The sequence below is a fragment of the Pelecanus crispus genome, chromosome 13 (assembly GCF_030463565.1).
Source record: "Pelecanus crispus isolate bPelCri1 chromosome 13, bPelCri1.pri, whole genome shotgun sequence".
Taxonomy (NCBI): domain Eukaryota; kingdom Metazoa; phylum Chordata; class Aves; order Pelecaniformes; family Pelecanidae; genus Pelecanus; species Pelecanus crispus.
Window position 1 is genome coordinate 17,194,768 of NC_134655.1, and position 288,358 is coordinate 17,483,125.

The window sequence follows — 288,358 nt, forward strand, 5'->3', positions numbered from 1 at the left end:
CATATGTCATCACAGTACATCGCTTTTTTTTTGTTTTTCCCTTTCTTTTTTCTGCATCCAGTTTGCTTTATCTAGATCACGTTCTGCTGAGTTGCTTTATTTCCCTTCTGACATTCCCCATGTCCATGTTTTTCTGCAGCCCATTGATAAAACATGGTAAGGTATTGGGCTAGGAGCTGGTCCCTGTGGGACTCTTGGAAAAACTTTGCTCATTGATGATATCGTGCTGTAGCTGGGGTTTCAAACGTGCATTTTGTCAGTTTAGTATCCTTTTGTGCTAACTTCTGCCAGACTGCCTTTGTGTATTTTTAGTTTCTAAACTAGAAAAATGTCCTATGACACCAAGTCAAATAGCTGATGAAATGTTTTCTATAAGAAAACTGTAGTTCACCAAACTAAAAGATGTTCGCAAGAATGAGTAGATTTCAAATAATCTAACCAATCTGAAAACAAAGTAGGAAAAAAAATCTGAAAAGTTGTGATGAACAAGTTTCATTTTTCAACTCTAAAGGACCCTTTCTTTTGAAATATTAGCTCATTTATACTTGCTGAGAAGTCAAGCTTGAGATAAAGTGTTCTGCTTTCATGGCTCCAAAACATTTTAGGTTAGTGAGTACTATTCTCATTATATAAACTTCTTCTCCCAGTTCGGGATGGCAAAGAATGTAAAATTCTAAAAAGAAAAATAGTAATTGGGATATTGACAGATGGCTTCCTGGTCAGAACTGCTTAAGTCCAGGATATTAACATTTTCATTATAGCAATCAAACCTGCAATTTTACCCCAAATGATAATGAATTAGCTTTGAAGGAGCAAAGTGATATAAAAATCTTTAAATTCAGAGCCAGTTAAGATTTTCACAATTTTGCTTTTAGGTGAAAGAGAGTGCAGAAATACAGGAATGCTGGATGCAAATGCTTTTACTGCTGTAGTTCCTAGCAATCCAAGAATAAATGGATATCTTTCCATAAAACTGATCTAATGAGACTTTGAAGTAAAAAGGTTGTCTTTATTGGAACATTAATTAGATTCTTTGAAAAAATGGGAAGCTGAATTTTTTGGTCTGTCAGCACCCTAGTAAAGATAGAATACCTGTTATATTTCTGCTAAAAGTATAACGAGATCATGTAACTAGAAATGGAAGAAGTCAGCAAAAATTAGAAAGAAAGCAGGCCGGTTTTAAAGTGAGATTAATTAACCATTGAAATAGCTTCCCAAGGGGCACGGTACCTTTTCTACCATTTAAAGTCCATAACTCAAGGTGGGATGTCTTTTTCAAGAGAATTCTGTAACAGCACAAGTTGTCTAGGAGTCGCAGGGTGAAATGCTGTGTTATGCAGGAGTTCTGATTAGAGAGGATCATGATGTTCTCCATTGGCTTTGGCATCTGTGGATTCCGGCCTCATGCAATAGGTAAGACTCATGTCTGCAAGCTGAAACGTGGCTGCTCTGGGAAGCAGAGACTTTGAACGACAAGTGGGGTACAGATGTCTGGTGTACGGATGTGCAGCTCTGTGCAGGTGGAGCACAGTGGTCCACTGTGAGCTCCAGCTGGAGCAAAACACATCCAGGGAGGTTGCAGGATGGGGCAGGCTTTGCTCGGGTTTGCACTTGTCCAGTTTTCCTTATCCCTTCCCATTGCTCCCACACCTTTGAGCGACTGCTACTTGCAAACCTGCTGTTAAAGTCTGCTATTGCTGAACCCGTATTAACCTGAAGGCATTAGAGAAATCAGTTGGAAAGCTCAAAACATTCTTGGAGGTCAGGAAAAAGAGTCTTATGAATGACAAAGAAGAAAATAGGAGTCAATGAGACACACAATGGTAGAGGAAAAATACTCTCTTGTACAAAATCCGGTGACTGAGGAAATTCCCCCAAGGAAGGGGAATAAGGTGCTTCCTACGTGACAGTGAATGACAGCTTTTTTGTGTACTGTGGCTTGAGAGTTACATTTTCCCCCTGAGAAGCAAGTGAGAAAGGAGAGACTATTTTCTCAGAACATTAATGCTCACTCACATCCCAGCTCTTCTCCCTTTCCGTGTTCTCCATTTCAAGCCCAGATCTTCCTCTGCTTCCACCGAATCATGCACCGGTCTTTGTTGCACAATAAGGTTTGAATGAATAAAAGACTGGGGAAAAGAGGAATCAACCGGCATTCTGCTTCCTGCCCTAAAAGCAAGCGCTCCCAATTCTCTCCGTATCACCCGCTGCTGCAGCTCTTGGGTGGCGGATCATCAGTGATGGGAAATGCAATTCCCAGTGACACTCGCCAGGAGCTTCAGCATGGAGACACAAGCATGCACCGTGGTGAAACCAAGAGGTGCTTGGTGCATTTGCTGTTTCACGGGGTTATGGACTATGGGTCTCCGCAAGCACTCCTGGACAAGAGAAAAGGGAAGACACAACCCAAGGCAGAGTGTAGGGTGCTTTGTGAGGAGTGAGGTCCCAGTCACCCACGGAGTGACAGCCCCTCCTCAGGCTCCCGTGGCCCCGCTCCAGGAATCTCCTCCTGGTCTTCTGACCTGACGTGAGGTGGATGAAGCTGCCTTGAGCAGAAGGACAACACAGACTTTTCACCGTTGTCACCCAGAGAGATGGAACAGTGATATGCCAGGGCCACCATAGCTCTTTGGCCTCCTCTTTCATGCACAAGGCACTGAAAAGGGAGAAGAACTGGCTGCAGTGTCTGATCCTGGAAAGTCTGACTTCCCCTGTGTGTATTTACACATTTGCAGGGTTCAGGTCTTTGTACAGTCTGCAACCAGTTCTGCCTAACCCCTTTGCTGTCACTCTATCCCATGCAAGTATGGGATTTATCCTGCCTAATGTTTCCTTCTGATGTCTAAGGATGAAAAAGGTATCTAAAAGGAGACCACATGGATTGTAGCAGGTTAAATATAATATGCAATTTTTTTGAGAGCATATGAAGCCCCTTAGGTGACAGTTACGCTGTCTCAAAGCAAGGTTCGGTGAAATAGCTCATGTTGGTTTCTTGTGGGCTATGGCTTCTTAGCAGAGAAATCCCTAGATGAGCTGCCTCTTTCCCTTGACTGTCTAGTTTAACATCTTGTTTGCTTTTGTCTTGTATTATTCTTCTTTCCTTTTTTCAGTGAGCCTTACTCACTGACTTTCCTGGTGGTTTTGGTGCCTGAGTCATGGCTTATGGCTTGTGAGGTGAGTGGGGTGCTGCAATGGGGATGCTGGTGTAAGTCCATCTCTTGTTCTTCTAATTCTGTTCTCTAAATTTAGCTTCATGGGGTAACAGATAAAAACTACAAGCCTTCCCTGCAGGTCTCATGGTGGCCTTGATCTTTGTGTTTTTTCAGCTCCAGTCCCATAAACCTTCGCAGCTAACCTTGCAGCTGCGTCCTGCTAGGCTCTCTCCCACACAGGTCAATCTCATTTCTAGTTTTGATTGTTACAATTTAAACATAGAATTTCCCTTTCTTGCTTCACAGCATTCAAATGCTAATTAGATCCCTTAAATGCCTAGGAAGTTATCCCAGTTTACACATATATGGTTTATTAACTCATTCTCATTTCAAACCTTTTCTTTGATGTAGGCTAATGGAATTATTCTTTTAGAGTCACTTTAAAAGGTGACTTCTCTTTCTTTCTTGCTGGATGGTGTTTCTCTGAAACACATTTCTGACTGTTTGCCTTTGGAAAAAATACCTGCTTTTCCATGGGCTAGTGTTGAACACTCCTGGACGTGCATGCAACAGATAAACAGTTGCTCTCTATTTGCAGCAACTTACTTTTTCAAGTTCACACTTTTACTCTTTGCTGAAACAATATTTATTTTACCTCCCTTTCCATAGCTGCACAGCTAATAAGATGGAACAGACCAGGTTTGCAGAAATACATCTGCCTAGAGAATATGGTCATGTGAGCCAGCATTTGTTTCCAGCTGTTTTCTTGTCATTAGCTTTTAATTTCAACAACTACCTGCTTGTGCCTCTCCTCTTTTTTCCCCACCTCAGGTATTTTGTGCTGTTATTGTGATTGTCAGTTCTGTTCTGCTTGAAAGGTTTCAGTGTATGTTGCCATGGTTACAGGTGCCAGAATTGGAAATAAATGAAGGGGGTATCAAGGCACTGTTGTGACTCTGATGGAGGCTTAGCACTAAGATGTTAGCTATTACTTTGCTGGATTCCACGTTATTTGATGACGGATCCATTTTAATAGAATATTTAAATGCTTGTGTGAATATAGATTGCACTAAAATGGAATTATGTAGAACTGGATTTAAAGTAAATTTTTTTTTTTAACAGTTTGGGTTTTTTTTTAATGAGTACGTAGCCTGTGGGACAGTCTGCAAGTAAGTGAACAGAGTGTCTAGAACATCTAGTGCATGAATGATATGAACATGCTTGATCACATCTACCACTGCAGTATGGATGAGTACTGAGTACATTTCTTCACAGAAGTTCAAAGACAGAAGAGAAAAACTTCTTTAGGAAGTAGAAAGCTGCTTCAGAATGGTTTCTTATACCTGAATGAGGATGACGCTCGGAAATTAGGTGCATGCCGTCTCTCTTTTATAGTCTGTGTAGTAGTAACACCTGCTTGTAAAGGCTTGTGGGAGGTTTGTGATGGAGATGACGTGAGGTTTTCTGCAAAACCAGAGATCCTTCTTCCATTTCTTATTTTATAGGCTTGAGACTTAATCTGAAGCTCAGCAAAGTCAAGGGAGAAATTTCCAGTGACAACAGCAAATTTTAATTGAATCTTAGGTCAGTTTTTTAGCAACCTTTTTCCATGTTGTTCAAAGTGATATTAGTCTGCTTTAAGTCCTTTTTTTCTATCAGATTGTCTCAATCAGTCAATCCCTCTTAGTGTGCATCCATGGGTAATGTGTTTCATGTGTTCTTTAACCAGGGGGATGGGCAAAATGTGGAAGCACTGCTAAATGTTTAAAATGGGCGGTAACTTGTCACGCTTGTCCCAGCGAAAGTTCCTGCTTTCCTTTCCCAGAGAAGGGATGGATTTTACTTTATTGGTGATATCTGGCCCCACTGAAGTAAGCTGAAAAGCTCCTGCCTATGTGAAAGGAAATTGTGTGGATGTATGAATATATACATGCGTATATTTATACACTCATATAGTTATGTATGTATAATTAAAATCTTCATATTTTTTAAGTAGCTTTAAAATTAAGCTGTGGCTTTCTATTTTCTGCAATGTTATTGTGAAGCCAATCGATAGAGGGCAAACAGTATGGTATCCTTATAGTGTTGATTAGCGTTTATAATCGGATGGCAATAGTAATAATGACATTTTACTAAAGGTTGAGGTTTTTACAGTAACTCAATTTATCATCTGTAAAATGCAGGAAACTGGAACAAGTGAAGGCAGTTACTGTATTCATCCTTTCCCCTAATTTGTATCTTCATTTCTTATTAACCCCTCCTCTAGCAAAACTCCTCAATGAGAGTATTCTACCTCTAGCCCTTGGGATTAATCTTGTGGAATAGCTTTGATAACACTCTTATAAATGTGGAACTTAGAAAACAGATCCTCCACAAAATGCAGAACTTGCATTTACCCTCATGAGAGAGTTGCATTTGTTCTCCAAAGCTGTCTCTCTTCTGAGGTGGATTAGAAATAGTACTGTATGTTAACCCCAGTGGGGTAGATGGTAAGTCTCTGCAATCTGGTACTTTAGCTGGAAAGTGGGAGGTGCCTTTGGTGTCTCTTTTAGGTGACTCTGTCCCACTTGGGCATAAAGCAGGTAGATGTGACTGTCTGGAGATGGAGGATTTAGGCTGTGGAGTCAGTCAACTAAAGGGAGGAACAAAGCTTGGGGAAGCAATGGAACTTTTTTTTTCACTTCATTAATGAATATAGATCCCAAAAGATCTAAATCCTCCAAATTCACAGGTGCCTAAAAAAAATTAAGACACAGTTTAACCACATAAGGCTGTTGCAGAGCCATGAAAACTATGCCTGGTGGCCAGAGCATTTGAGAATCCATAGGTACTGAGGTTTTCACCAGTGCAGTCAGTTAGGAATGTAAAGTTCAACTTATTAATTATGGCTGTGGTCACCTTTTGCATACCTTGTGGCATTTATTAGAAGGGCTAGCGGCTGTACTCTTTCCACTGCTGGAGCTAGCTTATGCAGAGTAGCTGGGGTAACTCTGCATGGCAGTGAAATATGCTTCACAGCCACCCCCTCAATGCCCTACTCATATTTGTGAATTCTGCTCCACCAGCTGGATACCTAAAAGCTAAGCACTTACAAGCCTGTGTCCCTTTGTCAATCTGGGCCTAAATTTTTAACTCTATATACTGCAGAGACTTTGTCTGGGGGAAGCTAGGGAAAGCAGCATCTGCTTTGTTTGAGCACTTGCTTTGTATATGCACTCAGTAAACACACAAAACTTCCACAAAACAGGGTGTCATATTTTCCTGTGATTTTGCAATTGCCTGTCATTAGGTTGGGGGACATACATACACACAGGATAAAAGGAGCTGCATCAAAATCAGTGTTTACACAAACTCCGTAAACAAAGTAGCATCTGCTTGGCTAGCTGGTGTTTCCAATTCATTGCGATACCTAATTGTTGTCAAACTGTTGTGTTTTCCTTCACACTGAATAGAATTTACAGGAAGAGGTAAATGTAACACCCGTTCATCTCCTGATGAATGAGCAGATCTACCGTTTTATGCTTGACTTTAAAATTTTGACTAGGTTTGTACCTGACGAAAATGAGCTCGTGGAAATTTTTTGGCAGTATTCTTTCTCTACGCGAACTCCAGGAATTATTGCTGCACAGGACAACAACGACCACTAGTGGCTAAAGATATTTTTTCCAAAATTGCTAGAACTGGAAGGGAAAAGCCATGGATTCAATACATTGAGCTAATGCAACACATGCTATTGGATGGATTTTGTATGCTAAGACAGAAAAACATGTCAGTGTTTTTGTAAGGTACACATATTCTGTTCACAGCTGTAATTTGTCTCCTTTTTCCAGGACTGCTCCAACGGATCCTCAAGCTGGCCACTTGCCCTCTCGTCAGTATTAATGCGGACTGCTCCAAGTCCACTCCTCCCCCCAAGTCACTTAGTTTTGCCCTCACTGTGTTCATTGGTTCAGCTCCTATATTCATGCAAGTCGCAAGCACAACACAAGCAGCGAACCGCAGAGCGGCGTCCAGCTATGGCCCCGCTATGGAGAATCCAGGCCTTACCCCCCATTTAGGTACACTGCATCAGTCCTTGGTACTGCAGTTGCTTCTCCTGTTGGTTAGCATCTTCTGTCACTTGTCTTTCACACACTTTTTAATTGCTTAATTACTTTATCCATATGCCAAGCACGCTCTAGAGCGCCAGTTATTAGCGATACCACATGTTCAGTTCACTCCATACATTTTTAAGTGCTATATTTAGGCATTTCCTGGTCTGCACGTCTTCCTTCTACAATACCACAGGTGTCTCATGTAGGCCTTTTGTTAGTTCTTTAATGGGCTGTAGGCATCCTGCTTGTTAGTCTATTATCTAACTGCTCATCATTCGTGCTCACAGGCTCCCCGTGACTTCACTTGCACAGCTACAGTAATTATACATAATTTTTTCCTGGCTAAGAGAACTCTGCGCTGGTCTGTAGTGTTTTATGGACAGATGATGTAGGCTGCAAAATGTTACAAAGATTGTATCTCCCCAGGCCGGGCACTGTTTTACCCTCTGCTTGTTTTGCATTGCTAACAACATTTGCCAGTGAAACTGAGTCCATCGTAGCATGAAGTCAGCTCTGTTGAGGGGAAGGGACCACAGAGCATCCAATTGCTTTTGCCTTTCCCTAAATGACTGTATACAGTGTAGGGCAATGGGAATCAGGCTTAATATATCCCCAGTTCAAAACGTTATTTCTGCTGCCACCCCTACACCCCTTTTTAAAATCACTGTGCTCTCTTGCAGTAGCTGTTGCAGTACCACATGGCAGGGGAAGGTGGCACAGGAGGAAGAGGAATCAGAGATGTGTAATGAGTAAAGCGGCTGGAGTTCAGGTTGGGCACTGCTCCTCCTGTGCTGCCATTGACCCCCGTGTAAACTTAGTCAAAACAGAGCAAAGTGGCACCGTTCAGGTGTAAAACACTAATGGCAGAATAAAATATAGATAATACAGAAGTGCACACAGAACCTGAGTTTTCTCAGTTTTTTTCTGAGTTTTCTTGTAAGCCCTTTGTGTTTCCTGCTGTTAATCCAAATAGCAGTCTGCGAACTGAGTTTTCCGCTGGTTCGGTTGGTGTGCTGGGGGGCTTCAGCAAGGACAGGAAAGTCATTTGATCCATAGCGGAGCTAATTTCCCCTATCCATGCGAATGTGTGTAAGTCACATTATTGTTAATGAGCTGCAGGCGTGATTGGAGGGGGAATGTACTCCCCAGCTTACTTTACGAGACAGTGTGTAGTTATTGTTCTGAATGGTCTCTGCAATGTGTAGTTGAAACCAAGCCAGGGGCATAGTGCCAAAAGAAAGAGGAAAAATACTTAAGGCAGACAGTTTGCCAGTAGCTTAGCAGCTGTCAACTAGTTGTTCCAGGAAGATATAAATATTTAAGATTAATGATACCTGGCTTTAGCTCTCTTTCTGTGTATCTAATATATAACAGTGTGTGTGTGTTGCTATACGATGCACGTGTTGTATTCACAGAGATATAATTATTAATTTGAACTGCTCACCAGTGCAAGCAAAAAGAGGAAGATCGGCTGAACACCAAATGCAAAAGCTACACCCCACATTTACAAGAAAAGTTATCTCTTCCCATTTGGCCACGGTGAAAGGTAAGGGTGGTTCTCTGGTCTGGGCATCCACTTGGGCTCTGGAGCTCTGCACTGAATTCTCCTGTGGGGAAACTTGTTTCCAGGAAGCCCCAAATCCCCTTTTTGCAGAAATGCTTGCTCTTAGACCCAAAGGACAACTGTGTAAGTAAGTGGTTAATGCCTAGCTAGGTACTTAATTTCTACTGAGAGAGAGGGGATAAAGGGGAATTCCTCCTTAAGGAGACTAGTAGGATACGTGGTAAGGAGCAATACCTGCCAGCAGGGAATCATATCCAGAACTAAAAGAAAACTTTGGAAATTTCCCCTTATCCTTCTTTGATTTTAACTGAAATATAAATGTTAAACAGCTTCCACTAGCTGTTCAGATGACAGAAAGAAAAGTCACAAAGACCTGGTGGAAATTTTCTTTCCATCTTTATTTTTTGAGAACAGGGAGAGTACAGGAATGGTTGGGCCCACAGTCTGATCTCCATCCTTTGATTTATGGGTTGATTGTTCTTGGGCCTTTCTGGCTAACCAAAATGGGAAAAAGCTTTATTCCGCCCTGTGGGAAGTCTCCAAAGTCTTGAAATGGACACCGATTTCTGTTTCTTTTTTAGTAGGGCAAACCTTGGGTAATGGTCACATTCAAGCAGCCCCTGGGCTGGACGTGATGGTGTTAGCTGGCTCTCCAAATACTCCACCTATGCTGGAAGAAGTTGGTCATTGATTCCGGGCTCAAGAAAAATCACCAGTTCTGGTGAACCACCAGTGTGGCCTTTATAGCTCTGTACCTTCAGGAGCTCCTTCTCTCATCCCTTTCTACCTGCCAATTGGTGGAGAGGGTCCAGCTCCTGAAGCTGCAATTAGGGCATCCCTATGGGTGATGCAGGTGAGTGTGGGAAAGCCGTGTCCTTGTGCAGGCTGGCCGGTGGGGGATAGCTTCTGCTGCAGGACACACTTAGGTATATTAGATACGTTATATTAACACATGGGACACAAACGAATACGTCCTTAGCAGAGGGAATTCAGCTCAGGTTCATTCCTCCACTAAGGGACCCAAAAATAGTTCAGAGTCTTTTTTTTTATGAAAATTAATGTCTTGTTATAAATCCATTTTCTTTTGAAAGACTTGTTTGGAAAACATTTCACCATTTCCAGTGTTTGCCCCAAATTAACTGGCAGCTTGGACACACATGTATTTAGTGTTTGAATGAGGCTAGATTGTTTCTATACTGGAACAGGTCCTCACTCTCCGAATAAAATACTTTTGCATATCCTCTCTTCTGGCACTGCTTTAATTTGTTTCCAGTTCCTAGTCCTATTAGGCGGCTCTTTGGAGAGCCTGTGTTAATCAGCTCTTAGAAATTTGTAGACATTCATCTGAAAATCAGCCTAATTAGAGTAGTTCATTGCCGATCCTTCCTCTGTCAATGTGCTGAGCTCTGATGTGCATTAAACCGCTATGTAAAATAAAACGTACTTGGGATTGATTCATGTTGAAGGTTGACTTTTATCTGATTACAGACATTTGCTCTGTAGGGACTGTTCCTGATGATCCTTCCAATCACCCAGGCAAAAGGGACTTGCAGGGGTGTTGCTTACACCTTTAGAAAGGGGATGTGCATCAGCGACACTCAAAGTGTTTGCTTTGCCAGAGCATCTGAGCAAATAGATTCGCTGGTTACTGAGGTCAAACCTGAGGCTGCGTGCAGGGCTGGGGTCCCCGTTACACCAGTAAAACCCTTCTGCTTCCTTCTCCCTCATGGTCTGGGAATGAGAAAGACCACATGGCTTATCACGGCTGAAGAGAAACAGCTGAAATGCCACAGTCGCTGGAGTGCAGGTACTTCTCCCAAAGTGTCAAACCATTTCAGATGGCTTCTCCTAGAAACCATGGTGTGCTTGTGGACACTTCATATATGCAAAGAAAAAAAATAATTAAATGAATTAAATAATCAGCTGAATCTGGGTTAGGTGCTGGGAGCTATCAACTCAGCCAAGGAAAAGTGTCTGCACCCTGCAGAGGCAGTGTGACCAGCCACCTTACCATCACATCCAGAAAAAGGAAAGATGCTTTTCATTTTAAACACTTCTACAAGTGCAATTATTCTAGCTTTTTTCCTGCTTCTGTTCTGTTTTTCTGTCCGGAAACACAGCACGATTTTGGTAATTTCAGCTGCATGTTAGTAGGTAGCAGCCTTGATCAAGCTTTGAAACACAGTGAAATTTCTCTCCTTCCTTCCTAGGTGGGCCCTGAAAATGGTGCAAACCTTCTCCTGCTGAGGGTGGGCTACCTGGGCGTGGAAGGAGCCGTGGTCTCACTTTGCTATAGCCATGTATATGTACTGCACTGGCAGCAAACCTCACATGAGGACGTTTTCCTCTGTGGTCTCGTTTACTCCTGGAATGTGACTTTTAACCATACCTGTGAAAACTGGTCTCATTAAGCAAGGTGATCAACTGGTTTCAGACCATAATGCTCTTCCTCAGTAACAAGCAAATGGTGCAGTTCGGGTGGTGAAATTACGCTCACAGCCCAGCCTCACACCCAAAGGGACCGTTTGCACGCGTGGGCGCCCGTGTTAGAGCTCTGCCTGAAAATCTCATTAAGCGACTGTCCAGACTGAACAGGAAAGGGGGAGCGCGGGGCTGGGGTAGAGCCCGGCTTTCCTGGGGCCCTGCCAGCTGTGCCGCTGGCTTATAGCCAGCAAGGTGTTATTTTACTGCAGTTATTTTCCAGAAGTAAAGTGTTACTTCAATAAACTCAACATCAGCCTTTGAGACATCCTTCCCTGTGGCCTCAGCTCGTGGGTAGGAGGGACATCCTTCCTCTCCTGACCCCCCCTGAGTAGGTTATTCTTCCAGCGTGGTGGTGGTGGTGCTAATGGGGACATCTTGACCTCCCTTTTAGGGACAAGCTGTCAGAGATGCTGGTGTGCTGTCAGTGTAGGCTGGATACGCTCCTGGCTGTGTCCAATCAGGACTTGCAGGGACATCTGAAAATGTTGCCCTCCCTGGAGGGTCCTGGGCCATGAGTGGCTCAAACCTGGGCAGCTCTGGGCATCTCCAGTGGGTTTTTAAGGGACCTTATGAAGGTAGAATTCACACAGAGAGGTGACATCACCAGGGCTAAGGGAAAGGGACATTGTAAATGGTGATTTTTTAGCTGCAATTACTCCAGTTCCATCTGAACCCCTTCTTGTAGGCACCTTGCTGGTTCTGGCTCCGAGTCTGCCTCTCATCTGTCAAAGATGGATAAAAGTATTTCAATGCTTTGTAGGATAATGCCGGGTTAGTCTGCAGTGGAACTGTGGACTTAGTCCTTGGGCTGCTCTGAAAACTGAGCACACCATTGCAAGAGCATCTGTTCCTTGGAAGAAGCTTTGTGGTAGGGAAGGGCTCATCTGGAAGAGCAAAAATCCAGTTCTTGAATTACTGTCCTGAAAGAAAGATCAGCTGTTTATCAGGGACTAAAATATTCACCCAGAGAGATGTGAAACCTCCTGAAGTATTTTTGGGGTTAGATCTCCAGGGAGAGGAGATTTACAAACACATATAGGTGTGCCTGGGTCACCAGGTGCCTGGAGCATACCTACTGTTGGCTTCACCAGGGTAATTTAGAGATATAGTTCCCTCAGAGAAGCAGAGCTAAAATGCTGTGAGTAGAGGAGTGGGCAGGAAGAGCAGATGTGTGGTCTGGCAGAAATGCCACAAGCTATAAACTCCGTGATGCTGCCCTTGGCCATGGGAGGGGAGAGGGAGGAATGGTGCCTGTGCCTGTCCGTGCCTCCGTGCAGGAGCCCTCGGATGCTCGTGGAGCACTTCAGCTCTCCTCTTGCCCCCTCGGAGGCACTCAGCTGACTCACTTCTCAAGTCTGGCCTGTCTGCTTTGACCTCCATCTCTGGAGAAAGAAATGGGAGGCCTTACTGATGTGGGTCGAAAGCCCTTCTGTGTTTCTCCTTGGACTCTTTCCCAGTCTGATTTGTCTATGTCAATAGACAGGTCACCTTTCTTTGCTTTCAAAGTTGATGGCTTTATGTTTATCATCGCAATATGTCTCTCAAAAGTTAGCCAAGAGAGATGACTTGCATGCGAGTCTACCAAAGAAAGATATTTTTAAAGTGATCGTCTCCATTACAGATAAATGGAGTAGAAAGTGGGTGATGGATAGTACATTTCTTTCCGAGAAACTTCATGTAACTGGAATATCACTCCATTAAACTGGACTGAATGTTATAATAGTCACCCAGTGAACTGGAGAGAAGCACTATTTTCAGCCTAGCATTAATCTAAATGGACACGTTCCCCAAGTTTTAAATTATTTATTCCCTTTTCTGTCTTGCAAGTTCAAGATAAGCGTGGTTTTAGAACAGCTCTGATCCACTTCATGAAGGAAAGGTTTTGGGTATAGAGAGATCAGTGGTGTACCTGGGGCACAGAAGAGAAGCTGGTCCTGCTCTGGAGGGAGGGTGAACCACAGAGCCGATTTGTTAAGTGTGTTGCTCACATGGTGTGCCTGGGGAAGGCAGGCTGGAAGTCAGTGGAGACCTTATTTTCATTCCTCTTAATAGAGTCTCTTGTTTGAAGCTCTATCAGAAAAATGGATAGAATCATATCTCTCAACAGTCAGTCAATTGCCACAGGGCTGTTAATAAAGACTTCAAGCCATGAGGGACGTCTGGCCTGGCCTTTCCTCCTTGGACAGCATGAGAATAGAACTCTTGACCTACTCCTAAATTCCCCTCTCCTCAGCTAGACTAGCTCCTTTGTGGGTTTTGTCCTTAACCTTCTCCTGAGGAATTTTGTGCCATCCTCTGGCTGCTACAAAAACTGGAGTGGGGAGACGTAGGGTAAAATAATAATGAGCAAATGAACAAAAGAGAAAGTTATGAATTCTTCCTTGTTGGATAAACGAACACTCAGTTGCCATATTGTTTGTGTGTATTCTCACCTTGCACAGCACTGTGAAACTCTTCTCACTCCACGGGGTTGCTGGGAGCTACTGGATCTTGGGGGGAGGCAGACTGCAGAAGTCCTCTGAGAAGGAGGTACCTGCTTCTGGAAAATAAGCAGAGGACATGAGAGGAATAAGGCCTCCGCTGTTAGTTTCTGCCTTGCTATCTTTGTTTTGGGAAAGAGGTAGCGGAAAGGTTTCCAACAGGTACTTTTTAATTGGAGTAACTTTTGGCTCTTCTCAGTTGTTTGTTTGGGTTTTCAGTTTGGTTTTTTTGTTGTTGTTGTTGTGTGTAGCATGACTGTTGGTAACTTTGAAAAGTGGGAAAAACTAATTTCAGGTGTTTCTTCTGCTAGCCCTGAGAATTTTACTTTACGATAGAGTGTGGTCCAGTTAATAAAGCAATCAGGTTATTGGTCTGGCACCACTGAGCAATCAGCAACTTTCTCAGCAACAGTGCACGTCTCTGGGGTACCAGAGATCTGGGGTTACCCCTCCACTGAGCACTGTATCACAGATTTTTAAAATGATGAGATGGAGAGGTAGGAGCAGAAGGACCACTTGTACAGTGAGAGCTTATCTTAGGGAGCAATGCAGGGGGAGAAACTCTGGCTTCTTGGTGGAGAGACTGGCAAATCACTCCTACAGCCCTGGCCGGCGATACGGGCTCTGCGTAACCCCAGGACGCTCCCTGCTGTACAACAGCAGCTTCTGCAGGGCTTTGCAGTCAGTGCCCAGGCTGTGCTGTCCGAGATAAAACAGTCGGAATTTATGGCTGTGATGGAACAACTGGGTGGTAAAAGTTTTATGGACTTCTTGTGGGAGCTAGAGTAACACAGTAACTGTAAATCTTGAAGGAGATGTCTGTAGTCTTCTAAAGGGAGAGCATGTCAGTGATTTCAACGAACTGATTTCTTTTAATACCAGTAACTATGCCTACAGCATACAAATCCATCCTGTGTCTGACTGACTCCTAAATCCCGTCCGTGGCCTTGCCACGCCGTATCCTGTGTGGTGCCTGTGGATCCACAAGATGGCACTTGGTCCTCATATTACTCTGAATTTGCTTTTTCCTCTGCTCCAACTTGTTAGCTGCTATAAATGCTAACTGTCTGGATGTCTGGGTGTTCTTTCCATTCTGAGTTACTCCTTTTCTTTTTTAACTTGCTGTTAATTTGGAAATATGGTAATGCTAAAATGTTCCGAAAGCGATTAATGGAATAGATTCTGCTGTGACCCACACCTAGTGTTATAGTTATTTGTAAGAGAGAGCCCTTTGGGAAAACTTGCACCTGATATGTAAATATTTTAATGATGTCTAATTGGATTTCAAAAAAACTTCCAAGCATTTTAACTTTCTGCTTTAGTATTCAGCCTCATCAAATGTGCATGATTACAGCAATATATAAATCCAGAGTGACAGGGAATTATTCCAAGCCACTGAAAGCTCCATTAGGAAAACCTCAGCAGAGGGTTACTGTTGACTCCGTTACAGTGCAGAGAGCACCCTGGGGTGACGGGGACAGCCCTCTGTAGTGTGAACCCTAAAAATTAATCCTAGCAGATGTAAGGAACAAGATAAAAATCAGTGGGAAAAAATAATACTAATCAGAGTAATAAAGGCAACAACACATGTTCATCATCTGATACAGATGATAAAACGGTTATGCCAGAGCGCAACGACACAATGTCTAGAGGAGACAAGGGAATCTGTTGAACCTATCTTAACTAGCTAGTCTACATAAAACTACCTCTAAATTTTGGATTTTCTTTTATTTGAATTTTTTCCCCCCAAATGGCTGGTTGCTCCCCTTTAGAGGAACAGAGGCTGAAGGTGGGTATTTGCGGCTGTGACTTCAAAATCTGTGTGTTTTCACGCTCACGAAGAGTTACCCAGGGAAAAGCGGTTTCTCTTCTTGGCAGTCCTAGCCTCTTGCAAGCCAACTTATAGCCCAACATCTGGCTCCTGGCCCTTAATGTAATGTCCAAGTGATGTTTGCTTGCTGTTCAATCCAACTCTTTGGCATCTGCTTCTTCTTGCTGAAAGGCAGCTGTAACCGAGTCAGTCCTTGCCTTGCTTTGGACTGCGTGTTCCAGATTTATGCAGCAAGTTCTTTCATTGGTAACTTCTCATTGCCCTGGTTGTCACACAAAGGACTCTTTTTCCTTGATTTAGTTTGGCTTTTGATGCAGTTTTCTGTCATTTCAGAATTTCTTTTTAGGAATTTTCAATATAATGCTACTGGGCAAATGGACTGGAACACCTTCTGTGGAAAAAAATGGTGCTTGAACTTGGTGGATGTTTCTGGGGACATCTGTCTTTGCTTTTCCAAATGGCTCTATCCGTACCGGTGCACTTTTATTGCCCTTCCTGCAGGTCCTCCAGCAGGAGTATTAGAGTCTGCTCATGTGTTTCCCCACCCGATGAATTTCTCAGTTGTAAATGACACTCTTGGCTGTGGGAGACAGCGGTCCACCTCCTCTTCCTAGTGATGTCTGTGACTGTTAGAGACAATGAGATTACTCTAGATTGAAATCAAAGCTTTCTGTCTTAGACAATAGTGCTTTTATTGAAACTGTAAATCTGCAAAATGTTTTGGAGTTGCCAAAATGTCTTGTGCTGTTTTTCATTTCAACTCAGACCAACCAACCCAAATGCCATTTCTGACTGTATTGCGAAATTTTAACTTCTAACGCTTTCCTTCCATTTCCATTGGGAAATTTCATACTATAGCTTTAAAAAGCCTTTATTTCATTTGAAATACCATGAGTTTTCTGAAAAAAATACACTTCAGTCTGCCAGAACAGTCTTTCTCCTCCTTGGAAACTGCATTTGCCGTTCTCCATATCAAATTTCTGAAGAACTGTACTCCTGCCTGGAATTATTGTGCTGATTTGATCATGGCTCCAAAGTCTGCTTATGCTCCCGGTTCTCCTTGAGACTGGCATGAGCCAAAGCAGGATTTTCCCATTTTGCTCCTGTCAGGTGGTCTATGCAGACAGGCCTGTTTGTTTAGCAGAGCGTTTGTACTAAATGATACCAACAATGTTAAGTAATGAACTTTGCTAATACATTTTGATGAATTTCACAGACCAATTAAACCAAGAAGAGCACAAAGTAGTGTTGTATAAATATTTAATGTAAAGTTATGGATTACATTGTTCTGGAGACTGCTATCAGAGGCACTTTGAAACCACATGTGGCTCATGATAGCTAGACAGAGCCAGTTTCAGCCAGAGATGAGTTCAGACTCTAATAAACACCCCTCCAGGGATCACTTTGAAGTGGTAACATTTTATGAGTAGCTAAAAAATCAGAGTTCTGCAGTCAACAATAAGCACCTTTGTATTTCCTCTCTGCCCTAATGAAAAGGACAGAATATGTGTTTTTAGTACCGTTCTTGTCCAAAATGAAGGTAAGGTAACATGGTTTTGAGAGAAAAAATGACAAATGAAGCAAACTGTTCATGGGGAAAGGGAGCCTTTGTAGCTGGCATCGGTCTCCAGATGCTCTCAGAGCAATGGATTTGGAAGGAAGCTCTTTGTACCAACTGCTGTTGGTGACGTGTGCCTGGGCTGGAGCAGCCACTGCTCGGCTCCATGTTGCACAAACGGATCAATCCCTGTGTGTGCTCCGAGTGCCAGAGAGAACAGCACGTTCTGCCCTTGGGTTTTATGAGCTTGTGCTCCTGGCACGGCCACGAAGCCCCCACCCACCGCACCGCTAAGTGCGGTAAGTGCCCGCTCGTCTTTGCTTTTCCTCTTCGACTCTCTGCTTACCTCTTCACATTTCAGCAATTGGACGCAAAGTGAGCTCCGGGGGTAACCTTGATGGCTGTGCAAGGTGGGAACCACGGAGCTGTACTCAGGGCAGGAATTTCCCACAGATTAAGGAGAGTCTGTTACACTGGCGAAGACCGCACAGGATAGAGAGCATTTGAAGGGGGAGAGGAGAGGATGAAAAAGATATATACCCACTAGAAGAGGGTCTGAGTGGCCCATCCACTTAACTAAAATCAGTGGTAGAGGCTGTTTGTAGCACTCAACACTTCATCAGAGCTTTTCACCCAGCGGTGTCGGATCGCTGGAGCTGTGCCCATTTTGCAGGTGGGGATGCTGAGGCAGAGAAGGCGGTGGCACAGTGGAAGCCAGGAGTACAGCTCCTGCCTGCCGACTCCTGTTGCATCCTCCTTTATCAGCCAGGGAACACAGCCAAGAGCAGAAGGTTTCCTGCATGGAAGGCAGGGCTGTGTCTAGTGTGGTTCCCTAATTGAATTTGGATTCATGTAACCAGTCAGGAGCACTTGGGAATAGCATCTCTGCATCTATAAGCCCTCCCTCGATAAGAAACGACTCGAATCTCTTTAGGCTCCCAGATCCCTCTCTGCATGGGGATGCACCCCAAACCAACCTATATCACAAGTCTCCAACATCACAAGCAGGTTCTCCCAGGTTAGCCTCACCAGTTCATGACTGGCAATGACTTGGCCTTCTGAATGTGTGCCATGCACCTTGTACAAACTTTTTTTTTGGGGGGGGGGGGGGAATGGCAATTTGCAGTTAAAAGAGTCTTAAGCAATTGCAACAATGGCAACTTACAATCTACATTTCCAGAAAGTTTTAAAATGCTGGAGACATCTGTGTTTTGCACTGCACTGGGTTTTATTTTCAATCATTTTTCTCATTAAAAAAATGTGTGTATCTCATTATGTCTTCCTATCTGAGCCAGCATTTAATTCTCTGATTGCATATGGTTGGTACAGCATGTGCCATTACACCCACCAAAATAATGAAATGACAGTTCCCTTTGCAAAGTAGAAGACTAGAAATAACTTTCTGCTGAGAGATGCTATTAATTTTTCTCTCTTTTTTTCCCCCCAATAAAAGTGAATAGCTAAGTGGCCATGATTCAGATCTCAGAAAGTGTTTTCTGACTAGTCTGTGACTTGTCATATAAGGGCTGCACTGCAGCTTTGATATTTATGGTATATTATATGCGTGTAAAAGTTATTTTAAAAGGCTATGAGAAATATCTGGCTTTTGTTTTATGCATTATTTATCAGCCTCTTATTCTTTCCTTTATGTCACAGAATTTTTTTTTATCTTTCCTCTTGATGTTGCAAAGTAATAGGCCTAATACCATAATTCACATTGGGAAGACATTCCCACGCTCCCTTTGCAGGCAGCCGGGATCCAAGCGGGCTGTGCCTGGCTGGTCCCTGCCGCCGGCCCGGGCTCTCGCGCTCTCGCACGGACGTGGTTGCGGTGCCACAGAGCTCCGTGAGCGGTAGATGGCTCTGTCAGCTCTTCCTCGGGAAATCATGGCTTTATTAGTGTACCTGGATTTTTCCCAGTCTTTTTTCAAACTTTATTGCTGCTTTTCATCTTTTTTTTTCTTTTTTTTTTTTTTTTCCCCCCTCCTTAACATTTCCTCCACCTTAGGAAAGCTTCTCTCTGCATAATCCAGAAAATTTCTTGTGGTTTGTAAAAAGGATTTAAAATAAATGTGAAAGCAGGGAAAGGCAGCGTTGGGGTTCTCCACTGGCTGGACAACAGAGTGTGAAACCAGCACTTCTGGCCCAGCAGCATCAGCTGCAAGGGCCAAAAGAGCTCCCATTAGCCCAGGGCAATAAATACCCATCTGCTAAACACATGTGCAGCAAACCCCTGGTTATGCAGGAGCACAGCAGTCCCAGTTATTGAGGAGGTGATTTGTGAATGGGCAGTTTCCCTTCCGTTAGAACCTGGGAGGATTATTTAATAGAAATACAGCAATAGGGTTTGTTTTTTTAAAATTTTGAGCCTAATTTCTTCATTTTCCTTGTTAATTGTGTGTCTTGCATGCACTTGTAGGAGAAACCAGTCTGTTAGCTCTTGCATCGGCTGCCTTGTGCCCGTCTAAATTCATGGAAGGTATTACTGCTGCTCATCCCAAACATGAGAGCGCTCCGTTAGGGAAAGAGCTGGTGCAAAAGAGCCACAGCACTACTGCTTTGTGCTGGGGAGTCCCAGCAGTGCTCTGGGGCTTGGGGTGGGCAAATGGAGCACAGGGGCCCATTTCTCCACATCTCTCTGTTCCCCGCACTTACAGATCGATCAGTGTATTTTGTCAAAACTGCAGCGACCTGTTTTGTTGCCTTTATCTCCCTGCTGTAGTCTAAGCATTGAATGTTGCTCCTGGAGATAATAAAGAAACAGCTGTACATTCACCCCGAAGGTATCAGTTACAATTTAATAATATTTTTCCCTTATTGCTTTTTTTTCCCCTTTCTACATGAACTCTGTTGTCATCCCTTTGAGCAGCTGTTTCCTTCCATCGCCATTTTATCAAGTCCCCTCTTGCTTTAGAGCGATTCTTCGCAACCCCTTTGTGCTGATTACCCTGGGTCTGCGTGTAAGTCTGCTTACTGCTGCACGGTTTGGGCACGATGTTTTCCAATGGGAAGGCTCAGTCGCAACCAGGAATCACATGGAAAAGACACGTGCCAACCAGCCCAAAAGCCATTGCAAGCCTCATCTTGCCAGCGTTGTTTATTCTGATATACTTTGGTGAGTGGATCTCAACAAGTAAGACAACCCCAGGAAATGGGTGGGAGTTTGTTCAAAGGAAAGTAAAAGCCAAATGTGCTTTTCAACAGGGTTCACCTTTCAGGGTGTCAGTTGTTGTGAAATGATCTGTTTTCTAGACTGTCCCTGCTCTTTGAAGCTACAGTCCTATGTTTTCTTTCCCTGATGTTGACAATGTGCCTGGGAACATGGCCCCTAATCTATCACTTACTGCGTTTGTTACAGGCTGCAGTGACACATCCTTTTTACTTTTCCTAGCAGGTATTTTTTAAATAAAAGAAAAGGCAGACTTCTTAGCAGCAGCTTGGTTATTCATCAATATTATTAGATTCTCCCTTCCCTCTCCTGAAGCTAGGAATAGAAACCTATGAAATTACTGTGGAGGATGCGCTCTTAAAACAAAGCACCGAGTAAGGAGGATGTGAAAAACATGTACAGCTGAAATACAGAAAGAAATTTTATGCACCAATGTAGGGGGAATATTACATTCAATACTCAGTGTATGAGCTGGCAGGACCTTGGCAGGGGAGAAGCACGAGAGAGGCCGGGTGGATATGCCCTGCCCTTGCCCCACTTCCAGTGCCAGCGCTCGCCTCTCACACGCAAGAGTCTGGCTGGAGCTGGCATGGCATAACAGGTGCTTTTGAGAAATATATTGAATTTTTTTCCTTGCTTCCATAGCTGAGACATACACAAACCCAGAGAAATGCCATGCCTCCTTGAAATCTTGGAGAGGTATTTTTGTCATGTCGCAGGGGCACGGACACCTTGCACCAGGATGCCTGTTTGCAGACGGGGTTCTGTTCCAGCTGGTTTGCCCCAAATGAATCAGGGATTGGAGGCAGCCACAGAAATCACTGCACCAGCAGCACCCTGGCATTTACAGGCCACCCAGGCAGGAGGCGGCATGGAGCATCCTTCCCAGTTTGATCCTAGAGGGTGTTTGCCTGCGGGCCCAAGCCTTGGGAAAGGAGCCTTGCCCTGGAGAAGTGCTTTTCCAGTGTATTTATTGCTAGTCCCTCCTGGTCAGGTTCACACTTTTTTTCAGTGGGTGACTTGAGGAAACTAAATCTGCAAGCAGGGGATGTACCCAGACTGCTGGGAGTTTGAGCAAGAGCTGGCTATAGGGAGAGGGACTTGAGTCTCCATCACATCCAGTCATGGCCACAGGTGGCTTTCCAGTAGGCGCTTGTGTCTCTCTTTGGGAAGTGCTTGTTAGCCTTGTCCCAGCCAAACACAAGCCTAGGAAACTTCTAGTTGGGCAATGCCTTGTCTCCCATTTAACAAGCAGAGAAATAAAGATGCAGCCCTCACTCCAAGCCCACCAAAATATATATATACAGATGCGAGGAGTTTAACAGGGCAGTACAGTAGGCATTAAAGCTCCTGTAATCCCACCTGTGCTGCAGTGACAAAGTGACGGATCTTAGGCATGAAAGAGGAACTGGAAAACCCACAAGGTGCAAGTGCCATACATAGCAGAGAGCTGGTACTTCAGCCAGCACAGAGGGAGCAGCTTCCATCCTTCAGCTGCGGCTGCTTTGCTTTTTCACAAACTATGACATTATGGAAACACAGCTGCTATTATGTTTCTGCTGCAAACATATAGCTTGCAGATGTAGTACTGCCTAGAAAAGTCCTGGGCTTCCCAGGAAGTTACTGTGCTGGCTTTCTCCCACCTTTCTGGCATGGGTTAATAAGGCCACAGGTTGCTGGATGAGAAAATGTGGAGCTTTTCTCTTCACGGTTTTCACAGGTGCAAGGTTCACCTGCGGTTCAGTGTTTAACTAAAATTAAGGCTGACAGCTTTTCCCTATAAATTAAATTAATGGGATGTTTGAACTACTGCTAAATTGTTTGTGCAGATCTTTGCTGCTTGATGTTGTCTCTGTGCTCCCTTCCCATGGACGCCCTCCTCAGCTGCACTCAATCCCCTGCCCATGCTGGGGTTAAATGAGCGGTCATTACTGGTGCTGCGTGTGCCAGGAGAGATGGCCACACAGAAATCCCCTGCTTCATGCAGAGCCACTCCTGTGCAGGAAGAAGTTTATTTATGGAAAAAAAAAAAATTAAACCCCTGCCTTTTTAATCAGGCAGGATGCTTTTGCTGGTGCTAGTCTAAGGGCACTGTAGAGCAGCAGTGCTGCCTCATGGTGATCATGCTCTAGGTAGGTCACTCCACTTTGCCCATTTCCACAGGCTTTTCACTTAGACCTTCTTAACTCATCCTCTTCCAGCCCCTTACCACTTACTGCCATCTCCCTAGAGCGGCTCTCACACTCTGCATTTGTCATCACTCCCAATCTTTTTCAGTTAAAATGGGCTGGATTAGCAGAGGCTGCTGATTAAGCTAACGAGCTCATTTAGGCCAAAATGGGATAAGGGATATGTGTAGCCAGAAGTAGGAGCTTTGCCTCCTGGTAGAGCAGCAGTGAGTGGGGTCTGTTTGCCTGTATCAGCAGCTGCAGGAGCTCAGTGGCTCGATCCAGGCTGGAGTCAGCTTGGAGAGGTATCAGGACCCTGATGATTATGGGAAGCTTTCCTGAGTTAAGTCTGCTCCCTGAGTAGCTCTGGAAGGGTAGGTAAGGTGGGTAACAGCTATGGGTGTTAGTGTCTCCATCTTAAAGAAATGCTTGGAGGAGGAGAACATCTACTCTGTGCAGCAAGCAGAGCAAGTTACTTCATGAATAGCAACCTTATAGGAGACAAGCATTTTAAGAACAGAAATGGAAGTTTTTGTGATTTCGTAAAGCTTCCTGAGTGCTTCCTTTGCTGTATCTTTGCAGAGAAAGACTTTTCCTCATTATAGCACAACTCCCTGCAGCAAAGAGGCAGTTGTGACATGGGAGCTGTGGTTGCCCAGCTGAGGAGGGGAGAGAGCACATTAGCTATTTGTTGCTTGAAAATTTATCTGAACAAGTATCACTGTCAGAGGAGTTAATAGCTGTAAAACAGGTAAGAAAGCAAAATGCAGGTAATGATGCTATTTTACATGTACATCTTAAGAGATTTTTAGCTGTGGTCTGATACCTCAAGGAACCAGGCATTTCAGCGCTGTTTGTGGCCAAAATCTGTGGTTTGTAGTAAAAATAGCGATTGTTTTTAGAAATTTCTTTCTTTTTTTTTTTTTTTGTTTCATCTTCTTCTATCCTATTTGCACTGCATCTTCACTACTGTTCAGGATGGAGGTAGGAGTTGTTGAGTAAGTGTTTAACCTCTTTTTCTACCATTTGAGCCCTGGTTGCATCAGTGGAAACACCACCCAAATGAGCACACTGCAAGCCTGGAGCGCAGGTAGAGCGAATATCTGTTTCTTTACAAATGCCTGTGAATTAAAGCTGGTTACTAGACGCCAGTCCTGTAAAGGTAAAATTCTTGTAAGGGGAAAAAGTCATGACCATTGCTCAAACAAATGCAGTATCTCTTGGGCTACTGGTAGTATTGCAAAAGTTATGCTGAACAGCGAATTGCCAAACAATAATAAAATGTGGCCATGTATAGTGATTTGTCTGGTGGAAGGGGAGCAGTTTTCTGGCAGAGTGATTTAGCATCCAGGATTCCCCTGCTCCAAGGGGCTGAAGTTGGACTGAATGTAGAGTTGTGTGCATTTGGTGTCTCTGCCACTGATATTCCTATCAGATCAATGTTTCCATGGGGAATCCAGATGCTGTTTTATAACCAGAGCACTTGATGTTCTTTGGGAAAACTTAGACCTCTGCTTCTTTCTGAATCTTCAAATAAATAGTTTAGCCACTGAGATGTTTTTAAAATGGCATTCATTTCCCTCGCTCTGATACCATATTCTGTTTAATAAATGCAAACACAATACAGGGAGTGTTGAAAGGAGGAAATCGGAAATCCTTCTAGAGCAAATATCCTTCATATAGGGAGCAACATAGCGCACAAGACAAAAATGAACATATCATACAGACATGGCCTGCAAACCTTGCAGCTCACAGGCTGTCAGGTTGAGAGTGACCGAGAAGGGAGGAGATTGGTAAGATGACAGGGACAAGGAGAGAGGCTAAGGCAGCAGGGGAGGGTTGTTGTGATGGGAGAACAGGGAGCATGTGTGGATTAAACTTAACGAATATAGTGCACTTCATTGGGTAACTCTCTGTGTGAGTTGTCTCTACCTGGGATGCCCAGTTTGAATGGCACTCCAGAATTACAGGGTGTCCAGCTGCTGCTTAATTGTTGGTATAAGGATACTTCAGGCAGATTTTGGTAATCTCAGCCTTTTGGGCTGATTCAGTGTTTCTTCAGGATTACCAATGAGTTTTGTGTCCTTTCCTGTTTGCATTTTCATCTGAGATTTACAGCAATGAGAGATGCCAGAGGGCAACTTTTCAATTCTTAGCAAAATAAAAATATGTGCCAGGACTCATGCATATATTCATGTGGACACCTGTGTTATTGAAACACATTTCCTTTGCTATTTGTGATGTATTTACTTGAACCATTCTAAAATTCAAGTAACGCATAATACTGAAAATCTCCTGTGGAGCTTGGTAGGAAACATGAAACTTTATTTTGTGCTTGGAAATACTGTGCTATATATTACTTGCTCTTCCCTTCAAGCACTTCCAGTATGGAGCCTTATTCTTGGCTGGAACCAGTGCAAACCCCGGAGGGTCTCAACAGGCTCTGACCAGAGCAAAGCCTTGGGGGTCAATATTTGTTTATAAACCGAATTCCTGGGAAATTCCATTTTCCACCTAGTACTGAACTTACCTTAAATTCTTGTCTGGCTATTTGATATGCTCTCTCATCACCAAAACATTTGCACCTTTGGTTAGCTTGTTTAATTTATAGGTTAGATCTTCCCCCCCCCCCCCCCCCCCCCCCCCCCCCATCCCCTGGTATCTTCTTTTTTTTTTTTTTTCAGCTGACTAGAGGAGCTTACTCTCCTCTCGGGCTCATGTTACAAGTGGCTAACTCTTCCAGGGAGATATTAGCCCTCTAAGGACCTTGCCTCTGTGGCTTAGAGGAGATGATGCTTTACTGCTGTGAACGTATGACAGACTGTTAAGACAGAGAAGTACAGTAGGGAGGGATAGGACCTTTATTTATGGTGTGATGTTTAGTGGGAAGTGCGGTGAGGTCCTGACTCACTGCTCAGACACCCTCCTATTTAACATATGTCCAAAATGTAACTCTAAGCACATGTGCAGAACTTATTGCTGTAACAAATCTTGTCAGCCTGAACAACATTTGAGATGAAGAACAGGAACAGAGGCCTTCAAGTTAGAGCCAGGGAAGAACACCAGAGAAGATTAATAACCTACGTCTAGATACGTCTATGCTATGGTATCACGTTGTCGCCTGTGTCCTGCTGGCGCAGGTCCCTGGCATGAGGGTTTTGCTCTGAGACCACTTTGCTCTGAGGAGCTTGTGGTACAGCCTGAACTCATGCTGTTCAGCACTAATGAACATAATCAAGAGTTTCCATTCTGTGAAATTGCAGTACACCGGGCCCTTCCTGTAGATGTGACTTAAACCTATGAAAACTTGCCTTGTTTGCTGCCAGGAGGCTGAGGCAATGGCACCTGTTCGATCTCTTCCAGCCAAGCCTGGGTTCAAGGTCTCTTACCTGTGAAAAATCAATAAATCAAAATATTAGAAGGTGCCATGCTGATAATTGATTCTTCCAAGAATATTTTTCCCAAAGCTTAAACTATTTCCAACAGCAAGAAGTTATAATGAAGACTAAGTGTATTTATGAAGTGAAATCATTAACAATGGATTAGCCAGTGGAATCCAATTTCCTGTTCCATCAGTGATGCTAACACAGACTGAAATTTCATTGATGTATTGGGCATCATTGTCATCCTCTTAACTGAGAGAAGAATTATATTTGCCATTCTCCACTGGCTGCACTTCACAGGCAAAACTGCATCTTATACAAAGGATCAAGCCAGAGTCTTAACGGAGAAAGTATTTACAAGGAAATAAATGTGCATAAAAATATTTCACAGGCATCTCGTATGTGCTTTGTGTTTCATCACACTTTAATGTATGAATGTAACTATTTTACTTGTGTGGGTTTTTTTCCTCTTAAGCAATGTCTTAAGCAGCTTAAGGTAGAGAAATACATTGGTGTGAACGTCTGTAGGGTTTTATAAGATAATACATGGAAGAGGTAGACGAAACCTTAAGAGTTCTCTTTCTTAAAGAACAGAACTAAAAAACCTCTTTTACCACTTTGTAAGTATTAAGTACTAAAATCCAGGTGTTTGAAGCTCTGGTCCCTGCTTTTATGCTACATGCTCTCAGCCCTACTGTGGCTTTCCCTCTCCCATGAGGGGGGTGGCATGCAGCTCACAAAAATGGGCTTCGCTGGCAGTAGCAGGGAAGTGGCTGTGATTTTGGGTAGCCAGTTTTACTTCAGTGGACCCAACCACCTCAAGCAGAGATCTGGACTAACCTGAACACCAGTGTCACCTGCAAGTGTTGCTTCCTTCCTGCTCATTGCTTCCTTCTCCGAGCCCCTCAGGAAATACATTAAACAGCAGATGATCTTGTAGGGAACCTTGAGGCTCCTCTCTCTGGGGAAAACTGGCAGTTTAATTCTGCTCCTTGTTTTCCAAGTGCTCTCCATCCTTCCACCCTCAGGATCATATTTTAGCATCTTAAGTAGCCTTTGGTAGAGGACTCTGCTGCACTGCAACAGGGATGTCCATATGATGTGTATGGTGGTGACTGAGACAAGATGCTCACTCTGTGCATAGTAAAGTTCCATCTTTAGCCTACTTAGCACAGACTAAATCCAAGCTACTGTTTGGTAAGTCCTGGGAGGGGCTCTTGCAGTTCAGTGTGGTGCACTGTTGTCACAAGGCCACTGTTTTATAACATGATGCTTTGGGGTGTTATATAGGTCTGCAAACAGCATGCTTATTTGCATATGCTGATGGTTAATTTTTTCCTCTCTAAATCAGTCTCTGCCAGAATAATATGGTTTAGGAAAATGCTCAGGAGATGCTGATGGCCAGGAAAATCAGCTGCTGTGCACTTGGGGGTGGTGGTGGTGTTACTCCATGTGCGGCCAGGCAGGTACCAACTGTATCTCCCTGAGCATGGGCAGCAAGGCTCTTTCTGTAAAGAGAGTCTTTCTCCAGATATCAGACCACTGTCTTAAAACAAAAGTTAAATACTGGATTTTGATCCCAGTGATATAACAAGGCAGTGATTGATACAAAGCAAAAAAAAAAAAAAAAAAAAACCCAACAAAAACCCCAAACCCTACAAAAACCCCCAAACCCAATACTTTATTTAGGGAAAAGTAACTTTTGGAAATGTTATTTTAAAAACAAAGACATGGAAAGTTTAACTTTAAATACAAAATGTGGCTTTGCTGTAGGCTTTTAATTAAATCTGTTTCTCTTTTCCCACCAATTAAAAATTCCCAAACCAATCCATTTCTGAACCAGCTCAAGGTGACCAAAAGGTAATTCAAATAGAACATAAGAAGACCTGATAGCATTTGGACTTGTCTTGATTTTTAATACATCAGCCACGATATTTTCTCATCGCGTAAACTCCAGAGAGAGGAAAGATTTTTTTTTTTTTAATGCTAGTGCTAAAATTCTCTGCTAGTTATGAACATTTCTGTTATGATATTTGCAGTGTTATCTCCCACAGCCACCTCTCCCACCGACACAGAATCTGGGGAACCGCGTGGCTGTGCTCATAGTGCACCAGATTGGTTCATGAAGGAGGCTTTGCTCTAATAAGCCCCAGAGTTTGCCTCTGTCACCCCCTCCAGGAGTGGGCTGACCTCACCGGGGGGCTGGAGGAGACGATGTTCAGAGGAAAGATTCACTAGAGGAGCTCTGTCTCAGTCCTTAGTTCTTCTGCCTTTTAACAGAGTGATTAAATGTAAAACTGAGCTCTAAATCAGGTTAAGCAGCCAACAGGGGCTTGTCATGCTTTAACCCCAGCCAGCAGCCAAGTGCCACATGGCTGCTTGCTCACTCCCCCCTGGTGGGATGGGGGAGAGAATCGGAAGGGTGAAAGTGAGAAAACTGGTGGTTGGCATAAAGACAGTTTCAAGTAAAAGCTGCGCTCACAGACAAAGCAAAACAAGGAATTAATTCACTCCTTCCAGTGTTCAGGCAGGTGTTCAGCCGTCTCCAGGAAAGCAGGGCTCCATCACGTGTAACGGTTACTTGGGAAGACAAACACCATCACCCTGAATGTCTCCCCCCTTCCTTCTTCTTTCCCCAGCTTTACATGCTGAGCATGATGTCATATGGTATAGAATGTCCCTTGGGTCAGCTGTCCCAGCTGTGTCCCCTCCCAACTTCTTGTGCCCCCCCAGCCTGCTCGCTGGTGGTGTGGGGTGGGAAGCAGAAAAGGCCCTGATGCTGCGTAAGCACTGCTCAGCAATAATGAAAACATCTCTGTATCATCAACACTGTTTTCAGTACAAATCCAAGACATAGCCCCATACTAGCTATTATGGAAAAAATTAACGCTATGACAGCCAAAACCCGTGCAGAGCTTTACTCCTCACCCCCACTTAGTATGCAATGTAGTCAGCATGTGATGCCATGAATCTTTGCCGTTTCCTGAAGGATTAGGACCCTCGGAATAGCACTCTGGTTTTCTTTTGCAGAAATCCATGAAAAGTTTCCCCCTCCTGTGCCAACAGTCGGGACTTAGTTTTAAATTGCCCTATAGAAATAGCTACTCAAATGCAGTTTCTGCAGAGTCTGGGCCTTACGGTACCCCTGTGGTGCTGAAGGACACAAATGCAGCACTGCTGTCATCATCAATTATAGTGCTGTGAAGATGTTAAACCTGCTGCTCTAATAGCGTGGGGCTGGGTTAACTTCTTCAGCAGTTGAGTCATCATATATATATAATATGAGATCACTGCTCACGTCTTCAGTGTGCTGCCACAGAGGCCAAAGCAACGAGGAGGGCCATCTATCAAGTACCCCAGCCTGCTCTTCATGAAGCTTTTATGGCCAACATCCCTCCCGGGTCACCTGGGAGCTGTGGCCGGGCCGGGCTGGGTTGGGCTGGGCTGCAGGTGGCAATGCTCAGCAGGGAATGTGTGGCTCCATCCCTGGAGAGGAGGCTGGATTTGGAGCCCTACTGCTCAGACCTGGGCTAGAAAACATGCAGTCTGGGTCCTTCCTAGTCGGAAAAGGGTGTGGAGGTGAGCACCGCAGAGGGGAGAGTGGTGTGGCACAGTTAAAATCAAAAGAATGAAAGAGAAAACTGTGATGAAGGAGGAGCTAATGAAAGGGAAAGAGGTTGTCAGTGCGGAGGCAGGTGTGTATGAGATGAACCCAGAGAGCAGTGTGCTTTCCCATTCAGGTGGGCTGGGGGCTCGCAAAGAGGGAGGGATGCTTGCAAGATGGGATGCATGGGCTGGCACCAGTCTGCAAAAATGAACTGCTGCGAGCCCCCCAACAGGTCTGCCTCAGAGCAGCCCCTTCCCCGTGCTTAATGCCATGCTTTGGGGATTGGGGGTCCTGAATGTGATTCCCTGCTTCTCCAAAGGGAGTTTCAGGGCCTTAGGTGAAAACAAATTGCCTTAAAAAGCCCATCCTGTGGCTGGAAAAGAAATCTATCCCTTGCCATTAAGGTATTCAAATCAGAATATGCCATATGCAGCATTTCCCCATGGGATACAGCCAGCAGATGCATTGGCAGGCCCCCACAGCCCACACTGGGCAAAACAAATGCTCACAAACCCAATAATAACCATTCTTTGAAATTTGGGCCAGCCTCAGCTCTGCCTGTGTAACCAGTGAGGCTCTGGGATGTGTCTGAGATCGCACAGGAAATCTGCAAAGCAGGGACTTGGAATTCCTGTCTCTATCATGTGGTGGTGCTGTAATGAGTGGACCGTCATGGAATAAGAGCAGTGAAGGACAACAGTATTTAAATACATGCCCTAGTGGGGAGGTAGATGAGAGTTTAAATGTATGTGGTTAGGTATTAAGTTTTAGAAGAGGGTCTGTGGCTGAAGGATGGAGAGGGGAGGAAGTTATCTGATTTCTCTTGTATTCTTCAATCACCTACAGAGTATCAGAAGGTTACAAGTAAGGGGAATTCTTAACACTGAGACTCTACTCTTAATGTCATGGTTGTGTTTTGCACATCAACATCAAATACTGTGTGGAAAAATTATTCTGTTTAGAAAAGCATCAAAAGCTCTCTTCAAAGAATAATGCATCAAGACCACGTATGTGCTCTGGCATTTTTGAAGTTGCCTTCATCCTCATTAGACTTTAATGATATGATGAGTGACTTTTTGTCTATCAAAAGTTGCAGAGACTTCTAACTTTCTAAGCACCTTGCACATCAGTAGTGTTTGGTTTTGGTAGCCCTCCCTATTGCATTACATTTTGCTTGTGTGCTTTTTAGCCTTTGATTACACAAAATTAGGACTTTGACTTTTGCTGGGCAAACTCTACTAATTTACAAATTCTGCAGGCTTTGCCCATTTACAAATCAAATGGATGAATTAAATTGGATTGGGACAATAAACATCCAAGGGATGGTAGAAGATACCATCTTCTGAAGCATAGCCTTCATCTGCTTAGCTGCACAGACACAGTGTAATGAATCAGCTCTGTTTACCGAAGCGCTCCTGGTGTTTGCCGTGCCGCATCCCTAAATGTCATTGCTGGGAAGCATGTGAACTTCTCGCAGGCCCACCAGTCTCAATCTTTAGCTGGTTTTAGGGGAGGTAACAGATTTCTGATTTGGGCAGCTATTTCTTTTTAAAGTAGGAAACTGTCTTTAAAAGTAGATCTTTGATGGAAGGTAATAACTGGAAATGAAGGGCAGGACAAACTGATCCCCTCCCCTGCAGCACCAAGCTGAGTAAGGAGATGTTACCAGGCCCTTGCTTTTTCTCTTAGCATGCTCCTGCTCTGCACATGAAGTGTTTTGGCTGTATTGGAAGTACCCTACAGATCTGTGCTGGCATCAACTCCCAAAATGTCACAGTACACCTGTGCTTATACAAGAACCAATTGTGTTTGAGGGTGATGAAAGCAAAAGCCAGGTTTCACAGGCTTGCTTCTGAAAAGGCAAAACCGACTCATCCTTGGGACTGCCTAAGAGCTGTCAGCAGCCTGGGGGCTCTTTCAAGTCTGGTCAGAGTTAGCAGAAATCCTGCCTCTCCACTTTCTTCCACCTGCATTGGGGAAAAGGGCTTTTCTAAAGCTCTGACATTAAGCTTTTCTGTCATATGGAGCTTGCATATAATAGACAGAGGACGCAGGTTAGTGGTTTCCAGGGAATAGTGTACTCTGTGTTCTTTCTATTATTATTTTTTAAAGTCAGATGTCTCCAGTACTCTGACAGCAAGGAAAGTGAGCAAGTTGCACAGTCTTTGGTGATAGCCACCTTTTCCCTCCCCTCTTGCGTACAGGGAATAGGGACACCAACTAAGTTTCTCCCCTGTAGTATGACTTGGTGCTTGGCTCTGCCTGTACAGGGAAAAGCCGTCCCTGCTGCTCCCTGGCTGGAGGTGGCAGCTCTGCAGGTAGCAAGGGAGCAACCAAGGGAAAAGATTTCCAGGTTTTCTGGTCGAGGTACCTGAACCCGTTGTTTGTAACCCTCAACCCTCTGCTACCTCTTCTCTACAGTTCAATGGGATATTTTGTGAGTTCTCTGATTTTAAAGTCAACCTGGTGTAAACCTGTTGCCCTGGGGTTCTACTAGCACAGTTTTAGCTATCCCAGTGGGCCTTGCAATGGTAGGAATAGAGTGCGGCACTGGGGTCTGAATCACAGCTGACAGGCAGCACACCTCCGGATAACATCCTCCTCTCGCCTAGCAAGACGCGGTGCACACAGGTATTTGTAGGTGGCAACAGCTGCAGCACTCGCTGTGAGAAAGAATTAATACCATTTGAAATTAATTATGTGCTTGAGATAAACTGTCTTCCGCAAGTCTGTTGCCTCAGAAGAGTCTATGGCTTGTATTTAAGAGGATTGACAGGGTGTTCAGGCTTCTGCAAAATAGGGAGAGATTTAAACTTGTGAAGGAACTACAAGTTCTCATCTTTCCTGGAGGTCTGGGTTTCTCTAATCCACGTCTATATTCACTTACATTTAATTAGAGACAGACCCTGGAGTGACTTAGTGGGCTGTGTGCATGCTAAATCCACAGCTGAGACAAATTCATTTGTCAAGTGTAATTCTTGGACACAACTGACCACCTTGCTCTACAGCACTGGTGTGCAGGACCTCCAGTGGGCTGGGGAGGTCGTGGGAAGGGCGTGCTCATCTCTGCTTGTGCAGGCTCTTCTGGCTGCCTTTCAGGGATGGCAGAGGGGTTGGTCTTGCCTGTGCCAGTAATGGAGCTAGAGTGATTAGTGCTTTGCACTCATAACTTTCTTTTCACTTCTGGATGTACAGCCCCATCTCCTCCTGTGGTACAGCAAGCATCAGAGCAATCCAAACCCCTTCTCAGCATGTTCCTCGCTGACTTTGCAAATGTACTGCTTGAAAAACTTGCTGGTTATGAGATCAGGTTGGAAGTGATTGTCAGTCATGAATGTCTTTGTCATAAAGTCATGTTTATCAGTGAAACCAAGGCAGAATTAAATATTTGAATTGCTGGAGTAAATATGCTGGTAAAATGATATGGAATTAACTGATGGAGCTGTGGTGATTTGGCATTTGTATCTTGTGGTTTCCATAGATACACATGTGACAGTGTTTTGCAAACACTATACACCACCTGAAATATATTTCTGCTACTTCAGGAATAATAATTACACTTAAGTGCATTCTGCACAAAAACGTTCCTTAAGCATTTGTTGAATAATGAAAACTAAACAGGTTTTCAAAGGTCGTTGCAGCTTTCTCAGCTCTAATCTTAAATGTTTCCCAAACTAGGGGTGGAAGAAAAAGGAGGCAGAGAAAGCCCCTGGTCCAAGGTCTGTGCATGTAATTTTGTGATATGGTCCAGCGAGCGCAGTTCAGCTGGGGGCAAAAGACTGGGGCGTGTGTGTACCCTGTCAGCAGCAAGGCTGGTTGTACCCATGTTGGGTAAGGGAATGAGAGATTGGTTGGGGACACACAGCCTTGAAAGAGTACTGAGAGGAAGGAGAAAAAAAGGAAGGTTCAGGAGAGAGCAAATAAAATCAGCAAACAGATCCATCCACATCAAGCAGAGTGTCTGATGGCGACAGATATGTGGGGATGGAGGATGGTTCCCTTCAGCACATGAAGATACCCCTAAAACTAAGAAGTTGCAAAGGAAGGAACATTCAACCTAAAGCGGCGCCTTGCTGATGGGAAGTTTTCCTTATCTAGAGACACAGTTTTCAAGTGAGGCTGATGGTTTGAAAGGGTCTGGCTCCAGCACTGGGTCCAAACCAAGGCGGAGCCCTGCACCCACTCTGCACTTGGGCGAAGGCCGGATCTCTTGAGCGCTTCAGCCCCGCAGAGCACACGGAGTGCTGGCCTCGGCTCAGATCCGGTGCCGACTGTGGAGGCTGAGCTCTTACAGAAATCTGGCTCATCTTGTGTAGGAATAATTGAAACATTCAGAATTATTATTCTCCCTCCCCAGTTCTTCATATCAAATATGCATTTCCCCCCTCTATGGTCTAATTAAAAACTAAAGGAGAGGGAGAGAGGAGGAGGAAACTAATAATGCCAATTACACATTTGGCTTACAAAAAAGAAAAGAAAAGCACACTCTAATGCGTTTGTGGACAATAAGTAGGAAATGATTCACGCTTAATAAACCTCTTTGCTGTTAATCTCCATTAACCTAGGGGCTCTGTTACTTATATCAAAAAGTCTCCTCGCTTTTTGTTGTGTTATTGCAAAGAATGAATTTTCATTATTATTTTTTGCAGCGGCTATTGAACCTGCTGCCTCTGGAGTACCGGGGTGCTGTGCAGACTGGGCAGCCTGCTTGCTGTCATGGTAAGAATATTTTATCGTTGTGATGATCCTTCCCCTCACCCACGGCAGTGTGGGGAGAATATAGGAGGGCCCAGGAAACACACACCAATGTCATGGAAGGGTCAGCTGCAGCTTCCCAGGTCTTGATGCCGGAGGGCTGCTGGGGTCACCTGCTTGTTAAGATGATTAAGAGCTGCTGCTGGAGGGATTTCTGGGTGGATTCCCAGCACCTGAAGGGCTGAGGATGAGTCTGTGCTGGAGAGTTTAGAAAGGACTCCAGAGCTAAGCATCCGCCAGCCCTCCCGCCTCCTTGCTGGAGAGCTGGGAGTACAACGGATGGATGTGATTAGCACACTGTGTTAAAACCCCATATTTTTCTTGCATGATGCACAGTCTTTCACAGCTTTCTCATCCCATGGAGTAATGCCCAGAAATCGATGTTATGCTGTTGTAATCGGAAAGGAGTGGGGGGCTGCAAGGGGCAGAATAGATATTGCTGAGAATCCCTCATGCTGTAATGATTTTCTTTCCAGCAGTATCATCTTCCCCCCACCCCGCCCCCCCCGCCTCCCTTGCACCTGGACTTCAAACATCTAAAGTTGGGTTTGGTTTTTTTTTTCAGTTTTGGTCTGTAACGTTAAATTCTGTCACTGTTTTTCTGAAGCAGCTGTGGTGGCAGAGGCTGGGTGACTCATCCCATCTGCAACTGATGGCTCAGGAGGACGCAGATGCGATCAGTGTTCCTGGGAGCTGCAGATGATCCACGAACCTCTTGTGATGCTGCTGCACGTGCGTGCGGCTGACTCGAGGTGAGCGAAGGTGTATTTGCAGGCAGGGGATGAGCAGGAGCAGCAGCACCAGAGGTGGCAGAGGATGTGTAAGAAGAGGAAAATGAGATTTTGGGGGAAGATATAGTGTCAGAATCAACACCTAACACAGCAGCAAGATGTTCCTTTGACTCCCGAAGCAATTCCCAAGAAAGCCCTGTGCTCTCGCTATGTCTGGATGACAGCTCTTCCCTTCTCTGTAATCTGCAGGTGTTCCCTTCTGGCCCAGCTGGACCCAAGTTTTCAGAGGAAGCCAGCATCTCTGGCTGAGATGCCTCCAACCTGTGAGGTTTGCAGGAGGGTCAAATCTTGATTTGATATCCAGTTCTTCAAAGGAAACTTTCCCATTGATTTAATGCATTGTTGTTTTTACCTCCAGTCAGGAGTTTTATCTCATTAGTTCTGTGAATCAAACTGTGCATCTGAAATCCTTTAATTTTCTTTCTGAGAGAAAGATACTTTAAATTCAGAGCTGGGTAAAAATTAAAGCATGAACATCATCTGGCTAGATTGTAAGTCCTTTATAAGATATTCAGAGTGAAGTCTGTACAGCTGCACAATGTCATTCCCTGTTAATGTAATCAATACCCTCCTCTCTTGCAGTGTTGTTACAGAATGTTACTCTTCTGTGGTTCTGGCCAGAATTTTGAAATATTGTTTGCATAAATTTTCCTACTTCTCACTGTATTTATTTGACAATGCTTTTAATTATCCCCAAATCAGATTTTCAAATATAGCAGTTTCTCCCCTCTGTGATTGCTATGGAAATTTCACCAGGAGAATCAAAGCTTTCAGAGGTCATTTTACTTTCACCTCTTCCTTTTGATGAGGTCCTAACACAGCAAAAATCCACACTCCACATCCCTCTCTACTCAAACATTTAAAATACTGGGGAGGTCTTCATGGTACAGAAGGAGTGCAGCCAGGAGCATCACACCACAGCGCTCGCTGGAGCTTGGGATGAGGACCCAAATCATGTCAAAACTCGGGATGCTTGGCTGGAGCGTTGCCTGTCTGCAGGCACCACTGCTGGGACTGAGCAGAGCAGAAGCGCGTCAGGCCTTGATTGAAACTGGACAGAAAAGGTCCTGTAGGAGCACATTTTCTACGGGAAAAACCCTGAGCTGAGCGAATTCCATTCTGGGTTGCCAGCAGCTGGTTACTAACCCTCTAAAGGCTTTCTGTAGCTGGGGGCATTAAATAATTTAGCAGAGTTTCCATCCGACCTCATGGAAATTTTTCCCACGTGTTGAAAAGTTCTCCAAGCCACCACTGGTAACTGAAATGATGAGAGAAACCCAACCTGAGTACTAAGACTTGTCATGACAAAGATGAACAAAAAGAGTGCACGGAGAAGCAGCCCTCCTGGCAGAATATGACATTTAAATGTGTTTCCCTCCTTCGATTTAAAATGCAAGAAGCAAGCTCATGCAAGAAGGCACTTGCTTGAGGTTCAAAGAGCTGTTCGTGTAAAGGATCAATAGATCCAGCACTGTATTTAGTGTCATACTAAATGCTGGACCAGGCAATTATTTTGATTCATCACTGTGGTAAGTGAAGCATCCAAGTGTGACAGAAAATTCTTGTATTTTCTTGTTTCTTGTGTAACTGAAATATTTCATCTTTAGAGGCAGTTATATTAAAGATTAATATTCTGTCCTTGACAGGTATTGCCAATGGCTTGTTAATTCAGTGTTAGTTTTACAGGTTTTTTGGCATTTTGCATTCACTCAGTCTCTGATCCATAGGATGCCTGTGCCAGAGGGACTCTTCCAGTAGCAGTGTCCTCTGAGCTGCCTGGCTAGAGCATTAGGGAACAAATGTGCTTACTGCCATCGCAGGGGAAACTCCTGCTGGCTCCAAAGAGCCAGTTCTAGAGTTGGATCCGTCTTACTTTAACAATCTAAAAGGTACAGGTCTACATTTGCTCAGGGTAACAAATTAGATAACGAACATGTTACATATGCTCAGCCACTTTGGTTCTAAACAATTTAATAGTTCTGTATTCACTAACAGCAACAGCCAGGTGTCCTAATGTCTCAAATAAAACCTGCAAGAAAAGCTCATGGACTTTTACTTTTTTTTGTTATATAGGTAAAAGCAGCAGATGCTTGTAACATCCTTTGCCAGTCCACGGGAGAGCTGAGATACTGTGCGTTTATGACCTGAGCCTGCAGTGGATTTCCCACATCAGTGACTTGCAAGTACTTGTTCCTTCCAGCTGAGATGAACAGAAGTTTGATCACGGGACTAGTGCTGTCCTGAGTATAGAGTAGCTTTGCAACCAAGATGAGCTGTCATTATGATTTTGCAACCCTTTTCAGCCACAGAAAGGTGTGTTGAAGCCAATGAAATGAAATGCTAAAGGAGCTGCCGACCATCTTGTATGAGTGGTGTGTGATATCCTGAGTAGCTTGTGAAGAGCCCAAGGACTTCCATTTTTACCCAGGGTCTTTCTTCATGGTCTCGGATACCTACAGAAACATGGACTTGGGAGCAGAAAAGGTGTCAGAAGTGAAGATAATATTCTGAGAGGGGACCAGCTCCACTTGTATGTGGGAAGGACACAAACAGTCCCCTAAAAATACAGGAGCCCAAATGAGTAACTACTGGAGGCTTTTAAGGAAAATGGCTGTTCCTAAGAACAACAGCCTTTGGACCCAAGGACATGATGCTGTTTGGAGATCTGAGGTTTCAGCTCCTTTTGAGTGCTCTGTGCTTGTTGAAGAACCTCTTGATTTTATCAGCTGTGTAAGTCTTAGTTTACATGCTACAGAGCAATTGCACCCATCTGGGGGCAAAGGGAACTGATTACACCAATTCTGCAGCATTTACCTCCTTGCACAAAGTTGCAGGTCTTCGTTATTAAGTATGATTTGAGCGTGCTGTGAAAAACACTGCAACTCTTCAATTACCTGTGCTGTAATGGGTTAGAGATATGGGCATGTCCTTACAGTCCTGGGCTGGGAAACTGTGTAATCGCAACCCCAGGTGTCATCTACTGCTGCTATCCCTACCTGGTGCTGTAGACACACCTGCTTGAAGAAACAGGAAGATGTTTGCTTAAATAATGTATACATACATGCTTGTATATTTGTTGCTTTTAAAGTAATTAAAATTCCACTGAAAATTCTATAGAAAGTTCTTTACTGCCAACTCTTAGCTTCTTTTATGCACCTGCAGTTGGCAAAAACACCTTTCCAAGAGCTGTGTGTGTTCAGTTGATGCGTAGTCAGCGGTGCCTCTGCAGAGTGTTTGTTGTCCGTTCCTGGCAATATTTCTGCCTTAAATCCTTGTTGCAGACTCAGGCTACAATGTCACCTGGAGGGGGGCTTCGAAAGATCAGCAATAGGACTGATCTGGCCTGCAGAACATGGCAGGCAGCTGGAATCTAAATTACTGAAAGTACCAGTGGAAAGCTCAGTATTTATATCAGATATAATGTATTACAACTAAGATTTATAAAAGGATTACAGAAAGCAGTTAGTTAAAGCTACTGGCAGTAAACAGGGATTAAAATATTTATCTAGCTGTAAAAACATGAATAATGGAGTCATTTATTTAGTTATGTAAAGAAGCTGTGTACTTTAAACTGACAACAAATAATACTCTTAATGTCACTAATATTTATAATGTTCATGTATCTAAATCCTTCCATGCCTTTCTCTTCCAAGCAAAATCCTCTTGTATCTAATCAGTGCATAATACAGAATTTCCTCAAGCGACAGGCATGCTCACAAGGGGGTAGATCACCTGACAATAGTTATTTGCCTTTCTGCCTCCCTTCCCTCTCCAAGGCTGTAGCATCTGGAGATCAGTTCCTTCCTTTCCTTCCTTTCCTTCCCTCTGGGAGGGTATGTGATGCCACTTACAAGGCAGCTGGCTGCTAATATTTCCTGCATTTTTATATTGCTCTTCCAATTATTGCATTTCTTCTAATTTTGCTCTTTGTGATTAGTATTATTTTACAGGAAGGTCAGGTCTTTCTTTCGGAAGTGGTTGAGATTTGGGCCCTCCACAACTCTGGTCTAACATTCGAACCTTTTGACATAAAAGCATCCCTCTTTTTGACCCAGACCTCACTGTGGTTACCTACTGCAATATTCCTTCAGTTCAGCAGCTTAGCCACCTAATCTATAGAACAAATGTAAGGCAAACACTTACTGCCCCAATAAAAATGTATTTGTGATAACAACCAGTATTGGAGGTTTCACTTTTTCAATCACCTACTTGCCAGGAATAACTTTCAACATGTTGCACCTCTACAGTGATGCTTCCAGATGCACTGTGGTGTTCTATCATGGAGAAGTTGCAAGTTCCCCTGTTGTTGTAGGTCTGTAAATCTGTGCTTAAGTCTGCCTGGACTGATAAAACAATCTGGTGGGGAATCATCAGCTTCATCTGGAGGATCTGTGCAATCCTCTGATGGCCAAAGCACAGTCCTGGGGCCAGTTCCTTCCTGATGCAACCTCATGGATTTCAGCTGCCACCAGGTCTCTCAAGCATCCTGCTCCCAACCCTCTGGGTGAGATAAAAATACGGTTCATTCCTTGCTTAGGACTAAGGTAGGAAAGCTCAGTGGTTTGCTGGTTTCTGCTCTTACTCTCAAGTCAGCTTAAATTTTTAAAATATTCAGCAGAGAGGATTAAGGAGCACAGCTGGCCTTGCTTCTGTGTCTTGCTGGATTCCCATGGTAATTGGTCACGCTGCACATTGAGTGGCTCTCAACAGCTGGTCATTTCCTACGTTATCTTCTGCTGACAGTAATAAATTTAGCCCTTGGTGGTAGCCTGGGAAATTGGCATTAATAATGATTTTTGGGTGGCCAGTTCATTTCTCTCGTGGGTCAGACCACCCCGGTAGTCTGCAAGGTTTGGTCCTCTCTCCCTCTGCAACAGATTGGTCACACGACACTGCATCAATAAAAATTACTTAGCCAATTTGTGTTCGAACCCTATCTTTATATGTAACTTGTGAGTTCTGGGTGAGCTGTGTTCGTGGTTTTTTGTATGCACAACGATTCATCCCCTCCTGACCATCTGTGGTGTTAAAGTTTGCTCTTCCTCTCCGATGGCGCATCCCCAAGCAGAGTTTCAGCCTTTGTGAGCAAGGAGCCGGCACACAGCTGGGCACCTGCTCGCAAGCAGGGAGCTGCAGAGCTTAGTTGTCTCTCTGCCTTTGAAACTGCAAAGTGATTTTAGTGCTCATAGAAAGCATTGCGTGATAATTTAAAGAATATGAGCAGTGGCAATCAAAGAAAGTAAGTATGGTATTAAAATACGGCTCAAATATATAGTATTGAAAAGATAGGGTGATTATTTCAGATCACTGGTTAAAAATAATGTAGCAGGGCTCATGATAGAGCAATAGAAAAGGGATGTGTGTGTGTAGCAAGGGACAGATAAGGAGTAGTTGCCAAAGGGTTACCCGAATAGTAAAAAAGGCATGAAATATTCTCAGAAAAAGAAACTTTGGCTGCTAAAATGGGAAGGAACTTTTTCTGTTGCAAAAGCCTTTCTGCTTCTGCCAAGTAGGGGGGGAAAAAATGATGGTGACACCTGGGATTTATTGCCCAACTGTGTTGAAAATAGAGCTGGTTTTCAAGGTATAGACAGGAAGTAGAGGGGTGGATTACAAAACCATGAGATCTCTCTCCCCTGGAATCTGCTGGGGAGATTCCCCACAGTTTACCATCTCTACAAGTATTTTTGATGGTTCATAACCTAGTGGCTTTTGGTTTTATTAAGGCAATATTAGCATGAGTTTGTTAGTCATTATGTTATGATCCATGTCTTCTCAGGACTGCTTTAGGCCATTATCTAGAACTAGTTTTCCATCAGCCTGGGGATGTATTGAACTTTGTAGAAGTTATTACCCTGCTTTCTCATGAGCAACATGGGAGGGAATGTGCTGTACAGCTGTCCTGCCCCAGATCAGTGATGATGTCTACCTGCTCGAAGACTTCTCTTTCTTTGCAAATAATCTTAACACATTGTTTATTAGCAGTGTTAACAAGCAGCACAGTGTCTGTACTTGTTGGGCATGTTTTTTGAAGTGCTTAGCCTAAATATATGAAAAAATACAGCACAATAGTAGCAAAGGGTCAGCCAGAAGTTCCTAAGTAACTTCTAATAAGCCATAATGACTTGTCATGTTTGCACTGAAGCTCTACCCTGTGCTCCTCCTCCAGGCTGCTTGGGAAATCTGATTTGCCTCATTTTTTCAAAACTCCCTGATACATGAGGTCATATGTTTGGCAGGTTTCAGAGGAAGAAAGAGAGTAACTTTAAGTTTTGAAGTATGATACTCAGAGGTTGTGGGGGTGGTGTCTGTTGCACGCTTCTTACTTCAGCCATGTGATGATGAAACAAGCTGCACCATCCAGGTTAGCATCATCTGACATTACTTATCCCTGCCTGCAAGAGTGGATGGCAGCTCTGCCATTGTCTTCAATAGCAGCAGGTTTAAACCAGTACTCATTGCTTTTAAAAATGATATTCTTAATAGTAAACAAATTGGAGTTGCTACTGAGGCTGTGAAATGACCCTGGGCTTTAGCACAGGCAGTGCAGCATCTGCGCTGGCCAGCGATACCCTTGCTTGCTTAGTCTTGCTGTGAGCCACTAAGATTTCTGTGAAAAGCACTTCAAACTATTTGAAGTGTTTTACTATTTGCTTATAATTTTTTCTGAGACTGGAAGCCAGGGGAAGACATTATACAAAATAACAGTTCTTCAAAATGGAATATGAAGTTTTTCTTTGTGGACTGTAAACTAAAACTTTTAAACAAAATGATAATCTGTTTTTATAAGAGAGATATGAAATGAGTTTTTAAAGTAGTACAATTTCTGAATATCTGGGGCTAAAGAGGGAAGCTTTCAGTGCTTTTTTTCATTTATTTTGTTTTTAATCCAGGGCAGACACTTCAGTCCTGCAAAGTGCTGAGCACTCTAGTCTCTCCCGGCAAAGCCGGAATACATGTCACAGAGCATCAGATCAGTCCTACAGATTTCATGCTCAGTCACTTTTTTGGATCAGACTGGAGCACTCTGTGCTTATCCTGGCAAGCTACTTTTCCATCGAGAGAGAAATGCTTGGGGCACTGTGGGGGTCGCTAAATGGTTTTTTTTTTTCCTGGAAAGTAGAACAGAGCATCCTCCATATCATCCCATTTGAATTCTTAAGGGCAAGTAATTCCCCCTAGTGTAAATTCCAGTGCTGTATCTAATCTTACTTCAGAAATCCCAAGCCAACATCCAGCACTTGAGCGGGGGGGGGGGGGGGGGGGGGGGGGAGGAATTAGGATATTGGGTAGGATGTAACTCCAGCAGAAACAGGGGAGTTGCCTGGGAGAGATGTGGAGATTACAGGGCATGCACATCGACTCCATAGGAAAAGAGGGTTCCCTCAGTTGCAGCATGGATCAAGGGACAAACTCCTCTCTGTGTCGTGGGACTTCCCTGTTAGTTTTACAGAGCCTCATCAAGCAAGATGCAGACCTCAGAAATGTCACCTGCTGCCGTGCAAACCCATGGGTGACTCAGCAATGCGACTCAAGGGCTTGCTCAGTAATGACAGATTGTTCTGTATTTCTAAGTACATTACTTAATTTTTTTTTAAAATATCTTCTAATTCTGTTCTCTTTGGTATTGATCCTGTGCTCTTTTAGAAGCTAGATTCATCCTTTGCTTCTTAAGAAGCAGAAAAGAAAATATTTGGAGTCTGAGATGCTCTGTGGTCCACCAACCATGTCTGCTGGGCTTGTTCACTGCATGACAGTTGGTTTGGGACTCTTGATTGCATTTTTTAGGGCTGTGATTTTGCAGTATGTCAGGATCTTATGTCTATCTTCCTTCTCTGCAAACCACTTGTGGACAATTGACCAAACATAAGCTTTATGTTTTAAGAAAAAAAAAAAAAATTTTTTTCATCATGAGATTCTGTTGCCAACTCTCCTGTCATTCTCCTGTCCTATTTACCACTTAGACTTGAAAAGCATAACAATTTTTGAAGGCTTTGCTTTTAAACTCTGCTCTTGTTTTTCCTTTGTGACTGCTTTGACAGACTTCTCTGATGTATATTTCAGCATAGGTTGATGTGAAGCTAATTTGAAGGCAGACGTTTATTTACAGAAATATGGGTTCCATTTGTAAAATTATTTCCTGATGAGAAAAACATTGCTTTCCTATTGCCTTACATGCTAGGATATTTTTTTTCACATCTGCATTTCTTTACAGCTTGGTCTTTAAACTGTATATTGCTACAGACGTATGAAACAACCAGTAAACTGTAACCCCACAACTTTAGAGATCATTATAAGACACAAAAAGATTCAACTGTTCTTTTAAGTCAAGAAATGGATTTACACATCATAAAACAAGTTTAGAAATAACATTGCTGATTTACAAATCTGACTAATAAGTACTAAATAAAAAAAGATTAAGTTTATAAATTCTCAGGCTACACTTTGAGATATCTGTTGACTGATTTACATGAAATAAAACTTTGCAGCTCTGTTGTTCTTAGTTTTACACAGCCTTGTCTTCCATATAAACCCCAACCCTTGTTGCATACACCCTGCTTAGATTTATTTTTACCACCTCATCTTTTGTAACTACCTTTGACACTATAAAATAATTGTATAAATAGAAGCATAGCTACTCTGTAGCATATGGTCACAAACTGATGCTGTATATAAAAGCCTACCTCATCCAAATTAAACACAGAGGTCTGCTTGTGTTTCAAAATGTGACTGGGGGTCCCAGCACCCAGCTGTGACAGATTACACTGGCCTTCTGGGGGATGGGATGGAGTACTCCCCCATAGGCTGTAGGTGGGGGATGCTGTTGCTGCAGCTTGTGTGGACTCAGGACCAGCTCTGGCACTGCCTACCTGTTCACAAGGGCAGGCAAATACTTCAGAATGTAAAATTTGCCCAAGAAAAGGGCTACATACTCAAGTGTTTGGTAGCTAAACTGTCTTGTAATGAGATGTGCATACCCCAGAATCTCTACAGTGCAACCAGTGGGGCAAAGTCTCCTGTCCTCCATGCTCTTCTGCCTGCAGCAGGGCCGCTGGCTGGCTGGGGAGTCCCTCCTGGCTTGCACTAAGGTAACAGGCTTTTTCCTAACTTGGACTTGCAGGTCGTGTGACAGGATCTACCCCCTGTGTGAGTCACCTGATGGGAGGAGATAAGGAGAAGGTCTGCAGTGGTCTTGAGTCCCTCCAGCTGGTGTGCAGGACCCAGCAGTACTGGTGGAGAGGAGCCCCACCAGTGCACCAGAGTGAGTCCCCTGTGCTAGCTCCTGCTAAGTCCATAGATCTGATAGTCCCCAAAGTATGTTACCAACCTATTCTACTGATTCATTAATGTTTTCCTAGTGCCCTGAAGGTAACTGGAAGGACAAACCTTCTTGTTTCTCCTTATCTCCAGCTGCTTTGTTGTATTAAGTGTCTCTAAAAATTTACCTGATGTTTTCTGGGTTGTTTTGCTCTCTGTTTTGCTTTTTTTGTAAACAACCAGCACAGTTCCTGCAGGGAGATCTCCCCTTTCCCAGCATCAGGGACCGGCTGGGGCTCTGGAGTCAACCCCTGTGAGGGATTTGCTTGCGTTGTGGGATGAGCCTGGGAGTCCTGCCCATGCTTACATCCAGCCTGAGCAGGCTGGCTTAGAAGTGAAGCAGCTTACTGCCTGAAGTGTTGAGTACAGCTGGCTGAGTTATGCATGCATCTTCAGGCTGGTCTTATCTGGGGAAAAAAACAACCACCTGTTCTCCTCCTTCTTACTCTTTGCCAGGGAGATGTTTCCCCACTGTGCCTTTGCCAGCTCATGGCTGCTCCTGCTCTGGCTCTGGTGGGCTCAACGGGGTCAGTCCTGTGTTGGAGAAATCTGCCCTTATCTTGCTGCACCCAGGCTCATGCAGAGAGTCAGCTGTGTGTTTTCCTAGCTTGTTTGTGGAGCAGTAAAATCCATTGCGGTCATTTCCACCACAGTTTCCTTCCTTTCATTTGAAGTTCCAAAGCCAAGCTCCTCTATCCTCCCCAGGTGCACTCATAAAGGTAGAGAGTAGGATCATACGGGACCCGACCACCCTGAAATCACTGCCTTGGATGTCAGAGCAAAATTAGACCCATTATCTCCATATTCTGTACTTCAGTAGCTGGGCAGTTTCCCACTAAATCTAATCCCTGTCGATAAAAGAAAAGAGAAAAATGAATAGCCTCAGTAACGAATGTACCCTATCGGAGAACGTATTGGCACAGCAATTGGTGAAACCTGGCTGCATTCCTGTTCGAGACTTTGAATGAAATATGTTGTTTCAGTTTTTGATTCACTTTCATTCTGAATGAGAATTTCACAGTCTCATTACCTTGTCTTTAGGGAACTGGTTTCTAAGACTTCATCTAATAGTTTACTTTGAGACTAAATTTTATCAGGCTTAGTCTCTACTCAACGTTTTCTTGCTTTTTATTTAAGATGAAAAAATGTTTCCCCCCTTTACTGTGAAAAAGTAACCATCCTGAACTGTACTGTGTGGCTTTGATGGGAGAGAAGGATTTTCAAGATGAGTATTTTTAGCCAACCAGAACTGGAAATCCGACTTAGAAATGCATGTAAATGAGGATCCAGTGTAAACCATCTGCAGAGCTGCACCGATGTCAGCAGCAGAGCAAGCAGCACAGCAGCGGGTGGGCACAGCCCCTCCAGCTCAACTCACGCATTTGCATTCTCTTCACAGAAGCTGTGCAAGAGTCCATGCTGCTGGAGGGCTGCAACTTGCCAAATCGTCTTGGCAGCCAAATCCACGCAGCCCATCCAAGAGGGGTAAATGAGAGCAGGATTTGGCCTGCTTTCTTTTGGTTAATCTCTCTTTTTAGAGGAGCTCTGTGTTTGTCTGTTTGGCACACTGATGTTCAAGAGCTCAGCTCTACTTGTAGAGGATGTTACTAGTCTGACAGCAGGCTATAATTACTGTATGTCGTGCAGGGTTGGTGATAGATACAGCAGCACTGGAATCTAGGGGCTGCTGAATTCATGAGCCACTCGAGGGTATCTTAGCAGTGAAATGATACTTGGTGTGAATAAAGCATGCAAACACTTTGGAGCGGGCTTAATATAAAGCCTGCGAGTTGTCCCACTGAAGTAAATGGAAATATTAGTGTGTTTATACACATACAAAAATATCTGTACGCTTGAAGTCTTAAATGTCAATCCAGTTTGAGAATTAATTTATATTCACATTGTGGTTTGTTAGTCTATGTAATTATCGATGCTCAGGGTATGTCTACCCACAGAAGTCAGGGCTCATCATGGTGGTTTGTGTTATACAGTAAGTGCACGTACTTAGGTCATCAAGGCCACTTGTTCCATGTTTATATAAGAGAAGCTTTAAGAAAGTCAGTTGATGTGATATTAACGTGTTCTTCAGTTTATCCACTTGCCATATTTATTTTATTTCTAACTTAATCCAGATTTTGGACCATAACCTGGATGATGCAGGTCACTGTAAAGTCTGCCTTGTGTTGAGGGAGATGCTCTATTAGGTCTGTCCTCATCAGCCTCTTCCACATTTCCAGCTCAGAAATGATGTTGCTTTAGGCTGTTACTCTTTGGTTAGACCCTGATTTGTCTGGAAAGGTGAGTCACCTGTAATCAGCACATTAAATGAAAGACCTACCCGATTTACTATTGAGAAATAATCACAAATTCAATAAAGGCTTAATTCCACATTTACAAATCCTGATGCTTTTGGCTCTGTAATCACTGTTCCCTGTCAAACACAAAAGTCTTTTCATTTCCTGCTGTATGAATGCAAACAACTCTGCAAGGAGCTGCAGGCAGATGCCAGGGTTGACTTACTCTGTGGTAGGACGCTGCATATTCAGATACCATCTCATCTCGCTGGCAAACCTGGGATTTTCATGTTTCTAAGGCATTTGATAGAATACCACATCTAACAAGAGTGTCACATCAGTCACTATTGATGTCCTGACAGATCTGACCTGCTGGTAAGTGGAGGAAGTCAGCTTCCACTAGGTTTCCAAACTCTCCTGGTCTGTATTTGATGGTGTCCAGGTGTATTTGAAAGGAACATGGTTTTATGGCATCATTTTAGCCCTTAGGAAGCTTTGGGGAAATGTGCTGCTATGTGAAACCATATGACTCCCTTGTCATTGAAAGGTTTGTCCCCAAAGGAAGCCTCATTGTGAAGTCAGGTACGTTGTGGGGCAAGAAGAGACTTTCAGCAGCTGACTTGATTTTTTTTTTTTATTTTTTTTTTGTCTCGTGTCTCTGCAGACACAGACACAGGAAAACAAATGGGAACTGCTGTTCTTTGTGTGTGCTTTTTTTGTATAGCCAGAGTCCAGATTTTGGCCAAGGTGATCTTCTGAATGATTCAACAAAATACAAAAAGTAAAAAGACCAGCAAGGTCATTTCACAAGCAAAATTCCCTCAAGATTAACTATCATACACCTCTGTAGTTTCAGAAAAAAAAACAGACAGTGAATTAGCTACTTGGAGAGAAAGGATTTTGTGTATGCTTTCTTGTGGAAGTCTGAAGTGGGCTAATGGCAGTTCTGAGGTGGGGGAAAAAAGGGCAAATCTCTGACCAAAGTTCTCTGGAGCTACAGTGGCAGTGCTTCTTTAACTCTATTTTACAGACTTATCAGAAGGCAAGGTTCAGGCACTCAAAGCTACGCAGTAAAAGGGGAAGAAACGCTTTAGTGCGAGGCATGTTCTCCCCCGTTGTTGTGTTGCTCAACACTGTTATGTTTGAGGAACTTTTATTTGGGGAGGGGACTTAAGAAGGAGACAGGACTGACACCTAAAGGAGTGATGTTTCTTGTATGTACTTACTAACTTGTACCGATGTGCAGAAGCAGAATAAATTAGCGTGTTTTCCCTCCAGCAATATTCTCAGAGCTAGGACAGTCCAGCACTTAAAGGATTTGTAGAATGAGGGTTTCTTACAAAGTCAGAGAGTGGCAACTTTTATATCAAGCAAGTCTGAGATTTTCTTTTCACTTGGCACATGCAGGCTCAATTAGATTCAAAATGATCCTAGGATAATGATACAAGCAGAAGCAAAACAAGAAAATTGAGGGAAGTGCTTTTAACTGCAGTGATCTAAAATGTCAAAGATAAATAATACATAGATTGGCATTGCTTGCTAAAGTCAACCGCTGAGTCTGCTCGAGATCTGGTTGCTGAGAAATCACGTGTACCCTGTGGAAGAGCTGGAGTTGGGTCATTTGTGCCAAGGAGAGCCAAAGTGGTGGGGAGCTCCTCTCCTCTGTGCAGCACCAGAGGAGCCTGGGCTGCTCCTCTGATAACAGCAGATTCCTCCAGCACCCTCTTTTTTCAGGTTGCTGTGTTAGCCCAATTTTAATAACCTACTTGTAAGAATTAACGGAGTCTGCTCCTGCAGCAGAGGATTTGTGCAGCAAAGTGGTGGGGAGGGGATGGTTCCCTTTGTTAGGCTGAACTCTCTGTGCTGGAGAAGTAAAACAACTTGAAAGGGAAGGCAATGTTTTCCTCTAAAAGGTGCTCTCTAGATGGCATAACGTGATCCTGTGTGACTATTCCCAGACTTGTTGATGGCAGGAACTGATGTGGGGGTGGGAATGACTGAACCGAAAGGAGACGGTGTTGTGGCACTTGGTGATGTGGAGATGTGCTGGCACTGGGTATCAGGAAGGAAGGGAGGAGGCGAGAGAGGTGAATTTGATAGAAGATCCCTGGAGACAACCTGCAAGGAAGAGAAGGAAGGGGAACACCAGAGATAATGGGAAAAATTAGGAGAGAGGGAGTGCGTCCAGGATGGGCTGTGCTCCCCTTTACATGGCTGTGCAGCCCGGTGCTGATGCATCCAGGACCAGCATGGTACTGTCCTGGGCATGGGTGTCTCCTCTGGGCGCCTGGACCTGTGTTCCATGGCCTCAGCCTCATCCCATTCATGGCACCCAGGGGATGAGCCCTGCTTGCCGTGCTCTGCTTCCTCAGATTAGCAGCTCTGGTAGCTGGTCAGGGGCAAAGTAATTTTGACGGAGTCTTTTCCATTCAACTTGCTCTGGCAGTGTTTGATGGGTTGCACAGAGGCCCCACTGCCTGCAGCCTCATCCGTATTCATAACTATGATAGCTTCACGCTCTCAAAAATTGAATTGCCTTGTTTTGCAACCTTTGATAGATACAGTGTATGGCTCTGATTCTAACAAGGCAGATAAGACACATCCTACAAGCTGGTGGCAGTCTTATATCGATTTTGAGTAATTCTGGTTTCTGTCTTTTGACCAATTATCACTTTCTGTTGTGATAATTAAAGGACATTTTTGCATTCTGTGGCTTGAAGCTCTAATTTTCTGTGCACAATACACTGAGTTCCCACATCACATGGGAAACTATTGGGAAATCCATAATTGCAGGGCTTTGGCAACCTTTAAATATTTCCATGGTTACTGAGGGGAAGGAATTTCCCATTGGTTGAGGCAGTAATTATTTCGGTGACAAGGATGAACGTGATTTTTGAAGTTGTTTGTTAGTGCATTATTTGTAGTACCAACTTAATTTTGTAGCTCTTAGAGTACAATTTCCATACCAGCTATTTATTGTTTTCCAAAGCTGATTAATGAGAGGCATTAAAACTTTGGCTAATAGAGCCAGTGGAGTGATGTGGAAAACTTTGCCACTGGTACTTTTCTGTTACTTTCAAGTGAATGAGGAAAGCCGTACTCTCATGGCTATTTGATTTCACTGTGTTTTGCATCTGGATTTCATGCCTATGTCAAAAATTGTGCTTTTACTGATACAAAAATCCCCAGAAAAGAAAATTCAGAGTTATAACAAACAACTGTAAGTTCATGCCTTAGGTGTGTTCATGTGGAAATGAATGTGCTGAGACTGTACGTGGCCCAGCTGCGGTCAGCTGGTGCCTGGCTGATTTTAGGGTATCTTGTAATGGGCTCCTCACAGTCAACATGGGCCAAAAAGTGCCTCTGGACAGGTGGGAGGAATAGATGGAGAGAGTGAATACCAGGGTTTGTATGTGCGTAGAAGGATGCTGAGACTTCCCTTCTAGATTTTTCCATGAACAAAAGAGAGCAACATTGACTGAATAAGTAGTTTATGAAATATTGCTCAGTTTTCCAGCACTGAGGACATGACAGTAATTCTGTAACACTTGCTCTGAGGCTGCTTGTGCAAGGGATGTGAAATGATGCCACTTTGTGCCTGTTTCTGACTCCTTTTATCTTCTTCAAAGAGTGCCTATGTAGCGCAGAGGGTGGGTGTCTGTATGCCAGGTGACTACTTGGTGAATTTGCAACTTTGGCCTGACAGTAACTCTAGTTAAAGATTTAGAGCTCGGTACTTTTGCCAATTTTTTTTGCCCATTATAAGTCTAACCCAGATTGATGAACAAATCTTCAAATTTGTATTATACACTGAGTCTCAGCATGTTTGTTTTCTCTAGGGAAGTTAAGACAAGTATTAATGTCAAACTGGATTTAAACTGAAAGCATCACACAGAAGCTGTTTTATGGGATAATACTCCAATGTTGGGTTGGTTTTTTTGTGCCTATCCCCCTCCTACTGACTACCCACAGCCCCAGATTAGGACAGCTAGAAATTTTCTGGTTGAGAAACCTCAAATACAGCTACCTTCAGTATGCCTCTGTGCTAATGCCATGGGCGCATGAATAGAAGCAAGACTCGAGGCATAAACCTGGAGCAATTCACACTGTGGCAGCTGCAAACAAAGAGGCAGACCATGTATTGAAAGGTGGACACCTGAAAGTGTGTCAGATTTAGCCAGGATTCAACCCAGGGGGCAGAGTTAAATCATTCTGGGGGGCTGTGTGCACAGATTGATTTATTTTTTAATTGGAACAGCTTGTGTTGCCAGCGGTTAACTCTTTCACGGGTCCATGGTCCACTAAGGAGTGTATTGTTGTGGACTGAGAGGCCAAATGCTCCATTGCCTACATAAACAAGCCCACCTTCTCCTTGCTAGGAACTGTGCTGATGCTAACAGCGCATCAAATTAAGTACAGTGGCAAGACAAAGCCTAATGTGGACATAGGAATCTTCTTGTTGGCTATGATCACCTTTAAAATGGTCTTCAGCTAAATTGGCAAGGTGTGGATCCTGTGTTTTAAGGGTTTTGGGTACATGCAAGGTGTTTTCCCATTGCATGCTGGCTGGCTAGAGTCGGGGTACCCTGTGCCCTTACAGAACAGTCATTTCTCCCGCTATGTGGTGGCTGACCCTAACGGGCTCCTGCTGTCCCTGAACATGCTTCCAGGCTGACCCTCTGCACCATCCTCCCCAGGGAGCTGTAAACCCACAGACCTTGACTGGGGCATGTGGAGATGCTGTGCTGCTCCAGCATGGGCAAGACTGGTCCAGCATGGGCAAGACTGGTCCAGCATGGTACTTCTGGCCTTCTGGAAAGGTGGGGAACCACTGGACTCAAAGATGCTTCTCTCATCAGTCCCTCTTCATCAGTCACAGCCAAACTCTTGCTCACCTGGAAGAACATGGGCCGGGCATTAAGTCCCCTTCCCTTTCCCCCTACCTGGTTGTGGTGAGAGGTCTGGTCCATCTCCCCTCTCTCTTCCCTCTGGCCCACATGCAGGCGGTGGCTGCTGGCTTCATCCCATCTTGATGCGATTTGGGATGACACGGAGCAGTGGCATACAAGATTAATGAAAATGTTCTGTAGTCCCTTCAAGCCTTTCTGGTGAGGTGAGGTAATGTAATGCAGATTGATTTGCACCATTCCTCTCGCCTGTCCCTGTTTCCCGGAGGCTTTGACAGGATGGCAGCCTTGCTTGTCTGCTTTATTTATTTATTTTAAATGGGGGAGGAAGGATGTTAAATATCCCAATTGGTAGTTGTTACCTGAGAGCTCAGTTATCTCACAGGCCAAAAGAAGTCCCTTCTCTGATGTAATTTTTTTTTTTTTTAAAATATGGTCTCTTCGTATTCTGCTCTGTGTGTGTAAGCATAGATACGTACATAATCACTTAAAATTCACAGTTACTTTTCCATGGAACAGGAAATTGAGAGAAAGTGCCCATTTTATATATTTCAGTTAGAAGGAAACCTCATGGGAGTGGTGGGTCTGTGGCAATGATCAGTTTAAGAAATGGAGCCCAGTCCCCTGTGGACACCACCACTTGAATTCAGTGCACTGTCAGCTGCCAGACAGGTATGCCCTCAGCAGCTCTGATATTTAGGGTAGAGGAGGGATTTCTCCCATGTGCATAAATGACTGTGGACCAACTCTGCACTGTACCATCCTCCTGCTCTATTCTTACAGGTGCCCTTAAAGCTCTGTTTTTCTGCTGCCCCTGTAGCATTCCCAATCTCGACAATGCTCTCCTGGTAGTGAATGTGGCTTTGCTTTAATTTTGTTGATGCAGCCTGCTCCTCCCTGCTCCTCCTGCCCTGGGCACAGCGTGTGTGTGCCACCAGCAGCTGCTCCGCCAGCAAGGGGCTTGTACCGAGTCCCTCCACGCTGCTCTGCTGTGTCCTCCCTGCCCACCCTGTGCTTCTTAGGCTGGGGACCATTTTGTCTCCTTGAGTGTTTTGTTCCTTCTTGGTCCTTAAAAGCTATGCAACTGAGATGCAAATCTGAACATACCCTGTCTAGCAGGCCTGACCTGAACCCTGGCAGACATCCCTTTGTAGGACCCTGGGGGCCAGGCTTTGCCCCAGGGAACTGAAGAGCCATGCATGCAGAGACAAGGAACAGGTATAAAAGCTCTTGCATGGACAATTCTCCACTTACAAGTAAATCCCTGGTAGAGTCTAGATCTAAGTACCATCAACTTTGTACCTTCAAAGCTGATATTTGCACCCATGCTTTGGGGGTGTCTAGGTGCTAGTTCAGGGCTCAGATTCACTTCTCTTCTAAATAAATTTGATTCTAATAAGGAATATGTCATTTTTTGAGTTTTCTCATTCATCCTCTCTGCCTTCAACATTCTAGATATTTCTCAAGGGCTCATGGACAGAGAAGTCTTTGCTCCACTGTAGGTTAAATAGGAAATCAAAATTATACAAATTTGTTTCTTTAGAGAGCCCTGTTCGGCTCTTTTCCATTGTTGATGTAGGGGCAGGACCTGGTGCTTCCAGGAACGCAACCGCTTGTCTTTGGAGCCCGTAACCACATTGCTTTAATGATTATTTCAAACATGCATTTCTCGACTTCAGAATCACCAGCAGCTGACTGGGGGGGGGGGGGGGGGGCGGAATCTCTCCTTCTGTGGACAATTCCAAGGGGGATCCTCTCCCTGCCACCCCACAGCCTCCGGCAGCAAGAGGGGAAGCCCCCTTCACCCCCGAGGGTCCGTGGGCAGCAGCCTGCTGCCCTCACCACGGGGCCTTCTTATTAACCCAGCTCCCAGCCAAGCAGCTTGCTCGGGGCCCCTGGTTACTGGCATTGGCTGCCTGCAATCAAGTGTCCCCTTGATTTTTATTTGTTACTTCTTTTTTTTTCCCTCTTTTAGCTGGCACCGCTGATTTTTAACCCTTTGACGGTGGCAGCCGTGGCTGTCTGCAAACACAGCATGGGTTGTAACAGGCAGCAGCACTCGGTTGCTTCCCTGGATACGAGCCAGGCTTCCCATGCTTATCTCAGCCTCTCCATCAGCATCCCTGTTGCTTTCTGCGTTTTAGAAACCACTATAAAAATTATTAGAAAAGCTTCCTTTTTAATTGCCTAATTGTTTCACTGAGATGACTTTTCCATTGGTCTGTATCCCTGTGGCATATGTGGCTAAGAGCTCTCACATGTCGCTCTTCCCTTCTATTTTTTTCTTTTTTAAACAACTTTAGCACCAGCTCCAGGTTACTTTTATCACAGCAGTGACCAAGTCTGCCTTGTGAACAGAAAACAGCCTGTCGAAATAGGCCCAATCTCACCCTTGGGGATGATGCTCTGCCAGTGCTGCCTTGTGAACACGAGTTAATTTGCTTTTTCCTTCCCTTCCAGACAAAAATCTTCTTCCTCACTCTCGAGTCTACATTCAGTGTTTATTTAAAATGCTCCTTCTTTTAGCAGCTATATGGAAGCTACAGTGTGAGACAACTCATTATACCATGACAGAGGGGTATGGACATGTGTATGCACCAGATTCACATATGAACAAATCTAGAAAAGAAATAGTGAGGCAAGAAATAGTATAGCAAAGACAAGTGGGCGAACAAGTGACTATCAGAGGAGGGATTTCAGCCTCTGTGGAAAAGACATGGCACTGCCACGATTAATCACCGTTGTAGCTCCCGCACCAGCTCTTAAGGACAAGGATGTGTAGGTAATCAAGCAGCTTTGCAGAAGGTGTAGGAGCCAAGAGAGGGACCTGGGCAACCTCAGAGTAATGCAGAAAGCTGCTGGGAAGAGATCATTTTTTCCTTATTCTCATGAATTTTGGCTTCAGTAGAGTGTGTGTTTGCATTTGTAGTGGAGAAATTGCTTTTTCAATGATCAAACTAGAAGTAACCTTTCCCTGCTTTTATTCTTCCTGGGGAAGCAAGGGAAGAGCTTTGGGTTATAGCTAGAAGCAGGGGAGACTTTTTCAAAGGTAGCTGGGTCACTGGTTTTCACTGTCTTTAAAATGTTCACTTTCTTAGGCCTGGAAGTAGTTTTAAGGTCAACTTACCTGAACAAGAATAGATCAGGTCTAGAGCTAGTTTAATGTTGGGAATGTATTTTTTTGCAAGCATTTTCCTTCAACAGCGTTGCTGCTGTATGGGTTCATGCCCTCATGCAAAGCAATTTATCTGCACAGAAAAGGGACTTTCCTTCTATGCTGTTTTATAACAGTGGGGGCAAATCCTTAATTTTTTGACTTGGAGGGGAAGAACAAGCCGTGCTATGCACTGAATAGTGCTTCTCACAGCTAGAATTGCATCTGCACACATGATTACAGAGTGTAATGACAAGAGAAAATGCTATGTTAAACCCAACTGATAAATCTTAAAGTAGCCTAAATTTTCTATGAGGTAAGCCTTAGGCTAACTGCCTCTGAGTCAGAATGGAAAAAGTTTTACAATTACGAGAATTTCTTGTTTTGTATCTTCAAACAAATCCTCATTACAACTAAACTGCATGTTTAAATCAATGTCTTTTCTGGGTCAGTCTACAAAAAAAAAAAAAATATTAGAGGCACAGGCAATTGCAAATCACTACCTGAATTTCCTTAAAGGATGAAAAGGATTAACTTGTCTATAAACCTACATTTTTCCCTTCTCTCTTTTCCCCATTTCACACGTTCTTTTCCCCAAGACCCAAAGTGTGTCCTGCCAGCGTTACCTTGGTGGCCCCTCCACACAGACAAGTCTCCGAGTTGCTGCTTTGGCAGTCGGAGTCCAACTTCTCACCAGCTTTGAGCTGCTGTAGGTGCATGGGTGATGGCCTGGGTGGGGAGCAGAGGCTCGTGCAGCCCAGGTTTTGGGGTGCTGCACACAGCATGTGTGTCTTGGGGAGGTTTGTGGGGCAGGGAGAGAGGGAAGGGGCGGGATGTGTGCTTAGGGTGGTGGTGCATCCCACATCACCAGGAAGAGGAGCTGGAGCAAAGGGTACAGACAAATTACTCAGAGTCCCCTTGGCTGCAGTTTGCCGCTGCTGCTGGCCCCAGCTGGTGCCTGCATGCCTTGCTACTAACACCACACGATCTACGTGATGAAATCTGCCTGTGAACTGCAGATCTCTGCCAGAGCAGGGAAATGCAAAGACTGGCCCGGTCTGGACTTGGAGCTTGCCCACCCCGTGACCTGTCTGTGACATGTCCAGTACCAATGCTTGGGAAAGAGCATCTGAGTGGGGTGTTTTTAGAGGGGTCCCTCCCCAGTTTTCCTGTCCTCAGCCTCCAGACACCAGCTCTTTTGGCTCAAGTATTCATGGAGTGGCCTTTGCCCACAGACCAGCATGCGATGGCGCAGTGGAGATGCACTCCATGATTTCCCCTAAGCTCTCTATGAGCTTATTTATATTTTTGGCCGTTACAATATCCTGTAGCAAAAAGTTCCGTGATTTAATTACAGGCTTTGTCAAATGTCATTTCCTTTTGTTTGCTCTAAACATGCTGCCAGGACAGGCATCTCTCAAGGTAGCAGATGTTTCAGGAGGTGAAGGAATCCCCAAAATGTTTTTAATGCTCTTTTTGCATTTGTGTTGGTGATGGGAGTTTCGCAGAACTGATAGATCTAGCCAAGGTTTTTCCCAGCAAGGATTGTGAAGGCTGCCGGAGCAGCAGCTGCTGTCTGTGCACAGAAAGCAGGTTTCTGGACACGGCACAACGACATTTCCCATGCAATTGCATGGGGACAGTGGCACCAGCGGGAGCTGTTGCCATGGCAATGGGATATCTGTAGCACATCCCCGAGGAGGTCCCCTCTGCGGCATCCCAAGGTTTCCCTTTGCCTGCTGCTAACGTAAGAGCTGCTCTTGAATGCAACCACAATAGCTGTTACTATTGCAATAAAAATAAAGCAAATCTACCCAAAATGGCAGGCACTTGTGGAACATGAGTGTGGATTGTGCTTGGAGCAAAGCGCAGCTGGCAAGGGGGTGAGGAGCTTCCATTGATTTCGGGAAGTGAGAGACGAGTCTTGCGCGGGTGTGACAGGACTGAGACACTCGGTTACTGCACGTGGCACAGCCATGGCTGTTGCACCACCCTGCTCTCCCTGCTGAAGGTATCGGGAATAAAACCTGACTGTGGCAGGGCTCTGTCACTTGCTGGATGCTGTGCCTTTGAGGATGGTGGTTAGTTTATGAGCGATGCTGTTAAAAATATTTTTTTTTTCTTCTTTCCCTAGATCTAGAAGTGCCCTTCAGGTTTGAATCTTTAAGCAATGACTTGAAGAGACGGTTTTCTGTAGACACTAATATGTTTTTTGGATTTTTATCTTATTCCATGTACTATCAAGGTTGAGAAATCAGTATTGCAAGCAGGGAGAGCTGAGACAGAGCTGCGGTTGCCTGGCTGTATGACAGCTCGTGGTGGAGTGGGTGTCCTTCCCTAGCCTGGCTCATGCATGACACTTCGAAATTTGTGCCAGGCCAGCTTGAACGTGCTGGTGTGCATGGAATAGGAACATAAATAACGGCTGAAGCCAACTCAGTGATTCAAGGGCATTGTAGAAGGAAAAACCTGCATTTGCTGAGAGCTGAACTGTAACATTTAGACAAGTACTTTAAAGCAGAGTCACAGTATTATTGTGTGCTACTAGATGACCATTTTGTTGTTATAAGCTGGACTTTGCTGGTAAAATTAGCACATGTTGTGCAGTTCTGGATACTGGGTTAATCTCAAAGGAAACTAATCCATTTCAAGAAGCAAAGTGTTGCTTTCGTTGTATGCTCCAAATCATCAGTTTTCCTTTTGTCAGTGTGAGAATCTGAGCCTGCCACTGTGTAATTTAAGTGACTAAGATGGTTTTATATTGTCACTGTTGTCAGCAGTTCCAGTTTTCATCAAACAGCTACTTCTTGGTGTGGGAAATTTAGCATGCACGTTGTCATGCTGGGTGCAAACTTCCATCTTAAGATACAGTTTAATGTAGCAAAAGCTCATTCCAGCTCTCCCCAAAGTTGTCTCTACCATTCTACACAGACAAATACTGGGAAAGTAAAGGACATGCACTGCTAGAGCCAGCCTGTAACTGGGAGGGAAACACCAAGAATCAGTTTTGCAGGATCCTAGAGAGCTCACTCAGGGACTGGGACAGTCTCTTTTGCCTGACCTCCATTTCCACTCTGGCTTGGAGGCAATCACTTAGTGATGATTCTTTATGGAGGGAGTAATTGCATCCTGTGCACACAGAGAGGAATTCTGGATGGTAATGAAATCAGAGATCTGCCCATGCTTTGCTCCCTTCTCATACAGCTGTGCGATTTCTGGTCTGCAAATGGCAACTGCAGTGGAGACTGAAGATCTATGTGTCCCTGAGAGGGAGAGGTCTCCCCATCTTGTTTATTACTTTTCTACCAAGGAAGGCAGCACAAAACCAGCTGTTAGTGACATTTCCCTGCCAGCTACATTCTTGGCAGAGGTAGCTTATGGCATTATCTTGGCATCCTCCAGACAAATGTCACAGATGCCGGATTGCTTCTGCTTAGCAGAAGCAGCCCTTTTGAGCTGGAGATTTGGGTCCCTGTCAGGAACAGCAAGCATTGTCCAACAGGAGGTTGGTGCCTGTGACCAAGACACAGTGCTGCTGTGGGGAGAGGACGTTTATGGAAATATTGGAAAGGACCAGAGGTCCAGACTTCCAGGGTGTTTGGGGTGAGGGGACCCTGATCCCCCCCCCAATGCATTCACAGAAAGTGATGCTGCAGTGATTCTGTCATACAAAAGTTGCAGTATGAAATCGCAGAAATTGCAGTATGAGCTGGGTCCTGGCAGGAACTGGTCTTTAAATCATCTGGTGCACAAATGAGCAAAACAGAGAACTTCATTAATAGACTTAGAAAACATGATCCCAAGACAAGCAAGGAGGGGTTGTTCTCTGCAGAGCTGAGGCTTCCCATGCTTCCCAGCTCCATGCAGGGACACAGCAGTGCTCTCCTGCCTGGTGGGATGTGAGATTGGCAGGGTCCCAGACTGGGAGAGACCCTGTAAGAGGTGGAAGTCATAGCATCCTAAGAGCTTCACCAAAAGCAGTTTCTGGGAGGTGCAAGATGATGGCAAAATGTACCAGACGAGAACACTCCAGCATCAGCATGGTCAGGGCAAGTAGCCTACTCCACCCCTGCGTTTTGGTGGACATGCACCTCATGTGGGGAAGGATATTTCTGGTTTCAGTTGCTTTCCTCCTTCCCTGCTACCGAGGCACACCCAGGGGCAAGCTCACATGGAGTGGTGTCACTGGAGTGCCTGCAAAACCAAGAATTCAGCAAGGTTTTTCTTTCCACAAACCCTATCGCTTTCTCTAGGCAAGCACTTCAAGACTGTGGTTAGTGGAGTATTTCTAGGTGGGTGTATGTGAGAGCAAAGTTTGACCCAAAATTCTTATGTCAGCCTCAAATGGGAATCCTGAAGGAGGACAAACAGAGATAATGCTTTAGCTTTGCTTTGGAAAATTTGCTTTTTCCTAGAGGAAAGAATATTTTTCAGTTTCCTAACTGAATTTGTTGTTGTACAAAGTTGAGTCTTGTTTGGAAAAGGGCATTCCGCAAATGTGTATGATTATGTTGAGCTCAAAGGAGGTGACTCACTGGCATAAGATATTTCCAGGAAACAAATGAAGGGTAGGGTAATGATACGTTGCTTCTTATACCATGGAATCAAAGAGTAACCTTTCTGCCTGAGGGTACTTTTAGAAAACCAGATAAAACCTGAAGTCGGAAACATTTAAATTGATAAGTCCTGTCTTGGAGGTTTCCTTTGGCTTTCTGTGCTGTAGTGCTGTAGTTTCTTCAAAGAAAGAACGATTCATATTTGCAGATCTCTTTGCAGCATGGAATTTTCTATAACAAGCAAATGAAGAGTCATTACAACTTGTGCTTCCTTGCTAGGACTCAAATAAAACTAAAAATAATTTACAATCTACAACAAATTGATAGAGGAGACATAATTTTTAAAGCTTAGTATTTCTGGTTTGGAACAATTATAGAACCTTGTATTATAGAGGATGATGTGATTGTTTTGCATATGGAAACACCATTTAATTAAGATTTAAACAGATGGTTAACAGGAATGGTATTGTAGGCTTCAGCAAAGTGAAATCTAAAGGGCACAACAATATTTCCACTTCGAAGTGGTTTGTTTTGCTTTCTACCAATAAATAAATTAATTTCACATGTCAGAGGAAAGCATTTTCACTGTACGGTTAGTCTATTACTGCTTGTTTAGTAAAGTGTGGTTCACAAAACAGGGACTCAATTTGTAACCCCAACGCAGATACAAATCTACCAACTGAGCAAATTAATCAATATTTGAAATCTAGCGATAACCACCAAAAGTGTGTGTGTGTGTGAAATCTATTTTCCATAACTGGGAAAATATATATATGAGTTCAGTGGGAAGACAGCGACCAGCCCCTCTGCTTTGCAAACGCGCACGTCTTCCCCTTCCCCTCTGCCGCTGCCGTCAGCGTGCCAAGAGAGGTTGAGAGAGAGAGGTTGTTCAGCAAAGCAAAGAGGACGTTCATGAGATAAGGAAAATGAGAGAAGCAGCACTCTTATCTCCCTTTACTCAGGGAAGCAAAGGAAACATGGTGATTTAACCCACAAGCAGGACTGCAAATGTGTAAACAAAAGTCAACCAAGGGAGCAGCTCTCACCCACACCACGTGCTGTACTCTCTGACCCCTCTACGGGCTTACCTGCTTGCTGAAAACCCATAGGAGGAGGAAAGTGAGTGCAGCATGTTTTTGTAGATGCAGCTTATTTATTTTCCCTCTCCGACACAGCTCAGCTGAAGAGGCGCCATCACAAAACCCCCATCAAACTTTTCACATTCAAAAAGGAGAAAGCGCCATATCTAAATCAAATTGAAATGAAATTTCTGGAACTCCTTATGGCAAAGCATTTTGATAAGAAAACTCGCCTATTGAAAGGGAGAGGCCGTGCTGGCCCCACGGCTCACCTCCAGAAGGTGAGAGCAGCCTTGCTGAGATAAGTGCCCTATTTCTGGGCATGGCTCAGCAGCAAGTCTGTTCTGCAGCCCCAAAAAGAAGATTCCCAGGAAGCAAAGGTCAAAGCAGATAAAGCAGCGGTTTAGGAGCTGTCGCTCTCTCTGGTCAATGCGCTTACTGCCACCGCGCTCTTCACTCTCACATGCAGGTCAAGAACAAACCGGAGTTCACAAGTCACTCTGCTCCAGCAAGGATGCATTGGCCAAAAGGGCTGGGATTCATCTCGTCCAGCTTTAGCTAAAAACTAGTTTCTTTGGTAGTCTGCAGGAAGAAATCAGCTCTTCTGGAGGGCCATTCAGCCCACACCTGTATTCCCATTGACTTCCAAGGGAGCCTGGAAAACCTAGCTGATCCCAAAGCCCTGGTGCTTCGCTCTGGCCATGTAGTGTAATGCTAGGCATGCTGGTGAGACTGGACTGGACCCTGGACAGACCTTGCTCCTGCAGACTGGTCATTGCAGAGAGGTAATCTGGGATCCTGGATGCCATGCTGGGATATGAGTGGTAGCATAACGGCACCCACACAAAGCTCATGCGGGCTCTTGGGCTATTTTGGGGGGATCCTGGCAGTGATTCCCTGCTTGTCCTGAAGTCCCTGCTTGCTCCAGCTACACCACTCTCTCTGTGTTTCTAGCATGAATATTTAGGAATTTGGAATATATAGGGAAAACAAAAGTGATCTCTGGTGGGAGAGAGAGTAGATGGGCAGTGTGTAATTCATATAATACGCTAACACTGCGCCCACAGCACGGGCTTCAGCCTAGACTGAGACTGGCAAACCCCCAGAGGTGGAGCTGCTTGTCCCAAAGATGTCGTGGTCTAAAGATACCCCAAGGGTAGGTGAGAACCTTCGGAATCAACAGCAGAACTGGGAACACAAGCCAGGTCTGCAGCTTTTCAGGGAAATACTCTGTGAAATATAACAATAGAGGCAAACATTACTTGAGACATCCCATTTATAATTAGCACATTGCAAAAGACAGGAAGGTTTTCCCTGTGCAAGACCTAATGTCATTAAACTTAAACCTGGCAAACATCAGAGTTACTGGAAACAAATTCAGCCTTGTCTGGGAATACAAACTCCTGCCTTAAAGTGCTAATTTCCCAAAACATACAGGCAACAGGCTCAGAAAGTGTAATTAGAAAACCCTGCCAGACTTAAAAGGAAATTCTTTCACCCACAAAGGCCCAAGTGCATAAGCTGCTCCTATCACCCGATGGCTTGACTTATTTAATAGTCTCATTGCTCCAAGTGGTAAGCAGACCATTTTGAATTTAATAGGGGACCATAGAAGTCTGAGGGAAAATGAACTATCTAATTGCACCTCAGTCACTTTTGCTTAATCCTTCTTAGGGTAGCTGGCAGTGCTCTTTGTCTTCGTTTTTGTTTGATTATTCCAACAGTGTTGTCACCGCTCCTCCTCTCCTCCTGTCCCCCTCACCCTCTTCTTGCATGATCTTCCTCCAGCTGATTTCCAATTTTCATTCCTTGCAGAAGAGGTGACTCACGGGGTTCCAGCTGTATCAGCATCTCCAAGGTGTTTAACAACAGAAGCAACCTGAATATGGCATGAAAGTTAATGGCTGATGAAAGCATAATTTAACATAGTATTAAGAGGCCAGATTCACAGCTGATACAAATTGATGAGAAAATGAAATTGCACCAATTTTCACCAGCTAGAGAGAGTCACAGTGTAGATCTCTAGGCAAAAGTAGCTTATGTAGTTAAAATTTCACACTCTAACTTATCTGGAGACAGGGAATTAAAACAACAAGACTAAGCATCTTCCAGAAATAGATGCATCAGTGGGAGTTGGAACAAGACTTTTATCATAATTACTATCCTGCCTGGGGTGTCAGATTCATCAATAAAAGCAAAGCTTTTCTATTGTATTGGAACATATAAAATGGAGCAGACCCCACATTCTGCACTAATTGGTTGAACTAGACATTTTGCAGAAATACAGAAACTGAAAAGTGTCCAGATGGAGGGGTAAGACCTGTAGGGCATGTCTGAGCGAGGACTGTATGGTTTGGCTCCTCGTCTTTCCTTAGGGGGCACCAGAGAAATGGTCACTTATGGTGCGGTGCCTCATCTCTCTTCTTACAGCAGCAGATGGCCAGGGTTGCTCAATCCCAGATTAATCAAAACTCCATTTGGAAGAGGCAGTGCCTTTGAGGAACAGTCCAGAAATGGGATTGGGCTGACAGAGGAGACAGCAGGATTGCATGTGCTGTGAAAACCTGCATGGGACTCATGAAAAAATCAAAGAAAACAGTTCTAGGAATGGGGGCTGCAAAATGAAGGGGAAGGACAACTTCCAGACATGATAGTCAGGACTTGGGGCAGGAGCCAGACCAATCCCCTAGGCTTTTTCCAGGATGAGAACATTTCCTACAGCTTTTGCAGAGAGCAGTAATGTCATAACGTGTTGTAATATCGAGCACCTGGAGCTAGAGATGTCATATTTTATTACACTGCAATGAGACCTGCACTCCAGGGAGTAACCAAGCCCACAAGACACTGGGCATTAAGGAGGTGCACATTTTCCCTTCACCTTTCTGTCCCCTGGGGAAAATCGAGTCCCAGACAGGCCCTGGTGCGATGGGTGGTGAGCATGTACCTGGGTCCTGATGCCAATGACGTTGCTGATATTACTGCCTAAATGAGGGCTGCCTCTTTTGGCAGTGATATGCGTGCCCCAGTGCAGCGGGGGAGGATGCTGGTGAAGACGCCTAATGCCTTGTCATCCAGAGCGTGTGCGAGGCTGTTGCTACTGCAGATAGCAGCAGTGTAGGAGTAAAGTATATTTGGGAATCCCTGGTTTAATGTGGTATTTGGGATACTGCAGGACTGGCTGCATTGTTTGGGCTGTCCTGGTTCTGCCCTTTGGAAGAGGTGTTACTTCCCCACAGAAAACCTGGGATTTTGGTGTTTCAGAGAATTGCACCTCCTTCAATTACCAAATAGAATCCAATCTGGTCCTCACTTTCTATAAAAAATCTGTTATATACTTGTCTTATATCACTGCCTTGTGGAAGAAATCCTTTTCCCCCCTATCTTATTAATTCTGCAATGGCTCTTAAGGGCTGTGGAAAGGGAAGAGATGAACCAATGTTAAGAGAAAGTTTTATGCATCTGGGCTTTACGATACTGTGAGTGGGTGATGTGCAGGGGAACATGCTGCCGACCAGCTGGAGTCCCAGCAAACAGACCCCTCTGCATGGCCATGAAGAAGTGGTGCCAGAAAACTTGGCCAGGGTGCTTGAAGGAGATTTTTATAGCACATATAGATGCCTTAGTGGTTTTAAATAAGCCAGTCAGCCACATAAGCTTAGTTAATAAACTCCACTATAGGTATGCATGACTCATTGGTAGCTTCTTAGTAAGTTCTGCTCTTGACTTTTAAAGCAAGCTATTTAATTCTGCACATGATACTACCGGGATCACAGGGTGAGACTGCTGCATGTACTGGATCTTGCAGCTTGCCCAGGGTGCTGCTCTGCGTGTGTGGCAGCTTCCCAAGGAATAGTGGGACTTCTAGCGTCATCTTGACTTTTGAAAAGGAGAAATGGATGAAATCAGGGACAACATGTTCCTCTACTCCCCCTTGCAGAAAGAAGGATTGGAAACCCAAGAACTAGATACAGCACAGGTTGTGCCTGTCAAGCAATGCAAGATATAGGGGGCTCTTGGGAGTGTTGACTCATAGTATTTGGTATTGCATTGTACCAAAGTGTTTGGGCTTCAGCTCAGTCAAATATCCTGCTTGAAGGGGAATGTACTCTTTCCCCCCTCCCACCGTGTCTCCATTCAAAGATCAGAAAAATACTGTGAAAAATACGGTGAATTTAGATTGCCCAATCCCCTGATAACTCCATATGTGCACGGGAGATGAGGACATGTCACCATCCCCACAAATAACATCGTTCCAGTTTCTCTGTGTGATGCCAGCAGGCTAAAGTAGCTTTAGGCATGGTTTAGAAATTTAGAGACATCTGGATTGGACCTTGCCGTGGATAGTAGTCTGGGTGGCAGGGGTGTGTGTGTTATTTTAAAATTGATTTGATGGAATTGCATTTCTTACCCATGTCTTATGATGATGCTCTGATTATCACTGGCAAGAAGGTCATTAATCTTGGCCCAGCACTTGATCCAGAACCCAGTAAAGTCACTTAAAAAGCCCTTAGTGATTTCAGTGGATGCTGTGTCAGATCTAGAAACATGCTACCAAAACATTAGCCCTTTTGGAGATGCTTCCTGATTGATTTATGAGAGGTTTAAAAGGTAATTAAAAGGGAAACAACATGTAACTGCAATTTAGTGGCAACCAGTGACTGTGCAGTAACAAAAAATATTCCAGAACTTTTCCTCTGGGGTGCCTACCTCATTTTAGGCTGCATAAATCATCTCCACAGGTTTGCAATAATACTTGGGCTAACATTCTGCAAGTGATTTAAAGTGTGTGTTTGACAAGATTCCCTGTGCCTTGTTTCCCTTTCTGTTTCAATGTCCTTTGGCATTCAACAAAAATCCAGACTGCTTATATTAACCTGATTTTCCCAATCAAGCTACCTTAAAGTGCGTTTATTCCTGTGTGGTGAGTCATGCTATAATGATCTGATTTGTGGATCAGGTCCAGGTTCTGCAGGGTATCATGGACACATGAGAGAATTTCTTTCCCAAAAGTCTTGGAAGGCACTTTCTCTCTGTTCCATGGTAACAAAAGAAATTAAACCATTTTCGACTACTCCAAGTAAATGCCAAAGATTCCAAGTGTATTTGAAAATTAAATTCACAGTATTTTAGTCAAACAGGCACAAAAAATTGTTAGCTGAAATCTAAGATCCCAACTGGGTGAAAAAGGTAAAGGTCTCACATTGCAGAAGTCACGGTGGGAGTAGAGATGACAAAAGTTGTAGCTGTAGTCTGTGGACAAGGAAAATGTGTACTGAGAAGCAATCCAGGGCAACTAAATCACGCCTAGTTTGCCATGTCCATAACACTTTTGTTTTCTTCTTGCCCCATGTCCCTTCTCCAGCATTAACAGAAAATTTGCTGTTGTTGCTTTGGCGTAGTCCTTCCGTTAACATCACCTGACTTTAACAAGAGCAGTAATTTTGGTGTATGCATTATTGTTATCGACATCTTGTTTCTGAGCTGCAAATGCACATCTAAAGTTTAATTCGAATGACTGGATTGGAAGCTGGAAGCAACACAGCCAGCAGTGCTAAACCCGATCTAATTAACTCTGCTGCAAGACACCCTTATTAGCTCAGGCAGTATTTCCTAAACAGGGAGGTTCTGGTTCATTTGTGAAAGAGGAGCCTGGTAATAACATGGGGGCTGCAGATCACTTGTGGGTCATGTAGGAGGGAGACTGATGAGTTTTTTAAGTCCAGGCTGGATCACTTGAGTGCCACTTTGGTGTCTTGCTGCCCAGAGCCCATGCAATGCCCAGCCATACGCTGCCTGTGCCAGCTGCTGCCCTCTGCTCAGCACTGCCCTGCACCATGCACAGACACCATCTACGCATGGCTCGCCTGGCACCTCCACAGTGGTGTTCATATGCTCTGAACTTCTTTTCATGTCCAAATCATTTGGGCATGGTTGGGAATTTCTGTCTTTAAGGTTATTGAAATGGGGAACAAAATCCCTGACTGTAAAACTAACATGCCAAAGAGCTGCTGCTCCTTTATTAATGACGTACACACACACTGGTGGCTCTCAGCAAGCTGAGCTGCCAGCAGTGTGTCTCATGGCTTCAGAAAGCTGTTTCGTCCTGGTGTAAGGTTAGAAATGTTTTGGTCAAGTGTGTTCCCTCTTTTAGTGCTGTGATTTTGGTGATGGACAGATGAAGAGGTATCAGTGCTGGAGACCTGCAGGCCAGGCAAGGACCAGTGTGCGACACTGGCTCATAGGGCTTGTGCTTCTGGTGGGAAGGGTCTGTATCATGGTCAGAGCCAGCGACTGTCATGTAAGATAGAGGAATGAAAAACATTTGTCTTTGCAATGAGTTTGAATAGGAATATCACCACAGGTTCCCTTCTTTCATCCTGCTGAACTGGCAGGCTCCTTTCCCTAGGAAGACATAGTGAGTTTTTCTTTGCCTTATGTGGGTGAGGACATGTGATTTGCCCTTGGAAAAATACTCTTTTTCTCCTTTCTCTATTGACTTGTTTTTCATAAGCACCATTTGCTCGGGGCCATGTCAGGCTAACAGCTGTGGTCCTCTCCTTCCCGCTACCCAGGTGCCCATTGCCAGGGGAGAGATTCCAGAATTTGCTGCTTTAGGAGCAGTGACCCTTTGCATTCGTTTCAAGTCACATTGTTCTTTTTCCGTGATAAAGCCTTGGAAACTCATCCCATATTGTAACTCCCTTTGGTTACTTTAATCCTAAGTGCAGAAATTTCATTAAATTACTCATTCTCCCCCATTTTCATTGTGATCACCAGTCGTGTCAGTCACAGCGACTCTTCAAAGAGGGAGGCTGAACTGTACATCAGATATGACTTCATTCTTTGTATTTATAAGCCAAAGCATAAATTCTAACAGGTCCACTAGTCATATCTATTGATTTGGTACTTAATCATATGAACACAATGAATATTCAGTGCCTGTATGATATAAAAAGAACAATCAGAATAAGCTATTATAGGTGCTGGAATCTCATTTAAAATCTAATTAGGTCTAGAACAAAACTAGAGGAGTCCTGTTTGAGTATGAAGAAATGGATGTGTCTATATAATGAGTGAAATGTCTTCTTTTTTCACCCATCTCTTGGCATGTATTAAGAAACTAGCATTTTTTTTCAGTTCCCACTTAAAAACCCATTACTCTGTCTAGCTCAGACAATGGCTGCTACCCTCATGCTTTAACTTACAGGTTAAAGCTGATCACTCCAGGCTGTATAACTATGCACTGCTTTATATGCAGCATGGTTAAGGTCACAGTGTTAGGGGTGGACAACGCAACTCAAGCAGCAATTGTTTTGTAGCTGTCCCTGTTCCACTGCTTTGACTGGCCTAAAGCCTTAAGATTGCATTTCCCACTGTGGTAACGCACCAGTGTCCTTACTGACCACCACCTCTGGTGGGCTCTAGGCTAGACCAGATGCTTGCAGGTAGTAAAAAGAGTCATTGCAGCAAATATCACATTCATCAAGGTCTGTCTTACTGCAGTGCTGGTGTGTCCCTTTCCCCAGCAGCATTTGACCTCTCCCTGGGCAGCAGTGCCACGGAGAAATGGTGCATCATGAGCTAGAGCTTGGGCAGGCGCTCCCAAACTGAGGCATCACAGAGATCCATGGTGGGCTCTGAGACCCCTCCTTGCAGGCAGAGGTGCAGATGTGACCACAGTGTGATGAGGAAATCGGAAAAAAGGACTCATAGAGAAGCTGAGGTTATTATTGCTCACTGGTAGAGTCAGTGAAGGCCTCTTTCCTACAGCTTTGTTCCCATGTGTCTTACTGGCCATCAGCAACAGCAGAAACAGGATGACTTCAGGTACAGATGTACCACACTAGGAAATCCAGCTGCCTTTAAAACCTGTGCAGAGTGGGGCTCTTTCAGTAGTTCTTTTATAGTAAAAACAGTGGGAGATAGGAAAATTCTATCCCATATTTGAAATCCACTTAGGGCACTAAGATGTCATGCAAGAAATCCTTGGGAATAAAAATAGGGACTTGCAGGCTTTATTTTAAAATATATCTGTTCAGACTGCCATATTAGGACAGAGCCTGCCTTGCCATTTATAAAAAGACATATATAGATGGTTGTAGCTCTACCAGTGTTACACACATGCCTGCATGATTAAGTAAAAATAGATCATGATTTGGTTCAGTATTTATATTTTGCAGGAAAATGGAGTGCCACAAGTGTATGCTCATCCACAGATACTTGTGCAAGTGAATAAAACTGTTTTTCAGAACATGTATTGATTGCCTCAGGGCCAGATGAAGAACAGAACCGAGGAAAATAAACACCTTTCAGCTGTGTTCTGCAAATAGGACATGGCTTTCTGTCTTCAGGGTATATCTTTCTGTTAAAACTGTGACAGCAAAGTGAATCTGTTGTTTAATGCCTGTTCTAGTTTCCCTTGTGCTTTTCTTGGTGAACCAAAATGTTTGTAGGAGTGGGTTCAACTGACTAGATAAGATTATTCACACATCTTGCTGTCTTTCACTCCTTTGCTTTTTTTGCATCGGTGATGCAGGAGGGCAATCAGAGACCAAGGCAGAAAAGGCACTTGAGGTTTTATGCAATGTGAGTCTGTAGTCCTCTTGCAGGAAATGTTTTCCCTGTTTTTCATTGCAAGAAAAAGAGTTTAGGCTTCGAACTCTGATTTAGCTTGAAACTCCGCTCTCTTCAGATGTCTATAGCTCACCATTCCTGTTGCCAATAATGGGGATTTTTCTTCATGAAGGGCTGCAGAAAACTGCTTAAATTTAGCATCCCCAGGAGATTAATCAGGAGTTAAAAGCCTCTTCGGATGCCTTGAGGGTTTCACGGCTAAATACAAATCTGACATCTTTGACTTAGCTTTCCTGCAGTGAGGTCGTCTGTCTGTCTGTCTGCTCTCCATGCAGGCTCTCTGCCCTGTGGCCCCCCATGCAAGGCAGCAACAAGGAGAGAGAGCAGGTCAGTGCACACCGAGAAACCCAGCCCTTCCCCGAACCAGGGGCAGGGGGAGAATTTGTGTGGTGGTGTTTCTGGTTAAAAAACATCCTGGGCATGCTGAGAGACTGCAGTGATAGAGCCATCCAAAAATGCCTGCGTGGAGGATGCGGGAGCAAATGCTGTGGCTGTGGTGCGACCTGTCCCCTTCCAGGGGCTGAGAAGCCCCTTCTCCTCCTGTGCTGCCATGTCTGGCTACTCTGCAGATTGGACTGCTTCCAGGCATTTCTTGTCTTCCTCAATTTTCAGCCTAATTGAAGATTTCAGCCTTATTAAAAACTTGCTTTCGAAAGAGATTCTGTGCCTGGATGCCATCTGTATTTACCGGGCTAAGGCTCTCACCAGAAGCTCATAAGCTCCCTAGTTTACATTGCTTTAATTGACCTCATAGTTTTCCAGATTTTATCACCATATCAGGTGAGTGCTCTGTGGTTTTTTTTGTTTGGTTTTTTTCCTTTATTAATAACAATATTGAGAAAAACTTCAGTTACTTAAGGAACTTTTATAAAAAATCATCACTCAGTTTGCAGGGGTTGTCTTGTGTGAGGACAGGGACTTGCTCTGCTGGGCAGAGGTGAGCTGGTGCATGATTTGCTTCCCTTTAACAGTTAGGCTGGGTCTCATCCATGCTTGACGTCTCATGCTGAGGCAGCCAAGCCATGTGAGCAGAGGTCACCCTGCAGTGAAGCTCTAGCCAGTGTGCCCATGTGGGAGCCTGTGGTTTGCTTGGCATCAGCGAACTTGGCTTTGACTGGATTCAGACTTTTCTGACCAGGGAGGTGAGCAAGGCAGACTGCACTGGTCCTCCAGACCCTCAAGATCTGAGCCAGAAGGCCTCATAAAAGCCATGCAAACCTATTCTTTGACTACAGTTAGCTTTGGATCAGGCTATAATGATGATAAAACTGCATTATGCACCTACACACTGCTGCCGGGCCCTGCAAAACAACAGTCAGAGCCTGGCAGAGGAGTGTTGAAGGGCTGCAAGGCTTTTCAGGGGAAACTTTGCCACCCTGTGCGTGGTGGGATGATTAGATGACTGTGCTTGATGTGCTCAAATTACACTTTATTCAGTGACTACACCCAGGTTTTTCTCCTCCTGTGTCATTTCTAGCTCATAACACAAAATCTGATGTTCTTCAGGTAACAGTTTCAACCTCACTTGTTAAAGGTCAGATCATGTAAGTCTACTCTTGAATGAAGCGCATGAATGGTACAAACCTGGAGGTCAGAGCTTGCACAAGAAGGTGGCTAACAACTGTTTAAGTACACACCATGCTAAATGGTAATTTCCTAGAAATATAGCCCTGGATATAGAAATGACATTTCATTCATGAATTCATCTAGTTGTTGCTGAACATTTGTAGCTGGAATGATCTTTATGCTTTGAAAGCCTGTTCCTATCCCACCTTCGACTGTTTTTGACGGTGCAGAAGCCAAAGCAGCTGCTCTAGGAAAAGTGCCATTTACAATGATGTACTTGGATTGCAAAAGACCCAGCCTGAAGCAGTGTTGCAATGACTTCAGTACTGCCAACTGCGAGTATCCCCACCCCAACTGGCTCCCTAGAATTAATATCATTATTCCAAATGTAAGGAATTATATTCACAAATATGTTGCTTCATTCATAAATAGAGAATTAGAAGGAATCAGGGAAAGTCATTCGGGTATTCTGTCCAGATACTATAGTCACATAGGGACTAACCAGCAAGGACCCACTCCTTTCTAGACTTTCTGAATACTATATTAACAATGTTCATTGTGAATATTAAGATTCAGAAATATAACCCAAGTTGTGCACATCTTCCCACCTGTAGTAACTGGCTGTTTCCACCATTTGAGCCCTACAAATTCAAGTTATTGAGACCTAGTTTAACCTCCATACCATAACCATCCAAGAGAAGTCCCATGACCTCTCTTTCCCAGGGAGAAATTGCGCTCATGAAAAGGTGGGATGCTCAACAGTCAAGGGATGACTTGATAAATTAGTCACTTAATGATGCATCTGAACCTGTAAAAATAGGGATGGGTTAGGGGAGCCCAAATGTCAGGTCAGGGTGGCCTCCAGGGATGATGCAGGGTCCCAGCAGCATTGGGCTGCAAAGCAAACTTGCTACGTGCCAGATTTCCCAGTGCAACAGTCACCTCATGAACCTACCGTGAGGCCACTGATTGTAGGGCTGAGTCCTACCTGATACTGGGGGAGCTACACAAGGGGTTTCAGGAAAGAAAGATTTCATCGCTAGTGAAGAGGTTTAAATGGCATGAGATTAATTCCTGGATTAGCGTGTATTCCTCATGGTTTGAGGAGGATGAGGAAGGTCTTGTTTGGTATACTGATGGTTTTCTTGCTTTTTTTTTCTCCTTGCTGTAATGTATTAAACCCTACAGAAGTGGGCAATTGCCAGGTATGTCCCTAGACTTTGCAGGCTGCTGTGTATGGATCCTAATTTTTGCCTGATATGTATTGCCTTCCACAACTATATTGTTCCTAGGATTTGATTTTGATTCTGTTCCATCTCATCTGAGATGAATGGGTTTAATCACGATCTCTTAAACCCACTTCATTCGATGGTAACCCTTTATAAGATGCTAAGAAACGTACCACAATCTCACCCTGGCAAGGCAAGAGGCTGAATGAAGGGGGGAATTTTAGCTTCTAACTAGATTCTAACCAAGAGGTCTGAGGCTTTATAAGATTTTCCAGTGATAGCCTCATTTGGCCTCTATAAATGGAAGCTAGGCAAGAAAATACAATCTATCTGTCTGCTCTGAAATGTACTTATTGATTTCAGCAGTCGTACTGTAATTGTTCTCACAAATCAGCTAATTGAGATCCATAATGAAAGGTGACTTAAGCTGCAGTAAATTTTGCAGTTGCCCCCCAAAATGGACAGCAGCTGACCAAATCCAGTATTCCATGTTAACCAAATACAAATATTTAAATGCATTCGACCAAGTAATTAGAATTAATGAAGTTTATCACAGTGTTTGATGCTCTCATTAATCTCTTGCAAGTTGGTTTTGTAAGGCTGAGCTGGTGTTGGTGTCATCGTCCTCTGCCAGAGAAGGGCTTTTCATCAACCCCAGACAAGGGCTCCTCTGTAGAAAGGGAAGACCCCAAAAATGGGATGTGAAGATGCAATCATGCCAGTGCTCTGCAGTCAATGGGAGCATCAGGTCTCATGTCTAGGGCATGGCTGTGTTGTCCTCATGGCTGATACAATGCCAATTCGTGAGATCTTTGACACCAGGGTGTGCACAGGATTGGGCTTGGGGAGGCTGGGGTGTCAGGACCATACCTGAAAAATGCTCCTTCCAGTTCAAGGCAGTATTTGCAGAGGTGTGTGGCTCCTCAGTGCAGCTCTGCACCTGGAGCATTTTTTTGCTTTAGGGACCATGGAGCACCTCACTGTTGCTTTGGTGTGTACTCCCCAGGCTGGGAGAAGTGTAGCACCCGCGGCCAGCATGTGAGGCGCAGGCACTGAGGGGGAAGGTGTGAGGAGAGACATCACGGGAGCTTTGTGTTCAAAGCTTGAGACGAGGCAGCTCTGTTTTGGAGCCATTTCAGAAGGGGTTTAGCGTCACTTTGTTCTCTAGTTTGAATGTGTGGTTTTCTGCATTTGTTTTGCAGCTCTCACTGGTAGGAGAGGACTTTCTGAAGTTCTTCTGAAGGTTCAAAAAAATTAGCATACTTTCTCCTCTGAACTTTCAAAATCCAACTAAAGGCTTTTAGCTGATTATCTCAAGACTATTCTCTCTAATGACTTTCCAGTTTCTTGATGTTGAGCAAAAATCAGCGGATAACTCTCTCTATTAGATATAATTATCTAATGTATATTGAGCTTGGGAAATTATTCAGTTAATTTTGTCTTTAGTCTTCCATTTCCTGTTAGAGATTTGAAGTGTAAGCCTGCAGTTCTCTCTTAATTACTGCATCCTGTTGATTTCTTTTCCCATTTTTTAAAGATAAGCATGTGCTTAAATGGAAGCCTTTGAAGGAGGGAAATAAGAAGTTTTCATTAAAGTGTGATTGTGGTTTGAGTGCACAAATATCACTGACTAAGGTGAACCCTGATTTTTGATTGAAAATTCACCACTGATTTAGCAATTGTTTTTCAGAGATGGCAATGGGGGGACATTCACTGTAACAGGAAAAAAGTATTTCTCTCGATTAGATTTGGATATTGCCTCTGCACTCATGCTCCCAAGGATGATTTCTTGTTCAAGTGGAACTACGCTAATGGGAATGATCATAACCCATACTTAGCTGCTGTAGATCTTTTTTTAACACTTATCAACTGTTCAGCTGATTATAAAGAAACTGTTAATATGTGAGGACATGCAGAGGAAGAGACCACGCTGTGGTTTTATGAAGCTGCAAACTTCTTGCAGCCCTGCCTACTACATGCCTCAGTTGTGGGCTAGCACCTGGGATCGCTGTCTGTGTCACAGAGGTTTTGCTGTCGTATCTTGTCTTCCTAGTGGATGAGGAGAAATCTTTCCTGTGGCTTTTTAAGGCCCTCAAAATAATTTTAAGACATTTGACTTTGCACAGAGCGGGTCTCCACCACTGTACCTGTGCTTGCTTTCATGGTAGAGTGTTACCTGTGCGAACACTCACTGTCTGTGCATCGGATTTTGTCAAAGGGCTGAGCACTGCATATTTTGTCCTAAATGAAGTAAACTGCAGTCCAGTGGGTTTTTTTTTCTTCTTTCCCCTAAACAGTTACTTAAAATTTAATTCTGAAATTCCTTAGGATCATACAATATAGGTTGGAAGGGACCTCTGTCTTTGGCCTTTATTCTAGTCTGAATAGAGCTTTTTTTTTTTTTTTTAATTCTGAACAGAGCATGTCACTACATGTTCATGTTTTCAAATAAGCAAGAAAAATATTCAGTTAACTCAGCTGAGAAAGTAGGTCTGGATCTTGCTGCTGGATTTCCTTCCCTTGTCTGTCCTTGGTGCCTCTTGTTCCCTTTTTGTGAGTGCTAACTTTATCGCACAGCAGTCTGGCAGCAGGGACACACTGAGTTCCTCCAGTTTGATGTTTCCATTGCAATATTAGGCTGAATGGGAGCTGGCAGCAAAATCCATCCCTATACCTCCAGAGACTCATTAAAACTGGGTAACTCTGAAGTACAGCAAAATGATTTCTGTTTGGACTACACTGCCAATTTAACAGATGTGTGAGAGGTAAAATGATTAAGTAGTTTCTTGCAAGGAAATTCCTCTAACTAGGCACTTTCTAAAAACTTCCAAGAAATATTCACTTATTAGATCAACTTTGTAGACATAAGTTCTCATAATCATGAACTGCATGCCTAAGAGAGAGTATATAGATTTTGTGGTTGTTTTTTAGCATCACACAGTTTTTTACATGGCTCATTATAATTGCAATAATTTGTGTATATGTTTAAAACAGAGGATTGGGAGTACCATCATTGCAGCATTTCAGAACACATGCTGGTTGAGCAATGCAGCTGTTTCCATTGGATCTAGCTGGCATGGATGAGCTTTGCCTCCTCCAATTCTCCTTCTGGAGCTTGCACAGACCTTTGCCTCTCATCCCCCTCAAGCAGGGAGGCTCCAGCCTGACTTTCTGGAGAGAACAAGTGCACAGTGCTGTAACTATATTATCCACTGAGCATATACAGTTGTTGGGGCAGTGGATTTAGGAATTGTACATAAACAAGCCACTTCTTGGCCAGGGTTCGGCCACAGCTAGATATTCTGGTTGAGTTCAGACCCCACTGAAATATTTCAGATTTTGAGTATTTTTTCTCCTCTATCTGTAATTATGAGGCTTTTGCTGTCAAGTGATAGAGAGGAAGGAAGAGCTGTTCTGAATCCCCAGGCAAGCCTGCCTCAATCTGGACTCATCATTTTAGCTCTAATTGTAAAGGAATATCTACTATGGTTTTATTTTAAGCCCCCTTTGTGGAGGTGGCAGACTGAAACTGCGTGAGCCCTGACACTGGAAAGGAGGTAATACCCCTCTTGCAGGCTGCTCAGTCAAATGGAGATGTCACGCAGGAGGTCAAGACAATCCCACTAACACATTCAGCACCAAGATCTCCCCTCCGGCAAATTCACAGCTGCCAGTTGGGGTGCCCAAATGGATTGCCAAAAAGCCAGATGCTGCTAATCACCGTCTGGGCAGCTGGACCCCCCGAGCCGCTCCGGCTGCGGCGGCAGGGACCCTGCCAAGGCACCGCAGAATGTTTCTGTAGCACCGGCAGGTTTTCCTAATTTGATCTTACACACAAAAATCAAACAGGAAAATATTTAATTTGACAGGGCAAACAAATGGTGCTTTACTGGAGAAATGATACTTTAAGCATATGATAGCCATCTGCCTGTTCCTTGCCGTGATTGTTGGGGAGTTATAATTGGACACGCCGTTTTGACACCTACGGAGACTAGCTGGCATTGCCACTAGGCAATCTTAAGTGGGGCAGAGCACTTATGAGTGTGAATTTTCACTTGGCTGCCATCCCAACAGCCCTGCTAAGGATCACAGAGTGATCAGGGATAGAAATGGTTAATAAAGCTTCTGCTTAAGTTAAAGCGAGATGTACAGATTGCACACATTTTGTATTTAGAGTTAATAAAGATTCTTCCTGGGTTAAAACAAAATATACAAATTGTACGTATTTTGCATTTAAGCATACTGGCGTTCCTAAGTGAGGTCTGACTGCTCTCAGGACCAGTTAACCAACCTTTCGGTCGTTGCACTGCATCCCGAAAAATGCAGGCAGGAGCGGTGCCGCCTGCCCAGCCAGTCCCTGGGCAGGCACAGCCATCGCCGCCGGTGCACAGCACACAAAAATCAGTGTGTGGTTTATTGTGCTCTGCAGCCCACTGGTGCCCAAGCCACATCTCCTGTAATTTAAGTTCCTTTCTTCCTAAAGGGTAGTAAAGTTTTCACAGATTCCTCCCCCACCCCCATTTCAAAATATCCATTTTTAGCCCAAACTTATTGACAAATTCTATTTTGATCCTGTGGAGTTTTTTTAAACTAGAGATCACTAAATTCAGGAATCACAATTACTTGGAGATAATACTGTTAAGCTTGTTCTACAGCTTACCCACAAAATGTCTGCATGTGGTGTTTATCCTCTCGGTATATAATGCTAGTGACAGCAAACGGTCCTGCTAAGAGCTGCTTCTTTTACAGGGAGCTCTGCAAAACGCAGGTGTGAGCAGGAGCGTGTAAAGGCTGTGTCGTGGGAGTGCGCGAGAGGAGGGCAAGGAAGGACGGGGTGCACAGCTGCTCGAGTCTGTTCTGTGCATCAGTGGCTGTAATGAACAGAACTGCCCCAAAATACTTCACCGGAGTCCCAGAGGGACTGCCAGGCCCCTGGGGACCATCTGTGGTGTGCAGCAGGTCCTGGCACATCCCTCTGCTTGGGTGGAGGGTGGCTGGGAGACGATGGAGCCAGCAGAGGGGATGCCACGGTGGGAAGAGAGGTGGGAGCATCTGGGTCCCCTCCTCTTGTGCTGGCTGCACAGGGCGAAGAAGCACCTGTCCACCAGCCCAGACCTTTCCAGGTGGGTTCCCTGCTGTGATGTGTCTGGACATAGGTCTTTGCAGCCCTTTTCCACCATGCACAAGTGAAGTTCATAGGTTTTAAGCTTGGAACAGAGGCTGCCTAGAGAGCCCCTGGCTCTAACAGATGCTAGTGGCTAGGGGTGTTGCTGTAGATCCCATTTTTTCCATAGGCAGTGTTCCCCCACTCCCTCTCAAAAGTTACATTGGACAGTGCAAGGAGCTGGCTGGCTGCAAGTGGTACTTCATGGGGTAAGCACTACAGTGCCATGGCAAGGCACCAGTGTCACTGCGGCGTGTGCAAGTTGCCCCCTTTGATTCTGGATGTGCCCATTCCTCGATGTGCCTATTCCATCCAGCTGGAAAGGCAAGGGGCAATGTAGCTCTGGCATTTGTAGTAGGTTTGGAGGAAATGTGCTTTTAATATGGTGTGCCTGGCTGATCTTCATTTACTATTGGAGGGAGGCTGCTTTAACAATGCATGATGGGGCAGTCATTTCCCATTGGGTATTACCGATATATTTGAAATGTGACCGCTCTCTCTGATGGTCTGTAATTCAGTGGTTCATGCCCAGGCAGAGGAGGATCAGTGTAGCCTTGGTTTAATTGCTGGATGAAAGCAATGCCAGCATAAAGATACTCTTTGGCACAGCAGAGGGTTGCCAGGGCCAAGACCCAATTCCTTTATTTATTGATACATTAATTCTTGAAAGGAAGGCATGGCCCTGACGAGAACAGACCTGAACTCCTTTGGTCCTCTACCAGCAGAAACGTGAGGCAGGAGCACATCTCTGTCCCTGCTGTGTGGGCAGACGTTAGAGTGCCCATGCTTTGTCTCCAGCAACTAAGGCCCATGTAGGGGCAACAAGACTGCTGCTGCCAGGCTCAGGTTGCAAAGTTTGGTTTTCTTTGGGTTTTTTTTAATGCAGATTAGAGGGTTCAGGAATAGTTTAGATGCATTTAATTCTAAACTCTCAAGAGGACACTCATCAGTGACTTTCTCAGGTTTAGGATATTGACTAATCCTAAATCCCAAACCTGCTATCGATTCCCTCCTTTGCCGTGTTTTGCTACTCTGTCCCAGACACTATTCAGATAAGGGATGATACTGTCCTAATTATGTACAAAAATACCAAACCAAACAAATGTGCAATCCCAAAGGTGGATTATGGATTTTTGTTGTTGTTGAGGGAACATTGGTTTTTGTCCATGCATTTCAAGGCACACCATTGTTCATGAACAATTTAAGAGAGAAATATTTAATACCACAGGGGGGTTGATAATGACTTAATCAAGGGCAAAATACTCCTTTGCTCCAGTTCAATGTTCATATAGTTTAGTTCTTATTAGCATTGATTTTCCCCAAGCCTTTAGCATCTTATTTATGAAAGGCAGCATAATGAATTTTAGCAATAAACAAGAATGTTGGAACAACAAAAAAGGCCATTCTTCCACTTGCTGATGTGTAGGTGTAAAACTCCTACAGCATTTCTAGAAGGACTCTGCCTTGGCTCGTTTACGTTTCCTCTACAGTCACATAGCAAACATATTGTGCCCCCATCTCCATCCATATGTAGGACAAGAGAAGTCAGAAATCACGCGTGTATGTGGAATAACCATGTCTACCTGAGCAGAAACAAATCCCACTCCAGCCAGTCTGCCAGCCGCCGAGCACAGCATCCCTTCTGTGCCTCCCCTCCTAACGAAGAGCTTGGGGGTTCCTGGTGTATGCCTGACCTTGTGCTTGCGGTTTGTGCGGGAAGAAGACATCCTATGCCATACTGACAGTTTTTACAGCAGATGAGGGGCACGTTGAGTTTCTAGCCTGATGATGTTTTTATTTAAGTCAGTTGGGAGTCTCTGACATTCTCAATTACAGCTTGTTTGCACACTCTCTTTGCAATTGAAATGCAGTTTGCAGGCAGTGCACCTAAGGTCTGCGCTGGGACAAGCTAAAATCTCACCATCAAAGGTATGAAAGTATGTGGCATTTGCAGTGCTAATAAAGAAGGATCTGAAAAAAATGCCTAAACTTTCTTCAGACCTTTTAAGCAATGACTCGGTCACCAGTCCTTCCCACAGTTCTTCATTGATGTTCTAATTACAAACCACTACCAGCTTAGGCTGTCTAAAAATAAACTTCACATTTTCATTTAATTACTTGGACTGTCTGCCTCATTGCCATGAAAATTATATAAAAGAAAGTATATTTTATATAAAGTATATAAGTATATTTTAATGTCCCAAACAGGTAAGGCAATAAATCCATATGAAAATGTGTTAAACTGTAAAAGGCAATGGGAGAGTAGGTGTGGGGTGGGGGGAGCTGAATGCCCATGGTTATTTCCTGTGCCCTGAAGCTCAGAGCCCTGCCTTACCGGAGATGCAGCCTGTTCACGTCCCGGCCTTTAAGCACGGGTCTGCCTCCTCCTTCTCCAGACTTTTCTTGACAAGGCTCACATAAAACAAATGAATGACTGTGGCATGCAATTTTTGCATTCAGCCTCCAACCAGAGCCTGCCCCAGGGATAGTGGTCAGGCAGCACACTCTCCTAGTCGGGTGTTTTGAAGGAGAAATGAGGCTGCAGGCAGTGAGCTCTCTGCCAAATCTTTTGTCTGTGCAGCTCCAGAAAGGCTGAGGAGTTCCCGTGCCACCAGGAGCTGGAAACACTGAGCTGCAGCAGAGCCCTCCGACTGGCTCTGTGCATTCCTCTATGTCCAGTCATTTTTTACCTAAAATCCCTTTGCTATGGCTACAGCTTTGCTTTACACAGGGAAGGATTAGCATTTGCAATCAGCAGCTCAGACCTGTGTCCTGGTCAGTCTGTTGTAATTTCTTTCTCTAGGAGGAGATCCTGGCATGTAAATAATAATGTAGGTTAGTGGCTCTGAAAATGCTGCACTGGGTGCTGGGCATTGCGATGGCATTGCCATTATACTGTAATATTCTTCTGATGAGTAGCAGTTTCCTCAACAAAACATTGTGCCCTCTCAAGAAATGAAAACTGGGATGGTGATGGGTTTTATGCTAAAACCCACTTTTTTTTAAGATTTTGGGGTTTTTTGGGCATGGGTGTTAGGGAGCAGTGATTTGCAATCACTTGAGGGAATACTGCAAAAACACTCTTGTGAATGTCTTTCCACTCCCCAGGAAAGGGTGTTTGAGACGTTCAAACAGCGCCAATAAAACTCAGTTCTCGGGGACGTTAGGCGGAAGAGAACATGTGGATGGGGATATGGGGGAGACACCCAGATCAACAGATGTGTCTGAGAGGTACTTGTTCGGTCATCTTGAAATCCTTGGTGGGCTCAGGTTGTCCGGCCAAGGAGCATGGCCTCTGCAGTGTGGTCCAGTTGACGGGCTGGACGGCACACATGGCAGCTTACTGGACTCAGCAAACACCAGGATCAATATCTGAAGGATTTGCAAGGATAATTTTTGGCTGCATTATATTAATGTAAACTGGGAAATGACTTCTTATGTTTATGGATACTGGAGTTTTCAGGACATAATTCACTAGGCAATAAAAAAAGAAGCTATAATTGAGAAACAAAGTATCACTGAATATTTTGCCCAGCTGAAAGATGTTGTTGGCAAAAACTGAAAAACCTCCAGTAATTTTTATTTCAGCTTTATGATGAACTATTTATTATCCTAATAATTATATTTGATGGTCAAAGATCAATATAAACCATATAAGTCATTAATGACAAAGCCTGTCTATCTTTACTTAATGCATGTCCAGTCCAGCTCCCCAAAATCCAGGTATTGGTGACTCTGTCTTGGCAAGATGCTGCTACTGAAGCACCAAACCTTGCCTGCCGTTAGTCAAGAGGAGATCCTTGCCAGAGGACAGCGACATGGTTTGGTCTAGTCTGCCCTTAATTGTTTTACTGTGGACTTGGTAATGTTAGGTTAATGGTTGGACTGGATGATCTTAAAGGTCTTTTCCAACCTAAACGATTCTATGATTCTATGATGCTGCAAACACCTGTGAGCCTGGGCAGCACGTCGGGAGGGAGGACAACCATGCCACCGTGCCACGTGCCCTGAGCCAGAGCCACGTGAAGCCATCTCTGCCGTTCCTCAGAAGCAGGAGCCCTGTGTGGATGAAAGCCCTGCAATGCACTTTGTGGGAAGTACGGACCTTCAGGTAGTGCTACCCCTGAGTGTTCAGAAATCATGGAACTGGCTAAAAATGGTGCCTTTACTTTTTTGTGTGAGCAGCCGTTCTACTTTGTCTTCTAGTTTCTGAGCCTCTGGAAGTGGCTCACTTACTATAATTAATGCTTTTTTTTCTGCAGAACTTTATTGATAATAAACCTTTTTATGTAAAAGAAAGAAAAAGCAGAATTTTTCCTGGGGCATATCACAGTATCAGGATCTATTGGGTAAATTGCCAAATCATCCTGAGATTTGCATTAAAAAGCACAGAGTTAGCTATCCCAAAGATGTAATATTGTAACTCTGTTGCTTATGTGCTGCTCAATTAATCAGCAACCATAATTAAGCCTTTAGACTGGGAGTTTGCATGAAGATCTCAGAGGAAAGCTTTGCAGCATCCTCTTGCAGCATGGAGGGGTCCTGCACCACCTCCCGGGGCGGGCTGGCCACTGGAGGGGCAGCGGGCTCACCCGTTATTTCTGATTTCATGCGCTCAATGTTCTTGGCTCCCTTGGCGTGTTTGGAGGTGGCTGGATGCTCCTTCCTCTGGCTGCTGAGGCTGTACCTCTTTTCCTGGTCTTTTCACTCCTGTTCCACCTTGCGCAGGGCTGCTGAAGCCCAGCCTGGAGGAGAGCATCAGCTGCAACACGTGCAGAGAAAACCCTCTTCTCCTTGTCCCCACCAGCCCCCATGCACCCACTGAACCATTTTCCTCCTGCTTGTTTTTCCTTGGAGCTGGGGAGGGGTGAGGTGGGGTTGTTTACGCAGGGAGAGGCAGGGAGCCATCCCCGCATTTTCAAAGCGCTGCTGCCATTCCTGCCATCCGACTAGTGCGGATGTGATGGGAATGAGAATCGCGGAGCTCCGTCCTCACGCAGCGCTTTGTAAATGAATCGCTTTGATCTCAGGCGGATTTCCCTGTGCTATTTTTAGATGCGGCGAGGATAACCGAGGGATGTCGATTCTAATGCAGACAGAAAGGAGTTTCAGATGCAGTTTTCTTCCTGCGGCAGGAGAGAAGAGCAGGAGGAGAAAAATAAGGCAATCTGCACCAGCATTTCTGAGTCTTCTGGAACAGAGATAGGTCGCTAAACCCTTGAGGCTAGAGAGGGATGCTCCCCAAATAAAAAATTCACTAGGTATCTGATAATTCTTCTTATGTTTCTCCTTGCTGCCTTTTGTATAATTCACTGCTCTGCTACAGCCCAATACCAGAACCTGTGATTAAATTCAGCTTTGTAGTGTCGTGGATGTGTTTATAAGGAATTGCTAATACTTACCCTTTGATTGAAAAATAATTGCAACCTCTCTCAGTGTCCTTGCTTAAAGGACATATGGTAAGGTCTCAGATTGCTCGGTTTTGATCATGCCAATTCCTGCTTTGCATTTCGCTTTCAAAACATAATAAAAAACTTAAGCAAAACAATGAACAGATAATCAGATCAAGCCTTTCTTCCATAGCGGCAGGGGGGTGTAGTGTGTGTGTGTGCAGGTTTGCACGCAGGCTACTGAGAAGAGAGAGAACCTGTTTACAGGGAAAAAACTCTTCCAAAGGGTTTTTTTTTTCTTCTTCTTCTCCCATTTCCCGTTGCTGGGGAAACCGCCATCCCCGGCACTCGAAGCGGCTGACTCACCCAGCCCGGTCCTCCGCCACACGCATCGCGCCTCGAGCTACAGCATAGGAACAAAGGAAATACAGACTTCAGCAGTTCAACATGAAATACATAAAATCTCCTTTCCCAGCGTCTCCAAGACACGGCTGGTGACAGCTGTCTGTAAGCAGTCCCCAGGGGCTGTAGAAAAGGCATGGGAGAGGCTTTTATTTGGTGCCTCAGGGAAGAAGGGAGGCAGTGCTGCCTGGAGCAATGTGGGTCCCAAGCCCTGCAGTGGCCAGCAGACCTGCGGGAGGGTGAATCCACAGGAAATCCCCAACAAAGGTTGCTGAAGCTGATGGAGAAAACCCCTATTGATTTCCATTGGATTTACTTGCTTCCCACCTTTCCATAAATATTCACAGGAACACGAATGAGGCCTCTTTCCCCTGCTCCCTCATCCCCTGCGTTTGCAACTTTTGGAGTGGAGCTCAGTGCTGCCCAGCTGGGAGCTCTGGGGCTCGTAATGGGCATTTTTTTATTTTTAATTGTGATGCCCATGGCGCCTGAGGTTAGAGGATGGCTTTCCATGGCCAAATGCAGTGGTGCAATGAACTTGTCAGTCTGGTAGCATAAATCAAGATGCTAATATACTTAGGTTTGTAAATCCCAAACCACAAGGTCGGCCAAATAAACTTGACAATCAGAAGCTTAAAAATAAGAAAATTAGGATCTACTTGGGTTTTGTGATGTATTTGCTAATTCTTTATTCAGCTTTTCTCCTCTATCTTGAGAGCTAGAATTTTAGCTGCTACTTTGGTTCTTCTGTTTTTCATGTTTTCTTTTTATCCAGTGCCATAGGTTTGGGGGTGGGGAGGATCCAGGGAATGTGATGAGGCTGCAGGAGACCAGTGAACACAGCAGGACCAGCAGAAGCCTGAAATCAAGCTTAGCAGATTGTCGTTAGGCTGGTGTGTTTGGCTCCTGGCCTTGGCAAGCTTTGGGAAACTGAGCAATATCTGGAAATTTCCCCCACTCAGGTTTCTGGGCAGCCTGCGATGCGCAGATGTTTCTAACATCTGCATTGGAGAGCAGAGCCCTGATGTTACAGTTGTTGAGGTCTGAGACTGACACTACCAGCTCTAAACTTCCAGTTCTTTACCTTTCATCCCCTTTTCCCTTCTTTTCCCATTCCAGCACTGGGAAGTGTGGGTACAACCCACTTCTTCAGGTTAAGTTAACCCAACAGCTGAAGCAAAAAGATTCAAGCTTGGAAAAAGAACTCCAAACTCGGTGTCTCTTAAGTTACTAGAGCACAAATGTGCATGGCCAGACAGAGCAGTTAAACATCCTTTCCCCAACAACTGCCGCCCCCTCAATGCACCATGCCTGAGCAATCTTTCCAAAGCCTCTTTGGTACCCAGGATGTCCCTTCCTCGGCATCACCGGGGCCGTCCTTTATCTCTCTGGGCAATTCTCCATCGGCAGTGGTTAGTCCTGATGCCCCTCCGAAATGAAACATTCCCCTTTTGTTCCCTTCTGCTACTTCAAGCTTGCTTTTTCTGCAGGAGTCCCTCTGGGTTTGATGCTATCACTAACACTGTCTCGCTTTGTTCTCCAGCCCAGAGAAAGCTCATTCCTGCGAATCTGCGCTCTCCCAAGAGGAGACAGAGAAGACAGGGCTGTGGGCTGAGCACTTTGTCCTTTGTTCACCTCAGAGAAGTGCTGTTCAGGTGCCCGGGGTCAGACCCTCTTCTTAGACAGACGAATATTCCCTTATTCCTTTGCACACAGAGGAAGGAATATAATGAAAGAAAGTTGTAATATCAGCCCAGAGTTTGGAGCTGTGCTTGGGCAGATCCCTCAAAGGCTCACTGCTGGCTGTTCCAGCACTCCGTGCCTAACCGGTGCTCCTGCATACCCACCGCAGAGCTGCTGCTCGGCCGCTGTGACGGCCCTGCAAGGATGTTGCATTTTGCAGGGATGATGCAGAAGGAGAGACCCGCTGGGGAGGACAGAAATCCACCCACACGAGCAGAACAAAAAAGTTTGCTCCGCAAGTTTCACCTTTGCACTTGCAAGATTAAATTGGAATTTTGCACCTACAAATTTAAGGTTTGTGTCTTTTCACCGGCTCTCACCAAGTCCTGTTCAGGTAGCTGGCAGGGAGCATGGGATAGGCACTCCTGCAGCTCCAGCTACCCCCCACCCACACAGCCCCATCCCTGACTCCTTCCCTCCAACTCCCCACAGCTCAGCCCTGCTGTGCTTTGGAAGGCAGATTTGGGGTTTTTTTCCCCCAGTTTCTTGGCAAGGTGCATTAGCTGCACTGAGCCATGTGTGAGCTGCTGTTCTGGGGCTGGAGCCCCTGCTTGCATGAGAGCCTTTTGCCGCAGCTCAGCATCATCTGCAACACACCGTGAAGTGACCAGGTACAACCGCAGAGATGCCAGAAGTTGGGGCAGGAGGACAGTGTTTCTAGCTCAAGTAACAAAGCAGCATTTCAAGACGAGTCATAAGCCAAAGCTGGGTTTTCACAACAGAAATTTGGATTTAGAGCATGGACTGTCTCCTGAACCCTAAGCCCCATTTCCTGGCGCATTCTTAATTCTGCAAGTAGGGCACGCCTGCTCTGACCCTTTGGGTACGGCGGAGATTTGACAGGTCTAAATAATAACTCTTATCTCTGTGCTCTTTGATGTTAGATGTCACTAAGTTGTGCCCTGCCATCCGCTTTTCATTTCTTCTCTTCAATTCCTGTAAAACTCTGCTGAACACACGAGTTAATGAAGAATAAGACATTTCTAGGTCCCACCAATTTCTGTAGCATGCAGTTTCTCCCCCACCCCCAGTGTGACCCATCGCATTGGCCTGGCATGGGAGACAGGCTGGAAGGACCACGATGTCCTGTGAAGTTGCAGGGCATGCAAAGCTTGTCTTTAAACAGCAGTTTCAGTGTGCAATGCCCAAACTCGGCAGCCCGCTGCCTATCAAAGAAGCCGTGACCTGTAGGGCATGCCCAGGTATTTAGCAAGAGCATCTCTGCAGGGTGTGGAGGCCACCTCCAGCTCACCTGGCACTGCTGGGGACAGAGACCGTGTTAATGCCATTGGCACTTCCAATTCCACCATACAATGTACGCACAATTTCTTACACTTGTATTTTACCTATAGGCATTCAGCTGAGTCTCTGGCACAGAGGTTTCAGCTTCCACAGGGAGCCTTTTAAAGACCTTGCCCCAATTACAAAGCAATTCCAGTGACATTTTAAATTATGGGTGAGTTTTACATAATTCTTTTGATATGTGTTGTTATGACATGTAAAATTTTATCTTTGCCAGATGCAGTGAATTATGTAAGATCTTTGTTTTGCGTTTGTCAGGATAATTTGAACCATTGCGCATTTAACAAATGCACTTTCAAAGGACCCAGTCCCGTGCACAGCTGCGATACTACAGATAAGCTTCATAAACTTTATTAAATTTCTGTTAAATTATACAAGCTAACAGACAAGTTTATATGACAGCATTCAAACTGCAAAGTCAGGCGTGCGAGGAGCAGGAAGAGTCTTATCCTGAAATGCAGCCCCTTTCCTGAGCTTCCAGCGATGGCTCATTATATGATCAAATGCTGTTTTTTCCATAGGGGCCCTGCCTCAGTCGCTGAGCAGACTGCCTGATGCAAATCAGTGGGCACCAATTCAAAAATCTGTTTTCTTCCCATCATCCAGTGTGTGGCCCCAGCCCTTGTTTACTGCATACTGCTCATCCTTGCTGTAACGATGAAATACTGTTTCTGCTTGGGGTTTTTTTCTGTGACACTCATTACTCCAGTCATGTTTGTTTATTTCACATGCAAACTATTAATTAATTTGTCTCTGTGAAGCCTAGTAAGGCCGGGGAGAAACAGTATCGCTTTATAGATAAGGAACAGAGACACAGAAAGATTCAGGCGAGAATGGCAATTAATTTGGGATGTTCAACTTGTGATGCTCAAGAGCTGATACCTCCCAGCACATAGGATTTATTTGCTTGCTTTAGTGCCGCTGTGTCCTTAGGCACCGGCAGGGCAGGACTGGAGCGGGCGGCTGCAGAGAGGCTGCCCAAAGTTCTTCCCAGGGCACAAGACAAGAAACAGCGGCCAGACGGAGGGGAAGGGAAGGGGATGGCAGGACACATGCAAGGTCTTCTTGGCCAGGATTTGCACAGACCTAATGACAAGGGGAATTTTAAAGCAGGGGGCTGGAGGAAAGCAGTGATGTGACTTTGCAGGTGGTTTCTTGCCATCCATTTGCTCTGTATATGTTCAGGCACCATAGAATCATAGAATCGTTTAGGTTGGAAAAGACCTTTAAGATCATCCAGTCCAACCATTAACCTAACATTACCAAGTCCACCACTAAACCAGTTAAGGGTAGAGTAGCAACCCCACGCCTCCTGGCTTGGTGGCTGGATCATTTATAATGAAAGTAAAAACTAGGAATCATTAAGATTGGAATGGGCCTCTAAGATCATCATTCCAACCATCAACCCAACACCACCATGCCCACTAAACCATGTCACAAAGTGCCACATCTACCCATCTTTTGAACACTTCCAGGGATGGTGACTCCACCACCTCTCTGGGCAGCCTGTTCCAATGCTTGACTACCCTTTCCGTGAAGAAATTTTTCCTAATATCCAATCTAAACCTCCCCTGACGCAGCTTGAGCCCATTTCCTCTCATCCTATTGCTAACTACTTGGGAGAAGAGCCCAACACCCACCTCACTACAACCTCCTTTCAGGCAGTTGTAGAGAGCGATAAGGTCTCCCCTCATCCCCCTCTTCTCCAGGCTAAATAACCCCAGTTCCCTCAGCTGCTCCCCATCAGACCTGTGCTCCAGACCCTTCACCAGCTTCGTTGCCCTTCTCTGGACATGCTCCAGCACCAGTTCCCAGACTGCAGCCTGTTACTGGTTGTCACACCCATCACTAAAGGAGTCCAGCATGCTGTGCAGATATCCTCCAGCCTGGTCAAAACAGCAGAAAAAAAGTCACCCCTCTCCTTCTCTCACTTGTACTGCAGGATGCACCAGTAACACGAATCAGGACTTGTACCACGCAGGAAAGCACGGGCAGCCACAGCAACCCAGCTGCAGGGTCCATGTTGGGCTCACCAGCCTCCTTGGCTTTCTTCAGATGATAATTTGCCAGCTCCCAGCCCATAAATGAGAGACCTGAGAATGACTGCAGAAAGTTTCACTTGTCGGAGTTCCAGGAGTATTTATATAATTTAATCAATAAATTGCATTGATTTATTTGCACTAAGTAACTCCTTGGGATCTGGTTAATAGATTAGGGTGTGCATGGTGCTGCACAAACACATCATAAATAAATGTAGCTTGCAAATCAATTGTCAGATATTAGTGATTAATCTTCTCAAGGGTAATCTAATGTGATGTCTGTCTGTTATGGATTTTTTTTAAAAAAAATCTGACCTAAGAGGTTTCAGAGTAATTTATTTCAGGAACACTGCCCTTTAAGCCAGATCTTACACTTTTTAAAAGGTCGTGGGGTTTAAATATCATGGTTACCTGCATGGTTCCCTGAGCGGTTTGACAGCTGCCTTCATCAAATCAAGGTCCTGTTCAAATAAGTGCTCAGCTGCTGAGGCTGAAGGCTGGGTTCTTGCAGGGAATTTCACGCTACCATCCTCTTTGGCTGCTGCTGCTGAATACATAAAGTACTGTAAAGGTTACCCCAAAAGCCTGCGTACATTAACACCTGTGAGGAACAGCAGAGACATTTTCTTTCATCAAGTCACTGCCTGGTTCGTTTTCTGACATTAGTGAGAGAGCTGAGAACAATATAATATAGTGGTTTTCTACACTACATTTGATGCTAGTTTTATGCAGGCAAAAGACAAATCTCTCTGACCAGAGTTAGGTGTAATTCCAGGTGTGCTCAGCCCAATAAACCCCCTTCTCAGGCAGTTGAGCCAGACTAGACTGTGACCATCAGCTCCATTCCCCAACCTCGGTGCTCCCAAGCTGTACAATCTCATTTGTCCCCACGATACATTATTATATAGCACGGAGAAAATGCTTATTCTGTATCTGTTGATCAGGTTTTCCAAAACAGGAAAAACTTCCTTGTCTTTTTATGTTTCTCATCCTCTCTTAGCACATGCAGTGCAGCAAGGTGGGGCCATGTGGTCCAGACGGCTCTCTGTCATCTGCAGTTCGAGTGTTCCACATGGCAGTTCACTTTTTTTTTTTTAAACAGGAAAAAGGTCTTTAAAAGTTATTTATATGCAACTGTTTTTCATGCCTACAATGTCTGTCTTTTGCTCTTTGCTTGTGCTCTCTTCTTCATGCACTTTCAGGCATGCATCACTTTTTATTTTATAGCACAGCATTCACTTTTAAGAAGGGCAGGTGATACTTGACCTATTTGAATTAGGATGGTTTTGTTCTAAGAGTATCTACGGGACAGGGGAATGTACATGTTTGCTGGTAAACTTTTAGTTGATTCTCCTGAAAAATTCACAGTGACAGCCTGCAGTCCACCACAGATGAGGTATTTGGCAGAGCACTGTTATCCGTCGCATAGGTGAACTAACACGAACGGTCTGATTACAAATTTGGCTTACAAATCAATGACTTCCTTCTGGTTATAGACCAATAACATGGTTTTAGCTCAAGCTTCGGACCATAAATAAAACTGGTTAAAGCCACTGCTGTTCAGCCACTTGCCCTGGGCCTGTTTGTTCCATGTTGCAATATGCTCGGGCTTGACGAGCTCATTCATTTTGGTTGACCTTTCTGTAACCACCATGATTTTTCCTCTCAGAGCCATTTTGCGGGAGGGGGAGGAGGTGACTTACCCTGCGCTCTGGGCAATCAGAGCAGAGATCAGCTTCGGTGGCTCAGAACCAGATGGCTGCAAGTTTTATTGGCATTTAATGAAGACTTTTGGTACGAGACAAATGCCTAGATCTGTAGGCAGCCCAACTTTCAGTAACTTCTTTGCCACGTTTGAGTCATCGTTAATACCATCCCACTCAGAGGTTATTTCTAGGCCCACTCTCTTTCTTCCCAGCACATTTTTGCACATATACTTTTAATTTCCTTTAACCCTGCTGGCGATTAACCTTTTCCCCCGCCTCTTGTTTCATCTTGCCTGGCAAGCTTCATACAGCTCTGTAATCTTTGTCAGCTGCTTAAACCCTTCTGCATTTCTATGGCGGTTTTCAAATACTAGAGGCCTTTTAGCAGCTTTCTGTTAAGTTTTAGCAGCTTCTTCTCCTCCCTGTTGCTCTGTTGGTCGAGGCACTGGAGTCTGCTTTTCTCTTTCATACCATTGCTGAGCAATCCTTCACTGTTGTGCTTCACCCTGATTGATCAAAGCGTTTCCCACTGCAAACTTTGATCAAGAAGTAAAAGACTGCCAGCAAAGTGTTGGTCCCTTCCTGCTCACTGTACAAAGGTGGGTCAGCCAGTACCAAGGGGAATATGGGGCTCGTGAAAGTGCTTGCATGAATAAAGCTAGCAGGGTTTTAATCTCCTAAACATTTTCCAGTTTACTGCCTTTGCAAGGTGGATTGCTGTCTGCTCTAAGCCCACTTTGCACCATGAGGCGTTCCTTGAGCTTGCTGGTGCTGACCCCATTCTCACCAATTCAGGCTGTTTGCCAGGCAGCTCTTGTATGACAAACATGAGCTGCTATATATCCATAGATAGTTCTATCTGTAGCCGTCTGTCTAGCTAGCTATCTATAATATATATAAAAAAAGTATATAAGTGTGTGGGGTGTGTGTGTATATATATGTATGTATTTGTGTGTGTTTCTATCTTTCATATGTGTTTGTGTATGTATATGTAATACATTTCAGTGTGCTTGTGTGAAGACATTTTCCTCCTTGGCAGAATCTAAACTCCGAGTGGGCTGCTGTCTGTCTGCTGTGGAGCACGATGGAAGAATTCTGCCTTTGTCTCCATTGAAAAATGGAAATGAGCTGACTCAGTAACACGCCACAGAGAGATGTGCCTGGGCCAGCTCTGCTGTGGGTGAGCAGCTGCCAAAGCTCTCCTAGATGTGCAACTGGGTAGGTACGGTTCCCTGTTCTGCAATGTGCGTGTTGTGAGGGGCCACGCTGAAGAGGAGAAGGAACTTCAGCAAGTGACCTCCAGTGGGGAAACACCAATGAGACACTGGCTTTGCGTGACTGCAGGGATGCCATGGACCTGCCATGGAAGGCTGACATGTGCCTGGGCTCCACATTGCACATCTTGAATATTGATTAAATTTGCAGAAAATGATACAACAGGATGAAGCATTAGTGACCAAGAAGGTGAGACTGGTGATGTGTTCATAGGTTGAGCCTTAGGGGTCATCCAAGCAGAAGAAGCATTAGCTGGTAAGAGCAGCCTCCATACTCCTGACTGGTTTATGATTTCCTTCACTTTCTCTTTGTTTTGCTCAGTCTGCCCTGATTAAGTGATCATAAGATCCACTGATTGAAAGTCCCTAGAAAGCCTCATTATATTATCTAATGCAAAACCTTTGTATTATTTAATGCAAAGTATTTTCACCAACAGGTGGGTTCCCAAATGTTGTCCCTACTTCCAAAGGCAATAATTGTTCTTTTAAATGAAGAAAGTTAAAAACACTCCCTTAAACAACAACAAAAGTTCTGCTTTTGCTTAACAAGGAAAGAGGTTTCATTTTTAAAGATCACTCTATATTATTAACTCGCTTAATTATCAGAAGGGACGGTTGGATGAGCAGACAATTAAAATAAGGAGAAGCTCAGAAAGAAAAGTTCAGCAGTGCGTTAGACAGACAATGGGGGAAAGTAAAACTATTTCATGTACTGTTTGAAGGAAACCATTTGGGAAGGAAATAGGATTAATTAAGTTTTGAACTGGTTAATTTTGTTGCCTAAAAATATTTCATAGATTAACACTGTAACATACTTATGCATGAGGTAATGTCTGAGGTCCTTCAGCAATAGGGTGAATTGCTGGTCTAGATAAAGGTACTGCAAATCAGCACGGGACCCCAGACTTACTGGAGTCCGTGGTGTATTCTGCAACTGAGATTAGGATCAGGCCTTGAGACAGCCACAACAGAGTCTGAACTGTGCCATATTATTTTGCTGTACTGGTCATGGGTCAGGGTGTGAGCCGAGTCCTGCTAAACTCAGTGAGTGGCAGTGGTTTTGTTGCCTTCCATGGGCAATGCGTCCCACTCTCTGATCCTTAGTCTCCATCCCCTTCTTCACCTCCCTTTATTGGCTTTGTCCTTTTCATCATAAGTACAGTGAAATTCTACTTCATCGCTCTAAAACATCTTTGGTAGAACTAAACAGTGACCTGGAGGAATATGCGGTGAAGCCACTGGCACCAGAAATACCCCTGAACAGGAGTCTTTTTCCTTCTGACATTTTAGTCCCATTACACCTTCTCTGGAGCATGTGTGCATGCAGCACCAGGGTTGCTCCAAGTGTCCTTTGGAGGCTTTCTGAGTACAACACCTGTTCATGTAAACTCTTTTCTACCTTTTCTTTTTCCTGTTCCCCTTGAGAAGGTGTCTGAAAAACCTCTTCTCTCACAGCTTCTTCTCCCTGAGGTTTTGTTTGTAGGGCTGATACTAAGCTCACAGTAGGAAAAAGAGAAGACAGTTTTCACTGACTTTGGCTCAGACCTCACTATAGTTTTCTTCAAAATATATATAGTATTGTTTGAAAACACTGAAAGAGTTCTGAGTTCTTGTCTATATGAAACTTCCCTGCTGCAAAGGTTTGGATAATGGATTCTGTGCCCCAACTCCAAGTGCAGGGCTTTGTATAACCAGGTGCAATAACTGAATTAAATCAATACGCAAGGAAGGGCAAAAGAATGATCTGCTCAGCCCAGTTGGATAGGGCTTTTGTTTGTGCCTTAATTTTCTTTAAGGTGTGGGTGACGAATCATGACAAATTACTTTTCAGAGCTTTCCAGTCTATTCAGTAATGAATTAATTTTAACAGGCACCAGCCATGGTCCTCCCAGCGATGCTGCTGCCACAGCCGTTCAGCCCCAGCAAGCAGCATTTTGCTGTTAGTGCAGTTCTTTTCATTGCAAAGTCCCCAAATTCACTCCAGGTTCCCCTGGGAGCATGAGCTGAGATGTCTAGATGTCTCCATGCAGGACCAAAGACAGAGTGTAAGAGAACTGCCAGTCTGCTGTGTGTCCCCCAAAATATGCCATCAACAGCTCAGATCAGCCCTAATCAACGTCTCATCAAATCAGCCAGCTCTGTGCACTACAAATGCCAAGACAGGGACAACTCTTCCTCCATATACAAATGTGATGGTCCTTGGTGGAGGGTGGACCTATGATCCTGTCCTCGGCAAGGGGACAAGCTCAGAAAAGGAGTGTGACAGACAATGTGCGATGCTGAGAAACCCATGGGAGATGAAAGCAACTGCCCCTCCTGTTGTTGAATTTAGGTGAGAAATGCCAAACACATGTGGGGAAAAAAATTAGACCTACGAGTGCTTGAAAGTAATTTTCTGTATGTGGTATTTAAGAATCTTAACTTCCAAATTGTTAATAATGATCTTTGAAGGGAACCCTATAAACTGTCTTCCAGTTCCTGATGAGATGGAATAATTTATTACTTCAATTTCTCTGATTAATGTAAAATGTGCTTCAAATCTGGGTTTTCCTTTAATATTTAAACTTCCCCATGAGAGGAGCTGTAGAAGGGCAGGGTGATTGAGTGCCCCCCAAATTGATGTGGCATGTTCCCAAAGCAGGGTAAGCTCTGCCACTGGAGCCGATAAACAATAAAAGCCATCATGTACCAGCAAACCCAGCTCTCCAAAAGGCATGAACTTCAGTGCCAACCTGCCAGGAAAGAGCAGGGCCCCACAGCTCTGCTCCCTCATGTCAGGGAAGAGAATATCTTAAAAATTTACCCTGTGATCTGGTTTAGGAATTTTGTCAAGAACATGTCCTGCTGGATGAAAAAAAAAGCCCAAAGCTGCTGTTATTCAGGGTAAAATGCATGGTAGAGCTTTTTTTTCCTAAAAAACCAATTTATTTTAATTAGGCTTTCTACCATTCTTTTATGTCATTTTTGCAGAGCCAACGTCAGACAAAACCATGGTAGGCTTTGCCTTGGTCTCACACCATGTAGGAAACTGAGCTCCAGTACTTAAAGTAGCTTTATTTCCTGAGCTGCTAAAATGCATCACACTTCCTGTGTCTCCCATGGACCATGGCAAGGCTACAGCAACTGAAGGCTCCACCTGTGACGGTCTTGTCTTGACCATTCAAGTTGCCCCTCTCTAGTTCAAGAAGACATAGGAAAAGGACCATGTTAGCACAGAAGGGTCTAATGCCAAGGAAAGCTAATGGTGTAATGCACCAGCGCTGGAGCGGAGAACCCTTAAATACCTGCTGTGATAAAATTCAGAGCCCAGACAAGAGGGAGTCTGTTTTAGAGAGAATTATTTATTAGAGGATAGGAGGTTGTTACGTACAGATTCTGTCCTGCAAAAGTGTCCTGGTCATGGATTTGTCAGGGAGACATTTAAACCCCTTAGAGCTGGCTCTGGTCTCCATGCAGAGATACTCAAGACACAGCAGAGCTCTGCCAGGCCTGGCTCTCGTGCTGGTGCTCAGCTGGGGAGAGGCCTGGCATACTACAGCATCCCTGAGCTCATTACACCATCTTGATCCCACTGGAAAACCTGGCCCGTGGGCTGGAAACCAGTGGTGGGGACACCAGACGGTGCTGCAGAAGGGGCACTGTTCTTCCCTGGGATAACTTGGAGATATTTTCCCCAAGTAGGGAATTGTTTTCCATCGTGCCAGTGATGAACATGGCTGAGCAGGTGGCTACGGAGATACAACCATGCTATGAGGTAGCATGAGGTAAATTAAAAGAAAGCAAAAAGATCTCTGTGATACAGAGAAGAGCTCTTCCCACCCTCCCTCACCCCAAAACCAGGCCAAGCAGGCAATGCCTGAGTCCCCTGCAGAGACCTGTGAGAAAGCAGCTCTGACAGGTGGATCACAAAAAGGCAGCAATTTTGCCTCATAATAGTTGTGCTCCTAGCAGTATTCCTCCCAATTTCATGGGTGACCTGTTTTCTCTTGGGTTGGCAGGTAGCATTTGTCAGCCTTTCATAAGGTCTCTGCACAGCTCCTGCGGTGGCTCAGGTCTTTGCCAAGTGAAGCCCAGGTGAATCAGAAAGCTGCTGTGCTGGTTTTGCACCTCCCGAGCCAAATCTAGGCCCACGGTATGCTGCACAGAGTGTGGGCAGCATTGGTGGGGAGGCAGGGACAAGAGAAATGGCAGATGAAAGGCATCGGCCATCACACTGGCAATAACAGAAAGGCCTGAGACCAAGCCTTCTGCAGATGGTTAGTGGCTCACAGCCAGTGCAGGGCTTGGTTTCATACCAGCCCCTGGGCTTTGTCCTTATTCCAGGTGTACATCTTACTGCACTCTGCCCCTGCACATGTGGCAGAGCAAAGTGGATTGACCAGCGGCTGTAAGTTTTCTTTTGATAGACAACCATCAACATGGACATTTTTCCAACATCTAGCACATTTCTTAAAGGAAAGTATTATCCAGAAGTCATCTGTTTAACTTTATAATTTATGGGTGCTGAAGGATAAGTAAATACTCTAGAGTCGGGCTCCTAAATCTGGTCCTCTGCTGAAGCCACATTCTTGTCTACCCAAGGGACTTTGCTGGCTGGGTCAGAGTATCACCTTCACTTCGCTGTCTGCGAAGGCACATTTAACTCTGTTTCTCCTTATTAAGTCTCAGCTCCAGAGACTCCATGTAAAACCCTGGGCATAATGCCCCACTTTGCCCATAGTCTACATGAGCTTTTGTCTACTATCAGGACTCTTATCAAGAGTGTTCCCCTTTCAGTCCACAATACTCTGAAGGAAGAACAGAGGTTTTGGAACAGGCTTGTCAGAAATTTAACGTAATTGTCAGAAACACCTGTTTATGGCTATCACCATATCTCTCTTCTCATCTCAAAGAGTGGCCTTTGTTAGCTTCGTATATTAGAAACCTTTGAAACTAGGGACTTGGCAGTGAACGCTCACAGCTGATGTCAATGTCAATACGAAAGATGGGTCAGACTACAGACCTCAGAAGGGACAATTTGTGAGATGAGCATCTTTCTTTCACTGCAGATGACCTTCACGGTTGGAGGTGCTGGGGATGGGGAATAACAGTAAGATTGCAGCTACAAAGCAAAGCAGCAGACCTCCAGTTATCTTTAGGATAGTAAATGCTCAGCATTGAACAATGTATCTAACTAGCTTTGCCCCAGATACGCTTATTTTTAATCAGGTTTTATGTTCCTAAGGCACTCGGACTCCTTTTTTGGAACGTGCACCTCAATAAGGCCAATGTTTGGGGTTGGGAGGGTTAAGAGAAATGTTCCATGAGGGCATAGCTTAGTTAAAGGAAACAGATGCTCCAGACTCACTGAGTTATCAAAACCTGTGGAGCAATCATGGCCACATCTTCAATTTTTAAGGATTTCTTATGGCATTGGTTGTGCTCTCACCTTCTTCACCCTTTGGAAAGGGGCAAGCTGAGGACCTCCAGGCCCTCTGAAGGCCAGCAAGATGGTGCTATTTGGGAGGGCAACACCCTGCTCCAATATGGGAGCTCAGCAAGCCAGAGCTCTTGCCACAAAACAACAAATATAGGGGTTTGATCTGAAACATAATCTCCTTCCCTCCTCTCTCAGCCCCAACCTTTAAAAAAAAATGCATTGTCCCAGCCTGGTCTGAGGTCTAATTCAAGCTTGGTCAAGTGGGAGGGACACAGAGCAGACAACAGAATACCTGATCTTAATTTCAGGCTAACATTTATAGGTAGCTTTTTGCCTCCATTTCCATTATTCCCTTCCAGAACTGGTTCTTCCGCTACCTGTGGTGAGAACTTGTTCCTCCTAGGACTTCTTGAAACATCTTGATGAGTGAAGCTCACCTGTCAGAGCTGCCTGGATGTTATAGATAAGAAAAGTTCTCACTGATGTTTTTAGAGAGAAAAGGCAGGAGTGAGGCCATTTTCTCTCCAGAGCATGTGCACAAAGGCAGGAGGCATAGGAGCCTTTTTCCTCGAGACCAGATAAAGCTGGCTCCTAAAGCGTACCTGCAGAGATGCACAGCAAACTCTGAGCATCCTCAAGGTGCCACTCTGGCAGAAGCAGTGCTTGACTTACCGCATGTCTCTGTGACCCCCGGTACCGAGGGCTGCGGGGAGGTGTGCTGCGAGGTAGCGCTACGTGGCTGCTCTAAGGAAGTCTAACAGGGAGGCCAGACACGGAGAAGCTGGAGAAGCTCAAAGCAGAGGAGTGCAATTCACTGGGGCTCCAGCAGCGCATGGCAGAGGGGCCGTTACCAAGACTTTGTGGCACTTAATCGTCACTATGTTTTGAGTATCTCGGCTGGGCATGTAAGACCAGTTCTCACAATATCCAAAAGAAACAACATGTTCTCATTTGTATAGTGTATGGCATTACAGGGGAGTAACCCATTACATAGAAAGACTTTGAACATTAATTACAGTATCCTTTATAACTTTATAATTTAACTGCTGACCCTTTCCCTTGAAATTAATCATGGATGTACATCATATAATCAAACAAGCTTTTTTAAAAAGTACATCTTAATATAAATAGTTTATTCAGTGCATGGTTGTGTATACAACAAATAATAAACAACTCTTTTGTACGAGGCAGAAAGCTGCCTGTACAGAACTATGTCAGTTTTGGAGCACAGAATCCAACGATGATTAATGCACAAAATCTTACACATCATGCAACTCTATGCCAATATTCCAACTTTCTCCCATGCAACAGACATGATGACCTAAATGGAAACCTAACTACATTTTTTAAACAATTGTTTCCAATAGCATGTATAAGTATATGTTGTTTAGGGGTAACCTGTCCTAACGCTTCCTCCTACACAATATTCACGTGCCCGTTACAGTGAAAGAAGGACTTTTACAAATAAGACGTCTCTTATAAAAAAATTAAGTCACCTTAATTCCACAGTTTCTGTCTTTAGAAAAGAAGCCACAACAATAGTTTAACATGACACACAAAATGGAATTAAGAGAAATCTACACTGGAGGATAATTTTATCCCTTTCTGTTAACTTCCACTTGGGATAACAAAACAACTCATTTCCTACAGACTGGGGTTAGCACAAGAACTTTACCAGAAACTACAAATCTATAAAAATTTATATTTCATTGTGTTTAAAACCACAAGAACACTGTTTGCTTGAGCCTGAGACACCAACTCTCAGTTCCAACCCTGAATTTTTAATAATTTTTTTAAAGACATAGCTTTAAAGACCCATTGGAGTTCAGAAATCAAAAAGTTGCACTATTCCAAATTAAAGGATACATTTTTTATCAAGCCTTAGATATAAAACGGTAAGCCAAGGAAACAACAGAGTTTACATATTTGTTTTTTGTTTGCCCCTATAAAACATACAAGCATTAAAATTTCCTTTGAAGAGCAAAAGTGGTCTTTTTCTGAGTTGGAAAGCAAATTCTTATCAGCAGTGAATGCTGTGAAATGTTTTTTGTTTCGTATTCCACAAAGCACAGGGGGGAAGGAGGGGGGGGGGGAGAGAGAGAGAGAGAGAGAGAGAGAGAAAGAGCTGGACATTTCTTCTTCGAGATTTATTCCGCAGTTATGTTTGCTGGCTATCCAAGTGCCTTGTGATATGCACAAGCATATTCTACATTATTGGGGTATATCCTCTGACAACCAGTAGACCTAATGGCTGATAAACGAGTGACCTATGCAAGTTCGGTGGCTTGTCCTGGGCAATTGAACGTTTGGATGAAAGACTGCTAGTAAGAATTCAACTGCATCCAGAGGTAAGGTTCTGTTTAGAGAGCACTTGGCTTGCCTGAACCTGGCTACGTTGACTCATTTTGGCTCATGGATTTACCCCCATTTAGCACTCCTGAAACACTTCTGCTTTTTGTTGGGGTCCCACTTCCAGATCTTGAGAACTCTGTGAGATCGTGGAGAGAAGGCTCTTTGTACATGGCCACTGCAAAGCAAAAGAGAGGCAGCACGTCAGCACACGTTACGGGCTACTCCGTCTGTTGGTGCAAATTCCGGCTGTGAAATGTTGGGATTTTTTGTTCAGCAATATGCAATGTGAGGAGTGAATGAAAGAAACATGGCAAGGAGACCTCTTCCATTTTAAACGCTCCCTAAGAACCCCTGAGGTCCTCAAGGAAATGATGTTTTAGAGCAGGGAAAAAAACCACAGCTCCCTCCCTCTCCCAGTTAAATCACCCACCTACCCACCACACTTACAAAACTCTGCAAGACAGACCTAAGCTGATATAAATCAACATTTCCTTATTAATGGTGAAGTAGCACTGTCAACAGCTGTGATTTGACCTGTTACTTGTAAACGTAGCCTAAGCAGGTGGGTGCGAAAATGGATTTTCAGTCTTCTGTTTCCTTTGTTTTCACACACATTAGAAGTGAGGATCAACCTCAACATCAGTTGACTAACACCTAGTCCTAAATAGACTGCCAAACTACTCCAGCATCCACTCAGGGCTATGCACCTTTGAAATATCCTCTCTGATTTCAAAATGACGCTGCCTTAAAAGGCTACCTAAGAGCATAACCCAGAAGTAGAAGGCTTCATTCCTCTTAAGGAAGGAGCATGTGGAAGCTAGTTCTTCTGGAGAAAAGGCGCACCTCCGTACATCAACTGAGATCTCCCTCTTTGCACTGACCAGAGGGAGCCAAGTCTGACTACAGTCCTGATTCAGATCCTTCAGTTAACTGGGATGACTGTACATCCTGGCTGTTAATACACAGCGGTATACATATGCCACATGCGTTATTACCTTTAATGTCATATGCTGGTGCCACATTAATTGCGGTTTAATAAGCACCGCACATTAGAGCTCTACCTCAGGCAAAAATAGACAAACAAACATCCTGTAACATAAAGCACAGATTGACAAGCAAGTCGCTGATGGCCTGTGAGCAGATGCTTGAGCCATTCCAGGTGGAGCCTTCATTATCTATAATGGAGACACTGTGGACTTTGGGCGCAAAGAAACTAGTATGTGTATTGGGTTGGATTAAGAGAAATGCAGAGGTAATGTAGAGAAACCTAAAAAAACGTAGCTCTGGTTACATTGACAGTGTGTAACAGAACATTATACTCCTGTTATATAAGTAGCTGAACCCTTCAAATATGTATGCACAGCAATTAAACATCTCTGACATAAGATAATGTCAGTTCAGATAGATGGAGCAAACCCAAGCAATTACCTTTTAATGGTTTTGGAAGAAAGTGTGCTGCAGGTTTATTTTTCTTCACATGGTTTCCTTTCATTATTTCTCCTTCTTTGTTAAGACCCAAATACCAACCCCGGCCAGACTGTTGCTGTCTGTAGATCATTGAAGAATACGTCACATAGTAGTTTTCAAATACTGATTCTTTGAACTTGCATTCAGGTGTAAAATGTTCCTGTAAGAAAGTAACAGATCAATATGTGCAGTGCTGAATCTCACATCAGTTAGTGAAAAAGCATCCAATATTCATTGCTTTCCCGATGGTTAAAAGACATACCTCTCAGCCTTCACTATCCAATTATGAAACATGGGCTTTAAAAGTATTAACAAAAGAGTAACACAATTTGAAACCCGTAAAATGACACTGTGAGCAGCTCAAAGTAGCGTAATAAAATCTTTTTGAACAATGAGTAAAACGTCTAAGTGAAGAATTATTGATTGATGCAACTAACGGACATGCAGCAGACGCAGCCCTGATGTCAACCCCAAGGGACCAGCTGTGGTCCTGCCCCCCAGGCGAGAAGTGAGGCCACGTAATGCCTTTGTGCATTAACTGCTGGCCTTTACTGCTTATGAGGAAAGTGCGATAAAAATTCAAAGCCAGGACGCCATGAGTAAATGGTCATCTCTTACTAACCCAGCGATATTAAGTTACCTTGTAGCAGCTGCCTCTTTGGTCTAATCTATGCTCTTTCTCTGCCCAGCCTATCATCCACTGAAAGCCCAGCTGTCAGAGACCCATGGAGGCATTAGCCTCTGCTCTGGGACGGGCAAGAGTTAAACGGTACCACAGCTGAAAGCGTATAGGATCAAGCTTTAGTCTTCAAGTTGAATCGCACTGCTTCTTTTGGGAAGATGGTGTTGGGCTAAGAGTTAAAATAAAGAGCAATAAGCCAGGAGAGAGACTTTCTTCCTGCCAGTGGTGAGGCTGGCTTTCACTGTGCAATGGTCTTGACTCAATCAATACTTTTTTGCACTATTGCCCAGAATCAAAAAAGGCTACAGACGTGAAACATGGAGCTTGGAGCGACCTAAGACCAAAATGCCAGTCCTGACAGCACCACTCAGCTGCTTCCTAGCGCCTCTGGGTGCTTCAGGTCTTTTAACATTAAAAGTTCTGACAACATGTCACCTAAAAGTCCATAAAATATGAAAGAGGAAGGGCTTGGTCTGGTGATGCAAATGTTAATATCACAGTCCTGCCCGTCGTTGCACTGCACAGCAGCCAGCTGTTTGCTGGTCTTTCCTTGTGAAGGCAGCCAGCCTCAGCGGAGCTGCCCTTGTGCTTAAGCATAAGCTGCACTTATGCTACAGTGGCGTGAAAGAAAGGAGGAAAAATTGTGCTTGCATAATGATTGTAATTTTGATTAAAAAAAAAATCAAAGGAAATTAAATGTCTCAGGAGCTTAAGATGTTCTTATCTTATGTTCTCAAATATTCTTGTGTGAGAAAAAGATGGTATTTTAAAAAAACCCACTATGCATTTTCTGCACATCTTTTGCCATTTTGTCTTCTCATAGGAGAAAGTAAAAAACCTCCCATCCTCTGACTGGTGTTTGCTTCAACAAAGAATGTGAAGTAAGCAATTTTCTTCTTTTTTTCTTCAAGCTAATTGGTTGTTATTTAGTTAATTGATGATTGGTTTCAATTGCTGTCAAACGGGGACAGTCACTGCATTTTTGCAAGATTTCTAAATAAAAGCCTTCCATCACTGTACCCTGCCCAGCGCTAGCCATGTTAACAAAGACTATTGCAAGTGTATCATCCAATTAACAGCAAAATGGAAAACTACAGTGCTCCCACCGGAAGATTATGGTTTATGTACAGTAATTTGGAGCTGTTTTGGGTACAAAAGGCCTGCTTGTACACAGCAGCGGAGGGTCAGACTGCAAACAGAACCACAACATTTACTCTGGCTCTCTTAGGAAGCGAGTTAACCTCAGTATGAGCAGCAGGAGCCAACAGCCTGCAGAGTCCCTTGAAACAGAGTGGGAAGACAGACACTATAAATCTCCTTCACCCCTGATTTTTCCCTTGGCTGTGAGGCTTGCGATAACAAGCCGTGGTGGAAGCCCTGTGTTGCTGCGAGTGAGTTCACAGCTGAGCCCGTGTACAGCCAGACACCAGCCTGATGGTGCCCACCAGCCTGACGGCCATCCCCCGCGAGCATCGCAGACAGCAATCCCCTCCCTGGAGCATCTCCCAGTTCAGCAGTTACTACCACGGTGGTGATTTCTCGTGACAAACAGCGGGCACGGAAACAAAGACACCTCCCTATAACATGCTTGGTTACCATGCCAAATTCCCTCCCAGTTTTTCCAGCACTAAAGCAGACCACCTCATTCACCTGACTGGCTTGGCACAGAATCGTGCTCCTTTGTCTTGACTGACATCTGCTTAATTCCTCAGCTATGGCTGCAGCTTCAGAAAGGTGCTGCATGGTGGGAAAAGCATCCTCCTTGCCAAATAAAAGATGATCCCACATGAGCTGTTTGCAGAGGCTGAAGCGCTCTGCTTGCTCCTGAATACTAAGCAGCTGCTTACCTTTTGCAAGTCTTTGTTCCCACCCATCACTTGCCTTTAGTTTAATCCAACATGTGTCTTTCCTACTCATTAAAAAAGAACCAGGGAGGAGAACTGCAGAGGGAAGCTCTGAATGAGGAATGCTAGCAAATGTGCTCCTGATTTGGGGGTATTACAATTAAAATGTACTTTTCTGAGCTTGGCAAGTCCATGTGCCGACCTACCTGGGTATGGGCAGGGCTCCTATCAGCACATCTGTTCAAAATACAGTGCAGAGCAGCAAGTGCAAAATGGCCATTACGTGATCTTTGCTGGTAAATTCTTTAATAATATACTGAGGAAGTGCAAGTTAAAGACGGGAGAGGGCTGAGTGCCCCAATTAAAACTGGTCTTTTCCAACTCATAGTCAATCCTATTCAATATGTATAAATATGTGTTGAATTCTAAGACCAGTTTTTCCTGTCTCTCAGCTGTCCTCTTTGTCCATCTTTGTAACAAAAATAATTCGAATGAGTTCTGAGAAGTCGAATGTTATGAATATATTATTACACAAACCATAAAGAATAGGCATTTGTGTGAAATAATATTTCAATCTCAGCTTACCTCAGAAGTCAGGGATGATAGCACCTACATGACAGTAAATTGCACTCACCCAAGCCCCTCACACATGCACCCTAACAATGAATGAGGGAATGAATGAATAAATAAAAGTTAAAGAAAGTGCTGGATTCACTGTAGTCATGACTCAGCCATGCTTAAGTAAGCAAGAAGATGAACTGTCAGGAGCTGCTTCTTAGTTTTGAGCTGATCAGCTGAACTACTGAAATGTTTCTTCATGAATAGACCTGCAGCTGCATTAAATATGTGAAAAATAATTAAAAAAGAATAATTTGGTGTATGATAATACAGTAAAAAGGCCTTGTAGCATACACTACAGTGGCTGTATTTCCAGGCAGCTGACTAGATTACATCTAAAATAATCCAGTCTCTTCCATACAAATACTGCATTACAGGTATGCCAAGGCTGAAAACTAAAATACTGTAAAAGCGAAGCTGGAATTCTTCCTGCTCTAATTGTGCAAAAGCCATGTTTCGAGCCAAAGACTATCCAAATTAGCAGCCATCACAGCCACCTACACTGCAGGACTGAATATTAATTCTTCTGCCCCCCAAATGATTGTGATGCAGGAATTCAGACTTCCCATAGACAGAAAATGGGAAATCTGCTTTAAAGAAAGATATTTAGTGTCTTCAAGTTTCTGTCATATTATAGAAGCCTCTCGTCAGGATGGCTGTAAGCACAGTGCACGTAAGGGGGCAAAGATGTTTGCTGTTTATTGCATACTGTATTTGCATTGTGGATACCATCAGCAGGGGAGATACTTTACGGACTAGTAAGTTTAAGTCATTAGGTCAATACTGAGTTTGTTAAATGTCTGTGTCTCTCTAGAGGTTGAATGTCCTGCAGCTACCCTACAGCATTTGACCAGAACAATCAGAAATTTTATTCAGATGGATTCAGTGCATGAATAAACAACAAGAAAAAAAATTAACTTTGACATGTATTTGGGAAAAGTATTGGGTATTTGGGAAACTTGGAAAATGTTCTTACATATCGAACATATAATTATGTTCCATGTGATCAATGGCTATGTCTGTGTATGGGATTTATTCTTTATTTTCTCCACTTAATGAAAATTGGATTTTTTTTTTCCCTTCATATCCTGATTTCTTTTGGGACTATAATGTAGCCTAGGATTCCATTCTATAATCATGAATTTTTGAAGGAGCCTCTTTAAGGCTCCAGAGTAGTGATTTTCTGCGCCACTGAGCTTGCCTTTTTTTATGAACAGAGATTGATTTTCTCCGTCTTGGCATGTGAAGTTCCAGGGTGTATCCTCTGGATCATCACCCTGTAATGTGCAGCAATATCAACAGCACAAGATGTGAATACTTCAACTTTAACATTATCAGAAATAACAGCTTTTAGATCACCAGTGTGAGAAGACTCTGAAGAAACTGGTATTTCGTGAAGCCACCAAAAGCTGTTTGCTATAGGAATAGAAACTTAGAATTATCTTGAAGCAATTTATTCTGGATCAGATATATTACAGTTCCCACAGATAGGTTCCAATCCCCTAATATTGTCCATTTTGCTTAAATTTACCTGTTTTGAGGAATCCTAGTGATTTCAGTGGGAGCAACTCACAATATATGAATATATACACGTCTTGTAGGACTGTAATTAGGAAGACTGTTTGACCACGTAATCATGACTGTGTACAACAGTCACCAGTCACAGCAAAAGACATGCTCATCAAAACTCTGTGGGCTTTTCAAGACAGATGCTATATCAGTGCAGTGAGGAGCTTCATTTTGGCTATGTCTATTCCAGGTGAGCTCTCACAAAGACATTGGAGGTAGCCCAAAGCCCTCAGGAGGTGCTGTAAAGCTGAACTTACTGCTGCTTGAACAAAAAACTACTGCCGAACAGGAATTTGTGGAAGGCTGTAATTCCCCTTCAGTTCACTACAATCTGAAGGCATGTGTACCAGCCATGCGACCATGTAAAGAAGAAATTAAATTCAAAATTATATAGAAAAGATACACTAAATTCTTTCGTCAGGAAACCTACTTACTGGCAGGAGTGATAGGAAGGCACAATTTTCCTGGAAGGTGATCCCAAACAACTCCATAGGATGGAGTGGCCTGGGATAGTGCAATCAGCAGGAATTTATCAAGTGAAACACAAACTGCCAGGGGTGTGTAAATTTGTTTAGGACAAAGCTTCCAGAAAGAATAAAATGCAGCCCAAGGAAGCAGCTGGATATCCAGCCTCTCCAGAGTAGGATTTCAGGTTGTCACTAGGTATTCTCTGAATCTATGAGAAAAGCATTGAAAAGATCCTGTAATTATTCCCTTGACACTGTTCCTTTGCACAGCAAATCAAATGCAGAAACTCAGGGAAAAAATGCACACAGTGAACTAAAGCAGAAAACATATTAATTACAAATACAGAGATTTAGAGGTTTAAGTTTTGTTCGTTACTCTTTTTCTAGCTTTATCAGTGACTCAGTTGTGAAAACTTGTCCAAGTCATCTTTGCCCAGATTTTTAAGTGGCATTTAGGCACATCAATAAATACCTATTTAAAGCTTGGTGCGTCACCTCTCAGCATGCTCTGCCCATGGAATGGATGTACTGCCTGATGACCCCAGGGAAAAAGACTCAGTGACTGTAAACAATGACGAAATTTAATTGAGGTAGGAACTATGCATGATCATATTATTGTTCCCCTGTCTTTTGGTGATGCTTCGCTTCCACAACTATGTTGATTAACCCAAGCGCTCCTTAACTAGGGCAAGAGGACTAACACATGATACATACAGAAAGAAGACACTCCTCTAATTACTGCAGACGAAATTAATCCTGTTGGAGAAAGCCTGTAATGTGGTTTAAAAGTTCTGCAAGATGCCCAGGAGAACACCTCACAGATGTCAAACACAGGCCCCTTTCCTAATCCTGCCCACAAACTTATGAGATGTAGTTTGCTTGATATGACTAAGAAAGAGAGAAGATCCACTTTGCCCCAGATGCTTCTCTTCTGCATCAATGCTGAGCTGCACTGAACATGTGCACCCCTGATGATCCTGGAAGCACGGTACAGGACAATGTCTGCAATTTCCCGAATGATCAAGTGCTCTATAAATATTTTAATATCTTCTAATGCTTGTACCTACCCTTTTTTAATTTCTGTGGCTTTAGGGCACCCAACTTGCCAGTCCTAGTTCAAAATCAGTGAAATTCTAATACAATAAAAGGAAGATTTAAACATTGCCTGAAACTTGTGAAGATTCATTAAGCAGTAAGTGCCCATCAGTTTGTCTGAGGGCTCTAAACCAGACTAACAGAGAAAATCTGTGTGATACAAACCTACTACTACCTAGAAGCTGTTTTTTTAATCATATTTTGTTTTTTTGTTGTTTCACACATACAGAATTCCTGCTACTGCTTCTAAAAAGGGAAGCCTATGTATTAATCTCCAATTAAGCCTCTTCGGAGAGAGATCTTCTCTACTAGTGTAAGCATAGGTTTGGGGTTAAAAAAAAAAAAAAGATTAGAATAACTTTCTCATTGTCTAGCCAAAGGTTTTATTGCATGATAAAGCCCCATGATTCATGGACTGCACTCCCAGGTTTGGTCAAGGACTGGTTAACACCACTATAGCCTCTGACTAAGGTCATCTCCAGTTGAAAAATAGGAGATGGAAGTATCCTGCACGTTTTCCCTGTACTTCCACACTCTGAGCTCATATTGGTCTCTAGGTACGTGCCACTGATCATCTTTGGACAGTGAACTTGCTGGACCTTGGATCTGATCTGCTACAACTTCTCATGATCCTCCCTCGCGTGTGACTGAGTCAAGCAGAGGAACTAAACCTTCCTGGCTGAGCAAAGCACCAAGGGCTACCCTCTGAGCAGGTCACCTGAAAAGCAAGAGCTGCCTCAATACGTGACCTGCATGGACATTACAGAAAACAGGGATGTTGGAAAAGACGTGCTCCTGAAAACACGCTGGGAAAGATCCTGCCTGTTCAACCTGGACAAAAAATCAAGTCATCTCACATCACCGAAGGCAGCTGAAGCAGGTGACTACCTATACCTACTGCACGGGTAGCTGTGTGTAGTGTATGAACACCCAGAGCCCACTGAGGCTGGCGGTTCATTTCAGCAGCCTTGGGACCATGCCAACCGGTGAATCCTGCCCCCATTCAAAGCTACAGGAGAACTCCCTTTTCCTCTCAATAGGCTCATCATTTTCCCCAGAGCAGCCAATCCTTTTCATAATTTTCCTAAGCTTATTATCTGTTTCCTGCGACAGTGGATTCCACAGGTGAAGCCAGCACTGTGGAAAACATATCTAAAATGCGTCCATTGTTTTTTATTGTAAGCAAATTTCTTATTTTTTTACAGCTTTCTTCTCTCAGCTTTTAATTTTGGAAAACCGTACATAAAAGTACCCAGTGTGCCTCTTCTGTGGCATTCATTACCTCACATCTCTCTATCATGTCTCTGCTTATTCATCTCTTGTCTTAACTAAGCGGGCCTAATCTTTTTAAATCTCCCCTCATATGAAAGGTTCTCTGTGCCTCTAATCATTTTCATTACCCTCCACTGAATCCTTTCAATTTTTTTTTTCTCTGTCATTTCCAGAACTGAAACACAACATTTAAAAAGAGGCTGTACCATTGAGTTGCATAACGAAGGTAGGATATTTTCAGTCATTTGCCTTATGACAAAGTAAAATGGTCTTCACTGTTCAGCCTCACTACTGTGCATTCGTACAAAAGTTCTCTATCTTTTAAGTTGTGTCTCTGATAAATACAGCCCAATTTTATGGTATTGCTGACTCTCTGATCAGTCAGTGTACCCAAACTTAAAAATTAAAGGGAGAAGGCAGCAAAAGGCAGGTAGGACAGCTTTCTTCCCCAGAACTAGAGCAGAGAGCCCCAAAGATGCTAAGCAACCTATTTTATAACATACCCATTATCACACAGATAACCTGCCGGCCATCGCAATCAGATTTCTAGCAGTTATAACTGACATCAAATCCTGGTATTGTCAAATCTCTCTGACACAGCTGTTGTGCAGAATGTCCTCAGCTTAAGTGTGTCATGCATTACTTTTAAAAAAAAATTCTATCTAAGTTGAAGAACTCCTTTTAAAGTACGGGGGATCATGTTCTGCTTTCAGTTACAGGCAGCCCTGCATCCCACCTGTTTTCATGGCCGAGCCCTGAGCCCATTGCCATTTGCTGAACACGGCCAGTGGCATGAGATGCTGAAGGACTAAGAGGATCCTGAGCCTCAGGAGACACTGCAACTGCCTTGTTTTGAGTGAACTACTTGTGGTTTGTTCTTCTGAGCTGCTAATTGCCTGCCAGCTCTCCCTTTGGCTTTGTATGTCACCGCCTCAGTGGGACATGGGGACAGAGAAACCATGCAAAGCCTGGTATCTTCCACTGAGCAGCAACAAGCTGCAGCAAGAACGCACGGAGGAAAAGTCGCTCCATCAGGCAGATGAGCGTGGCACGAAGAGACATCACTTTGTCACAGCCCGGCCGCTGCGAGGGGGAGACGTCTGTGAGCTGGCAAGAGCGGCTGAGAAAGAAAACACGTTCCTGTCCCGGTAGCCCTTTTACACAATTGCTCTTGTATTTGTCTACATGATCGCTGTCCCTGGGGGAAACCCGCACTGCTGCTGCTGGGGCTGCAGAGCGCAGGGTGGCAGCCGTCGCTTAATTTGCTCCTGGAACAAGGTGACTTGGCCAGCGTTTGTTAAAATACCACCTGGGAGTGAGGGGCAAGAAGGGCAGCGCAACCCTTCTGCTGCCACATTGAGTGCCTTGGCTGTACCATCCCAAAATGCTGCTTGCAGTTATGTGGGCTGGAAGAAGCTGCAGGAGACAGCTAACCTGGGATGGGGTTCAGCAGGCAGCAACAGCCGCGCCGGGGCACCCCTGACCCCAGCAGAGAGGATGGGCAGTGATGCTGGAGCACTGCATCACCAAACGTTCCCCTGACGCTTTCGTGGTCGCAGCTCTCCCAGCACCAGGAGCATCTGGGAGCTCCCCAGACAGGCTCTGCAGAAGGAGCAGGGCCAATTACAAGAGTGTGGGATTTATTGCTGTATCCTAGATACAGGACATCAGCTCTGGGGTAAGGAGATGGAAGAGATCTCCTTCAGACTGTCACCCATGATTTCATGCAGATTTATCTTGAAGTGCTAAAAACCCCAATAATCTAATCAGTGTTTGCAGCAAGCTCTAAATCTGTTTAATTACAAGCAGGGACATGACCCTTTTAGCAGCAGATGCTCTTAAGTTTCTATGGAAAAAAAGGAAAGCACGCAAAGGTTTCTCTTTTTTGGGGGAAGGACAGCTGAATGAACAACAGTCAGAACAAGTACTACAGTCCTTCCCGTGGGAATAGGCAATAACAGGGAATGCTGTTTCTGTGGTAACCCCCGACGTAGCTGAAAGCCTGTCTGTACAACTGCTGTGAGTTATGATGGGTAAATCGATGTGGAAGTGATCTCCTTGTCCTTTGCTGCTTTGGTGAGCTGCCACCCTATGTTTCGGATGGCACGCTCGCGGAGGCAGTGCTCTTCCACCCCAGGGCTGGGCAGGCAGCTCTCCCAGGCACAGCCTCAGCTCAGCTCAGACCTCCCCAAACCACCACCAGTCGCTTCGCTGACATTAAAGAAGAAAGATGGGGTCCCCCCCCAGAGGAAGCGCTTAGAGACAGATGCTGCTGAACGAGCTCTTTTTCTGCACGCTAGAAATTGCCTCTGCTCACTGACTGTGAGAAGCTGCAAGTGGAAGATAAATAACAGCATGGGCTGCAGGAGAAGAAATAATGCCATATTACATCAAACAGGACCTTGCTTCACTGTCAGCTTAGAGTCAATTCTGCACAAAAGGACAGCCCTGCCATTTGGCCTGTATATTTTATTAATGTGGATGCATATTTATGGTGCTATGGATTAGCCGATACTTTGGCGTTCAATACCGTCCTTTTACGCTGGAGTTCTCGGCAAAGGCATTTGTCCTGTCTGCTGCTATTCCTTGTGTGCAGCGAGCAGTGCTCTCGGACAGCTGCTGTTCTGTCCCTGGACCATCCCCTTGCACTGCCTGGGCTGCGATCGCTGCCGTAGAGGTGCCTCACCTATACCATACACTACCAAACATGTTTTGGGAACCCACTGTAAACCTCTGTAAAGTACTGAATGCAGTATAGTCTTTGGACTGGAATGACATACTGAAAATAATATTAATGCCAAACTAACAGGCCTATTAATTAGGTTTTTATTCTGCACAGTGCTACATTGCATGCTTAATTTTTAACATGGGTAACGTCAGTGTCAGGAAAGTTAAGCAGGTCATTACAAAAGCAGCGACTCTTTCAGGACCTGATCCAAAAGGTATTATGACCAAGGGAAATACTACCCATGACTTTACTGCATTTTGGTTAGTTTTCTCTTTGTGTAGTCTGCAAAGAAACATGTGTCTTGCTTTAAGAAATCAAACCTATTTGATACTTTTCACTACTCATTCAGCTTACTTGCTTAGTATGAGGTGTAAATAAAAAAGATTAAGCTTAACAGTAATGGGAGTGTCGCAGGTTCAAGGATCTGGTTAGCTCCACCCTGACCAAACCAGCATCTCTGTATCACCAAATGGTAATGAGACCTTTTCAAATGAGCTTGATTTACTGCAATCCATTTATTCATGAATGCCACGGATGGATGTTTTTCAAACCTCTGTAGTTTGACAGTGCTGGGACATTACTAGCAGCCAAACCCTGCTTCTTGATATAGAGCGGCAATGCCCTTTGAAATTCCTCTGTCCTCATGGTTCCTTAAATTATGCTATTGAACGTACGCTGCTAAGAGGATCTCGGAGGGATGTTTGTATTAGATGGCAGGCTAATTGAGGGATTTGAGAGATTTCAGATGGCAAAAACTTTTAAAAACAAGATAATCAAGGATTATACAAGGGAGATCAGATATAAGAGTGACCCTTTATTTGAGAGCTGATGCTGACTAGCAGAAAACATTTGTTTCAGCAGGGAAAGACCCCACCTAAGAAGGGACACTTAGGCAGAGAACAGGCTAAATTTCTCTCTGTAAATGACATATACGCATTTCTCATAAGCAACACTTTGAGGGTCAAATTAATGGAAATTCAAGTTTGGGGAAGTTTTCCAGCACCTTGCACATGAAAAACTGTGCAGCAGAGCAGAGCGCAACCTCCTCTGCAACAGGCACAGGTAACAGGAGGCTGTGTGTCATTCGGGGAAGTCGTGCACTAGCATTTAAAATGCTGCACTGCTCTAACAAGCAAGATGGCACCACGTAGCTTGGGAAATGGGAGGCTTCATTCTACAGTCAGCACTCGAACCGCAGTGCACTCTCCCGCAAAGCGTGAATACGTCCCTAGGAACAGCTCAGACAGACGAGGAGAGCAGCAAACAGCCACTTCCACATCTCATCAGCCCCTCAGAAACCAGCCCAGGCAGAACCACAGGGAAACCTCACTGAAACGTCAGACAGGCCCACAAAGCTGCCTCCAAAACACAGTTTCTTTGGGTTTTATAGTTGTTACTTCTAAACAGGGGCCCCCAGCAAGCCACATAATGCAGAAAGAAACAAACATTTCTAATACCTCACTCCATGATATGGCTATGCCATTAGCATCTAGAGACTGGGCTGAATATTGTATGTCCTCTTAACAGGCCTCCAACAACTAACTGTCCTAATGAAGTTAAGAATACACGCTTTCTTTTTCAGTAATTTATGGGAAGTTTTCTCTAAAACAAATACACAGTCTAATAGGAACCCCTGTCCTTCCAAGAGACAGCCTGAGCCCAGAGATAAGCTTATAAAGCTCTGTTTTCTTTCCCACACAGTGATACGGACTTTGCGAGGGTTTGTCATTTGGCTGTTTTATGACTCCCTGCCGCCCCTGGGCTGTGTAACAGATTACTCTGGAGCCAGACTTTTGGGAGACACCGTGCTGCTATTGTCTAAGCAGCAGAGGCAAAACGGGTCCCTGGTAAAACACTTGCAAAGCTAATTTAAACTTGGAAGACACCCAAATGTCTCTGGGAGGTGCAATTTAAAACCCTAACCTAAGATAGCCTGGACTGCAATCGCGGATTTCTGGGAACGGTGTGGAACAGTTGCTCCATGAGCCAAACACTGCAGATCTCTCTATTACAGTATTTCGACAGGAGAGCTGTTGCCATTCCGAGTTACCTCACAGAGAAAAAAGTAGCAAAATACTAAATTCAAACATAGGTATGACCACTCCCTGGCTTACACATCCGCACCAGCAGGTTCCCTCAGACTTCCTGAGAATCTGAGTCGAGGAACAGTTAACATCTCAATCTCAATCTCTCTGACAGTGTTACCTGTTGAACAGACAGGGAGCTCCCCGTAAGGATTCCAAAGGGTTCTAGTGCAGAGAAATCCCTGAATCATACAAGAAGTTGAATGTTGTGAGCACCTTGATTTTAAAACCAATTCTTGTATCTCTGCTACAGAAAGTCCTTTTAAGCACAGTTAAAACAAAGAACTTCTGGCACTAGATTAACAGATGCTGTGCATTGTATCATGAGGAGGAAACCTGAAAGGTAAGTCCAAGGCTTAGTTTGAAAACTTCCGTTGTATTTTTTCTTGAGAATCTAAACTGCCTTGGATCAGTTCTTCTAAAATCTGGCTATCTATTTCCAAGTCAGCAAATAATAGCTGGCTGCAGCCAGCCAAGCAGAGAGCAGAGAGCTAAACCACTCTGCAACTGAAAAGTATAAAGGTGAGCTTGTCCATCAGAAAAGGTGATCATCTTTCAATTTGCCCACTGGTTGATCTTCCATTTCACTGTCCAGGGCTACCTGTTGTTAGTATAACATAACGCACAGCAAAAAAGGCTGAGGGAAGAAGGCACAGCAGACCAAAGATTCAGGGGAATTGCTGATGAATCCTATCACCTGCCTTCTGAAGTCTGCCAAGGAATATGGGCTGGCAAGTTCAGAAATGCAGTTTTCCCGCAGGCAAGCAAGACTCCTTGGAAAGCTTTGGGCTTTCAGGGTTTTGAGGCTAAGCCTGTGGAGACCGAATGGGGTAACTAAATGCCATTTAAATTCTACCACTGAAATAAAGTAAGACTGCTGATGAAATAAATGGGATTCATCTATCTAAATACCCCTGAGGATCTGAGTCCAAATCTGCACCTGCGTGTGCAAGTCCAAGCTCCGATTCATCTCATCTACCTTCAGGCACTTAAAAGAAACACCAGAGTTAGGAGCTGGGTCAGTCTGGGATTTTCCTGTCCTCAGTGAACATAGCTGGGCTAAATTACCCCCGGAGAGGATAAGGGAGGGTGGATCTGCTGTGTTTGACTCCTACACCACAGACCCAGCTCTGCTACAGCCTCTGGTCCTTTCTGAGCACAGCGAGAAGAGGTGCGACACCCCAGGGCAGCACTGCCGTGCCCTGTGCCGCCGCGGTGCCCGAAGCCCGCAGGCAGCCGCCGGCAGAGCAAGGCTTGCACGGCCAGTGCTCGGCCGGGGACGGCGGCATGCAGGTGGGGAGAGGAGAGCGGGGAAGCCGCAGGGAGGTGAGGGCAGGGGTGGGCGGGATGAGAATGGGCAGAGATAAGACCCAGGTGGGAATGGAGGGAGACGAGAGGGGTGAGAGACATGGTGGGCAAAGCAAACGGGGGCCAGGCTTTTCCTACCAAACCACAAGCCGAGCTGCAGGGGTGCTGGCCCTGTTCCTCCCCCAGTGTTACTGTGGGGGGTGAGGCCAGTCTGCGGGCTCTGCTGGAAGCCTCGGCAGGACTGCTCCATCCCAGTACGCTGCGGCTCAGCAGAGCAGCACAGACTGTCCCCAGGTGGCCCCGAGTTGCTGTCCCCCATCACAACGTGAGATGGGTTAAGTGAGCTTTATGATCAAGTATCTTATAGAAGAGGATTTCAGTTCTGCTCTGATCCAAGGCAGGGAAAGTCTGCCCCAGATCAGCCTCGGCATCAGCAGTCTGACGGCTGAAATGGAAAGAAATTACCTCGGGTACACCCGAGATACAGTTTTTGCTTTGCAATATTTACAGGGATTTCTCTCCCCTTCACTGAAATAGCCCCCAAACCTTACAGTCTTATTTTGGCAAAGCTCCCGTTGAAATGAATCACAACTTTGCCTGAGTTAGTGCTCCAGGACTGAGCTCTAAATTATTAAAAGTGAATGGTATGTAAGAATTTATGTCAATTTTCAAAACAGCTCAGCAAAGGTAGACAAAAATCCTTCTTTGAAACTAGTAGAAGGTATGTGGCTGAACTCCCAGTCTACTTTGAAACCTAAGCCCTAGCTTTTTAGTGAAACACAGAGCCTTTTAAACCTCATATTTTAATCATTATACTTCTGTACAATGCAGAACTCTTACCTTGTTTCTTTGCTTCAAATAAAACCTCCACCATTACTAGCTTTACAGTCGAAGCGAGCCCCTTGCATCACAAGCTGACGCGCTCCTCGTGGGGAAGCTGTAGGCTCGTTCCTTTTCTCCCTTTTGCAAAATAATCTACTGTCTGAACAGGCAAATGTACCTTCCCAGAGCGACCTGTTGATATCCCTTCTTGTTCCTACCCGCCACGCAGGCACCTTCAGGGGACTCAGACTGAACATCAAATATTGCTTTAGGCATTGCATTTGCATTTGTAAGATCAGCCATAGGTACAGCAGCATCTGTAGCTCAACGGGTAATTAACTCTTCCCTGGATTTGGGGGGGGTTTAGTCTGTGCCACCTGCGCAGCCAGGTGAGTTGGTGGTGTTTTGCTAAACTGGAAGCCATGTATGTCAGACCGGGGCTGGCAGAGCTCCAGGTGCCCGGGCTGGTAGAGAGCCATCTCTGGGGTATGTGACTTGCAGGAAACCTTCAAGAGTGACACCCCAGGCCCTTGATGCCAGCCTCAGCCCTTCACCACGTCCACGGGTGCTCAGAGGGACCAGCTACTCGTGTTTACTCAATTCAGCAACACCACATAAAAATTATCACCTTATCAGGGGTTCCTAGACTTTCATTACGGTGCAATGTTTTTATAATTATTCCTAACTGGCTTTGCCTAGGATGTCTGAGTGCAGATTAATTGAGTATACAGACTAATTATTTTCTTTCTGTAGGATATAACAGTTTGGCTGCTGTCTCTTGTCTTTTTAAGCTCAGATTGGTGAAATTCAGTTCTTTGCTTCAATGTATCCCATCACTGGGTGCTTGTCATCGAAAGGCAGCTTCTGCCAGAGCTGAAAACACAGCCACACAAGCACAGAATACAAACTGTAAAATGACGTTGAAGAAAAAGATTAATTTCTTCCCCTAGATTTTGCAAAGCCATTACCTGTTTTTGAATGACATTTCCAATTCTACACTGGGAACTGCTAAAGCATTTACATAAGAATGCAAAAATGCACACATTATCACTGCAGGAAGCACTTAAAATTTAAGATAATTATATAGTATGGAAACGATTTCAAAGGACTCAAACAAAATAACAACTAATTCTAGAGAGTCACCCTTTAAGATGATTATTACTCTGCACTACTGCTGATCTCTCACTAAAAAATCCTTCTCTTTACAATTATATGCACATTATAAATTCCTGCTTTGTTCTTCCACCATCAAGCTCCTACAGCTGCCACTGACAAATTTGCATTCTCTGAGAGCTTAACTAGACAGCCAAAATATTCACACTGTGAACAGAGGTAAAACACACCGTTGCCATACTCGGGTACAATCCTCCCTTCACCTCTGCCTTACGCCAGGTCCTTTTCTGTGGGTTTCAACACCTCTGGTTTTAAAGCGGCTCAGGTTGAACCTCGGGAAGGAGCCGCAGGCAGGGGCACGTGGCAGGGGGCTAAGGGCAAGTCCTGTGTCGGAGGAGAGCGCCGAGGCCCGTCCTGCAAACCCGGAGAACTGCACCTAGATGCAGGCAGAGGGTTCGCAACAGGGACGCGGGGCGGATTCCTCTGAGGGACTTGGTACTTCTCTGCTGTATAAAGAAAGCCAGAATAAAGCATCCTGCGCCGGAGTCAGCAGCACAGGTTATACAAAAAACTTCTAGCACTGTGTTTTGGGGGAGAAACGCTCTGTGTCATTCATCAGCGCTGCTGGGTATGCAGTGAGAAGAGCAGCCAGTAAACAGCGATGCTTCTCCTCATCTAGGCAGACTAATAGAAAGCAGTAAACATTTATTTGGCCAGCAGGTTTCCAGACAAAAAGATCACATTTGAACTGAGGAAACCTGGCATGGGAAGCGAGAAGCACACTTGTGGAGATGAAAACCTCCTGCCCCACCAGCCGCCCTCCGCCTTCTGCTTCCACTCCCCACTTATGCTCTCGTTCCTGCCTCCTGCTCCACTTCTGCCGTTCCCCTCTCTTATCTTTTCCCCAAGTGTCCCAGGAAAAAAAAAGAAAAAAATCCCGCCTAGTTCTTTTGCTCAAGGCAAACTCAGTTGGGGAAAAACTTATCTGCCAAACCCTAATATGTTTTTATTGCATATCTGCAAAGAGAGCTTTACAGAAGCTCATGCCAAAGTCAAACACTCTTCTCCCCCCTCCCCCCAGCAAGGGCAAAAGTACATAATGAACTCACAGCAAATGAAAATTTCTTGTCTCAGATATTACAGAGACATAAGAAAGTCCCATCCCAAGGCTCTGACTGAATATAAATGGATAAAAAATGTGTTTTCCGAGTCTAATTCTTAGAAATAATTGCAGTGATAGAGCTGAAACTTCCCCACAAACTTCAGCTGGAAATGGGAAACTGACAGATTTTAAATCTTAAATTCTGACAAAGTACAGAGCAGCTGAAAATACTATCTAGTAATGGGAAGCGCAACCAACTTACTAATAGGTGTTGCTACCTGGGCTGCTGCTGGTCTTTCTCATGACTGTCTCAAACGAACCAAAGCATCGGAGGTCTGAACAAACCAGAGATGTTTGATTGGCAATGGGGTTCCTGTGGAAATTTAATTAGGCTTGGACTAGAAAACATTTCAGACAGTGTTGGCATGGATTCCCATCTATTAAATAACACTTTGCATGAGCAGACTGTCACCAGCTTTTGCAACACGCCTTACAGATCTATGCGAAGCTTTATTAGATAACTGTGAGCAGGTCAGCGTTGGGCAATGCGCATTCACAACAGTTATTTCAATCATCCAGGGCTACAGCGTTTCTTTTTTATGGTCAGCTTGGCTAGCCTAACTATTGCACTCCAGAGACTATTTCTACTGGCAGGAAATGTGATAATGAAGCCTGTTATTTTTCAAACATAGACGGGGTGTATGAAGTCCTGTCTCCCTAAACACAGTGGGGCTCAAACCCAGGAGGAGCTTTGCTGACCCCAAAGGCAGAAATCCCTCAATGAGAAACCACCTTCCCTCTGGGTTGTCCCCACGGCTCTAGTCCCGGTGTTTCTTCCAAGAGGTCTGAGACTGCCCTGCCACCTCTTCTCTCCATGTATTTGAATCTCCTGCTCCTCTTTTTTGGGCATAGAAACCATCACAAACAGCAGCCAGAAACATTCCCCTGCCTGCCTGTACCCTGGGTGGTCACTGTGGTGGGCTGGTACTGAGATGGCCTCTGCTCTTCACACACCTCATCCCATGAAGGCGCACAATCGTGTCTCACAATTTTCTCAGATGAGAGAAGACAGGAGTTGCCAGCCTATGACATCACTTTTAAAAGCAAGCTTGCCAAACTCACTCTAAAATGAATTATAAAAGTCTAGCTTAAACCAACCAGCTGCCTACCCAACACCCAGATTGCAAGGACCTGTCTAGACGGAGAGGTAATTATACAGAAAACAAGACGCTATGTCTTTGCAGCAGAGCCCATCTTTCATGTCGCGTTGTCACCGAAACCTTATCATTATTGATAAAAGACAAAAGAGCTGTGCCAAGTGATGGTCTAGATGTCATCTTCTGGTGTGGACACAACCTCATCTGACCTTTCAAATCAGCCAGCGCAATTTGGGGTCAGGGCACCATGATTGCCTAATTCAAATTTGACACTTCCCAGCGTGGCCTGGGACAAGTCTCTTTGTTACAGCCTCATTTCTCAGGGACGCACTTTGGGGAGCTGCACATACTAAAATGAGCAAAGTACTATATCCAATTTCCTATTTTGTAAAACAGCAGTGATTACAACTGTGAGAAGTAATTAATGTTTGTCCTCCATTGTGAAAATGAAGACTACTAAATAATATCTGAGTGTAATCACATTTACATAGTTGAAGTGTGCTTAGGAAAAAATAATCTTTTAAGAGATTCACCTTTCCTGCTCCCAGTAGCAGCAGTCAGTAGTGATACCAGACAAGAATGTAAAGGGCTGAATTATTTCTGCAGACAGAAAAATGATTGATATCTTTTTAAATAAGTCATGTGAATTATATATAAAAAGCTTATAACCTAACCATCAAATGATGTATAGTGTGGCTTATCATCGGGGTTTTAATGTGATACCTCTAAAATACAATTGTATATGGTTCAGCGATTTACTAATAAGCTACTTTTACAACACAGGCACACAGACAGAGATGCAAAGCACAACAGGTCTAAACCAGCCCCCCCCCCCCCCCCCTTTTCATTTTCACTGCTAAAAAAAAGCATTTAGACTGACTTGTTTTTATTATCCCTTCATAATTTTTAATCCATTAGTGGGCTACCTTCTACCTCAGCACATAAATAATTTGGCTTTTCATCATCAGAGACCTTTACAATATTTTTGTTGTTCATTTACTCTCTTAGTTTTCTGGATGTGCTGGGCATATCCCAGCACAAGAAGGACCCACCTGCCCTAAGAACTCCAGATCAAAGAATAAAGATGAAAAATATTCATTAGAGGCAGCAGGAAAGAAGGGGTCTCAGAGACAGGCAGCAATGTAATGTTCAAAAACTTAAAAAAACCCCCAAACTTAGAGCTGAAGTGCATTGCAGTTTCGGTAGCAACTTCAGCACTTGGGGTAAACTCATGGAAGTGCTGTGGTGATTCTGGAACGTACTTCTCCCAGTTTATCATGAAGCTTGGCTCCCTATGTTCCCTCCTTGCTTCTGGAAACAGGACTTGTCTGCCAGCAGCACCTCCCAGCGCTCAGATGATATTCCCACATGAGTGATTTTACAAAGGAGGACATGGAAATGAAGTTCTTACATGTTTTGCCCAAGGCTAATGAAGAATTTATCTCCCAGCGTGGATTAAAACCCCAGAACACTTCTTGCACTACTATTGTTGTTAGTATAGACTTTTCCTGCCTCCCCTGACTCCACTGAGCTCTCCTGCACATTGAAGCTGAGGTAAGTTTGGAGTCTCTTGGTTTATTGGTTTTTAAACCCTTAAAAGGTCCTGAAATAGCCCCAGTCCTTGTTGTCTCCTTACTATCTCCTGCTACTTGGCTAAATTTGTCTTTTGTCTTTTTCCATAAACCTTTTCACACTCAGAAGACGCATGCAGGATTTAGCTCGGACTGGCAGAAGAGCATCCAGTCTCAAGTCCATGCAAGGGGTATGGCCACGTCTCCCTTTTACAAAGTTAAAAGGCACAGGAGTAGCTGCTAATGTTACAACACCCTGGTGACCTCTACCTGCACTGTCCAACCGCAGAGGCTGAGAGGGCAGTGAACTTTTGGGGGTATTTTTACGTGATGAAGCTTATTTCACCCTGAAGCTGGCAGCACATTACTAACCTCTTGGTGATGGCAAACCACTGGCACCAGTGCCTAGTCAAGAGAAAGCTGGGCTACACCAGCAGCAAGGTGCTACCATGGTTTTAAAAATTAATTAGGCACTGTGCACTGTAAAGCTTGTCCATCCCCTGCTAAAATGGGTCCATGGTGGTGTTGGAGGGGAAATTGGTGGGAGGATCTGTTGGTGATCACTATATATCAGTAAAACATGGTTAATGTGCATCAACAACTACACGCTGCACCAGTTACAGTACGTAGCTACAAGTAAGTAAAGTACATTATTAGTGTAATTACAAGGAACCGATCCCTGGGGGTCATACAAATAATTCAGTATACTAGCTAAAAATGAGCTTTCTGAGAACATTTACACTAGTATAATCTGATGGGATGCAGAGTTCTGGAAAATAAATGCCAAAGGGGATGAGAACACAGCTAAAGCTAATTTATTTTTTAAATCAAGTGAATATTCACATTTTTTCCCCTGTATTTGCTCAGTTTTAATGAATAACTTCTTTGCTGCTTCATTGCCATCTCTTCCATCTTGGGCAACACATCCCAAGTTGGGGAATTGTATCCAAGGCTCAGCGCAACTGCCAAGGAGGGAAAGGCAGTTAAAATAAAGCCCTTAAAATACAGCTACGCTGCACTGCACATGGGAGACACCCCTGTCTGAATGGACAGCGTTTTCAGGGAGCTTCTAAAAAATAACCTCTGTTATTAAAGCAATCACCTTGTGTCAAAAAGCAGAGTGACAAGAGAGAAAATTTACCTGGGTAATAACTCAGCAATAAAGGTATATACAGAGGAGGAGGAAATTGGGTTGTTGCAGACACAGCAATAACATCACGAAGCAAAATCCAATATTGGAAGAGATAAAAGTTTTCCGTCCCAATATTTCTCAGTGACAAGTATGAAAGAGTATGCATAAGAACAACAGAAAAAAGATGAAAGATAGCATCAGTAACAAATGCCTTTGAAAAGTGAGCTAACAGGTAATTAATCCCTCAAAAGAAAGAAGATCAGAGCATTTGGCAAACTTGCCCAGATACAGATCTTGGTAACATACGCTTTGGGTCCTCCTTGTTTAGTTTTGCTAAACGCTCTGCAAAGGTGATTCAGAGAGATCCCACCCAAAGGGCTGGCTCTTCCCCCGGGAGAAACCTGCCGAGCTCTCCCCATTTCCACACGCCTAGAAAAATAACGGGTAAACGGGAGCAAGCAGGGTATTAAGGTGGCAATGGTGGTGACAAGGCAAGCCAGAAACAAAATGTGTGTAGCAGTGACATGTTTTCTAACAGCAGTGACAGATTTTAATAAGCAAGCTATTCTTAAGTTTTTATTTGAGGTGTATATAATTAGGTAATGTGGGCGTTGAGCGATAAAACCCACAAGAAATACACAAATTAGAAGCACTGATTTTTCAAAACCATGGCCTGTTTCATACTAAATGGCGTGACCTATTTTTATTGTATTATTATATTTGAAAAGTAAAAGGAAAAAATTTCTTTTTCATCTCTTCTTCAGCATGGAAAAGATATACTGGGCACAAACCACGCTGCTTTTTCAAATCTCCTCTTTCAAAACCAAAGAACCCCTATTTGTGGCTCAATTTCTTCTGCTGTTAACTGGCTTCTTCCTAGGAGTTACAAGTGAGACCTACCTTGTCTTTTCCAGGTTTTTCTGGTGATCACTTTCAGAAACTTAGCTACAAACTCAGCTAAATATAAGCCTGTTCTAGATTTGAATAAGAACAGGGAAAGCTAAAAAAACCTCTATGACTGCTGATCAGAAGGAAGAATTTACAATGAATTTCAAGAATACCTTTTGAAGGCAATATGGATGCTGAAAAAATAAGAGACTTTTTGATCCGCTCTGAATTTTCAGGCGGTTGCACACATGGCAAGATCTTTTTGTGCGCTATAAATGTGAAATGCCTAGGACAACTTTGTACGCAGATTGTAAGAGTTCAGACTCCTTCCCATTGTCACAAATGGGCTGAACATGGAATCAATACAGCAGTTGTACAAAATACGTACTTCTATGTCAGTAATTTAATCAATTCCTTTTTAAATAACCTAGATTATCTTTGTTAAATTTATAATGTGAAATACTTCAGTGTGCAGGACAGTGTCTCGTTCTAGTACCTTCATAGTTTTTCATATAGGCTTCCACTGGCCACTAATTCGTGAATTACTTTTTTTTGAAAAAGTTACCATCTTTCAATCATATGAATGTTATGTAACAACACATCTTCATCTATAGTGCTTGCTACGAGCAAAAGCACAGTATTATTATTTTCCAAGAAATCCAGTCCATCTACTGAAGATGACCAAAGATAGTTGCTGTTATTGAAAACACTATCAAATATAGATCTTGGGAAACATAATTTGTCCAAATCTCTTGTCATACACCCTGCATAAAAGCGCTGACCAACATTATCCAGGTTCTGCTCTATCCAATATGTTGCACCTACTCAGCACGTGGCTTTCCGCCTGCTGTGCCATCCCCCGCTGGGGCACAGCACACAAAGCCTGAGCTGCCATGAGAACTGCAAACCCCTCTCACAGGCTTCTCTGAAGCCCAAGTGCTCCTGAAACAGTCATTCATTTAATTTTGCAACGTCTCTATCAAATGGTAAGGTATCATTAGAGCCAATAAAAACAAATTCAGTCCCATAGGAAACACCAGGAGTACAAAATCTGTTCTTATTTCAAATGAACATGAAAAAAATCAAAATCTTGGATCTTTTCACAAAACAAAATATCAGAAATAATCTCTTGATATTCTTAAAATGCTTAATTTAGGCTATCATACAACATGAAAACTGAAATTGTAATGTTGAAATGTTTTTAGCTGTAAAACAATATTTTTATAATCTTCCCTCAGGAATTTGAGAAATCAAAACTTCGAGCTTTTCTTCTGAATCCAGTCATCTTTCTCCTGGGTTTTCTCTCCTGAACTCTATTTTCCTGATGTCTTTGATTATCCTTATGCATGAACAGCCCTGCTTTATAGATGTCTTTATGCAGCACCTCATCGAGAGGATCCCTGATCCTGGTTCCCCAAGTATCTTCCTAAAGCTGTCATCCATTTGAATTCATAATAGCAGTTATTAATAAGAATAAGAATATAAAACCAGCAGCAACAAGAGCTTAGTGGCAATGCTATACTTTTAAATGAAAGCTGATTAGTCTCAGCTGTTCCTTCCTGGCTAACAGTGAACTGTAATAATTTTTGATTCTGTCTGCTTTACTGCTTGGCCTTTTGTAGGGAAAAAAAATCCCTTTTATTATGATGACCGGGAAGGCAAAGTATCAGTGTTTTCAGTGACCTCAAAGCTATGATGAACTCAAGAACAGGCATCTTTGCCAACAGTCTGCACAAAATTTTCTTTTTGTTTCACTGCCTTTCTACTTAACATGCAGTTGCACCTGTGGAGAAACAGAGAAATCCCCTCCTCCCTCTGCTTAACTCATTTTCAGCCTCAGTATTGCCAGGACTGATTTTAGCGCTCCCCCCCCAAATAACCTGGCACCTTTCAGCCTGCCAGCTCCCACGTGGGGATTGCTCCCAGTGCTGCTTCCTGGCTTTGCCATCTACCTCTGCATCCTCTGTGCTGGTGTGGGATGAACCCCCGCTCTGCTCCCAGCATTTCCACCCCAGGAGGAGCATGAGGTGGGGTTGGAAAGCTGATTGCTAAAGGAAAAGACTTCCTTTCACTGACAGCAAGGGACACTGCCCTGTTGCACTGAGGACAGCACCAGCTTTCCAAAAATTTCAAGGACTTTGCAGAGAAAACATTATTTCAGGTCAGAAAAACTATATTGCAGGGAGAAGGTCCTTTTAACCCAGCGTGGGAATGCTACTGTGTGCAGGCATTGGGCTCAAACTGCTGCCACATTCAGACAAGCTTAGTGACCTTCACAGCTATGCCTGCAAGATGCTGCACGCTGACGGGATGACGCTGTAAGTAAAAGCCAGGAGCAGTAGGAAATGGACTGCTAAGTGTCTCATTAAATTCCATTAAAGGGTCTAACCGCTATCCTCGGATTGACTGTCAGATGGAAAACATCTGTTTTATTTAATGATTTCTACTGATGCTATTCAGATCCCAGCAAGTTTGAAATGTTGCCCCTTATGCACTTAAAGCACATTTCCCAATTAAGAGTGGAGCAGTTCTTTTTATAGTAAAGTGGGAGATTTGCAGTAACTACTGAAACTCAATTGTAACGAAGATCTCCAGGGCTTGATTAACTTTTTCACTGCAAAAATCAATCTTGATAAGAAAAAGCAAAATCTTAATTCACACAGCAGTTTCTCAGATGAGCTCCACCCTGGGTATGCCTTCTCTTAGTCCCACCCACAGGACATCACCAGAAGGTTGCAAGATGTGTCCAGAGGTTCAGTGTACAGAAATGGAGCCACACCTGATTATTATCAGGGGAAAAAAGGACAGATTCACAGAATTATAGAGACACTGACCTGGAAGAGTTAATGTATTGTCTGATACGCAGGGGACCATTTCCCACAGGCAAACACTTTCAGGGAGGTTGTAACGTAGCCCTTATCCCTTCTCGACATAAACAGAAAATGCTTTTACCAGCTAATGGTCCAGAAAAGTGCACGACTGGTTACTGTAACCACAACAACATATTCAGAAGCAGCGAGACAGAAAATGAAATGCCCAATAAGCATATGTTGTTTTTAATAAAGAATGATTTAGTGCTAAGTGGAGCACACCATCTCCAAGGTTGCTCTGTGAAAACAGAACACCAGCACCCTCGGGATGCCCCGCTGTGTCCCATCCATCACCAACCGCAGCATCACCTCGCCCTTCTCCCCCCTGTGCATCCTATCCCACGCAGCAAAACAGGGCTGATACCTTCCTTTCTCTGCCTCCCCTATGTAAACTGCTCAGCTCCCCCAGGCACAGCACAAAGCCATACCAAATTCAGTGCTTAATGTACTCTCCGGGCATTTAGGGCTAAGATCATTTGGTCAGAACTGAGATTTGGAAAGACAATTTTGTTCTGGCCTCACATTAACTGTTCATTTATTACACTGTAAGATCAGGTTATCAATTTTCAGAGGTCTGAATGCACCAAGCGCAGACGTACTGCAGACTGACAGTAATTTATTTTGTAGAACGGCTGAGATCGGAGGAGAAGCGCTACCATCCAGGTGGCTTTCTGGGTACAAGCACAATGAATCAGCCATCAGCATTTTAAAATCCTTCCTGTGAAATTCTGGAAAAGGGAGGGAAGTTGGCCCTCACCCTGCCTGCTGCTCCCCCTGCTCCCCAGGACCCAGCAAGCAATGTGCCCATGAGACAGTCTCCAAGTGCTCTTTGCCTTTTGTGAGGATCATCCTAAGCAGGGCCTAAAAATACCTTGTTTACAGACTGCAGCTGAAACAAGCAAAATCACCCTTCTTCCTACAGCAAAACCTTGGTGGACCCTGGCTTATGGCACCCTTCCTGTGACACCACATCTAAGCCCAGAGAGATTAAATCAGTGGGCAGCCCTGGTCACCCCAGGTTGTGTGGTCACCCTCCTCCAGCTGCCTTTTGTTCTTCTGCCTCAAGTAGGTAGGTAAAGGTTACTATTAGGTGCAAATTATATGCAGGAAGTAACGTCTAACATCAAAATCAGTTCTTATGGCAAGTGAGACCTCGAATAGACCTGAGTCAACACCACCACTCCAGGAACCGCCAAGCCATGAAGATGCTGCTTGTTCTGGTTCAAGCAACAACCACCTCCTTACATTCTTCCCTGCAACAGAAATGCAATTGATTCCTTCTTGGGAATGGTTGTAAGAAATGTAAAACTTGGGTAGAAGTTTGTATGGGAATGGGAAGCCAGCTCCAGAGTGATCATTACTACGGAGCAAATAGGCCAAATGAACAGCAGAACACAAACAACAACAAACAAGAATGAGACAGAACTTACAGAGAAAAAATGTCACCTTATTTAAATGAGCAAATCACCATTATTAAATTACCACCTTCTTTAGCTAGCACTGAGCTGATTTAACCTCCACCAAAATAGGCACTGCTAATGTAACAAGAATGAATATAGGACTGTAATGAATGCTGGGTTTCTTTGAGCACTCACATCCAGCTACGAAATGCTAATGCAACGATTTTGCTTAACCCTGGTACTTGGACCCCACTTTTGAGAAGGCACAAAAGCAACTGCTGCTTTCACAAAATCAAGTCTCTGATAAGATGTTGCAGGTTCCACACCATTTCCTGAAAGGAAGATAAGGACAGAGCTTGGACAACTCACATCCTGGGTAATGATGACTCAGAAAACCCATCTCTGGGTACAAAAGCACAGATTCAGGTAAACTCATCAGCTGATATGGAAAAGTAATTCTAGTAGGGAGATGAAAAGTATTTTAAAGTCTCATAAAAACAATCAGACAGAACAAAAAGCACTTCAAAGTTTGTATTGAATCTAGCTACATCTTTGTCTTCCTTGATTTAAGGGATAGCCTCCTACAGCTCAATAGGTCAGACCATAGGTCAGACAGTAGCACTTTGGGCTCTGAAAGCAGCATTACTTCTACAGGCTGCTGGATCATCATTTGTGTGGTTGTGCCAAGGACCGGAGGGATGTCACCCACGCTGGCAGCAACACAGCCCTGCAGAGGGGTGAGCCTTGCTGGCACCAGTGGTGCGGCATACGTGGTGGCTAGGACGTGCTGGGGACAACCTATGTGTCCGACTGCTCCCATGTAGGCAAGCCCTGGGACTTGTCCACTTTTGCCTACTTGTATCATCTCTTGCCCTCGGTGGGACAAGAGGGTCTGGGTGTGCAGAGCTCCGGAAATCAGGCTGCAGACCTGGAGACACAGTGTCTGCCTTCACTCCAAGATTTAGCTAAGGAAGAAGCTAGTCTTGGGTGGTCTGGGGCAGCATGACCTGCCAGCAGCATCACTGCACCTGGCTCTGTGGTTGCCCCTTCCTGACAGATAAAAAATAATAGCAATTTTCCTAAAGGTTTTAAAACTTTTTTATCACAGGCTACAAATGTTGAGACAGAATTTACTGGAAAAGTCCAAATCCTTGGCTATCATGGACTAACCCTTCGTAAACCGGTTATAAATGGATCCTTACCATCAAGTGCGACTTGGTTCGCCTGCGGCACCAAGGAGAAAACTTGATTGCGTACCTAATTTAGGTTGGAGGAAACAGTCTCTGCGCTAACCCTCTACTCTCATATTTCACACCATTTTGACAATCTTAAATGTTTTTCACTCGTGCTGATGCTTTTCTCCTTGGTGTCAAGCTCCATGTAAAAATTTCTGGAAAATTTCAACATAACATGTACCTTCAAATCATCTTCAAGTTGAGGAAAATCTGAAAAGTATGCATTTCCCCACATAAAACCACCCCCAAAATATCTGCCATTACTTCTACAGCCGAAGTGAGGTTTGAAACTTTAGGGAACACCTTCATTTAGCCTGGTAGGAAAAAAAAAAAAAAAAGCAGGATAGACTATATGGAAAATCATCTGCCATCGGTGTGTTCAGTAATAGCTGCTGGGATCTTAGCAGAGCCTGACATTTTGTAACTCATCTATTCCCAGAGTACCCAGCCACCCTGCTAATGGTTTTCTACATAAAGGGGCTATTAAAGAGTAATTTCTGCCTTTTGGAGGTCCCAAGACTCACACTCCCGGGGCTGTTTCTTGCGATGGTGAGAGCTGTCGTCAGCCCGTTGGAAGGAGCGTGCACGAGGGTGCACGAGATGCCTGCGCACACGAGATGCCTGCGCACAGGCGAAGCATCTGCCGCCCGGTCGCTGCGTCTTGACATGAGCCCTTCCCAGTCGCTCTTGTTTAACCTCCAGCCCCTCGCTCAGAAACACGAGTGCTGCTTCACAAGGGGTGGATTAAATGATTTTGCAAATAAATAAGTAATGAGTACCTGTGTTGCAGAGCTGCTGCCCTCTCGTTGCGGGGGAGACGCTGCGGTGAGCGCGGCCGCCTGGTGCAACGCTCTCGTCCTCCCTGCCAGCACCCTGGGCTGACGCTGCCTCTGGGACCCACGCGTGTGGCAGCAACAGCAGCGGCAACTCCATAGGAAAGCGGAGGACAAGGGAGTAACAAAACCCTGCTGAGAGTTCAAACACTCCCTCTTTGGCTCTCCCGTACAGCTGCAAAGAATTTTGCAAATGTCTCTTCTCAGCAATTCTGCCACTGAACTCAAATCCTAGTGGTGTTGCATTGAAAAGGAGAACTCTCTCCTTCAAAATAAACAACTCATTTCCAGGTAAACAAACGAATTCATTACCAAAAAGTCAGATAAAGGATTTGCAAATTGCTTTCGTGGGAGAAGACTATGCAATGGTCTTGCTGCCACAGACTGGTATAAAAAATGGTTTAAAATTTTCTGTGTAAAATTGCATTGCAGGCCAGAGGGAAAAATACACACATGTGCATTGGGAGAAAATATACGTGTTCTGGAGAAAATTTATTTCCTCGGAGGGAAATTATTGAATGTTTTAAACCCATGAAGAAAGAAGACAGGACACATGGCCCTATTTAATCCTCATTACTAATGTCTGGATTCACCTGGCTCACCCATGCATGACTCCATGTGCCAAAGGGTTCAACTTCCAGTACATATGCTTTCCCCACCACTAATTAATTCTCTCCCAACATTTCTTTTTCCCCGAGTAATTTTCTACACGAAAAAAATTTAAATCAATACTTTGCCCAGCTATACTTAGTTAAGAATAATCCAATCTCAGATATGATGGATGGATGGCTGATCTGTAATATACTTGCCCTGTATCATATTTTATATTATTCTGCTTGCTTGCTTTCCCTATTTCTGCTGCTTTATTAATTCCTTCTCTTTCTCCCCTCTCTCAGACTGGCTTTCCCCTTTGGAAATTCTCTGCTCAGTTTCCAGCCTTATTTTTGTCAGTGGATTTTTCCACGGCTCCTTTTTTTGGCCCCTTGAAGAAAATAACAAACCTAATAATGCCCAAGCCCCAGTCAGACTTTCAGACTTTGAAAGCTCGTATACCTTTGCTAGCAAGCAGCATACTTTTTGCAGATTTTCACTTACTTTTTTTTAACAAGCTGACTTTCAAATAAAAATGATGGTGCTTAAATGATACAGCTTCTTTTTCACAGAGATGATCACATTCCTAAGCAGTTCATCCAAAGCTTTGCAAAGGCAATTCAAGCACATCCTTTTACCTGGGAGAAACGGACTGTTATTTCCCAGAGGCAAACACACTCTGATGCTAATTTAAACAGAGCTCATGAAACTGTGTGCTCTGCTGTGAATGGCTAAGGATCATTAGGGCTTATACCACACAGGCTCCTGAGCCATGGTAATTTTAAATTACCCAAAATATATACAATTTTGGTTGAATATATATGCCTGCCACTCCCGCTCCAAATTGAAAATGACTTTTTTTGTAATAAATGCCTATTTTGAGTGGAGTGTTTGGAAAAGAAAAGCCCTTCCAAGCCAGGGTGTCCTCTGAAGCAAATGGGAGAAGAAACAAGTTTTCAAACCACTCCTTTTGTTCCAAAATGTGAAATGTATTTTGTTATTTTTATAGTCACACACTTGCAATTGGCTCCAGCAAGCTTTGAAGCAGGCCTGCAATGATTCTGGGAACAGGAGGGAGGGGGTGATGGGAAGGAAACCTGCCCTCTCTGCTGGCAAAGAGAGGGATGTAATAAATCCAGGGGGGGAACGTATTAAATAAAATATTGAGAAAAGTGAATGTGAAAAGAGGGGAAGTGACAGGAAGAAAGGAAAAGAGAAGTCAGTTGCAGTAAAAATTAACAAGCTATTTATAAAAAAAAGATGCAATAAGAAGAGAAGAGGGAGCCACTGAAGTTAGGAAAAATCAAGTGCAGTCTCTGGTACCAACCCGGCAGAGGAAACAGCCTGTGCTTGGGGGGTGGTAACTCACCCTTCGCTCCCCCTTGGAAGGTGAGGACCATGCCAGAGAAGGAGTTGGGGTATAACCAACAGCCACACCAGCTTTCTGCCCCGCTGCTAAGGATGCAGGGTGATGCAGGGCAGCGTGTATGCACAAATCCACCTCACACCCATGGAAACTGGTAGGCAAAAGCCAGCAGGAGCCCCTGTGATCTGAAAACCTGCGGGGAGTCCCACCGAAGCCAGCGTCCTGTCCTGTGGGCAGGAGGAGAGCCCAGCTCACCTTTGATGTCGTTGGTACAGGATTTTAGCTTCTCTCCCCACTCTTAACAAGCCCTTAGACGACTTCACACACTTAGTCTCTTCTTTAAACTGGCTTTAGGCTTTCTCCTGAGTTAATGAGAAACAATTTCTGAGCTACTCATCTAGAAAAGTGCCCTTCTTCAAAGTCCTTTCCAGGTGCCATGTGCAAACAGTAGCTGATCCACGTTCCCTCTTTAGATCTCACTTGTCTGCATCCGAAGACTGCTCTTGGGAGCTGTTTCAAAGGCTGAAGTGTCAGCATCAGAAAGAAAAGAGGTGTGTGGGTGTGAAGTTACTAAATGCAAAACTGTCACTCTCCTTTCATTTACAACCCTAAATATGCACGCATGCAAAAATGTAGGGCTTATATTAAAGTTTTTACTTTTGGAGTAGAAAATATCAAGGAAAAAGAGACTTAAAGATAAGATGAGACTGTGCAGGTTAGAATTCTCTCTCAACAGATCTTTTGGTTTTTTCATCAATAATGATTTCTGTTAATAAACCCTGCCCTACCTTGAATTAGATTGTCTTTTATCATCTCAGGGAAGGGCACTGTCAGCAGACACGTTTGTGTTGCTGACTGGTCAATGACAGCAACGAACAGCAGATGGATTTTTTTTAGTCTCTTACCCAGATAAAAGCTGTGCAGAGAATTACTGATGCCCAACCCAGAAGAGCACTAGCTTAAAAAGTACCTGAGGGGAAGAGCGGGGATTGTGGGCTGTCTGGGGGTTCATGTAGAAGAGGCTGCCTGGGCTCTGCCTTGAGGTCTGGGTGCTCCCTGGGGTGAGAGAGGGTACCCACGCAGTTGGACGGTGACAACTGGGAGATCCATGTTTACTGATCTACTGAACTCGGGCACGTAGCGGGAGTCTTGCGCTACAGGAAGGAGGACACCCAGGTGTCCTGGACACTCAATGCCTGCACCAGCCTTTCATAAGGGAAAATTTTTGGGAATATGCATTGCTGTTCTTCAAGCAAATACATTCCTTATCCTAGCTTGCGTGAGCCAAGAAGGATGAAAACTTACCCCATCTGATGGGAAACCTGAATTCTGCACCTTGGTCACCCCCAGACTGCATTTCAGCATGAACTCTGCTGCCTGGTGGCACCTTGGACTTGTCACCTAGTTGGGGGGATGCCTACCCACCAGCTCTGCAGCCCATTTGCTAATGCCTCCAAGACAGCTCGGATGCCAGGCATGACCACCATGTTGCTGTGATGCTCTGCAATAGCTGAGGCTCACTGAGCTGCTAACACGCTTACCTGCTTGGATCTAAATGGAAAAAGGGATGTTGGGGAGAGCTAAAGCACCAAGGACTGAAGGTGGAATATGTCTTTAATAGACATCCACAACATTTAAATAGGACCTACTACTTTGATAGTTGCATTTACCTAACCTCCAGACACTCCGCTGAGTTTCTAAACTTGCAGGCATTTTCCAAATGAGGCAGGTGTTGAGCAGACCAGCAAGGATGCTGGACAGGGCAGACAAAGATAACCAAATTTAAGTTGGAGGATTTTTAGAGCAGACACATGCCCCCCAGCACCCAAAGCCCACACTAAACAAATTGCGTTTGTGCACCTTGATGAATTACATTGGTGCACCTGGGTTAGTAAAGAAACACTTGCTACAACCAACAGATGAAGGGTGTCGTCCAAATCCCTGAAAGACAAAATATCCATGGGGTAAATGGTTCCGTTTTTTATTCTGCAACATATTGCATTATGAAAGGATTTCTCAGATGAGATTTTTCAGTATAATGCAATAAGCTACATGAGGGGGATGAAAATTCATGACAATGTCTTTCCTTTTACAAAGAAATACGGTACTTTGATTGATCTGCTGGGTTTAAAGGAAAAGCTAAGCATTTAAAGTACACACATGCGCACACACAAATACATGCTTTCCCAGTTTCCAATCCTGGAAACAGAAATGCTGCAGATCAATGCTGGCTCTCTGCTTGTAGGACCAGGGCCACAGCTAGGAAGATAAAGCACATAAATTGATTCAGGAATGATTTTATGGTTAAAATCCTTGCCTGTCTAACAACAAATCTTTGCTTATGACTGGTGTTTAGCCTTTGCAGCAACGGTGACTATTACTAATGGGTTCTTACATTTTTTTTTTTTACAGACATCGCCCTAACCCTGATTTTCTGCCTTCTTTACCCATTACAAGCAACAATACAGGTAAGTAGAACTCTGGCATGCCATACAGCCAAAAGAGTGAACAACTTCCAAATATATCAGCTTGCTGGATGCAGATTGCTTATTAAATACTGTTGTACAGTAGGTAACATAGCCAAGAACACTGATTTACTGCACTTCTGGCCTCTGGACAAACTCAATATTTTAATGAGACTTCTCTGACTGACCCTTCTTCCCATGGGAAACCGCAACACCGTGGCTGCACTACGGACACTGCTCTTGGTTATATCCTCAGCGGCATCTGATACACCGGAAATAACCAATAGCCCTAACAACTACAGGGCAGATAATTCATGGTTGAGCCTTAAAAACTGGCAGTTTCACAAGCACTCGCTTGAACAAAGGCTCGTTTCCCAGCGTCTGGGTTGAGCAGTTAGATTCTCTAAGTCTCTAATAAAGCATAAGTGTTGATGGTTCCCAACCTGAGGGCATTCCTGCTTCCTCAGTGGCTTCCCTTGACAAGAGCTGAGCTATGTTGCAACCTTTCTTTCCTTATGGCCACGAGCAGGTCAGCTCTCTCTTCCTTACCCAGCTGCCTTGTTTCATGAAACTTGCACGAACATAATCTCTCTAAAAACTGCACTCAAGTCTGCTATAATTTGTCAGAACTGGTTAATGGATTTTAATGTTATTAGGAGTAGAGTCAGATATATCATCAGATGGCCAAACAGGCACAAAAACATAGTATGTACACTTAACAAAACAAGGCAACATTGTTCTGATGTACTTCTCTCTGATAAATTTTGTAAAGAAATAAATATTCTCCTAAACACCTTATTTGCTTTTCAACAGTCTGATGTTACGTTGCAGTAGCTACATTAACCTTCTAGGAAAAAGAAATAGGAAATAAAGAAAATAAAAGATGAAAAGAAGTTATGAAAGTTTTTTTTTACTGGCTGTTGTCTGTGCTTAAATAAAACCACAACTTTTGAGTTTCTAAACCATCTACAATTTCCTTCCATACTGATTATTAAAAACATGCACTCTCCGAGGCCCTACAAAATACACTTCACTCTTGTGCTGCAGTATAAAAAAAATCATAATACATTATCTGTTTGTAATAGGATTCATTACAACTGAAATGTTGTACTCTCCACATAGTGTCTCAGAAGCTTTTTCTTATGAAGCACTTTGTAGGAAAATTGCCTTATTTAAGAGTAGAAAAGTACATGAACAGGTGAATCTAAATTTACATTCCACCAGATGTCCTTGAGGTCCTATCATCAACCCCACTGACAAAATAAAAGCAATCGTTTCTGAAATGTAAATATCCAGTCCTCGCTGCCAGTCACAATCTTCCTGGAATTATTTTACAGAATTTGGAGGAGAGTCAGGTGAAGTAATAGCGAAGATTTCATATCCAAACCAAGAAAGCACAATTTTAATAAGGCACAAAAATACCTGTAGGTTTTCAGCTAATACCCATCCTCTTTGCACTGACGGTGTGGAGCACTGGATGTGGATCCCAGTCCTCCCTCATCCCTACATGCCTGATCTCAACCAGTCTTCCTGACCATGCCAGGTACACAGATGCGGGCAGAGGGCTGGACTCGGATCCTTAATTTGCTTTAATCTGCACAGGCAGGGGCGAAAAGTCAGTACAGAATCGCCAAGATCTTGGGAAAGGTTTCTTGCTCCACCCCACAGTGATAACAGCTCTACTGTGCATCGATTACTGGGCCCTGAAGAGGTTTCTCACCTCCGCCCCCGGCTTAGATCACTGTACTGTGAACTGTCCACATGTTTGCATGTCAAGGTGTTTGCTAAGTGGGATACTGGGAGCCTGCTAAGGACAAAGGGATCATAATATCATCAAGGAAAAGGTCAGCTTGGAGAGTAATAGGATTTTTGAGTGGTTGGTTCCCCAACCTGTGTCACATGCTCACAGAGACTCACAAAAAGAAAAGGAGATCAAGGGCTAGAGGAAAGGAGCTGGTGGAGAATGGCATGCCTCAGCTCCTTCTAAAAGCTTACAAACACAGCCCTGCAAATGAAAACATCAGCATGAAAACCTGACCTTGCCGCAGTTAGCAATGGCTTTGACACTGATGGGCCACGGGTTGGCCAAGCACTAGCATTTCATCCTTCTGTGTACTGTGGTCTCAGCGATTCATGTTCAGAGATTTTAAAAGCAGGAGACATGAAAGTATTACTACTGCTTTTATCCCTTCCCCAGGATGCAACCAAACCGAACAGGAAGAGCTCAGCTATTTTAACTAGTTTTTCTCTCTCTTTCCTACAAGACCTATGTGGGCTTAAGTGCATGAGAACAGACTTAGCCCGTGGACATTTGGGGCTTGCTTTGCCTCAGCACAGAGAAGATTGCCTAGCTGCAGCATTTAGCTCCCAATTTAATCTCAGATCTTTCCCCACCGCCTTTTTCAATAATGCCTGAGCTGTTGAGATGTCAGCTTTTGATGCAAGCCAATTTCTGAGCTGTTTGCACATTATGCATAATGTAAACTTGTATACAGCTATTTCATCAGTTTGGAGAAGAGGCTAAAGATACTGAAGTTTCCTTCACCGGGAGCCTCTGTGAGAAAAGGTCAGGCCACCAGGACTCAGTGTGAGCTTTCACCACTATGTGTGTGCATGGATTTTGGTTACACCCCACCTCACCATCCTCTGCAGCAATGCCTTTCTAGGAAGAGGCAGGAATTAGAGCAGCCTGGCTCACACCTATACTGTGTAGCTGCAGCCTCCTCAGCATCAGCCGATGCAGCACCCCGTGCAGCGTGCCACTCGAATTTGGGTCAGGGAGGAGGCTCTGTGAGAGCGGCCGAGCACTTCACAAGGGGCAGTTCACTCATGCTTGAGAGCAGGTATGCAACATCCAAATTGATGGTGGATATCAATCACATTGAGAAACGAAATGAGCTCTTTCGAGATGAACCGCCACTTGGTACAGTGCTCTTTGTATTGTGCTTGCTGTAATATATGGTGTCACACAATACCATGTACTGATAAAACACTTTGTAAGTGACAGAGTGACATGAATAGTGATGAATGCAGATGTGACTTGCTAGGAGAGAAAGCAAGGTGTGCAAAATAAATGCTTGGCGAGGTGGGTACCAGGACTGGTTGAAATGTGCCGTTCCACATGCTCCCTTCGATGGTTCCAGTTTGCTATTTTGCACATCCCAGTGTAACCCTTCCTGCATCAGCAGCGTGCTCTGAAGCAGTGACCAAGGACACTGCTCTAATCAGGGAGCCTTCCCAGAGCTGCTGGTATTAGAAAAGGGCCACAGTGACTGCTGAGTGTCTTACCATCACTATTTCAACTGCAAGCTCCTATCATTTATTACTTGACCATAAAAACAAACCATTGGTGGGACTTGGCAGGCAAGGTTATAGCCTTGGAATGAGGTTGATGGATTCTGGATGTGGGCGTGAATGATCCCTGCAACTGTAAATCACAAAATCCTTGGGTTTTCTAAGCAGAAATACAATTCTTTACTCTTAATATCCCAATTAAGAAATACAGCCTGATCATAAGACCAGCTTTCTCATTATCTACTGAACAGGCATGGTAGCTTCTCATACATGATGGACTGGAAGAAGCTTTCAAGGAGGTACAGATATTATCAGGTGACTGCTGGCCTGCATGCACATAACTTTTCAAGCAGAATACTCCACTTTAACTAGCTGTAGTAAAGCATTATTCACACCCAGTCTTTCAGAGATGATGCAATTAGCCTTAGGGGCATGATTGCCTCCTTCTAAATCTTATACACCAATGTGAGCAACAGACTAATACCTCCGCACTGGTAGAAAGTGTTGAGGAAGAGGTCAATGAATCAGTAAGAACAAATAAATCATTAATTGAAATTAAATTCTTGCTATGAAGTTAAAACACAGAGCTGGCTTTGTGGTGATTTCTATTTGAAAAAGGAAAGGAAAACAACCAAGTAAGCTGTCTTAAATCCAGGTTGAGCCTGAGCCAAAAGTTTTACATTTGGAGAGACCAGGACTTGGAGAAAAGCCCTGAGTTCTGGCACATCTCTATTTCTATTGTTTGTCTGTTGGAAGCTTCCCTGCCCCCCGCTCCAAATCTCAGCTGAAGTTTTATTCCAGGTTCCAGTATATAACTACACAGAGCTCCACAACCCTGCTTAAAGGTTTGGGTGTTGTCCATCTCTATTTATTCTCTCTATATGGATTTATATCCATATCTTCTGTATAACGGATACGTTCCTTGTCATTACATTAAGAAACTAAATGGTTGTAGCATCATGTTGGTAGTGATGCAAAAATATAATTTCAGAAGACTTTTTCCAAGGAAATAACATTTTTTCAGCCTTTCAGGACCTTGAAGATTAGAGAGAAATGAAATTTTCTGTAGCTTTGTGAATCCGCTTTTCAGGATGGTGGAATGAAAATATATTTATCCATTTTTGAAGTATTCAATATAAACTCACAGAACTCTCTACTTATAAGGATAATTCGGGCTATTTACATATCCCCTGTATTTATTGCTGTCCCACAGAAACGGAAACTTCTACCTCCAGCTTGAAGTGCTTTGATTTTGGTGTAAGAACTACACGACCTGTAAAACGTCAAAAGACTCTCCACCAACAGCTTTAAAAATGCCAGAACACCAGCCAGAGGACCAAACTCTTCTCTGTGTGTGACTTTGCTGCAGTTGACAGAGTGATGTGGGTATGTGGAAGGTACAACCTGAGTGGGTGCAAGGCACAGGAAACTTTCAATTCTAGGTTATTCAACATTTGTTTTGAGAAAGAGTAGAGATGTTCGGATTTGGCCTTACGGTAGCAAACAGTCTCCAGAGAGATCAGTCTGATGATAACTTAATTTTACCAACATTGCTTGACATAGTAAAAAAAAGTACAGATTGGATAATTGCTATATCAAAAAGTAAAGGCCATAACTATCACAATTACCCGCATTAACTCCAATTGTTTCATAAGAGAAGCAACTGCTATTTAGAAGACTGTCAAAGCCAGAGGGAAACAAAACAGCTCAACAACAGAAAGCCTGGTATTAAATGAGAGGGAAAAAAATCACTTGTCTTCTTTTACTGTCATTCCTGTGATAATAAAATGAAGGGCTGCAAGTGCAGAGGTTTTGCCGTTGGGTACCAAATGAAGCTTCAGCAGATGATTCACAGCCAAGCCAAGGTGACTGTACTCATCGTCTCAGTTAACAGCACAAAAGGAGGTTGGTTTCCTTAGTACGGATATTCCCAAGCCACTTGCAGATCAAGACTGCCTCCTCCTCAGCTGAAAATTTCAAGATCTTCAGGAATTCACCGTGGGGAAATTACTGTATGGCCTCTAAACATAGCACTGCCTGCCTGGGCTCTGTGACAGAGATGGTGCATAAACACGTGCTTTTAGTGCTATCAAATCAGTGCTCTTCAGGAAGATCTATGATCAGTGCAATGGTTATTGGCTGATGAGCATGGAATACCCTCTCCCTGCCACTGCTGCCGGACATAATTTTGTGAAGAAAAATATTATTTATAGTTTAGTTGTAAGAGCTGCAAGTTAGTTATAACAAATGCTTGCCATTCTGCTATTGTTCCTACAAGTATAATTAAAGGAAATATAAACTATTAGTGCAACACAGAGAGTAGAGGTGTTTTTTGGCATCTCACTGATTAGAAATGCAAATTTGGGAAACAATTAACTAATGTGGGAGAAATCAACAATTTGCATAAAGCTCTTTCAGGTCTTTTCTATCACAGCTGCAATAATTTCCCCAAGAAAAAGCTTGAGGAAGTCTATGCTGAACTCTACTGCTCATGGAGCAAGCTCCCAGTCTCTCTGTCTAGAATACACGTTAAATCTTTGTTTCACACAGAGGCAGCTAAAGCATAAATTAAAGTCAAGATTTTCAAAAATAGGTGAGTGAAGCTGGCTCCAGTTTGATGACGCCCAGTGGTGGTAACACAAACCCAGTCATCCTTGCTCATCCATGACACCAGGCATGCACTGCTTTTCACAGAAAGGTGTCAGGAGAAAGTATGCTGTACTAACTGGTGAACCTTATCACAACACTCCTGGTGCCACGATAGCACTGCAGAAAGAGCCTGCTGCTAATGTTCCCCTGCACCTAGAGAACTAGAGATTTTCATATGGTCTGCCAGAAAATTTTAAGTCCTAAAAGTGTAAGGCGCTTGAAGAGAGGGATTATTTGTGAACAACACAGCACCTGGTTCTGCACTTGCTGAACTATTTCATAGGAAAGCATTAGTCCAGCTACTGCACGGCTCAAAATGAAGCCCTGGCCATTCAGTTCCAGAGAAGGCTACAAGCCAAGAGCTCGAGTCTTGCCCATGACACTGAACAAACCCTCTGGGCATCCAAGACTGGGGTCTGCAGCTCTCCCTATTCCCGATAACCGTTCCAGGCCTTGGGACCTGTCTCCAGGCAAGCAGGGACTTGTGTTAGTCATTAACATTCACTGTCCTCCTAAATGCTCTGTTCATTTTTTACTCACACTGAAATTTCATATTGCAAATCAATGGCTGTCTTGTCCAGATCCTGAAAATCTTACTCAGATAAATTAATTCTTCCTCTGGCAGGCAGTCAATGAAACTGCTTGCTTGAGTAAGGATTACTTACACGAGAAAGGGTTTGCAATATCAAGCCCATTAAACTCTTAGTTCATCAGGTGAAGGGAACAGATCTGCGCTTCAAACTGTGTCTATTCCACTTATTAGATTTTCTTTGGCTTTTTGTTCTGTTTCAGATCATTCACGTATTTACTCTGAGCTTATTGTGCCTTCTGTCAGTGTCAATATGGCTCAGCTGGCAGCAGATGCTCCTCTAGATCTGAGCACACTGGTGTGAAATAACGAGAATGGAATGAGAATTGATGTGAATTTTTGCGTAAAACCTGAACCGAAACCTTCATATTTATGAAACTCTGCTTCTAATTTGTGCATCAGCTCCATGAGATATCCTCATTTTAAAAATATGGCAGGTCTTGAGTTTAGTTGGAGGCCACAGGAACTGGCAGGGTGAAGAACAGCCCACTCTTTTCAGTTTGCTAGACCCATTTTTATAAAACATTAGGTTCTGCAGTTGCTGTTCCAGGAAACATGCCCTCACAAGTCCTTTGAGATTTGCCCATTCCCAGTCAGCTCAAATGAAGGTCCCAACAACACTCAGGTTCAAGAGGAACACTGCTATCTTGTAATAAGATTTTTTTAACATCTGAAAATGCTCTGGGGATGAGGAAGGAGGGTCTAAATTGACTCCCTCATTCATATGCATTCAATGTCATCAGAGTAAGGAAAGGGGAAGACTGCTTTATAAAGCAGACAGCCTCTTGTGCTGTGCTTCTGAAACTAGCTCTCTATGATTTTTAGATACCTCCCGAGGCTTTAAATAAACAGAACTGTACTTCACCAATTATCATGCCTGTTTTGCTTAGCTCCCCAGTGGATTTAATTTTAAAAGAACCGTACCACTCAATATTCAGTGCTGTTTGAGTAAAATTACAAAAATGAAAAACAGTGTGATAACACCTGTAGCATCCACAGAACATAGAATATGAAAGGTCTTATCTGATCAATTATTTAAACCATCAATCTGCTGGTAAAAGCTACTATATTGGCATTACATCCAAAGACTCCCTAATCCGTTCTAAATTTTGGATTCCTTTCTTAATCCTAGATTGCCTAATGGAAGCAGTTCACTAAGGAAATGCAAGTTTCTTAATAGAATTTTTATTCAACTGACTTGTTTTCTTTCCCAGACCCTTTTTAGATTTTTCCATTCAGGAATTTAGCAAGCGTACCACCAAGAACTAGCTTATATATGGAAAAGTTAGTTTCTCAAACCTAGGCTTCAAGGACATAATCTAAATATGACGACTTTCCTGTTTCCTTTGTCCCCGCCTAGCTTCTATACCACACACCATGTTTATCCTGCTTTCTAGGACTCGTACAGGTGTCTGGTTTCCGTAACGAGAAGTCATGCCAAGAGGATGGCATTCAAGTTCTCTGCGACTGAAGTAACAGAGTTTCCTTTGGAAACCCCCTTCAGTTGTGCTGCAGTTCCCAAAAGCAACCGTAAAACTCAGAATCTTGGGGATAACGACTCCTTTTTCTTGCCCACTGACTCCCCATCAGTTTTGCTTAGTAGACTTTTCAAAAGATGCCTTTTGAATGACAGGACTGCAAATGCGATTTGAACTTTTACAGTCAAGCCAGATTCTCAGTTTTCGCACCTCATCACTTGCAATAAAAGTTCTGCCAGGAAAAGGATGCTTTCAGTGGGTTTGCGAGGATGTAAACGGCCAGAAAGCAGTAAACATTTCTCTTGATGCTGCCAAGTAGGAACAGAACTGAACTCACTTCCTCTTTAGCGCTGTCGCAACTGCAGCGCTACATGAAGAGTAAAGGACACAAAAATGTGTTTAATAAAGTCATTCCGAATACCCTCCCATGACAGGCTGGTCGATGATGCCAGCCTGGATTGATGGATAGTCATTTTGGGGAACTGAACTGCCCTTTACTTACTTTCAGCACAGGAGCTGCCACGTTTTGTTTGTCCTAGCACTGCTGCAAGAGCTGAAGCTCCGTGTCCTGCCCTGCAGCAAGAGGCATGCACAAGAACAGGCACAGGAACGGGCACACTTCCATCTCCTCGTTCAGCTTTTCCTGCAGCCCATTCTTACCCCAGTCCCATACTCTCGCCACAGCCACTTTTTTTTCCCTGTATATCCTTAACCAAGGTTAGCTAACACTTTGGGGTATTTCTCATCAGAGCACCAACAGCCTCCTGAGAACTAACCCATAAAGAAAACATCAACTGGACGCAGCAACAGGACTGACCAGTGAGGGCACATCTTTCTCAAGCTGTTGGCTTGCTGTTGGCTAACTGCAGACGCCTATGGGAGAGTATAAAAAAAAGGGAATTTTATCCCAATATTTTCCCAGTACACTTCCTCAGCCTCTGGTGAGCTATGATTCAGGACACTTCTAAGCCAAACATGACATCATTGTATTTTGCAGCATTTTTCTTTCAAGAATTTACCTAAATGATATTTGAACCCACAAAAATGATGGCATCCTCAGCATCCCATTGCAATGAGTTCCCCAGCTGAACAATGTGCTGAGTGGCAAACACTTTCAGCAGATTTAATGAATGTGTTGAATCCTTGGGTTTCAGCGTCATCTGGGTTTAGCTTCTGCTCAAGTTCTGAATTTGTTTTCCACCAACCAACTCCTGTTGGTTCAGGGAGTCCTTGGAGACTGTCTTTGACTGCTCCAGCATCCTTGTTTAGTTGTTCGCCTTCACATGGGCATTCACAGCTAGCGGCAGGCTGCGAGTGCTGTCGGGGTGAGCCATCTCGTCAGCAGGTTACAGAGCGAGTGTAACGAGGCAGAAGCGCTGCTGAGTCACTGTGACGAGCTGCTCATTAGCTCAACCTGCAGCACGAGAGGGAGGGGAAGCCCTTCTGGGCAGAAGAAAGGAAGGCTGACAGCTTTCTAGAAGGAAAGGCAAGCATAGGAAAGAAGCTGAGGTTCGATAATGGTTCTTTTAATTAAGCCACATTCTAAAAAAACAGTGAAAGTTTAGAAAGTTATCTTGCTTCTGATCTTGAAGATATTTCATACTTATCAGGGGAAAAAACCCAACAACTCAAAAATCCACATAGATACTAATATACATATTTTCCCAGCAAACTGCAAAAGAGCCTAGCCCTAACAGGGCGCCGGCACACATATCACCCCACAGGCACCCACGCCACTGGTCACAACATGTAGCACCCACACCAAATTTAGGAGAGAAAAGCGGCACATTTCTCATTGGCTCTGCTGAATCATAGCAACGTAATCCATCGTTTGGTGAGCTGAATATACAATCCCAACTGAACACGCCGAGAACCTGGCAATGCTCTTATTCTCGCACTTTGCAACTCACGCCGTCTGCTCAAGTCCTTATCTGCTTACAACTCTCGCTTGCCAAACATGCTTTGCAACGTGACGGCGAACAGTTGTGAGTAGCCTGGAAGTCCTGGAACTCAGTATCCCTTGTTTGCTGGCACGGCGCTGAAACGTGATGCTGGAAGCAAGCGGTGTGTGATTCAGGTGCCAAACTATCAAACTTGGGTCCAGCTCCAAATTCTGCCAAGGCTTTTTTGTGTCACTGTGACCCCAGTGAGAAGTGCAATGGACTGAAAAACTGGGCCTTACGAGCTGCATTGCCATTTCAGCCCCCATTTCTGAGCTTGCCGAGTCCCAGATTTCTGCTCTGAGTAACATCTGAAGTCTGAGAGACTGAAAAGACTCTGTCTTTTCACCCAAGGACTTTGGCACTGATTAGCAAATGACTAACAAAGAGTGGATGCACTTTTAGGTTTTTTATCTACTTCACATGTGTAGTATTTATCTCATAGGACATTGAAACTGTTCTTGCACAAACAGCAATTTTGATTTTTAACAGCCACTCTGTTAGAAAACCATTGCATTGGCATCTAACTGCAGGTCTGTCAGGATCTGTGCAATGCACAGTCCTGAAGTATCACTTTCTCTTGTTTGGGATCCTCTTATGAAGCCTCATCTTAGAAGGTGCTGAGTATCCTCAGCTCCCACCACCTGCAGTGAGGGATGGGTGCACAGCGGCACCTCTGTGCCTTTCAGATGCCTGGAGGATGACTTGTAGAGAAAAGCAGCATAATAGCTCCAAGACTTTCAACTTGCTGAGTCTCGTAATATAATTCTCCCATGTGAGGGTGATGCCCTCCCCCCTTCTCTGCTGGAGACAGCGGGCAGTCTGTCTCCCAAAATCTGGAATCACACTGATCCCAGCAGAGACAAGCACCTGAATGAAACAGCACCCATTTCTCCACCCCACCACTCAGCAACAGCACATACCATTAAGGAAGACCAGCACATACCTCACTAAGGAAGACCTGCTGCAGGAAAACTCTCTGCTTCCCCAGGGACCTGATCTCCAGGAGGGTCCCACATCACAGAGTGGGGCCAGGCAGCCACAGCAAGCTCAGCGACAGGCTGCTGGCCCCTTCAGCAAACGGGAGACAAGTCGGTGAGCAGCGGGCTCTACAGCTACACTACTAGGCACAGTCCAGCTCACAACTAATCCCAAAAACTCACGTTCAGATGCCCTGGTAATGGGCTGAGGCTGGGAGCACAGCCTGAGCCAGGGAGCGCCCGTCCAGGCAGCGTTATCAGGAGCCTGTGATGCCGCATGGAGACCCAGCAGGCTGCTACCGTGCCAGGCACCAGCCAGCATCCACCTCTGCGCTGCAACCAAAGTACAATCGTTTGCATCTGCTGAGCTTAGCTGCTGGCATAATTCAGAACAGTATCCATGGTTGAAGGTGTCAGAAAACATTTATCAGTTTGGGCTGATCCTACGATGCCTGGGAACCTCCTTAGAGCATGCTCCTGCCCCAGTGCTGATCCCACGCCTCGCCTGCCCGCTCTCCCACCCTTGCTGCGGGGCAGCGGGAGCAGTCAGGGCTGTCAGCACGACGCCGGGTCGTGGCGGGAGGGCCGGAGCAGCCCTCCTCGCTGTGAGGATGTTGCACGTTTATCCAGCACAGAGCAAGGTGTTGCAATGAAAAGAAAAATGTGCTGCAGCTGTATCTAAGACCCTATCACTGAAGAGAATGAACTACTGCACTTGAGCATTCATGGTAAAAAATGATTTATACTGACATGCAAATTTAACTAGATGAAGCTTTTGACTATTTCCCCTATGTCTTGGTTTGTGTTATTTCCCTGAGGTGGAAAAATGCTCTTTGCCAGTAATTCATTATAAATGCCCCAACCATTCCCATTAGCTACAGCAGGTCTCCACTGCACTGCTCAGTATTAAAATATGCACAAACTTCTCTTCTCTCCAACTCACCAAAACCAATTTTTGAATCACTCTGAGAATTTAATCACATTTCACTTCTCTTGGCTATAATCAACATGCACGCTTCATACAATATTTACTTTCTGTGCAGGTACCAAACTTATATATGACAATCTATTTTACATACAGAGGACAATGTTAGCTGAATGCTCTGTTAGGGTAAATTATATATAAAACTCTGCACAGGGTATTATATCAAAGTTCTCCTTAAACCCATGCTAACTCTGTACTGAGTGCATCAGACAAGAAATGGCAAAATTAAGCCACGTACAGCAGCTCTATTAACTCAAACATATTGGACATCCTGGAATAGCTAACAAAGCAAGCATAAACAACTCTGCCACATAGCATATTTCCCAATACCCATCCTACAAAAGGCTGGATGCCCTGAATTTCCAATAGATGCGCTGAAAGGCTGCAGGAGGGAGGGACAGACGGCCCTATCACACATTGTCAGGGCAAAGGACTACTCTCAGACAAGGGCTCTGCCTACCTTAGCGAGCGGTGGCAGTGCAGCCCGGAGGGAGCAGATGGGAGAGCTGGTGCTGAGGACCCGACGTTCAGACCCCATACACTGCAGGGGCTGCTTCGAGTGAGCAGCCACCTGGTCCAGGGACCGTCGGTGGCACAAGTGCACTGGGTGTGCCCCTGAGGGCATCACTCGGCCCAGGGACAAGCTGGGGAAAGGCTCAGTCCCGCTGCTCCTCTCCACAAAGTGCTGCTGGGGAGCTAGGCGTTTCTGGCAGCCCTTGCGTGGGGATGAGAAAGGAAAAGCCAAACTGGGGACCCCCTTGAGCCCATGCTCTCCTCTACTCCTGCACACTGGTCAGCCCGCTTGTCCCGGCTGGGAGAAACTGTAAGCTTACTTGCATATGACACTATTAAATCAAACGCTTTGGCAAATCACAGGAGCCCAGAACAAGATAAGATGGAAAATAAGTGCTCTTCATAAGCCGAGTGGCATAGCTCCTGAGACCGGCCAGAAGGATGCAATGAGCAGCACGTATTTAATTTTACTGTTTCTGACAATGTATCCAGGCTAAGCAAGCACACAATTACATGGGCTGAAATGTTCTACAGGACAAATACGCATTTCACTGACAATCATTAAATGACTCTTAAAATTCTGACATGATGGTTCATGGAAAATACACGGCTAGATATTCTTAGGCTATTTTATTAATTTGCTGTATTTTGGGTTATGTTTCAGCCTATGCAGAATTCAAGCAGTACACCCAATTCTCTTCACCTACATACATACCTTCCCTTTAATGAACTTCACTCAGCTGCTGCTCTGTATCACCGTGAGCCTCCTCCGCCAAATCACAATCACTTTAATGAGAAAGCAATAGCTCTAGGACTACTTGTCTGACAAACAGATCCTTAAAATGTTTTTCACTCTTTTGTTCAAGACAACGAAAGAACACAAGGAATTCATAGGGTATGAAACCTGAAAAACTCAAGCATAGCATATATGGTGGTCATCTGAAAGATGCGGTCGTTCATAGAAAGAAAAATAAGATAAAATAAAAGCCATCCTAATATACAAAAGGGCATGATTCATTATGTGGTTACGTAAAACAGCAGTGCCATAACACTAAGTCATCTACAGCAGCATGACACTGGTGTAAGAAGGGATGAATCAAGCCCTGTGTTTTCATTTTAAAAGGATGCTCAGGCAGCATACAGCAGGAAGAGCTATGGCTTCAAATAGCTCCTGACAAGGTCCCTCCAAATAAAATCGTAAGGGTGGGTTTGGCTTGGGAGATGCTGTCACACAACTCCCATCGACCTCAGTAGGAAACTGGCTACACAAAAAAAAACCCCAAAACCCCAACATTTCAAATGTGGTGTTTTTCTACTCTATGAAGATGCATTTTCCAGCTGGTGTGGAGAGGAGGCACATGCCACTCAGTGTGTATTGGGGCGAGCAGTGGCAGCATGGCAGGCTGTGGGGAGGACCAAGGTCGCTTCCCTTCCCTGCTGTCCAGGACTTTTAATGCACTTCTGTAACAAATGTAGATAATTATATATTTATTTTAACCTAGTGTCTTTTTTTTTTTTTTTTTTTTTTGCTTAGCTGAGTTGCTGCCTTGTCCCCGAGGAGCTTTTATCATTACATTAAAGATCTTATTTTTGCTCTAACTGACAAGACACCACAAACTATCTATAAACTCCGGCAGCCAACTACAGATATCTGTTCTCTGAAGATTTATTATGCATTGCTGATCCCCTCATGGAGCAAATTCACCTCATTCTTGAGCAAAGTCACTGGATCAGAAGCAGACTACCTTTGAGGTCAGATACCTAAATCTCCATCCTGGCAGACTGCTAGGGAGGAAGAGGCAAGGCCAAGGCCAGAGCTCAACAAATTAGCAAACTGGATCCACAGATATTCTCCATCTGCCAACAACTGTAATGGATTGTGGCTAGGACATATTTTCTACATACACAGGACACTCAGAATCAACTAAGTCAATTCTGTTGCTGCACAGCTCAAACCTAAAAAATATGCCACAAAGAACAAAACACAAGAATTCACCACAGTCACTGAAAGGAAAACGAACTGTCATTTAATATTGTAATTTATTCCAAGATACATGGAAACGGGACACCTGGTGTGTTAGCCCTAATGTCTGTGCTTTCCTGCGCGCGTGTGGGAAAGCACTTAGCTGAGCCTCCATTTATCCTCCTGTAAGCCAGATGTCTTATTTACCTATTTACCAGTGGGGTAATTGCCATGGACTTAATGGCCTCTTTATCAGGTGCAGTGTTTTAGAAGTGTTTGAGGCTAAAAGGCGCTATCAGATGCAAGGCACAGACAGTAGCACAGGGTGAGGAACAGGGATGGCACGTTTAGTAGGGTGTTTTTCAAACCTTTTACCAAATGAATCTATAACCTTCGGCAATGCGATCTGAAGGAAACGGTTCTGCACAGACACAAGCATGACTGAAGCTCTAGAGTTGCAATAAAACTGAAAGCAAGTGATCATGACATAGACCATGATATTCTCTCTCATTATTACATTGCATCATCAGTGCTAATTTTGTTTCTCTCTGGAAATGGTACAACTAGCTGTTATAGTTATCTGCAATTTCAGTACATTTCTATTTATCCCTATATTCTTCCTTCGGGAATTTGACGGTGTTTTGTGGGGCTTTTGCTCCTGGTCAATCCCATGTTGCCATCTGTCTGCTCCTGACAAATCCCATTCAGGAACACATACCTGTAAGGGCTTGGAAACCCTCAGGATGTGTAGTTGGATGGCATTTACTTGAGCTGATCTGTTCCCAGACTCCCTGTTGGCATCCCTTGCACAGGGGTATAAATCCGGTATAAATCAGCTGAGCTCTCTTGGGACTCATTTACAGCAACCAAGAATCCAGCCCAAAACATAGAACTACTTTCCCATGTTTCAGACTGTCAGACTGTATCCCTTGCTGAAAGGGCCATTAGCAGCAAAAGAAGTGTTAGAAACACTTAAAAATGGTGCTGGAACTGCAATTCTGGCAACCTTTTTGCATAGCAAGTGAAGTAGGGGCAGAAGATCCTCACTGGCCCTTGTCCACTCCCTCGGCACATCGACAGAGACATGAGCGAGCTTTTGCCTGCCAAGACGGTTTCTTGCAATTATTTTAAAGGATGGAACAACCAAACCAGAAGGCACCAGGTGATAAACCCAAGATTATTGAGAACCTGGGTGGAAAGTTTCTTTGGAAAAGTAGATCAACGTTAAATGGACACCCGTCTTTGTGAAGAGTATTTAAAAATATGAGTTTGGGACAAAACAACATGACAAAAGTCTATTTAAGGCCTTGCCAAACCCATCAGGTTCAAGAAGAATAAAAGAATAAATGTAAGAAAATATAGCTGCCTAATAAATGAACAAAAATGACCATTGTTACTAAGGGGAAAATAGAGGGATGTCACCAGTTAATTTTGCAATAGCACAAACTATTAAATTCACAGATACTAAAGGATTCAAGGAAGACACTATTCATGGTAACATACGAGACCACATGAAGAACTATCTCTAATCAATGCAAATACCAAAAATTACAACCAAAGTGAATCTCTGAGCTCTGCCTAAGTTGCCTAAATAACTATCAAACTAAAAGCTGGACTTAATCAAAATAAGGGTTACATTCTGCCACTCATCCTCACATCAAGGGATACTAGAATACTTCATTCTCTCAGTGGTCCCTCTGACTTCAGGGTTATGTCTCACAATGAGAAGTTACTGCTCCATTGTAGGTTAACAGTGGCAGAATCTGTCCCCATCCCATTTTCTGCATCTTTGCAAAACCATATCTGATTCTTTCAGCACGTATGCAACGAAAGAACTGACCTACTCAAACTGAGCACGTTCGCTGTGCACAGGGAAGGAATTTTGCTCTTTGTACAAAGCGCTCTACCCCAGCCTGAGACGCGACTCGAGGTAACGCTCCCCGAGGCAGAACTGAGCCCGCAGGAGCCAGCACGGCGCAGCGCCCTCTCGGTGAGTGGGCAGCCAGAAAGGGGTGCAGTGAGGATGCTAACATAAATGAAAACGCACGGCGCAGTCGAAGGTACATTTGCAGTGCAAATGTAAATGACACTGTGCAGTCGCAGGACAGTGACTACAAGGGGACTTTGCACGATCTGGCTGTGTGGCTACAGCCCTGCGAACAGATCTGTGGATTAACCGCGCTAAGCAAATAGCCAGAGCAAAAAGAAAAGCAGAGTTCAACGCTGTTGGCTGAAATTTTGCTTTGTCGCACAGCACAGCCAGTTCTAATTTGCTTTTGCTCTGGCAGATACAAGAGGAAAAATATGCAAAGCTGCCCCTTGTCCCAGCTGTCAGGACTGCAAAACAAATGAGAGATTTGAATAAGTTTACTTAATTGTTATCAATATTAAAGGCACCTTAAGGGAATCATTCTTAGAAGAGAATAATTTGTATTAGATAGTAAATTACATTTTCCTCTATTTTCCTCCTTGGGAAAAAATCTATTAAGACTTTATAATTAAAACTCCTGAACATAGTTCAACTAAATGATTTTAATTGAAAAATTGTCTGGTTTTAAAAATGTCCTTTTTTCTTTTTTTTTCATAAAAACACTGTTTGCTCTCTTGAGAAATGCCACTGACAATTAGTAACTGACTTTCTTCATCAAAACTGCTAAATGAAACATTTCTTTTCTCACTCAGCAACTTAAAGCCATAAGATTTGGGCACCTAATTCCATTTTTATTTGAAAATCCTAACCAAACAAAAAAATTGCTTTCTCAAATCCCTTTTAATAACAATAATAGAGATTATATGGGAAGATATAAAATGCATTTTTGCATGCGTGTGATTCACAAAGTTGTCCCTTTCCCTCTGTACTCCACGCTGATTAGTACAATCAGTCCTCAGTGACCAAGAGATAGCATCCTTTCTGTTCAGGGTTTTGGGTGTGGTTTTTTATTTATTTCACACTTTAGGATCAAAGTTTGCATCAAAGACACTGCACTTTGATTCTGTACATCCATATATATCCAAAATGGAAATAGAGCAATAAGCTAAAACCAGAATATCACCCCTATACTGAATTTGCTGGCAAATCCCATCTCTATAGGTTATAAGCAGGTTCCTTAGAATGGTAAATTATTCATTTACTAAGTTCTTACCATAATTTCAGTGGAAAAAAAAATTAAAAATATTTACTTACTGATGTATATAGGTATCCTTCACTGTTCATTGCCAGATACAATTTTGTTTGAACCCCCTGAATCGCCACCACTCGTAAACCCACAGGTATGAGGTTAAACAAAGCTAGGAGAGAAAGGAGAAGGAGAGCAAAATTAATCCTTTAGCATACGCAGCTTAGATAGAAAATTAAGCCGTAATTACCAGAACCAAATTAAAAAATGCCCATTCATGCATACATTAATTGCTGCGGGTGCTATAGAACAATACTGCTACTGTTGTGGTCTTCAACAGCAGTTTCCACCGATAGCTCAGAAATTATCTACAGAGGATATCAACATATCTCCCCCGTTCTGAAGATGGTGAACTGGAGGTACTGAGAGCTAAAACGACTTACCTGCCGCATGAGCAGAAGCCAGCGTCTGCTGAGTAGAGTTGAACATACTTAATTTGTTTTTGTTTTTTTTCTGACAGGAAGTGGAGGGGAAAAAAAACAGATAATCCAAAAACAAACAAAAAGATTTTTGAGATGATCAAAACTTTTTTTTTTGCAAATTCAGATCAAATTCAGTAAACATTTTTGACCAAAAGGAAGCAGCAAGATGAAATTCAGAAAAGTTAAAAACCTTCATTAACATCTCAAAATATCTCCACTCAAAACTCATCTTTTTTTTTTTTTCCTCTTTTTGAGAGGAGAATGGGTTTGAAAAAACAGAATTAACTAACTTCAAAATAAAATGAAATGACAGCATATTCATTAGATCAAGCCCTAAATCTGTTCTTTCAAAATTGAGCTGCTTCGAATGTTCTGCTTGCGTTTATGCTTCTATACATGCTAATAGTGGCAGTATTTATACAGAGAGAAACGTCTCTTCAAAAAATGAAGATTCCGGTTTATAAATTGGCAAATTAAAAAAAAAAAAAAAAAGCAAAGCTCTGCCATAGCTTAGATTCATGGATACGTTAAAATTGAACACAAGTAATGATGAGTTGAATACAGTACTCTCTGTTCAATATGCAGGATTAAAAATAATGGGGAGTTAAGAAAATTTTCAAGAACTGTTATCATGATCCAAAGCATCTCCTTCCGGTCTGTTGTATAAATGCAGAGATAGGATGAAGTAACGCCAAACTGGCTCTTATTTCCAATTGTTTATTACTTGCCTGTAAAACTCCGGTCTGCTTCAGGCTGAAGTTTGGTATTTATGTTCACTGCCTGAAGCCAATTTAAAACTGAATTATGAATTTGAAATATTTTTATTATTTTCAAAAGTATAAGCTAAGAACTCTGACCCAGTCTATATTCCTTTTTCAGCCTGACAACCCCCAAACGGTCATATTTAATTGAAAGAAAATTTGCATCTTGCCAGCATTTAATACAGACCCTAAATTCTGGGTGTAGGGTTGTCAAAAGTGGATCAAAAAAGGAGAGCAAACATATGCATGTCTGTCTTCGATAAGGGCATGGCCAGAAGTTAACACTGTGCACTGGGGACGAAGAACTAAATTCTGGTGCAAACAGAGCCTGTTCCAGCAGGCAGCTGGACCTCCAGCTCCATGTGCTGTCCCAGGTTATCCTGAGCATCTCACCCCACGGCTCGGTGAAGAGGGGGTGCAATAGGCTTGGGGCGGGGGGGGCAGCAGCCCCGGGACACGCTCAGGGCTGGGCTGAGCCTGCCCGGCTGCGCTGGCACGCTGCGAACTACGGGTGCTCCGCTCTGAGGTTGGGGCACCTTTGAGTATTGGATTTCCTACAATGGTCGAATATAGCAGAGCTGGTGGAAATACCCAGAGCTGACAAATAAACGTAGGAGATCATAAAATCCTACCTATGGTTTTCTTTCCCCCTCATACACACCAGTGTACATGCAGACACAAACACACACGCATGCAGCCCCTCCTCACGCTCGCCTGCAAGCACAAAATCAACAGAAATGGCTTTCTCTTCACTAAACCAAAATCCTCTAGTTCTGTGCAATTTTTGGCAAACAAAACTTACATTTCCAGTAAGGGAAATGCTTAGGGAAATATATTTCTCATTTGTTCTATCAAATGCTTGAATTTATTTGTGGGAGAAAATATTCCCTGTCTGACTCAGCAAATATTCCCTTGGAGAGCCCTCTTTTGCAGTTCAACGCCCAAAAGCAGCATCTGATCTCCATGTAGGCAGGAGAGCACAATTTAAAGCTCAGTATCCAGGCAGAACCTGGAGGTGTCTTTTGAAAGGCACTTTCTTAATGGCATATTTACGAGTAGGGCAAGCGCTTGGGCATTTTCAGCACAAGGGTACGAGCATGGGCTCCACTGGTAATAGTGCTATGAACCTGTCAGCAGACCAGCTGAGGATGGGCAAAGCCTGGGACAGTCGAGAAGATACAGCCACAGAGATAGGTTTTAGTGAGCGATTCCTGGCTGTGCTGTGCTTGGCAAAGTGAGCAGAGAGATGAGGCTGAGCAACTTCTGCCAGGGGAGGGCTGGGGCACCCACTGTGATGGGTGCTCAGCTGCTTCCCTCAGCAGCTGAACATGTTTTCCTGCCATAAACGTACATGCTCTATTTTGAGGCAAGACGAGGGCTGGGCACACTCAGAAGCTGGTTTAGACATCGGTGGGATTAGCAGCTGCTGTGGCACAGACTATCGGAAGTTGCAAAAGGGATGTGGGGGAGTAGTGCTGCCTCTGCTGCCGACTGCCTCCGCTGAAAGGGAGAGGGACCGGCTGTTGGAGGGGTGCACAGTCAGTCTGTCCTACGCCAGCACAGCCAGACACACAGCCTGGCTGCCCCAGCTGCCGCCTCCAAGGCGAGGGGACGTTGGCACTGCACCAAAAAAGGGGACTGTCCCCTTCAGCAGCAACCGCTGCTCCCGCCGTCCTTGCACAGCAGCAAGTCCAAGCCCAGCTTCTGTAACAGCGAGTGGCCTGTGACCAGCGAAAGCTGGTGGGGCCGACAGCAGAGCCACGCAGCCCCCTTCTCTGCAAGCCCCCAATGCCGTGGGTTTCAGATGCTATCGCATTTCTAGCGGTTGACCCTCATGTGGCCAGATACGGCAGAAAGGGTGGAGGAAAAAAAAAAAAAAAAAAAGCCACAGGAAAATAAATTGTTTGCTACTACAATCAGTTTGCGTTAGCATAAGATAATGCAAAGTTATTTGCATCCTAGCCTTTCCCTATTACATTTGCGCTGTGTAAAATAAGGACCTAATATGCATGGTAATGAAAAACTTGGCGATGCCTAAGGGAGAAATGATCTTTGCTATGGCCCTTGTGCAATACAAGCTGACAGAGAATTAGAGCTGCAAATTCAGAGGCAGCGGGCCACAGCTGGATTTATGAACGTATACATTACTGTGAGGTCTGTGCCATCCTTGGCTTGGCCACGTGGACCTTCGTACGCTTTCTGAAGGATATAATTTCCTATATTTCCTTATTTTGTCAGTCCTCAAATCTTTTTGTCTTGCCAAAATTGGGGAATAAATTCTGCCCTGATTTAAAACCTTGCCCTATTTAACACATTTAATGAGGCAAAATCTGTTTTGCAGCCAGGAAATCCTTTTCATGAGGCACTTCCTCAAATTACATGGACTCTTGGCTAAAACTGAGGTCTGGTGAGTGCCATGGCTCCTCAAACCCATGTTTTACTTCCTGCCTAAATTGTGCTCCAAAATCTCAGCTTTCTTCTAAACTCCCTGCCATTGTGGATGCAATCTTGTTTTTGTGAACCCTGCATGCAGCAGTGGGTCTGCAGAGCTTGAAATAATTGCTCCCAAGTCAGGTGCCAAAGGGGATCTTCAGGCAAACTTTGCACCCTGCTCTAGGGTAGCAAACGATGGAGAGGGTGGACCCCTGGCCCCAGGATGCTGTCAGGAGCACAAAACAGCAGCTGGCTATCAGGGACCACAAGCTCTCCTCATCTCTACCATAAAAAGGGAAGAAAAATTCTGAAATTTAAACAAGGCTGACCAATGCTGTGTCTGGAGACCAGGCGGACTATGGCTATGGTTTGCTCTAAAAAATGCAGTTTTAGAGTCCTAGTGCTGTGCAACCGCTTTGCTGGCCACAGCTGCATTTGAGGATGTTCCCCTTACTGTTAAGAGGAGTTTTTATTATCACAGTGAACACAAAGCAAATGGTCTCAGAGCAAATGTTCAGTGAAGGTGACAAAAGGGAACAGCAATGATAACCCCCAGGGGGTGCAAAGGAGGAGAGAACGGACTGGAGAAGGAGTCCCCCCACATTCGGAGGGGGCTGCAAGTCCTGTGGCTTCCCCACAGCGCACGTGTATGGGCTAAATGAGAGATGTCTCTGAAGATATCGGAAGAAAGGATTTTAGAAGGCCTGATCCACTTCACAGTCATTCGAGCAAGGCTTTGGGGGAAGCCCCTAATGTGGACTCTGATCCACAGCACAGTCTGTCTTACTGGCCCCATTAAAAATACTGCAATTAAAATAAACTCAGGACTGCAGGACATTCAGGTCCGTACACTTACCTTACCTAAAAGAGGAATATATACAAAAGCATGTGGGTTTTTATGATAAAACCCTCCTCTGTTCTGAACACTTAGATACTGCAGCCCAGCTGCAACCATTTCTGGGATACTTCCACGATATTTAAGTATTCGGCATTTTGGAAGACTGGTATCTAGCAACAAGGAGTTTTTATGATTTGCTTTGTAATCTGTCAGGTTATGGTAAATTTAAGGACACAGTGAAAACAAAGATATCTTAGAAACAGACACATCTGTATGAATGTCAAAAGGACAGATTCCTATAAGTTTTATCTTCTTTGGAATCTCAGAATCCCTGTTAGAGGAATTGCAAGCAAAATATTTGAATGAAACGATCACTTAAAAAAAAGTGTTTCAGATATTTGCTCTGGTACATTAAAAGTTTATAATAATATCATGCTCCAATTTAAAAAGTAAGGTTTGCCTATTTCTTCTTCTTTGTTAAGATAATCAACAGAATTACCCTGAAATCCTGAACGATCTGTGCTGACTTAAAATCATCAATATTAGAACATTCACTCGGAAGAAGGGCAAGCTTTAAGGTCTATACAGATCATCCTCAGAGCAGATTTTGTGGCTGCACTGAGGAGAACTCAATAAGATGGCAGCAGCCGCTCAGCACCGCGCGGAGCCGGTCCGTGTGCTGCCCTCTCCGCAGGTGAGGACGGGACCTGGAGCCAGACCTCGGGTTACTCTACAGATCCCACGCTTGCGCTCTGCCCGAAGGCCAGCACCTTCAGTGGCTGCAGAGACCTCCTCCAGCAGCCCAACCGGTTCCCTCCTGTCACTCAGAAGTTAATACAGGGATGCAAAAAGGATTAAAGAGGGTGCGGGACAAGTGTGGGAGCAAGTGATCGGACAAATAAGATAGGATACTTCCTATTGCATCTAGTGCTTACTCTGCCATATTCAAGCGCCCTCTAAGATGAAACGAGGTTTCACCTGCAAATGCTTTTCCTATGAAAATGACGGCACTTAAATCAGTGCTTTTTAATAATTAAAAAGGAAGGTCTGCCTGTTGATTTTCTGGTTTGTTATCTAAGTGGCCTGAAATACCTTCTCAAACTCCTTGCTCCTCCTAACTCCTTCTTTCAGAACAGAAACGTAGTTTAAGCTAAAGAGTACAACTGTGTGAAACGCTTAAATATTTTATTCACACACACCAAATGTATGCTCTAGTCTTTTGCTGTTTTCTACTAATTCTCGAAGTTGCAAAAAAACACAAGGAAAAAACAAAACAAAAAAACCCCCACCAAACCAAAAGCATCCAAAGCTTTTTCACAGAAAAGCTGAGGGAAATCTGGTTGAAAGCTGAAGGTATAATTAAGTTTAGAAGGGGTAAAAAATAATAATAATAGGAAAATGTGAACTTCAAAATGATGATGAACTCTCATTGTGTGAAATAACACAGCTCTGTTTGAATGAGCCCCTGTTTAAAAGTGGAGATAGCGTTATTCTATTTCAGGCACTCTGAGTAGGCGAGCAAATTTTCCTTGTTGGGAAAAAAAAAAAATCTAATAAAATCCAAAGGACAGCAATGAACTTCTCTAGATTACCATGGAGATAACATTTGCTTTGTTTGTCACATGTGTCATCATTACCTCCTCTAGTTCATTATTTCTATAACTGATTTTTATTTGCATTTCTCTCAGACCCAGTAAGTCTGAAAGACTTCTGCGCTGTGAGGACAGTGTTAATGCCGCTTCCGCTCACTCAGTCATCCCGGGACAACAATTTTGAACGGACCTATATGGGAAGAATGAGACACCACAATTCACAAACACACCATTTATTCTTGTGTCACTTACTATAACTACTGTCCTCCTCTTTTGTTCCATCAATTGTTCCATCTGCTTGCAACTGCAAGTGGTATCCTTGCCTGCTGTATAGCTTTGTTACTATACCTTTAAGCTGAGGCTCTGTAAAAAAACAATAGCGAGATTAATGTGGGAAATCCTGATGTGCTGTTCCAAGTGAGCAGGATGCTAAAAACAAATCTCCAGGTTTCTTCTGAAGGCTGAGATATGAAAAAGACCCGAAACAAAAGCAGGGCAACCAGTTTTGCAACACTTTTCATTTAGGTTGAGATCAAATTTATGCCTCTGAAATCAATTACCAAAATGATTAAATGCCACTTTCGATTGCAATGTAGGTAGCACAGTGAAACCTGCTTCCAGTGAATACAAATTCCAACAGTGTGCTGCTTGGCCTCAGGAGCTCAGCCCTATCTCATTTAAGATTAGAAATGAGCTGGCAAAGAGCGTATTCCGCCTTTTCAAAAGGTGTGAGTTCTTAAATGGAGAGGAAAAAGAGGACTACTACGATAGCGCTAATAAGAGCCATAGTGACAGTTGAGAGCCTAAATATATAGCAGCAAACGTTTAGCACAGGAACTGCTGCAGCTCTAATAAACAAACCCCCATTCCTCGCTGCTCCAAAGAGTACAGAGCATCCAAAGTGATAAACTACTCAATGAACATATGGAAAATGGAGGGGGGAACCCTGAAATCCAGCAATGTGTGGAACTGCAAAATAAATATTACCATAAGGGTTGAGGTAATTACCTCATCAGCTAGAAGAAGAAAGATCAAAACAACACATAGTTTGGATAGATTTCTTTTTTTCATAACCATTCTCAGATTCACAGTTAGAAAGCAAGACATCTCATACAGTTTCAGATCATTCTAGACCAAAAAGTAAACAGCAACAGGATCTTCTGTCAAGTCTGTCATTTAAGATATCTAGGTAATGCACCAGGAGTAATTGCAAAAAAGATCTACTTCCACTGAATCCCAATGACATCTGCATTGTAGTCATTTCACACAATTATGCTTGTCAGGAGGTGATGCATCTCCGCAGCTCGCTCTGCAACAACTTATTTAATTCAGAGATAAACATACTGTGAAGATATGATGTGTCATTTCCAATAGTAATGTCTGGATAAGACTCCTTGCGTTTGTAGTCAAAGACATTAGGGAGCTCTGCTACCGTACTTCATTTTATTAGAAGCTGAAGGCAAAAGCTTACCATAGTTTGCATAAGTATATGACAATTGGCAACCTTTAATAAGGGTACTGACGGATGCACAACGCTTATCAACCAACTTTTCTGACAAGAAATTAATCCAAACCCCACTTTGGCTTTTTAGCCATAATACATCCCAAAGCTGTTTGCAAATTGGGAGCGAGGCACCTCTTCTGTGGCTGCTGAGAAAGGCAGACGGGTTAAGTGCCGAATGTCATCAATGTTTCAGCACAGCAAAGCGATAGCAACATTACCAGAGGGTTTTGCTCCTCCCACATACAAAAAAACCCACTCAGATCAGGGACTGAGTCTTCATGCCTGATCTTTTGCACCTCTGACACAGAGCATCGCGTCTGCAGGGCAGCTGCATGTATGAGATTCCTAGAAAGGAACAGGGCACCAAAGCAAAACTCTGGAAGGTGCCAGCGAAAGCAAAAATCCTCATCTACAATCAGCAACTAAAGCACGGCACAGGCATTCTGCGAAGCGGGGAGACAAAACCAGATCTAGACCGCTAAGTTATTTAACATACAGCTGAAGGAGGTGTACATGTGGGAACTTCCCCTGCAAACATCTCCCCCACAAATAAATCACGTGTGTTTGTATATGTGTGTGTGTAAGGCGGGCTACACACAGGTGTGCAAGTGAGGCAGATAGCAATGCTGTGGGTTATCCAAATAAACCAGATGAACATAAAAGGGGAAGGGACTGGCACGGAGTACCCACATCTATCAGATCATACAAGCCAGGAAGGGCAATACCTGCATGTTCATTTTACCAACCCCAAGGCACCGGTGCCCCTTTCCCCATGCCTGACGCACATCCCAGTTTGCATTAAATTAAACAAAGCAACCCCCCAAACACGTAACCCTTGCCAACCTGGTCGCCGCCTTCGCCTTTTCTTGGAGCCAAAGAGTTTGACCCTGGAAAACACATTCAACTTGTTCTTGTCGCAGCTTCCCTTGCTCTTGCTGGGGCTGTTGACACACTTACAGGCATTGGACTTCTCCCGCTCCCTGGCTTGTCTCTTCTGGCGGATCAGGGAGCTGGCGATGGCTGCAGCCATGGCCGCCACCGCCCCGGCACCACCGGCGGGTCAGGCACGCGGGGTTTGCTTGCTGGCCGCGGGCACCGCAGCCAGCATGCTGCTCGGCCCGTCCCCAATGCTGGGGACGCTGCCGGGCGCCTTGGCCAATGCCACCCACTGCCAATCGGCTTGGGAGCCCAGGAGACACCGGTGGGACGCTCGCACCAGAGCCCCGAGTCGGGATGCAACAGTTTAGCTCAAATGTTTTTGTCTGCTGAGATCTTCCCTGTTTGATTTTCTGATGCTTTTTTATTCCTCCCAACTTCTGGCAGGGGAAAGTTTGCAGGCAGAGGCGAGCGTTTCTACGGAGATCGAGCAGATCACTTGCAAGACAGCCCTCCGAGCTTCTCCAGACGCGCTATTCACATGCAGACATGGCACATCCACTTGCTGCAAGATCATTGCATCTCTCCTAGCCCAAATTTCTCCAGTTAACTTTTCTCCCCCCCCATCCCCTCCCCATTCAAATCCCAGCAAACACCTGTTAGACTCCAGCAGGGGCTGTCCACTTGCAGGGTTTTCTGTATCCTTTTTCCTCTTCTCCCTTAAGAAGACATCCGAAGCAAGCGGCGATGGAGACACTGGGAGGAGGTGCCGATGCCTGGAGCCTCGGCTGCCTGCTGCCGAATGCCTCGGGAAGCCTCTTCCCCTCTGCTCCTTACAGGTGCCGCTGCCGGCGCAGCCTCCCTTCCGCGGACGCGTTCAGCTTTTGCATTGCAACACTTGTCACCAGACGGTAAACAGCCAGAGCTCCCCTGACGCCTGGTCGCCGGCAGCTCAGCGCCGCGACTGCAGCAGCAGCGGTCCTCAGGCAGCGATGCGCGCCTCGCACACACCCCACGAGCTGTGCGCTGGATACAGAAATGAGGCGACGCAGCAAGCCCCTTAACACCACCCTCCCCTCCTCCTCCTCCTCCTCCTCCTCCTTCTCCTCCTCTCCCAAGCAAGGCAGCGAGCGGGAGACCTGCCCGGTGGCTCTTTGTGTGGAGAGTTGTGGAGGGGCCCCCAGGGTGCAGGCAGCAAGGAGGCAGGGGCTCGGGGTGGGCAGCAGGGGCTCGGGGTGGGCAGCAGGGGCTCGGGGTGGGCAGCAGGGGCTCAGGGTGGGCAGCAGGGGCTCAGGGTGGGCAGCAGGGGCTCAGGGTGGACAGCAGGGGCTCGGGGTGGGCAGCAGGGGCTCGGGGTGGGCAGCAGGGGCTAGTGCACCCCAGTTGCCCCCCCTCGCCGGCCCCCCGGGCTGTGGGTACCTGCTTTTGGCAGAGCCGCCTCCTGGGGAGGCGCAGACACCCAAACAAACGTGACTGCGATGAGCAAATAGCTGGCACCAGGTTTTCGGCAGCGGCGTGAGGACACCTGGCCGGCAGCAGGAAGGTGGTTCAGGGAGGCAGGCAGGGGGGCAGGCAGGGGAGCTCCAGCCAGAGCTCTCCCCTGCCTTTCCCTCATCCTTACAGGATGGCCCCCTCTCTGCCTCACTGATTTATTGGCAGCTTTTTGCCTCTCTTGCCTTTCCTCCCCCCCACCCCCAGCTCCATTTTTCCAGTAGAGACTAGAAAATCCTCAGAGAGCGCAATTTCCTTGTCATTGCCATGTTCTCCCTCTTCCCTTTGTCCCCCCACCGTGCCTCTGTGCCCCTCAAGGCCAAGATCTCATGCCAGCTGGGTTTATTCACCCCTGGCTAAGTGGGGGCCAGGCTGCGGGGTACCAGGGCAGGGAGAAGCAGCAGTGCCACAACGCGGGGAGCAGAGCCTGGTGTCAGAGCCTGCACCCCACTGGGGTTAATGCCCTGTGCAGCAGACACCGAGCCCTGCACGCATCCGTGCCCCAGGCCATAGGAAGCAGGAGGTCCTGGGGGTCCCTTTGCAGCCCACCCCCTGCTCTTCAGCATGTTTTCAACAGCTGGAGCCTAAAACAAAGCCAGTTCAGGCTGGAAACAAAACAGAGATTTGCAACCCTGAAGGCAAACAACTTTTGAAAGAATTTATCCCCCAGGCAGAGGGGAGTTGCAGTCACTTGCAGGCGCTGAGGCAGGGTGGGATGTCCCGTGAGCGGGAGGGGGGAGGCTGTAGGCTGGTTTCTTGCAGGAGCTGAGCTCAGCGGGGACCGCAGTGGCAATGGCCTTCAGCCAGCCAAGCCCGGGAGCTGCGTCCTGCGTGCCCTGGACCAGCCCCACTGTGAGACAGAACTGATGCGGGTGGGTTGGTGTGACAGCACCCGATTTCCGATGTGCCTTCAGACTCAGCCAGGCTTCTCAGGATACCTGCCCCTTCTTCCTCTCCTCCACACGCCCTCAGCAAAGCCACGCAGTCCTCCCCTCCCTCCCTGGGGTTGCACACCGTGGTGCCAGGCAAGCACAGCGGAAACCATGCCACCTAACATCTTCCCTTCAAAGAGTCCAATTCAAAAGCAGTTCGCTGTACCTCTGCAAACATTACAGTCCTTCCCTGGACTAGAAACAGCTCACAACAGGTCCAAATTGGTTTCCTCCAACTGGGAACTCCTGCCCAAATAAAATATGTTGCGTGGCCAGGCCTTAATAACAGAAATGTCCATAACGCACAAGTTTTAATACGATGCCTGACTGAAAGTACGATGTGTGCCATCACAGCCTGAGACCTCGACAGCTGACGTGGTATATTGAATTTGGCAGCCCCACATACCCATCCACAGTACCTCTTTCCCACAAGAAGTATATGTATACATGTATACCTACGTGTACAGGTACATACGCACACTCACCTTTGCTTATGAGGCACTTCATGGCATCCACATATATATATTAAATAATGCTCTTAATTTCCTATTTGGGTTAAACAGTAAGGTAAAAATAACTGTAATTCACAAGTTCCACCACTACCCTCATCTGCCAGTCCACATAAGACATGTGAAATCCAACCCAAGAGACAGCCAGTGGGATATTATTAGTAATAACTCATCCTACTCAACTCACCGGTAACGTACTATGAATTTTGCCATCTTTCCACTTCCAATACAGTCATGAGTGAGACTTGTTTTTCTTGAGACTCACCCATTACTTTATAAATAATCCCAGTTTGGAAGGCAGCCTTTGATCTTCAGATCAAAGTGAAGCTGCCTCATTGTGATCTGTCCTATCGGTCAGATGACATTTCATTTTCACAACAACTAACCACAACTCTGAATTCAGCTAACCTTGAAAATCCCAGGGAAAAGCAGGATATAAAAGCAGTATTTAGGATATCTTTCTGCCAGCATTGCAGCCCGCATGCTTAAAATCCATAATGAAAATTCATTTGCACAAATGTTCCTTGACAGATAACTAAAGAGAGGAATAAAAATAGCATATATGCATAATCAGATTTAAGTTTCAAAAACAGTCCTCCAGTTTTTTTGCATGATCAACCTCTTCATCTATCGGTACTCCTACAAACATGTCTTCATTTACTATAAATGGCACATGAAAATGAAGATCTTGTTGGGAAAACGTCTTTGGTACAGGACTAGTCTTTGGACTACTTCAGGGTTACAGATATAAAAATCCAAAGGAACAGCTTTATTTTCTTTGAACAGCAAGAGCTGTGCACTCCCCACCATGCTAAAAAGGTAAAATAAAATAAAATAACATTCCAAGCGACTTTTTGAATGTAGAAGAAAACCAGACACTCCTTGAACGTACATCCTGTTTCTTCGTGTGTGATTATTGTAACGGGCACACTTAAAGCTAAAGAGTAAATTGCCAGCCCCGTTTCAATCAAGAATTAAGCACCTCTTAAGAAATCATCATGGGACAGACTTGTACAGTTACCGTCAGAGACAGCACCGTGATCTGCCTGGAGCTGGGATCTGACCCAGCAGCAATTCCACTGTTTTGAAGTAGAGAAAGATCTCACCTGCTTTTGATTTATATCTTTTTCCTCCCAGTCATCTGTTGAGTTTACGCTGATGATTATTTCCATGATTCTGATCATGAAAATGTACTTGCACCTCCAGAAGTTGCCTGGATTGAGCAAAAGTAAAGCCTGCAATTTGGTACCAAGCCCACTCCCCCACCCCACCCCTGCACCCAACCAGGACTGGCTCTTCGTCTAACGCAGGGCATGGTTTTCCACCAACACAAAGGGTGCTGCCCTCGCTGCCTGGCTCCTGGAAGGAAAGCAATTAAACCCCCATCACTGGCCCAAACTGCAGGCAAGCACTGTTGGCTATTCACCAAATTAGAGGAAAGCGTAAAACTTTTGGGTTTTGCTCCCTCCTCCTTGAACCATTTGTGCTGTGGCAGGTCCCAGACCACTGCCATTTCCCATGAGTTTGAATCCATCCCAAGCGCAAAAGATTTATTATAGGTCCTATATAAACAGGTAGATGCTGGGCCAAACAAATGCTGCACCAAAATCAACACCAGAAGAAAAAAAAATTCACAAGCCAGCTCCAGACCTCACTGTGATGAAAGAAGCTGCAAGTTTTGACAAGCCGCCGCGGCTTTGCAGCACGCCCGATGCCAGCTGCAGCCTGCGAGCAGAGGAACTCCTTTCCCCCCAGTGCTGATCGCCGATGCGACTTGGACACGTGAACGTCAACAGATGTGACTGGGCGCAGAGCAGTGTATCAGTGCAGCATTGCTGTCAGAGAAGGGAACGGGTGGAGGAGAGACGGCACTTTCCGGCTGCCCGTTCAAGTGCACCGGTGATTGGCACATGAGCCCAACATGTGACTCGCCGAGGGACCCGAGCTCCTCTGTGCCCCATAGAAGCATTAACGATTCTCATGACATGTTGCCATAAAGCAGGAACTTACTGCCAGCCCCTTGGGTCAAAATATCCCGTCCTCAGACTAACTAGCATGTTCAGTTATTTCCTCTTCCCCTATAAACAAGTACCAAAAGATTTATAGTAGGTCCTATACAAACAGGTAGATGCCGGGCAAAACAAATGCTGCATGAAAATCAAGACCAGAAGAAAAATCACAAGCCGGCTCTAGACCTCACTCAGCCCAGCATAAACCCCAAACCAGCCCTCTACCTTTACAAGACTGAAGCTGCTTTGGTGTGACAATAAAATTTCCGCCTGACACGGGATGTCAGGAGTCCCTCTCGAGGTTCTTTAGCTCTTGCTGGGTAACATGCTACAGCTGTTACAGAACAAGCAGAATAAAAAAAGCTTCAGGAGTCAAATCTATGGACTATTTCCACTGCCTACGCTCCCCAAAAGTAGAGAATGATTTTCTGAAAAGTGCCACCAGAATCGCTTCTCTCTCTTTTCAGGTTGAGATAAACAAGACTTCATCCAGTCGGGTATGACACAGCAGCACTGAGGCCCCCAGTGATTTTCTCCTCTTCTAAGTAAACAGAATTACTATTCACCAGGAAACAGAGCTGTTCAGACCTAAGCCCCGCATCACTTAGCTCCTCCGTGAAACATCCCGTGGAAATGACTCAGCCTTTCCTCTGCAGCCAGCTCCGCGGCTGGACACAAGCGCTGCAGAACGGTGAGTGTCTGGGTGCTCTCTGCTCGGGGGACGAGCACGGTTTGCTGGCCAGTGCCCTACCCCGAAAGCCTAGTGTTACCCTAGATGTGAGCCAAATTAAGAGTCAGCTAGAGGTCTATTTCTGAGTGCAAGGTGGAAAAAGGTATTAGTGGAAGAGCTGGGCCTTCAGGCAGCTCCAGACCAAGAGCTTAAATTTGAGGATATTTTAGTCAACAGACCAACTGGGCTATACCTTAAAATTAACATTAATAGTAAATATCAACTTCAGTAACCAGCTTACAGGGCACTTGTAAATAGTGACATGGATCTTCCTGTGCATGTCTGTGCCATGGTTCTTTGCAGAAGTGCACTGTGCAGCCCTGCTCAGTAACAGGAAAAAAGTCAAAATAAATTCCAGTGACACCAGTGTAGACATGTCACTTGGACCCACTTTACCCAAGAGCTCACTCGTCGTTCGTGTAGAAGCACAGTCAATTCAATAGTTCAAGGGATTATGCGGCTGGTTGATTTTTCTTCTCAGGGTAGAGAATCAAGAATCCCAACACCAGAAGAGACCCCAGTACAACTGGCACGCAGGGCTGGATGTGCCGAAACTGGCCCCCATCCAGCAAAGCAGAGAAGCACGTCTCTGTCTTCAACATCTGAGTCATCTCACTAAGACTACTAAGACATTTAAAAAATAATTATGCACCTCATGCATTACAAAAGGTTCTCATATCCTAATCCTGTTCTCTTGTCAGATCTGCACAAGTCTGCTAGGACAAGGTTCACTGACTCTGACAAGAATTTGGGCCTCTTCTTCATGACTGACATGCCCTGCTAAATGCTCAGGTTGGCCATGAGAACTCACATCAAGAACACCAGTTTCTTTTCAGATTCTCAGAGAAAATACTAATGAGAGAAATCCCAGTTCTGCCCCTTCCCGGCTGTGAATTCTGATTCCTCTACAGCACTGTCTCAGTCAAAACTGGATTTGATCTGACCGTGTCCCCTGGTGGAGCAGGCATTTTTTGAAAAGGAGGGCATTGTTTGAAGGTAGAAAAATGGAAATATTTTTGCCTAGGTTAATCCATATTCAGCCATCCCAAAATGTCAACCACAAAAGATCGTCTATCTGGTGCATAAAAGATCAGTGCCAATCAGCTGGGAAAGGTCACAGAACAAACAGAAGAGATCAGCTCCCACAGCTCTGCAGGCTCCCAAATTGGGAACATGTTATTCCGGTGTCTCGGGGGGCCCAACCTGAGCCAGGAACTTGCAGCAGTGACCGACCAACTTCTCTCTGCCCACCACAAAGCCATAGCAAAAAATACTCTGGAGCCTCCCACATCAGTATGCACAGAAGTATCTGTTCATTCACCTCTCAGCATGATGACTCTCGGAATCATCAATGTAAATGACAGCATATCATCCCTGAAATATTTACATCTCAGCATGGGACACAAGAGAAGTGTAGGCTATATGCCACTGTCAAACTTAACATAAGGCCACTTTACACATGACAAAACACTGTAAATAGCCCTTCACAGACCCAAAGCAAGTTGCCTAGAGATTGTCACATTACTCAAATGGATCTTTTTCCACCTTTTCATAGATCTGATGGTTCATCCTGTCAAGAGCTTGACAAAAACAGACTCCCTGGGTCTCCACTGAGTTGAAGCCTCTGAGAGTTTTCTTCCTCCCACCTGCACCCAAGCATTTCTACCAGTTTTTCACAGCCACGGCCCTTGCTTTGCTCAGAAGCCAAGTTCTGCCCCATTGCTTGACTTCACATAACTACAGAGTGCAATTTGCTGCAATCGTGATGAATGGCAAGCTTGCTGTTTCCCGTTGCTGTGTTAATGATGTAAGACCCATCTGCTCTCTAATAATGAAACCAAACTACCTGGGCTGGGATCAGAAGAGCCTGGCAATGGTTTTCGGTGACTTACCTGACTGCTGAGATCATGGCACCAAGTTCACACAGGACAAATGAGAATGTGAACAAAGCTGGTCACAAATGAAAGGGCCTTTGAGCAAAAAGTGCCACGCCTTGGATGGAGGCAGGGCTCTCCAGGAGCTGGAGTTAGACCCTGCACTGGGTCGCTGCTTCTGCACATGGGCAAGTGGGGCATTGCTCCACTCACTGTCATGGAACTGGAACCAGTTTACCTGAGCAAAAATGCTGGTCTCAGTTTCAGTAGCCAGAAGGAAGGTATATTCTTGAGGATTAGGAAAAGGGCCATGAGCCTGAACTTCTGCATTCTGTCTCAGTTCACCCTGTAATAATCATGATATGAGTAGTGATGTAACAAGGCATTATCTGACCTATGGTTAGTGATGTAACAGTTAGGTTTATCTAAGCTCATCTGACCAAATATGTGGACTGTACAACCAAGAAAGGAGAAAGGCACTTCCAGATGGCAATTCATTCCCATCCAAAAAAGCACCATTATTTTCACAGCTGCAGGAAGAAAAACACTGCCTGTGCCTTACTGAACTATCATTGCAGAGTGGTTCAGACTGTAATCTATGTAATGCACCTTTATGATAAATAATATTTACCACCATCAAAACTAAGCAATCACTTAATGAAGGTCCACATGTAGCTTAGTGTCTTGCTTCTGGCAGTGCTCAGTAATAAGTGTGAATATAAAAACAGCCCAAGTAGTTGCACAGTCACACTTCCCACACGCAAATACCTTCCAGCAATTGGCCTCATGGCAACTCCAGGCTTAGCAGGAGCTGGTGCTGGCAAGAGCAGAGCAAAGGTGACATCTATAAATCACACAGGGATTTTGAGGTGAAAAATACAACATATTGTAAATAAACAGAGGGGAAATCATTAGCATAAGTTAGATGCACTCTTTTTGCAAGCAACACTCACAACTAACATTGGCTAACAAAACAGGAACAAGAACCACAAGCTGGCATTTGCTGTATTGGCTTTAAATAGGTCTGGAGACAAGAAAAATTGCGTATGCAAATTCCACATAAGCAAATTAGAAGAAATTCAGAGAAGTCAATTCAGAGAAGGAGGCTAATAGCAGAACATCTGCTACTGCTCCCAATATTCACATTAGACGGCTGGGTACATTTCTGGGGACTCAGACCTCATCAGAAAGCACACAAAGGTTTTGTTGCTATGCAGAGAAACAATGCTCAGAAATCAGAGAAAGAGATATGAAGCTGCCTGAGCTGAGCACCGTTATTCCTCGCGTAAGTCCAGCTGAACTACAATAGGGACACATTTGCTTGTACCAACACTAGGTAACTGTCCAACTTGTAGCTGCATTTCTAACTAAAACCACCATGAAACTAGTAGGTTAAGCTGCAGAAGTAGATAAAAATATAATACCATGATTTTAATTAAATTCCCAGTCCATATGTATGGCCTTCGCAACTCCCCAGTCATACTGCTAAATCATGCTGAGCTAAACTCACAATAGAGAGACACCATATTTAGCAGGCAATGATATATCATCAGGATTTCTGTCCTCTCCCTTCAACCCTCTTCTCTTTGTTTATCATTCTCATTTTCCATCTCTTCCTGCCAGGGTCTGCTTTCTTTCGTTCATTAAAAATGACAACATGCTTCTAATGAGCAGTAGCCACAAAAACCATCAGTATCTTGGTGTCCTTATCCTTCAGTTGAGGTCAACTTAATCTTGCTTACAAACAAATAAACTTAGTTTAGCTTCATCTACAACACAGTGTTCCAAAGCCTGGGAGCTTTTGCTGAGAAAGAAAGGACAAAGAGCAGAATCAGATCCTAAGGCACAGGACTAAGCCTGCTGGTTTGTAAGAAGTTATCTTGGCTGATCTTTCAACGCTGTCATTCAACCAATTCCACTCGGCCCATTTCATGTAACCGTAATGAAGGAAGACCTCCTTGTGTTTTCTTGATTCTCATATGGGGCAGTTATGAGAGGTTAAAGAGTCTAATTGTAAAGCGGCACCTACGCATACAGCTGCATAGGTAAAACATGTAGCCACACAGAATTCATGAAATCCTGCAGCACTCTTTGAGGCCTGCAGGGATTCCCAGGCAGTTCCCCTTATGTGATTGGAGCAAGAGGTACGTCTCCCAGAGGCTGCTGGTATCGGAATTTCCTCTGGACTGTAACTGGGATTGGATGGCTCAAACCCCTGCAAATGTGGGTTCTACATTCGTAATACGGGCATACAGGCATTTTTTTTCTGCCTTTCTTCTTCCTGACTCGCACCTATGAGCAAACCCGAGATGTTTCAACAATGCTGAGATGCACAAACACCAGGGAATCAGAGTAGAGCTGCTAATGCTGGGAGAAACTTCCACCTCCCTCAGCCCTTGCTTTTTTTCCCAGCTCTGCAATATATGAAATGTCTTACTCGGTGGCGATATTTTTAAACCATTATTGCCATAAATCTTAGCCTACTTAAAAAGTTCTGACGTAGAGTCTTTTCAGGAGGCTTTCGGCAATATAGAGTTTCCCGTACAGGAAGCCTGCCGTAGAACATTAATTTGTAAACAGTTACAAACCAAACAAATGGGACAGATTTCCAGTACTTTCAGTCGAAAAACCAAACGGATAAAATTACTGCTAAAACCAGAAACAAGAGGGACACCTAGAGTTAGTTCTTGTAACCGCCCCAGCAAGGTCATCCACTTTCTTTTCCAGTTTTGTTTCGGTCACTGGTGATATTTAATTACAACAAACGTCCGCGGCGCCTCCGGCTGTTAATTAACCGCGAACTTGAAAGCGCAGGGTTCGGGCAGGCAGGGAGAGGGGCTGTTATTTTGCATTTAAGGCTGTGTTTTGGCGTTTACCCGGAGCTCGGCGGAGCCCCTCCGGCTGCCCCCGCCGCAGCGAGCGGCCCCGGGGCTGGCGGCGGGGAGCGGCGGCCGCTGTCCGCGGTGCTGATCCGGCCCCGCTCCCAGCTCCCTCAAACCGGTCCCCGGCCCCCCCCAGCACGCTGACAACCAAACGTCGAGGTCCACAATCAACCGCCAGCATTTCTGCTGTACCTCGTGGCGAGGCAACGTGCTCCCCAAAAGCTAACCTGCAGCAAAATCTTTTGGCGTCTTCAGACCCACTTCATCCTTACCGCTATCGCGCTACAAAAACTTGCCGCTTTTGCAAAAGAGCGAGGCACTTAGTAGTTAATAATCTGGATTACGTATTAAGTGATTGTATTTCGGAAACGCATTTTTAACCTGCCAGAACATTGCAGACTGCTCACTTCACATTCTACACTTCACTAGACTTAGATTTACTATATTAATTTCAAAGAAAAAAAGAAAAAGGATGCCACGTGTAATGTCATAAAAGTTGTTTACTAATCACACTGAGTTATTTCTAATAAAGAATGATATACACCCCAGACAGTTAATATCTAACTCTCACAGTTAATATCTAACTCTCTCTACACACTGCCTATCAGATTATTGTTTAATATTCGGGCATTTTCCAAGAGTCCTTAGATTTGTTTTTCTCTTCTAGCTGTAGGGCGTTGGTTCTTACAGTAATCTGATCGTTTCATATACCAAATGCAGAGAACACACTTTTTCATTATTAAAGAAAAATAAATTATACCATCATAAACATTTAGCTAAAATATTTGCAAAAGAACACAGAAATGCTGATGTTTTTGTATTAAAAAGGTTTTCAAGTTATTAACACTGTCACAAGATTGTCTTCAGTAAACGTTAGGCACAGTAGTCTCATGAAAGGCAATCAGAACTGGAATAATTGGTTTTTTTCTTTAACGCAAGCTTTATACCTCACAAAAAGCTTGGGTACAAAATTAACTAAGTATGTGGTACGGACATTTAAAAGGCCATAAAATCAACCTGTGCAACATTTGAAACACATATTCAAACAGGACAAATTTCCCAGTTCAACAGCATATTCAGTAAATTTGCAGTTTCAATCAGTAGGAATTAACAATAACACTTTCCTTTTCCTTCTTAAATAGTGTATTTTTAGAGTTATCAAAGAAAATTCATGAAGTCAAAGAACAACCACATTCTTAATATTAATAAATATTAAGCCTTAATTCCTTTATATAGTTTATCACCTCTACAGAGGATTAGTTGCCAGGAAATGCCTCCTAGTTTTTTCCTGTTAAAATATTGCTTAAATACATCTTACCTGAATAAGACTTTCTTAACCCCAAAGCCATGCTGCCTTACAAGCTGCTCCTACCCAGACAATTGCAGTCTACATTTGGAGCAGACACACAGGGAGTAGATCAGAGAAAGTTTAAGGCATATTTAAAGTATTCTCTAAGGTACCGGCCAGAAACATCAAGCCCATACTCGCGGTATAGAGAGATCATTAATGGGCATTAGTGACAGACCATTATGACTTTCAGAGGTCATTAAAGATTCATAATGTAGCTGTATTGTTCTGGCAACATCTAACCATTTCTTGGACATCAATGTACATTTCTCCTACATGATTTACTTAAACTTATTATTTTTGAGTGTCAAATTTTATTTTCTGCCTCCTAGAATTACAAAGAATGCCTGTAACAGGATACGGTAGTACATTACGCCAGCCATAGGAGCCTGGTGCTTGGTTTAGTTGATACCCTTTATTGTAAGGCATTTTGCAATATGAATAGCTCAACAACATTCATGAGGTAGAATATGTACCATACTTTCTTTCTTCTTTAAATAAGCTGCATTATTGATGTACCAGAAATGTTACAGGTATAAAAAGCACTTAGAAGAATTACATTTGCTAACAATTCTGAAATAATTGCCTTTTGAAATTTTTAAGCTTTATCTCTGCGTTTCAGAAAAGCCCGTTGTTTGATATTTGGATTTAGTGAAAAATACTGAAGATATTCTAGTTGGGGTCAACCGAACCAGCTACTCCTAATGCAATTCTGACAAGTGAAGAAAACACTAAGATTTGGTTTTGAAGATGTATGGTATGGCAAACACTGTGGTCCAAAATGTGACTACAGTTATACTTCAACTGTGTTAATCAAGGGCTGGATTTGAATTTTCTGTTGCTGAGCTTGACTGAGACCTTATTTAACTCATCCTTCTTCAGCATAAGCAAGTTAAGCCCATGCCTGTATATTATGTAAGTAATGAGATTTAGGCAATTTAGAAGCAGAGTCAGATTTTGAAGTCAAATACTGTCTCTAAGTGTGATTTGGTCATTGTGGAGTCGTATAATTACAAGTAATATAGAAGAGCTATTTAAAAAGGCTCTGCCTCTTCACCAGGAGTTACCACGCCCTCCATGACACGTTTACAAGTGACAAGTGCGTGGGCTTGGTTTATTTTGCAGTGCAATGGGCCCACAATGAACATATACCAATTTGTGTATCAGGAGGAAAATCACCAAATTCCAGCTGAGAAGCAGTAACTTCTTAATTCTTCTAACACAATCACTGCCAAATGCATGAGACATGCTAAGGATCAGACTCTTAAAGTCATAGACAAGCAAACATCTTCCAGATGCTGGGCTTTAGGTACTAAAATGAGATCTAGCAACTGAAGTCACTGAAGCATTTTAACATGTTTTAGCATTGATGTTTTGCTGAATCTAGACCTGAAAGGTGAAGCACACCAATTTACTACTAATAAAAAATTTTCCCAAAATAGTATTTCAGTGTTTACTAATACACATTACTGCTTACGTACTTGGAATTCACAACAAGAAGTATGCAGAAACAACTCATGCTGTGATTTGCACACTTTTAGAATATTCACTGTTTATTATGCCATGGTTGCTTATAATCAAGCTCTGAATATTGCTGATATCCAAATACACTGAACTATTAAAAACATCCTTAATTATTGCTGCCAGAAACAAACAGTACCACACCAAGAAAACTGCAGCGGGGCAAAAAATGAAGTTGATTCTGAGGCCTATCCACTTGGAAATGGCACCTTTTTCACAAAAAGAAGTCAAAAACCCATGTGGAAGAACGTACTCAAGCCCATCTCTAATCGCCTGCTGAGTTCTATTGATTTCAAACAACTGACCTTGAGTCAATAGGTTTTATGTCACCCATGTCAATTATTGACAGGCAGGCAAAAGCCAGCAGTGGCATTGCTTACTGCCTTGCAATTATAAACAAGGCTAATCTGCTTGTAAATGTAGTTCTTCTTCCACAAGCACCAGTGCATTTAACTCCTTTTCCCAAAGCCTACATGAATTTGTAATGACAACTGCCTAAAATTTACACAGTTCTTATTAAAGTTTCAGTATTCTGTCCTCTTTAGCTACCTCAAGAATGGTTTAAGCAATTCAGAATCATTCTTTTGGTTTTACAATAAAACTGGAGTTGCGTATTGAAAACTTAACCTGTGTCCAGCTAATCCTTATTACCATGTAGTTATTCATTACGTATTAACTTGTTTCATTGTTTTTATTAATAAAAGGAAAACACAGCTCGTCTCTAATCTCCACTTTGTTTTGATCACTTGATGCCTATTATGTGCCCTCAGCACATGACTAGAAGCACCTGCCATACAGGAACACAGCTCCTCTGAGATCCCTGCATTTAGACCAGCTAAGACCTTACCTCTGCCAGAGTATCAGTTACGTCTGTGGGGTGTCAGTTCAAAAAAGCAACTTTATAGCATGGTGTAGGACCTGTGGCAAAAAGACTACAAGTAGAAATTGTAAAAAAACAGTCATTTAACTTTTTTTTCCTGTATGTATCTATAAAAATCAAGCTGACATTTGCTATGAAGTACTCACCGGAGATTGCCGTGTTATAACTAGCGGATGACTGATGAGTAAACAACTAAGGGAAATGAGAAAAGATGGTTTGGAGAGGGCATTTACATTTCTAACCATCTAAGGAGGAAAACTCAAACTAGCCCTCCAAGAGAGACAGTAGTGAGTCAAGCCCAGTCCCTTTAAGGCACAATTTGATCAGTTTACTCATGGTATTATGTGCCACACCTATTCGCCTTACAGGTGACCAGAAGGGATCACAGAATCATAGAATCGTTTAGGTTGGAAAAGACCTTTAAGATCATCAAGTCCAACCATTAACCTAACACTACCAAGTCCACCACTAAACCAATTAAGAGTAGAGTAGTAATTTCATGTTTCCTCACTTGGTGGCTGGATTATTTTTTAATGAAAGTGAAAACTAGGAATCATTAAGGTTGGAAAGGATTTCTAAGATCATCAGTCCAACCATCAACCCAACACCACCATGCCCACTAAACCATGTGACTTGGCAGGTCTCAGCAGGATTTGTGGCCCCATGTTACCATGCTGACTGGTATGGGGATAGTGCAGCAAGGGCTGTTTCAAGCACTCTCCTCCCAGAAATCACAGCTACACTACCAGCATGGTGCTCTACCTTCTGTACGTGTTCTCCCCAACAGACGACCTTTGTCTAGTGTGCATCTAAGCAACGATGCATGCTGAAGTAAGGGCCCAAGCACATCCAAAGATGCTAGCATGGGTACAAGAGAAATGACACACATTACTGCTCTGCTGTGGCAGAAAAATAGCCCCTTTCCATGACTGCAACATGGGATCAGCTTCATAATCTTGCAAACTATTAGGCATTCCTGTTTCAATTAATCCTACTTTGCAGTTTTGAACTGATCTCCTCCAGAAAAAATAAAACAAACAAACAAAAACCCAAAACAAACAAACAAAAAAAACCCCACCCAACAATCGGGCTTGACCTTATTCCCTAGAATCCAACAACAAAATCCCTAACTAGTTTCTCTGGCAGGAAGAGGCTGCGAGCTCAGGCTCCAGTTCTGCTGCTGCTGTTATGACCAAAGAATCTCAAATGCAAAATATAGACGAGCAAGCACAGCTGCTGTCTCAGCAGTCCCACAGCAACATCGTGCAATGTTGAACAGATGCTGCAACAGAAACCTTCCAGGGAAATACAGATGATGACTAAAGAAAGGTTCCTGCCTTCCTGGAGAAGGGGGAATAAGGAGAAGAGAGTGCTCTGAACTGCCACCCAGCCAGCCAAAACACCCATTTGGGGTTTTAGAGCCTGTTGCTCTGCACAGACTATTTTTGCATTACTGATCATTATATTTTCATAGAGTCATTCAGCTGTTTACATTTTAGCCCCAAAACAAAGTGACCCAATTAATCCTATTTTATATCTATTTCAGGTTATTAAAAATATCATATATTTGTGTATTTGCCTGGAAGTATCTGTGACTCCATCAATTTTTTTTTTTTTCTTTCTCTCTTTTTGACCTGATTGTACTACCCTGTCATGCAATCCACAATAAACAAGAAACCCCTTAAAGAGTGAAACTACTTCATATTCTGATGCTGGGAATGCTTCCGTTTCTAATTACTCAGGAGAAGCTGTGTGAAGTCAGCGCAGCATTAGCAATTGCTTTCCTTGGCTTCATCTGCCACCTGGTGGTACAGTCCCAGGGAGCAGAAAGCAGCATTTTTATGGCAGGACCCTGCATCTTCCAACAGACACCTGGAGTTCAGTGCTGATTGTAAGGCTGCAAAATGCAATGAGCAGCACTGCCAGTTGCAAACATCTGTGCAGTTCATGTCCACACACAATGCAGTATGTTTAAAAAAATGTTCTGAAATGAAAACATTTAATACTTTACCAGAAGGGGCAAGTAAGAAATTGAGATTTTTTCAGCACATGAAACTAAACAGCTACAAACTCCCAAGATTCAGAAATCATCCCAACAATTTATAACATTCATTACAAGTTCTTGAGCCCGATGGAAGCTCATTTGCAAAAGCAGGGCTCACAGTTAGACATAGGATTGAAAGCAGAAAGGTGTGAGAGCCATGTTGTTACCTGCCTGCAAATAGCTTGCGACGTCCCACTGTTACACCATGACAACAAAGCAGGAAAGATAGAATAAGTACTAGCCTAAACTCTTTAAGCTATTATATTTTATTTGGAATACAGTATTTTTTGCTATTCTATTCAGAACATTTCACTAAAGTTGCAAAACAAAGAATAATCAAAAGTAACTCATTTTCTCATTCTGAAATCAATAGCCTTTGTTTGCGTTGTCCCACATTTTGTACAGGAACAGGATGACACTGAGGTTGCCCTGTTAGGGTGACCTGGTATTTGTGTCACATCACTTTGCAGCTGCAGGTGGGAGAGTAAATATTTACTACCAGGAGTTGGTCCCTTGGGGAAAACCTGAAGGCCAAGTCTACTTGGCACAGTGTGGCACCGTGCAGGAATAGTCAGGCTACCTTGGGTCTAGGAGCATTGCTATTAATTAGCAGACAGAATGCTTTGTCAAGCATTCCCAAGATATCCAAGACAGCACAGTACCTTTGCACTGATGCACTCAAGATAGGTATCTTGAATCATTTCCATCTCTGATATATGGGGAAAATGAGACAAATAGACATTAGGTTACTGGCCCACACTCCCTGTGCACCAGGGAGGCGGTGGCAGCCCCATGTGTTTGCAGAGGCTTTCGGCAGGATGGCTACAGCAGCTCAAAGCCCCTGCTCCTTGCTCAGCTCTTATCATACCCCACGGAAAGACACATGCATGATGTGGGTAATGCTGATGAACACAGAGCAAACATTAAAAAAAAAAAGAGCTACAAGTATTCTTATAGCCACCTGTGTATTTACATGAGTCCTGTGTGACAACATCCTTCTGGATCCATTATACCTAGAAAGCAAATTTCTATCACGCCGGCAAACTTCTACCTCAAGCACAGTTCTTCCTTACTTGTCAAACATGGAAAAGAAAACACAGCAAATGTCTAATCCAAGCCCTCATAACAGTATGATCCTACTCATATCTGGTATTCCAGGTGTTGGAGAGCAATTCTTAAAGCTAAAAGGAGCATTTTCCCTATTTTCCATTACAGATGAAAACTAAAATTAACCCTTCAGTAGCTTGCCTGTTAAGGGAAGAGTTGGATGCTGCACATGTTTGTGATGGGGCTTGCAAAAGACCTAAGAGAATCGGGAGCATAAAACCCATTGCATTTCCCTGACACGCAGGTATCAAACTCCCTAAAGTGCTTTTGAAAAACCCCACTGAAAATCACATTGAAACAACGGCAAGAAAACAGTGGGCAGATGTCAAGGATGATGAGATCAGCAGAGGCTCCACCTCCCTCCCCCTGAGATGAGGCTCCAGCAGCCCAGATGAATTGAGTATAGTGGTGACTGCCTCCCTACCTGAGGAAATCCCAAAGACCCTGGTCGAGGTCAGAGTCCAGCGTGAAGTATCCAAAGCCCTGTCCTGGCCAAATGGCAGGCAGCCCAACCACAGCGGCTGCAGCGTTCACTAATGAGCAGATGGTTTTGAAACGACAGCGCCTCTTGCCAAGTCCGACCTGTTCCGACTCCTCTGCTTCTGCATTACCCAGGCCATTTGCAAACGCTCTGTGCAAACACAACTCACAAGGAAAGCTCTTCTCTCAGCAGCCTGCAAGCATTTACAGCCAAAATCAATACATACATCAGTGCTCATAAAAGTAATTTCATTTAAGATAATTAAATAAATTAGCTCTAATAAAATAATGATTTCACTATTTACCCGAGGAAAATAATGGGCTGAAAGTCATTTCATTTGACACAAACTTGGGGTTGGGTCTAATCCTTCAGATTTTATTCTTCACTTCTGCTGATAATTTATAACACTGTGAATCATCATTATTTTATTTTCCTGTGATAACATATGAAAATAGACTACTGAAAATACTGACCTAAGCCCTGGACAGAAAAGGATGAGCAGACATCCCTGAATGTGAGTCAGATGAGGAAGTGTCCTGCACTGTTTGGGAAGTCAGCCTCAAGTTCCCTGTATGCAGGTCAATAAAAGCAAAACACTTTCCAAATAGATTCAGCTCACATTTATATCTCAGAATTCCTCATATGAAGACACAGAAGTTGTATTGTATTTGCACAGGTATAAATGGAAGTTCTCCATCCTTGCCATATAAGTTAATGCCCTGAAGAAGTTTGATCTAAGCACAAAATTCCGTATTTTTGTCCCAGATTTCCATTCCACAGACAAGGTGCTGCACCAAACACTACTAGATAAGTGTGAGTGAAAAACACATATAGATTAAATGGGCTCTTATGTGCCACTATCATCCATCAGGCCTTCATTCTCATTATTAAATACACTGTCCCAGCACTATGCTTATATCCAGATGTGGAACTGTTCACACAGGAAAAGGTTTGCTAATAAAAGATGTTTGGTGTGTTTACCAGAAGTACAAGCATAAAACTCTATCAGACAAAAAAAGCTTTTTTTGCAGACATCATTCTGGCCTACTTTCCTCATTAGGGAAAAAACATGATTCAAGCACTCAAAAAAAAAGTCAATAAAATATTTGCCGCTAGAGGATGCTATTTCATCATTTTTTTTCCAGTGACACACCTGTACCAGGGAACTTTCAGTGGAGAGTTTCTACAAACGCACCACTACTGTTTTCCAGCCAGTCCTATTATGAATTAATCTGAAATCAGCAAATTTCTCAACAGCTGTATTTGTTCTTAATCTTGAGCCAAAGGAAAAAAATAAATCCACAAAACCCACAGAGTTCATAACCTGGATAATTTCTGTCCATTTTAGTACGATGGCACATTTCACTGCCCATTTCACTGCCTGCAGAGCTGCTGAAGGGAAAATGTCAGCAAAGTAGTCAGGGGCTTTCAGGGACTCTACTGATCTGTAAATATAATAATCCTCGGCAGAGAAACTTCAGCTGGATGAATTACCAATGAAGCCCTACCATCAGCAAGTGCATCGCTTTTCTTCACTAACTGCCATCTTTATTTTTAAGTCTTTTGAGCACCTGGCCCAAGATTCATATCCCGGATACCCTCAGCCGCAGAATTAAGGCCCCAAAACCAGGGATTCATTCCATTGGAGAACTGTGTTGTTTTGCATTTTGTTCCAGATCTGAATAGAACCATATTTTAAAACACCCCAATTTTCTATGAAACAGATTTGCCCTTTCCAGTCTAGTCTAGGTATAAACAGATATTAAGGGAAATGGGCCGTGTAATTCTGTTGTGCTCATAAAACATCTCTGGCTGACAGTCTCAGAAATAGATGCCCTTTCTCCATCCACAGAACAAGCACATTCCAAAGGAGACCAGCACAGCTATGGGAGAAAGGCTTGTCCAACAATCTCATCTTTTGATGCATGCATCACAGGTTGTTGTACCCTGTAGTATCTTTAGAGACTCTTTCTGGCCTGTTCTTTAACTTGAACAACAGAGGCTCGGATTTGGCTTTTTTGGCCACAATGCCCCATATTCAGGTAAGGTTCATGGTCAGAGAGGCCTTTGACAGAGGGTGACAACTGCAAGTTTCAGCCATGCTGCCAGGGCTCACCTTGAGCTTTGCTAGCTCTCAAGGGTGCTCACACAGATGCAGGTTCCCTGGTGGCAGCCCTCCTTTGCCCAGAGAGGTGGTGGAGTCACCATCCCTGGAAGTGTTCAAAAAACGGGTAGATGTGGCACTTCGGGACATGGTTTAGTCTAGTCTACCCTTGATTGGTTTAGTGTGGACTTGGTAGTGTAGGTTAATGGTTGGACTGGATGATCTTAAAGGTCTTTTCCAACCTAAATGATTCTATGATTTCTATGATTCTATATGCCTCCTCACACTGCAGGCAAGACACCAGACTGGCACATCCACCTCCACAGGTTGGTGCACTTAAAGACCTTTAGAAATGACCCAAAAAAGGCACTTGTATCCTCTGCCACACGCCAGGCTAGGAAGTGCCTCATACACTGGGATGGATGCTTGAGAGGTTGGAAATAATATTCCATAGGGCTTAAATGATGTGGGTACCACAACTCACATCATGCACCTGGGGCTCTGAGACACTGAAAATGCACCTCTCTCACTGCAGCACTTCAGTAGGAAGCACCCAGGTTCACTCATTTTCAGGGACAGAGCCTGGAAGCCAGCTAGTTAGTGATACCTTCTGTGCTGTTCCTCTAGCTTCCAATTCATAAACTCCAAATCTGACTCTGTATCATTAAACATTCCCACCTCCATTTCCTTTGCAAAGAAGCAGCTGTAAACCAAAGAAATTTAATTACAATTTTTTAATTAAGGAACTACGTAACTAAGTGCTCAACAGCAGTAGTGAGAGCTCTAACCCCACATTTCAGCATTAGAGGGAGTCCTGCTCCCATTTGATCCTCTTTGCAGAGACAAGGAGGAAAAGTTGGAAGCATGGCTTTAGGGAACAGCATCCCAGCAGTCAGAAAAATGAACAAGGAAAAAACCTGAGAGCATATTTCATGCTCTGCAGCGGACCCACGGCACACAGCAGCATAAAAATCTGGTTTCTCTCCTCATGTCAAGCATTAGCATTCCTGCTCTAAGCAACCCTGCTCTGAGCTGCAGTGCTTGAAAGAAGATTCACGCAGATACTCAGGTTCAGTGACCTTGGAGATCCAAAAGGATACATCAGCCTTTCAAGTAGTTAGCTTTTAATCGACAGGCTTGGAGAAATCCATCAGACATGGGCAGACAGATAGGAGTCACCCATCTCTGGTTCTTGGATATTATGGTAATGACTGATGAATACAGACACCCATAAATAAATGGGCAGATGACTCCAGTGACATCATGTTCTTAAGTACTACAGCGACAGAGGCAAGGCAAGTAGACAGGCAGACAGGAGACAATCCAGTCATGTCCAATCTGCGTGTTACAGCATGAATCACGTTATCGTTTTCAATACAGATATTTAGTGGTGTACCTGGACAGCTGCTGAAAGTGTGAGCAGCTTCAACCAAGGCAAGTATTTGCCGGTGCCTTGTCTGCACAATCACCATCAGGCCATAAAGACTGCTGTATATTCAAGAATCTGGACGAGATCTTGACTTCAGGGCTTGCACTGAACTGCCCAGGGTCACAGATTCTTGGAAATATTCCTTTCAGCATTATTTACCAATCTGAACCTGTGTACTGTTCCTTTTTATTTTACCTTTACATACCCTGGAAATGGACTAATATTTTGCAGTGCTCCATACCCACTAAGAGAAGATAATGGGAGCCAGTTAAGAACCTGTTCCCAAAATATTATTCTGGACTCCATTATCATACAAGTGGCTCTGCAATCAAAACCTGGTGAAGAACAGCTTCTTAAAACCAATTTTAAAACAGCAGCAGCAGCAACAACAACAAAATAGCTCTGATAAGGACACTACAAGCTCATTGACAGGAGAGCTCTGAATTCCTCTGAAGAAGCAAGTCCCCAAGCTCCCAGCAACCAAGCAGCTCATCTGTTTGAGCACCAATTAATATACTAACAGAAAACAGGACAAAGTTCAGCTGAGGAAGAATAAAAAGAGCAGCCAGTTTCATCTTTTGTTTGCGACACTGGGAAAATCCACCTGGGCCAAGAGGTACACCGAAAGAGCAGGACTAAGAAGAGATGCTCTGTGCGCAGTACAGGAGCCTGTGCTTTCCTGTTCCCTGAGAACAGGCTGCTTATGAAAATATGAGCATCTGTGACAAATGATTTAGGGGATTTGAAATGGCAAATGGAGTTTCCTTTCCCTGGCTCCTGGTTAAACACAGTCATGATCATCAATGCCTAAAATCTGTCATCACCCAGAGGCTTTTCAAAGACAAGCTGTGGCCCTGTTGAAACACAAAGTGCTTAAAGTCGGGCACCTAAATCTACGCTTGTGTGCCTAACTCAGAGAAAGGTGAGCCTCACACCACAGCAGCTTCACAGCTCACCAGCACAAGGAGACGGTCTCAGCCCACAAACCTCCTCTTGCAGGGACGCACCATGCAGACAGCTGCCACCAGGACCGCTGCCAACTTAGAGGACTCCAGTGCAGAAACTCAGCCCCATTTTCAAACAGGAGGGCTCCTGGAGTCAGCGCAGCAGCCAAGGGATCTTCTTAGGTATGGGACTTCCAGGACTTCAAGGTGTCTGATTTTCAGAAACATTAGGTCTCATCTGCATTTCTTAACTTGGGCACACAGACTCAGTTGGGTGTTGAAATAATCACAAATATCAGATATCTCAGTAAAATGCAGAAAGGTGCTAAATTTCAGTGAAAATTTTCCATCTAGAAATTCTAAGCGCAGATGAGCAAACATTATTTTTCACGAGCACAACGACACGTACATATATTCCCTAATGTCAGGATCTTAAACAAACTGCAGATTGTTCTACACTAAATTACTGTCCAGCACATGAGGCTGTTCTGGGGTGTCTCTAGGCCCATGCTCACTTTCATTTACTTCAGAAAGAAAACTACGCTACATACCCGAATATAAATATTTCAGAAATACACAGATTTCTAGCGTTTTCTTAATCTTCATTTTAAAAGTGGTAATTCAGGATAGAGTTATGGTCTAGAGATATGTCTCGTTTCTATACTTCTTCATGTATCTAAACCTCCTCTTGATTTGTGGTGCCTTTGGTCAGCAGCAAGTAATTTTAATAGGCTTGTTACTTTGTTGTCAGAGTTTCAACACTTTCATAGAGAAAATTATTTACTCTTTGCCAGTTCTAGAAGAAAGGTGTTAATTCAGGTGATGTTTTGAAGTTTTCTGTGCATCTAGAAGAAAGCAGTGAATGGGGTAAATGTTAACTGACCATCAATGGCAGTTGCGTACTATCAGTCATGCCCACTGTATTTCTAAATTTGTTTTTCTGCAACTTCTTATACTGCCTTTTGTGTCAATCACCGGTCTTGGAATAAAAGGTCCATCCTCTCCAGCTGGTATCTAACAGGGTATTCAACTGTATTTTGGAGCCAGAGCCTGGTTCCCAGTTTGCCCACAGTGACAATTCCTTCCCTGTACCTTCACATGTGATGTGGCTGGGACACAACCCCTCTAGTGTGGCCATTAGGGCTTCATTTCTGGGAGAAACATTCAAACAGATCTGCCTCTTCGCACAACTCTAGACCCAGCCCAGGAGGAAACTGCCTCCTCTGAAGTTCACCCTCATGACCATTCAAGAAACCCTGGCTAGTGCCACCATAGCTACCAGCTAGCTTTCTGGTACATAATACAAGAAGCTTCTCCTCCATAAACCAGTATTCCAAGGAAAATTTAAGAGATATATCTGACTTCAAAGAATTCCTTCTGGTTTGGGCACTGGATAACTCTGAAATGGGTGGGAACTGATTCTCCATTGCCAAGCAGCTTAGGCCAGGCTAAGCACAACTATCTGATCTGAAATAGAGAAGGAAGCCCCACATTCTGCACTTGTTCAGCATGCAACCTGGCGCATTCAAGACAGTGATGGCATATGGAATTTAATGGGGAATTTGCTGCCTTCCAAAGACTAAGAGTGTAGGATTTTCTTAAAAAATGGGAACACTTCCAAGTTCATTCTGTTAACTCAAGCTTTAACTGCCCTAGATAGAGGGCAGGGGGTGGTGCAGTCTTGCTCTTCCGTGCATGTTCTCTCAGTGCTGATGACACATCACTTAGACTGATGAGGGTATGCACTTTCTGCTATTTTTAGGCTCCTGCAAACCTAAAGGTGGGATAAACAACACTACCCAAGCTGGATAAAATAAGGTAACGCTGAACAGAACAGGTCATATGAGGAAATTGTGTGGGATGCTGATTTTTATGATCTATTTCCTTAATTTAAAATACACAAGAGCATATTCTGTGCATCAGTGCAGCTGTCACTCACAAAGGTGGCCACTTGACTATACGACTCATGCACAGTAACTCCTTTATAAGCAATCCAGCCAAAGGAGTCAACGGGGAATTTGAGTATCTACTTAAAGCACTAAAAATGGCTAAGTGCCACTGGAGATGTGCACAAATATTTCACCTCACTGTAAGGAAGAAAAGCGGCTGATATGGAGAAACCAGGCATTGATGATACTGTGTCTAATATTCTTTTACCCAGGAATATCTCTATATATTTGACTCAACACTCAGTGCTGACAAGTTTTCCCAACTATTTTCAACTTTAAGCCAGAGAACTGTTGAAAATAAAGGTGAAAGGTAGATTACTATTTAGCTCTTGTTATGTCACACTTAACAGTCTTCTAAGAAATTAATGTCAAGAACATACTTATTAACTGACTTTCCTGTAGTTGAAGCAGTAGGCTGCGCCTGCAAGAAAGCCAGGCACTTTCGTTTAATTCAACAGAGGAAGAAATATTCTGGAATAGAGGAGGAAGACCTGTTTCGCTCCCGACGACTACTCAGGGTGGCCAGACGGGGCCGTGAGAGCTGCACAGATCCCCAGTGCTGCACAGATCCCCGGTGCCGCACACTGCAGCGTCCGGCTGCCACAGCTGGTGGGGACCTGGGGACTGGGGCACCCCGGCCAGGCAGGAACCCCCCTGCACCCTGCTTCGTCAGCTGCGGGGTGACTCTGTGCAGCACCATACAAGGATGATCTATGCCGATGCTGCTCCAAGAACACAAAAAATTTGTTTTCCTACCTCTGCTGCTCCTAAGATGGTATTTTAACAACCAGGCTACAGTTACTCCATATAATTTGGGAGACAAGATTAAAACAACATTCTTTTTTATGCTCCACTCCATGTTTTGCTGTGCTCTTCCAATCAATCTGTGAAGCATCCAGCGTTTGTTTTTATCTTTGGCTGCAATTAAACCTACAGGAAACGTGGTAAACGTAACCTTCCCACGGGGAATATTACTCTGCAAGCCACTGACTAACCGCTAGATAAAACACCTAAATGACACCAGCACCAATTTTTCACAAAGCAAGACTAAGATGAACATCTGAGAGTAATAATGTTAATTACACTTGGTGGATAAAATGAGAAGAAAAACACCCAGAGAATTCAGTGAGGGATGTTAAGATCTGTAATGCTTAAATAGCTAAATGCAATTAAAAGACTCACTCTTTAGTCATCAGCACTTTTGCAGCTCTACCGTAGGACATAAGCACTGGAGCCAGTGTACTGTGACAAGAGAACAAATTACTGCTTTGTTCTACAGCTGACAATCCTGTATCTGTGGAATGTTTGACATTTTATGTTCTTTTTAAATAAACTTGGCAAAACTGGACAAGCAGATGAATGTAACAACTAGCAGCCATTTCCTAAAGCAATCATTTATCCCATCAGATCTTATATGATTTTTAGATTTGACCAAGAGAATTTTAATGTCAAAAGACAATCAGGGATCTTCACATGAGGCGAGAACATACCTGAATATCCAACTTCTCTTTGACTGAATGCCACCGAGCACACCTAGGCTGGGTTCAGCGTGGATGCCCTTCCCTCAGGAGTTGTGAGCAGTGGTTCACAGGATCAGGGTGCCTCTTAGAGCAGAGCTGCTTAACCTCAACCATATCAGCACAATAAAGCCTAAGCACAGAAACGGCTTGAGCCCATAGCTAGCTTACCTACGGTTTTTCAAAACCTGCGAAAACTCAGAAAGGCCCAACTGCTCCATGGGTTGGAGTCACCTCCAACCTGTTTCATAGGGACAGCCATGACAACTCTTCATGACCTGTCCAGTAAATAAATCTACAACCATAGCCCTTCTTCTTAATCATTTCATATCCACCTTTAGCAAAATAACCGTGTAATTTTGGCTGGAACTTAAAGGCACTGCCTCCACAGATAACATTCTCTTAACCTCTTGGCCTGTGTATCATAAGATGTTTTACTAGGATCCTTTGAATTATGTTTATTTATTAGGGCCAGTTAAGCATTGGTTACTTGGATAAATATGCCCTGCTGACCAGTCATTTTGAAACAATTACAGAAACCCACAAAACTATTCCACAAGCCAAGGGCACATGTGAATATTGAATATTCCTTTATTATAAAAATGAGACTGGCTGTCATTCAGCAGAGCAAGTGCACAGGGAAATGATGATTTCCCACCCACCAGCACCATGCAGGGCAACCTGTTACCTATCACCACCTTACACAAGTCTTTCTGCTTTCTCTCATCTGCTCTCCTTAAATAATGCCTCGTTACTACACTGCACTGTATAGTGCAGCTCATCTACCTGAATTGCTTGTTGAAATATGCATGTATTCTTTAATTACCATACTTTCATTATTTTTACAGCTAATTTTGCAATCAGTTGGTAATCAAAATCAATTCGAGCAAACAGCTCACACAATTATTTCTTGGGAAAATATCCTGAATTTATTACCATTTTCATGCAAAAAACAAACAAGGTCACTATAATTTTCTGGATATTAGGTTGGCTGCCATGCATCAGCATACCCACAATTCATTTACTAGATCAGATAGCTGAATGGTAAACAAGCAGGACTTCTCAAGCCCTAGTCTTCCTTGTCTGTATGTCCACAAACTAAAACCAAAAAACAAAAAAAGCAAAGTCAAAAAAAGTCAACACCTTATTTAGGTTTCTATAATCAGATGCTAAATTAACCTGGTTGCACAGTAACTATAAAAATTAGCCCCTTATCTTTATAAAGTCCAGTTACAAATCTTACAGATACAAAATATGAAGCAGAAACCTGTTGCTAGACTTACAGAATTACCTACAAGTGCTCTCAGCAATATTAGATTACAAATCAATGACAGCTTTGCTGAGAGTCAAATTATGGCTGACCCCGAGCGAGTATAAAACATGTGAAGAATGTGCAGTACCTTCCTATTGCCTCTATTCTCCTTCCACGCAATACCATGCACAACTGAACCCATTCAGCTTTCCCAGGAAATTGATTTTTTCAGTTTGACATCAAGTAAAACATTTTCTTTCTCCTTAAAATGAAAAGTTTTGTTTTAATGTGTTTTTTTCAATGTTTTCATGCAATCTGCAGCAGTTAAAAACAATATTTAATTTGGAATTAAAAAGCCAGAACATCCTGCTTTTAAGAACTGCAACACTTTTTTCTTTTAACCAGGCTGAAGCTACTTATTGAACATCACTCATTCATCTCCAAACTGCAGCTCTGCATGAAAAATGGTTTGTACCGTTTTCTTCCTAATGCTACAGTTGATCACCCAGAAGATTCCTTTTCCTCATGAAAATTTTAGGCACCTCAATAAAGTTTAAGTTATAAGGCTAGTTTGCAAGGACCCCCATGTTATTAATCAAAGGAGACCAGCTCCTCCAGGGAGGGAAGAAAACCAAGTCCACCTGGGTGTGAGTGCTCTGGTTTGTCGTCCAAGGGGATCCAGCCAAGCAGGGGCAAAGCCAGCAATAAAATCCCAGTATCCTGGACTGCAGTTAACACACTCTTGATTCCATTACATGCTTTCCCTACTGCACTGCTGCTTTTCCAAAAGCTGATACTATCGCCCTGCTGCTTCTTCTGAATAGCCATGAGGAGTGGCCCATGACAAATTCAAACGCCCACCTTTTTTCAAGCTGATAAAGCCACTCACCATAGGCAATGCTCACCACGGACAGAACAAGTCACCTCCCGCTTGGTACACTCAAAAGAAAAATAAATGCTCTCAGCTAGCAAACATACACTGTTAAAGAAATATGATCTGTGTGGCCCAAGAGACGGGTTAGAGGAGAGAACTCCAGTGCTCACGCTTCATCATTTCCAGCGTCATCTGCTCATTTCACTAAACAACTGATAGCATGGAAGGGAAGCAGTGGAAGTTTTGCAAAATAAATACTCCTACATCTGTTGACAGCTTCTAGGCATTCAGCTAAAAAGAAGCAATTCGTTTTCAATTTGCACATTAAGGCTTAGAAGGGATGCAATGATCATCTTCATCATCAAATAATGCAATATTTGTAATATGGTAACATCTAGAGCCCACAATCAGGTTGCTAAGCAGAACGTGCAAAGGGATGGAGACACAGTTCCTCCTCTGAACAGATAATTAGCATTGCAAACTGACAAATCATTGTTTCTACCACCAATAACTTGACTTAAATTGTAGATGCAGACACAAATAGCTAGAGACAAATCTCTGGATCTTTTTGCACTATTCTGGCTTTGCATGCTAGAGTCTTACAATTAATGAACCCACTCCACTGGAAGAAATGTGTATCTACTCTCAGCTGAAGGAGGAAGGATTTTGTACTTTCAATACAGCCTTTCCCTACTTTACATCTTGCCTCTTCTAAGCCTCTTTGGAGTGCATAGAGTGGTAAAGGTGTGATGTGCCAGTTCACAAACCATTTCAAAACATGGACAGACTAGAAGTATTTGATGAAAACAAAATCCATATCTTTTTTTGGCAAACTAGTGTATCTGCTAATTTAATTTTAGGTGAAATTCAGCTCTTTGTAAAGGTTAATTTTTTTATTTTCCATTTTCAACACTGCAAAATGGTGTTCAATGGATATATCTAAATGAAAAGTTTCCATTTACAGATTTCCCCCCCCCCCCCCAACAATTCTTTTTAAATTAATGTATTATCAAAAATCAGGAAGAACTCATGAAATGTTTCAGTTTCATCAAGCCTTCAGCCTAGGCCCCAAAAGATGACACAGTAAAAATGAATGAAGAGTTTTTCTACCCTTAATCAATGTCCATAGTAAGTGATGGGGCTGAGGCAACATTGACTGTCCAGCTACCTGTAGGTAAGAAAAGCTTGTAGATGCAGTGGCACAGAATGACCACACTGTCATTTCCGCACGGTGGTAGCAGTGGGGAATATGGGAAAACCCACCTCAGACATTATGAGTGAATTATGTATCTTTTTTCTGTGGTTGTCAACAAGACCTACACAGCTGTGAAATTTAAGCTGTTACAAAAGCTGTTGATATATACGTACAGGCTATAAACAACTGGCTCCTTTCAGAAATAAGGAAGGACTGTCATTTTTATTAAGCACGAAAAATCAATAAAACATGAGAAGAGATGCTGAGAAAACTTACGTTCCAGCTACTATAGCAACATCTTTTTAATCAATATGGAGAATGCAAAGAATACACAAAGCAGTGGACAACACAGCTGCAATTACTACTTCATGTGAGACCATGCTTCATTTGCATTGTGACATCCAATCAGTCAGAATTAAATTTTGTGTGCTACCCTATGTCCCCAGATCTCTCCTTCAGCTAATCTGTCACATCCTTTACAGAAGTGTTACAAATAAGATTTATCAAGATGACAAATAGAGCTTTCATTCCTACCGTGCACCACGCTTGCCGTGCTCAGTGTACAATCAGCAGCTCAGCTGCTAAGCAACAAAAAGAAACAGAGAAAGAAAAAGCCCCCCCCCCCCCGCCCCCTCGTGCCACCCCAAACCACACCAAAAATGCCCACCCTTTGACATACCGAGTGGGAACAACGGACGTGAGAGAGGGAATCAATTGCACCACGGATGGAATAATTTTAATCCAGATTCTCAGGGATGGGGGAAAAAGTTATGTTTATTTGCCATGTCTCTGATTAACAACAATCTTTGATTTGCTGGGTCCTACAGTAAGTTCCTATTTTCAAAAACATGTTCTGTTCTTCCTTTTTTCAAAGCTGACTCATAAAGTAACTGCTGCCTGAGGCAACATAATGTCTGCTGTTGCCCTCACCAACACGCTGCTCTGGCACTTCGTGCTCTGCCAAGGTATTACCTTGATGCTTGCGTTTTCTCAATCAGCAGAACACAGACAACTCGCGTAACATGGAGCTCAGCAATCACGTTTCAGAGTATCTATTTCTGAATGATTTTTAAACTACTATCGCATTTATTTCAGATTTCGTCATCTCCAATCCTTGTCAGAATTTACTAGGCAGCACGTGCTACACATTCTATTTAATACTGGTATTCTGCTTTGTACTATTTTATTTTCACTAACCCAAGTACCGAATTTAATTGCCAACCCTACCATGTATTTTTATAACAAAACCAAATGATGTTTTGCTCTTCAGCCAAAGAAACTCTTACCACCAAGGGAACTAGGAGGGGAGAGATTTGAAGACTGCAATGGTTTGTATCTGCAAGTCTAAAACTGCTCACAGCAACAGGCTTCAATGTAACAGATGTAGGTTTATAGCCAAAATAACTTCAGCTCCATCACAGTGTCTGTGACAGTCAAGTGAAAAACTCGCAGCTGAGTTTACAAACAAGTCATGGCAAGGTAACAAGTTTCCATAAGCTCATAGATCCAAGGTTCCTCACTGCACACGGTCTTTGTTCCTAGAAAATAAGGAACAATACAGTTCATTTATTCTGTTTCCACTGAATTTAAATAAATTGGATGGCATCTTTGTACTTGAAATTTCCTCTACTTCAATGTCATTTATACAAGAACCTATGATTTATATTTACTATTATTTTCTTGGCTCAGCTTTTCTTAATGTTGTGTTATACAGCAGACTTATCACAGTACTTATCACAGGTAACAGAATTAACTCCAGTAGAGCAAAATAGATGGCTCTGTCTACAAATATTGTTATGGATAGGATAATTTAGTAGAACAACGGCTTAGAGACACATTTCAGAACCTGAATATTACCTAAAGAGCTATGTGAGTGCTATTGGCATTTTAAGTGATAGTTCTTAGCTGGCTCCTAACAACTGAAGTACAGATTCATTCCTTGTTTCAAATGCTGAACAGCACAACCTGTCTGAGCTTTTCCCTAGCTCTGATCTGCACTGCACCTAAATGCCTCCAAGTCTTTGATATACTTATCTTTGCAAGATGTCTTTTAACCCATTTTTTTTGCCTGTGTTACTATATGTGGAGGATATCTACTACCCTACACCTGAGCACAGCTCTCCAAACAGCTGATGTGCCCACCTCATTGCTATCACTAAGCAGCAGCAAGGCTGCACTACCAAAGGTGAGAATGGTGCTACTCAGAGCTACACTATGATGAAGAGTCTTTGGAAGCTATGCAGACAGAGGAAGGGCTAGTAAACAGGAGAGAAACATGAAGTTCAGTGCATAGGCCATAGCCCCTTGAAGACAGGGATACAACACCAGAACAGCATTCAATAATCAGCACTTCAATTTTCAAGCACAACCTATTTACCTACAGTGGGACAAAATGTATTCTATCTAACAACTGACTATCAGAGCATTTTCTGCAAGTGTTCTCACCATTAAGAATAACATCAAAATAAAGGAATTACCATGCCAGGTAGAAATGGAGGTCCACCTACCCTAAATACTAAAAAGGAAAGTACATGCACTGTGCAGTAGATACCAACTCTTCTTTCCTTTGCCAACTCTATTTGATACTATGAGAGTGGTTTAAATCCTAAAACATCTGAACATGAATCCCTGCCAAAAGCTAGCTGCAATTAATCTACAACTAGATATTTTGATCACTGGGACTTCCACATGGAGACACATGGATACCAGAAGCCCAAGTACACCACCTCCCAGCTATCCCCACATGAACTCCCGTTTCTAGAGGACCCAGTTCAAATTCACTTCATTTCTTTTAACTCCATATATTTATAGAAAAAAATGGAACTTTGCATAGAAGTTTAGAAAACCAATGCCCAGCCCCAAATTGAACAGTCTTAAACAGCCTTGGCAATATAGTGTCAGAGCCAGAGTCTGAGAGAAATTGAATTCATATCTCAGTCATCAGCTTTAACCACAGACCTATTCTTCAAGGGCCAGAAATATAGTGATGGTAAACCTCACCCAGATTAACTCCTGCATTTCAAGTCCCCAAGCAGCAATCATTTGCAGGGGCCAAAGCCAGTTGCAGCTGAGGGACCACGAGGGAACGTCTATGCTCAGAGTTAACTTCAGGCTCAAAGCCAATCTCCAGACCAGATTTGCACCAGCAACACTCCTGGCACACCTGTGAGACCTGGTCACATTCAGCATTTTGAGAGAGACCAAAGGTCCCACATCTACGGTCTGAACTGGTCAACATGGCTGGACCTGAGCAGGACACAGCTCAGCCATACAGCAGGTATTATAATGTTCAGCTCTTCCTAACCACAGCCTGGGTGATTTGAGCTAGAGACGAATTAGCAGCCACCACGGCAGGCAGAAAGAAACCATGGGGCCCAATGCACTCAAGCATTTTTGGACATACTCTTCAGTTCATCTGAAGACCCAGCTTTGTTGTTTCAATAGACGCTGGATCAAAACCCTCCTAGGGACATCTGTTTTGACTTTGCTGCATGGTCTGCATCAGCAAGTAGCTAGAGAGTTTCCTTATTGAAATTTCTACATATTAAAAGTGCCAGAAAGGTACCTTTGAGTCATGTTGATAAATCCTTATTTAATAGTTGTCAAGGGAACATGACAGATTAGCCAGAGGGGGAATCTCTGGGCATCCAGCACTCACAGGCATATCATGTACAATAAAATGTAGATGTAAGGAATGATCACATCACAGTGCCAGGCAGCATCATGTCTGCCCATAACATATGGATATCAGCTTGCATAAGAAAAGCGGCATTATAAACCGTTATGGTGTTATCATAGGCAGAGTGAAACTCTGGTGCCTGTTTTGGCTACAGAAGTCAATCACACAAAAACCGTGCCTTGCCTCACCATGAAGAATGCAACCACAGCCTGGCTCCCAGAGAAGAGGCATCACCAGTCTAGCCCCACACACAGAGGCACGTGCTATTACTTTGATTGCCAGTGTAACGCAGCTGCTGCCACCAGGGGTTTAACTTACTACTTTTGTCAAATATCCATTGTGCCCAAGCAATTACATGAAGTAGATTAATTCAAAATACAAATCCTTTTGCCTTTAAACCAAACACGTAACAACCACCCCCCACTTTTTTCTATTCTACCATTGCTGTCCTCTTGAATCTCAAAGGTTAGATTACTGGAACTCCAGAACAGCTTTTAAGCAAGTCTCTATGTACAACATTTGGACAACTCTTCCTCCTGTGCTCTTTGTCGTGTAATGCTCATGGCCTTGCATACAAAATGACTGGAGTCCAGATATAAAATTTGCAGATAAAATCTTTACAAACAGTACACAAAATCCCAGTGGGGACATGCCACAAGCCTCTGATGTATAGCAAGTTTAATCTTCCTGAATAATTGTTTTCTTTCCCATCCCACACCACTGTATTTTTCTCTATCTTAATTTATTTTAATAAAACATACATTTGTTTGGAAACAGCATATATTATTGAGCTGTTCGTGGTTTAGAAAACAGAATCATTAACATGATACAGCACACAAGCGCATCTCTAGTTCATGTTATTTTCTGCTTTGTCAGTTTGACTCAGTCTGTTTTAAATTGCGCAAGCTATTTTTAATGGCCTTTTTGCAATTCAAATCTGCGTTCTGTAAGTATAACTGAAAAGATAACAGTTCATTTTCAGTCTTGTACTCTAATCTGTTGAAGGAGGCTTTAGTAACTGTTGAATATTCTGTTATTTAAACTGCCTTTTTGATTGCATTAATTTTAAAACAAAAACGTCTTTAAAAAGTGAAATGAAGTGAAAAAAGGTGAGGCTTGATTTGCAGTCTTTTACATGGGCCCAAAAGCAGGCAGGTTCCAAGAAGACCAGTGAGGTCGATGATTCATGGCAGGAAATGTGAACTGGAGCTCGGCAAGTGGAAACATTTATCCCAACCAAGCCTGTTGTGTCAGAGTAATAACGGCACTAAGCCTCCATGGCTGGAGCTCTGAGATTAGACCCTGAAAACCTGCCCTTGACGAGTCTCTTCTGGATTTTTCCAACCCTATCTTTTTCCTCTCTTGTCCACATCACGCACCAGAGAAGTAGTCTACCTATGTTTTCACTTACATCTCTTGGACATACCATAAAATTGCATGGAAGTGGAAATCACAGCACAGAACAAAATCAGCTCCCTCCTTGCACACATTTCTGTTTCTTTGGCTGGAGCCTTGAATCAAGTCACGAATCACAGAGCATTTTGTCCTAATTTAAAGTGATAACTGTAAAAGAAATCTGTAATGTATATAAAATTGCCTTGGGCAATAATAATTTTCCTGACTCTGCATAACGCAGTGTTAGAATAATTACTACATGTTTGGTGCTTCAGGGCTGAAGAAGAGCTGGTGTTGGGGAACGCGGCTGAACAAGGCTCAGAAAACAGCTTGCAGCAAGGGGAGCTGCCACAGACAGCGCAGCACACGGGGCACTGGTACAGCCCGCACGGCACGCTCTGACACACCGTTCTCGCTGATTGCTTTCCAGTTACAGTGATTACCTTCCACGGACTGTGGAAATGAGGGGTGCCTCTGTGTCACTGTGAAATCACTACGCAGGTTAATCACTGGCCTTTGGGGCATTGACAGACTTCTGTGGCAGACTCCAGAATTTTGATTTATGAGGCTGTATCAATAACTACTGAATCTCGCTAAGGCCACACAGCTCAATGTCTCTGTGGTGGCGAGCCTGCATCAGTCTTGCTGAACTGGCAGGTTCAGTTGCAGATCAAGGCTGCAGAAAGCATGCGATAGCGTTTGGAAAGGGTGTTCATGCTGGCAAGATAGGCAGCATGACAGTTTTGCTGAGCATTGGGCAGCAGACTGGAGTTTGGGCACCAAAGGGAGTAGGTGCCCTTGAGCCACTCTCAGTCTTAATCACTAGACCAATTCATGAAGTTGCAACTCCCCCAGTCCACGAGCTGGTTCACACCTCCTCTGTCCCCTGTGAGTATTGCTTATCTGCTGTAACAGATTTTAACATGAGATCAAACCCATTACCATATAGTCTTCTATTAAAATGCCTTCACAGCTGTATATGCAAGAGGTGAAAAGGCAGAACAAGGTTTAGCAATTACAGGACTATGTCAAACTCATTCTGGGTTACTCTGATTTAGAAGATCATGACGAAAAAACGTATAATTAAAAAGTGCCATAGCATGGCAGCAGGGCTCCTACACTCTCTGGATTCCCAAGGTACCTGTGGATGGAGAAAGCTTTCATGTCAAGACTCTCATTATACATGCACAAGGCTTTATAAAAATAAAGTTTGCTTTTGAATTCTGAAGCCATAAAAACATAATTAGCAGAAGAAGAGGGTATAAGCAAACCTGCCTGGGCATTCATGCGTTCGAACTGATGTGTGCATTGAGTGCCACAGGAATCAATCAGTGAAGACGCTGCGCCCAGCTTGAGCGCTGTCAAGGACACCCAGGCTTTATGTTGCTGCTCACCAGCACTTACAACCATTTCACACACGTGGCTTCAAAAACATGCTGTTGCTATAATGGGCCATGGAAAGCCAGTCGTCCAGTAATGGTCCTTCCGTCAGCTTGAAGGGTCAGGGGAGGAACAAGCTCAGCCCTGGCTTTAGGCACCCTTAGGGCCACATGCAGCGAGGAGCAAGCAGGGGCAAAGGCCACCCTCTGTCTGTGGTCAGGCAGCTGTGCCAGCCTGCACAAAGGCCACCAGGCCACATTGTCCCCACAATGATGTGCAAGTGGCTTTACACCGCAGTCCCAGCTTGTACGTTCAAAGGAGTTTCAGTGCTGACAGTTGGCATATCTGAGGCATTATAAGAGTACTGTACTATAGAGTTTGACCTTAAAAAAATATGTATGTTAACAGCAGAGGAAGAGAACATCAACAGTTGCTGAAACTATTGATTTTTAGTTAACGTTCATTCTTTAATTACTTGCCTTTCTAATTAAATTTCTGTGAAGTTGGAATGCTGGAGTATCCCTAGAGGCTAGTACTTTGTTCCTATATGTCTTTTACCTTTAATATTTTATCCTTAAAGGTAAGTTGGACATCTTTAGAGCACTTGTTAAACTTCAGAATGTAACCCAAAATTTTTGGTGAGTGTGTGTTGCAAGGAAGATGCAGAGGATAATTACTGGGCAAACCACACTCACAGCTAAGAAGTCTCTTTCTGACACATTGCAATGAGGGCTATTGTTCTCCTACCAGCAGCATGAGAATGGACAGAAAATCATGTGTTTTAACTGACCTTCACATAGATTTATTATTTGACACAGAAATAGTACTTGGGAGTATCTACTTAGATTATCATGTTTTTGGGTAGGAATGGAAGAGCTTTTGTTATACAAGACAACACTAAACCATAGATAGGTATTACCACAATCCAATTACAGTAACAATAGACATCATCACCCCTTTTGGCTTTACTGTCTAGCTTAGAATATACTCAGTCTTAACTAAAAGCACATACTCTTTACTGGTCTCACTTATGGATCAGGCTCTGCCACCTGTGCCAACCTTTCAAGAACGATTACACAGTGTGTAAGCACGGTATCTATGCTATTTATTTCTGCCACAAGTAAACACAGAATGATCCTCACAGCCATCCTGAGTTGAGGCTGCAAACGGAACAAAATGATGTCAGGAAAGGAGACAGACATCTTGCCAGGTGGAAGGAAATACTGAAAAAAGGGGGCATTTATGGCATTCTTTAGGTATGAAGTGAGCAACAATTTTAAGGAGAAGCAGCATCTTTTAGTATGAGTTAAAACCACCACATTTTTCTACAAGCCATGTCTTATCCATTATGGTTACAACATCACTAATATTACGCTACAAATGTATTAGAAAAGCTAAATTGGATAAAGTCATCACAGCAATACATTCTAAAACAAGAAGAAAAATAAAAACACCGAAGGCCAAAACATTACAGGTTTAAGTAGAAAGGGCAGAGGAACTTTCTCCAAAAGCAAGGGTCCCATAAGTTCGCCATAGCATAGACTATATTTTCCTCTCTTTTGAGCCTTGTTCCTTGGTTCCTTCCATCATGCTGCCCTACGCTTTGTCCCAGTCAGGCATTGCTGTAAAACTGATTCACTCTCATGATGCCAAAGAGGTAGGTTCTCAGGAGAGCTCTGCTCCAGTGTGGACTTTCCGCTTTGATCCCCCAGGGATCTCTGTAGAGGTTTCCTTTGGCTGCTTCCCCGGTTTTACTCTGAATTTCATGAACATATGAAGCCCAAATTACATGAATCAAAATTTCCACCTGGCATTGGCGGAAAAAATCTACACGTCTTGTGCCAATGGGCTACAAAATTACAAATGCCCTGCTTCTCTCAAAAACAGGATTTTGGTTTTCTATAGAGATTCCTGAACCTTAAGGACCATTTCTGTCCATGTGAGTTGCACTTCCCTCTGGAACTTGCACTTTGCCTTTCCACCACCAGCGTTACAGCCCACTGGTGACCACTAACCACAGTGTTTTAAGTCCTCTGCTATTCCCCTTCAGCAGCAGCAGTTCAATATCCCATTTCCTCTCTTTGGCTTTGCTGCTGAACAGGCAATTTTTCTCCAGTAACTTCTCATTTTTTTCCCCGAGTCAGCTTGCTGCAGCATCTATCTGAGCAGTCATTTACTATGGAGTTCTTTACTCCTAAGCTTATTATCTTCCATTTATCTGCATTGAGCTGTGCTGCCCTATTACAACCCAGATACTCAAAATTAATCCTCCTCATGTATCAGATTAAATTGTTTCTCATTATCTGCTTGACTCTCAATTCAGTACCATTTGTAAAACTAAAACCTACTTTTCCATATTATTAATCAAGACATTTTTTTGTGACAAAAAGCCATTGTGTCCCAATCTGAATAATCTAAAACAGTTCAAGTAATATTTCTCCTGCTAGCCAAATTTGAATGTTTCCCTATTTTTCTCTTCCCTTCCTCCTGAAGTCCTACTCTTTAATCAGCATTTTTAAATATGTATTTAATGCATTTAATGCATATTTCTGTAACCTGTAATTGCCTCCTTATATCCAAAGGTTCTCAGTGATCAATATTTTACATGATCAGATCAATCATAGCACATGCTGCTCTCTAGGAGCCCTAATAAAACAATTTCCTATTGCTTTGTTAAAATGGATTTAACAGGCAATTTCCTTACTTGATCACTAGCTGTACCAGCCTTCCTTTGGCCTTATAGTTGTATGTTCATTTATGCCAATTTCTTAAACTTCATTTTGTTGCAGATTGGAGGGTATGGGGTGTCAAATCTGCATAATTTTAAAATGAATTGTCAATCATCTTACAATTTGCCAATATCTGAATTCCATTTGATAACAAAGACAGTAATATCCCTTTAGTAAATACGCATGTTTCCCCACTTTGATTAACTGCCTTTAATTACACCACTCCAATTAGTTACTCATAATTCACCACACCATGAAATCTGAAACATATGTGGCCTCTTTCCCTGACCCTCCCTGCCTTCCCATCTTACATAACCCTGATCTAAATGCAACTTCATTGCTTGGGAGGTCTCTCTTGGGGCAAAAAGAGCAACACAAAGGCTAAGTCTTCTTCACATGCCAGAGACGCACAGAGAGGAGTGTACCAAGACAGCAGGCTTGGAGGAGATAAGAAATGCCTCCTGTGGGCAAACCTACAGGAGATTTCAAGGGCCACAGTATTCTGATAACATTCCCTGTACATATGGCGGTCTGTAATCATAAGAGAGTGTGATTATGACCTTGGAGACAGGATAATTCTCAAATTATAAGACAGATAAGACCTGAGTTTGAGAAGCCATTAGGGAAAGCCTGCCAATACCTTTGCTCTCTGACTCCAGAACGTACAGGAACATTTTCTGAGCATTAATTTTATACTCATGATTCCCATTCCCTCCACTGTATTTATCCACTTTTAAAATGGAGGAGAAGGGAAGAGGAGAAATAAAAAATGACACATACTTGAAATTTAATTCAAGAATGGCTTTATTCCAGAAAAGAACAGCCTTGGCTTATTCAGTCCCTCAGTTATCAAAAAACACTTCAGCCCTGACTGAAGGGCAAGTCTGTCTTTTTCTCTAGATACCTCAGCACAGCAGGACTCTTACTAACACACCACCCCCTTGAGCATTTCCTAGCCCATTGCTTCTGCTGACAGACCTCTGCAGGCAAATGAATGGGTTTGAAATCCACTGACAACAATTTTCCAAATTTAGGCTCATGAACTAATTCATGGAATTAGTTCCCTACTAGAAATAATTCCCTACTGGGTCCCAAATGCTTTTGGAGTAAACTTCATTAAAAAACCCACCCCAAACCTAGACTAGTACTCAGGGGAGCTCTCCAAGGGCACTGCCGCAACTGGCCCAAAGGCTGCACACCTTCCCCGTGGGTGGGGAAGCCACAGGTGCCCCCCACTGTCCCCCCCTTCCCTGTGTAATGCTGGTGTACACACTATCCTTGGACAGACGCTCTGCAGCTGTAGCAAGTGCGGTTTGGGGAACATTCCTTTTACAGGACTCCACACAAACCAATTTTCCATTAACATAGCACGCTATTCTATGCATACTTCATCGAAAATCTTTATGCTTTTCTTTAAATATACCAAAACCCAGTCTGTCTCAAAAATACAGTTAAAATGCGGATAAGACAAAGGAAATTTTATGGTAAGTGAAGATGATTGCATCAAGGATTTTTCAGATTTTCTAGTTTGAGAGGAAAACAGACCACCAAGAAAATGACTGCATCCTGAAGATGAGATAACTTTCAAAGATATATATTGGAGTCAAACAAAGTGCTGGGCTTAATACGACAGTCTGGAAGAGATTCTGTGGCCTGCATTATTCAGATGATCTACTGTCACTTCTGCCTTGAGTCATGGCAGCCCACTTACTATTCAGAAACAAATAATCCTCTCAGGTTTGAAATCCAAGTAGAAAACTTACTACTGCACTTTGTGGGTGAGGTTAGCTCCATGCTTCCTTGTAGATACCATAATATCTAATACTCTTCTATGCAGAATGCTGCTCAATTCATATACAATTCATGCACAGAAAGATCTTTTCTCATTGCTGAATTCCCGCCTCCTATTCCTTAACAGGAGACATGAACTTACAGCACTTATTAGAAACTTGGCACTATTCAGCTCTTTTTACACCTAGTTACAACACCTCTGCATTAATTGTCCTAATCAAGCGATTTTGCCATGATGAACAATTTGATACACTGTGCAGAATATCTAACCTGGTCTCTGCATTGACATTTTCCTTCATTCACTATGAGAAGGAAGAACACACTTCTGACTTTCCCATTATTCAACACTAATAGACTTAATTATAGTATAGAGGCTACAGAAAAAATCTCAAGACTATCTTAAGCCATTTCACATATTTGTTAATTATTAAGGAAACACACAATCCAATTACACCTGACTTTTATTTGCCCTTAGTGCAAAGGGAACTAAAAGGTGATGTAACATTCTTAAAAAAATAACTTAAGGTCACTGCAAGGCTCCTTCCAACCATCCAAATGTGTGAATGACCTAGTACAAGTAAGAACCAAGTCTATTACTTTAATGAAATCACATCATTAAGTGGAAATACACCATCCTGGGACAACAGCAATGAATCCTGCAGGGTAGCCTACCCAGTCAATAAACTTTGAATCTTCTAAAGCTGAAACTATGCCAGTGCGAGTCAGCAAGCACAACAGTCTCTTCCCTGTGAAGAGGATGTTTGCTAGTGTTTCTGCTCATTAATCTTGTAAGTTTAGTTCACAAACCTGACAACCAAGGAGGAGACATGACCACTGTAAAACACAGGAATTACACTGATTTTTGGATTTTCCTACACAGTTTAATTTCCTAGCCATTCCTTTGTTTATAATTTGTACTTGGTAACTCTATTTTTCATTGATGCCCTTCTCTCTGTCAAACACTGTCAAACTGAACACACTCTGCAGAGGTATGAGCAGAGGAGACTTTAGAGAAGATCTTTACCTGCATTTGTTTATATGCAATATAACTTGAACTTACTGATTGAATACGTGTATGGAAACATAAAATTTGGCCACCCTTTACTTGTGAGATGATTATTTGTTAGCAAGGAAAGAGACCAAGAGATTTCACTGGTTTTCATGACTTCGGCCTCCAGGCAGAAGAATTTTTTTTAGAGAAAAATGTGATTTTTTTGTCTAGGGAAAGTGCTTTTTAGTCCAAGGAAAGCTACCTCTTTGGGTAGAGGGCAATTAAAAAAGTAGACTTCTGCATCAACTATTAACATAACAAATAGCTTTTAAAAATAACACAGATGGAGTCCTCCTATGCAGAAGGAGCATGAAAAACAGACTGATCAGTTCAGGCTACACTGAATGTAATACATGTATTGCACTTCACTTCCTTGCCCTGCAAACAAATGCAAGAAGTGAAATGGCATCACAGGGTTGCCCTGAGAGGACATGTCAAGGGATTGAGCTATCTGAACTGTTAGCTCTTTTGCTGAGATGGACAGACAATCCATGGATTCTATTCCTCAATATCTGAAGTTTTCCAATATGCAAAGCCCTGACTCATGCCCAAACTACACCTTTCTCTAATATTCCAATAGTTTTCTCCATCATGTTGGAAAAAGTCTCACTTCTTCTACTAGTTCAGTCTTGTTGAAGATGACAGATACCCTGTAAGATATGTTGATATATTAGTCTTCAGAGAAATCTTTAAGAGGGAAAGGTTTAGAACAATTTTGCAAGACTAGGATAATTTCCCAACTTGGCCTCTAGTCTCGTTATTACAAAAAATGCAGGATGAGATGGCTTATAATGAGGAACCTCTATAAACCATGAAAGGAGAAGTCCACATGGGAAGATTCCAGTAAACACTCCTGCAAATGCGCAGGAGACTTTCACATGGTTACAGAGGAAGCAGTGACCTGCTCCCACAGATTCTGAAGCATTAAATATGGGTGGTGGCTGTAGCAAGCCACCCTTCTAGCTGCATGTCCCCTAGACTAGGAATTTCCTCAGCAGAGAGGAGCTCAGGAAGTACAATTAATAAAAGTGATTGAGAGAGAGAGACTGTGCACATCCCAAAGTCATCTCATAGCCAGACACCATTTAAGAACACAGATTTTAAAGCCAGTCTAGTTTCAGATTGTCTCAAGTTCCTAATTATTTTCAGATTTCCCAGTATCAAAGCTGGAAAGCAGAATAGGGAATCCATAAAATTATATTATCAAAAAAAAGAGAGAAGAGCAAAAGAAACAAAAAAACCCCACTTTATACTTTTTTCCTCAAAGTGTTTTTCTGGCTTAATTTAGACCCCAAATGGAAGTAATCAATTTATGCAACGCAAAGTTGATAACAAAATATGACCTATGCAATTATATGGCACATTTGCACAGTCACACCCCTTTTTTGGTGAACCACATTTCTCTTTTAACAAAAAACAATTTTGAAATCAATTCCTTCCTAAGTCTGCAGGATTCATGTTACAGACACTCTTAAAAGCTGCAGAAGACATGGTTCCAGGTAAGATCTCTCAGTGTTGTGCATATGGATTTCTTCTTGTTCCTCCAGTCTCCCCTCATTCGTTTTTTAATAGACTGATGAGAAGAAGGGCTATTAGGAGTAGCTGAAGCAGGCAAAGCCATTATCACTTGTTCTTTACAGGACCTTCACTGCAGCTAAGCTTAATGGAGTGGCAGAGGATTCCTAGAACATTTGGCAGCACTACCTATAAAATCAACCTTGAGTATTTAGTCTCTCAAGAAGTTAGAAGAAAGCATTAGGAGCCAGGTTCTCAGCCAATACTCACTACACTCCTGCAATCCCTCCACTTCACAGTTTCAAGATCCATTGACTCCAAATGGGGCAATGCCAATTTGAACAAGTTATACTACACAAGAAATAACAAGTCTTGTTATTACAATGATGGAGAAATCAGACATCAACTCACCCATACTCTAACATTGTCACCACTAGATTTTTAAAGACCATAAAGAAGCCCTAAACTATTTGTGAATTTGCTCAAAAGTACCAACTGCAAGAACCAATCTGTTTTGATCCTTCCCTGGAGTCCCATCCTAAATCAAAGCAGTACAACTGAACCTTTTAACTAAAGTTTCCTTTCTAACCAACCTACCGCAATAGAAGTCTTTTGAGAAATCTGGTGTGTGAGCTTAGATTTTGCATGCTTTTCCTTATAAACCTTGACTTATGGATTATAAAAAAAAATTCCTACAGATTTGTGTCCTTAAAAGTAAGTGTTCATCACAGACATCAACTCCAGGAAACTGAAAAGCTAACACTATTTTACTGGATGCTCCTTCGCCAAGTTCCTCCTGCCTCCCAGCCAGAATCCTTGCCCTAGAACTAAACAGAGAAGGTAGACTTCTTAGAGCAACAATAGATTGAGCTCAGACACCAACTCAGAGGGAAACAGAATGACTCATGAAACACAGGTTATACAGCAAGATTGCTAGAAATAAAACAAGGAATGAAGGTAGAGAGCTGGCACTTGAATAAGAAACAGCTCCTATAAGAGAGGAGAGCTAAATATAGAACTCCTCTGCAACACCAAGTTAAGTCACCGGTGCCTTTCAAAGGTATGTGATGAAATCTTTGGGGATGTATTACAGAACTCAGACAGTAAGTTAACCTGAAGCCAACTACCACTCTCAACTGCATCCATCCCAGGATGACTGAATTCCAGTTTTACCCATAAATAAGAGCCTGGCCAAGGGCTTATGAAGAAAAACGTCAGCAAGCATCCATCTCAACATCATTCTGTTGGAAACAAGCTGACTTTAAAAGTTGGCAATAAAACTCCTCTAAAAAAAAAAAAAAAAAAAACAGAACCAAACCACCAACTCCAAAACACACCACTAAAAAAAAAATCCTGGCAGGAATGTTGGGTTTGTTTTGGTTCATTTTTTGGGTTTTTTTTTTTAAACGATGTCCTTTTGAGACATTAGCTTTTAAAAGGCACATTTTCAATTCTGTTGAGGCAGTACAAATTCTGCTATAGGAGAGATTATATCAAGAACAAATTGTCATAGTGCTGCCCTGTGATTTTCCTCAGTTAGTCTCTTGGATGAACAATTATGCACATATTTTCATTTGCATGTGCAAATTAAAGAATCTGACCATAAATACACTTGATCAGATATAAACTGGCAGCATTCTAGAGAATTCAATGTATTTCATTAAATATATATAAGTTGAGGATATGGACAATTACTTGTGTGGTTGGAATCTACTGTTTAGATTATTAAATCATTTCATGCATATGAGGGTATGTACAGAGCTGTGAACATGGAGCTAGAGAAGAAGCTGCTGTGCTTTGTGCATCTGGCTGGTCAGTTCATGGGGTCAGATCTTCACAGGGTGAGGCAGAACAACCCAAGGAGAACAGACCATGCTTCTCTTGCAGTGTTGGCATAATAAAGATGATGTTACTCAAAACAAAGTTGCAGCTGAGTAACTAATCTGGTTTTCTTTGGAGATCTGTCCTCTCCAGGTCATTTCTCTCACTTTCAGGCTTCCATCCAGAAGAGGATGGAACTCCAACTCCTCTCCAATGCAGTAGCCTTCTAACTCTGTTGGAGCTCAGGGACCCCTCTCTTTTTCAATTCTGGATCTCGCCTGCAGCCAACAAGTTCATCCAAAAGCACGCTGCTCACCTGTCCATACCACCAGCTTCTTAACCACTCTCCTAGCAGACTTTTCTTCCCTATCATCGGGCTCACCTTCTCCCACTTCAACCTCTCCTCCTCAGTACCACAATGCCTTATCGTTCAAAAAATGCCCTCTCCTCCTTGCTGCTCTTTATACCTGTTCTCCAATCACTGTTCGCTGCCCTGCTCAACCCATTTTTCATCTTGATCATTAGTCCACAATTATTTGCAACTTGCTTTCAAATTAATAGGAATGGGGAATAGAAGTGTTTTTCAGCAAATAAAAAGTACATTTATCTTCAAAATTGTCTTCAGTGGACATGACCTATCAACAACTCGGAGTTCCCAATGGTACCAGCCTGCACAAGCTGAGCATCTGCTGACATTATGTCCTGATGATGTTCTCCTGTATCTGAATTTGAAAGAAATACTATTTACAGGCAGAACAGACATCCTTAGGAAAGCATGTACCTTAGTGTGCCAAAGAACAAACAGCCAAGAGAAATCTCCACAAGAGAAACGGCCATCCTTTAAAACAACCTAGTAATTTTGGTTAGAAGGTCATCACTCTTAAAGAGGAGGAGTCCACGTTAATTCAGGAACCTTTTAGCAATCTGCTTAGTCTTCCTCAAGGCTAATCAGCATGCCTTGAAGGTAGCTGGCTCAGCAACCTAGCAGACAAATGATTTTAAATAACCTCCCTGTCTGTTATTCAGAGAGAAACTATCATTGGGCAAAGGAATTTTTCAAGCAGAGCATCCATCTGAATTTTAGAGAATATACAATGTATTTATTATTTAGAGAATATAAAATATACTTCCACTTGAGTAGCAATTGCATATCATAAAGAATATGTTCTTCAGCACCAGCAGGAAAGCTTGTTTTGACTCAGAGCTTCCCTCAACTTTGAAATAACTAGCACGGTATTTTTTTAATATATCCAGAACGATATCATACTGACTGTACATTTCACTGCACTTATTATTAAATGCACTACATGAAATTCTTTTAAGTTAAAATAGTCATTTCCTAAACATGCTCCTTTGTTATTAGTACAAAGACCAGCAACATTTCTCACCATTTTTACATTTATCTAATTTAATATCCAAGTGATTTAAGAAACTGCCTACTTGCATTTGGCAGCTCAAGTCCCATTCAAATTTTTGCTTACTACTGTTTTTACAGTGTATTTAATCTGAATTTATCATAAAAAGGCCAGGCAGATGAACTCTACTGGGTTAATGCTGATAGCTCATCATTAAAAGAGAAGATCCTATGTGAAGCTTAAACGTTTTTTACTGACAATATTTGAGAGGCACTAACAACACTTGATGTCAGCTTTGCCACTTGTCTGAAATGAGAGAAAGATTATACTCACCAGAGGTAAGAGCAACTAGAGAGCAAAACTCAGTCTTCAACTACTGACTCAAACAAGCTGGAGTTGCAGAGGAAGAGAAACAGGAGCAGGCACCAATTAAGCAAAGGCACACAACTGAAACAAACTCTGTATTTTTAACAACTGTTGCAATTAGGTGTCATATTTGGCATCATCTGTTGCAAAACAAAAAACCATATGACTGCTCAGAGGAAGGGCGGGTTTAGAGAAGAGACTGACATCACCACAAACGTGGTTTATGCTGTTAATGCCTTTTTCAGAAGATGGAAAACTTAGCACCATATTCACAGCAGTCCCAGACTCGTCCTGCAGATGGTCTTCATGACAGACTCTTTCTGCAGCTCCATCTGTCTTCGCAACATTGAAGTCAAAGTTGGTAAAGCTTCCAAACCAGTGATGTCCATGAGGGCAGGCAGGAGATACGAGTGAAAACACCCCTATTCCTGAAGTCTCCAGCCCACAGTTTACTGTCACCAGAGCCCTCCATGCCCTCAGAAGTCTCATGACAGTTTATTGATGCATCTTCAATGGATGCTGAAGTACCAGCTCGCTGTATGGAGTAAGTTCTGCTGACTCGGAGGTATAAATACTTTTTCACCTTCTATAGCAGACCTTAGTTTCATCCTCTAAGGATGTGAGGCTCTAGGGCGAGCTAAGCTTCTAACCTTCTCATAAATGTTGCAAGGAACACAGCTGAGGAATGAAATGTGCCTCTCCCACAAGATCCAAGGAAAGAAACCCTGAGATAGGCATATTGTAACAAGACAGAAAACCAAGCATAAGGAGGAAGGTTAAGCTGTTATTTAGAAAATATTTGTTAAGAAACCCAAGCCTCAATCACAGCAATTAAGAGGAATCAGGACTGGACTACTTGATTTGTCTTCTGTATGGGGCTCCAGCAAAACAATCAAGATGCTTAGATATTTGCATAACATTACACTCAGTCACCACTCCATACACAGATGCTTTTCTGACTTCTCTATGCCAAGGGCCACACAAAACAAATTAAAATCTGGCTTAATGATGATTGCACAAATCTGAAGAGTGGCCACTAGATTTTTATTCTGTTGTGAGAGCTAAATTTGACCAGATAGTGTAGAATAGTGAGAACTATCACAGCTGCACCAATAACCTTTCTAGAAGGGACTGTTGTGTAATGTGAAATGTCAAGCGTGAAAGACAGCTGGCACCTAAAGACTTCTTGTGCAGTAAGTTGCATATGTTCTTCATTTTTTCCCTTGCTAAATCAACATGCAAGAATTATTTAGTGCACTTGAAAACTGTGGCAGACAGCTTCAGATCAGGAGTGTGCAAGATGCCTGAGAAAGGATTTCTCCTTGTTTCCAAAATGCACCATCATTTTCTTTACAGCAGGAGTTCAAGGAACAGTGCGTCACTTGAAGAGGATGTACAGCCATGTGCTGGATACACCTCTGCAGGTCAGAACCTCTGCAGGTTTATGTCCCTTGTAATCTTTAGGGTTTAACCAACATTTTCTGTAATCTCAGTCTTTCGGAAAAAAACCTCATGTGTCTGTCTCAGTGTTTTCAAACACATGGTAGAAAGAAACAAACATGCACACTGGGATCGATACCAAACAATCACCTGTTCAGTCTTCCCGAACACCATTGCTTGATTGCACACCTTTCTGTCTTGGAGGACAAGAGCTGGCTTAAAAGAACATGTGCAAATATTTTGCACTATCCTACAAAAGTTAGGGGTTTTTTTAAAGCATATAAGTAAAATCAAAGAACTTGTACACAGCAGGAAAACACTGTAGATAGATACCAGGGGGCAAAAAACTGAGTATGAAACAGCCTGAGCACTGACTTTTCCCAAATACTACCAAAAAAGCATTCAATAATTTCATGTAAGTGTTCTAGGAAAACTCTGGTCTTTTGCAATCTTTGGACCTCTGTTGTGCTCACTGACGTCTGGTAAAGCTTCTTCAGTTTCTTTAGCTTTACGGGTCAGGACACTTAAAAGAGAACAAACAATAGAGACAAATGTACTACTGCCAAAAGTTAACCGCTTATGCAATCATAAAAGAACACTAACCCATGTTACTGCATAGCGTGCTTACGACATACTTGAAATAAAATGCACTGCTCTGCAAATTCTTTAGCTTTGTTCTGAAAGCATCCACAGCTCTGACAGGGCAGTATCCAGAACAAGGAGAAGCATAAAAGAAAGAAACTGAGTTGAGGGAGAACACGGAGACCAGACTGAGTTTGAAGTAAGACTGCCTTCCTCCTCCTTTCCAGATAATCCTAGAGGTAAGGAGTCTGCTAGACTTTCTGATGAACCTCGCCATTCATTGTGGCTTCACTTTTGCGCACTGAGAGGTATCAGCTGCTGAAGGCCCAGACTGCTGATGGAATGAAGAGCAGAAACTCCTGAGTTAGATATGGGCTGAGCCAACCCTGGAACTGCAAATCATAGACATGCTGCAACATAATACTGTGAGTTACTCAAGCTAATCATCCCTGAGATTACCGACACCATTGCACGGTGCTGTACTGGGCTGCATAGATGTGGGACAGTAGTTAGGGGATCTCTGCTGCACCACACAGACATGCCTAAATGCTTTTGTGAGTGCCTTGGGAAAGGAGACAACTCTCCAGTGAAAGCTAAAAAGTTTCAGAACTCCCTGTTTCTGGAGTTGTCGTAACCTAGAAGAGCATGAAAAATTTGGCGTACTCCCAACCCAAAGGCCAATATTTAAATACTACAGATGTTACCACTGATAAAGGGTCTTGCAATAATTATGATGGGCCATGTAGTTGAATAAGGTACAAAGAAGAACCTTCATTATTAATAAAGAACTACATAATCTTATTTAAAATGAGGACAGATTGAAGAGCAAAGTCTGATGCTTTCTCAGGAGAGTCATGGAATGAAAAAGTAGCCAGACAGAGGCCTTCCTCCATACAAGGAGCACTCTTCGAAGCTCTCAGAGTCCTTTAAAGATGAGATCACAAAAGAACATCAGTGTGACTCATTTGGTCTAAATGTCCTACTTCAGATATGCTAAGTGCCAGATACTGTCTCCATAATGAATATTTATTCTGAGAGGAGAGCAAAATAGCAAAAGGCATAGATAAAAGATATGCCTTGGAGAATACACAGGTAAGGTAAGAGATAAGAGTTCTCTTCAGGCTGTCATGACTTGTCCAGTGGTGAGGCCAGCTACAGCTCAAGAATTAAAACCCACTGTCTTGCAATAAAAGTGCTAAAACTGCTCCTAAGCCATTACCTACTTAAACTTCTCTGATGCTACAGAGTGCAAATTTGGCTAGCAATTACACAGTTCACAATTACAGCTGCACCTTTGAATTTTTCCACCAGGAAAACCCAGTTCAACAAACCACTTAATTTCCAATTTGTTACTTGTGGCCAGGTGAGATGGCAGATAAAAGTACTGTGAGAGCTCTTAGTGCCTCTCCTGGTGTATCTATTACCTACGGACTCAGGACCACCGACTTGATAACTCCGTGAGGACAGTCACCCAGAAAGGCAGGTCTGCATACGCTGGAAAATCAGCGCCAACTAGAAGGTTGAAATGTGACCGTTCTTTACAGAGGTCAGGAAACACCTGGACACTAAAGAAGTGTCTAGCAGCAAAAAGAACACAGTCCAAAAGGGACTAGGGATTCCATAACAGGTGTACACACAAAAGTACGTTATAATGGTAGGTTTGATCAAGGACATAGTCTGCAGAAACTTAAATATCAGCTGACTTAAGTATCAGCTCCCCTGAAGAGTGCTGGGTAAGAAGCGACTGCAGGGTGAGCATCAGTCCATCTGTGCCGGACACCAGCTGTATTCCTCCTCTGTGAGCTGCTGGCCTGGGCAGCAGCCTGGTAAGAGCAGTGGCACTGTTCAGTTTGAAATCCTTCTTCCTATCAGAAAGAGGGTGCCTGGGCCACCTTTATTCCTTATATTTTATATTCATTTCCTCCAGCTACATTATTCTAAAGATTTAAGTCTGGCAAACAGACTAAGGTGTGCACCCTATTTCCTGGACTGAGAGGTGGGCGCATACACAGTGAGAAGGATCTTCCAGCTGTAATCCTTATTTCGGGTCGCATTCAGCTGACAGCAAGAGCCACAGACCCTTGAAAAAGTCTACTTTTTCAGGTAGGTAGGAATAACCTGGTAGGTGTATTAGTTAAAAGGAATTAGCAAAGCAAATCAATAGGATGCAGGAATCACGGCCATGTATAACACACTGATCTCCAAGCCTCTCAGGAGCTAAGTAAAGCTCTTGCACTGTGTCCTGTGAGGTGACAGGTACATGTGAATTCAGGAACAAAAGAGATTTGCAAGCCATTTGAAATCCTATATTCAGTGACTTTTCTTCAAAAGCTCAAATGCCTCCCTCAATATACACTTTGTAATCATTGTAACACCTGCTGACAGAAATGTTTTATCAACAACTAGATGCCTCCTCCTCAAGACTTTAAACACTGAACCACTACCTTATTCTTTAAATCATGTCCAGCCACCTTAAAAAGAGATGTTTTTTATAAGGCAGCACACAGCTGGATGTGTAAAGACTCAGCATAGAGCCAAGTAGTTGGTGAAAAGTAAATAAAGTGCAGACAATGAAAGAAGTGGTAGAGGATAACAGTTTAGGGTAAAGCTAAAATAGGAGCCTAATAACCTGTCACCATTTATGCATTGCCTGCTAATGCTGGCTGCTCCCGTCCCCCTGTCCTCTGTCCCTCACCACACCACCCTAGCCTTCCTGCCGCAGTCAGAACTGGGCTCACCTAGGGCTGAGCCATTCATTAACTCACACGGTAAGAACAGAAGGCATTTGGTGGCGGAGCTCGACGAAGCACAGGTCAACGCACAAGCACGTGGTGGGAGGCGAGAGGAAGGGAGGGCTGGAGGCAGCCAGCAGTTCAGCTGGCACAGGCTGCTGCAGAGCCACTGCCGAAGAGAAAGATAAAACCCTCATATTTTAAGTTTAAATCTATGGAAAAATGCTGAAGTCCCAGCTCTGTGATATTTCTGTACGGCTAGAAGTGTCACACCTCAGAATCTTCCAAAGATAATAGTTAAATACCTAGTGCTCAGCTGATTCAGTAGGCAGCGTTATTGTTACCATGCTGATGAGATGCCCTAAAAGTTATGAGAATCAAGTTCTTTGCTTCCCTCTTTATAATGGGAAACATTAAATTTCCCTACTGCACAGCAATGCTATGAGAACAAGCATGTTCAATCATGAATGGTTGTGGCAATAAGGACCATATAAACTCCTAAGGGAGTAAGAAAAGAAGAAATCAAATTAAACTCTGTGAGGGGGTTCTGATCTCATTTGCAGACAAGTAAACACTGAGTAAATCTTGGACTTTGGTGGAATTACTCTGGATTTGCACTGTCTGAGCCTGAACCCAAGCCAGGCCCAGACTGCGTTGAGGTAAGCTCATTAAATACACCCCAACCCCTTTGACTCTGCTGGGAGCACTCACGTGTTTAAAGTTAATCGTGTGCTTAAAGGCTTTCGAGGATCAGGGCAAGAGGGCTCAGCCACTTACAGGACTGAGCTATTCTGCTTTATGTACTAAGCATCTGAAGAAAATAAGAGTGCAGTTGTCACCACTGCCTCCCAATGCCCTAAAATAGAAGGTTATCATTTAATCACTCAAGTCAAAGTCGGTTTCTCTTTGGGGGAAAAAAGCCATTATAACAGTGGCAGTTTCAGACCTTTGGCTTTTATGGTCTATGTCATTCCTTTTAGATCATCCTTCACTACAGATATGGTCCCATAGCTGCCAGCAACTCCATGTATATCCAGACAGATGGGATTTAGAGCTTATTTTCATTTAGTACCGGACAAGGCTCAGGCATTGCTCATTGCTTCTTCTTGCCAGTGTCAGGATTCAGGAGAGAAGCAAGGTCAAAGCTTCATGTTCCCCACAGGAGGACCCGAGAGCAGCAGGCAAAAGCAGAGGCAAGAACAAGGTTTTGCTGAGGGAAAGGGTGATGATGAGAGCACTGAGGGCTGCAGGGCCCAACACCAGGCAAAGCAGACTGCTCGCCCTCTCTCTTCCCTCCCTGGCATGAACTGCTCCTCCAGGCCAGACAGCTTAGCTGCAGCAGGAAAGTGTTAAATACTCCTGTAGGCAAGAGCCTTGGCAAATGGGATACGAAATCTTCACTTTTCACCTCCACTGAAAGCAGAAGTCATGATGAAAAATATCATGGAAGATTAGGAAATGTGATTAATTTAGTATCAAGGGACCATAACCCTGATAAAGTTTATAAATAGGATCACGTAACTTAGTAGGAGCCCCTATTCAATGAACCAGTGAGTTCCTTTCAGGCAACCGTTGGTCCAGATTAAATCTGAGGTTGAATGCACCTTCAGCGCAGATGCTAAACCTCCTCACTGGTGTCTCACAGCCAAGTGTGTCAGGTCATCTCAGGCATGACCAGCACAGGTGAATGTACCCATGTTTCACACAGCTCATCTTTATTATTCCCCACTGGAATATAAAGTCTTTTTCAGTTCTGAACAATATATAAAGTTTAAAAACCTCTCACAGTTCTCCATGATTTCAAATACAGGTTCTCCTCCCCCTTCCTCTTTCTTTTTCTCCTCCAAAATGCAGAAATGCACATGTATTAACATAATTAAATGAGGGAGCTGGGCTAATAGGACTGATTTGGTCTAGAAGAAAAGCATATAATTAGAGTGCCAAATAACAGTACTATCAGTCGTGACACAATGCTTGGAGCACCAAAGGGACATTCAATATGACAACATAAAGGCTCTGAATTTCTGCTGGTGACAAAACTGCGTGTGCACATGGAGTAGGCAGAGGAGCCAGCCTCCCACATAAAGCGCTTAAATGTCCTACCTTTTCCTCGCCCCCGGGACTGGCTCTGCCAGTCATCCCATTGCTAGGGATGAAGATAACAAGCCATTGTCAAGGGCAACCGCAAAGCTGCTTGTTTCACATTAGCATCCTTAACATTTTCTATCTAATCAGATTTCCTGTTGGTTGAGGAAAGCTGCCTTTCCTTATTACCAGCTGCTATCCCAGATTTCCCTCTCCCCAACCCCAGTACATATTTTGCCATGCTCGCCTGCTTTTCTGTGTAAAAAGGTTATGTGTGCCTGGAGGGAGACTAAATGTTACTGGGGAAGGAAAAGAAAAAAAAAAAGAAGGGCAAAAAACCCCACATGAAAACAGAACTGTGGGCAAGAGGCCAAGACTCTTGATTATGTGACTGTGACTAACCAATGGGTGTTTTTAAAAAACATTTCTCTCATTATATTGCCTCCTCTGGATGTAATAATACAACTCAAATTAGTTTTCCAGGAGCAGACTTCTTTTTAAGCAACCATGTTTTAAACAGATAGCAGCAGCTTATGTTTAAACTATTTAAGAGAACAAATAGCTGCAAAATGTACTTCAGATGGCCCTTCTCCTGCTAGCAGTGTATTCTTGGCTTGCAGGAAGCTGCAAAAACACCCTGTATTTTGCTGCTGCTTGGATGTAATTGTAAACAATGCACAATGCCCACAGGACCTAGCATCCAGGTAAGGATGTCAGGTCCGCTTGTTTTATTGCATTTGAGAGATCCATGACATTGTAAACTGTAGAATGACTTTGACACAACAAAGCTGGAATGATGCAGAATAAAGCAGTAGTTCATCTTTTAACTTAGCCCAAAGTTTCCCATAGCATTAGGAAAGGCAGCATCCTATCTGAACTGCGATCCAGACTGACAGACATCACCCTGCTGGCACCAGACCCACATGGAAATTTCCACATTTTGGGAAGATAATATTGTTGTGATTTCCTATTGTTCTCCTCCTTCCTTCCACATCTAACACTTAAAAAAAAGACTGTCCTTGCTCTAGTTACTGGACCAAGGACCTTCTATATGTCCTCCAGGTTGATATTAAATGTACTGGCCCTGGACATATTCTGCTAAGGTGTATTTGAGGCATATGGGTGCTGTGAAAAATGATGGTATTGCAAGCAGGCAAGTAGGGTGTCAGGCAAAGAACAAGAAACCATGACAGGTTAATTTAGAAAACATGGATCTAATTTTCTCATTCCTTCTCTTGCTTTTAGAAATGGGCGTGAGATGAGAAATGATGGGCCACCTGGTTCAGATACCAGAGTGAGGTGGTATTTAAGTCTTTCAGGAAATAGTAGAACATTCCCCAAACACCCCTACAAAAAGCCAGAAAAATCTTTTACCTGGTGTCATCGTACATGCCTAGGGGGTTCAAATCCTGAAGTGTTAAATGAGGTACCCAAAGCATTAACCCTGTATGAAGGTGGTTAAAAAGTGCAGAGAAGAAATCTAAGTGAAATATTTAGACAAACAGTTGCAAAGTTAGAAACGTAAGGATTTACTATGTTTTCCCATGTCATTAGTCAACAGATAAAAAAAGGTACATTTTTATACTCTCTGCGATCTTTCAACTCTGCAGTTTTCCATAAAACTTCCATTATGACATTTTACTCGAAGAGGTTTCCTAACAGCTTCTTAGTTGCTGTACTTTCCAGTACCTTCAAAAATGTGTAAATTATGCTACAGTAACAGGTTTAAACACTTATTTTCATTCCTCCTCATAGCACAATTGAGCTGTTAACTGCTGGGTTCACACTAGAAGGTATTCAGGTAAGGTTTGTTTCAGCCACTCCATCAACTTCAATGGACTGTTTTAGTGTTTGCACTGAAAGCACAGTTCAGATCATCTAATACCCAAATTTCTTCAAGCTTCATGCCAACAAACCACTGCGGATGACACACATCAGTCTTTCAGTGGGTCTAACACCATTGCCAGGCAACCCACAGATTTTGAAGAAAAAGACCAATGCAGCCCAGGCAATAAGCTGCAACAGAGGCTAAAAGGACTCCTAAATGTGTATTTTCCCTCTCATGCTAGAGGCAACATCTTTCACAGAAACACATATAGAAATCACGCAACAATAAAAATTGAAACCCCTATGAATTCCCATCAACTCAGATGGTTGTGGTATAATTCAATATGGCCATAGCTTCTTGTGTTTTTTTTTTTTTTTTTTTCAGTAATGCAAAATTCCTGGAGGAGTGGAGGAGGGATAAAAAGGGGAAAGGGAAGAGATATTCATCCTTGTATACTGCAGGAGAAGATGAAAAGCTTTCCTCTTAGAACTAAACATTTTCAGTAAGAATGATTAACAATATTCCTTCCTCCATGGCGTATGGTAACACAGCTGTTGTTGGAGAGAGAGTACGTAGATTTATGGAGGCTCTAAGAAGAGCAACTGTTGGCTTCCAGGCAACAATACAGCAGAACTGACGCTCCCCAGGTCTTCACTTCGAGCCTGCACCTTGCAAGCCTCTCCCAGCAGATCCTGAATTCCTCAACATTGAACCAAACCATGCCCCCAGGAGATTTGCACTTTGGAGATAAAAGGCCCAACACAACTCCACTTCCCTTGTTCCTCTTGAACGTTACCTGCCATTAGCATGTAAATTGCTGATTTATTCACTGAAAATGGTCAGACCTAGCTAAGAGCTACTCCCCAGCAGGAATCCAGCTCCCAGAACAAGTTCTACTGAAATGACCATCAGCTTCTGCTAGAGTTCCACATAAGCACAAAAAAAAAGTGAAATACAGCACGTGAGTCAATGATGCCAAGTTTAGGGCCCTTCTCTTTATGGCTCACATGGAACCTTTCATTTCACCAAATATCACTTGCCAAGGATGCTGAGCACCTCTCGTAACTCAGCTGTCATCATATTCCTAGAGGAGCTTGACATGAACAGTTCTGGGCTCATAATTTACTCATGAGCAACACAAATCCTGACAGATGACAGTAAATTCATTATATTTGCTAATCCAGAAGAGTGGTATGGGATTCACTTTTCCTTCGTGTTTATTGAGTTCAGAATTATGAAAACACAACTCCTATCAAGTCAGCCCCAGAACTGAGAGATGAATTAGGCTTCGTGTTTTCAAAACCCAATTTTAATATTCAGTTAAATCACCACTGAAATAAAAAACCTCTCTCCACACCTCACACCAGTGTTTGTGTCAGACTTAATAGTTCTGGTGAGATGACAACAAAATGCTATTTTAGTAAAATACTTTCTAAATAAAAGACACAGAACTCCCAGAAGTGGTGCAAAGAACATTCATGCAAAATCTGGGATATGTACCGGGAGAAAGCAGTTGACTGAAATACTTTGGGCCCATAGTGACAGCTCAGCAACCGATGCCCATCATTACAGAGAGAATAATACAAATGATATGCGAGAAAAGGCTCCAGCCCGCTCACTTTGCCGTTCCTGCAGACTCAATTGTGGTAGAATCCAGCCCTGAATATTTCATCTTAAAATACATCTACCAGCAGTAGCATTATTTGCCTTGGTGGATACTGGAGCTTATGCAAAAAGTAGAAGGCTTACCATGTGCAATATGAGGCAGTAATGCAAAACACATATGGAACAATAAGAGAAAATATTAAAAAAATATAATTTACAATAGCTTAATCTTACGTACACTAGACGAACAAGTTAAAGATACAGATACCTCATTAGTACTTTCATATTAGTAAACACAGCATTAGAAGAGACCATACCTTTGCTTTATCTGAAAAGGAAAACATTCTACTTATTTTTTTGCTGCTCTGCATGCATTTCATTTTCCAAAATGCAACCAGGCGTGCATTACATACAAACTTCATCCTGCTTCACTGAAGTACAGCTGTCATGAGCATTCTCTAGCACTATGCAGAAGCCTTATGGAGTGAATGGTGTTGGGGATAAGCTGAATCTGAGTCTAAGTGCCATATTTTCAGCAGAGTGCAGCTTCAAAAATGTTACTTGAAAGAACCAACTAGGAATTGATGTTGTTTAAGTAGCAAGCAACTTTTGGCAGCCAAAAAAGGGCAGTGTGTAATGATGAGAGCTGAAACAAACAAACTTTATTTAAGAAAAAGCAGCGTCACTTTGCTTCTTACCTAGAACGATACTGTACATGGCTTATATTATAGTGTCCCGTGATAGCTGAATCAGACACTAACAGGCAAGCAAGGAGGGACATGGAGTGCATCACGCTTCCTGCATCAGTTGCACTACACTGACACAGGCTGGAAAACACACAGCACACTCTAGGGACATACATGGAAAAATAAAAATAATAGAAACAAACAGAACATGGATCCATAGTGCCACAAACCTTCTGGCTCTGTGTTCTCTTTGAGGTGCACTTGCTTCAGTGGGCAGCAGAAGATTTCGTGACACTTAGCACGAAAAGGGGACTCTTTTTTCTTTAATTCCGCAGATTGGATCGAATCTTGCCGTAACATAATGTACTCCTGTGTGCCAGGGGGAGCGTCATCCATAACTGTGGTCACCACATAACAAAATGAACTCAAGTTAGAGCTTGAGGAAAGCAATCTAGAGAATTAAATCAACTACATAATGTCAGGGTGGGGGAAAGAAAGGAGGGGAAGAAATGTTTATAGGAAGGAAAATAAAATTTAAAGTGTAAAGTATCTTAGTCATGGTGGTAGAAGGATGGGGAAAACATTTACTTTTATAAACAACGCTTCTCATAAACATCAACACTTTAAATTGTTTCATGCAGCTTTAATAAATAGTAAAATAACACCCTGCTCCAAAAAGCAACAACAAAGTTCCCTCCTATGTCTTTGCTTTATTCTCCTATAGCACCTACATCTATTCTGCATGCAGATTAAGGAAAAAAAAAAAAAAGCAAACAAAGCATGCTTTTATTGCCTAGCCATAGGCAATCTCTACATTAACATCAGGGAGTAATCATTCCACATCTGCAGGTAATGCAACATCAGTGTATCTATTCCCCAAAGTAAAAAGAACATGCTTTTTATCAGGATACGTAATTATACACAGTTCCTTAGAGAAAGGATGATAATCCAATGACTTTTGACTTGATCATCATTTTCAATGGATAGAAGAGTAGATGTACAAAGAGCAAGCACATTAATCTTTTTGATGGTTTTCTTGTAAAACAGCAAGTCGTTCTTTAAAGTTGATCTTATAAATCAATACTGCCATTAATAATATAAATGATATGCAGTCTGAAATGTTTTCTGAATGGGGTCAGGCTATTAAACAGTGAAAAGATAAAATATATAGCATACAGAAAGCTCCAGCTACCTCAAAATATTACATTACCAGAAAGAATTTAAACACTTTTCCACCAGCTAAAAAATGAAGCCTTAATAACAGAGATAGTGAGATTCCTTAGTTTACAGCTTTAAGGCACAGATCATCTCCCAAGAACAAAAATTAAATGCTTTTTCAAAAGACAGTCTCTAACCATTACTAGTTATTTATAGTGTGATGCAGAGATATAAAACCACAGCCAAAACCAAGCTGAGACTCTCCAACTCTACAGAAAGAAAAAAAAAAAAAAATTCCAAAGAAAGTAACTATTGATAGGCTAGACTAAAACTGCAGATGCACTAACACTATGCAAGTTTATATGGGTATAGAAGTGTTGGCCATTAATTCAACTGTTTCCTAAATATCTGCCAATGCATAATCATTTAAAAAAAAATCAGATTTAAATATGGATCCAAATATGATCCTCTTGCATTTTCATGCACTTCATTTTTTTTCTCTCCTATCAAGAATGGTAACAGTAAGAGTCACATCTAGGTGATACATAAGTGATTCAACTTGATAGTCCTTCTCTTCACAGTGGGCAGTCACCTTCTTTCAAGACCTCATTAATCCACAGGAGACACTTTGCACCTTGGCTGTTGTTGCTTCATTAGACTACACATGGCATCAGTAACACACACTAATAATCCATATAAAGTGTCATTAAAAGGGACGCATGAGCTAGTAGGAAAGCACAAATGGTTCAAAAAAGAGCAGCGGGTCAGTGGACCACAAGATCTGGGTTGCCATACAATTGCTCCCTTAACAATACTAGTTTTACTTTGGCTTGTTTGAAAGGTACGTACGTGTTCACGAAACATACTGACAGCCCTCAGACAGGGGGCAATTGCTGGGAGTAATTACTAAGAGTCAACACCCAAGATAAGCCAAAGACCAACAAGCCCTGATGGGTCACTCCTCCAAAGAGACACCCCGCAGAAGCTGCTGTTGCAGGCGTCTGTGTAAAGCCACCAGCGAGCTGCATACGGTGCCACTGACGTCAACGGTGCGGGAGCCCTGCGGCGCGTCCCTCTGACATTTACAGGGATAAAGGATAACGTGCGCTGTGAAACACGAATAGCCAGCAGAGGAGTGAAACGCACAGCTACCTTCTGCCAGCAAGCTGGCTGATACGCAGCAGAACACGCCCCGCTGTCAAAAACTCAGCTTTGGGCAAAGGCATGTCCCTGACCCTCTGAGAGGCAGAGTCCTTCCCGAGAGGTCCCATTTGACGGCAGAAGCTCAGAGAATTACCCACAAGGTTCAATTCTGTGTGGTGCTGGACTGCCACTTTGGTGGAAAAAAGTAGAAATCAGGCTAGCAGCTGCTAAACAGGGCTCTTCTAGCCACAAGAGCTGTTTGGCACTGGGCTATTATTTCTCAGCTTTCGTAAGCTCAGAGGGCTCATGCAGCATCTTCAAACCAACTCCACAGATCAATTCCATTCATCAAGTGTTTGGCAAACAGTTGCTTGGCATCATCATGTAGGTCCACCCCTATCTCAGGCAAGCTCACTAAGGCAGGTGGAGAAGATATAACTTGTCCTTTACCAGTCACCTACACGCTCATATCACCACCTACACACAGATTTATTAAAATGTGAATAAGCCACAAAGATAACCACACCTTCAGTAAGTGAAGAACATGCTGAAATCAACAAAAGCACATTAGGATACTAGAATTCAGGAGAGCAGGTGTAAATGAGTCTTGGTTCTGAGGACCATCATAGCACTGACATCTGGAGCAAACCCTAGGAACCACAGCTCTAATAAAACCTTAATGCTGGAATGATGTATGGATAACTTAATTGATGTCAGTGTTCTGAAGGGAACAGCTGAAACCTTTTCTTAACATGATGAATGGCCTCAAGTCAGGCTGAGAATTTATTACAGAAGTAGGAACACCCCCTGACCCCAATACCTCCTTTTCCCTGCTACGATGACAGCCAGACACCCTCATGGAGCCACTGAAATCACAGCTACAGGACCTCAATTATGCGTCCCAAGAACCAATCCACAGGGAAGTTTCAACAACACAGAATCTAATGTAAAAAGCTTTAAAAACCTGATGACGTCCATTTTTGATGACTAAAAATAAACAGTGCAGAACCATGAAAGGATCATTATTAAACAACTGTGAAGAAGCACTTTAGAAAAGGGAGAAATATCACCAGAAATCTGCTATGATTTTGGCTAATGGGATAACAACCACACTTATGAAAGAATCACACGTACACCAGAGTAGGAGAGAAATGGTAAATTTTAGCGCATTAACAAAAATCCAAACCAGTATTTACATACTGTGCTATGTGAAGCAGAGGACAGTGTTTTCACTCAACTGTTCCCTCCATTACAGACTCTGCTAATTGCAGGACCTAGGATATGCTTCCACTCCTCTGTGTAATGCACAGATACGCGAGCTAACTTTAAATCAGCTAATTTGGGTAGCAATCACAAGCCAGCACCAAGCTCAACAAGGGCAGTAGAAGACCCATGAGAAGCCTGGCAGATGCCCAGCTTCACTCCATCATGTGGATGCTGCTCTCAAGAGCGGTTAGAAGAAACCTTCACTGAGGCATACATACACTTCCTTGGCCACCTTCCTGAAGGCAGACGCGTAGTCATCCTGCAGCCTCCAATATTCAGCTGTGCCTCTGTTGTTATACTGCAGCAGCTGCTCACCCTGATGTACTCCCCATCCTCATGGGCAAATGCCTGTGGTGTCCATTTTCATCTTCCCATGAGTAAAACAGGGACAAGACTTCCTATGTCATGGACGCAGGTCATTAAGATACTAGTAAAGAAGTTGTACGTTCTCAGTTGGAAAATGAGAAATAAATACTTCATAGCTTAAAAAAACCCCACAAAAAACCCCACCCCACTTCTAAAACTCTTTTTTCCCTCCACCCTCCCCTCATAATTTGATGGAGACCAAAAACACAGCAACTGTGTATACATGAGGGGAATTTGCTTAGCAGTTAGCATATAACAGCTGCAGTAACTATTATGTTTCCTGCATCAAAACATTCAACTTGCTAAAAATCACCCTGTAACATATTCCTTAGGTTTTAAAAAATAATAATAATGCCAATAATAAAAACTTACTGTCAACAAGCCAGTAGGAAAAAATTCCTTCTTCCTACAAGCCTTACTGAAAGTGATCTTTAGGATGACTGCCGGCACGAGGATGTTTTTCAAGATAAATTTGAACATGTTTACTTTACATAAACACACCAGATAAACACTCTGCTGGTTTGTGTCTTTGTTTTATGTCCAACTGCATTTCAGTTCCATCTAGAATTGCCAGAAACCATAACATCAACCCTGTCCATAGGCCTTGGCTCGGGTTCCAACTGAGTAATCTTTGATATAATTCAGAGTTTAATAAAGCTGGAAGGAAGCATCTCCCCCCGCCCCAGTTTTACATGGATAGGCTTCAGCTTTGCTAGCTAAAGGCTGTAGCAACCATAGGGTAAATATGTATGAATATCCAGGCAAAAGAAATCCCCAATGTTCCTGTTACATTGTTGTTCTTGTACATGTGACACAATTTAACACAAAAATTTTATACTTCCATGGATCCATTCCCTCTGTGAACAACCTGAAACACGAATTTCCTTCCTCCTCCTTCAGTTCCCTTACTTTTCTTAGTCTGGTTAGTTTTACATGCTGTGAGCCCCAGGATACTTGTATTTGCAATAAATTAGTTTTTCTGGCATTTTGTAAAGACCAAAGTCATAGCTCTACACTAGATCTTCAAGCCATGAAGAGCATTAGAGTGCCTCTTAAATCATGCATCCATGAAGTGAAGAAAATCCCCTCTATTTGGCACAAGGGAGCAAGTTGTTAAAAAAAAAAAAAAAATTTCCCCAACATGACTCTTTTTTGAAAAATAAGAGCAGCAGCACATGCCTCACCACTGTAGCCTGCCAGGCTGTGCTGCGAAACAAAACGGTGATGCTCATTGAGCACCTCCTTCAGCCTCTGCCTCCTCCACCCACAAAAAGGAAAGAAAGGTCACAAATAAAGTTACCCAGGCCCCTGAGGCTGTTTGGAGTTACGTGGGAAATGTTCTTTTCCTTTTAGGGAAAACATTAAGATATAAGTTGCTTTCAGCTCCTTACAGGAACAAATCTAAAAAAACCTCTCCAAAATAACTTGCTTCGAGGATTGCCGGCAGGACAAGGAATGGGTAGGAAAGTGGGGTATTTTTCTGTAATAACATTTTCCCAGTTGAAGCCACAGATGAAAAGCTGTCAGGTATACACGCAGTAACAATTCCCTTTGCTCCTTTTCATTACTGCTTTGTTTTCTCCCTAATTTATTCCAGTTGAAGGTGTGATTTTTGTCAGCCACCTGAACAACGTAATGAACTCAGGGCACAAAAATACTTACAAGCTAATTAGAAAATAAAATAAAATTCTATTCTGGGGTTGTGATACACTCAAAACCTCCTAATGGCAACCAAACAGCCGCAGCACTTCTGTGTCACCCAGAAACTTCACTCTCAGCTTGCATCTGTGTGCTTGCAACTTTGAAGTCTGGTTGACTCTGACTTACAGCTTTCACAATGAAGACAGATATCACACGAAACACAAGCAGCCAAATTCTCTAGTTTTTATTCTCAACAAGCGAATTTCTGGAGTCCCTCCTTTTGCCCTCCTCCTTTCTCCCCAGGACACCACCAAAATCAGGCACCACACTAGAAACACACAAGCTCATTCAAAGTTAAAAAACAAACCAGCAAAAATACCTTGTGGAAGACACAACTTTTACCCTGAGTTTTCTTAGATGTTATTTCAAAAGTAAAACTGCTCAAAATGAAAACTCTTGTTACATCTGGAGGCTGCTGCTGGACAGGGTCCGTGACAGATGACAGCCTGCCAGCGGCACAACTCGCTCGCTCCTCTTACTGGGAAGCACTGCCTGGCCTTTTGTTCTCAAACCAATACTATAAATTTCCTCTATAGCAACTATTTCTCTGGGCTTATTTTTGAACTGATATTAAAAGGACAGTTTTATGGCGTGCATGAATAGAGCATAAATTTTGAGATTGGCAACAGCTGTCTCTAAGAGCTTAGATACTTAAAGTCTTGGGGAAGCAAATTCCTTATTTAATAGAGGGCTTTTACTACTTGAACTAATGATTTTTCAAACTGCTGATCTAAATTAGATTGTGCTGGTTATTAGGAGCTGAGGCTTTTGGGATTCAACAGTATATGGTCTAAGAGCTCTCTTCTGTGTCCGGAAGGAGAGGGAGGTTAAACTCCTATTTACGGCATAAATGTCGCAGGAATATTTCAAATTCACCATTGATGCCCATGTAGTAATCCTTATGGTAAATCCAACAACCTGGCTCCTGCTGTGATTGCCATGTAAGGCAGAGATTCCCAAACACTTACATAGGCAGGGGCAGCCTGGACCTCAGCATCTACCCAGTGCCTGGGTAAGGTTCCCCATCCCACATCAAATTCCAGTTTTGTTCGTTGTACTGTTTTCTCTTACCCCAGCAGCAGCTGCAACCAACCACGCTAGCTTGAATCTCAACCAAACAGCCCCCAGCTGCTGCAGTCACAGCAGAGGCTGCAGCATGAGCACCCCCAAAGATTTCTGGCAAATCTTAATCCCACTCGGGGGCCTCATTCCTAGATGGAAACGAAGCACTGAACAGAAATCCCCTCTGCAAAAGGCTGCAGGAGGAGATGGAGTCCCAGGGCTTGGTCAAGCACGTGCAAAGCAGAACGTCCAATCTGGCTCATCAAGTGCGACACCTTCTCCCCCAAGAAAGTAGGAACAAATTTCTCCTCTCCGAGAGAGCACTCCTCCCTGTTTTAGATGGCTCATGGGTAGTTATTGCACAGTCCCTTCCTATACACCCAATAAAATCCTTATTAGAGAACTAGGAACAAAGTAAGCCGAAATGATGTGGTTAAAACCCGCTTTAGGCAAAACATTTCATGCTGAATTAGTTCTTAAGGCTTGCACAGTCCTGTCTTCACCCCCACATCAAAGAATTTCACTGATGATTTTAGACAGTGTTTTTATTTTCTGATTTGAAACTACTTTCCATTGTGAAATATCTTCATTTCTAAAATAAGCAACTATTGTCTTGCAATCAAAATTGAAAGCCTGCAGCCCTTTTGAACATGTTTCTTTCAATATGAACAGGAATTTTTAAACTTTTTGATCTGCTGACAAATTCTGAAATATGCTCTCTTTGGGTCAACCACACAGAATATTTTTTTCAGATCTTCCAAAAACATTCGCACAGAACACTCCCCCTTGACCCAGTAGAGTAATTGGATTAACTGCTAGCAGTAATAGGCTGTTATCCTCTAAAAAGACTAGCCAAGATAAGGCTGCATTTAGATCCTTGTGCATAATAAAGACAGTGACATCCAACATCAAAAATCTGTTGATAAATTCTGCTAAGAACGCTTCTCCTCTTTCCCCTGCGGAAAGGGCACTAACATTTCTGCACACAGCCTTATTTCCTAGCTATTCTGGGCACTCATCTACTACCAAACGGCCTTTGATTAACTCTAATCTGGCCACTATTCAGTGAAGCAGCTACCTATAACCATGATCTTACTGCGCCCACATGCAAGACCGCGGTTTGGGAGAACTGCAGTTTCCTCTCCAGATGCTGCAGTGCTTTCAGCCTCCTGCATGCGAGCTGTGATAAAGAGAACATCCACCCTCTGGCTCATCAAGGGCTGAGTAACATCCATAATTTACTCTCCATTGTGCAGACCCACTGCCATTCCCTTCCCAGCCACCAGGATCTGCAGTTTTGCTATGCAAGATGTGTGCCCACTCTTATTTAACTCTACAGCTCAGTTCACCACTTTGCCGTGTTTGCCACCGAATGAATAAATATTGCTTCCCTGCCTACTCTGAGTGGCTTTCTGCTTTTCCCATCTGCTAAAATAAACGCAGGCTGGCTGCTTCCCAAACAGGTGGGTTGCTCCATGCACCACAGCAGACAAGATAGTAATTTACAGTGTACCATTCATTTTTCTGGAGTGCGCGTATCAAGAGCAACAGGCACACAGACCAGCGTACGGCAGAGCTGTAAGCACACCAGAGTGTTACCGGGGACACTTCATGGAGAAGTAGGGGCTGGCTCAAGGGAGGCTACCAAAATGGCAGGACCTGCTTGGCCAGCTTCAGAAGATAACCCATCCAAACCGCACAGCCGCCAAAAGATGTATCTTTGGATCAAGTTCTAGCTGCCACCTAAGGCACCAGCGTGCAGCTTGTGGATCAGCCATTCCTTTTTCTGCTCCAAAGACGCAAGGAGGAGAGCCTTGTGAATGACAGGAGGAGATGGGAGGCAGCCCAGATGGAAACAAGAGCTTGCTCACACCCCTCACTCACCTCTCTCTACCACAAAACCCACTCTGACCAGGGCAATGCAGACAATATCTCCGAGTCACACAAGGCACAACAGTGAACTTATGTTTCTCTCCATTGAGAAAGTTTGGGAGAAAAGGCAAGGAATGTCGTGGTTTCTAAGAGAATATCCTTGCAGCATGGTGAAAATCAGTCAAGCGGAGGATGAGGTGGCAAGAGAGCTGCTAGAAAGGTCCAGGGATGAGTGGGAAGCTAACAGTTTTTAAGAGAGCTTTGGATAGCTATAGTTCACTACTTATGAAATACTAGAATGCTCTTGTGCAACGTAACTTTAGTAAGAATTTAATTATTAATCTACCCCTATTTGGAGCTAGGAGAATAGTCTCAAATGACACAGGAAGTCAGGAGAAGCGGGAACGCCTGTAGCTTTTTTCTTCCTATTTATAGAGCATCTGTTGACAACAGCAGGGCTACAAAAGGAGGCATAAACTTCCCTAGCAATGGAGAGAAAAGAAAAACAAAAACACACAAAAAAGAATGAACTAACAGAAATCAGAATCATCCTGGAAGAGCAAAACAAGGAATAGTAGCCTGCAAGAGGCAACAAAATTATCAAATAAAAGACTGCTTCCTTCCTGGAAATCTGAAAGAAGGATCAGCCATACCTCTTGGGACCAGGAGATGAGCAGCAGTACAACAGTCAAAGATGCTGTTTCAGAGACTCCACTACTGCAGCTCTTGGGCATTTTGCTTGGAAGAAGGGGACAAGAACAGAAGCAGTATTCATGAAAGGACAGGTGACACCTCCCAATTATTTGCCTCATTTACTGGGGATTAACAAAAGGAAGGAGGCAAGAAATTGAGTGTTTCAAAATTCAAACTCATTACAGAAAGAGCTGTTCTGAGAAATGGCCTCAGAGGAAATCTTTCAAAGCAAAGCACAGAAAACTAATCAGCAGGAGCAAAAAGCCTCCGTGTGCCACGGAGAGGTGCGCAGCGTGCTCCCACAGCCCCGGGAAGCAGCAGACCCCTGTATGCCGCTCTTGTTTGGCAGCACTTGCCCAAAGGGGCGAGTGGCTCTGACCAGAGCTATGCACACAGCTGCTGGATGAACAGCAGAAAAATCCCTTCAGAGAAGGAAAAAAAAAAAAAAAAAAAAAATCTAATTTAACCTGAAAATAACATTCCTCTTCATTTTAAGGGTGGAAGTTACTTTCAACAGGTTAAAGTTTAAGCTTATACAAATTGGGTCTCTGTACATACAAACACACATATACACAAAACATTTCATTTTTAAAGCAGTCAAATGAAAGGCCGCAACAGTTCCTCGTATTCTTTTCTTGGACTAAAGCTTTAGTTAAATTCACCTCCATCCACAAATGATTTCTGCAACCCCAACATTTTTTCCAGCAAGTTCCAGCACCCTGAAAAATACTGTTCAACTGTAGTCTCAACGGAGTCATTCACAGGACCAAGAGAAACCCCTGCCTACACTGTCATTTCTATTTACCAGTCTATTACCTACTGCAGAAGCCACTGCTGGAACAGCTTTCCCAGCCGACAACTCTCTAACAGCCGGGTTGCCAACACTGTGACTGAATAATGCACTTCAAATAATTTGACACTTAGCCAGCTTTTTTTTTTTTCCCCATCTGGCCCGTGAAGTGTTAAGTCATTATATCCACCTGAACAGCGTATCGATTGAGAATGATGTGCAACAATCCTCGCAATACTGCATTTCCCACCCACCCCCTTTCCTGAAATAAAAGGACCACATTTCAGAAGCCTTCACTTGACAGAGGTATAGCAGTTGTACTTGAAAATATTTTTTCCCCTCTCTACACTTATCTACACCCCTTCAGACATTACACAAATCCATATGCAATTATGCTATCACTGTTATACGGCGTAGCTACAATGCACTTGCTGCATATACACAGAGGGGTTTTGCTTTTCACTGTTAATCAATTTAACCAGCACCGAACCAAATTAACAGAAGATTAAACTACCCATTTTCCTGTTACTGTCCACCTTAATGATCATGCTTACAGAGTCCAGCTACGTGTTCTGTATATTGAAATCGTTCTCAACTACCCAACAACTTTCTTTTGTACAGTATTGTGGTATTTCCACATAGCGGGCAGCACAGCCACTGTGTACTGGCAGCCTAACTGCACCAGAATTACAATAATATTCATAAAGCATGACTTTAAAAAGTTATTATTTTATGCAGAAAGCGGTATCTTTCTATTCATTGAGTAAGCTGCTAGACCATATGAAACACAATGCGAGAGTGGTGATCAGCACTGGGTCACAGACAGCGGGAAGGATTTCGCTACCTTGCTGTGAACAGCGAATGTGCAGCGACTTGGCTAACGACGCCAACCTGACAGATCAGGGAGCGCGCGAGGAGGACTTTCACTGCCTATTTATTCCAGCTTGAACAGACAGAAGCTCACAGCAGAAATTGGAGCTAACTTCACCTCAGCAAGCATGAAACTACCAGCTCCTCCCTCTCCAAGTGGACTCTGCAGGGAGATGTCTTGGCAGCCACCGCCACCTCCCTGGCCTGCAGGCGGGCGATGGATCAGCAGCACCTCCTTGGCTTCCCAAAATGGAGAAGCCAACTTACCCCACGTACGCACAGCTTGGTGACGGTACCAAGGCAGGCTGCTTAAGCGCAACATTACAAAGTTGTCTTGTTCCTCCCACTGTTTTAAGCCTGCCTTCACTCAGATAGAAGCACCGATGCCGCACAGCCCCTCAAATTCGCTGAGCAGGTGCGTAAGCAGTGAGGGAAGACAAAATGAAGAAAGCTGCCACTGGTGTAGCTTAGGGCATGTTCGCAATGACGTCCATGTGACCCCAGGTGCATTGAGAAGGCTGTGCACACAATCTGGAACACAAAAGCACTGGTACTCTAGAGTAAAGTCTGACACAAAAGGAATTTCAATACTAAGTGTTTGCATACTAGTAAAAAAGAGTTAAAAACCCAAGAGGCATTGTGCTTAAGCCAAACTGTAAATAACTCAGATGTGCAACTCTGGCCTGGCAGGTCGCTGGTCTCCTCAAAACAGTCCAGCCAAGGCCAGCTTATCTTGCAGTTGTTCATGACCGAGTGACATGTTGTCACCAATGGGAAGGGCACAGTGGCAAGATCATAGAAGAGAAATGTATTTTAAATATTTTACAAACCAGCACACACTTCCACACAACTTAGCATAAAATTCAGATGTTGCTACAGGTGATATCCGCGCCCGGGCAGCTGCCGCTCCCTGAGCTTGCACAGCTACCATCCGCCGCCGGCCGCGGGAGACGGCTCTGCGGCAGGAACTTCTACAACACACATAAATGTGCACTCGTAAACACTCAAGCTGCAATATACTATTTGGAATTAACTTTTTGAGAAATCAAAAAGCAAAATGATCAAATAAGGCTGTTCTGTTAAAGCAGAAATAATAGTGGAGTTTATTGCCTTTATATTTTTTTTTATACTACATTGCATAATACGCTTACATTGGCGTTCAGCACCGTAAATGACATAAAAAATAACCCCAGGCAGCAAGCACAGCAGAGCTCTGAGAAAAAAATCGTCGTGTTTCACATTCCAGTGCACGAAGTGAATACTGCAGTACTCTAGCTTATAACAGTACATCAAAGTTGGCAAAGACAAATGTCTGTCTGAGAAAAAAAGATACTGTTTCAAGCCTGAGCTATAAATTAGCTTCTAGTGTTTAGGATGTAATAAGTGGTCTTTATTTTGGTAGAAGAAAAGGCCACTCTTTTCAAACTAAGTAAGGATATTGCATACTGCAGATTGAAGCGGGGGATCTGCCTCTGGGGATACCACAATCACTTTTTGTACTGCTTTGAAACCATCCACATTAGAGACAAGTCACTATTTCACGCCATTATTGTATTTATGCCTACTGGGCCTTTACATAGCTCAAATTAAAAAAAATTATTCTGGAAGTTGGTTCAAAAACTTTAAAACATGGAAAGGACTTTTTGACTGTCTGGAACTTGCGGGTTCATACCAGCTCCAGTTAAATAAAAAAAAAAAAAATCAAGAAAAGCTTCAGAGCAATTTGCAGTAGCTGAATATTTGGCCCATACAACTGTCAAAACAAGTGCTCGAGTATGTAGGTCCTGCAAATACTCATTACTGAGCATTGCACTGCTTTGGACAGTTCAATTTTGCAAACTGTGTGCTCAGCAGTATTTGCACAGTTCCTAATCACCAGTGGTAGGAGTCTTTCTATTGCTCCTTGCCCTGTACGCCACATAAGCACTTATAGTATTTTTAATATTAGCCCCCACGACTTCACTTGCATCTTAAGTGACGGCTGGAGAACACAAAATAAGTTTTCAACGGTTCTCACAGAATTCATTTCAGAAATGAGGTCTTTGCAGGTCAAAAACAAATCCACCTTTCCTTTTACTTTCAAATCTACTTATCTACTTTCATGTTACCAACGTACTCTGCTCCCGAACTGAAATCCTAAAGAGATTTTTGCAGAACTTTATTAGCATTTTAGCCTGCCTTTAACTATTCATTTCACACCAGATACACAATTGACACGGGCTAACGTGCTCACTGTCGCATGCAGCAGCTTGCCACCACACTAAGGAGAAGGGGATAAAGGCTGCAGATAACAGACATGCTATCCCACCCCTCCAAGCCCCTGTCTACAACAGGTCCTACCTCTCACTGCCTTGGTCTTTTGGGATCAAACCCCCATGAAGCCCTCTCTGGAAAGAAGACGACAGTGACTTTGAGCTGCTTCTGCTTGTCCTGAGCTGTCATGTAGATGTGGGGTTGAGGCTGTCCTGGGTGCCTGTGGATCTCCAGGCTGCTGAACACAATGATCAGAGATGACTCACTGTCACTCGCACATACATTAAATGGTTCTGTCAATTTTCTGACTTGAATTATTGCTGTAATTGTTGTGTCTCACAGCTGAGGAGCTGACACTAGGGCTGACTCAACCACTGGAGAGCTCCCACAGCCGTGCTGGGTCAGACTGCTCATGATGCTGGGGCTCAGACCTTGCCCTTACCCATCAGAAGTCATTCTCTCCCACCAGGTAAGAGTGAAAGAGAGCTTCCCTCGGCCATATCTGACAGATCTGCGCTTAAGTTTCTCTCCAGGAACGCTTTGCATATCATATATTAATAGAGTCTGACTAACAGCTTCAGCTTCACATCATGTCTAGACAAAGTGTCCCGCTGTGGGCAGTTGCCTGGAAGGGCACTTGAAACAGCCGTAGGTGAACAAAACAGAAATTGTGTGGAGAGCTGACACGTTGTATGTTCACCACATCTCATTTATTTATTCTCAGAAAAGTGAAAATAATGGCAATGTGGCTGAATTTTTAGGCAGAAAGAGGCCAAAACTCCCATATTCATTCCTTTCAATAGATGTCCATCACCCAACTACCTAGAATAAAGGAAATAGCCGGAAGACAAGGAGTAATTAAGAGTTCCACAGAAGCTTTTTGAGGGTAAAAATGTTAAACAGGCATGAGTTGCATAAACAAGGTGTTTAAGCAAGAGCTCTCCAGTGCTGAATTGCCCTCCTGACCCAGCTGTCTCCTGCACCCAGGTGTACTCAGCAGCGTCCAGCTACACCCTGGCTGCACTCTGACTATACAACTGTTACCCAAGCGTTAATCAAAAACTCCTTAGCACCACATACTCCATGCAGGAAAGGGACTGTCAACACACAGCATAAAAGCACCACAATTGCGAAGTCACAGTAAACTGATGCTGGAAACAAAGAATGATGGTAAAGTATTTATAGCCCACCAGAGAGTCTCTACCACTTCTCAGCAACCACAGGAGTTTGCTTGCCCTTGCCATATTTCTTGTCAGGTGAACACTACATCTAGAAACAAAATTGTATCACTGCTTTCCTTCATTTAAATGATCTATTTAAATTGAATGCATTTAACTCCCTTTCAGTGCCTTTTATTATCCTCCAACATGCTGTGGCACGATTACAGCTCTAAATATTTACTTGACATTACCTTGCATCTGGCAAATGTATTCTGATACTCCCAAGTAAGTCCCATGCAGGATTAAGTTATCCACTGGTCTTTGCACAGTTGTGATGGATCCCATTTGCTTTACCACTGTAATGCTCTCTGAATCAGGCCTGCAAAGTCTAAGGAGTTTTTCAATGATTATGTTATGACAGATGAGATTTTCAGATACCAGAATAATTTCTAAGTTTCTATAGAAAGTTAAGTCTCTCTTTCTCCATTAGGATATCTCAGTTTTCTACACTATTCAAACCCATATAAAGCCTGGCTATTATTCCATTAGTGCTGTCAATTTGTACGCAGCTTCTCAATTTGTTCTCTTTCTTATTGTTAATTAACTATTTCGTACTGCAAATTCTCATTTTTAAGATAAGGTGCTGTTGTCACAATAGTCCTGTAAGTGAATCATTATAACTATAATGCATTCATAACTAACACATTACAAGACTTAAAATAAATATTTTTTTACAGTTGTTGAAACCCAATTGGCCTATGTGTAATAGAAATTGTGCACCCATGAAATTAAACTGAACAAAAAAATTAATTTTCAAAGGCTTGGTTCTCTGAAAAAGTTATTGCCTGTAATTCTTCTTGGTCAATGTTTTCTTTTTGATCCTAAAATAGACATTAGAATACTAAAATAAATAAAACCGACAGCCTCTGGGTAGAGAACTGAAGTAATGAACGGCAACCAAATTCCACTGAAGGCCAGACTATCACACTGGTGGGAAGGAGGGAGGAGGGGAAGGAGGGAGGAGAAAAGCAAACACACAAATATCTGCTAACGAACCTGGGGCAGTATAACAGCATTCACAGACAAGTCTTCAGTAAACCTTTCCAGAGCCAAGTTCTCCATTAACTTCTTCATGGGGGTTCACAGGCTAATGCCCGGGGACCTGGTTAGTGCTTCAGAGATCCAAGAAGCAGCCCGTAAGCCTGCCCAGGAGCTCCAGGAGACTAGAGCCACATGTACGCCTGGCAGCTCCCCCAGTCCTAGAGCCCACCCCAGCTCTGCATCCTCTGCACTGGCCCTGCAAACCCAGTGTGGGCAGAGCCAGTGCCCGGGGAGAAGCAATAGAGCCCTTGACCACATCATCTCCTCCCCAAAGGCAAGGTCAGGTAGGAGGAAAGGGACCACAGGAAAGGTTTTCTCCCTCTTCTGCACAGGGCAAGGGCAGAAACGTCTGCATGGATCTGTGACCGTAATCTCATGAGCTGGGAGAGGGGGTGAGAGGCTGGTGGAACGACACGCACAATTTATCCTCACTGCTGGCAGCAACACACCCACACTGGAAGCCAGCAACCTAAAGGGCCTGAAAAGCAATGGCACACATCTTCAGGATGAGAATTAAAAAGCAGGGTCCTGACCATCAATGATCTTCACACATTTTTAGAACAGGTAGGGCAAAATACCAAGTACGGTTCATCACTAATTGCACGTCCACATTCCTCCCTCCTGGAAGAGACAGCAAATGCAATTATGCTTTGATGTGATGTAACCAAGCCTTCTGCAATTAATCCATCTGTGCTCTCAAAGAACCCTCTGATAATGGAGAGCTCTGCGCAGACTCCTGGGTATATCTGAACAGGCTGGACTCGCATTTGCAAAGGCTACAACAAATGCCCATTGCTGTGCTCTTCTCCCTGCCTTTGCACAGGTTTCCATGCCCATAGATAACACACACTTAATCGATCACCTTCTCCTGGTAATCACCCCCCACCCCGCTGAGGACACATACATAGTAGCAAACAAAATCCTACTTCACTGTAAGCTTTGGGTGGGTTTTCACAGCCCCATGAAAGGCAACAGGACTTTAATTTGACCTCAGAGCTCATGTGTAAGTTAAAGAAATCTATCTGATTACAATCACAAAAAAAAAAAAAGCCAGACACCTTTGGTGCAGAACAATTGCGAACTGGGTGCCCTACGGTGCCGGACTGACCAGCACGAAGAGTCTGCACAGCCCACCCCTGCCAGGGATTCCACACAGATACTCCAGCATAAAGTCAAGAGAATATTTTAAATGCTTCTATCACCCATTCCGCTCCAATCCAACTTGAAAGGACTAAAGAGTACCCTTACTTTCCCCACACTCCCTTTGCTCATACTTCTCCATCTCAGGTATGCCGCTGTGGGAATCACCTTGCTGGAGGCAGACTGCTCTGCGCGCGCTCCTACTGCACAGACTTTTTTTTTTCCCCCCCTTTTGTCTGCCGCGAAGAAACTGAAGCAACAACAAAATGGGGGGTGGGTGTTGACCAAAACCAATTTTTTCACTTTCTACAAAAGCAAAAATTCAAGAGGATGCTTTTTCCCCAAAGTTGAAATAATTACACAAGTCCACATTTTTTGGCTGACCCAACTTCATGTTTAGTGAAACGCCCTGTAAAACGTCTCCCTGATTTCTCCTGAATGGCCTTTAAAACACTGGCAGTTCAGTCTGCTTAGTCAGCACTACACACAGAAAGCTATTAAAACCTGATCCTTAATAACTAATCTCTCACAGCCACTCATGCCTATCCCACAGAGCAGTAACACCACACATAAGAGCTGCTCCTGCAGCATGGACAACGTTTACATTTCCTTCATACCTAAACCAGTAAGATTTTAATTTTATTTTTGGCTCACTCTTTATCACAGGGCTAATAAGTCCTGGTCAGATAAGGCTTTTGCAGGCTATCCAAGGCTAAATTACCTAAATGCACACGTCCAGCTCACAGCATTTTGCTGTTGCTGCTGCTGACATATGGAGAGTTTAGATGAAAACGAGCAAATACTACTCCAGAAAAAGCTGAATATTTATGGCTTGTACACAGAAACCTGACTGGCAAGTGAATGCTTTAGATAGAGATAAAAGGAGCATCGGAAGAATAACTTTTATTTATGCAGTCTACATTTAATGAATGCATCAGCATTTGCAGATGATTAGGGCTAACCTAAGTGCTTTGTTGTTCCTGTTGCAATTCTGAAGGGTTTGGGCTTTATTTATTCTTTTTTTTTCCTCTCCCCATAGTTGCAACTAAATATAATTTTTAGCTTTGCAAAGGCCTATTTCCATTTATAGAATCCAGATGACAGGCTGGGGACGATATTTTCCTAGCTGAGGCATCTGCCTCCTTGACAGAGGGAGAGATAATCACGTTGGGTGAAACAGGCTTGGCGTCTGTGACAAGCTTAAGATGTCAGAAATGAGAGCATCGCATCTTGTCCCTCTGGATATTTTTTTCTTGAGAAATTTAGCCACATCTCATGTGAAATGCAGCCAGCTTGCAGCGCTGCTCTGCCGCCAGCGACAGGGAGGGGGAGGCGGGAGGGAGGCAGGGGACCGTTTCATTTCTGAGGCTGCCACAGTTTCTATTTAATTGCTCGCTTATTTATTTAATTACGGCAGCAACAAGAACTTCTGGTCAAGCTGCCAGCATGCTCTCCCTGAAACAATCCGCTGCTCTGAAATTGCTTTGGCTGGACAATCCTCCTTCCCTCCTGGATCTCCACCAGGAGCGGCCAAAGCACAGAGCAGCCCCATCTTCCTCTGCATCCCCATCAAGAAGCAGTGAAATGTCACAGCGGACTGGAGCCACCCTGCCCCAAGGCAGCAGAGGCAGGAGGCCCAGGACACAAAGGCTTTGCAAGGGGACTGAGCCTGGAGAAGCATCTCGAGGTGGACTGAATCCTCAGATCCAAACAAATGCCTCCATGGCACGTGTCGCTGCCTACCAGATCAGCACTAACCTACAGCACTTCCTCCCCTCCGCTCTGATCAAGTCCTGCTTTTTGAATCATAGATCAAATGTTCTGCAGTCACAGATCAAATTATGCTGATCAAACCAGTCAGATCAAGGTGCTACTTTTCTTTTGAGACGGGCCATTTGATGCTGCAAAATACAACCAGACGAGCCTTTCTGAAAGCAGATTCCTCCTCACTCTCACAACTTTTTCTTGCCAGATGCTGATGTAAACACTCACAAATTGTGGAAGATTTCCAACAGATGTGCCACCTTCAGTGGAATACACAAGAACAAGGAGGCTTTTTGAATTCAAAATAACATTAAGCCGTAAGTGATCGCTCGATGCAGATAACAGTTAGTATAAATACTTTAACTAATGGTCACCAGAGGATTTTTTTCCAAGGAAGGATGTTTTCCTTGAACTGATTTTTAAGCTACTGTTTCATAATGACTTGCACTATATCATGAAGAAGCAACCTTAACCTGTCCTAACAGCAGTACAAGTCATACTCTTCACAAAATTTGGAGCTAATGAGACTAAGAAAATACATTTTTTTCCCAACATTATTTCGTAAGAAACTCAGAAATGGGCCCTAACTGAGAACAAATGAAAAAACATCACAGAAAATAATCCTGCTGAAACTATAAAATGTTCCTTGAATCCAACACTTCCATTCCCTTCACAGCAAAAGTATCAAAAGCAAGAAACACCAATACATAAAAGATATATAAGGTGATACTAGAAGAGTTTCTGCAAGAGAGACACATACTCTTTGGCAAATATGAGCTCTGGTCAAATACAGTTACTCAAAGACTGTACAGTAACCAGCTAAGGGCCAAAAGTGCTCCTTTCAAAACAATCAGGCAACTTAGGCTAGCAGACAAACAGTGCTACAGACAGCAGCCAGCTATTATTTGACCAGCTATAGTCTATTTACTTTACACAAGGTTACATTTATCATGTAAATGCTACCACAGCAGATGAAATTCCATCTGAACTGGCTGAAATTCCATCTGAACGGCCCCCCACCCCACCTCCACCCCCTGCCTAGCTATGCCACCACTCTCTGGTGGTCGTGTCCCTGCAGAAACCCAGGACCACCAAGGTGACAGCAGAGGAGAACAGAAATGGCAGCATCAAGTCTTGCAGAAGAGCAAAATGATGCTGAAAACCAGTTTCTTTTCACCAGAGCTGCCTAAATAATACAAAACTCCAGACTTCTCACCAGTCCTTCCCTACTACAGTCGCAACTGTTTCCCCTGAAGGATTCCTTTTCCCTGCTCCCGCTTTATTTTGGGATCAACATTTTTGTCCTGTACTATGGATCCTGTAACATAACAGACTCTCACAACATTTGCCTTGTTCTGACACTTAACTAGCAGCTTCAGGAGGAAGAGCAGACTGCTGTACTGTCTGCCACAGAGATTTCTGGAAAAAAAAAAAAAAAGTTTTAATCTCCTCAAGTTTTCAGTGCAATATTTTAGAGGTTAATTTGAGCTCTGCACAGTACTAGTGGTCTATATTCACCAATTTAATTAAGACCTTGTCAACTCATTATGGCTAAAGAAAAAGGTCCAAAATCTACCCTTAGAAGCACACATTCAATTTCTCCTCCAGTCCTCCTCCTTCAGTCCAAGGGGATTTAAGTCCAAAATTCTACAGTTATGAAGATGAAGATGTGAAATGTTTGAAAAATGTGCCAATCATTTTTCATACTCTCTTCATCATTCAAAGAATGACAGCAGAAGCAGAGCAATCTAGTAGAGGCCTCTGCAGCTTCTAGTCCTTCTCTGTGATACAATTCCATAAGCTCTGCTCTGTTGTCTTCTACCTTGTCCATTTGGCTTAGGCCAGCGAATACACTTAGCGTAAAGTGTGAATTATGCACAGCATGCAGTTAATGGGGGGACCTTTGCTGTGAAACGCTGAGGCATCGACACAGCCAAGTACTAAAAGATGCAGACTTTTCCTGCAAAAGGTACATATGCGTAGATACAGTCATATTCATAAACCTATTTATACATGCAATTTTTTTAGATAAATAGATAAGTATCCCCTAACACTATAGCTACTTAACAAAGAAAAACATCAGGACTAAGAATATGGTCAGATCTTCCAGTCTTCTTTGAAGACAAAAACGCAGACGTGGTGGATTAATCTTGGTTCTAACATGCAGTTGTAGTGTAGGCACCTGAACAATGACTTGTGAATAAAAGAGGGGTTTGCGTGCTTGCTTTTTACTTAAAAGAGGCTATTATTTGAATCTGGAGACTTCTAGCCAGCAACAACCACCACTGAATGTTCACAGACCTGTACAAGCAAATGCACACATACACATGAAGCAGTTCGTGTTTGACAAATTGTATTAGAAAATACTTCCAATGTGTCCTTGCCATATCACTAACATCAGGGAAAGAGCGCCGGAGTGACCAGAGTAAGGACAGTGTCAAAATTATTTTGGTATACATATCCTACTGGATTTTATATTTTGCTTTGTACTTTCAACAGTTGAAACTGTAGAACACCACCAGGCCTTTTTAAATTTATAAAAGGACTCAAGAAAGAGGGAAGCTCCATGTATAAGCTTTTGTGGTAGGATAGCTTCTCATTTGCAATATATTCAATAAAATCAATTCAAACCCATTGCGTACAGAACAGCACATAGTAGAAAGCTGTATTTAGAATTATCTTGAATGACAAGTGGGAAACACTCCTCAAGAAAAGCTGAAAAATAATAAAAGAAAGCAAATCATCAAAAGAAGAAGCAAAACGATCAGACAGCAAGGGCAGACAAACTGCAGACTTTCCAGTTTATATGTAAGTAGCTCTGTGGCTGCTCAGGTTTGTATATGTATTACGTGACAACAGGGTGTCCAGGAAGCCCTACTGAGATGCTACAGTCCCATGGAAACAATCCCTTGTGCTATACACGGACTTCTCCCCAAATTACAGCGTAGCTTTTTATCTCCATTTCTTCTCTCATTATCACACTTAAAATATTTAGTCCTGCAAAAATGGAATAATTTTATTATCATTACAATACAAAAATAACAAAAATGAAACCAGACAACAGTAATCCATCCTCCAGCCAAGTCTAAATGAAAAAGAGTTTTGATGAAGTTACTTAAACTTTTTTCCTTTCAAATCATTCCAACATGCATCGCCGGTTATTCTAACCATGACAGGCCACCTAATTTACATTAAGTGCCATTTTCAAACAGCCTCCCACCCCTGAGACAGCCACATTCACAGATGACATCTGTGGTGGTGTATTTGTTAGGAAATTTTCTTGGCCTGGTTCTCAGCTACTTTCAGGTTACACAGGGAGCACCTCCTCAGGGAATTGCTTTCAACTGGCTATCAAAGGAGGGCCCACCCCCATCCTCCCCGCATCCGGCTGCACGCTGCCAGACGGCAGGAGGTGTCGAGGGAAGGCTGGTACAAGAGGGCAGGAGTTCTGCCTACACTTCAGTCTCACCACTTTCCCTCCCAAAACTGCTATTCTCTCCAGCAACCCTATCAATAAACACTCCCCACATTAGTCTGAGCTGAAGGGAATGGAAGAAAAGCAACCTTCCAAATCTTGCTTGATTTTAGGGTGCAAGGACTTTCTGAGAGAGGCAGGCAGAACAAATACGTATCGCATAAGCACGATGAAGTGCAAAGGCTTGCTCCAAGTCAGAGAGCAGAGATGTGTACAGCTGCACCTATGGGGAGCCTAGAGAAAGGTGACAAAACGTTAGAGGGGAAATAGTGGAGTGTTGACTTAAAACGTTTGAGCAGTACACTCTTACGAGAGCTTGGAAAGCTCTGCATGCACTTACTGGACAGAAACAGCCCTAAAAGATGATTCACCACCCATTTTGCTCTTCAGACATACCACAGCCAGTCCCTCTTCCCATCCCACTACATTCCCTCTGTCTAGTGCCATGGGAAGGGAGTTGATGGCTATGCCAAAACCTTGGGACTCCTCGATGGTTCCCAGGGTTCATGAAGCTATGCACGTACCATTCACCTTCCTCATTGCAAGGCAATGAAACCAACACACACAGTCTCGAAGGGAAGCTGTGATCAAGCCTAAAATTATCAGAGGACTGTGGATCTGGTATGCACCACAGTACATAGTTTAAATGCAGACGCCTTTGATCCAACGACTTGCGGCATAACCCAATAGTTAGGGAAAATGAGTCTTTCTTACTGTGCTCAGATCTACTCCTTGTCATCTGCCAACAATTTCACAATTAAAACTGAGATCATGAAAATATTAATAAGCCACAACTGGCTTGCCCATTGCATGGCCAGGAACAGACTGGTAATCTGTTTCCCAAGTATATTTGCCTACTGTTTTTTGCATAGTTTGACCACCCAGGTGAATAGCAAGTTTTAATAACTATCAGCAAGTCTCAGCATGCAACACAACCCATGATATAGCTCAGATGTTAAGATCTGTGCTGGAGGCTCACTCCCTGGATGTCATGAAAACCCTGCAAAGCAATTACAGAAGCAAATAATTTATTAAGAGAAAGACGTGACAGCTCCGGGAACTGATGCAGATGCTGGTGTGAATCTAGGTTGTTACTGACAGAGAGTTATTGTTCAGTAGGTGATTGGTAATGCATAAGAAATGAGAGTTTGGTCCTGTTTTGAATACCCACCTCACCAGCCACAGAAGGAATGAGCAACACAAGTTACCTTCAGGGTTTTGGCTGCTGTTCATTCCTTCAGTCTGCTTCAGACAAACAACCAAGCCCAGCTATCTCTGCCCTTATTCTGGCTCAGAGGTTGACCCTCCAGCACCCATCCTCTCAGCTGCTTCGATGCCAGATGCGAAGTTTCCTACCCTACCTCACCTCCGAGGAGCACTGCCACCATCATCTTCTCCCCACCTCCAGCCCCACTCCATGGGCTGCACCCCTGAAACACAGCCTGGCAGCAAGCGAGGCAGAGCAAGCCTTGCACCCACGTGCTCTTCCTTAAATTGGTTTTCAGTTCTCTCACATCCGAGTAAAATTAAAACTTGCAAACTTTACTGCTGTCCTTGGCACTCTGACATCTATCTATTTTCTCATTTGTTTTTTCTCCTTTCACTCTTGTTCTCTGCATCTGACACAGGGCTTGTCAGAAAGGACATAAGTGGGAGAAAGCACCTGACAGAAGATGAATGAAAACATTCAAAGCAAACTTTTTCTACAGAAAAGCAAAGTTTCCAGCCCAAGATTCTTCCTGTTTTCGAATTGTATTTTTTTTTCTAATTGAAGTCTTTCCAAGAAAACAGACACTAGCCACAAAGCATTTGCTTAGTAGCAAACCTAGGGTGTTCTGGAACAAAACAAGAGACAGAGGAAGAGAGAGCAAAAGAGAGGAAACAATTTTTCAACGGCTGTGAATCTATGTCATCTCCCTATAAAATCCATAGAAATCTTTCCATCTATTATAACTCTGGCCTGTACTACCAGAGTGCAAACCAACTTGTGTCCTTCTGATCTTTCGTAATACGCATTTCTTTCACCTGGCTAATTTGCTGCCACTCCAGGACTGCTACTTCTCCCTCCCTCTCCTATGTGTTGTCAAATAAGACAGCTTGTGTAAGGGCAGATATGATAGTCTGTCAAGATGTAAAGAGATTGTTACGAAAACTTATGTTACAGTGATCAATTGTTTTCTCTAGCCCTACAAGAGATTGCTTCATATGCAGCCACAATGTCAGATAGTGTATCGGGAGGGGGGAAATATCTTTGCTAATGTTCAAGGGTGGAAAGGATGGAATAACCCAGGAAGGCTCTTTGGGTTGGGATGTTCACAGTACCCCTGGAGTTAATGAGAAGCTCATGTTACAGTTCATATCCAAGCTGAATCTTTAACACAACATATCATCTAACAAACGTGAGACCAAAGACCTTGAGATGAAAAGAGAAATCTGCATGTCTCCCCTCTTCAAATATTAATGACATGATTGAACTTACAACTGACAACCTGAACAGTCTTGGGATTGCACACTTATACCAGAGCCCCAAACAGACAAGTATACTTCCAATTAAAAGTATGTATGTAAAAGTTCACATATATACATTGTTATGCATATATCCACACAAACCTCAATCTCTGTCCATCTTTGCGATGCCTTTCTTCTGGTGCTGTGTCATCTGCTCTATCACCTTCACATGCTCTGTTTCAAAACCCATACAATTTCTCCCATCTCCTATCCTTCTCTTCCAGAAGTGGAAGAGAGATCTCAAATAAAATTTCAGCTAGCAACAATCCCAGTACCAATGGTGCTGCCCTCAAAGTCAGTAGATAGAAATCTGAACCTGTTTCTCCAGCTTCTATAGCATTCCTTTCCATAAGATCATTAAACTGCAGGCTCAAAGTTATGCACTTTAAATCACGTCCTCCTGCAAAGAAGTGTAAATTCCAAACAATCGAATTGTGATTCATTAGCTGTCGTTTTCAGTCAATATATCATGTCTAGCAAATATTGATTTACATGTAAGATTACAGACTTTGCAGTTGTATTTTCCAACAAAGCTATTCAATAATAGCAACAATAACCAAGAATTGACAGGCAATTTTTCCAGTATACACAAACTAATCTTTGCTAATTTGAACCTAAATGACTCTAAAGTTTCATGATTCATTGCCACATGCAAAATTGCAGGTGTTGATTTGGTTTTTTGGTTATATTATTATTCTTTTTCCCCCCCATCTTGTCCTCTGATTATTAAACTTTGATGGTGTCTCACGCTTTCGTTTTACTTCCTTTATAAATTTGGTAGAAATGCAGATCTTCCTTCTCCATCTCTGCACAAATCTTTTAGTTTTGATTCTCTTGCAAAGTATTTTCCCATCCGTTAAAGTCTTGCAACCCATCCTCCTATGTGATGTCTGAAAATCCAAACCTGACATTTTACTTTGCAAAACAATTTCAGAATGATTTTCCAAAGCAGTCAGGCAGTACCTCGCATGCCCTCACCCAAAGGAACAATCTTCCCACCAGCTACTCCACACATACCTTGCCTCGGAGGTTTCTCTTCACAGCCTTTATTATAACCTCAGCCCTCACGTGAACTGTGGTGCCAATGCACCACCGTGTAAAAGTGTATTTTTACTCATCTGGGTAAGACATGGTCCTAAAGGTTCTGTGTAAGTGAATTTGTGACTTGGTATGAAGTGGCCCTGTTCATACGCTGCAACTGCAGTTTGAATTTCGGCTTTCCTTGGAGCTGGGTGCTGCAAGCTTGTCTGCTGCAGCACTGCCTTTAGTGGATTCCCCACTAAAACCTGTAGACTGATTTAAGAAGACTCTGCTTGGCAATAAATTCAATTGCCCCCCGTCTTTTTTTTTTTTAAACATGAAGTGAGGATTTTCTACTAACCTTCTGAGTTTTGAGTCTCTAATATTCGTTATGAGCTCATTTCAAATTAGGGACCCCACATGCCCTCCAAAATCACATCTGATTCAGGAATATCAAAGAGTCTGTTAATGGTTGAAAAGTTTCTTCTTTAATTTTTTTTTTTTTTAATTGATGCTTTTAAACACTCCAATCACTTCAGCAGTGATTCTATTCTTTAAGTCTCAATGTATAGTCAGATAATGGCTTGGTTTTCCTACTAACCGCAGGTGGTTGTTAAACAATTCTAATGCCTCAGGGTCAGTACTATTAATAAAAATACCTTTTCCTCACTGTCATTCTCAGGATCTCCAGTCAGCTTCACAAAGGGGGTTACCAGGCATCCTCCAAGTTAACCCCCACAATTTGTTCAGTTTGCACTGCATTCTCAGAATGACTACTGCATTTTGTCATTTTTCACCTTTTCTCCTATTTCCCTATTCCAAGTGATTGTATTCGATTTCTAGTATCAAACAGTATTTTTAATAACAGCCAGTGAAAATTCTATGCCATTACATATAATCAAGAGGAAACTATCCTAGGTGAGCCAGAAATGAAAGAATTGAGAAAGGACAGTTCTGTCTATGGGCAATTCATGCCACAACTAAACAAAACCAAAAAACCCTACGCTAAACTTAAAAATAAAATAAAATTTAAAAAAAAAATTAGGTGCTTCCAATGTTGAATGGTCGCAGGTTTTGCCTTGACTGAGCAAAAGATGAACCCTGTGCTAGCTGACACCTGATCAACTAAAAATAAGGCCGTTGTGATGGAAGGCGCCTATCCCAACCTTGCACCATATCCCACCAAGATAAAGACGAACCGCATTAAAGCTTCTGCTTTGGTAAGTTGCCATGCATGCAGTAAGAACGTGCTTTTTTTCCCTCGAGGGCAGACTGCCTTCAGCCCGGCAGTCCTGCACAGGTACCACGCGCGGCTCCTGACAACACAGAGGAGGGATAGGATGCTTGACATGACCACGGGCAGGGCTGCGTTCGTTCAGAAGCTTTAGCTCACTGCCATTAAGAGAGACACTGTTGATCTGAAACGGCCACCCACAGTCGTACGTTCAGAACGGCCACCCTAACGGTTGGGATTGTTGTTTTAACACTGGTCTGTTGCTACGTGGTTGTTTTATTAATAGAAACGATCACACGCAGTCTGAGGCAAACTTAAATTCAAATTCTGCTATTTCATGTCATTGTACAATATGGCAGGCTGCTGTTTGATTTGGTTTCAAGTAAAGCAGGCTAACAAACTTCCTTCCAAGCCATTAATTCAGAAATGTAATAAGGCTAACACAACTGCACTGACTCATTAAAGCCATTTGATGTAAGCTGCACTCATTAGAGCAGCTACCATCTATATTCCTATGACTGCAGCCTTGTTTTCAGACACCATCAGAGATGACCTGCTGTGCCAAATGCCTCTTTTGTCTCAGGAAAACTTCAGAGAAATAGCAAAATGGAAAACCTTGATTTGCTCAGGCCTTAAAATCCATTCAAAACACAAGAATATCGTAACATTTTGAGTCTCTCTCTTCATCCAGAAAAAGGTTATTTCACTAGATAAGAAGGGAAATTCTACAACAATACAGACAGTAGTGTGAAGATAGTCATGCAGGACGTAAGTTTACAGATAAAACTGATAAACTCCCTCCTATATTTGGTGGAAAAGGTGGTTTAAGAGTACAGGAAAGACAAATTACGAATGTGCCACAGTTGAAATAATACGAACCAACCTGTGACCTTAGTGTGCAGCCCACACTATCTGTCAGTACAGAAACCAGCTGTGGAGAGACAGCTGTTGCCCAGAGGCAGAGAGAAAAATCTTTCTGTGCTTAATAAAATAAAAAAGATGCCAAGAGAAGTTACAAAGACAGTCAAGGCAGCATTTAGCCTTTAAGCCGGGACCTTTACAGGTGTTGCAGTCATCAAGTTTGGAATAATTAAGCCCAAACCTTGAACTAGATCAACCCATTTCAGTAGCTGGAGGCGAAACACAAAATCCTTGAGCAAGACTAATTCCGAGATCTCCATCAGAGAAATTAAACAGCTTAACACAAAGCAGCTTGTATTCTCTTAGCATACTTAAAAAAATAAAATAGTGCTAAGTTACTCAGTTACCTAACAAAAGGGAAAGAGAAGTTCAGCAGACTTTTGACCCTCTACTACACAGTAAAATCAACTGCTTAAGAATGAAGGGGCGGGGGGTGGGTGGGTGGGGTGGGGGGTGGGGTGGGGGATAAAATCTATTTGCATATCTGCTGTTTCCTAAACAAAAACCTGTTTGTTGAAACTCAGGTTCACACTCAACATTTAATAATGTTGTAACTGTGCTGCCAACATTGCAAGCTTGCAGCAGGCTGGTGCCCTCATTACATACCTCCCTATAAATTATCTCAGAGTTCACATTAGATAAAAAGGATTGTTGAACACATTTTACTTACCTATTTTAATTTCAAGGCACATCTCATGTAACTAAGCCACCAATGATGGGAGAAGCACCTGGCATATGCACAGAGGAATTTAGGACTAGAACCAGAACCTTTCTGCTCCCAGAACACAAGCCTCTCACTTGAACGAAAGGAAAGTCTCTTTAGCTAAAAGTGACAACATATCCTATTATCCCCCCTGCGGGCTGGCCAATCTCTGTCTTAGAGAAAGGCTGTACATCAGGCTCATCTTCGCTTTCCTTCACTACCCAAGACAGATCCTTTCATGTAGTCACAGAAAGTGACTGGGTTTCAAAGGGACTGCTCAGAGATAACCAAGGAGAATTTCACCCAGTATCTTTATTTCTGAAAACACTTTTGAATTTCTTCCTCAGTTCTTATTTAGAAGGCCTCCTGAGTACCTGCTAAATAATTAATATCTCTTTCTTATTTTGCTACCATAATGTGAATAGTTAATATGTTCCTTAGTAATTACTATATTACAAGAGAATAAAGTGATGCAGTGGGGTTTTAGAGAGTATTTACACACTTCTACAGAACCACCTGCACAGGAGGACCGAGTGGCTCACATCGCTTTTACCATCATCACACTGAGAAATTCTTTAAAGTTTCACGTCCCATTCGCAAAGGATCCCAAAACATGTAGTCTAATGCTGTCAGGTATTTTGTGAAACCTTTCAGTCTTCTTTTCACTATGCTTGTTGCCATGCATCCCCTAGTCATGTCTTGCCAGCCTTGCCCTCCCCGTGCTGCTGCCCACAAAAGATGGACCGTGCCTCCTCTCACTCTGCCATGGGCCCCTATGCCAAAGCCACAAGCTTTTCTGTGACAGCAGATGGTGGAAGGCTACTGTATCTTTGCTCCTCCCAACCACTTGTATTATAACACTATCTTTATAATCTCAATGCCTATTATAATGGAATAGGTTTAATAACATTCAGATAAATTGTCCCAAAAGAGCCTTCAAGATGGAAGGATGGCATTTCATGTAGGAGTGGTGGTCCTGTTTCAGAACAAGGGTCAGCCCAGCCCAGTGCTCCAGCACCAGCTGCAGGCTGATGCCTGGGAACAGGCACTAGCAGCCTTGTACAACGCTGCCCTTCGATATATCCCTGCCACCAGCTATTTTCAACTGGGGGGTGCTTGGGTAACTCCCAGTGGTTGTATCTTCCGAGCACTTCGAATAGTCTCCTCCTTGAGCCCAAATTCTCTGCGACAGGCACATAAACACATGGGTGGACTGACAATTATTCAACACTTTCCAAGTTCATAATCTCTCCACGATCACCTGCGATTTCTCTGGCCCTTGGATTTTTTTCTGCAGCTTTTCTTCCTCATCAATCTTTTTCCCAGCACATGTCAGTCCAAAGGTTTTTTCAACTTACCACACTCTGAACAAGTTTTTCTGATGCTTTGGGGTCTCCAGGTGAACATCAGAAGGAACCAAGGTGGTGGTGACAGCTGGAAACAGCACAAGGAAATTCTCAACCAGACAAATCCTGAGCTACTTCTGAGAGCTTTCAATCCTTCAGCTCAGCACAGACAGCACTACAGATCAGAAGGAGCAAATGCCCCAAAACTTTACAAGCATCTCTAGATAATCACCTCAAAATCACTCCTTACAATTAAGTGGCATTGTCTGGGAGACTACCAAATATTCACTGTAGTACTGCACCAGATGCAAATTCATGGCACCAGATAAAAGCTCTGAAACAATGCAGCTTATGTTCTTTTCAAAATCCAACTTCCCTTTAATAAATGCTCTGTTATCAAGGTGATTAGTTTTTACTTTAAACTTCTTTTTTTAAGAAGTTGCTCCTATTTGCTGCTAAATTTCGGTTTTAATTTCTAAAGGTTTTCTTGTTCATCCCAATTAAAACTGTGACCACATCTTGGTTCCATTTTCCTTCGACTTTCTCTCTGGACAAGAAAATCCATATAATTTAGGTAAGTTAACAGTTTCTGTTTTCTTTCTGTATACACAGAGTTGCTAGGCATTAAAACGTGGAAAGAAATAAATCAAGAGGAGGACAGTGAAGATACACTATTGTACATTATCTTAGTAAACCTTTGGCCTTACTTCAGTGAAACAAATTAAAGAACCCCCCCAGCCTCTGGAGTAATTTGGAAATGAGCAAGCAGAATAAGAGTCAGGGTTATTTTAGTGCTCCAGGCTTTGAATTTGACCAATGAGTTACCTCTAGCAATGTCTGAGGAGCCCCAAAGAAGTACGCATTTAACCACGCACCGAGGTGATGGGTGTGACCCGTTTGCTGTGCCTGTAGTTTTCCAAGAGCACTACTGCAGGAATCAGCCTGATGAAGAGAATGTGCATTTTCCATCACTGCTATTTCTGTCTTGTGTGTCTGTTCTATTTCATCTTCAAGGAAGTGGAATAAAGCTGTAACAGCAGCTCCCCAACATTTCAGCTCCTCACTGGACGTTCCTTCCCTCTCCTCCATGCCATTGAACACTGAACTCTGCCTTCAAAACTCAGATGTGGAAGAAGTTCGCTTCTTAAATAAAACAATTCAAAAGGACAATTGCCTCTTCCCACCTTCCTCCCTCCATTTTTAACATTCTTAATTTCAATACCATCATCACTTACCATAGCGTTTAGAAAGCATCAGCACAATTAAGTGTAAGGCTAAAATTCATGATGGTGAAGAACTGACAGCAGTTAGCATGTTTTTATAAAAACAGGTTAGAGACAAACCAATCTGTCTCCAAACTACAGTACAGAAAAGCATGCAATTCCTGACTAAGAGGAATTTTCCCCGCCTACACCATCTCTGAGGGTGAAGTAGGTTCTTGGCAAATTGGAACAGTATTCAAAACACCAGTGGACCACGTGCAGTACAACCATGCCTTCAGAACTGTCAGCAGGCCACCAAGCCTATGCATTAAAAGCTAGGATCTATTTAAATATTGTCATTGTAACGTGGATATATCTTCATTTTGTCTGAAGGGCACATGGCAACACTATATTTCTAGCTGTTAGGAACATACTCCAATCTGCCTAACTTTTCAGTGAGATTGAAGAAATTAGCATTGCTCCGAATTACACGTTACGGATGGAGTGCCATTAGACTCGTTAAGAGGTTGATTACAGAGTTACATTCATTAGAACAGTAAGGAAACACATTCTGTTTGAATCAAGACTTCTCTTCAACAGAGAAGTACTACAAGCAAAACAACAAACCTGTATATGGTATGTTTAAAAAGTGAAATAAAGGCCTGTAATTATTAGGTTTTTAATGGTCTCTGTATCAAGTTACTCTTTCAAAGCAATAGAGCTGCTAAAGAACTTACAGAAGGAATATCTTAATGTTACAACACACCCCTATGGGGTGCAAATAAAAGGGGTGAGGTGACCCCTAGGCAAGGACTGGTGCTAATACATCGCTTGTGGCGGTTAGGCATTAAGGAAGCAACAGGGGTGTCAGGAAGAGATGCAGGCAGAGCCCTGCAGGCACAAGCCAAAGGAAAACAGGACCACGGAGGACAAAGCAAACAGCCTGGCAGAACAGCCAAATCACCCTGGTCTGGGGGTTTTAACCTCCCAGCGCAGAAAGAGAAGAAAAAGCACCACATCTACCTTGGCCTATGGACTTCCACCTTCTCTCCATTTCATCACTCCTGGGCAGACTCACTCCGTGGGAAAAAAGACATTATCCAAGACCAACTTGCAGTCCAACTCACATGTCCATCTCGCTTTAACAAAAATAATGCTCAGGCATGTATTCAATTACATGAACGGAAAATGTTGGAGTGGGAAAACCCAAGAAACGTGAATATGTTTAAATCAGGCAGGCTCAAGTCTCATGCTCTCATGTCCTGCAAATGTCTGAGCACCAGCATGTGTTACAGGGTGCAGGACTGCACCCTGCAGCGGTGCGCGCGAGCTCAGTGTGTGCAGAAGGGAGAGGAACCCCAGCAGGGTGTGATGGAGAACTGCCTGGGCTGCGTTAGCTCCCGGTATGAATACAAGGATACAAACATCCTCCTGGGAATTAGCATTTACATTTTGTTTGTGAGGGGTTTTTTTTATAGTCTGCTCCAGGCAACGCATTTGTACTTCACTGGACGCAGACTCCCTAATAATCTTTATTGTTCCTGGTAATTTTTATTAATTTTTTTTTATTAATCGATGTAAGGTGATTTCACTTCCTTCCCTCTTAAAAAGAATTTATAGAAAATATCTGTACAGGATTAAAAGCCTCATAAATGGAGGAGCCACATGCCCATGATCAGAATTAAAGGAGCCATCTGTTTCTTTACAGTCATGCACATCTCAGACAAAAAGTACACACACAACATATGTCATTACTTCCACTTTCCTAACAGACAATATTTGTCATGATTCCCTCCCACAGGAGCGCAGGAAGCTTCACCACCAGCTTGCAATGCTACAGGAACCTCCCCCTACTAAAGCTCTGCAAGCAGCATGTTCAGCTTTTTTACCTTCCTCTTCCTCGGCCATACCAGCATAGTTTTTCATGCCTCTGTGAATCCTTTGCAAACATATTTTCTGCAAGATCTACAGCCAGGGATTGGCTTGCTGAATTCCACCATCAACAGGAACTGCACTGCTGAGCTCCATACACATAGTTGTGTCTTACCATTTAAAAGTCAATTTAGGAAATGAAGCTGTTCATTGGATGATATATTTTTATGTCAAAGTATTGTAGCTTGCAATTTTTTCCCTTCACCTACTTGCAAATTGCTCTGACAAAAGCAGACTGATGGAAATGCACCAGACGTACCTAGACATACCCCTCAGCATCAACTTTCAGGCAGTTACAGACAATTAGTGCAAAAATTCCCCCTCTCCCTCAACGGCAGAAGTAAGCAGCAGCACCGTGCTCGCTCTCCTTTGCTCTTCATCACACACACGTAGCCCCCCAGAGACCCAGGAGCTGGAGATCATACTCCAAGGTAACGCATCTACACCAACAGCACACGGCTACGCTCTTGCTTGTACCATATTAACAAAAGTAACAGACTAAGATGCATAGTTATAAAGCATTCAAAAGCGTCATCTGTGGTCACATATACATCCCCAGGGCGGTCTCCTGGAGCAAAAATATGTCTTCTGGGCCAGGTTTTGGAAAGAAGATATGGTAGACACCAGAGCTGCTATTTCATGTTCCTCTCCTGCTGGCAATGCTAACGCTGCACAGCTGCTTTTATCTCGAGGCTCCCTGTACACCACAGCTTTTGGGTGCATCCCACCTCAACTTAAAAGGCTTGTTCATTTAAATGTCTCCTGCTGTTCCCAGAAGCTTTTCAGCTTTACGGCATGTTCAGTTAGCATCTAATCAAAAGAAAAGCAGGATCTGTAGGACAATTGAAATAATCAGTACTTCTTTAATCTAACCAACCACTAAAGTCCTGACTTCTTGCTATGAAGTCACAAAGTTACGCACGCTACCCACCAAAGCAGCTCCTGCCAGAGCCAAAATCAGCGCAGCCTCTGTAGGAGTCAAAACTGCCCCAGCGACGCTGCCCTGGAACATGAGCACGATGCTTGGGAGAAGCCATCAGTAGGCCACCATTGCACTGAAACACGTTTGGCATTTGTTCTGCTCTCTTCTGCTACCTCAGCCTTGCCAAACCAGCCTATCCCTAGACTATAAAACACAGACCAATGACAAATGTTCTCAAAAAAACCTCCTGAAAATACATAAAATTCTTCCATCTAAAACATCTCCTCCTCTTTTCCCTGCCTTGCCACAGTTCAAACACTGGAGAGTTCAAGACTGTACCTACTGTGCCGCTGAGACATTGTAAAAGTATTTCTTCAGAAAAATCAGAGAGTAGCTTAATTTAAGTTTGTCTGACCTGGGATGTTATCCTTGCTCTCAGTTATGGAAAACCTTTAAATAGAACAGGTAAAAAAAAAAGTTGTCTGGTTCTTCAGCTTTTTTCTCTGCAGGCATGAATGCTTTTGATATAAGCTATTTATCAGAGACTAGGAGAAAACTTCTGAAACTAAAACACTGGCAGCTCTGCAGTTCTGTGAAGGGATTATTTCCATCACCCATTGCGCTCTCCCGTGTGGATAATAATTTCTGTGTGTAGACACGCATTTCATTATTCGCAATACTCTGTGACCCTCAGATGTTCTATAAATTCTCCATGTCAGTTCAGTAAAAAAATCTTCCTCATGTCTACCTATATTCAGTTTCTGTGACATCTTTTTGCATTATTATGCAGGGTTGCCCATCCATGGCAATCATTCCTTTGTTTTGATCATCTATGGAATGCATAATGATGAAGGATGTTAAGATGAAAAAATAAAACAAAGCACTTTATCCTTAATTCAAATATTGAATAAGTTAATGTACATTTTTAAAGTCCTGTACAAAAATATATAAAAGAAGAAAAGCATCCATGTTTTTATCTAGCCTTCTAAATGGAAACCAGTAACACAAGATTCTCACTGGGACTACTGACAAAAAACAGATTTGTGTTTCAAAAGCACACAGTTAGGACATACCTCATGATTCCCATCCTCTTCCATTCCACAAATACACTCCTAAATAGCTATGTACACTGACACCTTATTTAAAAAAAATAACCGAGTTAAGCCCCTGCTGAAGAGGAGAGCAAGGTGTAACATAGATTTATTGACATTTCAGCTGTCCTTATATGCAATTTTCACATGCCATTCTGCCTTCTAGTAACTACAGTCTAATACGGAGTAGACAGACAAATACATCCATCCTGAATATCCCTCATTGAGACAGGAAAATCTCTCTTCAAAACTTTTATGAAAATAAAATCAAATGTATACATACTAGAAAAAAAGCAAATGTATGAGGCAAGAGTGACTGGGTGAAAATGCTCAACACAGAGAAAAAAGGAGCAAAGAATCCGCAAAGTATGTAATAGACAATATTTTCCACTTTTTAAGCATATCTTCTCACACACAGATTACTTTTCCTTAGTACTTGTCTGTAATGCGGACCGCACTTTGTGCCAGCATAAAAGCCCATCAGAGCAAACCCTGTGCGTGCGCTGATGCAGCAACAGTGCAACGCCGTGCTCGCTGATGCTCCCCGCTGCAATGCTCTAGTCAAGTAGCTGCACTCTTTGCAGGTAAATGAGGACAGAGGGTTGCAGACTTCTTTGCACCAGCGTGCTCTCCTGTGCACTGCACATTCCCTGTGCTGGCTCCAGCTGGCATACCCTACTCTGCAGACCTGCTCCCGTACCTGTAAGTCTTGCCCTGAGCTTCCAGGCACCTATGGAAGGCAGGCAGGCACCTACCTATCTCTAAATCACACCACCTAAAATCACAACACTGAAAGAGTCAAGTCAATTTGCTGGCTTAGAAACATATTGCCAATTAAACAATGGAACAATTGGGAGTGCTAAATCCAGACATAAAAGTTATTTGTTTGGGTAAAGATTTTAAAAATGATACTATGAGGAATTACATGCGATATGGAACTGATTTTCAAGCTACCTTGGATTTCTGCATGAAGGACAAGGTATAAACCTAAGAGCAAAAGTGAGCATAAAATAACAGCAGACTGATCCGTGCAAACCTCAGAGATGGGCGCCATCCTGCCCCAGCCTTCCTCATAATTGGCCCATTTCAGGAGAAAATCAGCTTGCTAAATTTCAAACTAATACCCAAGTTGCCATACGTCCATAGAACAAAACCGAGCATCAGCACTGGCATCACTGCCATCCTCCTCAGCAGTGCCAGCCCAAAAGCTATTTTACCTGGGTGGGCCAGGAAGACAGCAACAAACCTTTTATCTCCAGAGCTGCTTCCCCCAGAGCAGGGTCAAGAAGAGCAGGGGGGAGTAATTTCAGGTAAAAAACTTGCGGCTGACAAGGCTCCCCGGGGGGAGATGCTCACTGGCATGGATGCAGGGGACAGCTCAGTGGCGTGACTGCTGCCAGCCTCACCCAAACCAGCCCGGAGCACCCAGGGCTGAACGCGGCGGGCGCAGCGCAGCCGGCATTCTTCCTGCGTGCACATGGGAAGCCGCCTTCTTCATCACCCACTAGCAACATGAGTTTTTTCCTGGTGATTGATTCTGCTCCATTTTTACGTTCTCCCTTACAAAGCAGTTTTACTAGCCAGAAGCTATCCACATCTTGTGCTAATAAATGCTACATATTAATTTATTTCTATTTATTAAACCCCTTCTAGCAACAGTAGAGGTTATTTTAAGACTTGGAAGTAAAAAAAGCAATCATTCACTCGTGGATGGGAGTGTCAGTAAACTGAGATCAGCCAAGGAAACCAGCAATACGTCGGGAAAGCTCTGGATCCTTCCACTGCTTCTTGACTAACAAAGCCTGGCCGAGATGAAGCACAAGCACACATATGTGGAGGTAACTGTCACTTGCTACTTACGCAAGTTTTGAAATGCTCTTTTAATGCTTTCTCTTTACAGTGGGAAGAAATCATCCAACAAACATAATTTTTCATCATAAACCCGAAGCACCTACAACATAAAAGCCTACCAGCTTAGACCTGCTAAATCATTCAACCTGACTGCAGCTACCGTACGGGGAAGAGGGGATAATGAACACGTCAAACTATTTTATGCAGTGCACAGATTGTTCTCTATTACGTTACCTAGAGGACATAACAAATGAGAGAATTGACAGAAAATGTATACAATTAAAACTTAAAACTCCGGAGGGACGGATAGGAGATGCCTGACTAGGAGACATACTTCACTGCTGCATGGTGCAGCTCTTGGCTCTGTTTCAGCTTGAGGGAAATACTTAAGCATGGGCGTCTGTTTATTTGAAAGATGTCAAACCATCTATCAATTTTACAGAACAAAAAGCATGCTGAATGGGAAGTACTTCAGAATAACCAACATGCTGCAAATTTTTCTTTGTATAATTAAAAAGTTCTTTATACATCTATCTTCCCTATTTGCATGTCTAATCTGGTTTCAGCCCTTCACCAAGTTTATTCTAAAGTGGTATTTCCAAGGAGAATAAGAAAAGCTAAAAGATGCACAACAATCTTCTGGCAATATAAAAACTTCCATGCAAAACTGACCCGATTCTGGAAAAAAGTGAAATGTGAACACAGCATGATATAATTGCATGAATTTGTTATTACACAGTCATTCTAACGACATCTGCTTCTTTCTTTGCCTCACTGACTTGCACAGTATAAAAAGCAGACTGCATTAGATGCTGGTCATTCAGGAAGGACACCAGCTGACTGTGATCCATATTTCCAACTTGGTTATTTGGACAAATTTATGGCATGCCATAAATTTATTGTTATACGGAAAATAACCATCTTCAAAAAAAGTATCAATAGCAAAGTTGAAATACTTCTAAAATGTGACTGAAAGAATAGCTTGAAAAACAAACATCATAAAAAGGGGTAATTTTGTATCAGAACACTCAGGGATTTTTGCACTGGGATTTCTTTTTTACTGTGATTTATCACTTCGATTTTGCTTGGTGCTTCCTCATCTCATTTTCATGCACCACATTCAAGAACAAAGTTTGATTCCACCACTCGTACTGGAAGGCTGTTTCAGGGTGTCATGCTCAGAAATCCATGCAATACAAATAGAACACAGAAAGCATCACAGAGCATCACTAGCAGAAGGGTTAGAATTAGTTTCTCATGAATTTGCTCTTTTACTTATAATTAGATTGGTCCTCCAGTCAGGCAGACAGTGGTCTTACGTAATCAATAAGTCTGTGCACAAGAAACAACAGAATTAGGCCAAATACAACAATAAAAGTGTGCAGAAAATTACATTAAATAAGTACTATCGTAATTAAGGGCTGAAAGATACAATGGCAAAATTCTCCTCTCTGACCTGTGTTGCTGATGACAGCACAGGGTGTACCTGTACTGTAATTTCTGAATTGGTGATATAAATGGTACGGCCAGTGACTTTCATGCATCTCCCCTGTGCAAATAAAACTCAGAAAACCTAAATGGCAATAATAGGTCTGTAAAGGAAGAGAAACATTTTCACTACAGCTTAAAGATAAATGTGGCGTTGGAACATAAAGAAATAAAATAATAAATTAAGCTACATGGCACATACTTGAGTTAAAAACCCAAATCCCCGAACTGATAATCACCAGCCATGCCATTCAGCATGGCCTGAGTGTTGCAGAAGATAGGCTGCTGGACCAGGTGGCTTGATACAGTCCGGCAGGATTTATCTGATATTTTGCAACTTAACTGTATTTTACTTTACAGATATAGAGACAGATAGACCCAAGGAAGCTTCTTACATCAAAACTAGTAGGATGCTTCATTCTCAAATAGCCCACTCCAGACCTACCCACTCCTGTATGCACCATTAAGAAAGAGAAAATTATTCATATTTCACTATGTAACAAGCCCCTTCTAATTGAGTCTGAATAGATACAATATGGAAATTGCAATTACAGTAACTCCAGCTGCTGAGACAGAATGTGAACAGCAGCCATGGACTCTAAATCCCAGTTTAACAGTGCTTTCCAAAACTCCCCAAGACTGATAAACACAGACAGTCCTGCAGTGAGACTTAAGTCTTAAGTGTATTTTCCTAAAAATATCTTTTTGTTTTCATTTGTTGTTTTTTATTTTTTTACACTGTCTGCATTAATTGGAATAATACTAAGTATAACCACGTTATGTGCTCAGGAACAGCAATTATGGTGCTGAGACTCACAATAAATCTTTACTGCAAATACCTTTGTTGTAATACGTGAAATTATCATAAGACATATATTGAGTTTAAAGTGTTACATGGGGACAGTCATAGAATCATACAATGGTTTGGGCTGGAAGGGACCTTTAAAGACCGTCTAGTCCAACCCCCAATATTCCTAAAGCTGTTCGAGCCTTGAAACCTCATAAGAGGAAGGCACAAGAGGAGAATGCCGTCTTCAGTAAGAATTAAAAGGGATTACATTTGTTTGGAATGAATTTTCCACTTACATTGAAACATCAATCACAGCTCCCACTTTCAAATTATCTCATAATTGTTGATACACTGTTTACACAACAATTAAAAACAGAAGGTTTATTTCACTTTTCAAGTATAGCACTCCCGCTGTTTTGTTGTGGCTTTTTTTCCTCTCCCCCAAAGATGGCCATAAAAAGAACTAGATACTTTCTATCATTAGGTAAAAAAACCAAGACTCACACGTCTATTCATTTCTTTTAAGTGCTGTTAGGTACAACTTAAAGAATAGAAAAGAAATTCTGGTTCAAATTCCATCAGATTGAACTTGTACTTCAGTCAATTAATTAATCAATCTATGCCTTAATTCAAAATGAGGGATCTCAATCCTATCATTACATTCTATAAGCCCTGATGATTATAAAATATTAGTTCTGAACTGCTCTTGTTAATATTAGGCTGAACCAAATCAATAAATTCAAACAGATTAACTGGCATCAAAAGATAGCGTGTATCTTTAAACTGTATAGGCATTGATCTGTGTTCAATATTTCTTTTATTTAAAGACATTTAAAAGTATAAGGTATCAGGAATTCTTTCCACTGAGAAATGCAGGATATTACTATACAATGGACAGTGAAAACCTGTCTAGTTTTCGCATGCTTCACTGAGAAAGTGCCAGAGGTAATGAAGACCCATTGCACAACCCCACCTGCCGCTGAAAGAGAGCCAACGTTGAAAGGTATCTATTTTTAGAGGGATGCTAAAGGTCAGCTAGCTAAGGCCTTTAGTCATGCAATATCATCCACACGTTAAGCTTTAAGATGCTTTTGAGCAAGGCATTTGCTATACAGTAAATGGCAATTTTTTTTTCAAGGCATTACATATTTGCAAGTTCACCTTCACTAAACAGTGCCAAAAGTGCTCTCAGGAAAAAGAAATGGCACAATTACAACTTGAGCAGGAATTAGAAAACGGCTGCACAATATAATGAGAGCCATGGCTGTCATGATCCTGTTCCCATGAGAACAGCAAGAATCAGAGGATGGGTTTTTAGGAAAATATGCAACATTTTTAAGTTCTTGAAGAGCCACTGAAATGTCACACAGTCTACAGGGTGCCATGGAACTGGGAAAAAAAAACCCACCTTCTGTGTGTACACAGTGATAAAGCACTACATTACATGTGTGCACACACAAAACACCCTCTTCGACAAGGGCTGGATAAGCCTAAAATCTCACCGCTGCCTGGGACAAGGAAGTACACTGCCTGAACCTGGCCACAGAAGTGCGTTTCTCTGGCTCTGAGCAGCATACGGATTTCAAGTAAGTACACAGAGTCTGGGACTTGCTGAGCCAACTCATCAGAAAAATAATGGCTGACACAAGGCTTCACCTATGGCAAAACACAGCACCTGCAGGAAGACCCATGTAAAGAGTGATGCTATCCACTCACTAGAAAGTGAGCGGGATGTTTGGCTGAACTATTTCAAAGGCTGAGTTCAACAGCAGGTGAACCAAGCACGGTGTAAAATGGGAGGTGTAGCTACAGCCACACAACTCACCTCATGGAACAGAGCCCAGGCAAGGCAGTGCCAAGGGCCAACACATGAAGGACAGATGTGGAGCTACAGCTGAGGAGCAGCCACAGGGCTGTAACTACTGGCAGAGAAAGGTAATCGCCTCCAGGTCTGTGCAAACCAAGTCTCCTCTGTTTGTCCAGCCTGATCTCCTACAGCTGGGGTGTAAACTGGTATCCTGCCCAGAGGTGTATGATAGAGGAATTATGTCCTAAGATATGTGTGCACTATTTAACCCCTTTGCAAGCAAATTTTTTTTTCCCTGCTGTGAAGTTGCACTTTAGCACTTCTGTCTAATGTTTCACCCATGATGTCCGAGTTGAAATTAAGCTGCTCTTCATCTCCCCAAAATGGGATTTCCTTGGGGGAGGAAACAGCTCTCAGAATCACAAGAGAAGAATCATCTTCCTCCTCTACAGCAGGTCTCCCTTTTCACCATGTAGGTGTGAACCCTCTCTGCCAGTCCTGCAGACATCACCCTGGGAGTTGGGGTTCAATGAGGAGTGGCACTTCAGAGGGAGCCTACTAGGACAACTCCCCACAAGAAAACTAGCCTGGCTTCTGTTCTGGATGTAGTTTGCTACATGGCACATAATCTCAAGTATTTCTACTACTAACATCCGGGCTTTTGGCTGAACAGGGAATGATCACAGTCCTATCACAGTGAATGAGATGAACAATGGCACAGAAGGTCACTCACTACTCATAAGCAGTTGTGAGCTCACAGAAGAAAACAGCTTACTACAGTGTTAAGTCAATGCACATTTGTAGATGCTTGTACACAAATGGTATGATAGAATGGTGGGGATTGATTTCATGTTTTAATTTGCAAAATAAACTTGTACAGCAAACTTGTAGAGAATCAGAACATCATCAGTTTTGACAGCTTTGTAGAAAGGAAGAAAGAACAGCAGAAAAACATGAAAGAAGGAACACAAGAAAGAAAGAGCAAATGGCAGACTGACACCGCTCATCCAAGAGCCTTTCCAACTGTAATGCTACCAGTACTGCTGTGCTGGCACCAGTCAGAGGAGGATTCAACTCATCCTCCTTCCCTTCAGAGTCCATACACCTAACAGGAGCAAAAACATAGTCCTTGAGGATGACAGATGTGACTTTGAATGGCAGGAGGAAGAAGGCAGTCTATTAGGTGGTCTACGTGCAGTGGGAAGACATGTAATGCAGGCAAGAGATCTATAGCACCTACTACTTTCTGCCATGCCAAAGACCAGTATCTGTCCAACAATGAAATGCTCATTTTTACTTAGTAACTGCTCTCACAAATTGTTCAAGTTATATAATGCAGAAAGCAGGGCCAATGAACTGCAGTGAATCTTAAATGCTTTTAGTGACGCTAGAAAGAAAAGCAATGCTTTGCCTGTACTCTCTTCTTAGCAAGATGAAGAAAGAAAAGGGAAAAAAGAACAAAACAAGATGTAGTTCATTGTGCAGCATTTCTCGCTTCACTGTTATTTTTATTATTTGTCATTGCCTAGGGCACATGAGTTTATACTAAGCGAAGAAGTGGAGGAACAAGTTACAAGTTTTATTTTTTCTCTCCTATGTTTCCACAAGTTACAGTCAGTGATGTGCCACAACTTTTTTCACCATTATTCATAATGGGCCTACCGCTTTTTTTATCGCACTACGTTCTGTTTCATCACAAGTTGAGCAGCAATTTCCTCCATAGCTCAGATCACAGACATAAAAATGTTCACCACCATCAGAATGATTTACAAAAAGCACTAGAGTCCTCTGCATCCTCAATACAGACGCTGGCCTTCTTGTCTCCGCTTTTATGACAGGTAGCAAATGAAGTAATGAAGTAGAAACGAAGTAATAAAATGAAGACAAATCATTCATCTTGGGAAGGTCTGCATCAGACCAATTAAAATAATGTCTTAGACACACTGCGATAACATATTGTACCTATGGGAAGAGGCTACTAGTATGAGCAAGCCCTGCAATTGCTATTTTCTCCAATTACATCCCCAGAGATTTCTAGCTCCAGTGTAATAAAAGATTAACAAATTAAAACATATTAAAAAATTAGTCTTTATATTTTTTCCAATAAGCTATTAAAGGTGATGATAGTAACAAATCTCTGCCTACAAACTGGTCCTCGCACAGGAAGCTCACATAAGTCAAGATGAGCACCAGCTACGGTGAGAATTACTGCGGGTGAGGACGGGTGCAGACCTGGGTGCGGAGACAGGTCACACAGCTGCAGCCTATGTTATGAGCCCATAGACTTCCCCATGTGAGGTAAGGACTACTCTGCGGTAGGTAAAAAGGCTGCATCCTACGCTCCTGTTAGCACCAGAGGTATGAAAGCTCCTGCTTAGCTCTCCCCCCCGTCGCATTTGAGGTCATGGGGCCAGGTAGCTCTCCCCTCCCCGCTCGGATCAGGGCTGCACCATCCGTACTGCGTCAGCGAGGGCCAAGGGCTCAAGGCTGTGCATTTCTATGCCAGCGTCCACCATTACCCTACAAAGAACCAAGTAACTTAAAGAGGATGTAAATCCTCAGCACTCCTCAGTATAAGCCCTCCACATTGCTCCATCCTTTGTCATTTCCTCAGCAGCAGTTTCCTCTAGAGTTAAATCACAGGCGCAAAAATGCTCACCACAGGAGTGATTTACGGAGCTGTAATACAAACAGCAGCCTCCGTCTCTCCCGCTGCGGCAGGCAGCACAGGAGGAGATGCCACAGACCAGAGCACGAAGCCAGTTGTTGAGAGGGCAAACTAGGAATGGTCTTAGGCAGGCGACAACCAGCACGATCTCGTTCAGCCCTGCACTCAGAGTGTCTTACTAGTCCTATAAATGTCCTGACTGCATTTCAGAGCTGTGGCTGCTCCCCAGATACAGGGATATGGGCACCTATTACCACAGATTTTCCTCTAAACAGTCGGTCCTATCTCAGAAGAGATGCTCCCTAGTCTGTTGATTCTCCCATGTGTCTATAAATCATAATCTGGTTTAGAATTTTGCTCTTCTCTCATCTAGAGTCTTAGTCTAAAAATAGCACCCATTCCCTTCACATCTGTTGATTTTCAAACAATTTTATAACACTGGTATCTAATTATAGTATATCACTGTTCATTACAATTACTTGCCATTTACTGTTTGGATGGCCAGTGGAAACTCTTCACACATTCCAGATAAATTCTCCATCAATACCACACATGGTTTTGTCTCAAAGATCTAGCAGAAAGACTACAAAAATAGGTGAGGGTTTTTTTTTTCCAGCTCATCATTTCTGACCACTTCAAAGGTTTACAACAAAATTCAGTGTCAAAAACAATGAACAAGAGTTGAACATTGGGGAGATTGCAAACCACGGAAAATCCACTGTGACAGAGTTAACTGAAGCATGATCACACAGGCTATCAGACAAATCTGGATCATTTGAATGGACTGGCACAGCTTAAAGGGGTTTTTCTTTCATTTATAATTAAACACTTGGCTGTCACATCACTGTTTCCACGCACTCTGGTTGTGAATGTTTACACTGAAATCTCTGTAGAAGACACAGACACTGTGGGCTACAAAAGGTGAGAAGGGAAGTTATATATGTGCACCAGTGAGATGCTAAGTTTAGCATCATGAACACAAACAGAGCAGAGGGAGAACCATTCACCAGCAAAACAGCCATGAGGCAGCAGCTCTGTGCGCTTCCCTGGGTGCCTTCGCTAGGACAACGGGGTACAAGGATAAACTTCTGCTAGGAAGAGGTTATCGGACAAAGCCACTCATGCTCCCAAAAAGCATCAGGTGATGCAGACAGTGGTCTACGTAACTTCAGATAGATTTCCCAGGAAGTTCTCAAGGAGACCAAAAGCTTGTCAAGCTATTGGCGATGCTCAAAATGGAAACTGCATTAAGAAATATAACAACAAAGTATGGAACTCCAGTTTAAACAACGAACAAATGAATTTAAACAAATTAAATATAGCCCATACTGCTTTAAAAATAGTTGCTTCTGCCAGCAAATATACCTAAAGTAATCTTACAGAATGCCAGAATAATTGAGGTCAGAATGGACCTCTGGAGGCCATCTAGAACAAACCCCCACTCATGCAAGGCCAGAGAGATCAGGTCACACAAAATTTATACATTCAGGTCCTCAGCTATTCCTCTTAGAGAAAGACATTTCACGGGAGGTAACGGCAAGCTCAGGGTGTTTGCGATTTATTTCTTTAAAATGCTGAAAACGCAGCTGTGAAGGCTGAACCTTCTAATAAAGCCAGCGAAACGTCTCGTGCTTCACAAACAAAGCCTTCAGCAGTGCACAAGCACATTCGTATCTCAGGCAGTCCTTGAAGAAGACATCTGTATAAATCTGGTTTCTCTAAAGTCGATGCCACATAGGCATCTTCAGCGGCTTATCTACTTGTGTACCTCAGCTATTTTTAACATAGCCTTTACTTTCTTTTTCCTATTGAGAATATTCTTCAAAGTCTAATTCAACTCATTGATCACTGCAATCACGGTCCAAAGATGTATGCAGTAAAATCTGTAACCCGCCCAGACAAGACAGGCAGTGACACTCAGCTTTGGAGAGCCACAGACCCATCTCACCGGCATGAAAGCTGGGACCATGCACGCGTGCATTTTAGAGACTTCCCAACATCACAGAGAGCCTGTCCCTCACTGACTGCATCGCAGCAAACTGAGAGCGCTCTGCTGGCACAATGCCTGACCCCAAATCTGCCACCCAGGCTCTGCTCTCCAGCACCTCATGGTACGAGGGGGCATCGCGTGGCAGCGTGTCACCTGCGCTCACTGAGGAGTGCTCACAGCTGCTGGTTACTTGGACCAGTGGTGTCTCACATGTCATCATGTACATGTCATGTCCCTTCCTCCTTTAAGCCTTTAAAGAAAGAAGCTGTCTGCTTAACGAAGTAGTCAAAGGGAATGAGGTTTACGCTGTTGTAAAGCAACCGTAGGGCAGAAGTCTGAGTAGAGACTCCACAACTCAACCACAAGCCACGATGCCGTAAGCTGGGCTTCGTTAGTCCCACTGCTGATCAGACACGTTTCTACAGCCCTTCGCAGCGCGATGCAACATCGCTCCAAGAGCAACAAACAACACAGGCTTCGGTTCACTCCAGGCCTTTCGCTTTGCCTCCTGGCAGCTCTGAGGGATTACTAATTTTGCAACAGTTGCCAGCACCAATACACCAACCAGTGGGTTGAATATTTTAGCTGTAATAAATAGGTCTAAAGAAAGGCTTTCTTCACTGACAACCTGCTTTATTTTTGCCAGCAGGCATGAATCAAAACAGAATCACAGTACCCTAGCCTGACTTCAAAGGATATGAACATTTAATTTTTTGCAGCTTTTGCTTCACTGTCCATTGTACTGCAAATACACCCCCGGGCCCCCAAAATTTCTTTCATCACTAATGTTCTTTTTTAAATATGACAATACAGAGAGGATGAGATGCATTTCCAGCAAAGACTGACCCAGCCTAACCTTATTTATTTTCCAGAGCACGCCCAGCCTGTGGACACACAGCGGCTTTCCCATGGGCAGGAGGCTGAGCTGGGCCCCGCAGAGCTGGAGGATGCAATGCTCCGGGACTCCCGGTGCTGTTTCCCCAGACAGAGCCCGGGCTCCAAAGGTCAACGCGCGCCAGCAGATGGGAGGCAGCACATGACTTCCTCTTGCTCTGTGGCATAGCAGAGGACTAGAGATCAGATCTAGGGTTTAATGCAATGATGCAAGTGAGGCAATCAGTAAATGACCCGGCATCTGCAGACCAGCAGGCCCCCTATTAACCAGCTAAGTACATTATCTTTGTGGAGATCATAGAGTTTTTTCCCTTAAGCTAATTGTCTGTGTATAACTTCTGCAACTTGTCATATCCTATTGCGAACTTGGGCTCCAACCCTGCAAGGTACCTAGTGCCCTTGCTCCACTGACATCCGTGGGAAGCAGCATGCCCCAACCTCCCTGAGGAGAGCATCCTCAGGCTCAGAAGTCTCAGTGAAAGACGAAGGAGAAAGGAGACATTACTTTACCAAACGAATAATACTTCCTATGCTCCCAAATAACCTTTTATTCATTAGCTTCCATTTCAGGGCGGAAGGCGGGGGGGAGGTTTCACTTGTGAATGGCCTGAACAACAGATTCTAATTAGCACTGTCTCTCCTGTTCTCTCAAGTCTCAGTTCGTCTTTACCCTGTGCCTGTTTCACAACCAGGACATTAATCAGTTCAGGCAACAGCCCTTGCAAAATGCTAGTGCTTATCAAGAAGGGGGACTCCACCAAGCAACACAGCCAATTTCAGCTAAGCTTAGGACAAGTAAAAAGAAAACAATGAAAAATCTCTTGTCCTCCTGCCCCACAGTTATCTATTTAAGAGTTAACATAAAAGATCAGGTGTTTGCATTGAGTTCTCAGAACTCTTATTCCCGTTAAAAAGGTGGAAAATATCTTGGCAGTGGTGACTAAAGCATCCACAAGCTTTGGGAACCCAGCAACAACCTCTTTCTGACTTGCAGGCACTGAACAGGCTTCAGCCTGTTTACTATATCCAAAAAACCAATGCTGGCAATTAAACACAGTCCATTTTAACAAAACTGGCTCACATTTGAGACAGATGCGATGTTGGCCATAAGGCTACATACAGTGAAAAGGACAGACATTTTTCAAGGGCTGCCTTCTATAGGGGGAAAATAATGCATGATCCATGCAAGAGAAGCTAAGGACATGCTTTCCAGTGAAAGAAACCCTCCTCTGTCATCTACCACACAGCCTGTCAGCCCCACGCCCGGGGGAGAGAAGAGAGGTACGAGTAGCCATCAGACAATCACAGAGCATGCTGCATCGGCGCGCCTTTCATCTCCAAGTACTTGAAGGTATTGGCCATCCCTTGATGCTCACGAATATCCTGAAACTGCTCTTATTTCAGCTAATGGGCATTTCACTATCAGATGCTGCCCAGGTACTACCTTACTGAACCCTGGCCAGCTACGCCAGTAATGACAGGAGCACACAGCTAAACTGCAAGAGAGTGGCTGGGAGTGGGGCCAACATCACAAGAGGGGAAAAGCCCTCAAAAGAGTGCTATGGGGTTTGTATTAAAGCTGTGCAGAAAATGATATAACCGCCCTGTGAAAACATTTGAGAGCGCAGAAGGAATATTCTCTTCTGTCTTGGGATGAAAAGCTAACATCTCTACAACCATCACCAATCTGAAAAGCATGAAACCAAATTTCAGTTCAGGTCAGACAAAAATGCCAGTTAATATTGACCATATAAAAAACCCAAACACGAACAAAAAACCTGCAGGGTTGGTTGGTTTGCTTTAAACAGACCTGAAATGCAAAAGAGGTTACATTCATCTCTCCCTCCTTGGCATTTCAGGCACGTTGTTACATTCATCTCTTTTATAAGCAATTTAGGCCCTTTTCCAGGGCTCTTTACACCCATGCTTTATTTGGTACATCAACCATTTGTCTCCTCAATCAACTGCACCTACTGTCACCCTGAGCTCTGGAGGCCGATGACAGGAGTACTGAGTATTCTGAAATGTACCGTTCCGTTTTCTGGAGGCCCCATCTAGCTTCCCTAATACAGCTTCCAGCTGATCTTGGGCTCGACTCTCATCCTTCGCCCCGTGACGCTGATCCCCAGCCCGAGGCTCCAGAGGCCTGTCATCCCCCTGTAAGGCACATGCGAGGTTGCTGCAGAGAGATGCTGCATGGCTGGGACCAGCTTCTGGACAACTGCATGTTACTGAATACCAGACCTACAGTCCTCCAGGGACCTGCCAGATCAGGCTGCTGAACTACCACCGGGTATATTTTCAAACATTTGTTGTTCACCAGTAAAAGACTCCAGTGAGGCTAGAGCAAACTGTCTTCTCAAAATGAGTATTGATCATACAACAATGTTCATTTCAAACCAGCCGAGTTATCTGATCATTTCTGCTCTTCCATTTCCTCTGTGGATAATTTTGATTTCACTTTTGAAAGCACGTTCTGCCCCATTAAGACATTTAAAACTGCAACACAACACAGAGCTGCAAACTGTTGCAGAATGCAAGTATTCAGCAGAAGCACAGAGCAGCATTTTGTCGATATTTATTTTACAAGCGCTCCTCATGTCAGCAGCATTTTACAGATGCTTGAAAACCCCTATCCCATCTTTTACTTTTGTTGTATGATAAGATGATCTGTAAGGTGAATGTAGCCCTCCTCCACCTCAACAGATGCAGTTATCACATTCCCACTCTTGCCCTTCACGTTTTATTGACATGAAGCTCCACACCTGTCCCAGTGGCAAAGAGCAGGACAAGACCTCCCTCAGGCAGGACAAAACCATTTCCGAGGAAGCGCTGCCACACGCACAGACGCTAAGTAGCAGGTAGAGCTGTAACTACCGGCTTCGTGGCAGCTGTTGATAAGGCAGATTTCTCGACAGTGACAAAGTGCGCTCTCGCAGTGGGATGGGAATGTGGTGGTAAAAGGCTTTGCTATCTGATGGCCTTGAGCCAGCTGGGACCCGCGAGTTATTGCGCCATCAGAGAAGGTCTCTGCAGCGCACCAGTCTGCCAGGTGGGTTACAGAGCAAGGAAATATTTTGCAGATGCAAGCAGAGAAGGACTTTGAGAGAACAAGATTAATATCCCTTGCATTCAAATTTCATGTAGAGCCTAAACACCACGTCACGACACGCTGTTCAGTAACACTATGACGGCTAACGTTATAACAGTGTTCTTTCAAGGAGGGAACTTCATAAGTATTTTTATTAAACGCAGTCCAATGTTTGCTACTTTACCACATGACATTTCCAGAAGGTCACAGACAAGCACATCTTTAATCTAAACTATTCAGTAACACCACCACTCTGCGCAGTATTTGTAACATTTAAACTTTCTCATGGTTTCCCTTATGAGATTAACATAAGTTTCAAGTAATTCACCAAACTGAGAGCAACTGATGCTCTGCGGCTGTGCTAGAAATTAAGTTATTGTAAACTGCAGTGCAGTGTGGGTGCTGACTGCTGAAGAAAAAATTTCACACAGTTTAGTATCAGCAAATCATAAACATATTTAAGAGTTTATGAACAGCCCCATTGGAAATAGTAGCAATACACTTCCGTGTAGCATTGAAAACATGCTAAGGGTCACGAACTGTTTCTGAACATGGTTCAGTAACTAGCCTAGAAGTCAAAATTGAAGATGGTACAATAGAAATTCAAGGCAGTATGATATTTTGATAAAATAACAACAACATTTCCCTCCTCTTGCACCTCAGAAGCTACCACCATTACATTTCAGTCAAAGCACCACTTGTGATTTATATTTACTGAAGATGAAAGCCAAAGACAAGTCCACTCTAAGCCTTTTTCTCTTTCAACTTATGCAAAGGCCAAATTTAACTTTAATCAGACTAGCACAGGAAAGCTTTGTCCATCTGCTGTCAATGCAGTTCAGCTTGTAACTATCTTTCGGGTTTTGCTTTCATGTTCTATTGATTTGTATTGGCATAAGTCTATGAGTTTCATCTCTTGTTCTGATTGTCCAGTTTTAATATTTGTCACAGAAGAGTTCACTAGAATTGGTGCAAAGCTTTAGATGTCAGAAGCTGAAGACATAGCAGCATGAAGATAATGACACACTGAAAACTTTGTAAAATCTTTCAGCATTAAGTTAAAGTTTTTATAGACTTACAGAAAGCTACAAAATAAACTACAGTGTAACAATCAGGCAATTTAAAAAATGAACAGGTAAAGGCAGAAGCACGCCAAGCGCCAGCAGCATCCAGTTACAGGTACAAGTATAAAAACAATATTCCTTTTTATGCCACTGATTACATGTGCTATTCAAGTCTGTTTTGCCATCACATTAAATCTAACCATATAGATCAATTCATGCCAGTATCTACAGAGAACAACAAAATCTCTTGCAGGCTTTTCTTTTGCCCCAGTGCTCAAACACCAGCTAGGGTTTTCTTTTTTTGGATCAAAAACATTTAAGGCAATTCCAAGTGTTTCTTCAGTCTTAAAAATAAACTCCTCCTTAACTTCACTAAATTACCAGCATATTCACTTTCTCTCAGCAATTCACCCACTGAAATTAAAAAAGAAATGTAGAATCAAGTGAGCAGTTACCTCTCCACTGACCATGAGGGGATTTTCAATCACAGATGCACCTCAGTTTGGAAACTACCACACAGACAACACGATTTCAGGATTTTTGTACCATGTATCTGAACTGAGCATACATACTCTTGAAGTAATTACAAAGCCAGTCCCTGCACACAGGGAGCTAAAGTCTACATGCCACCAGGCCATAATAATCAGCCTAGCAAGAATCTTCTATCCACATTCAGCAAGTGAAGATACCTTCACTCTATAGATGGGGAATTGAAGCACAGGACCCAGCAGAGAGAAGTGGTCCTCATTCAACATAAAAATTCACTTCATACACGGCACTATTCGTACCCTGAATATATAAGCATTTCTTCTCAAGTTTTGAAATTTCTAGAGAGCAAGATAATGCTGACAAAGACAAAAAAACCAAATCCAGTGTGCACTTCACTTCTAACACTAGCGTTTCAAGATATAACTTTCCTTAATCTAAAGCTGGGCTCTCCCAAGCAGTAATATGCACCAAAATAACAGCTTCTGAGTCTGAATGAATTCTTTATTGAGTTATACAAGATTGCTTGTAGGCTTTGCTCTCAACTTCCTACATCTAACCTCAGGAAATTCCCACACCAGCTTAACAATAAATTGAGTTCTTTGTCACGCTTAATGAAAGAACGGACACAGAGTTAATTCCCGCCTGCTTGGCCAACAGCCAATACAAAGCAAAGAGAAATTTGGGGGCATCAGCATTTAAGCTGGATTTCACACTGTATATTCAAGCCAAAGTAGCTCAGAGGTTTATTGAAAAGGGATCACCTTGATTGGCTGCAGAGAGTTTCAGGGCTTCTGAGTATCTCCAGAAAGCACAAGGGAACAGTTACCTGAATCCCCGCCCCACTTAGTGCTTTAGGAAAACGAAAAGGAGGGAAAAAACTCTCAGGCAACCTCAACAAGGCAACATCTAACTTGGTTATGGAGTGGCAGTATCAACCACTAAACACAAAGTGCCAGGATTCGTGCAAGGCTTAAGAATATTGAAATACTTCTCCATAAGCTGCAGGGTCTAAAAGAACAAAGGTACTGTCCATTGCTGCTCTGCTGGCACACAGGGCTTGGGAGATGCAGACACCTGACCTATAGGCTTAAAATATAAAATAATAGACATGTATCAAAACCTAACAGGTGATCTTATTACATTATACAGCCAGATTTTTAAAAGTCAAGGAACAAAAAGGTTTGGAAAAAACCTGCAGTAGGAAGTAGCACTTTAAATAAACACGCAGCAAAGTATGTGAAAAGCTCTAATCCATTTGTGTGTTTGAAATATTACTCACTAGATGGTTCATCTCAAAGCACAGGCTTTGTAGTTTATCCTCCTCAAATGACTCCCAGATAGAATTAGTCAGGTGATTTGCAGGTTATATTGATTAAAGAGGATTTAGCTAGGGCAACATAAAAAACATCCAGCTTTATCTTTCAGAGAAAATGAAAGAGAAGAAAGCCTGCAAGCTATTATCATATCACTGTATATAAATTAAACTTTATTAATGAATGAATTCATTAACTACATGGAAAATACTAGATAAGAGTTAAAATGATGTGTTTTCCCTCCTTAAAAAAAAAAAAAAGGCAGATCTGAGAAAAAAGCAATACAAATAGAACAAGTCTCTACTGTTTGTTTGGTTTTGTTTTTTTCTAAATGTCTGTAACAGGCCAAATTGTCACCTGAACATTCCTGAAAGCTCCTGAGATGAGATGCTCAGTTTTCTCCTCCAATTCACAACTTTTTCAGCCTTTACATATCAAACCAACTAACTTCTCCTCAGCTTCCCTCTGTTAAATCCCAGGCAACATGGACTTCCCAGACTTTTCCCACTGAACACTAGTTTCCTCAGGATTAACTTTCAAGTACTCAAAAGACAAAATATCCCGACTGTGCTACGCACAGAGTGAAAAAGCAGGGACTCTTCTGACACAGGGAAACAGAAATGGGCACCCTCCACTCCCCCAGCTGGGTGGGGGCTCTCCCAGGGCTCCAGCTTCACATGAGACCTTCAGAGGAGTGTCCTGGCAGTAACTCAACAGATGGTCTATTTTAGCTGTAGGCTAACATGTCTTTCATGTTACAGATTTGTAAGAACATACATACGCTTTTATGCACTGTAAAAATCAAAATCCACCAATCTGAGCATATTGGGTAAAAGCAGCATGGTTCCCTATAAAGGAGTCAAGCTTAAACCTAAATGTGCATACAATCCTTTATGGAATTGTCCATAATGCTTGCATGGAAAGAAAAAGAGAAATGGATATGATTTAATACCATATTCCTTACACCAGCAAATGCTTGTACTCCCTCAAGCAGTGCCACTGATAGCAAGGCATTCATCAAAATACATGGTAGTTCACAGTCTGTGCCTAGTAGCATTTAAAATTATAATTTTGTGTGAAATGACTGCTACTCAAGTTTCCTCCAAAAGTCCTTGAGCACTATTTGTGCTTCACAGAACCCCTGACATTGGACTCCTTTGTCTCAGAAAAGCTGCAGAGTGCACCCAACTCCTGGCCGTGCTACAGAAGGGGAAGCGAAAGGAAAGTATGCTCCAGAAGGTCAGCTAGGAAACCCATGCAGTATAGGTCTTAATACTTGGGTAACGACTCCTCTGAGATGGGTTTGCTGCATCTTAATATGCTGGGCAAGACACACCTCCCCAAAGGCAGAATACACTCCATTATGGAGAAAAGGTGAAGAAAATTCTGCTTAACACACTGCTTGCCTAGAAAGCTGCTTTGATCAAGCCATAGTTCGGGTTAAATCTGCCAAGTAGCTTTGGGGGGGGGGGGGGGGGGGGGGCAGGGAAGAGAGAGAGAGGGGTTGAGCCTGGCTGATAAAAGAGCAGTGGTGTCAGCAGCCCCCTTCCATCCGCTATCAGCTGGAGCACTCATCTGCAATGCAATATCCTGCCTACACTTCAGCAAGTTTGAACTCGCAGCACTTACTGCCCAGGAAGGTGCCACGACTACACTGCACCACGAGGGAAGCAGGAAGGACAGTTTTCAATCTGTCTTCTCAGCATTGCTTTATTTCCTTAAATATTCAGCTGAGCCCAGCCCGACTCCACAGGTCAGCAGCTAGATACTTTCCAGGGATGCAGGAGAAAGGCATTTAAATTCCCTCAGGCTGAAAAGGGAAATGAGTTCAAATCCACAATCTGAGGTTCTTCAGCTCATCCAGGAACTACTGGGAGAAAGTGCTATGTCCCAGATGTGTTCTTGTTTTATGAATCATGCTTCTCTAGCAATTAACTCATTTAAAGAAGATAAAGATGCTTCAAAGGTTTTTTTTATTTTTATTTTTGGTTTGAGTTAAATATATATATATTCTTGTCAGTGAGACACGCTGAAAAATTTTCTTTCAGATTCAGAGCATATTTATTTTGGGGGTTTGTGCTACTTTAGATCAAGCGTAGAGCCAAAAAATAAATGCAAGTATGTATTCAGCTCTATGCTAATGTTTCATTTAAAGTCAAAATGGAAAGTATTAACAGACAATGCTTGGGTAGAGCAGTAAAGTGGCAGATGAAAAGATCCAGGAATTCTGCTTAGTGGGCACATTTCTATGCTTTGTTGTTGTCTTTGCAGCCCTTCCTAAAATTCCCATCATTGGCAAGAAAGCTGTCATGAGAACAAACCAATTTCTTGATTGTCGTGCTGCATTTCTGAGAACACAAAGACAATACCTTGTTTTTACCATATCTGAGGCACAAAAAAGAAATTGGAGGCCGGCAGCACAGCCACCTCAAGCCCACTTTGTAGTGACTTCTGTGACCCCACTGCTTCAGAGGCACATATGGGAGGGGAAAATCAAACTCAGGAGTCACCTTGCAGGAGAAGACCTGTAAAAACGTAAGATCTTCTTTCTATTTTGAACAGGAGATGGACTCACTTTTTTTTTTTCTTTTTTTTTTCCTCTTTTTTTCACAAAGCAAGCCTGTTCTCTTTCCTCCATTTGAATTTGATGATACCTCGAGGAGGAACAAAACGTAACCCTCAGGTTCAGTTCTACCCCAAGGTCAAGTTGCCTCCCATGGAGACTAGTTAAGGTTAAGGCTTGCTTTCAAGTTGAGCTAAAAAAAAAATTTTTTTACTTAAACTGACTCTGACTCTGTTAACAAGCCAATGGAATTCCCATATTCAGGGCTGTGACTGACCTATGGAAAGGCCCAAACTCTAACACCCGTACAGACCGAAGTTCTCCTGATGTCAGTGAGAATACTTGTGCAAGTAAAGCAAGCAAGATGTATGAACCAACAGAACGTCACCCTTCAGCAAAGTGACCCAATTTCTGTTGTTTTATGTTTAAAGCAGGCATTCCATCGTTTTACGAAAATAAATGTTCTAGCCTTTAAAAACAACTAACCCCACATATCCATTGACTCCCACATCAAGAGCACTGAAACGAAAACCCCATCTTAATCTGTGAAATCGCTGTTTGTTAAGATTTTGTTAATTTAGATCAGTCAATTGCTTGTAAAATTTTAAAAGCTCATTACAGACTTTTTGCATATTCAGCAATTAAACTTCTACATTGCACCTGGTAGTTTCCCACCTTGCATTCATAAAACAGATCCGGTTTTATGGAAGCACAGCATGTGGTGTATAATTACTTCCAAGAAGTCAAGTAAAGCAGTCGGTCTTTTTTACAGTCCAATAACTTTCAATACTAAAATCACTTTAAAGAAACAATTTAAATGAAATTAAAGAACCAATTTGAGCTTTCATGGCTTGAATTTTTTTTAATTGCTATGGTTGTTCAAAAGCAACCTGTGCTCCTTCCATTGTGGCATCTCAGACTGAAAGCACTACCTGTTTCCTTTGCAGAGCATTTCATTTAACCTCATCCCCCTACGGCACCAAAGCCATGATCCTACATTTATTGAAAGCAACAGGCATCTTAATTTTAATAGCAACTGAGGATTGAAACCGTCTTTCCACCACTGGGAAGCTGATCACCCGGATTGCGCGGAGGCGGAGCTCATGTCCACAAGGTCTGGAATTAAGTGTTCTGCTGGACATACCAGCTACAGTTTTGGCAGCAGTATTTCAGAAACAGGGCACAAAAATCAGATTCATGAGACCATTCACATATTCCCTTAATGCTGCCAAGAATTTGAGTGTGCATAATCATATATGTTACTATCAGTGGGCATAATTAAGGGGATTTGAAAGGCTTGTCTGGAGGTTTTGTTAGCAGTGGTGTTCTCCGAGTTGGTAAGATTTCTTTTAGTCACTGGAAGATCTAACAGAGCACACTGTAACTGCTGGTTGTAATGCTTTGACACACACCCCAACAGTTTCTGTGCAGCTTTCCTACTCAGGCTAGAAGGCACGTTAGGCCTAACAAAAATGAAGTATGCAAGCTCCCAGTTTGTGCAAGATGTTAGCTTCTCTAAATGTGAATCCGCTTACCGTGGTAATTGTTTCCAGCCTTCCCTTTTTGCACGTATGCCAGCATATGCTCATGCATGCGTATGCACACACATACACTCTGCAAGATGCCTCATTTCTTTTTCTCTCTCTCCCCCTAAGCCCCTTGACTCACTCGCATGAGCACACATCTACCCTCTCATTGCTTGTCAAATAAAAAAAAAACAAACCCACATTACAAAGCTAAGTCACTCACTCACGGAGGCTCCTCAGTGTATTGCTGCAATTCAATCCATCATTAATACTCAAGAGATGCACCAGCTGCTCTATATAACCATGTTATCTCACCAACTCTGTTGATGTCCTGTGTCCCCCACCTCTTTTCTCTATTCTCCGTTCCTTTATCTGTCAAAATCCCTTTGTTCTTTTCTTCCTGTTAGCAGGTATAGTTATTTATTGCACCCATATACAACACGCCAAAACCCATTTGGGGCTTTCTCACCAGTCCAGTAAAACAGATTTCCTTCTTTGCCAATATAAATATTTCCAATATAAATTGGAAAAACGTAACACATAAAATATAGTCAATCACAGTGAATGGAGTTAAAAACAGAACAGTTAGCTTCCTACGTCACAACTCTTAACTGAATGAGTTTAATCCTACGGAGAACTCTGCAGAACTGAACTCAATTTCAACAATCAAAATCAAATTCATTATGTCAAAAGATCAGAAACACACATATGACTGAAAATTATTCAGACAAATCCGCAGGTAAACTTCCTTCAGTGGAACGTATTGTCAATGCAAGTTACTCAGCCTAACCCCAACCTCACGCACAGGCGAACACTGCAGAGCTCTCATAGACTCAGCAGAAACATGAAACAAAGACAGGCAAGCCTAGAGACTAAGCATCAGTTTTTGCAACCAGTGGGCAAGGGCTCAGTCACATGGCTTCATGAGTTACCACGCACCAGTGGAACTCCAGTAACAGTGTAGAAGCTTAGCTGCTGGTACCATGACTTCTCTTAGCACAGGACTAAAGAAGGTGTAAGCTCAATCACACCAACTTGTATTTGCTACGGGCGAAGAGTTCGAATATTTACAGCCAATGTGGATCAGTTGATATAAGATAACTCAAAAGCACGTGCAAGTCTATGCTCAAGATAAAATACGAGCAGCACTGACATGGTGAGTTAGCTCTGGGTATTAGCAGCATTCACTCACTTGAAATTATATTAACAGCTCTTTTCTTTTCTTCTTTATATATTATGAAGACTTCAATCCATATATGAATTATGAACCTAATTCTGTTCCCAGTAATGTTAATGGCAGACAAATGTGTCTTTACACTTAATATATTCTTTTCAATGTCATTAACTTATTAGTGAATATCAAGTTCTGCTGTCACTACAAAACATTTCATGTTATTCTACAAAATGATCTAGTATCTCGGAGAAGAAAGAAATGTGTACTAAGAGAACAGTCATCTCTCTTCTTAAGAGCCTAAGGTGGAACGGCACTCTGATGTCACTCTTTTCACCACTTAATTTAATTTGCATCCATATTTTGCTCCAGTCCAAGGCATGCACATCGTGGCTCAACTAACAAAAGGAGGCAGAGTATTGCAGGGAATGTCTCAGGCCTGACATCACTTTCTGCAAAATGAACTAAAACAAACAAACAAAAATAAAACCAAACCAAAACCCAAACCAAACCCTTTGTTTTCTAAAAAGAAGTTCTGGATGGGCCCAGCTATTTGTCTTGATCAGTTTACCCCCTCCTAATTATTACAAACTACATTCTGAAAGCATTCTGGTTTAGTCCTGAGCACACTCACAATTTAAGGAAAAAAAAAAAAATCCAGACAACCCAGTATCATAGATCAAGGGAAGTAATCCTGTCACAGTGAGAAAAACCACAAAGCATCCAGGGATTTGACGTGCATGAGAAATCAATCATGTATCAAGTCGACTGATGCAGTTTATTTTAGGTCCTTCTCTTCTGATTTATTGCCATCATTGCCACCAATTTGCATAGATAATAGAACAAGACACCCTCTTAAAGTCTTAATCAGGAATTAAAAAGTAATACACTGTTACATCTCTTTCTGCTCATCAGAAAAGCGCACACATTAATGTTTAATGTCAGTTTTATTATAGGGATGGTAGCGGATTGGAAAGAGGCACTTTAAACTGCCTCGTGACATCACCACCAATTTGTTACTGTAATAGCTGCAAATCAAAAAAACAGTCAACAAATCCTTCAAGCTAAAACACGTTGTAAACATGACTGTTACAAGAACAAGGGTGAGCTGTATTTCTGAGAGCAGTGCAATTTTCTTTTCAGTATGGCAAGTACTGCTACAACTGCAATATTTTTTCGACGCACTTCCAAACTTTGCCAATTTTTTGTTAGAAGTGAGACGATTTTTTTCATACTTTCAGTGTACTGAAGATGAGTGGGTAGTTTGCCGCTCAGTAAAGTGATTTCTTTGACAGGTACTTACATCATTTGCAAAAACACCATAAATATGCACAACTGTTTAAAAACAGTGGAGAAACAATGAAAGCCTTGCCTCAAAGAGCCAGAGAAAAATATATTACAAGAGCAATAGTTCAAACACAAAGCATATGTGTAAGAGGAAAGATGGAGAGGGGAACTCGAAGAGATTGGCACTGAACTGCTACCTCTGAGCAATAGGTTCTGCACAAAAATGCGAGCAGCCTTGCAAGAAAAACCTCTGAAAGAGAAGCTCAAATTGCACATCGACTTCAGGAAGCATGTTGGGAGGACATGCTTCACAAAACCTGGGAAGGAGAAGCAGGAAAAATTATTCTTGGTTTTTCACGGAGAACAAAAATGGACACAGTAAAACACCAGGCAGGACTGGCTACTAGCCACATCTACAGGACAGTGGGCTGGATCAGGCTCTGGATCAAGCTGATACGGTTCTAAGAAATTCAATACCTTACACCTTGAAAACAGTAATTTCTCTTGAGGATAAGACCTGATCCATCCAATACACTGTGTATGAGATCCTCGGGTCACAGACTGCTGGATACCAATTTACACAGGGGCTACAGAGATAACTGTCTTTGTGCTCCCCCTTCCTAGACGAGCAGCTTTCTCCTCCGCAACTCCTGCTTTCAAGAATTCTTTTCTTCCACTCTCCTCCCTTCTTGGGTTCTTCTATCACACCTTTGCTCTGGGCACAGCAGCACCCAGACTTGGCCCTATAATAAAGCAGCCTGCTTACCTGCAGGGCCAAGGCAAAAAACATTAGATGTGACTTTGCATATAAAGAAATGTAGAGCTGAGCTCCCAGGACCAGATGCTGATGCCTCAGAAGAAGTGTTTTACCCAGAATTTCCCATATATTGTAGGTTGGGTTTGGGGTTTTTTTTTAAAGCTTAGTCGAAGAGCCACAGCTCCTTTGACAAACAGACCCAGTCTTGGATTTCACCACGCTTTCAGAGGATAAAGCATGGTGACAGCCATGACCATGAGAGAATCACCATCTTGCAGTGGTGACCCAGGCTCAGCTGCTAGCAGGATAACCTGGGCTTAAAGCTGTGGGGCTGTGGCATCGGGCTGCCCCGCAGCTGAAGACCCAACCTTGTAATCATCCTTACCAAAACCTATTCAAGTCAGGAGGATTGCTCATATGGTTAACTGACATCAGCCATGACTTGTGAGACTGAATCTTTTACTTGCTAAATAAGGAAGACATCATGTGGGCTTTATCATTAAGTAGCTTTACAGGTGTTGCTTCCTTTAACTCTGTTAAAATAATGAAGAATTCAAGTTTGCTGAGAAGCTTCTCCCTCCAAAAGAGCCTATATATAGATGAAAGATGAGATCTGCTACATGTCTCCGTGTTAAAAATAACTGCAATATTAAAAATTAAAATTCTCCTACAAAGAACTGTCATTATTAACAGTTCTAATGCCAAGTTAAAAATTACACCAAATCAGCACAGAACAACATTTGGAAACTCATTTAAAAATGAATGAGACAAAGATTAGCTACTATAAAATATAGTGTCACTTGTATGAAGCGGAAATTATCTGCCCAGGAAAAAAAAAAAATATCACTTGCCATTACTGACATATAGCTAACACACTGGAGCTGAAACAAGAGTGTGGCCTGGATTTTTAAAATCAAATAGGTTTCAAGTAAATTCCCAAGACAAATATCTTTTCACTAAAGAAATCTAGGATGCAGGTTTTGTTCGGTATGGTTATTGACAGAGGTTGTTAAAATATAACCCTCAAAAAACATTCCAAGAAATGCTAGATATATGCTGATTAAAGGATTAGCTTCCAACTAGAAAAAGGTTCTTGCTTCTTGCATTTCCTATAAAAATGTTTAAAAATCTGTTAATCAATGAACTGGACAGTAATATCATCGGAATCATTTTGCTACAAGAATGAACCATGTTGGTATGAGGATACCCGTTGAATTTAGGCAATCTTTTTCCACAATGGACACCCGCTCATCTAACACTGCACATTTGTTGCAAGGCCTACATTTACCCAAAACCTTTTACAAAAGTAACTTGTAGGGCAGGAGAGCATATGCATGTTAAAAAAAAAAAAATCCCACAGTTAAAGATATATCATAACCACATTTACTGGGTTCCTCATAAGCTGAAATAGATAGCTACATGAACATGCAAGCGTACAACAGTACTGACGGATTTTGTCTCCCTCCTTCCCCTCCCTTTCTTCCATCCCTTGTCAGTAGAGGCCAGTGCAGAGGAGCCAGGTGACACCAGAAGGCATTTGCCACACACATGCCAGTGGTCCCTTCACTCCATCAGCTTCAGAAGCAGCTGAACTAGCAGGCCAGATGCCTGGTTCTAGTTATTTACCATGTACTACTCCTAACGTCTCACTACAGGGAATTCCTTCACAATTTTAATAGAAAATCCCCTCTTGAAACTAATTTGACTGAGTGGAATCTAAATTGCACTCTGCTTCAAATAAAATACCTTCAGAACAATGTACTCTGGGTGTAGAAGGCGAACAACTAATAAATGAGACTGAAGATAAAAATTGCAAATTTTTCAGTGGAGGATGATAGCACTTAGTAAAGACAATTGTGCACATTCACCATAAAATGAGAACTTGAGCAGAATACTGTAAGTCACAAAATATTTGGATTTGAAGTATTAAAAGTGTATTGCAACTGAGGATCTACCAGCTGAAAAAAATGGTGTTCCCTATTTCCTTCATTGCAATTCATGTTGTTACAAAAATGACTTCTTCTTCAGGCCGTTTCTATTGTAGCACTACTCATTCTTTTTGCAGCACCCCAGAACAAACAACAGACTGAAAATAGAACCCAGTGATAAAAAGATGTCCAGGCCTTTAATTAGTGTAAATGGCATAAGTCCACAAAATGAAGGGAAACTAAATAGCATGACATCATTTTCTGATGTAGACCAGGGTGGGTGGAGGAAGGTGGGGGTAGCAAGGCAAACATCACCTTCCATATACCTTGTTGTTCTGGAGCGACCAAAATTGCTTTGGAAAAGAGAGTTATATTTATGTGTTGCCTTAATAGTTTTGTCACCTCTTCAAGCTCAGAAGCAAAGGTAGTCGAGTAGGTTGAGGGTTTGTGTGTTTGGGTTTTTAATCTTTTATATGCCCAGGTAACACACAGGAGGTATTGGTCTGTTTTGTGTTGTCCCTGCTCACACAAAATATAGGACTTTTTCCTGTCAATGAAAAACAGAATTTAGCTTTTGGAATATCTGCCGCATCTTTTCCTTCCTCAATAATAATATGATCTTGAGATGCTTTGGGGTTTACTTTATTATGCCAGGGATATCTAAATTGTATCTCTTCAGTTACATGCGAGATAAAAATCGCCCAGTACAGTTTTCTTTGCCTGTCTTCATGGCGCTTACACATTAAGATGTCTTTATCTTCAGAATAGTATAGTTGGTAAAAAATTACTTGCCCTGTGAGACCATGTTATTACTTCATTATTGAATTCCGGCTTTTGAGTGAAGGCTACCATGCAACTTCTCCAACGGTCTAATAAAACAGAGGAAAGTATTTCCAAATGAATAAACAGCTGATATTTAGAATAAATCCAAGGATAATATGTATTTCTATTTATACTTATGGCATCAGCTACAGCCCTTCACCCTCATTCAATTACACAAGCCAAACTGTGTACTACCAGTATTCTCAGAATAGTTTTAAGGAAGAGGACATTTTCGGGAACCCAGCTCATTTGTACCTTCCCACTACCATTAGCACAAGAGTGCTCTGATTTTGCAGGTCCTAGGTTTGTTTGTCTAACAGGCTCTACCTTTTCTAAACTGATTTTGAGGGGGGGAAATAGAGAGGGAAAAAAAAAAAAAAAAGACCAAAAAAACCCAACACCACACCTCATTTTGACAGAAAACCAGATTAAGCACAAGTCAAAGTAACTGGCTGCCTCCGCTTGCAAACATTTGATTCCTGGCAATCCAACCCTAAAGTAGTTCAGATGAACATTATTTTACTTCCAGCTATGGGAGTGTTGGATGTTGTTTTGTTTTTAAACCAACAGTATCAGAAAGAATAAACCTGCATCGCCTACCAAACAGTTAACAGGACCGTTAGTGATTTAGGCAGTATTAAGTATTACTCACACTAGAGTTTGTGCAAAAACTACAATAAATCTGAAGCCCCCTCATACTTTCCTGACCTGGTTCAAATCTGCTCAATTGGGAGGCTTCAACAGAAATGTTCTGCAAGTAAGGAGGGCAGAGCTTCCAGGCAAAGGCATTTTTCAAGCTGTTAATGAATTTTGCAAGTATAATTATTTGTTATCTGGGTGCCAAGGTCTCTCTCCCATTCCATGAAATCCTGGTGCTGTGACATTACAAAAGGAACACATGAGCCCTCTCATTACAGCATCATTAAATAATTCACAAATATCAGTCTCAAATTAAATCTACTCAAATGGGTTTTGCCTCAGTGAAAGAGTAACTAAGGAATAGGGTACCTATGGGCTCTCAGAGCCCATGGCAGCTCAGGACCTCCAAATCTGGCCTCTGCCAAGCCAGGGAGGTGAACAAATTCCAGTGCAATGAAAGCCTGCTTACACAGAAAGCTCTTGCCAAACCAAATTCAACAGGAGGTTGCAAGGAGACCCACCAGCCACTGGCTGCCATGGGAAGCAAAGCCAAGGCACACTGGAGCTGATCCACATTCACATGCCACCACTACTGTCTTTGGGCAATATTAGGAGAGGAAAAATGGGTAAGGGAGGAAATCACTCTGAAATAATCTCTCAGTCCAGGACTTGCTGCTTCTTCAGCATCTACTACCTGCCCAGAAGCAGCAATGCTGCTCAACTGACTCAGTTGTAGAGCAGGCCCCAGTGCGGGGAAAGGATTACACTCCTGGGCACCACAAAAAGCCTGCAAAAAAACAACCCAGAAAACAAAATCCTAAATACAGCCACTCAGTTAACCTCTGGTTATGACAGAGAAATAAAACAAGTGACATCAAAAAGGAAACGCACACTTACAGCTTCTGCTGTACAGCCTGCCCTCACTATGCAGCAAGGCAGCTCTGCCTGCCAGGTTACTGGACTGGGTTTAGCAGATGCTTCAAGGTCTCAATTTTTGGGCAACCCATGAAATTCGGTTGCCTCTAGGAGGCCAGAGGCTGCCCAGTCTGCTCATAGCTCTCAAGTCCTGCTGTGTTTGGAACCCAGAAAGGAGCTGTTGCCCTTCAGAGCGCCATGGCTCCCAGCCTCCTGGTCTTTTTGGGCACCAATCCAGATGAGCTTGCATGCAGACAGACACTCCATGGCTGGCTAAAATCTGCTGTAGGGTATTGCGGTCTGGCCAGAAGCATTTATTAAAGAAAACTGCTGTAACAGCAAATACACACGTATTTAGATTCTGTTCCAATTTTCTCCTTTTGTTTGCTGGGCACATCGGCGTGTTAATGCTGTTACTACCCACAGGGGGATATTCAGCAACTCAGCAGCACAACTGCAAGGAGTATTTCATTCCAGGTTAGAGATTTCCAAGAAGTTAAAAAAATGCCTATCACTTTCCTTACTGTAAAAATTTGTGATCACAGACAAAAGGCAAATTTAACATAAGAACAAACATATTGGCTAAATGAAAAACTCACCAACCCCAGAAGTTAGCCTCTTCACATGGCAAATGGTGGCTACTCAGGGAACAGTCTAAGGATGAGGCAAATATACACTGACACTTCTGAGCTGCACTCCCAGCATCCAAGCAATACGAGTCTCATCCCTTCTTAAAAACAATTCTTAAGACAGGTTTCTTCTCTCCACCGTTCCCAGAATTTCAAGCACATGTAGAATAAAAAAACCTACATTTGTGTTAAAATAAAAGCAGATCTGCCTAACAAGTATCTTGCTTTTGTTTTAGATCACTGTCTTGGTACTAATCTCCAACCAAGTGATACTAACATTGAGTTTAGGACAAGACTTCAAATGAAATGAAGTCTGCTGTCAGCCTACCATTCAGTGAGGTTCACATGCCTTCTGTTTCCTGCCTCCAGTGTGTATGCTGGTTTATAAGATTCTGGAGAAAAATACCTTAGAATTCCTGACCAGGTATTACCAGTGGTCAGAAGATAGCAGGCAGCTTCCTCAGGTATGGTAGGCTGACAGCAAGAGCCTGCCATTCAGCTGGAGTACTTAGAACATCTTGAAAGAGATATTTAGAAGCGCAGAGAAATTAATTTGTGCAATTTGCAAGAAGAAGCCATCGACAAATAGCAGCAATTTCCAAAATCACTGGCAGCAGATGCCATGTTTATAAAATTTCCCCACAAACGAGCATCTGTAACACAAAAAGAAAAAACAAGAGAAAGGCTTCTGGGAAAGGAAACTCTTAAAATACATCTTTATAATCCAAGGCTTTTGTGATCATGTCTTGGATTAAAGGTTAGGCTTTAATCTAGACATCTGGAGCTGGATTTATCCTATTGGTAGACAAACTGGAAACAATTGTTCCCCATCCCAAAATCAGAAGCAGACAGACTCTTTCCATTGTTTTGCATAACAATACTGTGTAAATGAGCTTAAAGTGACATTTTCACTCAAGCTTTTGTTACAGAAGAATGCTAATGATTCCCATCCTGCATCCCAATCACTCACTGCTTCTTAACTTCATTAACAACTCAAGATTCAGCATAGACACAGAAGTCCTATAGAATGAAAAGACAGGCAGCAGAAATAAATACATCAAAGCTATTATGAAGGCTCTCCTCACTGCCAAATAAAGGCCATGTAGAGATGAGCCATCATAAGACCAGAAGAGGCCACATGGCAATGGCAGCGGATTCTGACTCATAACCCTATACTCAATTCCAAGTGCCAGCAAGACTCCTTGGGATGTCCTTAGGCAAGTCATCCCATCCAGCTCTTGAAGCAGCACAAAACCAAAAAGATGGTAATATGGCCGAAGCCTCCCTGAGAGCGCAGAAGGGTAGATTTGTGTATATGAGACACTAAGACGCCGTGAAAGGGACCACAAAGCACTTGAACAGACACCTCTCTGTGGTGAGAGGGGGAAAACTACGTCATAAACCTGTAATTGGCAAGTCCAACAGAGTTAAGACCGATTTGCCCTGCTCGATTTAAAGCCCCTGTGTACACTCTTCCGATTCATCGTTAAGGCTATGCTGGCACTGTCCCATCATCTAAAGCAATCCCAATTGTCCCATACGGATGATTTCAGGTATCTCATCTTTACACAGCTGAGCCAGTCTATTTTTAAACCTAGCTATCTGCAGGCAGGATATTGGTATAAAACTGATTAAACATAATTTCATATACAGAAAGACAAAGGATGGATCTGGCAAAGAAACAAGTCGGTACAACGAATACACACGTGTAACAGCACAACAGAGAATATGCAGCAGGGTGTCCATTTAAGAGCAGATTTTTCAATTTGACCTTCACAATATGCAACAAAAGTGGTGTACATATACAAGCACGGTTTTATAGAAAGAATATTTATCCATGAAGTTAACTGAGCTTCCATAAATAATGCAGAAGCAAAACTCTAATTGGCCTGTTGCAGAAAAATTTTGCATTTTACAACTCACTGCTCTTCCTGTATATTATCTAGGGGTTTACCCTGACTAACCCAAGAACGCAGAAATCTGTCCAAGGAGTCAGTGCAAGGCTCCCAGAAAGAGTACCAGCTTTTTCTTTTTTAGCTTGGTTTCCTGAGAGACATTAAGACATTTTCACTGTCCAGCATCCATCCCTCTGTTACTTCACTTCTCCTATGAAGTTTTTCGCAAATTCCAACCACATCTTAAGATGAGAACATGCTTCAAAAATATTAAGTTTGTAAAAGTTCAATCCAAACCAAAACCCAGGGAAAGAAAAGAGATCCAAAACAGCGTCTCAATGATGGAAAGACAGTTGTAAACCGCTCCTTACCCATTTCAAGAGGAGACATCCAGCAATCACCACTTGTACTGCCTTGCTAACCTGCATGCAGGAGACTGAGCTCTCTCGGCCCAAGAAGGGAGAGGTGGAAGGGTGAAGGGCAGCACGAGTGAGCCAAGCACAGGAGTCTAAGAACAGAGACTCCAAAAATCCCTTTGCTAGTTCTGTCCCTTACAGAACAGCTGTCCCTTCAAGTACAGAGAAATTATCATCAAAACTTCAGGTTCTGACCTTACTTCCTCTTGCTTAAAGATTTTTGGTTCCCCCCTGCCATAAATAGAATACACGCTTGAAACTAATCTCATTCCTTCAATTTAACTTTTTTGTAATTATAATTAACTCAGACATATTTTCAAAGACTGCAGGAGGTATTAATGCTGTTAGAAAAGGGTCTTATCCATCAAGAAAAGAGACTTAGAAATTTTTTCCTCGGAGGCCAGACACACAATCGAATTACTCCGCATCAGTGAGTTACCACCTGCCACCTGGAGCAGCAGCTGCCTAGGCATGCACTCTGTCCTCACCGCAAACGTGAAGCAAAACAAACTTGCTGCAATAGGCATGCTAATATGCTTGGTTAAACCCTCATGGATGCTTCAGAGAGGGTATTTAACCTTGTGTCCACCACAGGCTGAGAACAGGCATCCAGCCAGTTACCGTGACTCAGGGGACACACAGTTACCCTGTGCCCTGCAGTATCTCTGCCCGAGGTCACGCTGGACAAACAAGGCACGTCTGCTTTTTGCGCTATTGCTCTTGTCTTCATTCTTTACACAAGGAATCTACCAATGCCTGCTGAGCATGTTAAGTGGACATATAGCACAAAATTCCTGAAAGTTGTACCCAGGCAGTTTACTTGGTTAAGCTAATTTCCATGAGTCAGGCAGAAGTCTTTTTTTTCTTTGGGAGTTGATCATCAGCCTAGCAACTACTTACATTTCAAAATCCATCCACTTTTTGAAGTGCAATACCTCAAACAGGAGACGACTCTACTTTACAACCTGCCTGGGTGGCTTACATGGAAGAGGATGGGCAGCGCAGATGGGCTGCATTGAACTGCCTGCTGCAAGAACCAGATGCCCGTATACAAAGTAGTCTGCTAACTTCAGCAGCTGATTCCTTGGCTAGTTCCACTGATAATAGCTGAGATGACAGTTCTGAAGTTGCCTCTGGGTCTATCACACGGTTATCCAGCTGATGAGCTATCCAGGCTGTCCTAACCTTTGAGATATAACTTTTATTCAATTTGCCAGTCTTCCAGGGGAAATGATGCATTCTCCTTCACTTACTGCACAAGTTATTGCACAAGTCCTTCAATAAAAATCTCCCAATGGATTCTTTATGGGTAGATAAAATTAAATGTTTCTGCTTGCTCAGTCTGGCTGCTTCTTGGATCTCACTGGATATTTTTAGGTCACATTTTTGGAAGAGGTTCTCTCTGACTGGACCAATAATATGTTCTAGATATCAAGACAAATGTTATCTTTAAAGGAACAAAAGGCAAGCGACATAAATCAGTAAGAAATTCACCCAAAATCTCTAACACAGGTCTCTGAAAATGCTGGCATTTATGAGAGATCAGTGGAAAGGCTTTAGGAGGCTGAATGAAGTTATTTTGCTGATTCCTTTTAGCAGCTCCAGCAGACTGGTTCCCAAACTTCAATTGAGAAGAATTCATATCAAAGCACTGCTGCTTTTTAAGCCTGCTTTCCACAGGAAGGAAGAATCACAGTGAAAAGTCCTGGAGGGAGTCCAGGGTAAAGTTTATGTTTACAAACATGATCCTGCTTCAGGGTTTCGTTACTTAAGAGTCCTTACAAGGTGTGAGTTTTGGACAGCATTCACATATCTTCAGATCTTAGGAAAAATTATAAATGCTGAACCAGACCCAACCATTCAAGCTGAACTTTTGAATAACACAGATCAAACAAACAGATCTCAACAGGGGTTTTTTGGGGGGGACCAGAGCAGGGGAAACATGCTCTTCTCCTGAGCATGACCCTGACAACCTCTTGGTTTGTGCCCTGCAAGGCAGATTCAGCTCATGGGCCTGATCTCCTTCCCCATCACTCCAAGGAGAGTCTTGCTAAAACCTGGATCCTCTCTAGTATCTTCTTCAGAAAGAGAAATGTCATCTTAAAAATTAGCTAATGAGGAATTCACTGCCATTCCTAATTAAAGGTCTTCCCAAATTGATAAAGATGTTCATCCTATTTCTTGCATAATTGCTCTAGATGCTGACATGAATTTCACCCTCTCCCAACCCTGCCTGTTCAATGACGCTCTATTTCCCTTGTGATGCACTGAGAATCCACTTGCTTTCCCACAACTTCTCTGGAGTAAGAGAAATGATGAGATGTGGCCTGTCCTCTCCTATCCCAGACTCAAAGAAGGCAAGAATGGGGCATCCGTAACACACACATGGACCTACCCCAGCATCTGACACAGTGACTTATGACTCAGCAGAGAGGAGTATCTCTGAATAGACAGATGGTATCTAATACAGCACACTATTAACAGAGATTTAATGACCAGAATAAGTAATTATATGCCAGAAGCTTGTTTCAGTCAGGCTAAATAGTAGCAAACCAAGCAAATCATTCTGCTACTAATGTAAAGGGGCAATGCTATTTACAACAATTTGTTAAGACTTTTACCCTAGGCAAAGAAGAATTAAACTTCACAGAAAAAACAAAGGGCAGCAGGCAGGCTGGATGGAGGGGAAGCAAAAGCAGATGGAGAAAGAGAGACCACATATCCTTGAGGAAGGACAGCATGGATTGGGGATGAGAGGTCAAGTGCCAAGACTGGCCAATGTCTTCTAAAGGTACATCCAAAATTCTAGTCTTCAGAGCTTGCTTTCAGGATGTTCAGAGTCAGTTCCTCCTCTGAATCGCCAGATAAATCAACATCTTGATCATATGTTTACATCCTTGAAGTGCTAGACAAACATGAACTAATTCCAACTATACCCAAGAACCTAGGTAAACATGTAAAGTAAAAATGTAGAACTACAACACAGAAGGGTTAGCAACTTCATCAGGCCATGCTGCCAAGCCAAGTTTACTGCTGGAAGGTCCTGGCTCTGGATTCAATGTTTAGTTTGATCAATCATCAATTTCCAGACTGTTGTGTGTATGAATTCCTTTTTCAGAAGATAAAACATCCCATCTACTCCGAATAAGACAAGCAACAACAACAAAAGCATGATCTGCTCCCCCCAAAATACAGTATTTTATGCTTCTCCACAGCACTTCTGTATGGCCCAACTTCTGCTCAGCTTGAAAACCACTAAACTGGACCAACGATGCTGTGATTAGCTCTGTCCAGCCTATCCAGCACAATAAACTACAAGGAGCACTGCTCATTAAAAAAGATTGACATAATTGCTTGGGGACAATTAAAATCAGATGTCTGAATGCATTATGGTAACTCTTTTGTACATATTCTCTATATTTCAGTACTTCTGCTTGTATTTTCAATACAGATAAATAATTTAAAGATAAATAAATTTAAAATACTTAAAGATGAGGTTAAAATACTCCCACAATGAAATGAGAGAAAAAAAAACCATGATCAGTTAAAAATATATTAAAAAAAAAATCAGAGCCATAACTACTTCTAAAGAACAAGCGGTTTCACCTCTTGTGACTTTATCAAATGCTACATATGAATGCCATTTTTATTCATTGCATTAACAGTATCTGATTTTTCTATGAGTGGTAAGTTAGGTACGCTCTTTTCAACATAAAAATGCAAAAGGTCAGGTATTTCAAAGATTTGATGGCACCTATGAAAAATAATCATATTCTCAACTTCATCTTCCACAGCGCTTCCTTCTACCATACAGTTTTACTCCTCCTGTCTGCCAACTGCAGTATTTAGTCTATCAGAGTATCAGTCATATAAACATTGATATATAAAGCACACATAAGCAACTCTCCATTCCACATATAATGCCTATATGGGCACTCCTGGTGCTCTCCAAACCGCCAGTAACTTCAGTGTCTTTCTAATGCAAGTGCAAGAAACAGGACATGACAAAGAAACAGGTGAAAGACAAGGAAAAATGTCTATCATCTGTTGTCAAGAAAAGATACTGGTTTCACTCCTGCACTTCTATTTTTTGCATTGCTGAAGCACGAAATGCTCTCTGAAAGGTTACTTATGAACTATGCAAAGTACTCTGTGTCACATCAGATGTCTCAAGCTGTTGGCTGATTTACGGTGATTGTGCTAATTACCTCTTACTAGTTATTGCAGTCTCACATTCGAAGTCCCAAGCAATATGCAGAACTCGCATTCAGCCCAACTGCAAGAGATCGATTCAAAAAAACAGCACCACACACCCCACACACCCTGCCCCGCAAAAACCACACAGTCAAATTTACCCCCGTTTCAATGTCTCCACTTGTCCATCACTTGACACGATTCTGCATCCCAGAAAAGCTCAAGGGAATAGGACCTTCTCCAGCGGATACTGGGGGTCAGTAAATCAGTATTTCAAGGGCATGACCTGGAGAATGCTTTACCCATCGGTTTCATTCAGCTTACAGTAAGAAGTACTTTGGAAGATCACAAGCGGATCAAGGCCAGCTCAGTGGGGCCCCAGGGCTGGGCAGGGCGGTGGCAGAACAGAAGACCGACATCCGACAGCATTGCTGGGGCCAGCGCTGCCGGCCCCCGGCTGGGCTGAGATGGGGTCCCGGGCCAAGGGTGGGGGAGATCAGGATGGAAGCCGAGGCAGGCGTCCTTTTAAACCAACTGTGCAAGGCACAGAAAGGGAGGAGAGGGAAGGCATCCAAAGACAGCGTCTTTCAAAATCACACTCACCATCACAGCTCTGCAGTGCTGCAAGGTGCTTTTTCCTAAGTGTTTCTTGGGATTATTTTTCCTCGCTCAGGGTTAGGCAAGCGAGTCTGTGCCATCATCTTGAGGACAGATTGGGAATGCAAACCTGCCATATTCTTCCCTTTTCAAAATCAGATGATCAGCTGTGGCTTTAGTCCTGCCAAATTTTACCAAATATAGCACAAAATTACACAGAACCATAGTAACTGCACTCCCACCATTGTTCTGATTTAAAGAGGAGTTTGATTACATTAGGTAAATATTTGTCCTTATGTAATAGCTCCCTCTAACCTTCTAAAAATTTGCTGTCTCCTAGAATTTAACTGAAGAGGGTGCTTTTATATGTCACTGCTCTGCCCCCAAATCAAGTATACTCTATTATACGGTGAGTATTAAACTGTGAGTAATGTTATTACAAGCAATAATAGTTATCCAGACAATTATGTAGCTGCAATTGCAGTTTTCCTATTAAATCTAGAAGCTTTAAGCAAGTTCAGAAGCAATAAGAATTGCAACACCATCTCTGATGAGCTAAATAGCAGTTATTTATTCACAGATTGTTAAATTCTTATGGCCTTGAGACTTCCAGGAAGAAAGGAACAAAGAATTGACTCCACATCTAAATACTGGCTCATTATTCATGTTGATATAATTATGAAGTTTCCAGTCATTGCAAAGCTGTTCACACTGCTTTATCAACTACATGCATTGCAAAATGTATGCTAACTGCAGTTTTTCCATTATAAAACTAGCTGGTGAAGTCACTGTTCTATTTCCAGCTCAGCTCTGGCACTGTGCGGATGCTCACTGCTTAGTAAATAGAATTTTTTTTTTTTTTTAGGGAAAAAAAGAAGATACTGAATAAAAAAAGCTAGAGGCTTTCGATACCCTTTCTTCCAAGTCATTTTAAATAAGGTAATGAAATAAATGAATAACGAAGAGCAAATAGAGGCTTGTGCGATGACTCAACACACCACGAGTCATGAGGAAAAATGCTGAATTCTTGACTACATGTTCCATTGTAATACACAGGAGCATACACATAGAAAAGCTTTCACCTTTTAAAATAGGTGTTATCAATAGCCTAGGAAGCAATAATCAGCGTTCTTATCACTTAGGTAATTACGTTCCTCCTAGCACTCATAGGCAAAGGGAAGGAATTAAGATCTTAACTTTAGGCTTGTAAAGAAAGAACACAGTAAGCAAGCTCCTTTGCCCTACGTCTTTCCTTGGCAGCTCCAGCTAGAGTCTTAACTTCTTTGGTCAGCCTCCATGATGCAGAAAGTTTTAGCCCCATGCAAATATATCGGCTCATTTTCCTATGAATATTTGCTCAAATAAATTACTTAATTTGCTTTGGCTGCATTCATATTTATGTTCTGTGAATTCTGGAGGTAAGGCAACTGTCACAAATATTTGCTCAAACAAAGGATTTAAGACAAGGTGGTTGACAGTTTTCTTCTGCAACATTGAAGATTTCTATCAGAAACATGGTTATTAAAAGAGTCC

The 288,358-nt window shown here is 43.1% G+C and overlaps 1 protein-coding gene across 2 annotated transcripts; it reads right to left on the reverse strand.

Annotated features, from left to right (window-relative positions):
• Nucleotides 1-98,602: 98,602 nt before the first annotated feature.
• On the reverse strand, nt 98,603-215,744 carry FGF13 (fibroblast growth factor 13). Of its 2 annotated transcripts, none has more exons than XM_075720568.1 (5): nt 215,579-215,744; nt 156,109-156,219; nt 149,819-149,922; nt 99,993-100,191; nt 98,603-98,739 (listed from the first exon to the last, which is right to left on the reverse strand). In XM_075720568.1, exons 1-5 carry the CDS (start codon nt 215,742-215,744, stop codon nt 98,603-98,605), a joined length of 717 nt encoding a protein of 238 aa, XP_075576683.1. The 2 variants fall into 2 exon arrangements, with proteins under 2 accessions (XP_075576683.1, XP_075576682.1); XM_075720567.1 differs by lacking the exon at nt 215,579-215,744 and adding an exon at nt 158,204-158,390.
• Nucleotides 215,745-288,358: the final 72,614 nt, after the last annotated feature.

Excerpts from the sequence above, each read along its gene's own strand:
- FGF13 (XM_075720567.1), bottom strand. The coding sequence starts at position 158,390 with ATGGCTGCAGCCATCGCCAGCTCCCTGATCCGCCAGAAGAGACAAGCC. Across the intron at positions 149,923-156,108 it reads AGAGGAGGACAGTAGTTATA|CTTTGTTTAACCTCATACCT; the intron begins GTAAGTGACACA and ends TTTCTCTCCTAG. Across the intron at positions 100,192-149,818 it reads AAGGATACCTATATACATCA|GAACATTTTACACCTGAATG; the intron begins GTAAGTAAATAT and ends ACTTTCTTACAG.